At 41.5% G+C, this 248203-nt stretch overlaps 3 protein-coding genes across 4 annotated transcripts; 2 read left to right on the top strand and 1 right to left on the bottom strand.

Moving 5' to 3' along the window:
- Positions 1 to 20791: 20791 nt before the first annotated feature.
- Positions 20792 to 24680, top strand: GDF7 (growth differentiation factor 7). Its single transcript, XM_086745013.1, has 2 exons — positions 20792 to 21125; positions 23646 to 24680. Exons 1-2 carry the CDS (start codon positions 20792 to 20794, stop codon positions 24566 to 24568), a joined length of 1257 nt encoding a protein of 418 aa, XP_086601139.1. The 3' UTR covers positions 24569 to 24680.
- A 10469-nt stretch (positions 24681 to 35149) lies between these two features.
- On the bottom strand, positions 35150 to 166987 carry LDAH (lipid droplet associated hydrolase). Of its 2 annotated transcripts, none has more exons than XM_086745642.1 (7): positions 166874 to 166987; positions 149734 to 149892; positions 125474 to 125608; positions 104292 to 104461; positions 74797 to 75037; positions 51041 to 51123; positions 35150 to 38294 (listed from the first exon to the last, which is right to left on the bottom strand). In XM_086745642.1, the coding sequence occupies exons 1-7, from the start codon at positions 166905 to 166907 to the stop codon at positions 38103 to 38105; spliced, it is 1014 nt and encodes a 337-aa protein (XP_086601768.1). In that variant the 5' UTR covers positions 166908 to 166987; the 3' UTR covers positions 35150 to 38102. The 2 variants fall into 2 exon arrangements, with proteins under 2 accessions (XP_086601768.1, XP_086601767.1); XM_086745641.1 differs by having other exon boundaries at positions 125492 to 125608; positions 166874 to 166965.
- On the top strand, positions 95219 to 96912 carry LOC147601181 (uncharacterized). Its single transcript, XM_086743326.1, is given in 3 exon segments — positions 95219 to 95252; positions 96118 to 96275; positions 96277 to 96912. Coding segments are annotated over 3 exon segments (828 nt in total).
- Positions 166988 to 248203: the final 81216 nt, after the last annotated feature.

Genomic DNA, 248203 nt, shown 5'->3' with positions numbered 1-248203 from the left:
CTCCCTCTTCCCGGGCTTAACATTATCTCTACCACCTTCCTGCCCTGAGCCGCAGAGGGGGGAAAAGGGAATGGAGGTTGCGGTCAGTTCATCACATGTCACTTTATGCCGCTGCTTTCTCCTCGGGGGAAGAACTCCTCACATTTCTCCCCTGCTCCGTTGTGGGGTCCCACCCACGGGCCACAGTCCTTTGTGAAACTGCTTCAGCGTGGGTCATCTCTTCCACGGGGTGCAGTCCCTCCAGAACAGCTGTCGCAGCGGGCCCTCCACGGGCCACAGCCTCCTTCAGGCCTCCACCTGCTCCGGTGTGGGGTCCTCCACGGGCTGCAGGTGGATCTCTGCCCCTCTGTGGACCTCCATGGGCTGCAGGGGGACAACCTGCTGCACCATGGTCATCACCACAGGCTGCAGGGGAATCTTGGCCAGGAGCCGCATTACTCCTCCCCCTCCTTCTGAACTGACCTTGGCATCTGCAGCCGTTCCTCTCACAAGAAATTCTTCACAACTGGCTGGCAGACGCCTCTCAGGTTCTCTTCACATCTCCTCTCCACTTCTTGCAGCCGGGCCGGGCCGAGTTGGGCCCAGTCGGCTGCCCGGCGGAAGGCCAGAGGGTGAGGCCTGCAAGGCCCACAAGGCTTGTGCCTCCTCCTCTCTGCCACTGCTACACCTTCTTCACATCTTCTCCTCTCTTTTTTTTTTTCCTGTTTTCCCCTTCTTAAATACATTATCGCAGAGGTGTTATCACAGAACATTCTGCTACCAATTGGCTCGGCCTTGGCCAGCAGCAGGTCTGCCCTAGGCCCGGCCGAGTCCACTGAACAAAGAGGAGCAACTTCTAGAAGCTTCTTGCAGAAGCTCCCACCGTAGCCTCCCCTCACTAAATAAAACCAGAGCACTCTCCCTGGCTATTGTCACTGGAAACCTTTTTTTAAACAGAATGTAAATACCACCACATGGCTGCAGCTTTCCTGGCACAGGAGTCACAGTTGCCAGAAGTGCTGCAAGCCACTGGAAAATGCTTGTGGAACATGAATCGCTCTCATGTGGCCTCTGAAGAGTTAAAAAGCTCTGGGCTGGAGTTCCTGAAAGCATAAGTATATCCTAAATAGTTAATTATATGTCTAAATTAATTACCTCTCTAATGGCATTTTTATCCCTGGTTGGCTTCCTGGATAATCCAATTTATTCAGATAGTAACAAGGAATACGCAGCTGGCAGTTTGCTGCCTGAGATAGCAAAAATAGAGCAGGACCTGCTTGTCGCACTCACTGAGCACTGTCTATCCAAATGTCACTGAGTGCCTGGGGAGGTGCTTCAAAAACTGGGGCTTTTTGCCCCAAACAGAAGTGTCTACTCAGCCTCAGTGTGCTGCTGGGCTCTGTCTTTGTCCTGGAGAGGCTGTGTGCGATATGTCGGTATGCTCATGAAGAAGTCCAAGTGCTGCCTATTTATCTGATTTCTTAGCAAGTCTCATCATAGGTGGCATTTTTATAAATCCACAGCCTGTATTGTGAAAAGCATGATGTAGTTGGAAAATAGAACAATATCTCGGTGTTGCTAACCTCTGAAGTTGTGGAAAGAATCAGCTGACTTATCCATGAGGTTAGAGTAGGATCTTTCATCACGTGGTGACTGTGAAAAGTGTTTCTGAGTGAATCTCAGCATAAAAGGTGGATAAAAATCAAACCTGCCAGAAGAAAACTGTAATATGCTGATAGAGCTGTCCACTGGAGCTGAGCAACAATCTTGCCTTTTTCAGAAGCAACCTCCCAGAATATTTGGAGTTTGATTCCCATGTTTCTTTGCATGCTACACAGAAAATTGCTTCCATTGCACTAATTTTTTTTCTTTTTTTTTTTTTTCTGTCAGAAAAGAGCACATCGATGAGCACTGGCCAGGCCCTTCTCCCAGGCCATCAGGCACAGTGGCACTGGGACTCCCTGCTGTAGCTGATCATCAGCCTGCAGGCCTGTGGGATACTGTGCAGCGAATCTGAGAACCGATAGCAGTACTAGTCATGACTGATCAAGTTATCATTTTCTACCAATATTTGCATTTCCCTCAGCTGCTCCTGTCACCCTCATGGGTCTCCCTTGTCCCAGTTCAGCTGTGTATGAGTGAAGGAAAGAGGAAGAAACTCTCTGAAGTTTCAGAGCTCTTTTCTTTGGGACTGCTGGCTTTTTTCCTGCCTCTTAACTCTCCAGTGCTGACTGGTTTGGTAGCTTGCCTGATTTATTTTCATCTTTTTTTTTTTTTCCCCTTCCTTTCTTGACCCTCAGCAAACTGAATCAACATATTCATGCAGTCAGTATTCAGTAGCTTAAATTATGCATAGCTGCAGCCTCTTTGTAACAAAACTATTAATGAATATGCATAGAATAACTGCTTGTATACAATTACATATGTTTTTTATTGTGGGTATGTGTGGTACTTTGTTAGAGCCTCAGTGGTTCCTGACTAGATGAGGCAAGGTCAAAGATGAGTACTCCAAGCGGAAGGAGATGCTCAAAGAAAAGGAGGCCAGTCTGATTTCCGTCAAAGGCTTCTAGAAAGTGAAGAAAAATGGATAGGAGACAAGTGATTAAACTCAGTAGGTGGCCGAAGGATCTTAATTTGTGTTCAAGAGGTCTGAACAGTGCCCATATAAGTGGAATGCTTGCTGACAGATGGTAACATCCTGAAAACGTAAAACAGTACCCCCCAGAACACGAGGGTAATGGATAAGCCAGATTTTAAACAAAGAATTTAAGGAAAGATACATAAAACCTTTATAATTGGTACAGCTGTTTCATGAGTCAAGTGGCTGTTGCAGTTTTCACCATCATAAAAAATCTTTTAGCTGTCATTATTTCACAGAAATAAAAGGAAAATTTGATGAGTTGTTCTCAGAACTCAAAGCTCAGACACCTAATGTAGGTAAATTCCAACTGGAATACAGTCTCCTTGTAAATGTCATAATTTTGGGACACCGTTTGGGTTCAGTAATACACTTCTGCTGATCTAGGAGCACCCTCAGTGTAATGACCTAATGGCTTGCGCTCTGAGCTGACTTCCACAGAATAATACTCTTCTTGTCACACTGAAGTCGTTTAAGTTTCCACTGCATCTCGGGGGTTATCACTTTGTGCTGTGAAACAAGCACTGTCTTGCCTCAGAGTAACTACGTCCAGCACTGGCAGGGATAGGGGGGAGAACTGAGAAGAAAGGAAAACTCGTGGGTTGAGGTGAAGATAGTTTACTAGAATAACAAAGGAAGATGGCAATAATAGCAGAATATAGAGTTACTAGAATATACAAAATAAATGATGCACAATTTCTCACCCCCTGACGACCCAATGACCGATACAGCCTGTCCTGTGCGGCGATCACAGAAACGAAACCCAGCAGCAAGCAAAGGAGCGAGAGGGAGAGAGAGATGGCCCCCCGGCCAGCCCCCCTTATATACTGAGCATGATGTCTATGGCATGGAATACTCTTTTTGGCCGGTTTGGGTCAACTGTTCTGGCTATACCCCTCCCAGCTTCTTGCACCTGTACATTACTGAGACCTGGGAAGCTGGGAAGTGTCCTTGGTCTCTTTAGCAACAACTAATAACATCCGTGTATTATCAACGTTCTTCACATACCAAATCCCATACTAAATCCAAAACACAGCAGCTACTGAGAAGAAAATCAGCCCTATCCCAGCTGAAACCAGGACAATATTACAGATCCAATACCTCAGACACCCAGGTGAGGATGACTTCGGCTCAGGGCAGGTGAGCATCAGCGATGTTTGCCGCTGGACTAATTTTTCTGTCCACCAGAGAGCACTCAAACACAACCTATCGACCGGGGACCGGCTGCTGGGGCTCTCTGCGGTCCCCAGCTGTGTCTCACCCTTTGGCGGCCACCTGCCCAGCTCCTGTCCAGCACCGTTTTCTTGAACAGTCAATCAGTCAATCCCACTGACTCCAGTCTTGCCCTCAGCTCATGCTCAAAACCTGACTCTGGGACCCGTTACACTGGGATTTTCTAAGGAGCTGAAGCCAGTCAGTGTGTTGTGGTTTTGTTTAGTGAGGGGGGCCTAAGGTGGGAGCTTCTGTAGGAAACTGCTAGAAGTTGTTCACCTTTATTCAGTGGACTCGGCCGAGCCCAGGGTGGGCCTGCTGCTGGCCAAGGCCGAGCCAATTGGTAGCAGAATGTTCCGTGATAATGCCTCTGCAATAACGTATTTAAGAAGGGGAAAACAAAACAAAAAAAAAAAAAAAAAAAAAGAAGAGAAGATGTGAAGAAGCTGAGCGGGGGCAGAGGCGCAGAGGAGGAGGCACAGGCCTCATGGGCCTTGCAGGCCTCACCCTCTGGCCTCTTGCCAGGCGGCAAACTGGGCCCGAATCAGCCCAGCCTGGCTGCAAGAAGTGGAGAGGAGATGAGATGGATGATGTGAAGAGATTCTGAGAGGCGTCTGCTGGCCTGCTGTGAAGAACTTTTCATGTGAGAGGAACGTCTGCAGACGCCAAGGTCAGGGAAGAGGGAGGAGTAATGCGGCTCCTGGCCAAGATTCCCCTGCAGCCTGTGGTGACGACCATGGGGGAGCAGGTTGTCCCCCTGCAGCCCATGGAGGTCCACGGAGGAGCAGAGATCCACTTGGAGCTCATGAAGGACCCCACTTCGGGGGAAGTGGATGCCTGAAGGTGGCTGTGGCCCATGGAGGGCCCGCTGGGACAGCTGTTCTGGAGAGACTTCACTCCGTGGAAGAGATGACCCACACCGGAGCAGTTTCACAAAGGACTGTGGCATATGGGTGGGACCCCACAATGGAGCAGGGGAGGAATGTGAGGAGTTCTTCCCCCGACCATGAAGCAGCAGCGTGAAACAACACATAATGAACTGACCACAGCCCCCTTTCCCTCTTCCCCCCTGTGCCGCTTGGGGGGGGGAAGGTAGTAGAGATAATGTTAAGCCCAGGAAGAGGGAGGGGTGGGGGGAGGTTTTCTTGTTCTCTGTCTCACTATCCTGCTGTTTGTAGTAATAAATGAATAGTTTTCCCCAAGTCGAGTCTGTTTTGCCCGTAAGGGTAACTTTAAGGATTTCTCCCTGTCCTTATCTCAAACCTCGAGCCATTTTCCTTATATCATCTCCCCCTGTTCTCTCGGAGGGTGGGGGGAGTGAGAGGGAGACTGCGTAGTCTGGTCCCGATCGGGGCTGAACTACGACACAGTGATATGACCACATTTACAGTTAGGGCTGGTGTTTGTATTTATTTTTTATACGCGGCTTTACTCCCAACAGCTGAACTAAGAGCATTTCACCAATCCATAAGCCAGAGATTTCTTAGCCACCTGCCTAACATGAAGAGGGCTGTGGGGGCCCTAGTGTTAGGTTTAGAGTTTGACTCAATGGTCTTAAGGATCTTTTCCAACTTAAATGATTCCATGATTCTATTCTAAGTGGGAGTGGGATGAAAAAGGAGAAGAAAAAAATGGTAAAGGTTAGAAATCAGCAGCCTACAGCTCCTGTTCTCTGTGACTTCTCCTTGTACCTGGCACAGGGCTTTTCTGCCAGGGAATAGATCATTCTCCATCCACAGGGCTGGAGCAGGGCAGGCAAAGAAATACAGAGAGAAATGATGGAGATGCAGCAACCATCCCTCTCCCCAGCACTCAGAAAGGGGCACAAACACATTTGCTGTCCCTTGGCAGACATGACTCAAATGCTCTCCCCTTGGCCCTTGCAGTGGCAACCTAAAAAACACGTGAAAGAGGTTTCTGCAATGACTTGGGCAAGCTCAGATGTCTCCAGGGCTGGCTGGCAGCTGCAGAGCTTATGGTCCAATGCCTGTGAGAGAACTGACAACGAGGTCCTTGCTTCCTTGGGGTACGGCTTGGTGCCAAATTGGTGATCTGTTTGGTGAGTGGGCAATGGGAAACAGAGGCGGCAAGGGGTGTGTTGGAGGGCAGCTGTAGCAGAGACCCCAGACCTGAGACGTGAAGATGGTAATGGGCAATGGTTTTAAAATAGAAGGAGGTAGATTCAGATTAGACATAAGGAAAAAAAAATTTACAATGAGGGTGGCAGAACACTGGAACAGGTTGCCTAGAGAGGTGGTTGATGGCCCATCCCTGGAAACATTCAAGGCCAGGTTGGACGGGGCTCTAAGCAACCTGGTCTGCTTGAAGACGTCCCTGCTCCTTGCAGGGGGGTTGGACTAGATGACCTTTAAAGGTCCCTTCCAACCAAAACTATTCTATGATGCTGTGATTCTAAGATGACAGTCCTTGCTGGGAAACAGAAAAAGCAGGTTTGCGCCAGGTAGCCTTTCACCACATGTGCTGGAGGACTGCCCACCGGCTGTCCTCTGCAGGCCCTGAGTTCCCACAAAGAGTTAAAGTGAGAAAGAAAAATCTCCCAAAGCCTGATAAAATATGGAGTGTTTTGTGGCTGGGGCCTGTTCATTCAGTTCGATGCAAACAGACTGCAGCACTATGTCTTAATCCCTCTCTGTTCCCTGTGAGGGCACAGGGAGATGGAGGTCTCCATCAGGGCCAAGGTGTGACCCCATGAACTCATCCTGGGGTCACGTCTGTCTCCTGGCCGCTGAGCAGGGACCAGCTCCTGCAGCACTTGCATCCCTGCCCGGGTGTGATTCTTGGCAGCTCGTGGGTTTGCTTTTCATCTCCCCCAAGACAGCAGGTGAACGATGGTGAGCTTATAAACCCAGAGGGAGTTGTCCACCAGTTTTTGAATCCCTGGCAGAGGACTTTGCCTGTAATCATGGTAGGATGAGGAGAAACCAGAGCCCTGCTTAGGGTATAGTAAATAAAATGAGGAGGGGAAAGCAAACAAACCAAAATAAGTTGGCTATGAAAACACAGTTCAAAAGCCAAATCTGATTTTTTTTTCAACTTCGATTCATACTGGGAGAAATACAATATTATTTAATCACTGAAAAAGGCTGCACTGGAGTAATGGGATTCCAGTGAGATGGCTGGTCACTTTATCACTCCTACTGCTATTTGTTTTCAAATAGCAAATTTGACAATTACAAAACCCAGATGTGAAGCTCTAGGAGACTTTACATTAGGACTGGGCTTCTCTGTGAGTTTCAAAGGTAGCCAAAATGCTAGATTGAATGTTCACTCCTGTTATACGATGTGGTAAGGTTGTTGATAACTTGTCAAGGCAGTCTTTTAATCCACACGCCTCCTAAACTCAGGATAGATTTATTCTGGGGAGAAGAGTTATATAGCTGTTCTTCATTATGCCTCAGGCTTTGCCTCCCGCTTTACACAGTTCACCTGTAATATGATGAGCCACATGTCAGGAATAATTTAGTAGAAACCATAGGTAATCCCTGCCAAAAGATAAACCTGGCTCTTGACCTGCTGCAGCCCTGGAGTTAAAATTCCACCTCTCTTATGTTTGGGGGTCCTAGGTAAATCATGGGTAAATTTCCTGGTAGGCAGTGAGGAAGAAAAGATGAGATTTCCTGGTTTGCCTCGGTTTAATAAAACTAAGCCTTAAAATACAGAACATTGTCTATATTATTCAAAAATCACATCTACAGTAGATCAATACAGTAGACTTTTCTTTTCCAAAGAAAGGATAGTTTTTGGGTAGTTGACTCTTTCCACAGAGCGTAAAGTTGCGCTTTACACGCAATGAAAGCATATTTCCCCAGATGAAGGAAAGGTGAAGGAGCAGTCAGCAATTGCATGAGTTTCCAGGTAGACTCTGAAATATGTTTTTCAAGTACATCTTCGCCACACGCTCGACCTAAGCTGTTGCCCAAGGACTTTACCTTGGTTTCCCTCACTCCCACCAAATAAGCTCTGGAGGTGTTTATGTCCATGCTAATTTATTTGGTTGGAGAGCCCAAGGTCTGCTTGGCTTTGGTGCTGACTCGTGGTTGCTCATGACCCACATGAAGTGTGGAGGTGACTCCCTTTATGAAGATCTTGCCTGCAGGAGTGAGAAAAGGCTGAGGTCCGTGGAGACCCAGGTTCCTCTGCTGATCTACCCATTGCAGCACAGTTCAAGCCGGTTGGGTTAGGGCTGGCCAGATTTTGTTACTGGATTTATTTTTAAAATTAGGAAACTTTTCAGGGACATTGTTGGAACAATTCCTCCATTTTATGAGTGATTCTGGACCTGTCTGAAATTCTCTCAAATGGAAAAATTTCAACTTTCTGAATTAGCAAGAAAAAGAGCAGGAGGTGGGAGGCGAGAGGGTGTTAGTATGTTATTCTTCAGCATCTTTTTCTAAAAAAATGAAGGTGTGTGCAATTCCTCTGTCTATCTGTTGCTCCATATGTCTGCCAGCCTGCCTGTCTGCTCCCCACCTAATAATCTTGTAATAACCCCGTGGCCAATTTTAACCAAATACAACAGAAGAGGAGACGGCTGGACAACATTCAGCTCCTCCAACTGTTGTAAAAACCTGGCAGCTCAATAGGTGAGAGGCCAGCATTTGCGTCCCTCTCAGGGAAAGACTGAAATGCGAACTTAGCAGATGCCTGTTTGGTTTGGCTTGCCTGTAGGCCGGTCACTTCTGGTGTACCTTCAGTGTGGGGTGGAAATATAAGGGACCTACAAAACAGATTTTTTGGTAAATTGAGTTCCATTAGTTCTGCTAATTCAAGATAACTGATTTGACAAATACTAGGAGAGAGAGATTACAATGACCCAAACATTTCTTGGTGACAGCAAGCCAGGATAGAGTTACTCGATTGTCCAAGGAGATCTGTAAGTTCACCTCTGCTTCATCGCACGATCAGTACAACTCGTTTCATCAACCAGTTGTTCATACGCAGCAGTAGCAGGAGGGTGAGTATCTCTCCAGGTCAATGCTATTTGATCCAGGAGCTGAGTTTTCACAGGTGTTTCACAACCGACATTTTAAGTCAGATGTTCTGACTCTTAGAAGGTGGCTGGCAGTCAGACTCTGGGTTTCACCAGGTCATGCACACGGCCTTCTGAAACCTGTGGTTTTTAGTTAAGATGTTAGTGCTTGCAATCGTAAAGGTGTTATAAAGCAGTAACAGTTTGCCTATCCAGTCACACACGGTGAGATTATTCTTGCTTAAAATTAGATTTTTACCTGCTTGACATCTTCCTCTGTGCTGATCTGGTAGACTTGCTCTGTAGTCAATGAAGAAAAGGGTGTTTCTGGGACACATTTCTGGGAGCACTGGGATCTTTTTCAGGTGCTCATTTCAAGACATGATGATTTGTGCCCTAAAGGTGCCTTCTCTTCTTCAGTGGCTATAAGGGGAGTGTAGCAGCTAGCTTAGGTGTTCATGTCTCAATTCAGCTGTTCGGCTATGGTTTAGTGCCGCTGAAGAGACCTTGGTGTATCCCACATGGCCTCCAGCTGCTGCCCTACAGGGCTGCTGGTCTCATGTTGGTCTTGTGCTATGTCTGCATCTCCAGGCAGATGGCCTGCATCTCTGGTACATCTCAGTGTCTATGTGTAGGCAATGAAATGAGGTTGAAATTCCATGACCATGGAATTTCATGACCATTCCCATCTAGAAGCAGATATCACCATGTTGGTGCCCTCATGTGCATTAAATATATATGTATTTATTACAGTAATTGAAAATCAAGTCGGTACAGTCCCTGGAGCTTAAAGAGTGGTACAGTTGATGTGCGTCTAGCAAATCTCACCTTTATATTGAAGATCAAGTGAAATGAGTCCACCCTAAGTGCTTCCTTATCACTCTCCTCCAAAACAGTAACTACTATAATGATACTGCATGAGTATTGGGGGTTTTATAGAAATGGATGATTGTCCTTCAGAAAGACAGAGGAAAATACACCTCTAGAGATGGATGTAGCCATTTATGCTACAATGACGTAGCACAGTCTTTGGATTTTTTTCTCATGAGACAAGTTTTCAGCTTTCCATAAGGCCAGGAGAATAAACCGTCACCTGGTGAGAGAAACAATCAGACTGAGGAGAATGGAAATGAAATCTTCTTGAGAGATCACATTATTCTAGCTGGTCCTGCAACCAGCTCTACCCATTCCCTTTTCCCTCTGCTGAAATCAGTCACTCAGAGTTCAAAGCTACAATTGCAAAACCAAAATGATGAGCACTACTGAAGCATTACACACTCAGGTGAATTGATCTGGTGGTCTGGGAGGTGCTGAGCTGAGGAGTGGAAGGGGGACCCAGAAGTCATGGAAAACTTGATTGCATGGAAGGTGCTCTTCCTTCCCCAAACTCCATACTGACTCTGTGCAAGACTGAAGATTCGCCTGTGTATATCCATTGCTCAAGCTGCCTGCAGGACCAGGCAGGGTTACTACACAGAGAGAAAAGCTAAGATGGGAGGGAACACAGCTGTTCCAGGGCCCCAGCTACCGCTGGCTCAAGTCCATCTTGAGGGGAGTGCTCTTCATTCCTTCCACTGCCAACTTCTCAGCTCCCCAATAAATACTAAAAGTCTTGAACTTTCTTTCCTCAAAAGAAAAGCCATTGTTTGTTGGATAGCTAAGGCTCACTCCAACCTTGCTGGAATAAGCTTTTGAAAGAGTGAAGCTCTTGACAGGGAGCTAGGTTTCCAACACACAAGCTCATCAGCTACCATGCCCTAGTCTACGGGGTCTTTGGGGCTCTATTTACACAAGTAAATTAAATAATGCCAGGGAGCGATGTCAGCACTGCGACATTGTTAAAAGGATCCCTGGCATGTTTTCAGCCTAGGACTCCCTGAAATGGTTCCTGGGGGCCGTTCAGTTGTCAACACAAGTCAGGGACTGTTCTCAACCAACAGCTTGTACATGGCCATCAGCCTTGGAGGCTGAGGGAATTTAGCTATCTGGACATGGGCTGATTGACCTTGGTGCCAAAGAGTGGTCCTATCAACATTTAATTTCCTGTGTAGATGTAGCCTAAGTGGCTAGCTCTACTTGCACAATTATGCCCCTCTGGAGAGCTCATGGGATGAGTCTTTACATTCACAACCTGTCTTATAAATACTGTATCCACAAGCCATCACTGTACAGAGAGAAAAATTACTGAGAAGATTCAAAGCTGGGTTCACTTGCAGTTTCCACATCACTAAATCATCAAGGCTCAGGAAGACCTTTAGCTGTCCTTGTGCCTTTAGCTCTTATTGAAACTGTCAGCCCAGACTGAGTCCGCACTGCAGGGTAAGGCCCTGCAGAAAGGAGAGGAAGAATTTAACATCTCCTTGTTCCAAGTGCAAAGTGCTTGTTAGCAAACCAGCGGCTGCCTGCCGGACAATCATTTCATTTCATACAGGAGCCAGTCATATCAAGTCATTTTCAGCTGCACTTTTCTTCTGGACACAGAGTGAGAAGCCCAAAACGGCTTATTTTGACTTACTAACCCGGTGGGATCAATGTGTGAACCACAGAAACAAGCAGAGCTTCCAGTACGCTGCTGAAGTGACCCACACTCGGTGTGCTCTTCAAAGGCTTCTTCAGTATCAGAAAATCCTGATCTGTATTTTCCTACTAAACTCTGATGATCTTCTCATAAGGGAACGTGCTTTTCTCAGGTGCTAAGGTAGGTGCCTGGAGTCTCACTGCAGGCTGCAAGGCACCCAGGATGTCCATGTGGTGCTGGCAAATGAGGCAGAAGATGTAGGACAGCCCCACGCTTTTCTGAGGCAGCAGCTGGAGATCTGGGTGTCTCAAGCGGCACCAGATGCCCACATTTAAGCATCTGAGATGGTCTCAGGTGCCTGAACCTGCACGTGAGGGTTTGGGTGGGTAGGAACAGGCAAGTGGGCAAGGCAAAGTGAGCACATTGCCTGCATCAAATAAAAAAGGCAGAAACGTGTCACCTAAATACTGGTGTCAGCACAGCCCACACCAACTTGCAGTTTCTGTGATGAGCCGTAGATAGGCAGTTGTGAACATATGGCACTAAAACTATTAGGAAATCAAAGTCATTGCTAATAAGGCATTTGACGTCCCACCCAGTGATGTGTATCTGTGGCTCCATCCACGCAGCTCTCACTGCCCAGCAGTACGCCTTTAGCTTTACTGGGGGCACGGAGTAAACGTGCAGGGACTGCAGGATTTAATGCATTGCCCATATCTCCTCATCATGCATCTACCTAGGCAAAGGTATGCTGGCAAAAAGTTTGTTCTGACTTATACGGTAAAACTGTGCTGTGGTGGTTTAGTCACCACACAGTTGCTTGCTCTCCCTCCCCCTTTCCAATGGAGGGAGGAGAGAACTGTGAAGAAAGGAAAATTCAAAGGTTGTGATTAAGACAGTTTACTAGAATAGCAAAGGAAAATTACAATAATAACAAAATATAGAGATAGTAAAATATACAAATTTAACAATCTACAATATCTCACCACTCGACATCCCAATGACCAATACAGCCCATCCCGAGCAACAATTGTGGAAAACAAAATGAGGCAGCAAGCTGTCGTAGTTCAACCCCGATCGGGACCAGACTACGCAGTCTCCCTCTCACCCCCCCCACCCTCTGAGAGAACAGGGAGAGATAATATAAGGAAAAACGGCTCGAGGTTTGAGATAAGGACAGGGAGAAATCCTTAAAGTTACCGTCACGGGCAAAACAGACTCGACTTGGGGAAAGCTATTCATTTATTGCTAAAACTAGCAGGAGAATGAGACAGAGAACAAGATAACCTCTCTCCACCCCTCCCTCTTCCCAAGCTTAACATTATCTCTACCACCTTCCCCTCCCGAGTGGCACAGGAGGGAAGAGGGAATGGAGGTTGCGGTCCGTTCATCACATGTTGTTTCACGCCGCTGCTTCATGGTCGGGGGAAGAACTCCTCACATTCCTCCTTTGCTCCGTTGTGGGGTCCCACCCTTACGCCACAGTCCTTCGTGGAACTGCTCTGGCGTGGGTCATCTCTTCCATGGGATGCAATCCCTCCAGAACAGCTGCCCCAGCGGGTCCTCCAAGGGCCACAGTCGCCTTCAGGCCTCCACCTGCTCCGGCGTGGGGTCCTCCACGGGCTGCAGGTGGATCTCTGCTCCTCTGTGGACCTCCATGGGCTGCAGGGGGACAACCTGCTCCACCATGGTCATCACCACAGGCTGCAGGGAGAATCTTGGCCAGGAGCCGCATTACTCCTCCCCCTCCTTCTGAACTGACCTTGGCATCTGCAGACGTTCCTCACAACAGGCTGGCAGATGCCTCTCAGGATCCTTTTTACATCTTATTCACTTCTCATCTCCTCTCCACTTCTTGCAGCCGGGCCGGGCCGAGTTGGGCCCAGTTGGCTGCCCGGCAGGAGGCCAGAGGGTGAGGCCTGCAAGGCCCACAGGGCTCGCGCCTCCCCCTCTCTGCCCCCGCTCAGCTGCTTCACATCTTCTCCTCTCTTTTTTTTCTGTTTTTCCCCTTCTTAAATACGTTATCGCAGAGGCATTATCACGGGACATTCTGCTACCAATCGGCTCGGCCTTGGCCAGCAGCGGGTCTGCCCTATGCCTGGCCAAGTCCACTGAACAAAGGGGAGCGACTTCTAGCAGTTTCGTACAGAAGCTCCCACCTTAGGCCCCCCCTCACTAAACAAAACCAGAACACAAGCAAAGGAGCAAGAAAGAGATGCTCTCCCGGGCCAACCCCCACTTATATACTGCGCATGACGTTTATGGCATGGAATACTCTCTTTGGCCGGTTTGGGTCGATTATTCTGGCTGTCTTTCTCCCAGCTTCCTGCATCTGCAAATTAGCGAGACTTGGGAAGCAGGACAGTGTCCTTGGTCTCATTCACAACAACAACTCATATCATCAGGGTGTTTTATCAACATTCTTCACAAACAAAATCCAAACCAGACCAGCTGCTGAGAGGAAAATTAACTCCATCCCAGCTGAAACCAGGACCTTAGGCGTCCCCTCACTAAACAAAACCACAATATATGCAAAGGACCCTTAAGGGAGATGTGATTTGCTCTTTTTAAGAACTCCAGCGCTCTTTAAGACAGAGTCAGAGCAATGCAAAACAAGAGGGAGCTTCACACCTGTAGTAAAAACTCCACGATGGCTGATCCTGTGGCTCACACTCAGAAGTCCGTCTGGCAGCACGGCACGAAGATGAAGGGATGTGCCCACACAATGTTTTCCTGTTCCCAGTCGATTTTCCACCTCCCCTACATCCATTACACCCCTGTACTGGGTTGCTTTACCTGTGTTTCACCGCTTCAGCAAGCTAAAACCCGAGTTAGTGGCTTCCAAACTGCCTTCCACATTGTCACCTGTGCATCGGGGACCACGGCACGGAGCCCTGCTGCGATCCATCCCTTCGCCGGGAGGTGGTGCTGCTGCCCCGGGAGTCAGTCCTCCCCGCACACCCGGGAGCTGCCGCCGCCCCGCACCGCGCTGGTGCTCGATCCCCCCCCCGCCCCCCGCCCCGCAGCCGCCCGGCCCCTCTGCTTCTCCTGGGACTCAGCAGCTGAAGGATAAGGAGACCCAAGGCATGAAATGCCTACCAAAAAAAAAAAAAAATTGGGAAGGGCAAGATGAAAAGCAGAAATTGTGGGGTTAGAATGTAGAACGGGGCAGGAGGCCAGAAGATACCGTCGTGGTAAAAAGTAGTTTATGAGCTGCTCAGTTTGTCCCAAATGCTGGTCTCTGTGGGGCCTTTCAGGTGAGAAGCATCTCTCCTAACTGCCAGTCACCCACTCCATCGTGGAAGGACATGCTGCCCCAGCAAGAAGGTCAGACAGACGTAATCTTTGAGAGAAGTGATCCAGACCATGCACAGTTGCAATCAAACAGGACTTTGGGCCGCATCCTCTTCCCCACCCAGACACCTGCCTTCCTCCACGCCTCCTCCTCCCCACAGCACAGCACAGCAGCAGGCACAGAGGGGTGGAGGGAGGAGGACTGGGCTGGAGCTGAGGGGGTGGCAGGTGTGCTCCAGCTCTCTGCGTGCCTCAGCTGAGCCTCATGGCTTGTTGGTGTCCCCAGAGTAACTGTGAAGGAAACCAACAAGCCATGAGGCTCAGCTGAGGCACGCAGAGAGCTGGAGCACACCTGCCACCCCCTCAGCTCTGTGAAGGAAACCAAAGTTGACACCTCCAGCTAGGTACCTTGTGTTGTTAGCTGCACCTGGGTGGCATGCATCCAACCGTTGGTGCCCGCTCAAGGTGATGTGCCCAAAAGGGAGGGAAATCAGTTCTTGGGGAACAGACTTTGCCAGACCCCTGTCACTGTGGAGAACTATTGGGCTGACCTGAAGGACTTCAGAGTTTAGCTCCATTTGGCTGATCTACAGCAGAGAATAAAAGCATGGGATTAAGAGCACAGAAGTGAATGAGAGAAAAAAAAAAAGTAGCTGTCTGACAAGGAATAAACAATACCAAAGTGTGAGAAGATAACCTAAAGGGGGGGGAAAAAAATCCACCTTTCTTTTGTGTTTGTAGCGATGAAGACCTGCATCCGGAAAGCTAGGAATCAGCCAGAACTGGAGTTACTGGTCAGACTCTACATTGGGATAGAAAGCAAAGGACTTGGATTTGGTACGGAGAAATTCTCTGTCTGAAATGGCAGAGAAGTGAGAATGGCACAACAGTCCTGAGCAGCGCTGGCTGGGGAGGGATGGGGAGATGGCAGGGAAGGGGTCTCCTGAGAACAGATGGGAACTGCAGTGTCCCCTTTCTGACGCTCCCTTGAGTGCCAGCTGGCAGATGCTCTCCGAGCCAGGTCTCCCCTCCAGGACTGGCTGATACTGCCCGAATCAGAGGAGCCTTCTCAAGGGGGCTGGGAGCTGGAGGACAAGAAGTTGTGGAGAAACGTAATAATCTGGGAGACAGATGAGAGCCAAAGGGATTGAGCGGCGGTCAAAGGGTGAAATACGTAAAAATAAGGAAGCATGGAGCAGAGCTTGAGGAGAGCCATAGGAGAGCATGTCCCCTGGTGACATCTCACATGGACAGCCAGGGGTAGGGAGGTAGCTGAGGTCTTTCTGCACAGGAAGACCAAAACCTCTGTAACAGCTGTCTCAGCTGGGCTCTTTGGTTAACACTGTAGGAACCACTTTGTGGAGGTACGGGTCTCCTTCCAGTAAGTGTTAATGAGAGGAAGGTGATTAGTTAGACTGAGAAAGAAGCCAAAATGAAGCAAGGTGAATCCCATCCCTTCCGACTAGACCTAGACTAACACCGTAAGCATACCGTAAGGACACTCTGACTCCGCATCTGTGGCTTGGTGCATTGACAGATTACCTGCTGACTCTGCACTTTTCAAAAAGCAGATGGCCTTTTTTAGAACATTGACTGAGCACTCAGCTGTGGTTTGACTTGCTATCTTCAGGTGGCTTATGCCAGACCCTGTCGACCAGATGCTGACTAGGACAATTTTCCCTGAGGGGAATGGAAAATCTAATCCAAGAAGCTTTTATGTTTCCAGAAGGATTTGAACTCTCAGCAAAGCATTTCCAAAAGTCTCCTGTCCCTTAGCTAGCGTACAGCGATCAAACAGAAAGTGATATGAGACAAGCATAGCTTCAGACACCCAGATTGCGGTGACGTAAAGTCTCTGAGCCTGAAGGAACGCAGCCCTGGGGAGTCTTTGAATCCATCTGATGTTTCTCGCATGGAGTTTGTACCTTGATTTGTCTTATCTTCCCTGGCTATCCCTGTGCAGACAATTGGGAAGAATTCATCTTGGCTTCAGTTTAAGTAAGTTTTGGAAGGAGTTGCTGGAAGATTTGGAAAGAAAATGATGCCATTGCTCAATTAGTTGCGGAGCTGGCCTTGCCGTCACTTGTAGCCATCTCGCTAGAAGACATTTATTAAGTGAAACCACAAGAGGCTTCTTGTGTGGTCACTACATGAAAACATATTTTATTCCAAACCACCACTAGCATCAATATGGTGGCCACTCTGAACTTGCTCAAGACTTGCAAATTTGGTTGAGCCCTGCTGGCTTAGCTGATGGAAGCAGTCACCAACACCTCCAGTTTTGAAGCACGGAGAGGATTTGTCACTGCAGTTTATTTTTGTTCCACCAAAAAGTGCTGATGACAGGATTGGTGAACATCTGCAGAGGCACAGTGCTGTGGGAACGTGGCTATGACATCAAGTCCGTGGTTATTGCTTGAGGGTTTTCTTTCTGCCTCAGTTTCCTCCTTTGAGAAGTGGTCTTCCACAGCTGGTGGGGTTCTGGTTAAATCAAATACCCACTTCGTTCCTTTGCTGAAAGAGCATCTGTAGGGCAGACCTGCTCTGGCAGGCAGGAGTCCCAGGCTGGGACCTTGCCCACAGTTGCAGAAGAGGATGCAGCCGAGGTCGGAGAGCCCACCCTGTGCAGGACAAAAACCCACGCACGAAAATGTATCAGTGCTCCACACGCAGAGGTCGCCAACCACCACGGACAACGCAGGAGGGTGAGCAGGGCAGTGCTGGGGACCAGGAGAAGGAGTGGAGGGAGGGAGACAGCAACAGACAGGACAAGCCCCGATGTCAACCAGGCAGGAAGGGTCACCTGATCCTGAAGGAATCCGCGTCCCAAAAGTGTTCCCAGTAAAAAAAAAAACAGGCTTAATGAGCTGCTTGCCCCCTTCTTTCAAAAACCTTGCCCAGAAGAGCCCCTTGGTGAACAAAGGAGAAAACCGTGGCACGACGTGGTGCGAGCTGTCAAGGTGCGGGAGTCAGGATCCCTCCCTGGCACACAGCCACCGGCTTCACGTTATTTGGGACAGGTTCTTAGGGAAAAAATTAGAGGCACGGGTGGCCCTTTATCTTCACCTTAGGTTCTGGCAGACTGCTGGTTCGTTTAATACTTAGTGAACAGGGTGATGGGACAGTCTCAGAAGTGTGTTTGGAGGTACCCAGAGGATTTGTAAGCATAAGAGCAAAGAAAGATGGAGCGAGTGCGTGGGGCTGGAGCCTGCACCACCATGTTGGCTGAGGGCTGCCGCAGGCTGGAGCACGTCGTCGTACCCACCGCAACGGGGAGCACCCTCAAGAGGAACAGGTCTGTTTGTTGGTGAAGCCGGACGGACATAAAATCTCCCTGGGTTATATGAGTGTTTTTTCTGTATAAACTTGCTAATTGAGTTATAAAATAAAACTGCAGCCTTTCCTCTCCCATTTCTGCTGCTGCAGCCATGTGATAATTTGGTTTTGGAAGGGGGCTGGTAGAAGGTGGCTCTTTGCCAGCATGAAATTATGCACAAAAAGTTTTGCACCGGGAGAGAAGGGAGCCCGTCCTCGGAGCAGGGAAGGGCTGGGGGCAGGAGCTGCCGGGCCGCTGCGCAGGGCTGGGGCGGCTTGGAAAGGTCCCGCAGCTGGGCTGGGCTGGGCTGATGGAAATTCAAGAAAGCCCAAAAGGGTTTTAGACGAAGCTGCAATGGAGAACAGATGGGAAACTCAGCACTCGTGCATCTCGATAGACACTGTGTGGTGGAGAGGATGGGCTGCGGGATTTCACATCTCCCCTCCGGCACCGCCGGGCAGGATTTTCTTCTTGGGTCTGTGTGCCCACATGTGTGTGCATATTCCAGCTGGTGTGGACATGTGTGCCTGATGTGCGTAGACGTGCGTGTACGTGTCTCTCAGGGTTGTGTGGGTATGCGCGTACCTGTGTTTGGGTCTCCGTGCAGACGGCGAGGACAGGAATCTGGCTCTTGTCATCTGGTGACACACAGCTCCCCCATGGGAGCAGCTGTGCCCAGGGACAGGGATGGGGTGGTGCCAACTGCCATGGAGGGACCTGTGGCTCAGCCATGCCTGCTTGCACCCAGCGGGGATTTGGCCCTGCTGCCCACCATGCGGGCCAAGGACTGGTCTAGGGGTGAAAAAGTTGGGGGAAAGAAAAAACAGGGGGCACAGCCTTGCTGTTTGTTGCACCAATGGAATTTTATTTTGATATACAGAAACAATTCCCATCCCTGGGAATTTAGTGCAGCCTGGGGTTCCTCATCCGTGGCAGGTACACACACCCCAACGTGCGGGAGGACAACCTGCATCCAGACACGGGCAGCACAGGGCAGGGTCCTTGCTCCCCTTTTTTGTACTTTTCACTCTTTCCCATGAAAGCTGCTGCGTGAGAGGAATCCAGGCAGGGCGCTCCAGAAACCGTTGCAAGAAGCCCGGAGGTTTTCGGACGGACCAGTCTGCCCATTTTTTAAAGCTTGGCAGTCCTTCCCATCCTTCCACTGACGCCGTGGGTTCCTTCCCCCAACAACACTGGGAAGGGAGTGCTGCCATACCACATGGCAGGGGCATCAGGGGAGAAGGGAGATGTCCAGGGTCTGGGTCCGGAGGTGGGCTTGGGAGGTGCGGGACGGGACAGGGTTTTTCAGTCTTCCTGTCTTTCCCTCTGCCTCTTGCCCCAGCTGGGTGAGGGCTCCCAGTGATCCCTAAGTGCTGGGCCGGCGGTGCCAACCGTACCGTGCAAAGCCCCGTGCAAACGGCACAAAGTGTGCTAACGCCGTGCGAGCACTGCGACCGCTGCCCAAGGGCCGCACGGATGCCGCGCAAAGGCTGCGCAGGCGCCACGCGGAATACTGCGAGCTGTGCAAACGCCGCGTGTGGTGCCGTGCGAGGCGTGCAAATGGCTTTGCGCCAGGCCATCCCGCAACCGTGTGGGATGGGGATTTTTTGGGACATTGTCACGGGAGCTGGCTGCCTTGCTTCGCGCGATGCGTACATACCGAGCAAATCCGCTGGCTGGCATTTAGAAACCCGCTCGTGATGCCGCGACAAAGCACCTGTAAAATTACAGCAGAAGGAAACCTGAGAGGTTGCAGTGACAAATGCTCGTGAGAAACGATTGTTTGGGGGGGCGGGGGGAAGAGGGGAAAAAAAACAAACCAAAACTGTGTTTGTTTTGGCAAAACACCTACATTCCTTCAAATAAATCATGGCAGCACTTGTTTTTGTATTTGCGGAGAAATCGCAACAGACATAACCAGGGACTTAAGAGACTTGAAATAACATCCTAGTAAACACCCCGCGTTGTTGTTTTAATCGAGACCCAAGGAAACATCTGAATTTTACCAAGGAAACTCTTCGTGCGAGGGAAAACATCGTCCCGCAGCCCGGCCAGGGCTTTGTTTTGCTCCGGTGTCGGTGTCCCGAGCGGAATTACCGGGGCTGCTGGAGGCACGGAGCAGCGCGGAGCCCCGTCCGGTCCCGGTCCCGGTCCCAGCCCCGCGGGCACCGCGGGGTCGTGTTCCACTCCCATCCTAAATGGCGGTGGGGTGTCCCCCTCCAATATGGGGCGGGGGTTCCCGTCCGAAGTGTGGGGTGGCCGGTTCCTCCGTCCCAGCCGGCGCTGCCCCGTCTCCAGGAGGGGACAGGGGTCCCCCCGCCCCAGGACGGGGTGGCGAGTGATCCCCCCCCCCCAAATACGACGTGAATGTTCCCCCTCCAATACGGGGGGAGGTGGGGGGCCCTCCTCTCCTAAAGATGGGCAGATAGAGGTGGCGGTGCCCTCCCTCCGACCGGGGACCGAGGGCCACCCTCCAAAATAGGGGTCGGAGCCCCCCTCCCACCCCAAAAAACAAGGCCTCCCGCAGCACGGGGGCTGTGGGACGGAGGTCTGCCCTCCAAACAAGGCTTGCGGCTGCCTCCACGGGGCGGGGGGGGGGGGGGCGTCCGGGAGTGGGGTGTCCTCACCTGCAAGCGGAGGCGGGGCGGGGGCCGGGGTGCGGGCGGCGCTTGGGCGGCGGGGGCGTGGCGGGCGGCCGGCAGGGGGCGCTTCGGCGGCGGCGGGCGGCGGCGGGCGGCAGCGGCGGCGGCGGCGGCGGCGGCGGCGGGCGAAGACGATGTTCAAAAGCGGGCGGGGAGCGGCGGCGGCAGCAGCAGCAGCAGCGCCGAGCAGCGGGCCGCCGCCATGCGCCTCCGCGCCGCCGCCGCCGCCCTCTGCCTCTGCCTGCTGGGCGCCTGCCGCCTCCGCCGCGGGCTGGAGGCCGCCGCCGTCCGCGGCCCGGCGGCGGCCGCTCCCCAGCGACCCTCGGCAGCCGCGCCTTCCTCCTCCTCCTCCTCCTCCGCCTCCTCCTCCGCCGCCTCCCCCTTCTCCTCCCCGCCGCGGAGGGACGGGGCTCTCCGCAACGGCACGGTGGTGCCGCACCACTACATGGTGGCCCTTTACCAGCGCCTGGCCGCCCGCCGCGCCCCCGCCCGCCGCGCCGACACGGTGACAGGCTTCGCGGAGCGGGCGCGCAGCGGTGAGTGCGGGGCGCGCATCCCCTCCCGCGCCGCGCAGGGCAGAGCCGCGCAACGAGGCAGGGGAGCTGGGACGGGCTGCGCCGCCGGGACCGGGCGGGAGGGATGGGGCTTGGGGATGGGTTTGGGGATGGGGATGGGGCTTCTGGATGGATTTGGGGATGAGGATGGGGTTTCCGAATAGATTTGGGGACGGAGATAGAGCTTCTGGATGGATTTGAGGCTGAGGATGGGGTTTCTGGATGGATTTGAAGATGAGGATGAGGTTTCTGGATGTATTTGGGGATGGGGCTTCTGCATGGGTTTGGGGGTGGACACGGGGTCGTGCATGGGTTTAGGGATGGAGCTGCAACTTGGGCATATGCGTGGGGATGGGGCTTCTGCACGAATGTCGGGATGGGCACGGGGTTGTACGTTACTTCAAGCATGTAGAGTCGTGGTGGTACATGGAGATGGAGCTTGCACGTTGGTCTGAGCACGGGGTTATGCTTGGGATGGGATTTAGGGATGGGATTGTGCCTGAGGATGGGGCTTGTGCGTTGGTGGGGGAATTGGGGTTGTGTACTCGTTTGAGCACGGGGCGGTTGCATGGGATAGGGTAGCGCATGGAGATGCGGATGGAGTGTAACGGGGTAGGGGCTGTGCATCGGTTGTTTAAGGGGGGATGGAACGGTGCACGGAGCATGGGAATGGGGTGGGAATGGGGCTGTGCATGAGCGTGGGGTCGAGGATGGCGGTGGGGTTGCTAAAGACCTTGCAGCCCGAAAAAAAATTCCCTGGGGCATCGCGACGGGCCGGGACGGGAAGGGAGCGCGGCTGCGCTCCCTTCCCGTCCCGGCCCGTCGCGATGCCCCGTGGGGAGCGGCTCAGCCCTGGCATCGTGGTCCCCTTCTCCCTCTGCCCCCTTCATACCCGCGGATCTAATGACAGTAATCGAATAAACACATATACGCACTTAACAATATGGATTTTATATGTATATATTGCGCCCCGCCGGCGAAGTTCGCTCGGCTGGCGGAAAAAAAAAAACAAAACCAAAACAATTAAAATATCCATCGAATAAAATGAAAAGACAAGCTGAAAAGCAGTCCCAATATCTGTCGCCGGTTGCCGTGGGGTGAGAGAGCGGCGGCTGGTGGTGCGAAGCCCCCCACATTCCGCAAACCCCATCCCGCAAACCCCATCCCCATCCCCAAACCCAGTCGGGGCTGTATCCTACGGGCAATTTTCCAGGGAGTGTTTTTTGTTTGTGGGGTCTTTTGGTGTTTTTTTTTTTTTTTTTTTTTCCTGAAAGCTGGATGGGGAAACGGCGAGGGAGCGAGGCAGGACGGGGGGAGGATGCTGCGTGGGGAGGGTGGGCAGTGCCCGGCTTGGGAGAGCCGGGGGAAAAATGAGCGCAGGTCCTGGGAAGTTTCAGCGCAAAACGAAACCAGATGAACTTTTCAAAGTGATTTCCTTATCTGCTCCTCGCAGGAATTTTAGATCTGCTTAAAAAAAAAAAAAGTAATAGTAGTAATAATAATAATAATAATAATAGCAAATGATGGGGAGAAAAATCTTTCCCACGCGGAGGGAGATGCTGCCCGTGAGAGGGGGCTGCGGCGTGGGGCCGTCGGGCAGGGCTCTGCCGGCAGCGGGTCGGGGGGCTCGGGCACAGCAGCGATGTTTGCAGCGTGCCCAGGTCAGGTTTCTTGTTAGAGAGGGTGAAAATTAAAAAAAAAAAAAAACAAAAACAAAAAACTAACCCTCCCAGGACTCATTCATCTCTTCTCCCCAACTCCACCTCCTTTTTTTTTTTTTTTTTTTTTTTTTAAAATTCACATTGAGTGTATTTAATCAGTGCCAGAAACTGCACAAGTCCGTGTCTGGGCTTTGGATCCACCAAAAATAGTGACAAATTCAAACTAGGCTCGCTTTCGGCTTCTGGGAGTGCCTGTCAGGCACACCGAGGGCATCTGCATCCCCGACGTGTGTGCCTGTGCCTGCCTGCGAGGAAAAATGAGATTTTTTCACAGCATTTTCACTTGGCGTGGCTGAGGCTTGGGGGGGGGGAATGGATGTGGGGTGTGACATTTAGGGCAGGAAAAAAATGGTAACAACCTGCCGATTGGGGATGGGACTGTGCCGCACAGATGCAGATGGGGCTTTTCTGCCAAAACAAGGCAGTGATGCAGCTGGGGCACTGGGACAGCGGGGAGGAGGCAGAGAAGCCACCTCGGGACTCGAGGAAGAGTGCTGATGAGAAGGCACTTGTTTGAATTGGTTCCTCCCTCCCTTTCCGCCTTCTCCTCCCTGTTTTTTTTTCCGTGCCTCCAGCCAGGGTGATACTCCCGGGCACAGAGCACCCGGGCTGCATTCCCGCTGGGATGCTCAGCGAGCCTTGCTGCAAGGCAGTGATCTCCCCCGTTAGCTCTGTGTCCCTTGCACCTCCATAACGAAAGCTTGGCTTCAGCTTGCTGGGTTTGTTTTGTTTTGTTTTGTTTTTCCCTTTTTAAAAATTTTTTTTGTTTTATCTCTTACAGATGCCTCCCCGTCCGCCCTCGAGCAGCGATACCTCTTTGATATCTCCAGCCTGCCCGAGGCGGAGGAGGTGACGGGAGCCGAGCTGCGGGTCTTGCGCGCCCTCCCCGAAAACCAGAGCTTGGCCCTGTCCCCTGAAGGCACCTTCCACCACCTCCTTCTCTCCACCTGCCCAAGCCGGGATGGTGAGGAGCCCCGGCTGCTGGACTCCAGAGCTGCAGACATTTTGGACGCGGGCTCCTCCAGATGGGAGGTGTTTGATGTCTGGGAAGCCCTGCGGGATCGGAGGGAGAGATCTCCCTCGGGCAAGCTGCTCTGCTTTCTGCTGAGGATCGTCTCAGATCAGTCAAGGCGACTCCTGCCCCCTCGGCAGCTGGGCTTCAGCAAGCCCCGGCCGCAGCCCCACGAGCGAGCCCTGCTCGTGGCCTTCTCCCGCACCCAGAGGAAGGAGAACCTCTTCAAGGAGATCCGGGATAAGATCAAGGCCCTGGGCAGCCCCCCCTTCCTGGAGCCCCCCGATCCCAGCCAGGAGGCATATCCCAAGCGGAGGAAGAGACGGACCACCATCGCCGCCCGCTCTGGGGGAAGAGGCCACGGGAAGAAGGCGAAGACCCGCTGCAGCAGGAAGCCCCTGCACGTGAACTTCAAGGAGCTGGGCTGGGACGACTGGATAATAGCTCCCCTGGATTACGAGGCGTATCACTGCGAGGGGGTCTGTGACTTCCCTCTGCGCTCCCACCTGGAGCCCACCAACCACGCCATCATCCAGACCCTGATGAACTCCATGGACCCAGAGTCCACCCCCCCCAGCTGCTGCGTGCCCTCCAAGCTCAGCCCCATCAGCATCCTCTACATAGACTCCGGGAACAACGTGGTTTACAAACAGTACGAGGACATGGTCGTGGAGACGTGTGGCTGCAGGTAGCAATTTCTGCAGCTCTCCCCCTCCCCACCTCACCCTGCCCTGCCCAGCAGCCCCGCCCTATTTTATATATATAAATATAAATATATATATATAAAATATATATATATATACATACACATTTTGATGTGTGCCTTTCCAAAAGCCAAGCTCGGAGCAGGTGTCCCCTGCCCTCCCAGGGTCACCCTGGGCATGAGCCTGGGAGGGGTGGGGGATACCCCCCCAAGACAGCGAGGCTGTAGATTGCTCCCCAGGCCCTTTCAAAGAAAAAGTGACCCCAGCCACCCACGCTGGGTTTCCTGGGGCTCAGACAGGGGTCTAGCCGGATTCCCCGCTCGGAGCTGCCCCTGTCTCCATGCCTCCCATGTCCCCCCAACCCTGCTCAGCTCTGCCTGATCCACTTGGTTTGCCTAAGCTGAGCTGACACCTTCTTTCCCAAAGGTTTTGGAAAATGTCTAGCCAAAAATGTCTCGATAAGGGGGGTGACCTGGAGAGGGGGGACGACCTGGCTGTGGCAGAGGAGTTGGGCCAGCATCACCCCTCCGGCTGCAGCGGTGGGGCGGAGGGGAGGTGGGAATGCTCTTTTCTTGGGAGTTAAAGGAGTTTTTCTGGCTGCCTTCAAATCACTGCTCTGGGTTCACTGGGGGAAAAATGAGGGATCCTTGGGGGAAAGCGGGGAGTGGAGAACCCGAGGCCATGGGAGGCTGAAATAATTAATCCAGGACTGTTTGCAGTGCGGAGAGATTTGTGAGTCTGCTGCTGGGGACAGGAAAGATGGTCTCCATAACTGAAGGCTAAAGCGAGAGTCAGGTCTGAAGTAGAGCGCGTGAGGTGGGAACAGCCCTGCAAGGTGTTAGCTGGGGATGCCCTGGCTCTGCGTGGCCTGACGCGCCGGCACGGGCATTGCCACCCTTCGCCGATGTCCTGCAGGAGGTACCGGCCAGTGGGGTACAAAACCCCATTTCCAAGGGCACCCAGCGTTGAGCCTGTGAGTCACATAGCCGTTCCCGGTGTGTCAGGAGAGAAGCAAAGCTCCCGAGTTCCCTGGGGAAGAGCCATTTCGCTCGGGTTCTTCTTTTTTCAAATAATCTCTATAAAAGCGCTAAGCTCCACCCTGCCTTCCTTTGGCACCGATTTCCCAGCAAGCTCCATCCCTCCCCGGAGAGCCTGCTTCTTCCCACTCCGTTAAGGGAGCCCAGATCCGCCAGGAACGGTCATTTCCTGTGCAAATGGCTGAACGCCACCCTCAGAGACTGTTGTGTAAAGCATGATGCTTTGACCCATGCTGAAAGGGCTACAGGTAACTCAGAAGCTGGGTGTAACTTCAGCTTCATGGCTGGGTTGGCTTCAACCACAGATGTATTTGCACAGATTTTGCTTTTGATGGTTTGTTTTTTACCGGTGGTCAAGATGTTGGTGTGTAAACATGAGTGCTCATTAGTGTTTGCTTTTGAGGGAGAGAAGTCCTTGCTGGAAAACGTGGGATTTTTTTCTATGTTTATTGTCCTTCATTGCAGGGGTGTTTTCACAGGGGTCTCTGAACTGAGCCAGGGCAGCGAGAGGGTCACCTCAAAGAGCTCTACCAAGATCCAAATGATTTTGAAGGTCAAGAAAGGCTTGGTGAGGGTCCAACAGCCCCCTCTCTCTAAAAAAATAGCGTATCAGCAGGGAATAAACTGTGCACATCAGTAACGGTGATGTATCTGCCGGGCTAAACACCCCCAGCCTCACTCGATCCTTGGCCCCCAGCCTCACTCCATCTTCACCCCGCTGCGCTCTGCTCTGCATCTTCAGGCTGCAGCCAGCGGCAGCTCCAGGGGGTGAACGTGGTACCTGTAAGTCTCGTTTAACCCCCTTGACACCCACGGAGCTCCTCTGGCTTCAGATCCGCGTATCTGAGAGGAAAATCCAGCTCCCTACCTCAGCGTGGATGTAGATGGATATGAAGCGCGATGTGCCCTTCCCGGGGGCGTTTGTGAGGTGGAGGTTAGCGACGGAGGCGAAGGAGCGGGTCCGTGCTGGTGGGTTTTTGGGGAGAGGGGGCGAAGGTCAGCTAGCAGGTGAGGAGAGGTCAGCAGGAGGGCTCGTGGTTTCCTCTGACTTTTGGCTTTGGTGCAGGCGGTTTGGGGAAGGAGGTTGGCACAAGCAGCGCTGGAGCAGCTTGCTCTGGAAACACCACGTCATTTATAAAGTTACGAAGCTTTCAAAGCACCTAATTTTTCAATCACTGTTGGTTGCTTGATAGCTTTTCTCACTGCTGAGGCAAATTTTTAATGTTTTTGTTTCTTTTACCCCCTCCCCTTCCTCCAAATATTTGCGGTGAAGGTTTGTGGGCAGTTCAAATCCAGGCAAGATATATATAGATCCTGGCAGCCCCGCTAGCCGGTGGCTCTTGTGAGCCTCGGCCAAATGGGTGGCCTGAGACCTGCTCCTGTTGGACCATGTCCGAGGGTGTGCCGATGTCCATCACCCCCGGTTCTTGTGGCTCTGGTTCAGCCGCAGCTGCCAGAAACGGACAGACAGATGTCACCACCTCAGGTCTGGAGGTGGCCGATGGAGAGCAGGGCGACATGTTGGGTCTCGCCATGCTTTACCTCGACCCTGCTCCCGGGGTGCTGTGTGCTGCCGGAGCTCTGCCCTGAACCCCATGATGGCTTCGCTGGCCCTGGTGAGAAAAGCTGTGGCTGGGTCGCTGCAGTTTCCTAGCCTGCATCTCTACAATAAGTGAGGAGGGGAAGGATCTGGGGAGAGCACAGAGGCCGCTGCCGGCAGCGATGCTGTCTGTGGTTTTGCCCATGCAGGAACCGGTCCTGGCTCTCCTGGCTGCATGTGTCTCTCCCCAAACAGAGGTGTTTGGTTTTTTGGCAGAGAGTGAGGGTGTGAGTACATCAAGGAGCCCCTCGGTCGCCCATGCCATGCCCACCCAGCATGGGAGAGCAAACTTCAGCCCCCCGGGGTGAGCCCCTCGCCGGCAGTGTGGCCCTTTGCATTCGTACCCACATTGGCTGCTCTTTTAAGAGAGTATCTGTGCCTTTATTGGACAAACAACCTCCAGAGGACAACAGGAGGGCAGAGGATGGCATTGGACCCTCTTTCCTCTCACCCCGTCTGGGCCGCGGCATGTGGTGGTCACATTGCTCGCTGCTGCCGGAGGAGTATTTCCAGAGGAAAAGCCACCAGTCCTCCCGAACGAGGGCCGACTCTCTGGCAGCAAGGTCTTGCCTCTCCATCCCTGCGCAGGTTCAGAAATGGCGCCCGAAGGGTGAGATTAGGCTCGGGATGCTGCTGTTGGAGCCGTCGCAAATGGAGGCGCTGAGCCCCCAGAGGGATGCCAAAGCCTTTCCTGGGCAGAGAGGTTCATGTGCCTGAGACCTTGCGGCTCTGGGGAGCAACGTGGGGACGCGTCTGCAAAGGGCACGGAGGAGTCAGTCCTGCCCTCGGAGGCAGGTGGGCTGCGGGACAGCACCAGCACAGCCCAGCCCAACGCCCCAGCGCCGGAGCGGGTCCCCCACAGAGCATCACCCTCTAACACCATAGCAACTGTCCAGGAAAAATGTGCTTCTGCTCAGTCGTCTCCCGCCTGAGCTGATTTTTGGGCCCAAGTGAGCGTTATAAATAGGAAACTGGAGGCTGAACGTGGACAAATGTGAATTCAGTCGGCTCAGAGTGATTTTAATGGATAATTATATGTTCTCAATCTGCAGTATTTATACAACCTTTCCAGTTAGAAAAACTAGTTGCCATGCAGAGTGTATTCTCCTGGAGGATTTGTTTGACCTTCAGCACCATTTTTATCTGCAGGATATAATTAGAGTGAAGCTGGGAATGTTACGCATTTGGAAAGAGCTGTGTACCTGGCTCCCTCCCCTCCTGCCTGGGGACGTAATTGCGCGGGAGCAGGGAAGCTCGCAGAGCGGTCCCATTGGACTTGGAAGTGCTGGGGCTGCGATTCGGGGAAGGACGCCCCGTCGGGACAGGGCTGGTGTGTGTTCCTTGCCTTGGGGCTCCTTGAGCTCTGTAAAACTGAAGCCAGTGTTTAAGCCACGGCCTGCGCTGTGTCCTGACGGTCCCTGTCCGGTGGAGTCCCAGAGCAGGGACAGTCAGAAGCAAAATGGTTTTGTGCCCAGCTTAACTGCCTGATGATCAGGTGCTTCTGGCCTAGAAAGAATTCCCAAGAAAAACAGATTTTATCATTTCCCCTCCTTTTTTTTTTTAAGGAATAATTGTTTCTTAATTCTCTTAAAACAAGAGGATGGTCTAACATCCCTCCCTTTTTTTTTCCTTCATACTTCAAATCCAATGTCACTCCTGGGGAAAACTGGGTAGGTCTGCAGTGGTTTATCGGTCGCGCTCCCGTGGCAAAACAAGCAGCTCCTTCTGCTGTTGGCAGTTGCAGGTCCTTATCCCACAAACCCCAAAGTGCGTGGTTAGGGAGAGTCTCCTGTGCTGGCCCCCGTGCAACAGCAGACACGTGCACTGCTGTTTGCAGCGCTGCTGCTTGCAGGGAAGAGGTGGGAGAGGATGGGGCATCTGTTAGGACGCCCTAGGGATGCAGGTCCCATGGCGCTATGGCTGCACAAACGGAGCGGGGCACCGTGGGGCCCTGATGGGACCTTTGGGTTTACTTTCCAGATTATTTGTGTCAAAAAACACAGCAGGGCCTGTTGCAATAGGACGAGGGGTAATGGTTTTAAAAGAGAAGGAGGCAGATTCAGATTGGATATTAGGAAAAAAAATTTTACACTGAGCGTGGTGGAACACTGGCACAGGTTGCCCAGAGAGGTGGTGATACCCCATTCCTGGAAACATTCAAGGTCGGGTTGGATGTGGCTCTGAGCAACCTGATCTGGTTGAAGATGTCCCTGCTCCTTGCAGGGGGGTTGGACTGGATGACCTTTGAAGGTCCCTTCCAAGCCAAACCATTCTATGATTCTATGTGGCGGATGTGTCATCAATACCAATCCACCGACCAGCTCATGCTCACGTTGGAGTGAACCTGGTGGAAAATGTAATGATTTCCTGATGATCTTGTTGCGAGTCCTGAAATACATGTGCCTTCTCTTTTGTCTGCATTGGGGCAGGATGGCCTTGTGTCAGAGGGGAAAAATCCCTGCATGGGGTGATGGCAATGAGAGTCTGAAATGGTGCTGTGCTACTGGATTTGAAAGGCAGTCAGACCAAAGGGCTACCGCATGGGCCTCGGCTGGGCAGTTCCACCAAACCACTTGCTGGGTCCCCTGTCCTGGGTGAAATCAGAGTTGCAGTGTGAATTTTTCACTCTTCATGTCACCCTCTGGGGAGCTGAGCGGGCAGGAAAACCCACATGGGCAAAACCAAGCTCTGCTCTTTGAGAGTGGAGTTGTTCTTCTTTTAACTTGCCGTGCCCAGGAGATGGAGAGGCCACACATGTCCCACTGGCATCAGAGCAGCTTCCCTGGCATTGGGGGGTCCCTTTATGGCCTTATGGGGTCTGGATAGGGCTGCTGGGTGGCAGGAGCAGAGTGCAGCAGCGTGCTCACCGCCGGACTGCGTCCTCTGCAAAAACAGGTTGGGGAGAGGACTTGAGGAGTAACTGCAGCAGGGTGTTGCTGATGGTCAGGAGCCTGTGACCGTGCGTGGTGGGGGCAGAGTTTTTCTGCCCTTCCTGTCTTTGAATTTATGGCTGGTAAAAGAGCAAGATGTTCCACCACACTGGTGTATGTGACACTTTGAATTTTGTCATAAGCTGGTTTATGTTTTCCATGGCAAGACCAGCTGCATTCAGGCTCTTTATTCCCAGTAACAGCATGTTGTGAGGTACATAGAGAAGCCAAGATGTCTCTGAAAATTAGTTATGCCCTACCAGCAAGCATCTGGACCTTTGCAAAATGACCAAAATCTGGAACTCCTGCTGGTGTAACCCACTGACCAAGGACCCAACATCTCAAAGGATGCTTTGCAGCCTTGCACCCCGAGACATGCGTGGCCCCTGCGGCTGCTCTTTCCTTTTACTGGCACTGGTATTCGAACAGCTCCCCGATTGACTGTGTTGGAGAGGAGCCTGATTTCCGCGGTGGCGGGAAGGAGGGCACTGGCAGGCTGGCTGATGCACCGTGTTTAACTTCTGGCTGAGGAAACCTGGGTAGGAAGCATTGGACAGCAGAGCGTTTTCATGTAGATTGGTATTGAAAAACCTTAAACCAAAGCTTGATCCATTCCCAGAAATGGCTGAAAATGAAACCCAGCCATTTTTCAGTGGTTTTTTTTCAGCAGATTTTGCTCTTAATTTTTCTGTCATCACCACTTATGAGTTCATTCGGACATTTTGTGAGCTTATTTTTCTGCTTTGATGCTTGCGCTTGTACTTTGGGTTTTCAGGACGAGGAGTATGGAGACTCGCTGTGGTGTTTGGTGGGCGAGCAGAGAGCGAGGAAGGAAAGGCTGAGTCTCAGAAGCATGAGACTGGGGCACAGGCTGCGGCCTTGAGCAGGGAGCTGCGAGGAGACGGGTCTGGCTGGGTTGAAGCGGTGGGAGGAGAGGACCTGCTCACAGTGGGTCACATGCTCAAGTGTTTTCCTGATGGAAAGTAGGAGCGTTGAGGTCTTCTCTCCACTTTCCCATGGTGTCAGCCTACACTGGTGCCACCCAGGTCTCTGCCAGCAGAGGAATAACGAGACCGAGAGGCTGGGCTTGACAGCAGCTGTGGCATTGGCTTTGGTCCTGGTCTTTGGAGAGATGGTAGCATTCCTTATGGTGTCTCATTCATTTTCTCCATCCTGCCTTGACGAAGAGAGAGGAGGGCAGCAGGAGGGGAAAAGCAAGAGGCAAAGTTTAGGGCTCCCGTGATGGTCATCCCGGGTAGCTGCATGCCAGCCAGGCCCTCTTGAGCACCAAGGGGCTCACAGGAGCTTAGCCACCAGCAGCACAAGGTGAAATAACATCCACAGGCCAGAAAAAGGGGCGATCGCGCATGGAGGGGCTGGGCTTTAGTCCTTGAAGAGGTGCCAAAGTTAGGCGGTAGTGTAGGCAGTGATCAGCTGGGGATGGGGCACTTGGCAGGGGCAGCTCCTCCCCTTCTTGGCCAAGGAGGGGTGTGATCACATTGGTTATGTTCACCCCACGTGCTCTAAGTAATTAACCTTTGAAATAGTGCCGAAAAAGAAGGGTCTGAGTTTCTGAGGTGCTGAGCATCCAGTGTTCTCACGTGCTTCAGTCGAAGCCACATTTGTGCAGCGCCTTTGCAAATCAAGTTCTTACAACCTGAGGAGTAGTTAGGGGCTTTGCCCACCTGGAGACACCGGCTCCGTCTTGGGCTGTGGCTCTTTGGTGGAAAAGCTGGTGGAGATGCCAGTTGCAAGACTTGAACGCATGTCTGTGCAGGAAAGACCGGCTCTGCTCTTGGTGTTCTGCACTTCAGATGCAGGCAGGAGCAACGTTAGCCCTGCTTGTTGATCCAGTTTGGTAAATCACAGCGTATCCCATCACCGAGTGCTCTTTTTCTGAAGTCAACACTACCTGGAGCTCCTTTGACAAAACGAGCCTTTCTGCTGGTCAGTCGTGGTTTTATTTATAAGTTCTTTTCTTTGATTAGAAAGGAAAATATAAAAAAAAAAAGAAAAAGGACTCGTGTTTCCAATAGCCGTATCTCTAGTAGTTATGATTTTTGAAGCAATACTCATATCCCTGTGTGTGCCTCTAAACTATCCATGTATTGTTCAACTTTTTCAGGTCTGAGTGTGTGAAATATCTCTAAAGAAGATAGCTCTGTAAGTGATGGTGTAAATGCATTGTTTGTATGTATTCTAAAGTTTAAATAGATTGTACATATGGGATTGTAAATGAACTGTAAACAGCAATCTATATTTTCTTGAATATATTATATAGCAGTATATATTTGTTAAATAAGTATTCTTGTATACTCTTCAATAACCTTTTAAATATTTTGTACAGATAAGTTTATTAAATATTTTATTGATAAATAGAGCTCTGCAAGATTTTTTTTCTTTTCAAGACTTGTGCCTGTGTCCCGAAACCAGATGGCTCATTTCACAGCAACCTGCGTAAGCCACCTTTAATTCCTGGGCTACCTAAGACGTTAAAACCAAAAATGAAAAAGCCATTCATTTTACACTGCCTTCCTTGGCAACCTCAGGTGTTTTCCAAGGAAAAAAAAAAAAATCACAGAACAGTGTTTGTAATGGATTTATCATCAAAATGTACATCCCTTATCTTCCCTGTGTTTCTCAATGCAATTCACCAGCTTTGACCAGTAGCTACCCAACCAAACAGGATTCTCTCAACTGAGCTGTATAGAAAGTTTTAGAGGCCCAGAAACATTGTATTGAGGATGTAAACGTGAGAGCTGGGAGAATATCCCCTGCTCCCATCATGCTTGTGACTACACAGAGCTGTCCTGATGGGACTCTGCCCCTGCAGGTGCCCAGCTCCCTGTGGTCCCCGCAGAGTGACCCCAAAGCCACAGTCTTGTGGAGGGAAGACCCGTGAGAGAGGAAGCCGATTTGGTTAGGTCTGGTGAAAACATCCCCTTTGGAAATATGGAAGAAATTAGGAATTAGCTACAACTTTTTTTCATCTGCTTTCACTAGGGCATATTGCAAAGTCAGAAATTTCAGGGAGAGTGAGCTGCTTTAGCATGTGCTCCAGCAATGGACATCACCAAAGAGCCTTGGAGACAGCAAGTGAAGGTAGTACGGCTGACTGCCCCAACTACATCCCTATTGCACACAGAACTGTGGACATGCAGATGTGGAATAGGGCACATCTGGAAGCACAGGAGTCTTCAAGGCATCAGGTATGTGTTTCAGTCACAGCAGCACAACCTCAGATTTCAAGAAACAGGAGAAAGTTATGGAGAACTGATGAGAAGTTTGCCAAAAGGATTTAAAAATTAATTCTTAGAATACTGGTATTTTCTAGGCTGTTCCTTCATCTTAAGCACACCCACAAACATGTGGCTCAGTTGGAGTGAGGCATGTTGACTTTTGCTCCCAGCAGTACACTGAGTGACATCCCAAGCACGAGCCACCTTTCGGGCTGTATCCTGCATCCTCACGTGCTCATTTACGGTCTTGTTGGCTGAGGGGTCTTCTGGCACAAGCTCTCGGGCTAGGCACACAGAGGAAGACAGGATGGCATTGGATGACTTGCAGTACCTCCTGCACTTCAAAACCTTTATATTCTGTAAATGGTATTCCTGTTTCTAACAAGTAAGAATGGAATAGCGGGATCCTTATCAAATTTTAAGGGCCCCGTTAGGGAGAAGGAGTAGCTATGTCCTGACACTGGCAAAGCCTTTTTTCACCAATTCCAAGGCATCATACACAAGAATTTATCTTCATATATGAAGCACAGTGTATTTTAGAGCTTGGAGACCTTAAGGTGAGTTTGTTGAAGATGTTCATAAACTGGGAAAATGGTGGGCACCTTCGACTGCCTCTTTCAGTGTGAATTGTTTCAAATAGGACGGCAAAAAAAATCTCATTTGAGCGTCTGACTGGCAAACACTGCAGTCAGGTACAGAGCGAGTCAGATATTTTAAACAACATTCTGTATTTTATTAGCTACTCCAAACTACTTTCCACAACACAACTTCTTTCCTGCAAGTATGTTCCTGCAGCAGGTAGAATGGAAGAGCCTAGTCCATTTACTATCAGCTTAAGCACCTGAAAACACATCGCTCGTTAAATCTCTCCCTGCCTGTTGCATCCGAGCATGCGTCAGCCTGCTTCATAACTTCTGCATGATGCTACTGAGAGCAACGATCGCTTCTGGCAGCTGCTTCTACTCTTACTGCTTTGTCTGCTGCTTGTACTGAAACCCCACCAGCTGTTCCAGAAGTGTATGATGTTTTAATAGTTCCTGGTCACTCACAAACACTCTCTGGATTCTTATTTTGTAAATGTGCCAGGAAAGAGAATATTTGCCTGCAAGTGAAGGGACTCAGAAACTTATTGCAGTTGGGAGTCTGAGTGTGACCTGTGACACAGAGTAAAGTCTCTTGGGTCTAGTGAGTTTATCCAAACCCAGTAATAGTTTGAGGGACTTCATTAATGATAATGTTGAACATCTTGTTTAAAGTCTTTGCTGGCAATTAGCTAGACCAAAGAAAGGGAGGGGAGTGGATGCACCTATAAACCCATTTTTCTGTAAAATGAATACGTAAATGATCTCAGCTGCAGATTATCTATCTGCTGTGGCTCATGTATGCAATCTGTCTCCTGTCAAGAAACTGGTGTTTAGCTTGGAGTCAGACCCTGAATTCTTCACCATAAACACTGGGCAAGCACTCATCAGGCTTCCTAAAGGGACAGACTTCACTTATCCACACACTCTATAGCTCATTCAACGCTGCAAACACAGAGCTGGAGGGAGCAAGAGGAAACACTGATTATTTTGGGAGTGGCTCTGGATAAAAATGCTTAAATGAGTCAGGTGCCTGCCACCCACTGATTCTCTCTGCACTTAGCAGATGTCTACATCTCATGTGAAATCTGAGGGTTTGCAAGTATTTTCGTAAACTTTGCATGCATGAAGTAATAAAGAAGGTGAACTGAGATAAACAAGTTATCAAAATATAGAATCAAGTTGTATTTTACAATAAATGTCTTTATTTTTGATACTGGATTTGTGTACGTTTTCATAAAAGGTATCGACCTAGCAAAACACTTGAACATGAGTCAACAGCACTGAAGCTAGCAGGATTACTCGCGTGGTAAGAATTAAGCACAAATGTGAATGACAGAGATTAGGTGCTACTGCATACAGTCAATTAATTCGCGATAGGTGTCCCAAGAATTCTAAAACAGTCTGAAGTAGGCAAGACCACACTGTGTTTTCATGGTGAGTTGGCACATTTCGACCATAAGCACGTTTGACACTCTTTGCCTGTGGTCATGGTGAACACCACAGGCTTCAGAAGAACTCCTCTTAGGAAATCTGTGAAAACTATACCCAAACTTTTTTGCAATGAGGAGAGTAGCAAAATTTCAGATCTTAGCCTTACGGTAACAGCTTCTAGGAGGAAGGTAGCAATTGAATCGCTATGGTTTTGATAATCTTAGAGAAAATTCATTTAAGAAAATCGTAAGGCATTATCCTGCAGTAGATCTGGTCGTCACTGACCAGACCTAATCTCAGTTTAGGTCTTAATGCAGTCAGTAGGATTTATTATAACGGATCAACATTTGTATAAAAGGAATACACAAGTCAAGTACAAGTATTGCTAAATTAATTCCTCATACAAAGTATACGAATAATGCACTGTAAACAACTGCTTCTCATAAGTGCTTCAGTTTCCAGGCTTTAATAGTTGCTTGTCATCTTTGGTTAATGCAAGATTTTTTCTGTCCTCAGAAGATCCACTACAACAGCTGAACTTTTACAAGCAGAGTCCCTGCTCGGCTACCTGATTCCATATACTCTGAAGAACAACTGTTTTGTTCAACAAGATCAATGTGTAAACCAAAACAACCAAGTGAACTGTACTTTTAATGTTGCTAACATACAAACATGTGCATGTGTATATACGTGTACATACATATACCTCCACATATGTGAACACACAACCGCTCCCTCTGCCACAGGGAGCACCTAGGCCAAGAGACGCATTTAGCTTCTCCCATAAAGCCATCCAACAGGAATGCATGCCAACATCTGGGGCCTGTTCAACACACACACACACACAGAGCTATGGATTTCCAAAGTGAGCACAAGAATTGTTTTGATCATGACTGAATATGGCCCTCTAGAAAGGAGGAAAGTCCCATGACTCTCCAATAACAGAATCAGTTGCACGGGCACAGTCCCTTCACTTTGAACGTATCTGCTTCCTCCCCATGCTGCTGCAACTGTGGTCTCAACATTTCTGCCTCGGGCTTCAGGATCTGTTTCATTACACGGCAGTGTAATTTGAAAAGCCACTGGCTAGTCTCAAAAGCTAAACCAGTTTCTGGTGCGAAGAAGGTCACTTGAATCCACCGTCTGTCTGCAGGTTTGAAAACTAGACCAAAATATCCAGAAACAGAATTCTACTACAAATTGCTCTAAATATTAGTGATTCAAGGGGGATTTAGAGAGAAGTGGAAAGTGTTTATATAACTGTTTAAGAAAAGGAAGGAATTAACTGGTCCTTTTGCATCACAGAGAATGTTTTCCAGTACCATTCTCTCTAGTACCACATTAAAACTGTTAATAAATCATGTAAGTTAGATAGGCACTGCATCATCTAAATTCTTCTGTTTGCAAGGGCAGGACTTCCCCTGACTATATTCCGTAGTGTTTTGTTTATTTATAAATGTCTCTATGAACACCACAGGGAGATTATTTCACAGGTTCATGGCTAGAAAGCTTTTCCTGATTACACTTCGGCTCTGTTCCCCTTACATTGTTTTAATTTCTAGCTATCGCCTGTAACAACTTCTGTTATCACAACGGGTAGGATTTTTTTTCTTGTTGCTTGCTATCTGCAAAGAAGAGGGATGAACAAATGTGAAGAACAGTGTACTTGTCAGCAGTGTGCTATACCAAGGATCTGGTTCTCAATAGTAACATTTCATGCCATTTCAGGGGTCCAACCATGGCAGAGTAATCGCCATTTTCTCACAGTGGACTTTTCTAATTTAAAGCTGCTGAGCAAGCACCATTTTCATGGAATTTGTTAGGAGAGTTAGGCCACCTATAAGTAGTTATATATGGATTCTGCAATCCATTTTAACCTTTTAATACTGGCACTTTGACGAGCATCCTTTACCTTCTCTACAGACAATCAAAAAATGAAACACTTGGCCATGCTCCAGACAAGAGCTGCATATGTGTTCCCTCGCTGAGCAGCCACAGTTACCTTATGGTACTTTCAATGCCCCATGGAGTCCTGGCAGCACCCTAAACCCCTTCTGAGATTTGGAGAAACTGCACACCTCATCTACACACCTCACTTGTACTCCTCCTGAACTCAGCCTGAGCTCTGACTGACCACCAACCCCATCTGACCTGGAGGAGACAACGTTAGGGTTGTCCTGGGGCCCTGGGCTGTTCTGTCTGTCGTGCGCCAGGGTTACACAGACAGATAAGACACGCGGAGAGGGTCAGACCTTTCACAGCATATCAGGATCCATTGCCAGGATCCATCCGCAGGTGGATTTTTATCCATACGAAGTAGCCTGGTGTTTATTTCTAAAGCAGACCAGCTGGGCTGCCCCAAACCCATCCCCGGCAGTTCTCCAGCAGGTGAGGGAGGTGGCAGTAACTCGGGTACACTTGTAGCCAGTGAATCTACTATCAGTGCTGTCTAGAGTGCTAGCAGACAATAAATATTCCACCCTTTGCCAAGTCCTGCAGAGTCCTGAAGACACAGGACCACTGAATCAATAAAACTATACTTTGGACCAGCCAGTCTCTCTTTAACTTTCTCTAAAACATCTCAATAGAAAACAAGCCATAATCTATAATAAACAGAAAAAAATAGGACAGACTCTCTCACAAAAAATTACACGTTCACAAAATAATTACATCATTTTCTTGTTAATCACAGAAGTTGTGTTTATAATTTGGTCAGATCATCCTGTAACCAGTCTGTGATCATGGCAGCCATCTCCTTGCTGGCATCTAGCACAAACGCGTGGCGGAGCCCTTTCTCACAAAGTCGAATGTCCCCGTCTGGAAAATCCATTTTGATCTCATCGTAGTAATGCTGTGGACACCAACTGTCTCCAGTTCCATAGTAAAAAATCAGCTGGAAATCAAAACATATCAAACCATTAATTCAAAAAGTTACTGATAAAGCAACCAATATCCAAACAAAGAGCAATGAATTACTTGGAAGTAAGCGATGCTTCATGACCCAAGGTATACTGTAAGGAATAGCAAATTGGTAGTTCTTGGTTGTTTCCAAGTCTGTAATTATGATTAAGACACTTAAATGCTCTGTGACTCAGTTTCCTCACCTGTAAAAATGTGGAGGACAATACAGGCTTAACTCTGAAAGCAGAGATCTGCTGATGAAGTCTGTCTGTCTAAGAAATCTGTTATATGGATCAAAACATTTAGTCATCCATGGAATCCAGCCCTAACTAGGCAAGCTGCTGTGTTTTCCCTAGCTATTAGCTGTTTTCCATGTCAGCTTTCTAGCTATTTGATCAAACAGCAAAACTACCATTAAACTTGATGCTATGTGCCAGCTGAAGGAGCTAGCCATTATGGCTTTCTTCTGGATATAAACTAAGACAAAGTAGGAGATTACTCCACATTTGTGAGTAGCTCAGTCTTACCGGCATCTATTAGGTGTGATCTCAAATCACCTGCTTGGTTGGGGCCAGTTGGAGTAGCATCTATTTTTCTTAACCTTCATGTTAGATGTAAATTAGAGGTGATTCACCCAGTTGTGTTAGAATAACAGCAATTAATGGTCATTCTCAGAAGCAAAACTTTTTTTTTTGCTTGGAGTTATAATCATAGAATCATAGAATGGTTAGGGTTGGAAGGGACCTTCAAAGGTCATCTAGTCCAATTCCCCTACAAGGAGCAAGGACATCTCCAACCAGATCAGGTTGCTTAGAGCCCTGTCCAACCTGGCCTTGAACGTTTCCAGGGATGAACCACCTCTCTGGGCAACCTCCTCCAGTGTTTCACCATCTTCATTGTAAAAAACCTCTTCTTTATATCTAGTCTGAATCTACTTTCTTTTAGTTTGAAAGCACTTTCCCTTGTCCTATCACAACAGACCCTGCTAAAAAGTTTCCCCCAGTCTTTCCTACAAAGCCCCCTTTAAGTACTGAAAGGCCGCAATAAGGTCTCCTCAGAGCACTCTCTTCTCCAGGCTCAACAATCCCAACTCTCTATCTTACCTTTGTGAAGTGCTGCCTGTGTAGAGCACAGGTACTTCCCAGAGATCAATCATTAATTTTCTTTTCGGTTGTAAAGTGGAACTAAAATTCTATCGAAGTCCATTTTGTTTTGATCTTGCCCTGATAACCTTGTTCAATGACATACGTGAAGCAGGTGCTACAGGGCCCACCTAAGCACAAAAGTCAATAATTCCAGGCAAATATCACATTCAGTGAAGTCTTTTCTCTCTGTTAGAAATCCTGAACGCCACTCTTTCCCAAGTCATCATTTCCCTCCATTTTCATATCAACTTTGCATGCTATAGCTATGTTTTATGATTTCTATAAAGTATCTGAAGGGATAGTAGTTGTCTGGGAGAGAGTAAAAACCTATGGATTTAAAACTGTATAAGAACAAGATTAATGATGAGGACTCTTTATGCTAAAATGTTTGAATGCAGGTAGCAGAATGATGTTGATTGCTCAACATATCACACACAGAGCTTGGCCCAAGTCCATTACTCTCATTTGTTTCATATTTCATTTCTGTAATTCAGTGAATAATTGAGCAACGCTAACATAAATTAAGAGACAAGCAGTTTTCATTCATCACAAAGATCTTCAGTTCCATCATTTTTGTAGCCATGTGGAATATAAATAAATGCACCCACCGGAGCAGACGGGGGCTAAGAGCCCAGATCGTGTTTCACAAAATGTTACAAGATTTTGTCTAACTCACTTTTCTCTTGTTGAGGCATACCCAAACCTTGGACACTACTGACGATTGGCTGTATCCAAAATATACTACCTCAGTTGCATAGAGACAAACCCAAGTTGTACTTGTACTTATATGTAAAACATCGAACCATCCCATATTAACAAACATTATTGGTTTCCTTTGTCACTCACTAATTTCTGGAAACAAGGTGTGTTGTTTACTTTAGCAGAAAATATCTTTTGATCTTGCCTTCAATTCATAAATCACAGGATGTCACACTAGCAAAAATTCTTCAAAAAAGCCAACGTAAAATGGCCAGCTGCATTCAGGCTTTTTGAAAGCCAAACATCTGACCGAATCATGTTTAACCCCAGGCTCTGTCACCAACAGATACAAAAATAAAGATTATGAAACTGAAAAAAAAAAAAGAAATGGAGCAACTCCAGTTTAATGGAGTAGTCCTTGAAATTATTAGGTATTTTGATAGGCTCGTCATAGGGTCTCACCACATAATCATTTAGAAAAAGGTGAAAAGTCATTTACACTTGCAAAGATGGACAAAATACTTGACTTAGTCTGCAAGAACTGTGAAATGGGCTGTTCTCCAGCTAGAGTTGCAAACTTGAGAACTCACAGATTTGGAAGTGCCCAAACAAAAGATTTATATGCATTCTTAGCTTCTCTCTGGTATCTTTGCATTGTGGTTTAATTTTTCATTGCATGACCCTTGACTCATTCAATCCACTGACAGGATGATGTACAGCTGATGAGCTGCTATCTGACTATTTTTTTGTCTTCAATTCTATGTGTGGTCTGAAGATTTATTTACTAAATATTTCATGGTTTACAGACAGAACTTTTTTTTTTTTTATATGCATTCCTCTGGCACATGCCACTACAGGATTTGCATGCTTACATTTATTAATTTAGTTTTGCAACACCTTAGTGGCCGTTTTAATATCCACTTTGCAGATGGGGAACACAGAAATAATGTCAAACTACATACATTAACTTGAAATGTAGTGTAGTCTGAAATACCTACAGCTGGTTTTCCAGTATGTGCAGCATTACACAGTATTGACTACACTCACACGACAGCACTCCTGGACTTCATGGTTTCAAAATAGAGGGAGATAGATTTAGATTAGATAATAGGAAGAAATTTTTTTTACAATGAGGGTGGTTGAACACTGGAACAGGTTGCCCAGAGAGGTGGTGGATGCCCCATCCCTGGAAACTTTCAAGGCCAGGTTGGACGGGGCTCTGAGAAACCTGATCTGGTTGGAGATGTCCCTGCTCCTTGCAGGGGGGTTGGACTAGATGACCCCTGAGTGTGCCTTCCAACCCAAACCATTCTGATTCATTTGTGAGTGCTCTGAAACACCATCTATCTGTCTGTAAAATGGATTTCAAGGTCTTAAATGAGATACCCAGAAAACTGAGGACAAACTGTGACCATCTATGAAAAATACTAATAGCTTCACCAACAGCCCATTCTTGGATGTGAAGGTTGGGTGCCTTTACCATGAAGCTATCCATTTTTACTTCATATAGTTCCTTGTTTCTTTCAACAGGCATTTTACTGCTTCTGCCCCAAATGAGGTAGGAGTTCTGCATCCTGCTGCCTCCTTTATTATGCAGCTCTTTTGGTTAATGAAAGAGGAAAAAGGAAAAGTGATGTTTTAATGAAAGACCACCTCTTGATGCATACATAAAAGGCATCTGAATTAAGATCAGTGCTCCCTAACTTTGAAATGCTTGGTAATGCAACATCAACTGGTTTTAGCAGAGCTTGTGTATACAGTCTGACAAGACTTCAAGGAGGTAAACCAAAACCCAGGTCTTTCACATGTGGCACCTACACAGTGCCAGCACCTCTACATCTGCTCCTTTAGGCCTCTGTCCCTTAAGGTGATGGTGCAATTGAAAGAAGCAGCATTGTCAGCTTCTTGCCAGAGGAACATGGGACATCTTCCTGCTGGGTGTCACACTGGGGGTGTCCAGCACAGAAATTAGTGATTTAGTTGGATCTGTGGTGTGCTTTTGAAACAAATGTAATGTTTGTCCAGATTTACCTTGCTTTGGTTCACATCATGGAGTAGTCTCAGAGCGCATGAACTCCTTTCAGCTGAAACTAAGGCAAAAACGCTCTTCAGGATCACACCTAGTGAGCTCCAGTTACTAATCAACATTCAGTCCATGGGATCACACAACTGTTGGCTAAAGTAATAACCCTCTGAGATGCCTACATTGGAAACATCAGGTCCTCACCACTTATCTCTACAAATTCTCTTCTACTGTGCTGCTCCTGTTTGTAAGACAAACATAGCCAAAGGCACCTGCTGAGAACAGGAACAGTAAGATTTTGGAAAGTTAGGTTCCATTCCAAGCAGAAAAGGGTTTCTGTGATCTCATGCAACTTAAGACTGGCACTCTAGTATATCCTGTTTGGTCTCCACTGCAGACAGCTCGTGTGTCTTATACGTCAGTGTTGCTTGGGTAGCTCAAATCCACCACCTTCAGATAGCACCATAAGCCTAGTTTGGCCGAACAAATGGAGCCTTTGGTTCCTCCTACCTCCTCCTCCACCTCTCTGTTTACCCCTCACTCACTAGTTCCCTCTGTACTAGCTCAGCAAGTATCTCCTCTGCACTGGAATGAATAACCTCCTTCTCCAAGCCAAGAATTGTTACCATGAAAAAACAACACATTTTCCCCTGAGTCTTATTTGTAGACACTGTAGAACTCTTTGGACTGAAATAAAAAATAAGCAGTCACGGTAGGATAGACACTTGTGTCATATATGCAATTAAAGTTTGGGTACATTATACCCAACTAACTAAGAACAGTTTTATAACAGGAAGACCTGGGGAACTTTATTTGATGCTGCAGTTATTTTGTCTGTGTATTTCACGTGCAGATGTTGGGGTGTGGGTTCTGTGTGTCTATGTGTGTATACCTGCAAAATCTAAAACTTCAACATACATGTTTCTCAATTACAAACTGGCAACAGAATTCAGAATTGCTTTCAAAATGCTTCCCTGTTAACAAATTACACAATAAAATATAAAAGAAGGATTGCAATTAAGGTGTAAATTTTCAGTGATCCAGATGGTGGCACAGGGCCTATGAAACCCGACAGATCGGCTGTCACTTGTGGTGTTGAGGGTCTCCCTTTGAACGACAAAACGTCTGCGCTCTTTGCCTATGTCAACCACAGCCACAAAAGATACAGATGTTAGGATGTTACCTATTTTCCTAATATATTAAGACAGGCTCATTTTAGACATATTTAAACAAAAGTTTCCAGAATCCAGATGTTCTCGTCCCCATTTTAACATCAGGAGTTTGGCTATTGCAGCACACAGGCAGGCAGAATTAACGAACCGCATATAACCAGAGGCAACGGGATATGATTTGCAAGGATCTGTAAAGTACGTATCTTCCTATGGACTGTGCATGGCTGTAAAGACATCTTGAGTCAGCGCAACCACCAAACCAGCAACAGAAAACCGCTGCCAACCTAAGCATTCAAAAATGGTGAGTCAAGCCCCCGAAATAATGAGACTAGCTTAAAACCAAACAGATTTACAAAACAATAAATAGAAGGTTCTTTCTATTTTTCTTCTGGGCTTAAACTTGTCAATATTTGCATTTTTTTAACTTTTCTGCCAGGAGGGTGAGAGGATTATTTTTTATTCTTCTGCAATATTGAATGCTGAGGCTTCCAAGTACTCCTGACGCGAAGGGAAGTGGCAGCTATCACTGGGCGTGACAAAGCCTCTATACGATTCCTGATGTGGTATCTCCCCTGTTACGAGTGACTCAAACACGTACTCTTTCGGGATCTGCCGATGAGGGCAGAGTAAAGGCGATGTGGGTTATCTTTGCTGGCCATTTCAATACTGTGTTTGAAACAGTTATGCAATTTCTAAGTTTCAAATAGTTTTAAAATAACAGCAATGTTCTCGCAAGCTGTTTTACCATTAAAGTGCTCGGAAGCATTTTCAGCCTTAGCTTCTGAAAAATACAACCCAAGTCAGAACAGGGCTCTGTCAGCTGAGTACCCTGTAATACGGAATGTGTACTCAGACACTGCACAATGATGGCAGCTGCTAAGTAAACATCAGAAGAATCCGAGATTCGTATCAACAGGATGTTTACATTTTAAAGAGTTTCTAAGAAAATAATAAAGATTTCCTGCAGTTGACTCCATTGGCACTTGTTTTAGTATGTATGACAGTTCACAGAAGTATAAATTACAGAGAGATTTCTTTTATGCCTCTTCTGTAGCTGCCATAGGTCAACACTGAAAAACATATCCAAAAAGTTAAAAAATATTAATCGAGTTTCCTCTATCTCTCTGAAATTTGGTAGATGTTATAACGACTTCAGGATCTGACTACATCGGCAGGCAGCACTCCAGCTGATGGCACAGTGCGAAGGGCTGATCTCTGTGGATATTAACCAGCGGCACACGTGCAATGGCAAGCGAGACTGTACCAGTGTCCTTGCTGAAATCCTCCTCTCGGATACATTACCTTTTTATCAGTGTTACTCCCACGTGCATTCGCTGGATGAGACAGCAGCTTCTCTCCGGCTGACATCTCTCAACAGTAACAAGTGGAATAGTTTCATTTGCTCTTGGATGAAAATTAGTTTAAAAGGCATTAGCCCAGAATTAATTTTAGTTTCAAATAAGGTTTATACAAAACGACTTAGCTTCTCTGGAATTATGAAAGCGTCTCCACCTTACCCTGCCAAAAGAATAGTAGAAACGACATGGGAACAGACTGGTTTGGGACACGCTTTTTCTTTTGGACTTGCTTCAGTTGTACTTTGGCTTTACTGATCGGTTTCTGGGAAGAATTCAAAGAGCTGGCGTTGCCCTGGGAAGCTCTGAATGCTTTGGGATCCGGTTCTCCGAGACACCATCTCTCTTTCCTCGTGATCCAGCCGTGGTTGAGATCAGCCAGTTTGACAGCAAGGTCTTTGGAACTTGCTACTCAGTTTGTTTTACCAGAATTGGGATTTCTCACTTTTCAAAGGGCAGTGTGAACCCCAGATTTTTCTGCTGCACCATTTGAGACGAGGCAGTTGACAATCTGGGGTACATAATGCTATTTTTAAATACTAACCTGTAAGGGCTGTAGTGGAGGTGTAACGGGTAGTTCGAGTATTTGTGGTGATTTTATGTAACATAAGGAATGTGGCCAGTTTTGTTAAACCAACATAAATAATAAACAAACCCAACTTCTTGGTTTGGAAAGGGAACGGAGAAATATTTTACTTTCAGAGAAATAAAGATGCAAATCCTGAGACACAGCCAGGTGGAGTGGCTGTTTCGCTCATGATTCAAGATGTGTTATGCCTCTCTGCGGTGTCAGGTACGGTGTTCGACCAAATGGGCAGGGTTTAGGCTCCCTGTTTTCGTGCCTTTGTCAGTGTTAATTGGAAATTTGGCAAATCAAGGAAGGGGAAAGGCCTTCTAACTTTGCTGCAGTTGGTTAGCAATGCTACTGGCAGCTCTGCACGTAGACCCAAGAGATCAAGTGAGGCCACTTCTGCTTCCACTTTCTCACAGATAGCAAAGGGTCAAACTCAATGCCAAGCAAAAATACGCTTTTATAAAGGATGCACCAACAAACCAGCATGATGAACTTATTTATACTATCTATGTTTCTTTTAAAGACTTAAAAGTATTTTGTGGGTATATATTTAGAAGTGTCAGGAACATTAATATTTCAGAAGTCAAGTCTGTATAAATACCAAAATAAAAACAAACAGACCTGAAACGACTACTTAAGCAATACTATTACTGGGTCAGATTTTTCCAACCATATTTACTGCAAACGCTATTTCCCTCTGAATATCAGCCCGACACTGTCTATAGACTGGTTCCACCGTCTGGGACTTTATCTATGGTGAATCAGTCAGATCTCTCTCGCAACAGAAGGATCAGCATCTGGCTGTAAATAGCAATTTTGTCCACCACCGCCCAGTGAGCCCTGCGGCAGATGGAGGCAAGGCAAGCTTTGGCCTCAGTGATTAATGGGTAGTGAGGGCTGGACAGTAACTTCTTCTTAAGTATTCTTCAGAAGGCTGGGGAAATACTGATGGTTTTGCTTGTGATATACCTGCTCCAAAATCCTGGAAATCCATGTTGTCACTTCTTTATTGGAATACCACACAGCATGAAAAATGGTAACAGGAGCTCAGTTATAGAAAAAGAGAAATATCACAGGCAAGGATATTGGGGTGCACTGAACTTTTTGAATGCTCACTGGGATCCTCTTCCAGCAAGGAGAGAAACTGCTGATCCATGACTAGGCACTCTGGGTGCTTCAAAGAGAACGTTGTTCTTGTGGTTAAATCACACAGGCACCAAAATCCCAAGCACATGTGCAACTTCCCTGACTTCAACTCTGCACCTCCAGGGAGTGCAGGCCAAAAAGGATGTGGGATCAGCCAAAAAAGAGGTGTTCTTGGCTCAAAAGAGCACTTTGCACCTATTCAGAAAGAGTGTGTTTGGAAGGTTTTTCACAAATGTAGGCAATCAGCTCACTCAGGCTGTGGGCAGGCAAAGCATTTGTAGTATTCTTTTAGCCACTTACCTTCAGATCATGCTCCTGTCACCGGGAATAATTACTTAAACCCCTGTGGATGTCTACAGAGACTCAAACAAAAACACTTAGCACATCAAAACAGCTGCTTTGGGGGTCAAAATAGTTCTTGGTTGCTCAGTTTTAAAATTTTCTCTAGCAAGGACAAAAGAAAAACCACCCACAACGCAGACTTCCTCAATCTGAGGGAAGGTAGGTTTCTGTGCCCATAAACTTTCAGTATATCCTTTTTCCCATTTAATTAAAAATGATTCTTCTTAGACCATAGATTTTTTTTCATCTTTGTATCTCTAGCTCAGATGTTTCCTGTCTTTTTCCTTACGCAATCAATGTATCTCCTACACCAGACCACTGGCAAAACTAAACTAAAGAAGCATATAAACCTTTTTCGGTTTAGCATGCTAACCAAAAGAATGGTGATTTCGAGTTGCTGGAGGAGATGATTTATGGTCTTAAGAAATTATGAACCACTACAGAAAGTTCACTGCCAAACTGATTCAAGACTTCCTGAAGTCTGTGAGAGCTCTTCTATTGATTTAGATGGGCTTTGGAGCAGATCCTACACTTAAAAATAGGACTACTGAGTATTACACGCAAAGTAATGAACAAAATATATCTCAATAAATGTAAGACCTGAGGGGTGATTATTTTTAAGCAAAGTTTCTTCTGTAAGCAGCCTAGTTTTACCCTTTAATGCGGTATCTTCTTGGTCACAACAGGCTTATAATTTTACTTGACAGAAAAAAAACCAATAAGGCTAAGTCTTAAAATAAAGCCATGAATGTAGCATTAGTTAACTACTGTAGAGAGCTTCTATATGGAAATATAATTGTCCACAGGCACGCTAGTGAATGCTCAACATAACCATTTTCCCTTTCCTTTTTAAATTTTCACTCTATTTGTAAAATGTCCATGATGCTCAATACTGATCCATCTTTTAAGCATACAGAATTACACCCACTTCCTTTTGTGCAAGAATGACAATAAACTTCCTCGAGTACGGTAGTATCTTTGCTTCCAGTTTCTTTTAGGAAAGGGAGTTGGTGCTATTACAGTGAAACAACATAGCTCAGCTGGCTTGGACACAACCACCTAATGATAATTAACCATCAAAGCTGAGCAAATCATGTATCTACATCCCCTACCTTATCTGCTTGGTTTTTCACAACTCCTTGTGCCATTGCAGTAAGAAGCCCACACTCATGTACTGCTTGATCCACATGAACAGCTTTAGAGGTAATATTTTAAATGCTCTATCATATATCACTTTGTTAGAAGAAGGTCTCCATCCTCCTCATACAGTTCCATTGCTACTTAATGTCCGTAACTTCTATCTTTAGAAGATTATAAGTGCAATACCTCACTTAATTATCCAAACAATATTCCAGCTCCCATTCTTTCAACATAAATCTGAGCCATCGGCATTGTTAGACTAAGAATCTGGGGTCTGGAGATAAAATTTCTCCTGGTCTCTAACTAGTAATAATTATAGCTAAACCTAGGCATGGAAAGACTGGAATAATTTCGTGTCTCTTCTTCTTTCTTCTTCAGATCACAGAATGCAAATAAGATCCAGAAATAACTTTTCTATTCCACAGCAGCTGGCAAAGCCAGGTGTTAAGATTGGCTTTTAGCATATGATCACAGAGACTACTAAACAGTATAAATTTTTTTTAAGTGACAGTTTGCCAGTTCTATAGCGACTTGGACTATAGTTCCTGTTTTTATAAACTTCCAACCTTTATAAATTAAGCCCATTTTTATTGTCAATACACTTCAAATTTAACATAATGCCAACTCAAAAATTTTTCCTTAATTCTTACATTCCCAGAAATTACTAATGAAAAAAGAGAAGCATTTTGCTTCATTTTTAGACCTGCTTTTTCTTCAGTTTGCCAGCTGCTTATAAGCTCGCTTCAGCTTTTTGTTTTCTTGAGTATGTTTGCCACTTTAAAAGTATGAGGACATAGAAGAATCAATAAAAGAAAGTTAACACAGGTTGAAAAACGCTCCAGCCTGCCAAGGCCATGCTTAGACTGACAGAGTCAACAAAAGCACAGACGAAGCAGACCAAGACACCTGCAAATTCTTACTGTTGGCTGTGGGCCTTCATTCAGTACAAGAAATCAGTATTTTTGTTACGTGCAGCATCTGAGCAAACTACCTGAAGACACTGGAGCTGCAGCTGATTGTCACCACTGTCCTTCTCATCCAACCAAGCTTTTATGCTTAACTTCAAGCACCTGTGCTTGCCATTACAATTTCCAAAAACACCTGAAGTCCTGATCCTGCAAACTCTTCACTTTGGTACCCTGACTAACACGGTAACCTGCAGAGTCATTATCCTCAGTTTCAGGACACCAACTGGCCCCACCAGCCTTGCCTGCGACTCTGACCTGCACTCCCTGCCCATGGGTCCAGGGCCTCCATCTCTGTCCTTTGCCTTTAGTCTCTGCCTCTCAAGCTACGTCATAGGAGTATCTGTCTCCAGCCTTGTCCCTGGCCCCGTGTCCTAGACTGACACTGGACCTACATTTTACGCAGCCTGTTACCTGGACGGATCTCACTTTGCAGCTTGCTTTCCCCCATGTCTTCGGCCACGTCTTCTGGATGGACTCTGTAGCCTTGTCTCTGGCCCTGTCTCTTTTTGCTCCTGACTGGGTTCTCTGGAAGGACACTGGACCTAGTTCGTTGCTTTGCCTTGTCCTGGCACAGTCGATGGACCCTGTTACCCTGCCCCGCTTGGGTGCTGTGGGACTGGACCCTGCTTGGTGAGGGCACTGCCTGTGCTAGGGTCACCCTTGGCTCATGGCACCCTGTCCCTCAAGGACCAGGCAGACCCTGCAGCTCTCTGACACTCGGAGAGGTGATTCAGTCAGTAACATCAACCGTTTTCCTTGAATTCACTGGGCTTTGCATCAGCCCATGGAAAGTTTTGTTTAAGACAATGAGAATATTTGCAGTCTGCAAGATCAGCCCTTCAGTTTTGGGGAGATTCTCCCCAAAGTGCAGGAGAATTTTGAATGCTCTGCAATAAAAATGTGAAAAACTAGGCATGCCTAGAGCAGTGTAGTGTTCCTTGTTCGCATGTGCTACTTCAGCTCCTTAAAAAAAAAAACAAAATTGAAACATCTGAACATACCTTTAAAAGTGCAGAGAAGGCAAATGGGATGAGTAAAAACCAAATCAATTTTCAGCCAAAAAAGACAGATTTATGAAGTGAACTTCGTTCTATTTACAAGGCACAAAGTAATCTTACAGAGATCTAGGACCTCTGTCCTAGAAAATTCCATTCTCCAAGGAAAATTTCTGCCAGTGCAAAGTGCTGGAATCATTCTTCCAGCAAAAAGACAGGGATGATACAAAAAAAATGGAGAGGAGGAATGGGACACAACAGAATAATATGTTTTGCTGATTATCTACTCACACAGAGGCTACACCAATAGCAGTTTATTAAATGTGACAGTTTTCTGGCTCATAAGCCATCTGGAATTGTCTGACCATGGCCACACTATTAAAATCTCTCAGCCTCCAAAACAGAGTGACCACATCAAAACTCCAATTAGGACCAGTTCCTGGCTTGTGCCAACCCCTGAGCTGTGCCTGGGAATTGACTGGGAGAATGCTATCAGTCCAGACCAAAACAGTACCAGCATCTCTTTCAACAATAAATCCGTACAGACAAGAAAGTTCAGTGCAGAACAGAGGTTCCCAAAATGACTCCATTTAGTTGTATAGCAGTAGCTCCCGTCTCTGAGGAACACACTTTCTGGATCTTTGTCTTACACTACAGTCAAATGGCTCAAGCAGTGGAGCCATAATAATTTTGCCGACTCCTCTCTATTATGTTTTGGTGCTATGGAAAAATCAAGCTTGCAGAACAAGCTACCCAACACAGATGGTACATGTTCTGCTTGACCTCACCAGCAGGAAAGCCAGAGGATCTGGTCAATCAGCCTGCACTCATGTCTTGGCTGGCCACCTGCCTGTCTGATTAGAACCCAGGTAACTACTGGCCTCACTAGGAACCACATCTTAGGCTTAGCCAGAACATGGACTGTTTCTTCTCCACCAAGGAAAACACACCAGATGGGATACTACACCTGACACTGGTGAATGCTACATCTGCAAAAGTGTGGATTAATGACACTTTAGTGATCAGTGATCCCTTTAATGGCTTCTAAAAAGTCAATGACACTAACATAAAAGCAGAATCAAGCCCACTGCAATTCAGGTTTTGCATAAAAATAACTGTGTGTAACACCTCCTCATGCACGTGGGCTTCCTGTGAAAACTCTGAGGATTAAATACTTACCTTCTTTAAGTTTTGCTTTATGGTTGTACTGTCTCTCTCCACAACCTTCATCATTTCTTGACTTGCCATATACAAGATGTTGGCTGCAGAAAAAGAAGCATTCAATAATGAAATTACATGGTAAAGTTTTATAAAAAATAATACAGGCCCAACCCCGCAAAAAGTTAAGGCACATAGGGCAGTCGTCATCTTGACAATCCCACTGAAAAGAATCCCACTGACAGAAATGGCAGAATTTATCTCAACTAACTCAATCATCAAAAAGGCATATAGATTAAATTAATTCACCTCCCATTAATTTATTCCATAAGTAGGAAAAGGAAAAGACACCTTTGGAACATAACTCTATCCATCTGCCCATGGTGATGACTCTCTCTACCGAACAGTAAAGGAACTTTGATGACTACCTTTCACTACATACTTTTAGAAAGGTAAAGGTAAGCATGATAAACCACCCATGAAGTGTTTGCAAGAGTGGACTTTTAAATACAAAGCATTCCTTAAAAGGTATTATTAATCAACAGATTATTAAGTTACTGACATTTCAATATGCAAGTAATCCAAATATTTAACATAAAAATAATAAAAATAATAGCAAATACAAGTATCATTGAAAACTGCAGTCCTGCATAATTCTGATGGTACTTACCCAGGCAGGAGTAGACTGGACACCAAATGTCTAAGCCTTACCTTTCTGGAATGTAAAGTATTGAAAATTGCTCAGTGCAATTTATTGCGAGTTGGCCTGCAAGATATTGTCTCAGAGACACAAATGACTGAGTCGAAGTTCGGACACCTAATTAAAAGCAGTCTAATTTATGAGGTGCTGAGTCCTGGCAGGTCCCATGTATGTTAGACAGCAGTAGGAACTCAGCACTTCTGAAAAGTGGGTCAGTTTGCCTGGATGCCTAAATATTGAGAAATGTAAAAATTTTGACACAGAAGGATCACGTTGTGTCCACCTAGCCTGACTTCTGCTACAACAGAACCTATAGAAGCTGAGCAAGAAATTTCAGTGCATAGTCCAAAACCTTGCTTTGAACGAGCATACACCTGTTAGATTATGAGTTCTGCTGCTAGAATAAACCTCATGTATTCAGCTGCAGAATCAAGAGTTACTACATGACCACCATTGTTGCATTATGTCTGCAAATAACAAGAGGTCCTCCAAGGGGTGTTCAGACTTAACCAGTTTTAATAGAAGCTATCCATTTCCGACATCAGTGCTGTACTGAGGAAATGTGCAGATATCACTATGCAAAGAATTAGCACTTCTTTTACCCTTTTTTTCTGCCCAGTCAGCTTACTGTGCTAATAAGATGGCCAAGACTCTCCTGTCCTCACAATGTGAAGCCTCTATGCTTGTTGGATCATAGAGACATTCATAACCTATATGTGGGAACGAAGGGCAATATTCTTGTTCTTTCTCACCCGTTTGCAAAACCAATGGAAGACCCTGAATGACTAAACTACCTTAAAGCATTTCAACTTCCAGGTCCTAGAATAACTAAAAGTGCTGTAAAATACTAAATCCTCTCCTGAAAAACAGGAGAAAATGGAAAGACTCTGCCAATTTTAAAAATTTGAACCAGTGAAGTCTTGTGCACAAATAGTTAATGACAGAGTGGGATCTGACACTGCTCTGAGACAGGAGTAATACATCCTCACAACGTGTGATAGGGGAGGAAATGGCAATCACATAGGTCTTTGCTGGTGACCAAAACATGGAGTTGGCTGAATTCCAGCAGTGCTCTAAGGAAACAGAACGCCACCAGAGAGATGAGTGATGGCTCCAGAGATCAAATGTTAAAAGACAAAGCCAGTGCTCTCAAGTAAAAAAAAAAATAAAATCCTAGAAAGTTGTATCTACTTCTGAGCCAGCCAAAGAAGACGCAACTCAGTTATCTGCCTGCAAAGCTCTGTCATTTTCAACTAAACATTGAATGCAGCTAGTGCAAGTTCTTCCTTTCCTAGACAAGTTAAAAGGGTTGTAGATGTGACATCATATAGACAATCCAGCAAATTTGCTGGTCCCATCCTATTCTATTGGGCAAAGGGACATCTGTGTAGTTTTGTGTCTAGCAACTTGGTCATCCTGCAGTGCAGCCAGCAAAAGTCTGTCCATCTACAGCGCTGTTAAATGTTAAATTCATGCCCTGACATTGGTCTTCTTTTTCTCAATTCAACTGCAAACACCAATGCATTATACACCTTTCTTTTTAGAAAGACACACATCTTAGAATGCACCTTCAAAAATCATCTAGGAAAACCTTAAATGAGAGGTACAAAAGACACTGAGGAACTCCATAGGTACTTCATTAATTTCAGATTGATTCCTGTTTCTAATGTGACAAATACGACTTTAATGCTCAAAGCTCCTACCTATAAATGAAGCTATTTGTCTGTCAAAAGCACTGCTCTGTGTCAGAAGGAAAAGCAGAGCAGGGAGAGCAGCCCTTGCTAACCTAGGTGCTGGTCCTTCACGTGATGGACGTGGCTTACTATGGGTTTACAAGGTTTCACAGAGCACTAGGTGCAAGAGCCTGGATTTGGCAGGGTATCTGTGGCAACAGCACTTGTACCCAACCCATTATAGGAGGATTTTAGCATGCTAGGCCTTTTACTTTCCAGTCCAGAATAAGGTTCTTGTTAGTAAGACACGGTGGATAGCCTACCTGCAGTCAGAACTTTTCCTGTTACCTTGCAGCATCAGCAGCGGATGGTAGGCAGGGATGAAAATACTGGTGGCCACCAGTGCAAAACCTAACCCGTACCAGTCCATTCAACTTTACTGGGGTTCTCCAGGCAGCTCTCCACCTTCAGCTCAGTCATACAGCAAAAGTGGGAACAGCAAACACTCCCCTGCTCCCCTTCTCCCATCCTACTGGTTTCTTTGTCCCACCTCTCGTTCCTGGCAGGTTCTGCTCACATTCCTGAGTTGCTGATGTGGTTTTTTTTTCAGTAAAAAATAAGAAATGAAGTGGAATTCACACACTTGGTAAACTTAGATTAGTCATAAAGATCCTAAAAGTAAAACTGTGAGACAGTAAAGGTAATAAGGACAGTCCTTTAAAAGGAACCGTCTCTGAAGGCGTGTGTGCTGTGCGAGAAAGGCAACCAGGAAGGCAGGATTAAGCTAAACCGGATGAATGGCAAGGTTCAAGAGTCTATTTCAACCAAACAGAAATCCTTCAAATTTTGGAAACATGATCCTAGGGAAGCCAATAAACAGGAACTTAAACTTCAGCAGGCGTTAAGTAAGAGGAAATTGCAAAGAGCAAAAGTAGGTTTCCAAGAACAAACATTAAAAGATTTTAAAACAAACAATAAAATATTCCTTAGGTGTATCAGAAACAAGAAGCCTACAGCAGAATTTGTACAGACTAAGGGAGTAGCTAAAGAAGATAATTACACTGTTTGGAAGCTAAATTATTTTCCTTTTTTTTTGTATACACCTTTCTTGTTCAAAACATTCAGGAGATTTCAGTTCTCTATAATCTTTTTCTGGCAATAACAATGACTTCTCTTTGGGTAGTGAGGTATCAAGAAGTGGCAACAGTGCAGAATACAGAATATATCAGGGCTAGAAGATACATTTAAGAGCTTTAAAGAACCTTAAATACAGAATTGCTGAGCTGCTACGTAAGAATCACCCTGTCTAGAGGTTTGGGGAATTAAAAATGGTGTCTAACGGCTACTGATTTTACAAAGGAAAATAGCATTTTACTGATCTATAATTTCTTGACCATTTCAATAAACACAACCAGATGACAAAAATCATTGGTCTTCTAAAAGCTCTCTGTTAAATTTTACACAATAAACTTTGGTTGAAACTAAACAGCTGTAAAATGAAAGGTTGCAACAAACAGTCTGGAAGCAAAGACAAAAGATTAGGATCAGATCAGATTAGATTAGATTAGCTGGTTTTCATCATAGCAAGGAACAAGGTCTGGATTCATCACAAATACAAAAAAAAAAGTAGTGATTATTCTTAAAATCTGTAAATAATCATTGAATACACGTGGTGATTTGATAATGTCTAAGGTGGGTTAAATCACCTCTCAAGATGACTCTCATTTCAGTGATAAGGCCTTTAGACTGGAACTTGAATTGAGTGCCTAAACTGAGATGGGGTGAATCCCGGCCTAAGACTCTAGTCCAGCTTCACATCGAAATAATTGGTAACTTATTTCTTAATGATCAGATCAATAGATAAGTAATTTATTGATAGCATTTGCACAGGACATAATGCTAGTCAGTTTGTGAGGACAGGGCAGTGAGAAATGTGAGAGAGACCTGAAGAGGAGAGAGAAAAAAAATCGACACACTAGCAAAGTAAATTCAGACGTAAGAAATGGTAGCAGCATACATGCAGAAAGAAAACCCCAAAATATTATTTTCCCTTACAAGCTTCTAAATCAATGCAAGGAATGGAATCAGAAACTCAAAGACCCCTAAGATGACTGTTGTTCACTGTGTGCATGTTTATTCAAAATTCAAATGAAATTATATGTTATATTTCAGGAATTATAAGAGGATGGTGATACAGAATTCTGCAGTGCTATTATATAAATCACATAACATGACCACACCTGAAGAACTGCGGCAGCTGACAGCCACAACCTCTGTGGAGCACTGCAAAACTGAGAATGGTGGTAAAACCAGTCAAACAAGTACAATTAAAGATCTGTGGTTGCCATCATGTTCATGACACTTCATGATACACTGTTCTTCCCTCTTTTACAGCATAATACACTAAAATGCAAAACAATGAAAGGAAGTACTTTTTTAATGTCATGTGCAATTAACTGTGAACCTTACTGCCACAGGAAACTGATAAGCACACGTATTTGCCACCTTCACATCTAAGTATGCTGCCCTGAGCTCCTCTAATTGCAAATACAGTTAATGCAATTAATCTTAGGGCAAATATCTACGAAGGCCAGATAACTTCTACTTCCAGCAATCTCTCCTTTCAGGTACTGTTGTCTAGATCCGCTATAATTTCTGCTCAGCCTCCTCTGGATATGTCCAGTGGCTCATATCTCTCTTGAATTTTACTAACACGGTATTTCAGCTTATGCTGGACAGTGTCTCTCTTCAAAAGCAGAGCTGTAGCTCTCTCAGCCCATGTACCCCTTCACATGGACCAAAATCACATCTGTCATTCTACAACACTGTTAACCCACATCAGCTTGTGACCCATGATATTTCCAGGATTTTTTCCTGCAGAACGATTGCTTTACCATCTCTGTACTTAATTTACGTACAGAAAAATGTAGCTCTTTAAGGAATGACAGCATTCTCCTCTTCCTGCCCCCCCAACAAGTTCTCTTAGCTTGTGAAGGTCGTTTGGATCCTGCCCCTCTCCAGCACATCTGCAGCACGTTCTAGCATGGTACTATCTGTAAACGCAGTAAACACCCCCTGTATTCCATCACTCACATCCCTGACACAACTACTGAATAGTAAAGGAAGGAAGATAAGACTGCTACAAAACCTTCCTACCTACATCTTTCCAGTTTCAAAAATCCTCCTGAATCCCATTTTCCAAACAGTCATACATTTGTCTTGTAGTTCTTTCAGGTATGTCATATTTCCCAAACTTTGTTATAAGAACATAAGGGAGAGACCGTAAAAATCTTTATTAAGATCAAAATATCCTAAATCTACTGCTTCCCCCTAATCCACATTACACTGTAAGATGTTTAACGTCTATGGGAAGCTATATTGAAAGAGATACCATTATAGAGCAGGAACAATAACCTTCTCTCTTGCTGCTGTGGAATGTCACACCAGGCTTCTTCAGAAAAGCTATTTTTCTCAAAAGCTAAGTCACAAGTTCAGGGAGAAATCTCTCTGCTATTTCCTAATGCTATACTCTGCTAACCTTGGCATTTTTTGAATATTTAGTTCTTTCCTTTGAAAAAAAAAACTTGTTCTGTTTCCTTATTTCATGAATACCGAGTTGCTCTTTCAAAGGAAATAACTCAGAATAATTCACTTGCTTTCTGTGTGTAATTAGAAGCCATCTCAAAAGGCTCCCAGGGACTGTTACTATGAGCATTTCAGCAGCTCTGAAAATCAGGCTGTGAACTGGGCACAACCAGAAGCTGAGATACGCAAAATGAACGGACTCCGAAATCTTTCTACGCAGGGGAAGGTCCTCTTGTGAGATCACCCGGTCAGTTCTGGCCACCTGGTGTTACAGTCTCTGGAAAGACTTCCAACCTGTGCTTGCTTGCTTCAGCTGAAAATCTCTGAAGATTCCCAGAATAATTACCAAGAGTCCTGGAAAAATATTTATTGGTTTTGATTGTCATAATTTCAAGTACAATACAAAATGCAACCTAAAGCCCATGTGCTGACTTTCCTGAGTAACGAAGCTGTCTCACCAAAATCTGCAGAATAAAGCACATCCAGGAGTCTGCAGGACCCTGGCTCAAAATGCAAACATAGGAAATTCCGATAATGGGCTGTGTGGGAATTGTATCGGAGTTGTGACCTTGGTGTCCATGCTGAAGTTGGTGAACATGTAGCTTCAATCTGTTTAACATTCACCACTGTATCTCACTACTTGTTGAAGACAGAAATATCTGGGGTTTAGTTAAGACAAAGTAAGACTGAAATCAGTATTTTGAAAAATCGTTACATGTGAAAGATAAGACTGAATGTAGGATGAAAGGTCATGAGGCTTGGAATTTTTCTGAACTATCACTGAAGTCCTCAGAGACTCTCTGCAAATTACAAAATCTGTATGTCTCAGCTTCCTCACTATGAAAACATGCTTCAGGCTGCTATGACAATGAAGTGGTTTTTGTAGACAGTCTTAAAAACACTTGAAGTGAAAAGCATTGTGTAAACATAATTACTATTAATTAGTCCTTGAAAAATATACTTCTTTAACAATAATGAAATTTACAGAGCCAGATGGATCATGTCCCTTTAGAATTGCCCATTACTACCTTGAATGTTGCAGTTTTACAGTGAGCAAATAACAAAATCTTCAAAGCTATCCGATGAAGAATACATCAAAAACAGAGCTAAGGGCTAGCCTGTTAGTACCCAAAGTCAAGACGGGTCTCTGTGAGAAAACTGTACTTGTTGGACTTCAAATCTTCCTCTAAACTGCCTTAGAGAAGCCAACACAAAAGGCTTGGAGGACACAATACTGCACACATATACACTTCTGCATACGATCTGCTGCCTCTTTGCTTTTAGGAGGAATGCTTAAAGTGATAATGTTAAATATCTGAAGGATCAGAACTGTCCTGTAGTTTGAAACAGGCACGTTTTCCATCAATCCCTAACTGATACTTGGTTCAACTGAAATAAGCCGATCTTGTCATAAAAAGAAGACGTACGCAGTGTTTGCATGAGCTGTATGAAAAGTTGTGTCGTTGATACAGTTTTCTACTGAAAGCAAGGCAGTTCGACCTGCTTGCTGAAGGAGGAACTTAACCAGTGATAAATCCTGAAAACATTCAGCATCTGAAAAACCCCACCACAGCACAGCTATGATGAGATGTGTAAATGAGATGAACACAAAATACATCGGTTCCTTTGGTAACTTGGGATATTCAGACCCTGAAATGAGAAGGCAGTTCTCACGGACATGAATGTGAGTGCTTCAGAACTCCAGTCAGAGACTCACACAGTGACCTGAGAGCACTTTATTGGTCATGGACTGCTTGCAGTATCAAGGCTGGAGTTGAATCCTAAATCCTGGCTCGCAGAGATTTGACTCAAGAAGCCATCTCCATCCACTGAGGAGACATAAGCTGCAGTCCTCTCCTCAAAAGACTTCAGAAGAAAGGAACATAGTTTATTATTTTCTCATCCTTTGCCTGCATGGCAAAAGCCCAGTACCATCGCGCACTCAATTCCCATCTAAGAAACGGGCTCCTAAAGATTTGGCCTTGAATCAGACTAGGATTTCTAGGAAAGGAATGTGTAGAAGCTCTTTAGCTTTTCCTGCCAAAGTATTTTTGCTTATTTTATCTGGTTTAACAGTGTAAAGCCAATTTCAGCGGGCTTTTTTCTTAATTTTTGTGGTCTAATCTCATTCCTTCAAATCTGTACTTATGCATATGCCGGACCGATGCACTGTGGGTCGGCCTGGGTCAGTGGGAAAATCCAAAGCACAGAAAGCGAAGCATATAAAATGACTCTTTGCAGTATCATGGCTTCTGTAAACATTTTGTCATGTGGGTTTTTCACATAATAACTAGGAAAGGAAAAGTACTTCTCAAGAAAAAAAAAAACCAAACCAAAATGTGGTTGCAAACCTACAGAAACTGGCCAACATACCTGGCGACAGCTGCAGAACTCCAAAGCATTTTTATTACATTCTATTACATCACAAGTTGCTGACACCCTTTGTAATTCATAACTAGGTCATTAGAGTTTAATAACGAAAAATTCTATCATTAATTATATTATTATAATAAACAATAAGGCTTTAGAGATTAAAAGTGAAATCAAAGTTTTAACAGTCAAATGCCATGTTTATCATGCTTTTAACCCATAAATACCTTCTTAAATATCCTAACTTTTTATACGCACATCTTTTATATAGACAGATTACCCTGAAAATAGAAGCCCTTCATTTATTCCCAGGACAGGCTTATAAAATTAACTGCCAACTTAGTTTCTCCCCATGATCCTGCCCATGACCTTTCTCCCGCCCTGGCAGGATCATTCCCTCTCCATGGATTAAAGGTGATTAAGGATCAGTGTCAGTTTAGTCTCATACATTTGCTAAGCAGAGACGACAAACTGTGCCAAAATGTGTTTGATTTATTTGTAGGGTTTTTGTGATAAAGGAACCCTGATTGGGCTCAAATCAAGGATCCAGAAAAGAAAAGAGTGCTTTATATCATTGGTAGCTCTTTAACCCAAAGTGTCACAGCAAGGACTTAATATCCTTCAGCTAAATTATTAGTTTTCACAAACAATAATGACTGAAATCAATCAAGCTTTTCAGTGCTTAAGGTTATTTAACCACCAATTCAATTAGCCAGTTGTTAGATGAATACCTGTATCTGCTGAGCTGAGCTTCAAACACATTGATACATCCACAACGCAGTCAAGCAAATAACATATGAAATAGAAGATTTCACCGTTTTGAAGAAACGCGTCTGGCAGTGTTATTATTACTCTCTAAAGATTTTAGAGCTATATCCTAAACCAATATGTTGTCAGTTGACTATGCACATCAACAGCACTATGCTGGAACTTGGAAAGCTTCACTAATTTCAGGGAAGAAACATGATTCTAACTCGGGACAAACTTTCTCTTTAAACTTGATTCTTGAAGTAATGCAATGATTTCCTGTAGCTGGCATCAAATATGTGTTTTTCCTCAAGTCTTTAAACTTCTTTCTTGATTATTGAGTATCCAAAGATAATTTGGTTTCTTATTTGTAAGAAAGAGATTAGATTATGGCTACATGAATCGTAAACTCACCCTCAAAACTGAGGGGTCACATTATGTTGTCTGTGGAAATTCAAGATGAGTTGGAACTACGTCTGTATGGAAAGAAATCTTTAAAAAATGAATTACATGCAGTTGCACATACCCATAAAATATGAAAGAGGGTTCAGTATTTCTGACTTAACTCTGATAAACTTTGAGAGATATACATCAAGAGGAGCGTGGCCAGCAGGTCGAGGGAGGTGATTCTCCCCCTCTACTCTGCCCTGGTGAGACCCCACCTGGAGTAGCGTGTCCAGTTCTGGAGCCCCCAACATAAGAAGGACAGGGACCAGATGGAGAAGGTCCAGAGGAGGGCCACAAAGATGATAAGAGAGCTGGAGCACCTCTCCTATGAGGACAGGCTGAGAGAGTTGGGGCTGTTCAGCCTGGAGAAGAGGAGGCTCCGGGGAGACCTGATAGCGGTCTTCCAGTACCTCAAGGGGGCCTACAAGAAAGATGAGGAGAGGCTGTTCAGCAGGGCCTGTTGTGACAGGATGAGGGGTAATGGTTTTAAAATAGAGGGAGGTAGATTTAGATTGGATATTAGGAATTTTTTTTTTTACAATGCCAGTTGTAGAACACTGGAACAGGTTGCCCAGAGAGGTGGTGGATGCCCTATCCCTGGAAATGTTCAAGGCCAGGCTGGATGAGGCTCTGAGCAACCTGATCTAGTCAGGGATGTCCCTGCTTCTTGCAGAAGGGTTGGACTAGATGACCTTTGAAGGCCCCTTCCAACCCTAACCATTCTATGATTCTATGATCCTATGTTCTTGGTTAATTTCAAAATCAACTCTGGGTTGTGGTGCCATGACTAGATCTTGTTCTGTGCGGCTTTGCTCTGTATTTGGTATCTTAATTATGTAAAAACAATATTGTATTCTTTGCTGGACTAAGGAGATGAATTTACTATGACAGAAAGAATAGACAGAAAGAGATGCCATACTAATGAAACAACAGAGTCAATACCAAAAACCTTTTCAACTTCATTGGCTAATGAATTTCAGGAAATAATCAGAGTAGTTCCTTTTCCAACAAAAATGAGTGGTTGTGAAGATAGCCTCAGTCTGGACACTTTAATGGATGCACACACACATTCTTTAAGAGCTTGTTCATCAGACTAAAATAAACATAAGACTACAAAGGGTTACCCCAGCTCACTTCATTTCCCTACTGCTGTTGGCTTCAGATTATGTTGACTCTATCAACAAGATTGTGCCTCTAGGTGTAAATTTATTAAGTCCCACACATCAAAATATTGCTCTGTTTTGTAAGTGCTCTGGAATGGGTACAGGGAGAAACATGAAGCCAAATTTTTATTTCAAGGTCCAGACAGTACAATTTCAACAGCATTAACCCTGGAAGAAGATGTGGGTATTGTCTGCACTTCTACAGGGTATTCTGAGACCCTGCAGCACGGCAAGTTTTTATCAGCCCTCCTGGCCTCCCTCACTCATCCGCCACTTCTGGCTCTCTTGATTCTACTCCCCACCTACAGACAAGCTATGCTTTAGATACTTTTAAAAAATTCATATGTATTCTATTAGCCCAATTTTCCCAGGTTGAATGTCATTTACTTAATTCATGTATTTTTCAGTCAAATAACACTTTCCAGCTGGTCTCTGTCCTCCCTTGTGTTTGATGAACTTAATAAAAGACAGCTCATTATGTTTAAAAAGCACAAATTTGAAGCGCAACCAGGCCCAGAAGAGATCCCTTTAGTTCTTCAAAAATATTTTGCAACTCATTTGTAAAAAAAAAAGAAATATTAAGAGGTAGAAATAATCAGAACCTGTAAAAGGAAATCCATTTTGCACCACATATGATACAGCATATATGACACAGCCCATTACAATAAGAACCTCTCAGGGCCAATTAGCAAGTGACAACAAAGACACTGGAAGTCAATAAATATTTAGAACTCTCTTAACAAACTACAACCAAAACTTAGAGCTACATACTGCTACAAAAGCCTCAGGTCTTTAAGCCTCTACCTCTAAGAATGTTGCCTTTACTAATTGGCAGACTTTTCTACTGCAGAGTTTTCGCCCCTTTCTTGGAAGCATTTTGTTCTGACTGTTGTTGGAAATGAGACTGGACAGGATGGACCTTGGATCTCATTTCCAGATATTAGTTCCTATGTAACTCAACAGTAGATCTCAGTTAGTATAATAATGCTAACATTCATCCACTTTTAAACTATTTTTTCAGCAATACTTGTCACCATCTCTAAGAAAATATCCTGCTAGGTTAGTAGCGTACTATCATGGTCACAAGTACTGGACATCAATTCTACTAGATTCAAGTAAAAAAATGAAGAGTGGATACAACTTGCTTACTTAGTCCACATTCCTTACGTAAAGGTCTGAGCAAAGCTCTTTATTAGTTTGCCTTCTTTGACGTTAGAGACTTACAGATTTACTCTTAAACCCAGAGCACAGTACAGTTCTTCCAGACATGGCTTGATAGCTTGGAAAATGATGATTGACTGTCTGCCTCTAATTATATCATCATCAAGTACTCATTTGTTATAGAACAATCTGCTCTGTTGTTCCATAAAGAGCACTCTGTAAAGAACATACTTCCACACTGACTTGCTTTTGACAGCTTTTCCTCTTTTCACTGATCGATACCTTTGTAAAACGCCTTTCCTCATCTATCAAATATTAAATGCACCATCTTTTGCTTTGACTTATCAAATTCTCAGCTTCTGCTTTGAAAATTGTGAAGTCAAATTTCTAGTCTGTTTTCTTACAACTGCTTTCCAACAATCAAACTGTTGCTGCTTTTGCAGGTACAAATATGGGCTATACGTGCACCATTGTACTAAATGGAGTCAGGAACTATTTTGTGGTCCTGAGGCCATCTGGAATAGAATGGCTTGCTTTCACAGAATTAAATTTTTCCTCTACCCAAACTGCTTATTGGGAAGAGTGTATGGCAGTACTAAGTGCTGAATCTTGCCCAAACACTAACAGAATGCTAGCTGGAGAAGACTAAAACCATACCAGAGAATTCAGTAATAATTAAACAGTACAGATGATCATACTCCAGAGTGCTACCATGAGTCCTATACTCATTTAGCTGATTTCTAGAAGTAACCTACCTGTCTTTGCCAGTTCCTACAGTAATGTTTCTGTATCCTGCATTCAACCTGCAGAATGCAGATTCATTCACACATTCAATCAGACATTTTCTGAACTTTCAGATCTGCTTTTAACTAATGCCTGACATCTTTGGTGTATGAAATCGTAGGGCTGGAAGGGGTCTCCATTGGTCTTTTTGTCTTAAGGAGAATCAATGACACTGTGTCATTCTCAGCAGATACTCATTCATCCTGTCCTTAAGAAGCACAGATGATGAAAGTTTCATTATTTTCCTAAAAAAAAACCAGTTTAGAATTCCATTCTTATCATTAACTAAAATCTAATTTGAATCACCTTTGTTGCAGTCTACTCCATTACACATTACCTTGTCTACCATGGACAAAACTCTCTTTAATCAGTCTGCCATGGTTTGGTGGACATAGCACTAAACAGGTCTCCCTGTCTTTAACACTTGGATATCAGAACAAGTCCATCCATCCTCCTCCTTTCTCCCTGCCCTTCTATCCCGAGCAAGTTATGTCCCTTCACATTGACACACAAGTTCTGTCAGTTATCTCACCTATGTCTGTTAAGCCAATTAACTAATAGTTTTGGTCATTTATAAAGGCTTGCAACGCTACTTTATTTTCCATACTTTCGGAATTTACATTACATTACCTGAATGCCATCTAGCTCATCTGCCCTCTCTTCCTGCCACTATTCCTTTGGTCTTTTATGAATTTCTTTGTCTACCATAACTTCAGACCCTTCACGAGTGCACTTTTGCTCATAATGACACAGAAGATTTTTTTTTTATTTTTCTCCTTAAACTCATCCTCAAGCCTTCTCTACTAATGTTTCAACCTTAATCACCTCTTCATGGCTAAGGAAGCCAAAGCTCCCATGACATCAGTCTCTGTACACCTGTGCATACTTGCGGATATTCTTTTGAGGAATACAGGACTTTAATAACCACATCTTATGTCCTGTGAAAAAGAAGCAAACTCATTACGCTGTCATTAGTCTCTCACTCTATAGTTTGTTTCCATACATCTTGCAGTAACGCACTGACGTTGCGGTTTCCCAGGACAGTTCTGATGCTCTGCCTTGCAAAACTATCAGTTACTGTCACATTCTTCACAGAACGCATCTGCTATTTCACCATTTGCCATTTAACTGCTATTATTTCTGTTACTTTAGATTGTTGCTTGTTTTGGCTAAGTACCACAGCGGAGACTGGGGACACATTTTCTCAGGTACTGCCAGGACTGCACATAGAAAAGCCTGAAATGATGCTTTCTTCTGTCACACAAGGGGCTCCCAGAGAACCTCCACAAATTCGTAGTCTCCTTCTCCCAGAAGGCTTCACTGACATCCCCTGCCAGGCGATGTAAATCTGCCTGGCAGCAAGATAATTTCACAATAATCTGGTACTACGAAATGCTTAAGAAATATTTTAAAATATGCAAAACAATGGCAAGTTTTAATTCCCATTCCTGGACCCTGTAAACTGGGCAATAGAGAGGTAAATAGACAGGTAAACTCACAATTTGATGGGAATTGTAGCAAAAGGAAAAAGTCCTAACTGACTGCCTGATTGGATCTTTTTTGTAACTAAGAATTAGTTACTGTGTGTGGGAGTGCTAAAGGTCCCAGTCAGGGGTTGGCTTCAGTGCTTCAGAGGCTATCCAAACTATCAGGAAAAACATCATTTCTGCTCCACAGATTTCACAGTCTATTTCTAAATCCATGACTGTTCAACACTGAATTGCACATATGCATACATTCAGACTGGACATTAGGAAAAAATTTTTTACAATGAGGGTGGTGAAGCACTGGCACAGGTTGCCCAAAGAGGTGGTGGATGTCCCATCCCTGGAAACATTCCAGGCAGGTTGGATGGGGCTGTGAGCAACCTGATCTGGTTGGAGATGTTCCTGCTCCTTGCAGGGGAGGTGAACCAGATGGCCTTTAAATGTTCCTTCCAACCCAAAGTATTCTAGGATTCTGTGATTCTACATGGAGTTTTGCTCATCCTTCTCAGGAGAAGAAAGTAATTTGACTTCAATGGGACAATTATTGCCAACGACTACGGTTTTCATGTGCAGCAGAGCTCATCTGTACTTTGATATGCTGTAATACAACTCTTTCAAAAGTCCTCTAAACTCTGAAGCGAAATTGCTTAAATTGCAAAGTGATGAATCAATTCTAGGTTGGGTTCCCATGCTAAATCAAAATGCCCTGGAAAAAGTAGATTGAACTTCTGAAAATAAGTTTTCCTCAGGGAATGTAGTATTATCTGGTCACATTTTTTTCCTGGTAGGTTGCCTGTCTTATTGTTCTTCAGAGGACTGTAACACTTGTTGTCTTTCCAGTTTATCGTTTGCTTTTGAGGAAGCAATCTCTGTCATTCCTCAGAAAGAGGCAGAAAACAGTGGTAAGAACTAATAATACCAAACAGCAGCGTAATTTCCTATGGAGAAAACATATTTGCTACTAGTAATTATTGCCAACAGCAATCTTGGAAATTTTGTATAACTTATTGTTTAAAACATCAAGCAGAAGGAACTGCTTAGTATCAAGGATGACTAATGCAGGAACATGTGCTTCCACACATGCACACACACATTAGATAAAATATTGATGTTTAGAGGTTTACAAGATGTAAACATTGACTTTGGGTTCTGCTTAAGTTTACACTTGAATTTAGAATGAAAACATACCAGTTAATATATAACCATAATCTACACAAATAGGCAGAAATAGCTGCAATTCTTATGATGGACTTCTCCAATCTGCTTGGTATTAAAGTTGCAGGAAGATCAGAACTACACAAGAAAATCAGTCAGCTGTGCTTGAGAAAGCATAGTAAAGGACGAAGGCAAAAATAAAAAGTCATTCAACAATTATACCCAGGTGCTTTACAAACAATAGATGCTTTGTTGAGGAGTGCGAAAAACACTCACTTACTTTGTGTGATGAAGCATGTGCAGGTGAAGCGGGGTGTGTGACGGAAGCTGAAATGTCTATGGACGTAATCCTGCCCTAAGTTACTTTGGAACAACTCCCATTATCTTCAAATGACAGAACTATCCCTCAGCTGGAGAAATTCACCTACAGTTTAAGCTCTCACACACCCTGGCAGATGGCTGTGATGATGGGATTTCTGCTAGAGTCTAGATTTTGGCTTGTTGAAGGTGTGTGCTCTCTTACCCTGCAAGACAGTCACAGGAGGGTCTGGTATAAGTGGTACTCAGTCCCACAGGCAGTGGTCAGGATGGACCCTGTCTGCAGCAAGTTAGCATTCCCACACTGTGGTTCCTGCCTGAGCTCTACTACTCTACTGAAATTAATATGCTCTTCCAGACAAGTATTTATGCATGTGAGTAGCTTATGGAGGTCAGTTTAAGTGCTTTGCTGGATTAGAACCCGATGCTGACTCTTTCTTGAGGAACCCTGATGAAATTCAGCAACTGGACCTCCCCTCCTTTGATCGAGGTGAACTTCCTCGCAGATGGAGTGACTTTGATTGGTACAAAAGGTGAACTTTACACCACCCTTTGTTAAACATAAAACACTGTTTTTAAAGCTTATTTTAAATACACCCGACCATTGCACTAACCAGCAAGCAATCTCCTGCACCACTCGGTTTGCTCAAGATAAGACAGCATTTCCTCCACAGATCCATGAAGACTCTGTAAACATTTTCTCCTTGTCAGTATCATCACTATAAAGAATTTGGCAGGGGTGATGGTGAGCACTGGTAGACATTTTCATGACAAGAAGCAGCATCAAAGCAGACTGCAATGCTGTGTCAGGTGCCTGCAGGAATTACATCCAGACCAATGTCCCCTTTAGGCGCACAGAATGACAGGTATTGCATTAGTTAACAGCTTTGTAAATGTCATTTTCAAAAAAACCCCATTATTCCAAGACATGAATGCCTATAATTTACCCACGGGTATAGATTTAGTGTGTGTTTAAGTGCTTTGCTGGGACTGCATGACGAAGTTTGATGAATCAAGCTAAATTCCCAACCAGTAAACACAAGTCATGACAGAGCCACGAGCTCTGCTTCAGATACTCCTTGGGGGTTTGGACAGACACCTCTGAGAAAAAAGGCATGAGTCTTCTGCAGAAGAGAATCCTTCCCCTGAATTCAGGGGGCTTTATATTGGGCCCAGGGAAAATAAAGCATCAATTTGCTAATGACTGTCTGGCACTGGCCAACACAAAGCAACTGTAGCTGCTAGCACTTCATTGGCATACACTTATTTTCAACATCCCTTCTGCTTTGTTGATGTTATCCCTTCTTTTTTTTCATGCCATTTGTAACACATCATTACACTCGCTGCAAATTTGTGCAAATCGTATCCCTGGGGATGGAACCCCACCAGAGGTGAATAAACAATCTCCCCTTCCCCAACCAAATCCCAACTGTGCCTCATGGAAATGATCAGCAGTTCCACTATCAAAACATTCACACCTTGTGAGTAATATTTATGATGGGAGTTTTTTATGTTGCGTTTCCCCCCAAGAAGAAAAAAAGGAATAATTAACAGAAATAAATCCAATGAGAAATTTCCACATTGTTACTATTATTTTCACAAGGCTTTCACGGGAAAGTAAAAGCTTTTGCAAGTAATAAAAGTCCTTGTTGAACAACGTTCTTACTTTTGGAAATGGGGTAAATTATGAAGCAGATTGACTTTAAAAACAGAAATACTACTATAAATACATAAAAGTCGTTGCCTTCCTCCAGTAATTTAATATGAGCATCCTACTCTGAAATAATGAAAAGTTTAGTTCACTGACGAAAAGTTTAGTTCACTGACAGAAAGAATAAAGCAGATGTGAGGTTTTCCATCAGCTTAAGTGCTGCCTTGGTAAGTTGAGTTGTCCGACTACATTAAACAAACATTTTAGTCAGGCATCACACAGGAAAATAAACAGTAGCAGAGGAAACGTGAAAATATTAGAGACTGTTATTCTTTGGTCCCTTTTCCTGCGAAGCAGGTGATAAAATATTACTGTGTTTCCACAGGTAAGGAAACATGCTCTTAAACACTTTGCAGAAATACATATTACGATCATCACTTAAAATGTCAGAAGTGGATAGGACTCAACTGTGACAGCACACAGAAGCCTGCCGAGGAACTCTGCAGAAGCAGAGGATTTAGCACTCTGGGTCAGAGCGCTGGGGTGCCTAAGGCAGCCTTCTAACCCTCGGCAAGATCTGGCAGTAGCAAACTCAGATACAGGCAGAAAACACCTCGTAAGAGACAGCCGTTGAGTTACCAGATTCCAGGAAAGATGACTTCTCTTGAACCCTAGTAAGTGAGATGCTAGTAAGAGGGAGGGAGATTATCTGCTGTCTCATTCTGACCTCTTTCTGCCCCACTGAGTATCAAAGGATGCACACAGGGAGAAGAGAGGAGACCTGCTGAGCTTCATCCTTCTTGCCCACCTGTGATATACTACACTGTCCAGATTTAACATTGTTTTGTTTACATAGATACAACTTACTTACCAGTTAGTAATTTCTGTTCTCCATGAAATTTTGGCTAGCTATACACAGATATTCAATTATAAAAGTAGAAAAATAAGCCTGAAACGATTTCTGCATTATAGTCAGAAGTTATCTGCAACTTATATTCATCAGAAGAAACAAAGCAATCACTTTTTACTACCAGGGCTTTGATTTCAATCACCCTGCAAAATCAACTTGAAAATGTACTGGTTTAGGTTCAAAGATCGGCACAGTGGTCCTATGGCAGGCAGAGAGGGAAAGCTTTTATTCTTCTGCCCACTATGAAAAATGTAGGTGTGAGACTGCAAGGTGCCTCCTGAAATCCTTTGTAGCAACAGCTTCTATCTCTATTTTAAAATGCACTGCATGCACGTCAGCCTGTCTAGCTAATGTGGTTTGTGGAAGCTGCTCGTGACTAACATATCTATGTATATTTATAAAGTTAAACTAACGGTTAACCTGGTTCAGTAGATCAACTGTTGCCCTGGGATGTAGGTCTCTGTACAGTTCTGCTGCTGACGAGTTATGTGATGCTGGGCTCATTGCTTGTCTTGAACGTCAGGTTCTTTTCCAAATGTGCTAGTACAGTGTTTTGAAATAATAAAACCTAGATGATAACATAATGTGCAACTCCTCCTTGTCCTCGCATGCCTCAATGGAGAGTTTTAGTTTCATTCAGCATAGAAAATAAAGCTGTTTTGATTTTGTTCCATAAAACAAAATCAAGAGAGCTTTACTTTCTGTGCTGAATTTAGAAGTGCTCGTCATATCTTATGTTACTTTTAAGAGTTAAATTTTAATGTCAGTGCAAGAAAAGAACAAAAGAACACCATTTGAAATTAAAAACAAAGAAAGAAAAGTAAACTCCATTTTAGCTATGTGGTTATACAGCTTTTTAAAATACTCTCTAGGGGCAAAGCACTCTTATTTCACCATTTCAGGTGAATTTGTTTATCAAGTGCTTACCTAATACTTTAAACATTGTTTTTTAACACTGAAAAATATAAGCAGAATAGGTGGAGGTGCTATTGACTGCCATGAATACAACACTGTCCTTACCCAAGTCTTTCAGTTTTCTGGGTATTTCTACAGCATTTTAGTCCCAAAAAAGAACTCTCAAAAAATTTCCCATCTTACTTGACAGAAAATGGAGACAGAGATGGTAAAACAAATTTTCAAAAGGAGGCAGGAAACAAACAACAGGATTCTCACTAGAAAGCAGCAGCTGTGTATTCCAGTGCTGCCAAAGCACGGGATATCTGACTGCCCTAGCAGCAAGGGTAAAGGCTGCACAGACCATTCAGGTCACAGTGTTTTCTGATGTCTGCAGCAAAATGAACAGCCAGTAGATACAGAGTGGGATTTATCTCCTCTACTTTCAGGTATCTAGCAGAGCAAGGGTCCCTTTGCGGTTAGTAAAGAGGAACAGTCATCTGCAGGGCGTGATTCACCTGTCTGGCTTTAGATGCCGACTGTCTGGACAGCATGATGTCCATAGCGGTCAGATATAATGTCATATTTAAAATATCTCTGATTAAGAAGAGAGAATTGGAATAGAAACAGATCTCAAGACAGGACAACTCCCAAGGCTGGGATAATTCAAACCCAGACTGAAATTTTCCAGTTAGCTCCCTGGAGATAAAATTTTAAAATAACTTAGTCAATGTAAAAGCTTACGTTCCATTTTCATAGTAACTGGAAGCCTATGTTTCACTGGCTTTTGATATAAATTTACCTCCCAGATGATATTTGACAGGTCTACTAATTTTATCCTATGAAGAAGCTTTTTATTCTATGGCCCTTCAGGGATGTAATTTTGCCATCCTGTATGGCCATCAGAGAGAAATAGCTACTGCTGGGAGAGAAACCTCGACACCTCGGTCAGGACTCTCGCTTCCTACGCAGCACTGTGGGCTAAGAGTGGAGTGCCTGAAACTGCCTTAGCCCTTTTTTCTCCGTAAGATGAGGGAAATGTCAACACTTCACATGAAATCTGAATGTCTCTGCACTTGGAACAAGATAAAATTTGAATCCAAACTCTGAAGTTTAATCTCAGTTCCTCGTTTTTACATCATCTCTTGAATGTTTAAATCAAACTGGAAATCTACAGTCTCTAGCCTGCATTCGTGTGACAGCCTGAACCCATCAGAAACCCTTGTTTCAGGTTTTTAAGTCCTCTCCTTCCCAACCTGCCGGAATTGCACAAAGCAAACCCCCCTCTCCCCACCCCGCCCCAGATCGCCGTTTTCCCCCCTGCTCCCCGAACAGGTTAGACAAACGGGAGATTCCTCCAGGGAAGTCACAGGTTCAAGATCACAAAGGACGCACCGCGTTCGGGCCAGTTGGAGGTTTTTCTTGCTATTGTGCTTATCTGAATCTTCACTGTCATCCAGACATTGACCTCTGACCCGCCAGCCTGCCTCTCGCAAACGCTGCGCAGTGTTTACCCATTATGTAATGTCTGTGCTTTTGTGGAAATTTTACAGAAACAAATGGAGGAAGTTTGCCAGTCAAACGGCTGGACAATAAATCCTGTCCCGTGTAGATAGAATGGTTTACTGTCACTGTAAGTCTGCTACTGGCATCTGTCAGCAAAGAAATGTTTACAAATTTCAGCGGGCTGGACTGCCAAAATATTCCAGCATTGCAGGACTGTGCATGATTTGTAGAAAAACCAGCACTGTGTCAGATTGGTGGATACCCCTTGTTTTGTGAGCCTGAATAAACAGAGTGACAATGTTTCAGATAACTCAAGGTCACCAAGGTCCAATTTTTCTGTCTGTTCATCCCCTAGGTTAATGAATACAAGTACCCAAATGCTAGTTTGTTTACTGTAATGCTTTTTCTGCTCTAAGATATCTTTGCTAGAGGTTTAATACTGGTAGGCAAACTGCCTTCAGACCCCTTTGCTTCTTTCTAGTAAGTCCTTCATTATTTATACACCATGCCTTCTCATCCTTCTTTACAGTCCCTGCTGTCTCTCCTCTTTCTGCACTATTTCCCCTTTGGGACAGGACATTATATTGTGTTACCTTTCTGCAACCTGTCATAGCAATGCCTTCTGCTGTGTGACTGAGACTTCCATGTACCATCAACTACAGAGTCAGGACAATGGAAAGATGAGTTTGGATAAGAAGCGGGAGTAAACATGATGTGAAACAGTGGGATAGATAGGTAATATAATTCTTCCTTCACGGACTATTTCATCCAAGAGCTTGATTCTGCTGCCACTGAATGAAGCTTTTCATTCCTGATGTCAACAGGAGTGGCACTTGGTTTTAGAGTTCTGCTATAACTAAGTTTTCAAATCTCATTTCCTTTCAGAGGAGAGAAAACATTGTTGTGACTAAGCTTTGGATGTTGTAACAAATCCCTGGCAGGTTGGTTTGTTTTAACGGACGTATTCATTTTAAGGAAACTTTTACCATCTTTTCTGCTCTTAATCACAGATTTTATTACAATTACAGTAATGTAACAGATGTCCACGCCAAAGGTAATATGTGTATTTTTAATGAGTTGACATGCAGCCTTCCTGGAGAGGAGAAACAACTTCATTTGCTGAACATTTCTGAACCATATCTAGCAGTTTATTAAGGGACAAGAAATCCATCAGAAAAACACGTACCACAAATTCAGGGGCTTCAGTAACTCACAGATGAGCTGCCCCGTAAGACAGACTCAGTTGTTGTCGTAGGTTTAGCAAATTTTTGCTGAGTGGTAACATTTTCTATTGTCCGCAAACAATGCAGGAGAAGGTTAACGGGCAATGTCCGGAAGGCCCTAAGATTATTAATCCACACATGTGGTCCTGAGTCACTGGGTTGTAAAACATCATCAGTTTCCAAAGATGAAACTAAAGGGGAATTCTGCTTGAGAGAGATCGTATCACAAGCCCCAAGGAACTGATTGCATCAATAAGGCCTATTTATGCAAGTTTTACAAGCCACTGGCTCACAGGGGTTTCCATTGTGGTCTAATGGATCCAGTCAATAGACTGAGCATAGGCAGAGATCACATCCTGTGAGTACAGGAGCCTTCAGCCTGGTTTCTTGCCTGAGTTTACCTTCCAGCTTGGGCACAGATCAGACACAGATGCACACAGAAAATTACAACAGCCTGAGACGCGCATGTCAACGGGGCTCGCTCACCTGGGGAATGAAGAGCTCGGAGGGCCAGGCTCCACCAGCAGCACACAAAATCTGTTCTGTTAAAATTATTCCTGCCACCGCTAAGGTCTGGGCCAAACAGCATCCACAGACAATGGCTGGCCATGCATTTTTGGAGGTTAATGTAGGCCAAGGACCATTTCCAACACAACTCTGGAAGTGGATAACCTGTTCTGAAAGGCAGAAGTTTATCTGTGGGGACCACAGAAGGATTCTTGGCTTGTGGAGATGTGACTCCACAGATCTTCACAGACCTTTCTCCAAGGCTAAATTATCAAAGGAAGAAGCCTGAAAACCTAGCATACATATGACTGCATGCTTGCTTTCTTCTCGATCATCATAAAACTGCCATAAATTAACAGGAATTGAAGCAACAGATGATATGACTCCTATCAGAAGTTTATATTATCAACCAGGAGTCTGACTATGTCAGGCACGGGGTACTGCAGTGGAGTGACTTTCATCATGCCAGGTTGGTACAACGCCTGTCTGGGTTTAGCAGGAAGAACCCTCCCTGCCCATCCTACTTTCAGTCTCTGCACAGTCCCACGCGGGCCTCCAGCACAGACCAACACGTTCACAGAAAGGCACAGGGCCCTGCTGCAATCGCAGAGTTACTCTGGCACATCTGTTTGGAAGATTAGTAGGTAAAATTTAACTGATAGAAGACAGAGCACAACTGGAAATGTAGGAATGTGTTTTTACTACTATTAATGCAATCAAAACTTCCTTCTTGCTATTATTACTGTGTTAGCATGTCAATTCTATTCCAAATTGTTTTCAACTGCTAGCTTACGAAAATACCTGGAGTATAGCACAATCCACGTTCTGGTTTTCATTCTAAACTTAACATAATTTATCTGAAATTATTCCCTTTCTTAAAGCTGTTTCTCTTGCTAGAATGTGCAAAATATGCGCACAATATGCACTGGAGGAACGTTAATCTTCTTTCTTCATATGCCCCAAAAAGTGCTGATATTTTTCTGTGCATAAAGTAAATTTTATGTGTCTTTGTAGGCTGAAGGCCCTTTTCTGAATTTACCAATATTCCCATTCAGATGACAAAACCTATAGAGCTGGTTAAATCATAGCTTTAAAACACAGATGCAAAGAATCCTTTGTGAAACTGATCACTGATTTATTTTCACCATCCATTATGAATGAATGCAAAAAGAAGACATAAGTAACATAAACTAGATTGTAAAACTGTTTTAATCACATGAAATACTGTTAGTAGTATAGGTCAGAGTTTTCTTAAGAAGTCTGTATTCTTTGGGGAAACATTTTATTTGCTATTTTACTCTTAAGACTTTTTTTTTCTAAATTGACTCATTTGAGATTTTCCTGTACCCATGGTCTTAATTTGAGAAAAAACTTAGTCCTGTCCTTCAAAACTTATTCCTGCTTTAGTATTAAACTTTTGCCCACAAGACTACATCAACATTTACCTAATGAGAACAACACAAAAGCTGGTATAACAAAAAAAGAAAAGGTACTCACCAATGCAGTCCACGCTGAAGAGATTTATGGAGGTTGTTATGGAAGATTCATCACAGGTCTTCATTCCTCTCAGAGCGAAGCGCACCAGGGAGGCTTTGACTCCCTCTGGTAGAAAGGACAGCAGGTAGACGGGCATGTAGAGAATGTAACGGAGTTTGCACAGTAAAGGAGTCATGAGCTTTCCTTGAGGGGACTGAGCCATACGCTCTATCGTTGGGAAGAGCAGCACAGAGCGAAGAACCTGTCAGGCCATGAGAAAACTACTGTCAGCAAAGTCCTACAGCACCACATCCCAGCCGAGGAGACTCCATTTTCAAATGAGTCTCTGCTCAAAATGAAGTTGGCTTTCCAGTGTGGCACCTCAGACAGGTAGGCAGGCTTTGCGGCGTGCCCAGGTGAAAGTTTTTAAAAGACAAAGCAAACAAGAACGTGGTTATGAAATGCTCGGTTCTCTCGGTTTTGAAGCGCGCGTGCCTGGGAGTGTGAGCAGAGCCAGTGGCTCCAGGAGGATGGGGACCCCAGCAGAGGGCAGCAGGCAGAACCCTCCCTTCAGTCCTGGAGGGCTTTTTGTGCCAGCAAAAGTACACCGCGTTTTATTTCGTTTATTTAGTTATTAAACCATTCTCTCTCAGGAAACCAACCGAACAACGGTAACTTTACAGTTGGAGAATACACGGGGTTCTCCATTTGCAGTTCAGTGTAGGTAAGGTTGGTCAGAACAAGAGTCTAAGCACACAGCCCCTTCACCACGTGTACAGGGGAGCACAATACTGCTTTTTATGTGTTATAATGAAACAGACATACTCTAAAGCTGGTAATTAATTTATGTTATGATAACAGAATACACTGTAGCCTTAAAACAGAATTAATTAAAAACCCACTCACACTAACCGAAAGTGAATTGATATACCTACTCTCAATTGTATTTCAATGTTAAGATCAAACAAATATTCTAAAAGGACACCTCTCACTTTTTTTCTGGATGTGAAAACATACTGCAAGAATTCATACAGGAAAAACTCTCAAAGACACACGACTACAGTACCTGACAGAAGTATCAGGAAAGTAAAGTAAGAGAGATTCTGGACATTACATTTGCAGATAATTAGGTATAAATTGCTGTGCTTTATTGATGACACAGTGAAAACAAAATATATGTTGTTCTATATGTCTGCTTATTGTACATACGATTCTACATATTGCACAAATTAGATAAATATTTCTGTAAAAAGTATTTTTAAAAAATTTAATTGTCTTTACTCTCAGACTCAGCTAACGCGTGCCACTGCATCTGTGAGCAGCATCACCGGTCTCAGCAGGTACCCAGCGGAAGGCAGGGCAGCCCAGCAAGAGATGCTTCCAAGATCTGCGCACTGTAACACAGCAAACCAAAGAAACTCAGGAAATATCAGTAACTTGTCATACTGCACTTTCTACAGTATTTTAACAGCAGACTTTGAAAGTGCTATTTATATCAAATACAGAACTATTTTAAGAAATCCTTCTACTTTCCAGCTGATATTACTTTGGTTTTAGACGAAGAAAAATACATTCTCGGGGAAATCACTCCTGGGCCTCTTTTTATTAAAGGCAACCAGCAGCTGAAGTATAGGAATGCAGGCCTTGTACTAAATTATATGGTAGTTTCGTGATATTTCAGCTAGGAGCTGAACTCAAACTGCTGTGATCTAAAGCAGATTTGACCTGCGTTCCCAGGCACACATTAATCCTTTGACATTACAGTTTATAGATACAGGATTAGTTGCTTGGAGTGCTGCACTAACCACTGGGGGAAGTTGCTAAACCTTGGAGGAAAAAGGACAAACCAAGAAAGCTGTTAGTGTCCCATGCATTCCTGCCTTTCTAAAAGGCACACAAATTTAAAAGATAGTGGTAAGAGGGAGGAGAATTTTATTCAATTTCTTTCTTTTTTAATCTTTTGCAGATAATAATATAGAAATGTAAAATTTCTATTTTTCCAAGACTTATCAACTAGTTCTTACTTTACTGCTAGATGCCCGAGCCAGGACTCTGAAATGTGCATTTGACTGCAGAACTGCTTAAATGTAGTTCAACTTCTTTGCAATATATCTGCAGATATAACAGATTTAACATATTTTATTATAATGACATACATATTCACAAGAAAGTATGTCATATCTGTGTCTTGAAATAAGTGAAGTAGAAATATACAGGTAAAATGAAGGAAACTAATGAGATTCAAACGCTCAACATCAACTAATAATTTTTATACTTTTCAAATGCCAAGATCTTATCTAAATGCAATTTACATTAGCTGAAATCAAGTAGAAGACACAGAATTATATGCAAGCTATAACTTTCAGAATTATTATAAGACCAGTTATTCTGAAGACGGAGGACATTGCCTACCATAAGGAGCAGGTATTGTCACACCTGTGAATGCCACGGTGCATATACCATTAAGTAATGTGTAAAGGTTAATGACCCCTTCATTTATGGAAAACCTTTTCATAACTAATGATGGAAGTTCCTTGTGGTAACAATCAGTCAAAATACCAAAAATGTTACACATAACTAGAGAGAGAAATCCAGATTCACCTAGTTTAAATTACCCCCATTTCAATGTCCAGTGATTTTTACTGGTTAAGCACGTGGGAAGGCAGAGAGCTGGGCAACTAAAGACACTAATCACAGAGACTTGAGCGGGTCTGGGGACTACTGAAAGTTGGCCAGTGAATCTACTGAAGGCAAATATGTCCTGTGCCCAGGAAATGCTGAGAGCTGTGGGTTGTATCACCTACCCTTGCTGTGCTTTGGTCCACTCACTAAAAACAGCACATGTATTCTTACACTGTACTGGAATTGTCACTGTTGACTGTTGTGACAATAACCAGCATTTGTAAAACTGTCATTTACCTTATTTAACAGTTATTTATTTAACATGCTATTAAATTGCAAGATTTCAACACTCAGGATGACGCATATGTTAAAGTTCAACATGTAAGGCACAGATGCTCTTTGGGTTAGTCACCAGGCAGCTGCTTCTATTTTCATCATTAATTTTTAACCCTTTAAATTACATAGGGCTCAAGACCTGAATGGTTCAAGGGATTTAATATGATACAGTGTTTCAGAAGTTTTAGATCTTGTTAACAACGAAAAGCTAACATTATCTGCAAGCTCTTGATGTAATTCGACGTGGGTGCCAAGACAGCTCCCAGTCCCTAGTCAAGGGGTAGACGTATCAGTGAAAAGGACATGGCCTGAGCATGCATTCAGAGAACAAACCACTCTAGAAGTTCAATATGATGTTCTGGCCTTTATTCATTCAACACACACCACAGCAGGAAGGTGTGGGGACTTGTGGAGTTTCCCTTTTGTCACTGTTCATGTACTTTGGTATCCAGAGAGATCAGTCTGTCAACTTCAGCTATGTATGACCTGCACAGTAAATTTTACAAGACAGAAAGAAGAGAAACTACTTATTTCATAGGAAAAGTGAGCCCTCAAGGCAAAGAATATGAAATGTCCATTCCCTGAAAGCAGGGCATTGACCAAGGAGCTTTGTTGAGGCAGTATACTTAAACGAGTATGACGCATACATTCCTGTACTTCAGTTTGTCACCAACCCTGGAGGTGTTCAAAGAATGTGTAGACGTGGCACTTCAGGACATGGTTTAGTGGACATGGTGGTGTTAGGTTGATGGTTGGACTTGATGATCTTGGAGGTCTTTTCCAACCTTAAAGATTCTATGATTCTATGACCTGGACTTTCTATCAAGCTTTTAATCTATCTAAAACAAGATGACAAGGTGACAGCTGAGTACCTTCAAGTCTTCATTGGAAAATGGTTACGTCAACATGTTTTTGGATTTGCAGAAATAGTTGGAAGTTTTTTTGCTTTGATTAAAATGAGAATAGAGTACAAAAAGATAAACAATTACATTTACAACAAATTGTTGTTTATCACTGCACAATTTAATAGTCTCAACCACACCAGCAAAGGGTTTTTGTAAAATGTTTAAGTGGTTTCTTTATAAAAACAATAAAAGTACGCAAATCAGATCAAGTAAAAAAAACTCCACAGTAATATTTTTCATTGCTGTCTTCTACTAAAAAAGCTGAAAGACATTCATCAGCTACGATCTGAAGTTTGACTGTGTAATACTACTTGTTCCAGGGACTGGTAAATGACTGCGCTGAGGATGTAACACCTCAAGTAACTGGATGCCACTTACAACCACTACTCAAAAAAGTGGCATGATTTTCAGAGCTGTTAACTTCTGTGATCCCAGAGGAGCTCAATACTTTTGAAATCAGGCAGTTTTGACTATGCACAAGAAATGCTGGTTACAGATGCAGGCACCTCAGGTGTCCCGTCCAGAGGTCACAGAGACCTCAGCTGAGGGTCTTGAGAGAGCTGTGACACCATGCCACTTGCTCTTAGTATAGAGTGACGTTTTACTCAGAGAAACAAAATGGGAGAGAAAAGCAAGCAGGACGTGAAAAGCTACACACTGACTGACAGAAAGGAATAAGTCATCTTGATTCCAGATTTGTTTCAGAAGAGACCCCAAGTAGGTGAATTCATTAATTACAGCCAGGTTTTGTCACTCCTGTACCTTGGCTCTCAAGGGACAGACCATCCCTGCCCCAGACACCTCCCAGGCATGTTCAGATCTCTTTACCAAAGCCATAAAACAACAAGACTCTGACTCACTGAAGAAAATACCCCTCCTACACCATTAGAAAGCGAAATGTCCTCAGAAACAACCCGCTGGTTCACGCTGCTTTAATGGCAGAAGCAGTGGTCGCTGGAGGCTCACACTGAATTTTGAGCAGGGAAGGTTTTGGAAAGCCTTCACTCCTGCTGAATAATCTGTTCTTAATCACTGGGGGTGTAAAAATGGTTAATATAATAGCCATCGGCAAAAAGAACGTAAGACTCGGATCCAGCGTGGGTTATGCAAGGAACTTCAGAGATCAAATCAGTGAGCAGAAGCAAGGACGCAATCTGTTACATTTTATAACCAACCCATTGCACTGACTGATACTCGGTAAAGAAGCGTCCAAGCACAGTTCTGCAGCTCGCCCGCCGACCCTGCAGCCACACACCCCTGCTCTGCACCAACAGCATCAGTACGTGCCCGGGAGGCACGACTTCAAATCACACGGCTGGAAAGAAAATGAGTGAGGAAGTTTTATCTAAAATTCCTTCAAAACCCTACAAACAGCCAAAGCTTTTTCTCTGTCTAAATAACACTTCTTTTGATATATTTTAGTGCATCCTGTATATTAGTTTATTATTCCTCTGCAGAGGAAAAGCTATTATCTGTCAGGTAAAACCTAGTAAATTCTTCAAAGATAACGTAATGATGCACTTAATGGTAATCTACAGTCTACCCTTGACACACAGTGCCACATTAATCACAATTTCTTTTACTCAATATGCAGAAATCTGCAGGCAAAACAACAAGGGTCAGGGAAGTATTCCCTGCTTTATTGCCACAGCTGTGCCGAGCAGACTTCCAAGAAAACGCACAGGACAAACCAGACAGCACTGGCTTGGGCTTTCCTCTCACCAGAGAGGGACTTGTCCGTTCACTTTGCTCAGTCATGAATTATATATAGAATAGTATAGTATAGTACAGTACAGTACAGTACAATCATAGAATGCTTTGGTTTGGAAAGGACCTTTAAAGATCATCTAGTCCAACCGCCCTGCAAGGAACAGGGACATCTCCAACCAGATCAGGTTGCTCAGAGCCCTGTCCAACCTGGCCTTGAATGTTTCCAGGGATGGGGAAACCACCACCTCCCTGGGCAACCTGTGCCAGTGTTCCACCTCCCTCACTGTCAAAAAAAAAATCTTAATATCTAATCTGAATCTACTTCCCTCTATTCTAAAACCATTACCCCTCATCCTATTACAACCAGCAATACAACATCAAATGTACTTTCAAGGATTCAGCATAAAAGCATGCAAGTAGTCCCTAAGATCCATTTACCAAACAAACTTTGGACTGAATTTTGCTCGACAACTTCTGTGCCGTTACCTCTAAGGCATGAGGTCTAGGTATTGCCTTGGGCACATGCCAAGTCCAACACATGCACACACGCACACACACGTACACATACCACCCAGGTACATGTTTCTCATTCTTTGCTGAATAAATATAGCAAAACCCAGAGATCCCCATCCAGTACACTGGTTACATGAATATTAATGACATCGTACACTAAAAGGGCAAATTCATAAATACAGTAAAGTATGCTTATACGCAGAGCTGAGCTATGGCCAGAACAGGAGTAAGACAAACAGTTTTCTTGATGGTATCAGTACAGAAATGGTATCAGTACAGAAATAGCCTAAGCTTTATCATATTAAAAGCACTGATTATTGATTATCCTGCATTATTTTTTTCCTCTTGTACGCCTTCTGCAAGCAGAAACTAGTAGAAAAATTTTTATCAGCTATGCTTGTGGCTTCTAGTTTGCATTGTAGCCTCAGCACTGGTAAACTAAACTAGGCCAGGACCTAGGCTTTAGAACCAAAACTTCTTAGTATGTTCTCTGGCATGATTTTGGCCAAAGCCAGCTAGCACGTTCCTAGACAATGTGTGGGCACAGGCTAGAAAGTAGTGCAGATCAAGAACTCTTCCTACGTGTGTGAAGCAGTCATGTTTGGGGCTAGGAGGAAAGGAGAAGGCTTCACTACTGGAATATAAGCTCTATTTTGACACTTGCTGTCAAGAGCCACAAGATGTGCTCTGATTTATTTTATATAGAAAAATAATTTAAATACTAGTTTTAGTGTATCTACTTCACTCAATCAGAAATACCTCGAATTGTTCAGAGGGATTTAATAATTGATTTTGTCTAAGTGAGATTCTAAACACACTGTATGTCATCCCTGGCAGTTATATACAGATCCTTCCTTCTGTTTTCAGGAGATTATTCATCAGATGCTCAGCAAGGAAAGAACAGCCAGTCACTAACTCTGTATGGCTTTACATACATAGGTGTTAATGGTATCTGCTGAAATCGCACCATGAAACAGTGGGAAAATGAATGAGAATAAACCTTTTCCCTTTTCAGAGTTTGTTTTGGGTCAGTTTCATCCAAGTTCACTACTGGCCCTTAACTGAAGTGCCTATGGTAGGATTTAAATCATCCAAGACTCCAAGCTGAAGTCAGTCATGGACAGATACTCAGAAGATGTCAAATGACCCAAACCCACTTTCTAGTAGAGTCTTCTGCTTCCTACTAACAATGCAGAGGACCTAAGACTTCTAATTAGGAGCTTCACTATAAAGAACAAAATAAGACCCCTCCATGGGAGAAGTAGCAGAGCATAATTTTCAATAAGCACTTTTTGGGGGAGCAAATGCTACTATAAAGCAGTATGTGAGTAACTGTTCTCTAAAAAGGCCCGTTCACAGTAGCATTGTTTCCAGTGTAAATACACCAGTCCACTTAACACGGCAACGTATAAAGACCGGAATTCAGTATTTAATTCTGTAAAAGCTGCAGATACGCAATAATTCCCAGGTTCTGGTTTTGAATGATTCAGAATTACTAAACATCACTTCATACTGCATGCATAGTATCTATAAAGTGCATCCCAAGACAAAAAAAAATGCAAGTCAGTGCTGTTAACGCCAGCGCACGATGTCTGCAATTGCATTGTGCTTCATCTTCATTTCTGTGCAGTCTCTCAGTTCTAGGCTTCCTCTGCCATTGAAGCAGATTAGCTGTATCATAACTTTCACTGATACACAGAAAAAGTTGTATACTGCTTTCCTATTACATTTCAGTCAAGCCAAGTCTGGATTTGCACTAAAGAACCTTGACACTAGTCTACTTAGAAATCACAAACACGTTACGTATTTGGTCAATGTTTGCAAATCTGGCATTCAAATTACAGACAGGCAGTAGAAGAAGAAAAGCTAGAGGTATTTCATCATGACTGTCACTACTTCTCTTTTGAAGCTAGACTGCAGTTTCCAATGAATGTAGTGCTTCAGTACATGACAAATCAACTTTCTGAGATCCAACCTGGGTACCTGCTTCAAGACGCTTAAGACAGTTTTTCCAAGCAAAAGTAAAGAAAAAAAAAACAAACAAAAAACGAACTCCCAAATTGAAAGAAGCAGTATAATAACGAGGTTCTGTTTAGTTAAATTTGGTATTTTAATTATTCATCTCACAGAATCAACTCAGAAGCTACTACTCTCTTTAAAAATGCACAAGAAAAATAATCTAAAGCATGAATGAGTGGGGAAAAACCTGGCAAGTAATACAGCTGAAAGGACACAAGGGAGATGGTGAACAGCAAATCATATGCAAGTTTGCAATATGATATGGTGCAGAAAGCAAGTAAGAGAAAAACTCTGCAAGTTAATGTTACACACAGTGAGGAAACACATCACAAATGCCAGAGGAAGCTGTCTCCCTGGCAGACAAGGCAGATTGCATTCTGTGCTGTGCATTTCAATGGAAAGATTTCAGCCAAAAGCCAGCCACAAATACAGCACAAAGTTAATAAAGGGTTGGATGATAAAATTTCTGAAGGAAGTTCTATATAGAGAGAACACAAATAGCTTCATAAAATGGGAGCAAAAAGGCAATGGGGCAGAGAACTGTAACTACAAATTTTGAAGGGCTCTAAATGCAAAGGATGCAAAATAATATTTTGAGTGGGGTAAGTGACAGAAGTAGATGTGATGGAAATAAATGAAAAAAATCAACTGATAAAGCAGGTATCAGAAGTCTGCGTTGACATCACTGGCGATGCTGCACCAAGCTACCATGTCCCAACTGTAGAACAGTTACCAACAGGAATAGGGCAAGAGAGAGAAAAGCCACCTTACACAGATGTGACAGACACTCATGATTTCCAAAACCAGAACATTGTGTCAAGAAGCTGTAAAAAAAGTTAACATAAGACCTGCTAATGTTATTTATACATTCACTTTTCTCATGCAACTACATTGTGCTGGGACTACAGCGTATTACATACGCTGACTAAACTAATAATCCAAGAAGAATGTAAAGCAAATGTGTTGACTTAAAATGTGAGGTTTTTTTTTCTTTCTATCCCTTCTTTTGTGTAAATGGTTACTGCATTAAAAAAAAAAAAAGAAAAGAAAACTAAAGCATATTTCAGTTATACAGCAAGCTGGTAGAACTCCTGCAGAGTGGTTATGCCCAGGAAAGAAACATCATTTCAGGAGGAGAAAACCAGTCAAATGTTATTTGAAAAGTTTTTACCCCTCCTCCAAAAAATCAGAATGAAACATGAAGTTGAGAACACTAAGGAAAAAATATTTCTCTCTAATTCAAATAATTCTGTTAATAAAACAAACTTTTTAACACTCCAGCACAGGACTGATCCTTAAACCCAGCCCACAAGCATCCTGCATTTCCTTCCCATCAAGCGGCAAGAAATCCTCCAGCACCCAATGACATATTTTATGATGCTTTGGAAAAAGATCCAATCTCCTAAAACTGATGATCCAGCACAGGATGAGAAGATGGCAGACTCACAGCACTACCACTGGCATGGGCCCCTTTTTCTGATATGGAACTCATTAAATTAAAATATTTTCGAAATACCAGGATTTTTTTTCAGCCAACAGAAAATGCTACCAAAACAAAACACAGAGTTCAGTACCGAAGGAGAATTCCTTTGTGATTTCAAATCTTTGATGAATTTTATTGTGAGCATGTAAAAAAGACACACAGGTTGCCATCTACAAGGTTTTCAGTATTACGGGGAACACTGTCCATACTGTCTACCTGTGGTCAGTCTTTACTACTTCCAAAGAGGGCAACTGAGGCCACAGAAGCTGTACCTCAAGTCAGGGAAAAAAGTATTTCTTGTACAACTATGGGAAAGGCCACAAACAGGAGGTTAGGTACTGAAATATAAAACATAATTTATATTAATAATTAAATTTCATACACATATATATGAATGACATTTACAATATCTAACTCAACTATATGAACTTATATAATTATACATGGTGCAAAAACTATAGCAATCTTAACAAATGTACTCTCTTACCTTTGTTTACAGTCTTTTCCATTAACTACTGACATTCACTGAAAACAACATAGTTTTCTTGCTGTTACTTATTTGGATGACTACTTTAGATTTAATATTTTCATGTCCAGAAATGAGTTTCTAATTTCTGAATTTATTTATATCAGTCTGATCGTATGTAAGTATTGCATTCAAATATAACATAATAGATAACAACTCTATTTTTTCCTCTGTATTTACTCCTTGTAATGTTTACAGAAGGCACTCACATGCATATTCTCTGTTTAATGAGGTTAAATGAGCCAAGGTATCCTGAGCTCCTCCCACAATTTAGGTTCCTTCTTATCTTCTTAGGCTTTCCCTCTACTTATTTCAGCCTTTCTGAATTCCTCTTTCTTGAATACAGTAGGCTAGAAATCACCTTGTATGACAGCATTTATGCTTGTCTGTCCTATAATCTATATTATGACGAAATGCGTGTGTGCTCTCTCCACGGTGACATATGTCATTCATCTTCATAAAAGCACTGATGGAGACTCTTAGCCTTTTATACTTTGTTACTTCACACATGCAGTGAGAAAAGTAGGCTTGTCTTACACCTCATCTGTGCAAATATGAGTCATGAGATGTATGAGAAACAGTAAGTACAGAGAATATGAAGATAACATTTTAAAGTCTCCTGCACACCCAGAGTTTTAATCCTTACAATCCTTACAACAGACGAGGTTGCCTCCTCAAAGTGCTCTGCTGAAATGGTTGTCTTCTCAACCTTCTCACTCTTGTTCCTTGGCCAGATTGTCACTCAAAGGTCAAACTAGAGCACAGTCAGCAAGAGTTGAGGCAGGGGAGAAGTGGTAGCCAAGCTCCAATCAATGTCTCCTCTAGAGATCTGCAAAGCAAAGCAACTAGAAACTCATAACATACTTTTAACAAAACAACATTGCCTTAATATTGGGTTGCATCACATCTTAAGCTCGGGTTGGCTGTGTGACAAGGGCTGTTTCCCATTCGAGTGCTGTTTTCCGTTTATCTTTGTCCGATGTCAGGGATATCTCGGCCTCATTGTTCATACCTAACTTCATGCCTTTATAGTTAAAATTACTTACAGTATAGTCTAATAGATTAGGGTATTCAATCCAGTTCAGTTTAATTCCTACTCTGGATTTGAACAAAACAGGCAAAATGAGAATTATCAAAGTGTGAGAGAGAGAGACCACTCTCATTTCTCTGTGACCGCAGGTACAACCCACGCAGACTCCTCACCTCTAGGAAACCTCATGACTGTTACTGACCTTAAGGGAGCTGGTCAACTTAGCCATATCTCCATCGCTTTCAATTACAAAAGAGAGAACTTTGGAGGCCACAACAGGCTGGATTCAGGGTAACATAAACTCGAACAACCACATATCCAATGTTTTACCTATTTCTATTTGGACATGCACATAAAGTATGAGCTATATAGTTTCTTCAGGAAACCGTATACATACATATATACTTCCCTATACATTCCACAGAAGGTTTGTCTAAGAAATAACACAGATATGAATCTTCCTGAAAACCTCAGAAATGCACTGTTTCCAAACATTTCAACAGCATTAACTTCCTTCAAGATACAGGGTAATGAAAGATACAGGACACACTGATATTCATCCTGTGAAGCTCTGCATAACCTTCACAACTTCACAGTATTCCACTGTGGCGTTAACTGTTGCAAAATATAAGGTCATATTAAGATTTATTTATTTTTAAAGGGAAGATTAAACAGTTGTATGGACATCACTGTCCTCAGTGACATTAGACAAAGCCACTATTTGTAAACTGCACATAAACATATGTAAGTCAAGCAATAGTAAATGAAATTTAAGGGGAAACTTCCTTTCTGTGGATGCTGGTTCATAGTTTCCCAACCATCAGTTTTCTCATACATTCCTTCTGAAACAGTCAAATGCAATACAATGGAACACAACAAACTCAACTTTTATCTTTCCCCACTCTACAGGCTCATTCACAATGTTTTCCTTATTCCAAATGTTTTCCTTACTTTTCATGACTTAATCAGATAAATATTATTTTAAAAAACCTCAAGGAGCATGTCCTGCTTTCATATTCTGCTCCTGGAATATTCTTTGCCTGAGGTACATCACCTTTTCTGGGACAAGTTAGCTGAAGGCATTCTTTTAGCCATAGCACATACACTAGCTACAAACAGCCATGCTATTCCTTACTGGTGAAATGCAGAAGCAAAATTAATATACCAAAGCACCTTGTAGGCAGCTAGCCTATGCTGTACTATCCAGACTATCCTGGAAAAAGAAAACAGGAATAGTTTACGATATAAGTAGATGTTAACTTTCAGCTGATGCTACTCAATGACAGGAAAACAGAAAAACTCAACTTCCCAGCTGATGGAAAGTGTCAGGACTCCCTTGTGTAAACCAGCAGAACTGTGACCAACTTTTGTCAGCAGCAAAGTCTCCTTAACTCAGCTGTGTACTTAGCACAGCTCTACTTCTACTCTATGTGGTAAAAGAAAGAATTTAGCAGAAAAAGCGATTAGTAGAATGCCTTGAAAATAAAAGTTAATGTACCTGTTCCACATAATTTAAAAAATTATACCGTCCCAGCCTGTCCACCTATCACTCATATTAAATTACAGTTCCTTACATTCAATATATGTAATTTTTTCATATAAATTACACCTCCTTCAACATCTGAATTTGACCCATTATGTTCAGATATATATAAACCACACATATTCAAACAAAAGAGAACTTCTTTTTTTTTTTTACTGTTTTCTTTCAGATTCTACTTGATGATATAAATAGCAGGTAATAGTCTCATCTGTTTAAAACGCCCTACAGTGATCACAAGGTTTTTCCATGTCCTGGCACCCTCTTTATTTAACATACATTATACAATTTTATGTGAAGTATGTCTTTAATGCCCCAAGCCTCCAGTGCTTCCTGGCAGTTCCACCTGGATGGAAACAAAATTCAAGGACCAGCATTTTTAAAAATGTATTTGTATTTTGAACTGTAGCCTTCAGTATAACGACAAATACAGCGCTGGGTACAATGATTATGTCTTAGGTATGTAGGCCTGAGTGTCATCTGCACCATGGTGAGGTGTGACTAGATTTATGGCTACTGTAAGACCACTTTCCACTGAGTTAGAATAAATTTGACTCTGATCCTTATATGATAGAATCCTGCATCCAAACTCATTGGACCAGCCATATGAAGAGTCCTTTTAAAACGTGAATCGCAATCAGACTTCTGCAGTGTTAACTTTGTGTAATATTATGATGAGAATATTAAGACTTGTTCTGCAGAGTTTAATTACAGAAGAACTAAAATAGGATGAAAATAAGTCAGGATATATCTTTCAGTAGCAAGAAAGTGAGAGACATGGAGATCTTGGTAATATCTAACTTCAGCTTCTAAGAGTAAGAAATCACTCTGCCAGCAGTGTGGCTGGTCACAAGCACAGTAACCGAAAAGGTGGAGCCCTGACGAGACTGCAGCGTGGCCAATAACCTATTGAATGCTGCTGGTTGTCTGTGATTCCACCTACTGTATGGCTGGGGGTGTGATCTTGCTCCTGTTGAAACTAGTGGTAAAATTTCTATCAAAGTAATGGGCCTTAATTCTGCCCCATTAATAAATTCTGATTAAACGATTTATTTTCCAGTTATTAAAGATGGCAGTCTACAGTCAATGTAGCTCTCATCAAAGACACAATATTCCCACCTCTAGAGACCAAGATTTTCTAACCTGTTCTTGGATAGAGAGATGAAGATACGGCTGCTGTAAAACACTTATCATGGTAGCTACAGAATAACTTATTGGACTGAGAAGTAAATTGAGACCTTTGACAAGTCCCTTTGAAATAAATACTCCTTCAATCATACCTTTCAAAAGGTTGTCAGTATCTTCCATAACAGAATCATAGAATCATAGAATGGTTAGGGTTGGAAGGGACCTTCAAAGGTCATCTAGTCCAACCCCCCTGCAAGGAGCAGGGACATCTTCAACCAGATCAGGTTGCTCAGAGCCTCATCCAGCCTGGCCTTGAACGTTTCCAGGGATGGGGCTTCCACCACTTCTCTGGGAAACCTGTTCCAGAGTTCCACCATGCTCAGCATAAAAATTTTTTTCCTAATATCTAATCTAAATCTACCTCCCTCTCTTTTGAAACCAATAGAGGGAGACAGATAATACCTGCCTTCTAACATGGAAACCTGTTTAATGGTAACAGGAGAGGGACCACCCATACCTCACCTTACAAGTGGGTCACATCACAGGAAAAAATGATCTGTTGTTTCACATTACTTGAAATATTTTCCAGTAAGAGGTACTCCTAGAATTTCTCCAGATGAAGGCCAGAATTCTGCTAAATATACAAAAGACTAGAACTCAGAAGTGTTCTCCACAGACACTGCAAACTATTTCTCAGCTCCACATACTGAACTATTTGCGAATTATTAAAAATATTAAAAATATTAAACACACAGACTGTTCATTACATTTACAAGTCTCACAGGACTGAAATGCAAATTACTCTGTACTACAAATATTTGGGTAACTGAAGACTTGCCCAAAATGTTTGGAAAAAAAAAAAAAAAAGAAAAGAAAAAGCCTTTTTATGGGTTAAGGTAATAATGAGAAAACTGTTCTCCCAAAAATCTGTATCTTATTGTTGGACTGAAAATGGTTTAATAGAGAAAATATTCATTGACAGAGCAGTATTTCACATAGAGAATTAAGCCCCATCAAAGTGGGCAATATCATTCCATCTACAAGGGAAGTGCCAAAGGAGACAGCCAAAATTTGCAACGGTGTGATAATACCAGCAGGGATGGATTTGTTGCTATTATGATTAAAGCATATAAACAGAAGAAGATTAGGAGGGGTGAGAGTGAAAAGAGAGGAAGAATAGTTTATTGGTTGGAAGAAGGGCAAGGAGAAGCTTATGTTGGAATGCAGTGTCACAGTTACACACCATAAAGCTTTCAGTTGCTCCCATTACATGAATGTCAGAACACAGCTGCCACTTTCCAGGAGAAATTCTTTCCATTTCATTTTGGAAGTACAGGGTGGGATTTTTTTTTTTTTTCAGTGTAGCACTCCCATGAGTTCACCACATTACATCTGCAGGTACCCTTATGGTACATGGAATGGTAAACGTGATTCTTGTAGACATGATCTGGAACACTTACCACTTAGGATGAATCAGTAATATACCCTTAAAGGTGAGATGACTCAACAAAAAGAAAGTATTAAGAATCAGATTTTCTGTTGCCTTGAACCAATTGCTTTCACAGTCATCAACATACAGCCATACCTACCAATAAATGCCAAAGACAATCAGTTCAGTTTAAGGAAAAGTGTCTGAACAAGGTGAATGAGAAACCAGCCTTACAATTATAATCTCATTTTCTGGATGAAAACGGAAGGACATGATTTTCCATCAGTGCTTCGAGATTCTTGGACTTCTATTTTTAAGTGCTTTCACTTAAGACATTTTGAAGTGGTGTATTTCACACTCACTGAACTCAGCCCTCAAAAAGGCATCCGGTCAACCCAAGCCCATAGCCCTGCTTGACTAGAAGAGTCAGTAGACAGATAAGGGAAGTAGAGCTGACATTTGATGTTGGAAGGAGTTAATTCCGTTACCATTCTAACCATTTTAAGTGGCGTATTTAATGACCTGCTCTGAAGGAAGAAGAGGAGAACAAGTCTTGACTTGTGATATCAGTGAAGAACAGAAGGATGACTGAGCCAGGAAGTATACACCGAGAAGAAATGGAACACAAAGCCAAACTTTGTATTTTTGTGAAAGGAAGAAAATAAACAAGGAATATTTGAGGTTCAGGACAGAACTTATATCCTAAAGTTTTGTCAGGATATCAGAAGAAGAGAAAAAGAGAGAGGAGGGAGTGAAGAATTCTCTCAGTCAGTTTGTTTTCTCATCTTTGCATTGACTTTCCCAGAACTGTAAGTATTTTAAATATAAGGGAAAAATACAGAATTCCTTCCTTCACAATACTACAGACTGCGTCTAGCCTTAATTATTATGAAAAATGGAATATAGGTAGGAATCTGCTAAAAGAGTGAAATTATCATATCATGCAAATAAAACTGGTCATCAGGGAGGAAGGGTTTTAGCGCAACTGAGAACAAGAATTTGGAGAATACCTTTCAATTGCAATGCCAGAAAAAAAAAAGTCTGAACTCTGCCAGCTAGCATTAAAGGTCACAATTCAAATTATATTTGTTGAGATCTGGGTTTTGTACTTTCCATTTCCGTAAAATAGATTTTCAGAAGTCATACTGCTGCTTTAGAACAGAGGAGCAGAAATTTATTTTTTTCAAGAGCAATTAGGACTCAGTTAATTCTACTCTTCATACAGAATTATGCTTCATTTTGGAATTTGAAACGGAGTGGAATGTTCTTACAATTTTCCAGTGACTAGAAATGTTGTCATGAAGTTATTAGAAGCATATTTTCGTTAACATTAATTGAACTTTCTTACAGGACTCCAAAGATACCAAGTTTATTAAATACATTTGAGGTTCCTGGGCTTCCACTGAAATGTATACTTAACACTGAATTCCATAAGAAAGGGCAAACTCCAATGATTTTTTTTTTCCAAAATGTCACAGTTAAGTGTTTATCCAAACAATAGAAATCAAGCATTTCAAATATTTATACATTTATATAAATGGCAGTGGATCTCTATTACATTTAATTCTGAAGATAATCTCAATCATAAGAGGACAGAAGGTGATTCTTAAGAAGAAATCTGGGGCTTGATTTAGTTCTCTAAACATACATGTACAGTCATTCAACACATCCTCAAGTATCTGAAAAGATCCATTGTGGCATTGGCAAAAATTCCCTTAAAACAATCAGTAATCAAAGAAGTACTAAAAAGACAGGGAAAATAAAATTCTCCAGCGTTTATCTGAACTTAATTCAATAGTATATTAGAAATGCCCTAAATGTAGTGAATACGCAACCTAAGAACAGAGATCTACAACTGTTTTCTATAAAGTTTGTGTCTTTTTCCGATTCCATTCACTCCTGCAGTGAACTCTTCAAACAGGAGGCACCGTTCTCAGTACGGAAGCCAAGTACAGAGCAATACATTTTTCCACTCTAGCCTCTAAAGTAAGCATCCCTAGACTTCACTGCAAACCACAGGGAAGGAAAAAAATTAACAATATGGTAAAGCAGGAAACATTTTTAATTACAACACTGTCCATTCTAAGTAACCTACTCTAACTAGAAGATCCAAGCCAAGTCCTTCCCTAACTGTATCACATACAACAAGAGGCAAGAGCAGATGAAGCAGTTCACGTTCTTTGTAAGGGCTCAGGATTGCCAGCAAGACTGCGTTTTAATATAGAGCTTCTAGGAACAGATACTGGTTTCTAGAATTATACGCTCGAAGTTCAACTACATGTTTGCAAAGTCCATGTTCAAAAAACCCACAATGTCCCTTCACAGGGTCCTATAACAAACAATTCTTTAATGCCCTAATTGACTGCTTTCCCCTTTTCTCTACTCAATTTTAAATTAGCACGAAAATAGCTGATTTCTAGCTCTACTGTCGCCTGTAAAGGCATATTAATTGCAGTAGAAAAGCAAAACATATTTAAGCTATGTGTGATATATCTTGATACAAAATTTTGATTAGTTAGTCCAACTACCAGTACCTAAAGGGGGTTTATAGGAAAGATGGGGAGAAACACTTCAGCAGGGCCTGTTGTGACAGAACAAGGGGTAACGTTTTTAAAACAGAAGGAAACAGATTCAGCCTTGATATAAGGAAAAAAAAAATTCCAGTGAGGGTGGTGAGACACTGGAACAGGTTGCCCAGAGAGGTGGTGGATGTCCCATCCCTGGAAACATTCAAGGTCAGGCTGGACGAGGCTCTGAGCAACCTGATCTGGTTGGAGATGTCCCTGCTCCTTGCAGGGGGGTTGGACTAGATGACCTTTGAAGGTCCCTTCCAACCCAAACCATTCTATGATTCTAACTCTCTGAAGAGTGGGTCTCTGATTTTCAAGTATTATGCATACAGATCTGCAGCCAGAATTTCAGAAGATCTCACCACGCAGCATAAAAACTTCTTTGGGAAATCTGGCTTTCATAAGGTGTTGAGCTCTTTTGAAAACATGTGCTATAAATCCTAATTGTTTTTGAAATTCACTTCTTGTTACATGTTTATGATTCTCTCATTTTTATAGAATCCTTTCACTTAGCTATTACAACAGGAATCCAAATTTCTGGAGATTCAAAATAACAAGATTTTATGAACAAATCTGTAAAAATCCACAGTACTTAATAAATCCTGTTATTCTGCCATTTACCATTCTAGCCATCTTTTTATTTTCAGTCCTTCATTTCCTCTTCATTCTCATGTTTTACTTGATGAATGATCACAGATTCCGTTTTTCGGTTTATTTTTCTTCCTTTTCTGTTTGTACATTTAGCTACTTTAATGTCTTCTGACTTCCTAGAAAAAATAACTTTTATAGGTTTATTTGAATTCTGACTACATACATCTGAAAAGAAATCAGATGTTTCATTAGTAGCGAAATAAACACAACGTTATTAAAACAATTCAAGTCTCTTGAAAACAAAATTACTGTTCTTATGTTTTCCTACAGTCACCACAGACCAAAATCTTGATTTTTATATTGTTTCTATATTCAACTGAGCAGTAAACCAAATACATTTAAAGAAGGTGACAGAAGTTGATGTTTCAGTGAACATTATGAACAAAATATTATTTTCCTCAGAAAGTCTTGGAAATTCATTTTTCTTATTTCCTCAGGCTTCTTATCACAGGCTTATGACCTAAACAAGCTAACCTTAAGGCAATGCTATTATTGACTCTGAGTCCTCACTCCTAAAAATGTGATAAATATTTAAACCAGAAACTTGTATTCATATGCTAGGTAATTACACTCCGACAGACATAACAGCTGCTGATTTTGTCAAGCCTGTCTTTTAATTGCACCAGACATCAATTTTAATTACAATTGCACTTGCGCTTTTAATTACCACTCTGCTATTTAATTACCACTCTACTATTTACCAGTGTCATCTGATCTTCAACATTTCTGGACTGTAAGTTTTCCTGACTCAGAAGAGTACTGAACAATAGGTAATCCAGTATTTCCCATAAAGTTCTAGGACTGAGCAGGTGATAACTACCTGCTTCACCCCCTTCAACAACCACACGAGGTATGCTGTGTACACACATGGCAGCACCACTGAGAAAAGCATTTTTTGGTTTCAAAATACACATAAGGCAGTATTAAGAATTAATTATATACACATTTCAAAAGTCTTTTCTGGAAGGCAAAATAGAGCTTTAATACTTACTGTACCTTATCTTTCTGGTATCTCTATTTCTGTTTTTAGGAGAGAGATTTTGGAATCAAATGATAAGACAAACTGACAGTGTGCTGTCTTTGGTCTATACTTGGTAGATACAAAAAGAGTGGATTTAAAAATGAGTTTTGTTTAATTTAATGTATATAACTTTTTCTTTTCTGTTCCTAAGATCGTCATATTGCAAGCTTTAAGCTTTTTGTTTTCTAAGCTGAGTTTCTATATCGACACTTTTTGGTCAGATACTGAACTCAGCCAGGCAAACTCACAACTCAGCTAGACCCTTCCAGGTGCTGACAGTCTGATGAACTACAGCTTCCATGTGGCTAAAAGGAGCTGAGCCACAGTGTACTAACACAACAGAACAGAAACATGGCATAAAATACTAGAAAGCAGAATAAAACAAAGCAATTCAAGTCAAGGTTAATTTCAAAAAGCTTTCTTTGGACCAGATAATCAGGCATGAGCTTTGGCCAAGTAGGCTGACAAGTACCGTAAGCCTAACCCAAACCTTTCACTCATGCTTCCTTGGTGTACTCCAGGTTTTGGTTCACATGTTTAAGATCTCAACCACAAAGAACATCTTGAAAAGGGGCATAGTTCAACAGGTGATCCTTCCCAACATGAAACCTTAAAAATTCTATGCGTTCCTGATCCTAAAGTTTTGTGTTGCCAAAAAATGCGGAATTTTATCATTGTATGCCGGTAACCTGATTCTCACCCTTCATTGTTTCTTGCTTGCTACTTCTACAGGTACAAGCAGGAAAAATTCTGGATTGCAGACAGGACAGATGTATACAGCAGAGCCCTCTGGAAATCTCTTTTACTTTTTTCTCCTCTCTCCTTCTTTTAGAGGGAAACAACTTGAAAGTATAAATTCTGTTATCTCAGTTTAGAGGAAAACGGATTGTTAACTAGCAGGCAGTTATACACTGCTGACCACAACGTATTTAGTCAACGTAACAGTCAGAAGATGCCACCATGTGTAACAGACTACACAATGTACTATTAAAAGGTAATTCCTCTGCTTAAAACAAGAAAGCAGACAATAGAAAACTGGACAGACACAAAGCAATAATGGTCAGGTATCTCCATAGTATGACTGAAGATTATTCTCAAATTGCTGGTCACATTTCAGTGCCTGATACGTCTTATTATTTGCTGATAATTGATAGAGTTCATGCCACTATGGTTTTGAAGCCAATTTATCAGGACAAATTATATTCTTAATGTGGAAAAAGATGCATGCCTCTCCGTGGTGAAAGGAAAAGACAAAAAATTGTATTCCTTATTTAATTTGCCCTCAGGCATTTTAACATATGAAGATGTATCACCTTCAACAGTTTATTTCTCATGACATTTTAACTTTCCTAAAATTCTTTGTATCCTTGAGATGTTTCACACTCTTTTGTCCTCTAAATTACAAGGTGAGTTGTTCATCTGTGAAGAGAAGAGTAATGTCAGGCAGACCTAGGCAGCACATGGCAATCTAGACAGCGCCTGCTCCTGTTCACAAAGGTGGCATCAATGAGAGTTGCACAAAACTCCCATCTGCCTGTTGACTGCTGCATTTTATTTACAGTTCACATTTTCTACAGCTTTTTTTTTTGGCAAGGAGAGGTAGAAAAGAATATGGCTAGGACTGTTAGGATTAGAGAGTCTGTCATCCAGCCAGTGAAAATAATGTTTCCTAGTGGTCTCTTGGGTGAGCTGACACTCAACCTCATTCCACAGTTATCAGCCTTTCTCGAACGGCATTCTGAAGTTCTGTGGAACTTTTAAATTCAAGCCAGTGGCCTTCTACAAGTGTCTCAGTCAAAAGTCATTCTCTCTCTAACAAATCTTTGTTTACCATGAATTCTCTACTCTTTTCTTTGCAGCCTCCCACCCCAAAGACAGAAGGCTTCATCAAAAGAAGCATGAGCACCAGGTTGAGGGAGGTGATTCTGCCCCTCCACTCTGCTCTGGAATACTGCATCCAGTTCTGGAGTCCCCAACATCAGAAGGACATGGATCTGTTGGAGAGAGTCCAGAGGAGAGCCACAAAGATGATAAGACGGCTGGAGCACCTCTCCTATGAGGACAGGCTGAGAGAGTTGGGGCCGTTCAGCCTGGAGAAGAGAAGGCTCCTGGGAGACCTGATAGTGGCCTTCCAGTACCTAAAGGGGGCTTCTAAGAAAGATGGGGAGAAACTCTTTAGCAGGGCCTGCTGTGATAGGGCAAGGGGGAAAGGCTTTAAAATAGAGGGAGGTAGATTCAGAAGATATAAGGAACAAATTTTTTACAGTGAGGGCAGGGAAGCACTGGAACAGGTTGCCCAGAGAGGTGGTGGATGTCCCATACTTGGAAACATTCAAGGCCAAGTTGGATGGGGCTCTGAGCAACCTGATCTGGTTGGAGATGTCCCTGCTCCTTGCAGAAGGATTGGACTAGATTACTTTGAAAGGACCCTTCCAACCCAAATCATTTTATGGTTCTATGATTTGCTGACATTGCCTCAGGCATTACTGAGAAAACATATTCATCATAACTTTGTCATCTGTTGCAAGGTGGATTATGAAGACTCTGCAATGTGCGTATCGTCTGCTAAGGTAAATTTTAGTCTAATTCCTGGCTCAGACCACCTGCGCTTCCTTGTATATGCTCTCAAAGGCTTGCCACCTGTCAAGAACTGATAGATAGAACTGTCAAAAATATATATATTACAGAAATAGTCCAAATCAGTGACCAACTTAAAACATCTGTAAAGTTAAATTTACATGCGAGTCACTGAAGGCAGTTGAATTTTTACTCATGATTAAATCTGTGCAAAACTGTGCTACAGCCTTTCTTTTTTTGCTCCCTCAGCACTTAAAGGGGGATGAAGGCGGGTATACATAAGCCCCATGCCATTTGCTTTGTTTTTAAATATGTAGCTCATTAATCTGGAATGGATGGACTGCAGAAGAAGACATCAGACTCAGTTCAGTTTTATATTATGGCCTAGAAATTTGCAGTTCTCTTCACAAGATATGTATTTATTTGAAATGTGTACCAATTCCCTTGTGAGGTCTCCTAAGTATAGCCATCTATTTTTTTCCTGCATAATAATTCTGTGAATGTTGTCATTGGGTTTATGTTACCACAAGTCTTTTACCCATTTTAATTTTTATGGATTTTTTTTTTGCACTTTATCATTTAAGCCTGAAAGTAACATGAAATTCATACAAAAACAGCATTTCTCCATTCTGTTTCTCCAGAACATGATCCCTACTGCTAGAAATAACTATATACTCATATTCCACCCATCACTGTAACCTATTAAGGAACCAAGAGCAAACAGTTCTCAGCAAGGACATATCAAAACAAAGCTGCACAAAACATGAACATTTATTCATGCTTCTACTGTGCTGTTGGCTACACTGCACCCTGGCACACAGGTATACAAAGCATAATCCTCTACATGAGAGAAGACATCTGGACCAGCTGGAGTGAGTCCAGAGAAGGCCATGAAGATGATGAGAGGGCTGGAGCACCTCTCCTATTAGGAAAGGCTGAGAGAGTTGGGGCTGTTCAGCCTGGAGAAGAGAAGGCTTCAGGGAGACCTGACAGCGGCCTTCCAGTACCTCAAGGGGGCTTCTAAGAAATACAGTGACAGGCTTTTTAGCAGGGCGTGTTGTGACGGGACAAGGAGTAACGGTTTTAAACTAAAAGAGAGTAGATTCAAACTAGATATAAGGAAGAAATTTTTTTACAATAAGGGTGGCAGAACACTGGAACAGGTTGCCCAGAGAAGTGGTAGATGCCCCATCCTTGAAAACACTCAAGGCCAGGTTGGACAGGGCTCTGAGCAACCTGATGTGGCTGGAGATGTCCCTGCTCCTTGCAGGGAGGTTGGACTAGATGACCTTTAAAGGTCCCTTCCAACCCAAACGATTCTATGATTCTACGTAGACAACAGCTATGTAAACTGACTTTGTTAAAAGCATTGTGACATAATTTAAGTAATCAACATTTCAAATAGATAATATCATGTCAAATAAAACCTTCAAAAATGGAAAGAAAATTTAAGAGTCCTGTTTTATCTTTCACTTTTTTCCTACCTCCAAAATGCACTATAACTTCTAAGGAGTCAGACCCTGCTAAATTAGCGTCCTGTCAGAAGATGTTTTCTGTAGTGATGACACTACCAGTCTTGGATTGCATATACAGGTTCTAATATCAGCAAAACAGGAACTGAACAAATGTCATTGTCTTCATTCAGTCTTTTCCTCATCCATTCCTGCTGCTGAAAAGATTCCCTTATTATCTCAAAAGTCAGATATGCCAGCAGTTCCTGTACCATTAAAAAAATCTCCCTCTTTTAATCTTGTTGTCCCTGTGGATTTCCAGTAATTCTATACTAAAGAATGTTGTTTTCATGTAGAAATACCCACATTTTAAAACATGGTGACTTTTCTCTTTCCTAACATTATGAAAGTGCTTCCCAAATTTATAATCAAGCTTTCAACACAACTGAAACTAAATTATTGATGTAAATGCAGGGTGACTGCATTGAATTCTGTACCACAATAACTCACTTCGCAGAGGAGTTCTGACACGTTCTCTCTCTTATGGCCTGATTCTATTTTTATTGAAGTTAGGGGGAGGTTTTCAAGCGCTTCAACAGAATGGAGCTAAGTGTCAACCAGAGACAAAACAACCAGCTTGATTTTAGGCAGAAAGGCAGCAGTAAAAGAATCTACTATTTGTCCAAGTGAGATTTTAAACCATTACAATACAACTTACACATTTCTTCCTCCCTCCCCACAAGTAACTGTTCTCATAACACAGAGTGATGTGCAACACAAGTCATTCAGCAGGCAGGATTTTTTTGCTATGATAGCCAATTATGCATTTGCCAACAGTGGCAAAATAAAATTCTCTTCTTGTCCAGTTCAGCTCTTGGGAGAAATAAAAGCTTAAAAAAGAGGGTGGGGAAAAAAAAAAAAAGACAAAAAAAAAAAAGACCCCTGCTTGAAGCTTCTGTCTTTGGGAAAACGTATTTCAAAACCAGGATTATCTCTGCCAGTAAACTTCAGAAAAGCTTTGATAACTTACAGAGCTCATGATGACCAACCGACTTGAAAAATTAAAGCCTGAGTAAAGAATATCTAAACATGGAAATATTCCTGAGTAACTTAATGTGTGAACACTCTTGTCCAGAATGAGTCTAGAATACATGAGTCTAAATTAAATACATTCAAATTATTATGTTAAATTACTTTGAAAATAGGTTAAGCTACACCAGAAACACATTTTTTTTTAGGATCAAAATGTTTACATGTCTTATTCAGGAGCAGGTAATTTGCTTTAAACTTCATATTATGTCTTACTGCAAAATAGTATTTATGGATATACCTTCTGTAAGTGAATAATTATTTATTGCATTTTATGTTGCATACAAAGATACATGGCAATGCAAAATATCTATTGCCATTTTTCATTGTTTCACTAAAGCTTCTTTTAAAACAAACTGCTTCTATATATACAGGTAATTTCTCATACACACTGAAAATAAACACCTCCCTGGCCAAAGATAGCAAAGAAAAGAGCGTTTCTGAAATTTCAAATCCCAATCAATGTCTTTGTCTGAAGGGTCATGTGCAGAGATGTCTTCTCCCACTAAGACATGTCGCAAGGGCTGCAGATAATTGGGAAGAAGCAGATTTCTAGACAATAGAAGACAAAAAAAAGCTAACAGAGCCATGACATCTGTCATTCTGCCATGTACCTGCAGGCCAGCAAGGCTTCTAAGCAAGCTATTCACAACAGATGGAGTGCGGATGTTTGGTTCAAGTATGAAAGTACAAAACAAGGACTACATACGTCACGCTAAAGGTGTGTGCGATTCAAGGGAACAGCAAAGGTAATAAAAGATCCCATTCCTAACAATGCAACAACAGAAACTTTGGAACGACAGAACAGAAGACTAATCTATTGTCAGCCAAATTTTAAAAAGAAGGATTAAATACATTTCTGTTTGTTTTTTTCTAATGTCAGAAGTAACAACAATAATGTTTTATAGATGAAAGCTCTTTTGCTTTTTTAACTAAATATTTTTAAAAATTAAAAAAATAAGAAAGAAATAAAGCTATCATGCTAATATAGGAGCATCCTCTAAAATGACTATATTCAAAAGGCTCCAGCAAAATGCTTCCCATTGAGGTCATTCACTCCCTGTGACCACTAATAATGAGTGAGAAAAACATTTTTACATGGATTGGAAACTGGCTAAAAGGACAAAAAAAAAACAATAGCAGGAGTATATAGCCAATTTCAGTAACTCAAAAGATTAACAAAAAATGCCCAGTGTCACCTGTTAGGCACGTTTAATTTATTTATAAAAATGAATGAATAGCACCAACATTTTATACATCATAAAATAGTTTAGAACAGTCAGCAATGAAAAAATGTTTGCTTAACTCAAGAAAGTTTGTTTAGTGGACAATCTTCTGATGGGTGAAAGTCAGTACCAGTTTATGAAGACTAAGACACACTGCAGAAGCCTTCTAAACTACATACATTACCAGATCCTGAACCAGTTGTAGCTCCTCAAGTGAAGACCTGAACGCAATCCATATACAGGCAAAAGAAAAAACATGAAAATATGGTTATGTTACTGTATAAATTTGTGGAATCTTTAAATGCAAACTATGTTATTTTGTTACACTCATCAGATTTCTCAAAAGAAAGTACAGATGAAAAGATTTCTGTTTGGAAGAGAACATAGTGAGGGAAGGACAGATCAGATGCACATGAACCTGTACTCAGAAATGACATGACAGCGTTTCCAAGGTATGAATTTGTTTTATACATAACTATCCCAACTTCATTTTTTTTTAGCTATTATTTATTAAATCAACCAAGTCCTAGCACTATTCTTTGGCACCACTAAGACATAGTAGCAATGCACAGTTCTGAATTACATATTACAGAAATTTTATTTGCTTAAACTGATCCATACTCAGAGATTTTAAACTCTTCCTCCTCAGTGAGTTTTACAGGAAGAGCAATGCTTACATTGTATGATAGTTTCACTCAAAAATGAGTGTTAATTTATCACCACAAAGGTGATGGCCTTTCAAAAGCAGCATTGCAAATGAAAGACTAATGCTGTAACAGATTGAAATTCATTAGCAAGGAAATGTGTCAATTTTTTAATAAAATTAATGACCAAAGGGAGTGTTTCAGGAAACAGTAATGTTGCCAGCAAAGCAGAAGGAAATCCTCCAAGTAAGGATTTGTATTTTAGAAGAGAATGCCTGGAGGATGTAGCATATTTATGAGTTAGGCTCAAGATCCAACAACTGAGAAAATAATTTTGTCACTCAGGTTCATTTTTCAGTTCTGCTGGCTGAATGAAGAGCGAAGGAGACGACGAGGTTAAGACCAAGTATCAAGCAAGCTGTACATTACTGCATTTTTCCACCTCCACAGAGCAAAGCTGATTAACATCCTTCCTTCCCGGTGTCAAAACTTCTTAGCGGTCTGACAAACTCTGGATGTTCCACTTCCCATGAAGAGGCCAATCTTGTTAAGATTTGATGCCCATCACGCCAGCTGAGAAGTGTTCATGGTTACAAGTGTACCAGCAAACAGACCGGCCAGGAACTATTCCCTGGTCCTGCCATTGAACAGGATGGGATGGTCTGTGTCCACATGGCTGAATTTCCTCCTGCCTCAAAACAGGATGTCTGCATCTAAACTAACCACTGGGAACGGGCCTGGGCCTCTGCCAGGCCCAGAACCATGCCAGAGTCTGGGAGTCGCTGGCTGCTTTGGGCCAAAAAGTCTCTTAAAGTCAAGCCCAAAACCATCACTGCCCAGTTGGCCCAGTACTCAAATCCATGCAGTAGCCCCATGTATTTACAAGTATGAATGTAACCTGCATGGCCCTTTGCTACTAATCAGATGTGGTTAAAGGCATCAACCTAAGACTAAGCTCATGTTAAGGGGTGCCCTGAAGAAACCATTAAGACAAGCGTCCCTGAGAGTCACTAGGAAAATGGGGGTTCAAAACTGAATGCATCCTGGGGTAAACTGGCAAATTCTGTTTCATTTCTCTTGTAATGAAACAAGAAAGAAACATAGAAGTTTAAGAAAAAAACCACAGTACCCCATTAATCTGCAGAGCAGAGCACAAGGGCCCAAGAAATTAGCAGCATTCAAAACTGACAGCTGAAGGACAGCCAAGAAGGAGAGATAAGGAGGAAGTACTTTCTCCTTTTCACACATGCCAGATCAAGTTCATCAGGCTCCCTCACCTTGTACAAGAGAGGGACAATCTAGTCTGTACTTGGTTAGATTATGAAAGGGCTTTAAATTGGGTAACAAAAATCAAATCTGCTAAAAATACATGCCAAATATAAACGTTTACTGAATTATTTGAACAATAAATACAACACATTAACCTCTACCTCAGAATAATAAACTGTAAGCAATCAAAGGCTCCAAAAGTAGAGAATTTAAGACCAAAACCAAAACTGATGTAATAAAAGAATATCACATAAGAACTCCACAAAAATAAAATCAAATTATCTAGCTACTAAAATACTCATATGTTTTCAAAATCTTGTGGGAATCAAATATTCCAGTAAAAACAAAGGGAGAGATGGAAACACAAGTTTCTTATTATCACACTCCATATGTCATAAAACCTAATAGTTAACTTATTTTTGGCAAAGGGACAAAGGTTGCACAACACTCCGGCTTACACAAATATCTCCTGTTGTTAAATGCATCTTAAACGTAGCTTGTCGTATGGTAACTTCATACACGCAGCGCACCATGCATTCTAAGAGTGTCCCAAGGATACCTGCATTTCAAAACATTGATAAATAGCAAGCTGCCAGCATTCAGTGAGCCAGGTGTAAAAAAATTACTCAACAATTCATAGTTTAATTGAAACCAGATAAAATAATTTGTGTAATACAGACTGTACAGACGTTGACTAAAGAAAAGTTGATATTTTTGGACAAATTACTGCGTATGATAGAACACTTTCTAGAACACTCCCTCTTGAAAAGATAAAACAGTAACAAGAACTGTCTCAAAAAAATGTCCTTGTTTATAATCACAGAGTGAAACATGCATGTGGAAATACACCAGGTTAACCTCATGTTTTACTTTTTTACTTGCGGTTTCCTTTAAAGAAAAAAAAAAAGTTAGACGTGCAGTGGAAATGGTTATGAAGAACTGGAAGAACCTACTCATGCACATATTAAACACAGACTTTACACTAACACTGCGCTTCCTTCCACGGAAGATTTTATAAGGTACAAGAAGAGGCCATGATTTAGCAAGAGTTAATGTTTAAGAATAAAAATTCCGTATTTTTCATTCATCACCTGCTAGTAGAGTGAGTTACTACTAAGCACTAACAGTTTGCCATTTCCAGACCTGCAAGAACATGGTCCTGCCTCATCTTATTGCTTCACAGTGACAAAGACAAATGTTCACCCACAATAACATGCAGTAACACCTCTCACTCTCATAAAGTTACACAAACGAAGACTGAGTCGCAGAAGCAAGGGTAGATGCATATGTATTAAATTTTAAAAACAATGTCCTTCACAGTAGTATTCATCATGATTTATATTACTATTCTTTTCCGTACTTTTCCCCATGTATAGCTAACAATCTGCTTGCCTTGAGATAAGAAGCTGCTATTAAAATCGTGACCAGTCTAAATTTTTGGTGTAGTAACATAATGTAATTGCCAAATATCTAGTGATCTATTTATAAATTATTTGAAGATGAGAGGAAGTAAGTCTTAAATATATCTATGACTATTAATCGTTATTTATACTACGAGGGCATTTAAAGGTCCAAATTAAGTCAGAATTTTACTTTACATCAAACTACTTTATTCTATGTTATCAGGATTAGTCATTAATGTTTTTATTTCATTTTAATTGAAAGTTTGTGTACAGTAGACTACAGCTTCCACAGGAAAGACATGGCATTACCCATAGGCTAAGCATGCGCACTCCTTTGCTAATAATACAACTCACATTCTGTAAGGTTAATGTACCTGAAGTTCTGATGCTCGCTTCATCATCTCCAGTGTGATGTAGCAACCAATAGAATGAGCAATCAGTACCAGCTTTATATCTTTTGATACATTCTTTTTGAGGAAGTTCAGCTTATGTTCTACTTGTCCGTTAAGTCCAAAAACATCCTCTAGCTCCTTAATATCTGTGTCTGAAACACAAAAGAAAAAGAATTCCTTTATTTTAATGATAGAAATTTCAAATATTGCTTTTTTTTTTTTCAGGACACTTCTTTAGAAAACTCTGAAATAAACTTATTAATTAAAAAAACCCCACCAAACTAAGAAATCTAATTTTAAATTACCACCACTGGTAAACATAGACTGTTGAATCAGATGTACAGGATACAAAGCCTTATGTGTAGCTAGGGAACCAAGGAAGGACACAGAAACACATGGACTTCACGGCACATCATCTAATATTGTGACCCCCTTCATTCAGAACAAGACTGAACTCGAGGCATTGGATCAGCTTGAATCAATCCAACTTTACATTGAGAGATCAGGACCTATAATAGTAATGCTGCCCAAGAACAAGATTCTCCTCACTTAAGACAAACTATCACATATATTACCATGCACCCATCTGAACCTTCAGATATTAAAAATGTCCTGTCTTACAATGAAGATACACAAAATGTCTCATGGAATGAGGAAAAACATGAAAAGCATATGTGTCAACATGGAGCATCAGCACTTACATAGACTACCCTTATTTATGCAGGTTCTTATCATTGTCAATCCAGTCACAAAGAAGTTAGAGCTTCATGGTTCTAGGTTATTGTGCAATTTCATTCCTGCTTTGCCAGGGACCTCCTAAAGGAGCTTGGACAGTCACTTGCAATGGGGACTTCGTCACTCGCTTCCTGGCCAGTCAACAAGACAAGGATGATCTAGTGCCTGTAAGCTTTTACAGCAACTTGAGCATCTTTAACTCTTGCTCATGAGGTGGGTGACATGGCTCTCAACTTCCCCAGTCTAAGGGGGTTACAGCTCTTTTATCTGTTAGAAAAGTGGTCTACTCACTAAACTCAAAGCTATGTTAAGGATACAGCACTCCAGTTAAAGCTGGACTACTCTACAGAAAAGACTGTAAGAAGAAACATTGAAAAAAAATAATGAAAGAAAAGAAGTAGAAAGCACAAAGGGAATGTATGCCTATAGCTTATCTGAAAAGATGTACTGGTACTAATACAGAATCATAGAATCTTAAGTTTTGAAGAGATCTCCAAGATCACCAAGTCTAACCGTCAACCTAACACCACCATGCCTACTAAAACCATATCACTTAATCTCTTAAATCCATGCTATTATCTCAGGGTTCAATTTCAAACTCCAGTTTAAATTTCTGATGTCTTACACTCCTTGCATGTTGACTTGCAATGCAGTTTTAGTCTGAAATAAGCTAAATCTCCTGGCAGCAAGGTTCAGATACATGATGGGGACTGGCTCATTACTGAGCCATGGTCCCACAGACAGCATACAGGTTCCTGGCAAAAGCCACCCACCTCTAACAACTCAGGAGCAGCTAACAGAAGTAGTGCACACACAGCCCTAACCTGCCCACCAAGCATTAGGTGTTTAACTTCCCACTTGGTTTCTTTTGATGTCCTCTGCCGTAGGTCCCTATGTGAAAAATACATATGGAAGAAAATATCTATCAGGCAGAGATACTGCAAAGACACATACATTAAAAAGATGGAAATGCATTGAAAACCTACTGGAAGAGAAAGTTAGATAGCACCATAGATCCACTTCAGAAATCGTTGGGAGAACGTGCTAATAACGGAGTTAACTGCCTCTGACTGAACACAGGTTACCAAATGATGAAGGCAAATTGGTCTTTTAATCTGCATGCAGCAAATGTGACGGCAATTGGTCAGTCACCTCAAATGGCAACAATTACTAATGCTACTGTAGCGAAATTATCGGGAGGTTGGCAGTGATGGCATTAATTGTTACCCTAAGTGGGTTGGCACTATATTGCCTTTTTGAGCATCTGTATAAAACATGACCTTTCAAAGCAAAATAATCGCTCAAGAATGCATTCTGATGGCATTTTCCTGAGCTTAGACTATTACCACAGAGGTCACAACAAAGAACTTCTTCAGTTAAAGTAATATTTCTACAAAAACTACTAATGATCATATCCCGGCATAATTTATAGTCATTTACTCTACCTGAAAAAGAGGTTTATTAAAACACACTCAAGGAATGCAAAATTAGATGAGAAGTAATATTCTGCTTATAAGGCTTTCTACAAGTAATGGAAAACAAAGAGCTTGTTCTGTTTTCCAAAACCCTAAATAAAAGCCTAAGGCCAAAACATTGTTTTTAAACTTAGTTTCTTTTTTTAGCAAAAGTTGTCTTTCCTACTTTTTATTTATTTACACAGCAGCTTAACCTCATGCAGGAGTGGGCTGTCTGCATGGCACGTCTAATTTAGGATACACATAACACACATAAAACCCAGAATACTAGAAATACGATGGCCCACTGGATACGGCACCAAGTGAAAGAGTACCTTATGTATATCCCACTTTGTGTTGGGTTGAATCGGTGAATTTTCCCTTGCAAACATTTGCTATAATTTCCAGTTTTATTCAGGCACTGCCATCTCCAGTGATTTATCAGCACGTCTTCTAATGTCTGACATTCCATTCATAGCTTTCATTCTTGAAAATAAGTGATTTTACAAGAATTCCAGTTTATTTCCACGTTAGAGCAAGGGAAAATTAGGTAAAGTAGCTGTATAAATCTTCTAGAGAATTTCTCATGGATCACAAGACCCCAGAAAACAAGAGGAAAAAACCCAATTTTTAATTTGCATTGTTTGATCTCATGAGGTGAATGGCTGCTTTTCAGTACATGAATTCATTATCTGCTACAAGAGATGCTGAACACTGCTGCAATGCAACTAAAAACCAATACAGCAAAGACTGTCTAGCCCAGTCTCAACATTTTCCAAGTTAAGGCAGATAACTATGTTAGACAAATGCAGTTAATTAAGACATTAGACATCTAATTTAGCATTTAGTTACCTAACAAATAGCAGTGTATGGATTCAGGGCAACATACTCACAGCTATTACTGATTTCAGCAGAGATGTGCCTACTCAGAACCAGTTTTGTTGCCAAAGCCACAACCCCAAGGAAGGATAAAGGGTGAGGATTAAGAATGAAAATAAGGGCTTTTTTCTCCTCGCATTTGCCCAGACTTGAGTTTAGGACTTGAGCACGCTCACCTCAAGCCTGTGCACTAGTGTTTCCCTAAGGAAGCCAGGGAGAGCAGAGCTTGCAGAAGTGATTTTTAATTGGATGGGTTAGTCATGATTGATGATCACAGAGACCCGTTCTACTGCACTGGGCCAAGGCATCCTCAGCACAGCCCTGCTCAGCACCACCCAGAGCAAGGACGCTCAGACTACCAAGTCTACTGGCCTACATTACATACACATTCAGTCCTTCTTAGTGAGTCCTGACAGCCAATGCTGACCCCAGAGAATTGTTTCAGCTGTTTAACAGAACTTTTTCTTTTCTTCTGAAAGACTGGTTTGTTGCCAAACCAAATCTCATTGGCACTGCTCCTAAAGAAGCCACGCTGGAGGATGAGCGTGCAGGGTGGGGTCTGACGATCCACACACAAAACTCTCCCCTTCACTGACTGACCCTGCACTCCTGACAGGTGAAACTCCAATGTCACATAACCCTATACTGAAATACACATCCTGCTTTACTTCTGGACAAATATAAAATTGCCCATGCCTCGTGTCAGTTCATGTTTCCCCAGGACAAGTGCTACACTTGTAAGAGTCCAAAATACGTGAGAGCTAGGCTGCGTCACAGGTTTGGAAGATTTATTTATTTATTTTAAAGAATAAAATCGCCCAGGGATTATCCAAAATCAACATGAATTTCTTGGGTGGAGAAACTTAAATGTGTTCTTTATATAAGCAAACAGACTTGCACAAACACACTGGCAGTAAGTTCACCGATGGCTCTACATCAGAGAAGGGACCAGCGTTACTTCACCTCAGGTGTGGAATAAATGGTGTGGCTGAAGGAGAGCTCGTTTAAGCAGTTTTCAGATAGTAGAAATTATATGACTTGTACCTTATGCTGCAAACGCTCCATCTGGACCAAGACATGTGATTTTAAGACTTTATTTAGCTGAAGTGTATTAAAAGAAATACTGTATTTCTCTATTTTCTTTGGCAGAGCATTAATCTTCTGATGTGTTTTTGGAAAAACAAATGCACCATCACTTCAATGAATCTCTTTTTCTGACCTCTACTAAACTTATAGTCAGAAAACAATGACAGATTAAAATAAAGTGTTTGCTCTAAGATTAGTCGACAAGTTAATCTTGCTAGGAAAGAGGACTTTGGTTTTCAGGGAAATAACAGAGAATAGTGTTTGTTTGTTTTTATGCTGTGTATGCAAGGGAAATTCTTAGGCAGAAAAAAAAAGCATATCAGTTATACGAGCAGACTTTAGACTGGAGATTCATAAAATGTAGCCTTTAATTAAAAAGTCTCCAAAAATCATAGACTCCTTTTTACCGGATGATTCAAAAAGATACTGGAGGCTAAATTTTCCAACATTACCTTCAAACTTGTGCATGTGATTTCTACATGCCTTTGTATTTCCCTAATTTCACAAGGGAATACTTATGTGTCCAAACTCCCCACTACCCTGGTCACAATACATGACTGAATATCTGAACTCAAGTACATACGGACACTTGTCCACTTGTCATGGAGTGACTTCAAAGTCTGTCCCAGGATTCTTTCATACACGAGGCCTCCAAATTACTCATGAACAAGTAAGGAACTGTGCGGAAAGGTGACTTGCAATTATATGCCATGAAGGAAAGGGAGGTAAAAACAACTGCCCTACCTGGGCTTTATCTTTTTCTTTCCTGGGTCGTTCACTCTAGTAGGTAGTGGATATCTAATGATAAACTCTAATTAACCACCCGTATAAACTCTTGTGGTCAAGAATTTTCAGAACTGGACCTTTCACAGGATATGGACAAGTAAGTATCTGGAGACTGAACCAGGGGACTGTAAAAAGATTCACCTCTTCCTGTGAAGATGCTACTCATTTCTGCTGCATGATACATTACCATACTGCTTAATGTTAACAGTGAGGAGAAATAACAAGTTTAAACACATGAAAATGCAGTAACATCACGAGAAAGTACCAAGAGGAAGAAAAGCAAAGAGGGAGAAGATACTGAAAGGTCAGTGATGATATCAAAGCTTATGAAGAGCAAAGGCACAAAGCATCAAGTACGGCCAACCAAATACCTCAGGAGAGCTAGATGAAGGTCACGTTAAGTCCACTGCATCTCCATCAAATACCGTCTCTGCAACCAACATATAGGACCAAGTGGTTTAGACTTTATGCCGCACCACCTTTGTCCACTACAAATAGATACAGACACTGGTGGGAGGAGCAGTGGTTGTGATGGAGCAACTACTGTTTAGATGGAGCAACCCGTTAAAAGTTTTATCTTTGCTTTCATGTAGTGACAGGAAGAAAGCAACCCCACAACAAAATTACTCAGAAGCATCACCGGCGTGCATAGTCAAAAGTCTAATTCTGGAAATTAAATAAATCATTTGATTGTTTGTGTTCTTATAGCAAAACACAGTAATTCCTTACAGTTGAATAATGTCATCTGAAAATGTTTAAATACAACTGTAAGCTTAAAACCTGAGATTTCAGGTTTGTGGGTTTAGTATGGGAAAACGTGTTAGAAGACACATCCCCGGAAGATATATTGCTGAAATCCTGAATGCTTCACCCAATCTTTCATTTGATTATTGAACCCTGGATAATTTCTATCAGCAAGTGACAAAATGCCAAAGAAATGGAATGGAAACTGTGAAAGAATGTTCAATAAATACTGAAGAACTCCTGCTGACACCAGGAACCAGGTCTTACAGCACTGTGTTTTAGATTAACCCTTAGACCCTAATCTGGCCCTACTACCCTCAGGAACTGTTCATGCAACTTTTAAGATAAACACACCACTCATTAGTGGTTATTGGAGCAATTACTTTTCGTAAAGGTATCCTCCACAAATAAATTACCATTTGCTCAAGATACTGAAGTGGTCAGATGTATTATTTTCTTTATTAGAAAAATAACAAGACCTTAATTTACAAATTGAACTACCGATTTCCTTTGCTATCTCCATACCTACTGCTGGGACACTTGTTTAACACCTGATCTGTTTTTCAAAGGAAGCTGTATTATAATTAAATTAGTATAAGCATAGTCTGACAGAACTAATAAACATGACAAATACTAAAACTTAAATTTTTATTAAAAGCATACATGAGTACACTGAACTTAAACTAAGATATCTGTGAGAGACTTATTTTTATTTTGCATTCCTAGTCTTGCTTCTCTCTAACTGAACAGACTATTACCAGGGTATGATGAGATAACAGTACAAACTTTGAAACAGAATTGTGTTGGTTGGCAAGGCAAACATCATTGAACAGTGTTTTATTGTGCGGTTTGACACCAATCTATGTCTCCAGAATCACTTTAACATACATAAAGCAAATCTAATATGGGTGTTTTATATAACATAGATGGAAAATTTTTCTGTATTTGAACGATTGCATTTTACAGTCAGTAAGTTGAATAACTACAGAAAGTGCAACTTGTAAGAATTTTCTTTTTTTTTTTAAATGGCAGGACAGAGGTTAGAGAACCATCACTGTACAGCACCAGATCTAAATTTCCATTGTAAACTGACCCCAAGGAGCAAAAGTAGAGGTCTGAGCCTATGGGATGCTGGTTTTTCATATTACATTTCTTCTTTTCTGAACACTCAGAAGCTGAGTGAAAGGCTCTGTGAATTCCCTTCTTCACTTGCCCACACAAACAAAACTGGAAAGCACTTAGTTCCTCAGGTTTACTGCTACGTAAAATATATCTTGATACAGGAACAAGTATAAAACTCACTGTGATGAATTGGATGCATATCACTTCACAGGAATTGATTCAGCCGGTGTATGATAAATGAGGTGCTGCGCTGCAGTAGGCAAGTTTTACAGTCACACCTATTGAAAATAGCACTTCAAAACGTTGGGAAGTTTAAACAGATACAAATAGAGAAAGAGGGACTGAGAGCAAACAAGGGAGAGTCAAAGTTTGGAGCAATGTAAGACAGTTGGCCAAGGAAGACAACTCATGTTATTCCATGGACAGGGAATAAAAATAATTATTTTAGAAGCAGGAGAAAATTACAAGGAGCACATCACAATGTTAAGAGGGAGAAAGGGAAAAACTAAGTAGCTGAGAACATATCTGGAGGGGCACTTATGCAGTAGCACCAATAGCAACTCAGAATTTGTACTTCACAGCACTGAACAGACCAACAGGCAGCATTTTCAGAAGTGCTCGATGCTTCTACTGAATCCAAGCTAAAACTTTTGATTTGTTAGGACAGTCCTGATTTCTCTTGAAAATCCATCCCAAAATTTTATTTAGAACTGTGATATAGACGAAGACTGAAATACTCAAATAAGTCATAGAATCATAGGATGGTTTGGGTTGGAAGGGACCTTTAAAGGCCATCCAGTCCAACCCCCCTGCAAGGAGCAGAGACATCTCCAACCAGATCAGGTTGCTCAGAGCCCTGTCCAGCCTGGCCTGGAATGCTTCCAGGGATGGGGCATCCACCACCTCTCTGTGGAACCCGTTCCAGTGTTTTGCCACCCTCACTGGCAAAAATTTCTTCTTTATATCAAGTCTGAATCTACCTCTTTCTAGTTTAAAACCATTACCCCTTGTCCTATCACAACAGGCCCCGCTAAAGAGTTTCTCCCTGTCTTTCTTCTAAGCCCCCTTTAGGTACTGGAAGACTGCTATAAGGTCTTCAGAATAATACTAAAATAACACCTATCTTTAGAGTAACACTAAAATAACACTAATGCATTTCCTACTTCACTAGCTACTACAACGGCATTTGTATGGCACTCAGGATAACTTAGTCCTTTTTCTTTACTCTTGTGTATATTCATCTTGGATGATACTATTTTAACAGAAGTATAAAGAACAGCATAGGTTTCTATCTTCATTTCTACATGGAAATGTTAAATTTAATATCTAGAATAACTACCTGCAGTAAGCAGATACAAATTATTTAACAACACTGTCTAGCATCCTTTTTTATTTACTCCTTAAGGAGTAAATGACTCAGGCAAACATAATGTTTTTCCTTCTTTTATCTGTATCCTTCAAAACTGATGTATTGTAAGCAGTTTTCAAAATTATTATCTTAGATTCCCTAACGCTGTAAACCAGTGCCACACCACTGACTGCAGAGTGCTATGTCAGTTTATTCCTGCAGTGAACGTGACCCTGAGCTACCACTGCTGTAGGCTGTAGCACAAAACGTATGCAAAATATTTTGCAATGCAGTGCTACCTCACAGCACTCCATCAATGCTTCTAATCACTACCTGTCTTGAAAAGCCTTGTAAGTCTCTGTTTGGGCTCCTCTTTGCAGAAGGAGCACAAGCTGACAGCAAAGGGAACCAGCTGTGGCTCAGCGACTCCCGGCATTGATCCCCACTGCACGTCAGATCAACGGGGCGGTATGCTGCTGACTGACATGACACGGAGTAAATCTAGCAGCCAGGAGAATCTAGTTCTCTGTCTGACACTCTCCGTTGAGTTACGCTTTCTGTCTGCATCAGAAAAGGCCACAATTTTTACTGAGGAGCACTACATACTCCATCTTTCATTAGTTTGCATAGCAAACCAAAGAGGACTGAACAAAGCATATATAAAAGCCTGAATTTATTAAAATCAGTAGCAAAACTGAGAAGAGGAAACAGAATTTCACCTTGTACTTTCTTTAAATACAGCAGGTTTCTTTATAGTTGCTGATGTTTTACATAACCATCTGCATGCGATGCACAGTGCAAATTTACATCTTCGGGGACAAAACACATTTTTGTCCAACTGACCACTTCAAATTATGATTTATATCTTCTTCTTCTCCAGTGTTCTGCTATAATATTTAAAAATTAATTGGCAAACTTATTACCTATTACCAAGACAGCAATTTCCTTTTTAGTCTTCCTGAATAAAATGTTGAAGGTTTCATTCAGCTGCCTAGCTGAACTGCCCAGCATTGCAAGCACGGCAACATGACAAAGATACTGCAATTTGCTTTGTTTTTCTTGGAGTTTTGCATTATAGCTGAAATAGAGACTAAAGTGCCATTGCTACAAAGCTGCCATTATAGAGAAATAAGGGATTTTTTTTTTTATATTCATTTTTACACTGGTCAGATGTACTACACTACATAGAAAGCAAATCAATTCACCTGTGACCCACAAGCAGTGCTAGGGTCAGAGTCAGGCAAAGGTTGATTTTCTCATTAATTTACATTAGCAGACATCAAAGCCATAGCTCGTTACAAACTCTTTGAAACTGCCTGTGGCTTTAAGGTATAATTTATAGAAAAAGATAGCAACTGAATTTGACCTGCACTCTACACATAAACAGATTCAAATATGATCATGTAGAGTTCAATACATACTGAAGTGCATTGAGAAATACTGAAATTGGTCTCTTCACGATCAACTGCAGGATAAAACTTCTTCCTTTCAAATAATGTAAACACTAGTACAGAGGTCAGTGGAGTCTGTCAGAAAAGACTCAGTGTAATATGCCCAAAACCAGTTTTGTTCTGAAAAAAAAAAAAATGACACTACAATGGCAATCCCAGAGTTTTAGTTATTTGCTATAACATTTAAGCCAACGGGGATTAACTTGGCAACTCAGTAGTCAGCTGACCACACCCATAAATCCATAGCTGTTATTTTAATAAATGTATTAATGCACAAAACATAAAATTCAACTTTTAGAAAGATAAGAATATGTCTATCTTAAGGAAAAATAATAGTCCCAATGCAGCATCAAATGGAGGAAAAAAGAAAAACTCCTTTATCCAGCAAACAGCAATGAGATCCCCTCATTCAATCTGAGTCCACAGTACTGTACCAACTTGTCCTTTATAATTTCTCAAAGCATAACGCCCTTACTTGGATCTTGCTGAAAAATTTAAGTAGATGCTCTAGATGTAAGAGTAATTCATTAATGAAGCTGATTATCTAAGAATGAGGCCATTTGCAGTTACTTCTTCCTGCACAGTCTGCTTTAGTTTCTTGCATTTCCCTGAAACACCTACATTGCTCCCTAAAGAAAGGGAAACTCCTAAAACCAAAGCAAACAGAAAGACTCCGTGTTCCAAACCTGATTATTTTTAGAATCTGGGTTACGTTGTGCATTGCTGATGGTTCCTCAGTCTTACAACTGAAGATCACTGAGAATCAAAAATAAAACTGCCATTAAACACTGAAATGGTCCCATCAAGATCTGCACCATTTGTTGCAAGCTTTGTGGGTATCAAAATTAAATCAAAGGTCTATATCATAAAGTAGAAATACTTATTTAATTTAAAAAAGTATTGATCAGCTTTCTTCCTACAGTTAACCTATGCAGTGAATAAACTTTTTGACTCAACCAAAACAAATCCAGCGCTGTTACACCTTGAGACAGAAGGGATTATTCTCTGCTGTGGGGACAGTCCATTTTCGTTCTGTTAGCCGATGTAAATATATCTTTCAAACTGACTTGGATTAAGAGATTCCTAAGTATTCTCCCTGGGGAAAATAATCCGAATAATTTCAATATTTTGTTTATTAAATTACTTAACTTTTTCACTTTACTTACACTAGTATGGTAAACACTTAAACGAGTTACTCTGAAACATCACAGCACTGCTCATCTCAGTGAACTGTGACGTGCCTTCTAAAGTCAAGACACCAAACGATGTAAATGTTACCTTTTCCTAGGGTTCACATTCTTGAAGACTTTTTTTTTCCCCCCACTAACAGCCATCTGCATCTAATTAGAAGTGATGGTATCAGCTGGAGAACATACCTATGTCATGGGGTGAAAGGCACAAAATGATCCATAAACAATCTCAAAACCTGTGTCCAAAGTTTCCTGGAATGCAGTAAAGACATATATTCTCCAATGGATGAATGTAAAGTTTTTTTTAAAAGTCTTGTTTTCTAGATAAGGATTCAGAAGACTGTGTCAGGTATCAGAAGTTGTTACTTTAAAACATATCTTTAGAAATAGAATTATATTAAGCTTATTTGAAGATATGGATGAAAAATTCTGGTTCTTTTAACAGGGGAATTAGTTGAATGAAGTACTAGAGTGGATTAGAAAGCTATTCATGGATATTTTTTAACAATTTGCCTACAGATATTATGTTGACAGACTCAGTGGAAAACCTTGAAAGAATCAGAGAAAATAGAGACCCTATTTTTCACATAGCTACAATAAAAGTAAAGACAAAGTCCTCTTTTTAGTAACACCAGCAATAATTGGTCACTACTCCATCAAAGTCAATGGAACACAGAACTACGCATTAAGTGGTACCAGAACCAGCTAGCAGTGTTTAAGTGATCGTTACAAATAAATACATGGCTGTTAAGGTATAATGCTATGAGCAGTTAAACTTGTTATCGTTTTGGTTGGCCAGAAAAGAAAACAACAGAGTAACTTAGAAATACTTCACATATGGCAAAATTTTTTTTTTTTAGTTTTGATTTTGAATGGAACAAGATCTTTAAACACATGCTTAAAATTAAGCAGAACTGATAAAGTCAATGCCAAATGCCAAGATTTCACTCAAAGGATCTATTTGCATAATTATGGGCATGATTATGGGACTTCTATGAATAATTAACTGAACGTGGCTCAAAGGAAAGGAGTAAATGGAGTACTGCAGCATCCCTAGGGCTGCTTACTTTTCACACATTTAGTTTTAAAATATTCCAGTGGGTTCATAACATGAAATGATCATTTGTTTCCTTAAAATAGATACCCAGCACTAAAACCATACAGTAAAATGCAGATCTTGCCAGGCAAAGATGTCCCTGCTCCTTGCAGGGGGGGTTGGACTAGATGACCTTTAAAGGTCCCTTCCAACCCTTCTTCAAGCTGCCTTTTCCAAAGACAAGGAAGGAATCACGTCTCTGGGCAGCAGCAATTGCTGTACCAGGAGGAGCAGCAGGACTGCACTGCACTGAGCCGATGGTTCCCAGCCCCTCCTGTGGAAACAACCAGTTCCTCTGTGCACACCCTGAAGTGGGATCCCTGGCTGCTGACAGTACCATGTGAGGGGCCCAGTGTGATTAATCAGTGCTGAAGGCAGCTTCATAAACAGGAGGCTTCTTCTCTTTATACATTAAAAAAATGACATAGCTATGAAACAGTTATGAACCTACCTTAATTCTACCTAGATGGTATGATTACAACTTTGTTCTTTTCAATGCATCTCCAGTGGGATACCACTGGACTGGGAGACACCTTGCCATACAATTCCGTGTTAAGATTAAGCAGTGCTATGTATTCTGGGACACAAATATGACTACAGAGTTCTCCGGGTCTATAATATTTAAACATAACTGACTAAATCTGTAAAGAAGTTACATTAAAGATAACACATCTTTAAATGACTCTTAGATATTTTAAATTATATGCTTAGGAAGCAGAAAATATTGTTGAAATATAAATTAATGTGAATTAAATATATAGAATGTGAATTAAGTGTGTGTATACAGAGGCTTAAAGGATGCATGTGAGAGTTCAGCTCAGCTGCCTTTCTTCTGCTTTTTTCCCTTGTGTAACACAAGACGTAAATGTATTTTAAACACAGCTACCACTGTGTACCTGAATGTGGCCAGACACCTATTTCTGCTACTGCTGCTTGATATCTATCTGAACAGTGCTGAAGCCCAGATAAAGACCTGTTGGTCAAAGACCTTCTAAGCACTACAGACACTAATTCTGAGGTACTGACTGAACAGATTGCCAGTAGCTCCAATTCACCTGATTCAGCAGTGTAGGTATTCTCCAACATCAGGAACGTTAAAAACATCCATACTAACTAAAACAAATGAAAGTCACAAGCTAGCTAAAATTACCAAATGCATACTGACTCCCCCTGCCTTTGTGTAAGGCCTGTCCTTTGGGGATATACACAACAACAAGGACAAAGGCTGCTAGCTAAAAAGGATTCTCTATTTTTAGGAGCCCAGTTCTTGGAACACCTAACTTTCCTGATCTCCTCCTCTCCTGTTTGCGGCAGTGCAGACCACAATCCCGCTCCCCGCCATTGCCACACATTCACAGTGGCACAACATCTCTTAAGGTCACCCCAGCAAATGCTTACGCAAAAAAAAAAAAAGTGTTATTGGAAAAGTATTCTTAGCTACTGTTAATTCCACTTAGCAAGTGGAAACTGGTGAGTGAGCCAACTCCATCTGATCAGCCAGCTCTTCTTGGACCACGAGCAAGTGTCCTGGGAACCACCAGTGGCCCACAGACCACAGCCTGGGAATCACTGTCCTAAATAACTCGCAACCCTCTTATTATAGCACACCTTGCTCCTTGTCTTGCTCAGACTACTATTTTAGGTTTTTCCTGCCAGCACAGCATATCACGGTAGGAACTTACAGCTCATATCTGCTAATCATGCCCACATTTGTATCTGTTATTTGGTGCACAACTAGCAATCAAAGAGATTAACTTGCTGAAGTATAAATTCAGTTTTACTCAAATGATTTCAGTTATTTTCTTAAAGTTTTATATCACTTTAGCTAGAAGCAGAATCTCAGTCACAGTCAATTCTGCAGTTTCATTAGAAGTCAGAATGACAGAAAAGCAAACTCCACTCTGATGAACTGTAACAGCAGCTAAGAAGCAATATATCAAATAAATTCAAGCTGCACATGGCTTCCAAATTTTCCTGCAACACCAGAATATTTTTTTTTGATATAAAACTTCATTTCACTTCAAAACTTCACACTGATGGTACATTAACATTTCACACAATCAGTGTCTTAATAAATAATTTATTATTCCTCCACCACTTCTGTGGTTTTTCCCAAGTTGCTTCTTAAGGATATAATTCAGTTTCAAAACGGTCTGAAGGCCCTACTCTCCCTGCATAAAGAAAAAGCAATGGAAATACTTTTTGTGTTACCTACCTCTTTTTATCACAGAAAATGAACTAAAGATAGTATAACAGATTTTAGGGACACACTATTATCTTCTACTGTCCATAGAACATAAAAGATCAAAGTAGGATTTTGTAACTTGGTTATTAAGAATGTCACTCAAACTTCTTGGTGATTCAGAAGCTACCTAACACTGATTCAGAAACAAAACAACAGAAAATTCTGTCATCTGCAAAGAATAAACACGCCCTGCTAAAACAACTAAAAGTGTTTGTATTATGACTGTGTATAACTCAATACTCATCTGTACAGTTTAGAAAGTTCTAGATATTTATCTTTAATATAATTTATCATGTGATCAAATATTGTATCATTAAGATATGACTGATAATCAGCCATTTATTAGGTATATGATATTTTAATACATCAATTGGGTCTCTTTAATCAATTAAAATATAAATCACACTATTTCATATTTCTGTAGCCCTTGGCATACATAAAATATTACCAAAAGAAAAAAAAAATCATTTAATTCTGATTTAATTTTTCTTTACTTCTTGATATTACTTTGCTACAAAGAAAAGTATCTTGGTGGTCCTGAGAAGAAACAAAATCAAACCTGTGTTCTTCTGTTCTTATTTCTGAGATGATGCATTTCTTATTTCTTATCAAACCACAGCAGACGTCCACAGAATTAGACCATTTTAACACACGCCTTTGTATGTACACCTGCTGTCTTTACAGCCTTTACTTGCAAAAGCCAACAAGGCTACTAAAAAAGAGGGGAGGGGGATGTGTTAGAGGGACTGAGTGCCAAGGGTTTCCTATATAATCTCCCATTTTTTGATCTCCCAGTTAATAATCTCCCACAGCTTTTAAAGAAATTTAGGGCAAGATTGAGTCTTTTAGTCCTTAAAACGGGATATTCACCACACAGCACTTGAATCAGCAATGTGTATAAAATTAGCAAATAACTTCAGGATTTGCTCATTAGTATGTGTTAGTTTTCACTAGCAGTTTGTTTCATATCAAAAGAAGTTGAAAGGCTGTTGAAAAGCTTCCAACTGGCTACTATCCATTGCCATCAGAGGAGCTACTCCTAAACACAAGTCTTCAGCCCTTCTGCAGTACTCAAGCATTTCTACTCAAGTGGATTCCGCAATATCAAGTACAGCACATCAGTCTCCACCATTCATAACGTATTGTAATGCCCACTCCCACAAGCTACGCAACTATACTGCATTTTGACAGAATAATTTGAGTGTGAATAAATACGGAATATTTTTATCTTAATTTTATTTTTCACTTTTACCTTTACTTTTTTTTTTAAACCAAAAAGTTTACAAAGTATTTAAGAGTAACACTGTTTAATGACTTAATTTCTTTAAAAACCACCAAAGTACTTTTTTATTCTTTCCTTAAACTGTCTTCTGTTCCTTTTTAAAGGAAATCATATGTTTAAAAGAGAGCAATCCAACACAATTTATTTTCTTCTGATATTACTGCCTATAAAATGAAACATTCATGGATGGCTACATAGCATGAAAACATGACCTATCTTTAGGCTTGCAACTAACTCAGAAGACCACCCTTTTTATCTCTAGGAAAATACTAACTTAGATACTAGCATTCAGGCAGTAGCCTCTGTTTTGACAGCAAGGGCACAAAGCTATAGTGTACTTCTAACACATTCATATAGGAAGCAATAACCTTAAATAAACCCTCACATCTAATAAACAACTTGGTTACACACAGGATAATATCTTACCAGAACAAAAATCTCAAAAGAAGTGTAATGCAAACTCTTCAATAGAGTGACACTTTAAAAGAAGCTCCAGAACTTAAAAGAATGAATCAACTGTGGGTATACCTGCCTGTTATTTTTACTTTTAAGGAAAAAAGAATTGCTATTTCTTAATTATGATTTATTTGTATACATTTTTCCTTTCTTACGAACATATTTTTATAAGGTAGAAATTAACCAAATGATGTGCAAATACCTGCACTTTAAAAAGACAACACAATCGTAATATATTTGGCATTGGCAACCTATCAGAGTAAGTAAGCAGGTAGGGGTTTCAGCGTTGTAAAATAACCTGTTCAGACACAGCACCTGTTCAAGAGGCACGGACACCTTAATCATTGGGAAAACTACAAGTCAAAGTCTCACTATCAGGCACTGAACAGACAAAAAGCAACACTTTTAAGATTATATGGACATTTATCAAGCATATATCGATTACGCCAGTTTTAAACAAAACAACTAAGAGACAGCTAGAAAATTACTCTGCTTGTACTGTTGCCTACACCTAAGCACAGATGTTGGTCTATTTTACAGCCACAACAGTGTTCAAAATAATTGCTTTTTTAAAAGCCAAGGAGGAGGATAAAGAAGTTCAAATTGAGGCTTAACTTTTTTATTGCATTCACTGATTAAAAATGAGTCTCAATCTTCTTGCACAGCAGATTGATTGATAGCAGCAGAATTACAACACTGAAATGTTCAATTAATGTTGTGTGTCTCTGTGGAGCACAGCTTGCAAGAGCTCTCTGAATAGAAGGATATCATGCAGAAGCAAGAATGAAGGGTGCAGCTTTGTTTGGTTCTCAAATCACAATGTGACATACCTCCAGTAAAGTTAAGAAGTAGTCTGTGATTGACGGGCGCTGTTGGAAAACTTGCTTTAGTCTTTCTGAGAGTTTCAAAATCTACTTGATCTAAATATAACGGCATATTATTCCAACACAATTTCTTTCATTTTAAACCCTTTATTACTTTACAGGCAGCATCATTTATATGTTAAATATACATACTCACATACTCGCACTCTCTAAATCAGTGGTCCTCAAAGAGGGGTACACGCACATGCGAGTGCAGGAAGAAAATAATAGGAGGTGCATGCTGAAAAATATTTTACTGGTAGAAATTATTTATTGATATGAGTGCTTGACCAAAAAACCTTGTAGACCACTGTTCTAAATTAATCAGTTTGAATTAGTATTTCATAGCAGCTTCTTCCTTCTCTTTTTTATTCATTTGCTAGATTCCAACTAGAAAAACCTCAAGAATCAATGGTGTCAGACTGAAATGTTATCTTTGTCAATTTATGCCCTCATTCTTTCTATCAAGAAATATTGAACTTCCTCAGAGGATCTGCAGAGGCTATTTCAAATGAAGAAATACGAAATGCCCATCAGAAGCATGAAAGAATACATGGAATTTTTACAATAAGTTCTATGCCTAGTTCTTTGCCAAAATATCTTCAGGGGGGTTGGACTAGATGACCTTTGAAGGTCCCTTCCAACCCTAACCATTCTATGATTCTATGATTCTATCTCCCTTTTCTATTTTTTTTTACAGTAAATTAATAATTGAGATCATTTTCACAATCCTGTATAGACGTCCTTGACACAGGAACTTTGCCTTAGCAATCCAGAAGCTAGAAGACAATGAAGAGCTGCAGAAAATAGAATTATTTGTCTTCTCTCAGAGGGTGGGGGGAGCGAGAGAGAGACTGGGTAGCTGGTCCCAATCGAGGCTGCACTACGACACCTATGCATGTGCTTCTCTTGGTCCTTGGAGTTCTAGGTTTTTTTACTAAAATGCCACAAAATGACAACTAAGACTCCAGTGGGATGCAGCAGCAGGAGCAGAGTACCAGCAATGAGTCCATGACTCCTTTCAGTCAGTCACTTGGGAAACTGCAAACATGCTCCATTTTCTCTTTATCAATTCTGATCGCATCTTTATAGTCAATTACATTTTGGCAATAAATAAATAAAAGAAAGGGAATCAGCTTTTAATATCTAAAAGTTGCTTTTAATTTCTTTTGCATCATAAGGACAAGGGATAACTACCCCAAGTCTCCTCTCCCACCACAGACAACCTACCTTGTCAAAAAATGGGAAAACATAAGGCCTTCTAGTAACTCTGTGCCTTCCCTTGAATTTGTATCAAATGAACCATATTTCTTTCATTACATTCAAAGCTCCTGCAAAGCACAGCACATTACCCATGGCAACCGCAGTAACATCATTATTTACGAAGGTCAACTAAACTTTTCAGGGTTTCCTTAGAACACTAGCTTGAAAAAGGCTCCCTACGGAATATTCTGCAATACTGCCTGTATGTATGCTAATGGCAGGACCTGAGCTTCCTGCACCTGTGCTCGTAATGCTGACAATGCGCCGTTGCAGCCAGAAGGCTAACTTGGATCCTGGGCTGCATCCAAAGATGTGTGGCCAGCAGGTCGAGGGAGGGAATTCTGCCCTTCTACTCCGCTCTCATGAGACCCCACCTGGAGTACCGCGTCCAGCTCTGGAGCCCACAACAGAAGAAGGATGTGGACCTGTTGTAGAGGGTCCAGAGGAGGCCACAAAGATGTTAAGAGGGCTGGAGCACCTCTCCTATGAGGACAGGCTGGGAGAGTTGGGGCTGTTCAGCCTGGAGAAGAGAAGGCTCCAGGGAGACCTTATAGTGGCCTTCCAGTATCTAAAGGGAGCCTACAGAAAATACAGGGAAAAACTTCAGCAGGGCCTACTGTGACAGGACGAGGGGTAATGGTTTTAAAATAGAAGGAAGCAGATTCAGACTGGATATTAGGAAAAAAATTTTTACGATGAGGGTGGTGGAACACTGGTACAGGTTGCCTAGAGAGGCAGTGGATGCCCCATCCCTGGAAGCATTCAAGGCCAGGTTGGACAGGGCTCTGAGCAACCAGATCTGGTTGGAGATGTCCCTGCTCCTTGCAGGGGGGTTGGACTAGATCGCTTTTAAAGGTCCCTTCCAACCTAAACTATTCTATGATTCTAATAAAATAAATATGAAAACAATCTCATAAATGTCTTTTCCTTGTTTTTTAAACTACCCATCAGTGGCCTTCTATGCTTTTCTTAGCTCCATGGTGCTACAGTAAGTACAGATTGTGGCACATTATACTAAGAACACAGAAAACACCTTATTGAGTCAGGCAGGCCAGTCCCCCAGGCTCAGCAGTAGCAAGAGCAGATGCTGTTCAGTGACAGAAACCAAATCTGGCCACTTTCTGCATCCCTTCCCTTTGCGGCGAATCTCTCAGGCTCACAACCCTGCCAGAACATGGCACTGGGAACAGGAGCAGCACAGAAGTGTGGAGGAGGTCAGTGTCCAAAGCAAGGATGGCAGTGCACCTGCACAACAAAGAGCCTGGCTCTCTCAGCAGCTGTTTACGGACCAGTTGTCCATGAAGCTGTTTTATCATATTGTGTCCATACTTCGTAGCTCCACTCTTGAAATGCTGCCCTTGAGATGCCGACCAGACCCGCGCTCTAACATTCAAGATACAAGTCCACTATGGCTACACAGAGAAACAAAACAATGCCTTATGCCTTGCCTGTAACACTGGTTATGTCCAATGTTTTGTCTGCTGTTGTGCAATGAGAGATGACATTAGAGAACTGTCAGTGACCATGCCAGTATCTCTCCTTAGTTTTGCAAGTGCATTTCAAGTTAAGAATCGCATAGGATCTTTTTTGTCAGATGCATTGACGCATATTTATTGACCCTGACACTCGCCTACCACCTTTTGCCCATTTATTATGTTTTGTAAGGTCCTTTTGTAGTTCTCCAACATCTAGTATCTTTCCAGTAATTAAGTGTTATTAAGTACCATCCACAAACTGAGAAATATCATTGTTTACTCTCATTCTTTAGGTGATGGGTGAATATATTGAATAAAACTTAACACAGCACCAGTCCTTATGGTACTTCACTTCTAACCCATCCATCCTAACATGCCACCACATTCTTGAAAAGTCTCTCCCTCACAGGAGTGTTGTTAGTGCAAAAGGACACCATGAAGCAAGCTGGAGGTTTGGTTTCAACTTAGATATCAGCTCCTCTTTCCTACTGGATGCTCTCCTTCTCCTAGATTCACATTCTCCTTACCAGCAGAGGGGCTGGCACAGTGGAAGTGGGCCAGCTGTACAACATCTCTGTTGGCTCCATCTGAGAACCAGCTCACCAGTCTCAAGCCATCAAACACATTTCTCACCATCAAAGGCTCTTTTCACTAATTACACACTTACAGCCATGATCCCGGGGCAGGTTATGAGACCTACAGATGTTCTCTACAATTAACTCAGCTCCATTCAGTTGCCAGACTTCTACCTGTACTGGAAATGATAAATCTAGAGATTTCTCACCTATTAGGAGAAAGTGCTAGCATTTGGTAGTTTGACACTTGAATACAACGAGTAGTAGGAATTTTACCAAATAAATACAGGTTTCATGTTTTGATGCCAAACTTGAGATAAAATAAACTAATAAAACAAGGCTTAAAAGCTCAGGTGCAAAGGTTAGTGAGGGAAAGCTATGCTAAACAGCTAAAATAGTTTATTCTTCAAAATTTTCCAGTTTCTTCACATTGCTGAACCTTTTGGTCCTAAAGAATCATACTGATTTACTGCTACATCACTGCAGCTTGACAAAGTCCAGAGGTCTTCTGACACTAAGCAGCTTTCAGGACAGGATTCTCTATAGGCTCCCCTCATCTTACAACGCTGTACATTAACAATTATCCACTTAGAGTCGGCTACCGTGTCTTGCTGGTGATTTGCATGTCAAAAGACTTTCAACAGACAAACAACCAACCTCTACCCTGCAAACGTCCCATACCTCAGTCTCAGAAAGATTTACTTGCTTCCTAGAAATTTGCTACTTTAGTACAACTACTTTAAAATGCAGAGATAATTAAGTCTCTCCTCAAGTACTCAATCTCTGAATTAGACATTTCATTTTAAAAAAATGTACTTTCTAATCTACTTTTCTCAATATAAATTCATTCTAAACTTTCTTCTCTACAGCTTGTCTCTTAAAGATCACAATCAGCAAACTCTCTTATTCTCTTAAATCGCGCTTATTTGACTGGCAAATCTAATTTACATAAAAATACTCTTTTCCTCAGTAACTTCTCTTCTCATGCAACTGTTCTGCGGAAATATAATGCAGACATTTAAAAACCATGTCATGCTGTTTTTAATAGGCACAAGTTCTGCTAGTGAAATCAGGGGTGTACAAATATTTGTACGTACAAATTACAGCATTGTACCTTCTATCATTTCCATACCACTGGGAGGTTTACAATGTCCAGCATGGCTCACAACCCAGACGGGATACTGCTGATTTAGTCCACAATACAAGGCCTGTATAAAGGTCCTGTAATAACCTGCCAGTCCAGGGTTACCTGCCAAAAAACAAAACATACAAGCACAGTCAATATTAACCTTCCAACAGCAAGCAATCTGTTTCAAAGCAAAATAAACAGCATTATACAGCAGATTGTTATTTTTCTCTAGCACATTTCCAGTTTTTACTTTCCTAATTTCAGGGGCTATGCTATTGAACTGGTTTAATTCCGTTGATCAATGGCACTCATGAGAAGCATTTTACAGAATTACTTTGAAACTGCAGAACCTAAAATTGAAGCCCAACACAAGAGGAAAAAAAAAAAAAATCTCCTTTTCCATCAGAGGCCAGCCAGTTCACTTAGCTATCCCATCAAGTTACAAACACAAGAAAATTGGGGAAGGAGACTCCTAGATCTTATAAAAATATCACAATGATTACAGCATGTATCACTTGATCCAGATGTCTGCCCTCCAGAATATCTCAGTGTTATCACTTCAAAATAGGTATGTGGTACCCAGACAATACAAAGGTCTGTACTGACCCAAAAAGAGAGGATGATTTTATTTTAAACTCACTGGACTGAATTAATTTTTTCTGTTTGCAACTTCATATTCTCTCTGTCCTCATCCATGTCGCTTGAGCTTTTTCCTTTACAGCCCTCGTGCTCTGGAATGACGGGAGAATCTGTCCTCCCTCCTGCGTCCCATCAGCTTTGGAGAGAACTTCTCAGCAGAGGCTGGTGTGAACGGATCCAGCTTGCCCTGAGAGAGCAGACCACCTTGCTCTACATCCATTGTTTACCAGTGACAACATCGACAGTCAGGTACCACTGCTGGAGTGGAAACTGAAATACTGTCCCAAAGATAAAACTACATATCCAGTAGTGATTCCAGGATTTCCAAACAAAATTCTCATCTCTATTCCTCCTCTTTTTCTTTCTGTTTCAGATATCAATAGTGACTTAATTTGGAGAGTAAATCTGTATGAAGATGAAGCAGATTTTATTTCCTAATTCCTACAGGACGCATAAAAATTTGCACACAGACATAAAAACATACCATTTGTCTCTATTTATTTATTAATTTTCCAGGGTAGTTCCACTGATTTCTTATCAGCACTTAGACACCAGGAAAGCCCACCACCTTGGTTAGGATTGCTCCGTTACGTGTCTTCCACTCACAGACCAGGCAATTCTCAGTTTGGATGTCAACAGCAGAAGTCAGCAAGAGCAGCACGATGTAAAAAGGCATTAACTTTTTAAGACAAAAACACCCCAAAATAACACAAATGTATTACTGAAAAAGTATGAGAGGGAAAAACAAAACAAAACAAAACAACAACTCACTAGAATTGTGTAAGCTTCTTTACATCAGCCTGATTGTAACAACAGAGGCTGAGCCATGTACGTACTGAGAGTGACAGAGAAGAGTCAGAGCTGTAATCGAATCAGTACTTGTAGAAACGCTGTGTGGAGATAAAAATTAGGTTTATTCTACTTCTTCCCTTTCTACAGTGGGCATTTTCAGGTTGTCTTCTTTTACTTCAAGCCTTTTGCTCTTCAGGTAACACACAGTAAGTTCATTGCTCTCCCAAGAGGCATCCCCTCAGCCCAGGGCTATTAGCACACAGCCTCTCATCGCAGAGCGGTGGAGCACCAGGCACCCAAAGCCCCCTCCAGCACAAACCCCTGCGGAGGAGCCAATGTCACTGCACGCATCAGTGACGATACGTGAGCAGAGTAGGGAAGCTTTCCACTGTAGGTAATACATCACACATGCTTCATCCCTTACATGTAAAAAGAGTCTCTGATGGTTTTTAAACCTTAATAAAATTACTGATAAAACAACATTATTTTTACTGGGGTATACATATTTGGGGGGGAAAAAAAGCCACAACACCAAAACACAGTATCAGTTCTTACATGTTATTACAGTTATTACATGTTTCTAAGCATCTCTTTGTAAGCTTGACATTAAAGGAGAATTTTTAAAAAAAGTTTCATATATAAACTCTAGAATGCATGATTAAATTCTCCAAACTGATTTCCAGACAAACAACCTAACATTCACAGGGGTTACACATCCGTACAACTGCATCACATCAAAACTGTATAATATAGAGGGCCCCAGAGACAATAAAATCAGATCTAGACATCATCTGTCAAGCTCCTTGAATTGATGTTACATGGAGGAAATGTGTCTTTCAGCAAGGTTGAAGATGAAAGGAGCAGCAATCCAAAATAAAGTATGCCTTTTGTAGTACAAATTATCATGACGTTTTTGCACTAGTCCTGGAATATAATGCAATTAGACATTTTGAGTTCAAGGAATTGCAAAATTATTCTCAAACCCAGACTTTTTTCTTTACATTTTTTCTCTCATTAATAATGCAAAATATGGAAAGTAAAAGAAATGGCGATAGCTGTCTTAGACATTTTGGTGCTCTATCCCATCATCAGCCAGGTGAACCTGACACGTCTTTCTTCTCAGGATTCAGTCATCGGCTGAAGAGCAGTGAAGTAAGAGCGGCTTCTGAACAGCGAGGTTTTGCATCAGCTACTGTACAAAGCTCAAGTCATTCTAATACTTTTTTTTGACAGAAAGAGGATTTTTATCCTATGATAAATGGGATGTGTATTTTAGGCAGGTAAAAGAGAAGTTCCATAAATGCAAAAGAAATCCCCTTCTCCCGCTCTTCATAAGCATCTGCTCAGGGCAAAAGACATTCTGAGGGGTCAGCTGTTAGATTTGCTACTGATACTTTAAAATGCCTTGAAGGGGTATGGATGAGAACCACTGGCACAAATGGAAAGGAAAATCAACAAAGATTTTAACAGCAAAGATTTCTACAGAGAAATTACCATGTGTAAAGCAGCTATAAATTTCTTCTTTATTGAACTTTTTATTTCCATGGAGTATTCAAGATTTGCATGGACTTAAATAAATGTAGATTAACAGTCCCTGCTCTCGAAAGCTTGCATATACAATATTTACAAGTGGAGAATGTTTATCTCCTGACAGAGCTCAAACTCACATCTCTGCAATTTCAGTTATTTTAGCTGCTATCTGTCAAAATACTTTAAGGGGAGCAAACAAAAAACCTGAGCAGATATTATTTTTTTTTTCCATAGAGTTCCAGTAACAGCTAAAAGAAACAACTGGAGCTTAAGATGCACAGCAGTCTGTGATTGACAGTATTTTGGGCTCATTACTATGGCTGAAATATTGTTCAAATAAGCTATTTTATTTCATAGAAAAAGCACTGACAGGTTCATCACAAAGGCACCCAGGGAACGCAGGGCTCATTTGTGCATTTTACGGATTTCCCAGCACATCAAACCAAAACCGGCTATGTTCTTTCACTCTGCAACTACGTGTCAAAAAATGGAAACCATAAGCAAATGCAAGGTTAACCTCTGTGATTTGAAGGTTACTGCAGTTATTTGAATACCACATCAATCCTCCTACACCTCAGGGCACCTGAATCATTCATGTATGCCAGCAGATCTCAAGTTGCAGTCGTCTGAACCAAGAAGCACATCGTAAGCAGTTACTCTCAACTGTGCCTAATTTTCATCAGTTTATGCTGTTTCAGAAGCCCTTTAAACCATAGCTGCAAATAGTGACCATCACAGAAAAAGACACGGAACTACAACACACAGCATATTAGCTTAATTTGTAAAAGATCTCTAAGCATTTCATGGGAGGAGTACATCAAATGGACAATTTGCACAGTGAACCAGAACACAACAGGGCCACCTTATTCGATGTACCCCTAAGCTTCGGTAACCAAAGTACTCCTGCTACCTGCTTTGCTCTTCTCCGTTACACACCATATTTCATCCAGCTATTCCACATTAAGCCCAAAGTCTTTCCACTATTAATTTGAAGATGGGAAACCACTTCTTTATTTTCCAATGTGTTCCATCCACAGCTAAAGCAAAACAGTACGGAATGACTGAGTGTGCAGAGGCGTGACTTTGGGCTATGTTAGGAGGCGAATATACCGCAGATACAGGCATTCAAGAACAGGAACTACCACTCTTTAATCACCCACATCATTAAAAACATGAAGCTTACTTATAAACATGCATTTGCCTGCTTTTTACTTACAAACACTTTCTTGTTAATGCTTTCTTTTTCCACCAAATTAAAATTTTAAATGCCAACCACTTCCTTATAACGACGGCAGCTACCAGTGCAGAGGGAACCATTTGTACAGAGAAAGTATCTGCCCCAGGATATCACTGCTAGAGAATAACCTCTATCGTGATTTCACATGATTTCCTATACAAGTGTCTTATCATCAAACTTGGCCTGTCTTAAAAGGAAATATATACTAATATTTGAGATGCTGTACCTCCAAAAAGGAAGACTTTGGACTCTGAAAGTTTAAACTTATACACAGTATGCCATCAGTGCAATTCAATCGGCTCAGTTCCGAATGCAGAAAAACAAACACGTAATGCTCATTGGAAAAGTCACAGACCATAGCTACCCCCCCCAGGCATGACAGCTTTTTGTGGCTTACAAGCTGTCAAGCACTTTGAATTCTCCTGCAACAGAAAATATTAATGTAAAATGTAAACTCCAACTAAGAGAACACTAGCACTAGATAAGCCTGTGCCAAAACAATTCCCAGGCTATCTGAGGAATGGACAATGTAAACAACAACAGCAAAATGCTTCAGGTTAGAAAAAAAATACACACAAAAACATATAGGAAAAGCCTTCTGTCCAAAAAGAGTGTGATGGTTTAGCCCAAATCACCACACAGTTTCTCGCTCACTCTCCCCCTCCCCAGGGGGATGGGGGAGAGAATTGGGAAGGAAGGAGAACTCGTGGGTTGAGATGAAGACAATTTACTAAAATAAAAGGGAAAACTACAATAATAACAGAATATAAGGATATTAAAAATATACAAAGTGAACAATATGTGTTTTCTCACCACCCGATGTCCCAATGACCGATACAGCCCGTCCCGAGCAGCGATCACGGAAACAAAACCGAGCAGCAAGCAAAGGAGCAAAAGGGAGCCAGCAAGGTAGGAGGAACGATGCCAGCAAAACGAGCAGGAAAGATGGATGCCAGGAAGGCAGATACCCACCCTCGCCTGCCCCCACTTATATACTGAGCATGATGTTTATGGCATGGAATACTCTCTTTGGCCAGTTTGGATCAATTATGCTGTCTTTCTCCCAGCTTCCTGCATCTGCAAATTAGTGGGACTTGGAAAGCAGGATGGTGTCCTTGGTCTCATTCACAACAACTGGTATCATCAGGGTGTTTATGAACATTCTTCACACACAAAATCCAAAACATACCAGCTACTGAGAGGAAAAATTAACTCCATCCCTGCCAAAACCAGGACAGTATCCACCCCTTATTCCATACCATCTACGTCATGCATATACATATATATGTATGTATATATGTGTGTGTTACATATATACACACACACAGATGTAACTCCTTCAATCTATGGGCTATCCCTCCAAAGTCTGTTGAGTTCATTTAGTCCATGACTTTGGGTTCCATCTGTCATAACAGTCTTTCAGGACAAGAGAAATGGTATGTAGTACGGGACTGTTGCATGCTGCATCTGGAACTCGCAGTTGGTACATCTGGCGTGGCTGGTGTATCATGTCCATGGTCTACGAGTTGAAGATGTTGATCTTGAGGAAATTGTTGGGTGCCAGTTCCTGTTCCATCATCGTTGCATCTCTCTTGGTTTTATTGAAGCTCATTCTTCACTGATCAGGGTGTTCCTTGCTGCAATACCTTTGATATGACATACAAGAACTATGGAAATGATTATATACAGTTCAAATTATTGGCTGTTCTCACCTAAAATCAGATCTCCTTGAGGTACACATCGAACTTCCCCATCCTCCCACATCACCCACCAAGTACATCCAGATCCTTGAGCAAAAGCAATCCCACGGGTGGGTTTGCCTTTGCCCAAGGGAGGAATAACCCAAACCGTCTTTCCTAACATATTCCTTAGATGCACTACAGGGACTTTATCACCCTCTACAATATGTAACAGTTCTGACTGGGCAGGGCCAGCTCAATTGGTGGATCCCCGAGTGTTAACTAACCAGGTAGCTTTTGCCAAATGTTTATCCCAATTTTTGAAGGTCCCACCACCCATTGCTTTCAGTGTAGTTTTCAGCAGTCCATTGTACCGTTCAATCTTTCCAGAGGCTGGTGCATGATAGGGGATGTGATATACCCACTCAATGCCGTGCTCTTTGGCCCAGGTATCTATGAGATTGTTTCGGAAATGAGTCCCGTTGTCTGACTCAATTCTTTCTGGAGTACCATGTCGCCAGAGAACTTGCTTCTCAAGGCCCAAGATGGTGTTTCGGGCAGTGGCATGGGGTACAAGATAGGTCTCTAGCCACCCAGTGGTGGCTTCCACCATTGTAAGCACGTGGCGCTTACCTTGACGGGTTTGTGGAAGTGTGATGTAATTAATTTGCCAGGCCTCTCCATACTTATACTTCAGCCATCGTTCCCCATACCAAAGAGGCTTTAACCGCTTGGCCTGCTTAATTGCAGCACATGTTTCACATTCATGGATAACCTGTGCAATGGTATCCATGGTCAAGTCCACCGCTCGATCACGAGCCCATTTGTATGTTGCATCTCTTCCTTGATGGCCCAAGGTGTCATGAGCCCACCGAGCTAAAAATAGTTCACTTCTGTGTTGCCAGTCTAGGTCCACTTGGGAAACTTTAATCTTAGCAGCCTGATCCACCCTTTGGTTATTTTGGTGTTCTTCTGCGGCTCGACTCTTGGGTACGTGGGCATCTACGTGACGTACTTTCACAACCAGATTCTCTAACCGGGCAGCAATATTTTGCCACAGTGCAGCAGCCCAGATGGGCTTGCCTCTGCGCTGCCAGTTGCTCTGCTTCCATTGCTTTAACCACCCCCACAGCGCATTTGCCACCATCCATGAGTCAGTGTAGAGATAGAGTTTTGGCCATTTTTCCCATTCAGCGATGTCCAAAGCCAACTGGATGGCCTTCACCTCTGCAAACTGATTCGATTCACCTTGGCCGTCAGTAGCTTCTGCAACTCATCGTGTAGGACTCCACACAGCAGCTTTCCACTTCCAATGTTTTCCTACAATACGACAGGACCCATCAGTGAACAGGGCATATCTCTTCTCATCTTCTGGTAAATTATTATATGGTGGGGCTTCTTCAGCACGTGTCACCTCTTCCTCCAGTGGCATTCCAAAATCTTTGCCTTCTGGCCAATCTGTGACCACTTCTAAGATTCCTGGGCGATTGGGGTTTCCTATTCGGGCTCGCTGTGTGATCAGTGCGACCCTTTTACTCCATGTGGCATCAGTTGCATGATGTGTAGAGGGGACCTTCCCTTTGAACATCCAGCCCAGCACTGGCAGTCGGGGTGCCAGGAGGAGCTGTGCTTCAGTACCAATCACTTCTGAAGCAGCTCGAACTCCTTCGTATGCTGCCAGTATCTCTTTTTCAGTTGGAGTATAGCAGGCCTCAGATCCTCTATATCCCCGGCTCCAAAAGCCTAGGGGTCGACCTCGAGTCTCCCCTGGTGTTCTCTGCCAAAGACTCCAGGTAGGGCCATTCTCCCCCGCTGCGGTGTAGAGGATGTTTTTAACATCTTGCCCTGTCCGGACTGGCCCAAGGGCTACTGCATGAACAATCTCCTGTTTAATTTGTTCAAAGGCTTGTCGTTGTTCAGGGCCCCATTTAAAATCATTCCTCTTTCGAGTCACTTCATAGAGAGGGCTTACAATCATACTGTAATTTGGAATATGCATTCTCCAGAAACCCACAATGCCCAAGAAAGCCTATGTTTCCTTTTTGTTAGTCGGTGGAGCCATAGCTGTTATTTTGTTGACCACATCCATCTTGCCATTTTACTCCTAAAAACTAGATCTCTTGTGCAGGCCCCTTGACTTTGCTTTGTTTTATGGCAAAACCGACTTTCAGAAGGATTTGGATTATTTTCTCTCCTTTTTGAAAAACTTCTGCTGCTGTGTTGCCTCATACGATGATGTCATCAATGTATTGCAGGTGCTCTGGAGCTCCACCCTTTTCTAGTACAGTCTGAATCAGTCCATGGCAAATGGTGGGGCTGTGTTTCCACCCCTGGGGCAATCGATTCCAGGTATACTGGACACCCCTCCAAGTGAAAGCAAACTGTGCCCTGCATTCTGGTGCCAAAGGGATGGAGAAGAACGCATTGGCAATATCGATAGTGGCATACCACTTGGCTGCTTTTGACTCCAGTTCATACTGAAGTTCTAGCATGTCCGGCACGGCAGCACTCATTGGTGGTATTACCTCATTCAGGCCACGATAGTCCACTGTTAGTCTCCATTCTCCGTTAGATTTTCTCACTGGCCATATGGGACTGTTAAAGGGTGAGCGGGACTTGCTGATCACTCCCTGGCTCTCCAGTCGACGAATCAGCTTGAGGATGGGGATTGTGGAGTCTCGGTTGGTGCGGTATTGCCGCCGGTGCACTGTGGTGGTAGCAATTGGTACCTGTTGTTCCTCAACCTTCAGTAATCCCACAACAGAAGGGTCCTTTGAGAGCTTGGGCAAGGTGGCCAGCTGTTTATTCTCCTCTGTCTCCACAGTGGCTATACCAAAAGCCCACCGGTACCCTCTTGGGTCTTTGAAATACCCACTCCTGAGGTAATCTATCCCAAGAATGCATGGAGCATCTGGGCCAGTCACTATAGGGTGCTTCTGCCACTCATTTCCAGTCAAACTTACTTCAGCCTCCAATACAGTCAGTTCTTGGGATCCTCCTGTCACTCCAGAAATACAAATGGGTTCTGCCCCTTTATAGCTTGATGGCATTAGGGTACACTGTGCACCAGTGTCTACTAGAGCCTTATACTCTCATGGGTCTGATGTGCCAGGCCATTTAATCTATACAGCCCAATAAACTCGGTTGTCCCTCTCCTCCGCCTGGCTGGAGGCAGGGCCCCTCTAATCCTGTTCATAATATTCGTCGCTCACTTCCTGTGAATATGAATTAGAATTCCCTTCCATAGGATCATAGGTAAGATCAGCCCTTCTATTCCATCTGGGGAACTGTCCACTGGAGACCGGAGCAGCAGTTTTCCGGGGAGAACCTCTATTTGCAAATGTTTTTCCCTGCAGCTCACGTACCCGTGCCTCTAGGTCTGAGGTAGGTTTCCCATCCCACTTTCTCATGTCCTCTCCTTGGTCACGCAAGGTAAACCACAGGATACCTCGCCATGTGTACCGTCTCTCTTGAGCAGGGAAACGTTTACTCCTAATAGCTGAAATACTGCTCTGTATGGGCGGGGAGTAGGACCTATCCTCTTTTAACTGCTGGACCTCCCGAGACAGTTTCTCCACAGCTGAGACGAGGGAAGAAGAGAAAGTGTCTTCATATTGCTGGAGCTGAGTAGCCAATTCATCTATTGTTGGTCCCTCTCCCTCTTTCCAGAGCATAATTGCCAATGAGTTGGTATACGATGATGGTACACTCCGTAGAAACTTCCGCCACATGAGCCGTGTGCACCGGACTTCATCTGGATCTTGGGGTGACTCCTCACTGTCTAGGTCACTATAAATGGCTTCCAGCACAGCTAATTCCCTTAGGTACTGGATACCTCTCTCTATAGTGGTCCACTTGCCTGGATGATAAATAATATCTTCCTTGAAGGGATATCTTTCCTTCATACTTGACAGGAGTCGCCTCCAGAGGCTGAGAGCTTGTGCACCTCTTCCAATCACTTTGTCAATGCCTGCTTCCCTAGAAAGGGATTCCAGCTGTTTAGCTTCCTCACCTTCTAATTCCAGGCTACTGGCCCCATTATCCCAGCATTGAAGCAGCCAGGTGAGAAAGTGCTCGCCTGGACGGCGGCCAAAATCTTTTCGTATGTCTCGCAACTCATTCAGGGATAAGGATCGGGTGGTTTCAGTCTCATTTATGAGTTCCTCTCTCATGAGTTTCTCTTCTTCCTCCTCTGTTCGTGATGGTCCTGGTTTTCCCTCATCCCTTACTAAACAAGCTGACTTTCGCTTCCAAGATTTCTTCTGTACAGGGGCGACTGATACTGACACAGGTTGGTTCTCTGATTCGGCTGCAGTGCCAGTAGCCAGGGCTGGAGCAGCCGCAGGGCCGGTAGCCGGGGCTGGAGCAGCCATGGTATCGGTTGGTTGATTTTTTCTCCCTTCTTCCTGAGGGTGCTGCACGTTAAGCAGTGTTTGGCAGATACTAGCCAGTGCCCAGCACAAAGCGGTAAGCTTTGCCTCTTTAGAATAGCCATGGCATTTTTCTTTCAAATATTCAATCACTTCATCAGGATTCTGTAGTTGTTCGGGAGTGAAGTTCCAGACCACTGGAGGTGAGAAGTTCTCTAGGTACCTGCCTGTCTTCTCCCACATACCATGCCACCCCTGCCCCTCCAACCTCAAGGTAGATCTCCGGGTGAATTTTGTAAATAATTGTTTAATCCTAAACAACATCTGAAACCCATTTAGGACACAGAGCAATAGGAGTATGCTGGCTTGCACATCCCAAGGATATTCAAAGTTCTCGAGAGCTGATGTGACTCGCTCAAAAGAAAAAGGGAAGGTAAAGGAGTATGGGAAGGTACCCTCCTCTGACTTCTCCATAGACTGGATCTCCGGGGAGAAAAAGAAAAATGTGTGATTATTAATAATTCTTACCAAATGGCATCCAAAGTACGGAGTTGCCAGAAATGCCGAAAACAAGGACCAGATTAATTTAATGACCAGTGATGATACCGTATCATAAGCCAGTAGTGCCCAGTAAATCAAAATGAGAATTCTCATCCATTTCCGAGAAGTGATAAACAGCACCAAAGGAAATATGTGATGCAACTTAGGACAGACATAACACAACCATGTGAACACGTAGTACAACATTGTGACCAGGGATTCAAATAAAATAATGAGCACTTGTAACAACTTTAACACACTCTAGTCAGATCTGTCCTTACCTCAACCCTTCGAGCCCCACGTTGGGTGCCAAAATGACTGGGATGGTTTAGCCCAAATCACCACACAGCTTCTCGCTCACTCTCCCCCTCCCCAGGGGGATGGGGGAGAGAACTGGGAAGGAAGGAGAACTCGTGGGTTGAGATGAAGACAATTTACTAAAATAAAAGGGAAAACTACAATAATAACAGAATATAAGGATATTAAAAATATACAAAGTGAACAATATGCGTTTTCTCACCACCCGATGTCCCAATGACCGATACAGCCCGTCCCGAGCAGCGATCACGGAAACAAAACCGAGCAGCAAGCAAAGGAGCAAAAGGGAGCCAGCAAGGTAGGGGGAACGATGCCAGCAAAAACAAGCAGGAAGGATGGATGCCAGGAAGGCAGATACCCACCCTCACCTGCCCCCACTTATATACTGAGCATGATGTTTATGGCATGGAATACTCTTTGGCCAGTTTGGATCAATTATGCTGTCTGTCTTTCTCCCAGCTTCCTGCATCTGCAAATTAGCGAGACTTGGAAAGCAGGATGGTGTCCTTGGTCTCATTCACAACAACTGGTATCATCAGGGTGTTTATGAACATTCTTCACACACGAAATCCAAAACATACCAGCTACTGAGAGGAAAAATTAACTCCATCCCTGCCAAAACCAGGACAAAGAGGTAGGTCAAATATATATACAGCTTACTGAAACTAAATTGAGACTAAAACATAAAATGAAAGTAATTCTTATCAGTTCTGGAAGTGATACCTAAATTGAAAAAGATTTATTTAAGCAGTCCATAGTAAATGCCAAGAGTGGTAGGGAGTGAAGGAGAAGAAATTCATGTGTAGCTAAATCATCCCAAACAGTGACGAGGTTTCTTGCACTTTGAAACAAGCTTTTGGTTTCTGTTCACTGTCCTGTGAGATGTTCCCCAGTGTTTCCAACTGTGTCTCCAGAAGTCTGGCCATCCGTGCGAGCAGTAGCTGGCATGCAGCTGTGGTGCTTCACACACTTCTCTAGCAGTTGCTTTCTGTCTGCTCTGGGACCTCAGCAGGACCATAAAGAATAAAGGCAGCTACATGAATAGAAGCAGCGAAATACACAGCCAACAGTGGGTCTACAGAGAACTTTGAGAAACTGGAAAATATGCCAGCAATTACCATGAGTTTAATTTTAGAAATAATCCACAGTTTCAGAATCAAGTATATGTTACAGTATTTACATGATAATCTCCTGCAACAAATCAAATGCAGACTTTTTTTTTTTAAAAAGGAGCAGCTATAAATCAAATTTGAAATCCAGGGGCGCGCAGCAGGACCACACAAAAATCATTTTTGTGGCAATGATTTTCACTGCCTCTTCACAGAGCTGCCAAAGCTCCCAGCTCCAGCTCAAAGAGCCTAAATGACAAGTTCCTTGCTCAAGGAAACTTAATCTGCCTTTGGCGTCTGACCAGCCACCATGGAAGAAGATGCAACTCCCCTATGTTAATGAATGGAAAGCAGCCCACACAGATGTCAGAGGGATTTAAATGGAGCATGTAAAAAACACAATGGTGTTCTCACACTTGGGAGAAAACTGCAGAAAATGAGACCATGGCTGATGATCAGGCCTTAAAAGGAAACACACAGGTTTCTCTGACAAGCAGGGTCAAGAGATTTCAAATAAAACATGTCAAATAATATTTGAATGATCATCATAAACTCACGTCAATTATGCTTTCACCTGTTTGCACATCCAGGGGACTGGCATCCTTCATCCTGTGTTCTGTTTACAGTCTGTACACTAGATGAGCAGCATCAGCCAAGGAGCAAACAATTACAAGGATGTTATGCAGAAACACACGTGAAAATTGTGTTTGATCCTCTCTAAGTCTGGAATCATTGATTTGGCTGGAAAGCACCTTAATATATTTGCTTGGGTTGTGAAAATAGGGAATTCTCAGAAGGATTCAGCCAGGTGCCTGTAACACAGCTTATTAGAGAGGTGTTTAAAGAACATTTCACATTCCCTCCCCCCTGCACCCCCCAACGTATACATACAGAGTTTTTAGCGCAATACAGCTATAAAACTTACATATAGGATTTAATAATACACATTTATTATACGCATTTTGCAGAGCAAATAAGCTTGCCTGCTGTTCTCTAGCACTGTTCCACCTTTAGGAAAAAGATGGGTTCTTTTACCTCTAAAGAAATCCCACTGACAGCCCGATAAACCTGAATTGACCTAACACAGCTGGTTTTGCCCAAGTGACAATTGCGCTTGAAGCCTGTGAATAAAAATTCCCAGCTAGAAACTGTGGCAGGACAGCACATGCCTCTCTTCCTGTGTGAATGATTAACAGCATCTCGCCAGGCACATAAGATACAAAGTCTGAAATCCTGATTTTGCCCAATGCAAATCTACTGGACTTTGTGATTAAGTGATATTGCAAGGGTAACAAAGTCCACAGGTGTATTTCAACAGTTACCTCTGACATCCCAACCAGGTAAGAGAGGTACATAAATAGGAAAAAAAAAACCCTTCATTTTATTTATTTATTTTTTTTAAATACGCCTGTAAACTAATGGTTCTTGGAAGGGAGTTAAGACTGAGATATAAAACTGAGAAAATGGAGGTCATAAAGTAATGGTGCATTTTTAACTACATTTTTAAAAGGCAGAAACTAGGATTTTCTAGCACTTACAATTAAGCAATTTTTGTTCCATTTACTTCACAGCAAATGAAAAATTTACAAATCTAACTGGGTCTTCTGGTGAGTACCTACACATAACAGAGTCTCTTAAGCATCTGCTTATTCAAATGAAGACAGATTTAGTGACTTTTAACACTCCAGATGTGGTTGCTCTGTCTGATCCAATCCATACTACAACCCATGCAGGCAGAGAGGCTGTATCAAGCTCTGTGCTGGGTCAAAAATTCCCAGCAGGAATTTTTCTGTTGGCTTCAGGAGCTGAAGCAGAATTGGAGCAGCAGCAAACCAACCTCTTTCTGAAAGAAAGGAAGTGCACAGAAGAGGAACACGAGACTTGAAGTCAAACGGGTTCACAAGAAAGCCTACGAAACATCTGAACAACACCACAACCCCGATGAGACAACATCAGCAGGAAAAAAAACAAAGACAAGAAAAATAAACAATTCAAAACCAGGATAACCACAAATTATTTGTTTTGTACAGATAAACAGCTCTGCAGATTTGATCACTTTTGAATAATATACAAAAAGGAAGCAAACAAAACATTCAAAAGGCACCAGAAAGTACATTTTCAAATCTGTATCAGAGATTTCCCCATGCTGTACCACTGGTCAGTTATGAAAAAGAAAAGCATAGGTTTAGGGGCTTCGGGGTTACATTTTGGGATTTGTTTTTGTTAAGATAGTTTTTAGAATAAAATGACAGGAAACAAATAGCAATAGAGACATAGAATCATAGAATAGTTAGAGTTGGAAGGGACCTTCAACAGTCATCTAGTCCAACCCCCCTGCAAGAAGCAGGGACATCCCTGACTAGATCAGGTTGCTCAGAGTCTCATCCAGCCTGGCCTTGAACGATTCCAGGGATGGGGCATCCACCACCTCCCTGGGCAACCTGTTAATTTCAGGAAAAAAAGACTGAAAATGTGTTTCTGCAATTTTTGTGTATCAAGACTGCCATGGGACTGTAATATTTGACACGAACAGTCTAAGGTGATTTTACAAACAAACTTTGCATTTGCATTTGTTATCAGTCTTCAGAAATGCAAGGCAAAAGGACAAATTATTCTGCCTATGGATAAACCAAGATTTACCAATCCACAATCTTGGGAACAAATTCTTTGCATTGACACCATTGTACCTCTGATTGAGGCAAAAGGCCTTGTAGTTAGCACATGAGTACTGGTGGTAAGTAGATGCTTCATGAACACTTCAACCAACACACTTCATTCAGGCCAACACTTTCCTCGTTCATAAACACAAGTTGCTCTTCACAAGCACAGTTGTTTAGCTGTTTAAAACCTACTGTGAAGAGCTTCTGCCTCTTAAGAGAAGGCTTCAATAAGAGATGTAAAAGATTTAAAACGTAAAGGTGGAAAGCAGTATTTAAGTATGTATTACTACATATTTATTCATTCTTATGAGAGTTTTTAAATCCATCAAGAATAACCAAGGATTGTTTTAAAAAATTGAAATCAGGACAATGATCAAGATCTTCCATCATGCCTGCAACACGAAAACAAGAGCAAGAGCTATGACTTTACTGAGTTTTCCATAATCTAGATATTGAACATAATAGGTCAATTTTTTTTTCTAATGATCCATAGGCGTTACTGTCAGTATAGAAAGGAGACCATGTGTTAACTAGAATCTGAAAGGGGATATTTACTTTTTACTATCTTCAGAGACAACTAGGTCAAAGTATTTAACATCAAAGCAAATTTATATCAGCTCAGGTACTTCTGGTAGCAGCTGCCAGGAAGGAAGAAGACCATTATACACTGGTGCTGTAGCTTTAAGCATTTCAGTTGCATTATTTGTATACGATGCACATGGAAACACTGGACTTCCTTTGTAAGTAGGTCCTTCAGTAAGTAATTTCTTCTTCCCTCCTGCCTCAGACATCACACGAAGAGAAACAGATCCTTTTTCAAATGGTCAAATCAAGCAAAATACTCTAGAACAGAACTTTTCCATAACTCTGGCCAACTGGAGCCTCTGCATGCTGCAGGGGAGGGATCACATCTCCCCCTGATGACGCCGCACGCAGCCAGGCAGGAAGGATCCATGCTGCAACCAACGCCTCATTAGCAGGGAGAGGACAGCGAGAGAAGACTGAGGATTGAGTAATTTCAGTAAGTCACTTCAGTAAGTCACATCTGCCACCCAGATCTAGTGTAGGGAAACACTGTCAAACTGAGTTGGATGTTCAACAACCCTGTCATTACTGTGTCTTCTCAGACTTAACAAGCTCAAATGTGCCAAGCCCCCATCAGAGGTACTTCTGGAGCAATGGGAAATTCAATAGAAGTGGCATATTTCAAGCCTAGATCTGACATACAGGCTCCTCTTTGCATGAGGAAGTTTTTATTTTTAATGAAAGATTTTTATTTTTCTTTTCTGAAGACAATGGAAGCTGGTGGGCTGACCCAGTAAACAAAGCACAACTGTCAGCGTATTTTAAAATATTAGTCACAAACAAGTAGCCCATAAGCAGCAAAAATAATGGAGAGCAGCGTCCTAAGAATTGAATTTTCTAATACATATGAGACAGAGCACACTTACATTTTTCCTTCAGAGGGTACCCTACCAGCATGCATGTCTTCCAGTCAAACTCTTGGGTTTTTTTTGTATCAGCTTGAGCCCCCTATTTCTCAGAAAAATTGGGGGAAAATTGACCGATGTATACAAAGTTTTATGGGGGTTAAAAGTAGAAATCAAATGGATACAAACAAATTAGTGCTGTCCCCCAAGGATCATGTTCTCAGAAATCAAACTATTTAGCTCAGTGAAATAAAGGCAAGAGCCCTCAAAGAACCCTGGTGCGAGTCGAGACAGCACATCCCATTGACAAGTCCTCAAGCACTTAACTGAGAGAAGTCTCATTATTCCGATTTTATAAATGAGAAATGAACAGACCAAATAATTTACCCGTTAAAATTAAAGTGTTACTAACTACTAAGAACACAGTTAACAGTACCTTACATGCTTTATCATCTGAGAAAATACATGGTCAGCTGAAAATAAGACTGATCCCATAATTAAATTGTGCTAGAGATAAAGAAACAGCTGGAAAAGTTGGAATTGGTTTTGGAAGTAACAGGAAGACAGAGCTGGGGGGTTTTTGTGCACTTTCGCTCCTATTCAATTAAAAGTTTACAAGATATGGTAATGTAGAACACACATCCTATTCAAACATGCGAATCAAAACTGTTCTCTCATGTTTATGTCTCACTGAAATAGAAAGCTGTGCTCTTAATACCTTATCCCCGATAAGAAGACTTGTAGTCACAGGGAAAGGGGAAAACATGGTATCTTGCTCTATGTAGACCCTTCTACCTGGACTGCTATGCTACACAAACCTTGAACTCCACAGCAGTCTGTTCTCATTGACTGCTTTTGCATCCCACATACCACTTACTGGAGACTAAGAAAGCTCCTTTCCCACTATCATTTTTTTTTTTTTATTCAGGCAAATAAAAAAAACATTCAAAGCAATGTAAAATACAAATTCTGCATGCCAAAATCTGAGAACTTAGGGTCAAATGCAAAGAGCTGTCAGCTTCATCTGGAGCTGCAGTGTAAACAAAAGCAGAAGCCACAAGGGAGAGGCATTCTCAGTGAATCATTACCACCTGGTGTGACTGGTGGGGTACCAGCTCCTTCCAGTGAAGTCTCAAGACTAAGCATGTGAACCCACATATATGCGCTGCCTGTTGTGGCCTGACACCATAATTTAACAACAGAAAGCTCTGCAGCAAGTCCAGCTGAAGGAACTCCCACCTTCTCCCTTGACTGTCATTCCCACCTCCCTACCATGGCTCACCAGCCCCTGGATTACACTGGCACAACTCTGTGGGGCCATGCTGTGAACCCGAACAGAGAACTGTCCCAGCTTTAAAAAGACGCCAGAAATAAATGTATGTATTTATTTAATTCACAGCGTGGTCCCTCCAACTATTGTTCTGGCATAACCAAGGGGTGGAGTGGCACAGTGTGGTGGGAACAGGAATACCTTATGCCAGTATTGTTGACAAACATTTTGGATTGTGAAATAACAGCCTTGAGAAGTTTTCTAACTGTTCCAGGCACTAAGCTCTTAGATTTCCAGTGTCTGGTGGGTCTTAATACACACTCTAGATGCAGTTTCTTACTTCCACACTACTTTAGACTCAGTAACATCTGCTTTATACCTTACTTGATAGTCCTAAAGGCACGAGCTCTACAGCCCAGTCCTGTCACCCAGTCTCCTTCCAGGCTGCCTAGATCCAAAGAGAGGTGCAATTACTTAAGTTTCACTTGCTAAGAAAAGCAGGGAATGGTAGAGATTTTCCAGGAACACTCCAGTTACATTATGTTGATCACGTAAGGTCGTAACATAGACAGGTGGGATACAGGGAAAGAGGCTCTTGAAAAGCCCAGAGCCTTTCTGAGCCAGTCTGAAGATCAGCCCAGCAGGCAGGTAATACATTCCAAGCATCAAGTGGCTGGACTTGTGCAGGAGAGGTCATGATAAGAGAGCATAGTGTTTCTCTTCCTCTCTCCATGAAAGGGCTCCAGATTCACTGCCATTCTCTCCTGGCTAACTCTCAGTCAGGCATGATGTTCTACAGTGAATGCTCTGCTCAAGTACAGTATCTTCAGGATTAAGTTTCATTTCAAGCACTGCAAATACCACAGAACAGATGAACACTGCTGCTGAGCTCGTATGTAGAAGAGGAACCTTTCTTAAATAAATAAATAGAGCATCTGTGTACACAGAGAGGGGGCATCCTGCTCAGCTGTTTGGATATAAACATCTACTTCAGGACAGCATTTTAGATGCAAAATTGAGACTTTTTTTGATCCTGTTCATCAGCCACATGTGACTGAAGTGCATCAACTGGACCAGATGCCATTCTGAGCTGCATAACCCTTCACCTGCCCTGTGAAGGGAGTCAAGACTCCAACCAAACAAGATTCTTAAGTTGATTCCCTGGACCAGGTGTATTAAATAACATCACCTTCATTTTTGAGCACCTAAATTTCCCTTCCTCTCTGCTCCATTACTTCAGCTAAGGATGGACAACAGCAGCACTGCTCTCCTTGGGAAGGTATGGTCAAAACAAGTAAAGGTTATAGAACCTGTGAAACTTTTTGTATCTTACACTAGTAGAGGTAAGCGAAGATAAAAACATAAAGCACAGTGTTAACAAGATGGAAAAATATACATCCACACAGGAAACAGCTTTTCAGCCTCAGCTTTAGGTCATCGAAACTATGTGATACAGGTTTAAGCAAAACAAAGTGCAAGTCAGTGTGCGAAGAGGAGTCCCATGTAGCTTATTTTAACATCAGCACCAGTGCAGTCACACTCAATGACTTCCATCTACAAATTCTCATCGCACCTAAAAGCATTACTTAATTCAAACCACCAAAATCCAAAGTTCAATAAATGACTCCTTTAATAAAGACCTGATGTACTTAAACGTGATTAGTTATTTTCCTTAGTGTCCTTTCAGCATTTACTGTTGTACATCAGAAGACGATATGTGTCCTGGTGCAAGAATTTTACAGTCAGTAAGAGTGGAACTGCCCATGGCGTTGGTCAATGATTTAAACATTGCAGGAAAGGAAGTATTTGTTGTCTCACTCTATGCAGCTGTGCTAATGTGTTTACTCCATGTTAGCTGATTGTAACCGAATGCGAGCTTACAGACTTGGGTGATAAATCATATACATTTTGCAAGTGTGAACGAAGAAGAGTTGTGGAGTGGTTTGGTACACAATTTGTGAGGATGACTGGCCATCTATTGAAAAGCAACCCAATGGAAAGGCCCAGCACTCCAGTCCTTATATTCTCTCTGCTCTAACTGGATTTCCTTCAATTCACTCCTCCTAATGTAAGTAAAAGGCATTTTTATGATCCTCAACAACCAATGCAACCAATTGATCACTGTCACATGAATGGTCTTATAAAACTATTACTTTTTTTTGTGATATGGATAGTACAGAAACAGTTAGCACTTACCTGTGCATTCAGATGAGAGCCTGAAGCCTGTAGTACATGGTATAGCTGGCTACCAAAGCACTTCGCTTTCCAAAAAACATTATTTTTTTCTAATCTTTAAAACAGCTCCCTCTTCTGGCATACCCCTTTCATACTATGTTTAAGTACCATACTTGATTCCTTACCAAATTTTAATTCTATTTGGTTCCTCACACTCAACAAACTCAATTTCAGTGTTAAGGCACTTACTATGCAGTACAGCTGTAAAGGTAAGAAGAGGGCAACTTTAATTACAGCTCTTGAAAGAGTAGCTAATTCTAATCAAGCATTTATCTAAGATTAGCCATATACTTATCTTTACTATCTTTAGAAGGTACCCCAAAATCAATCCAGGTCAGAATCCACACCTGGATGGCCAGCTCCTGGGTCACATTTGCAGGATCACTGAAGTTGGAAGGGATCACCTGAGATCTCCTAGCCCACGCCCCTGCTCACATAGGGTCAGCTAGAGCAGGTTGGCCAGTATGTACCTCGTCAAGTTTTTATCATCTCCACAGCTGGAGATTTCATAACATATCAGGACAACCTGACCTCTCAGTAGGCAGAAGCACTCACAGCAGTGTCCATCCCTAGTTACTCATTATACAAAGTACCTAGGAATTTATGCTCCTTACTTTAGCATCTTAATTAGGTGTTTAATATTAGGCTGGATGAAACTGGGCCTTAGAGTCCCTTTCTGAACTAGTTGACATGGACCCAAAGAAAAAAAAAAAAGAAAAAACAAAGGGGGAAAAAAAAAACCAACCAAGAAAAACCAAAACACAAAACAAAACCCAACCCAAACAAACCACAGGAGAGCTCTCATAACCAGGCTGATAGTGACAAAACTGCAGAGGTGAAAGATGAGGTGAGGCTGGACAGACATTTTTTCCTAATGCTGATGCTCTGGCTCTATTAAGTAAAAAACCCCAAACAAACAAAAAAACCCCACAAAAACAAAACCAAAAAAAACCAAAACCAAAACCAAACGAAACCCCAAATAATAAAATCAGAAAGAGGAAAAAAAAACAGCTTTTATCGTCTAATGCATTCAGAGAGAACAAGTTGTCCATTTTGTTCAGATCACTGAACACTTGGCTGTGCATACTCTCCTTTTTGAGTGAGAGTTGCCCTGTCTGGATATTTCTTTCCTTGACCTGCACCAAGCTATGTCTTCAGTTCATTCCATAAAGAACTTCAGAGAGAGATGCATGCCTTTCAAGTGTGAAAATTGCTGGACTCCAGAAGGGCTCCACATTTCATACTCAGGAAGTTACAAAAGCACAAAGGGAATGCTATCTAATCCGAACTGTTTAGGTACACGAACGTGTTGCCAGATGACTCAAATGTCCAGATCTCTCCTAAGGCTGTGTTTTTTGTGTTGGTAGATAGAATATCCCTTGAAGGCTAAAAATGAGGCATATACCAGTAGGAAAAAAAAAAACAACATTTGATTTATGAGAAGCAAAACTGCATTATGCTATGCCAGGTCTCAGTCAGCTCCCCGCCAGCCACAGCAAGGAGCTTGGGTAACTTGATTCACTACTGAACTTGAGTATCTAAAATGAAGATAGCATTATTGTTGAAGAAAGCATTATTATTTCTCAGTGAGAGAACTCCCAGTTTGTTACCAACATAATTCTGAAATAAGAGCAAAATCATAAATCAGCTGCTTGCAAAAGCCTGCTGACCATGACAGAAGCACTCTGAATATTTCACTGAAGTCTATTTCTGGATACCTATCTAGTTAATGCAAGATGTCATTATTAAGCAGTCTCCGCAGAACTGTTCTGCAGGAAACAAGCCCTGGCACTACATTTTCCTGCATGAAAAGTTTCCTGTGATGAATATGGAGTGCGTAAAGTCTGTGTGACTTGGTATATTTTGAACAGAATAGCTTACATGCCTTGCAGAGGTGCCTCGTCTTGGATGCTAATGTTGGACTTTCATGCTCTTCCCCTACAAATCTTTCTACTGATACATGTTAGCTTTACAGATTTATCCTAGTTACAGGCTCTGCCACCAAGTCAAACACAAGAGTATCTCAACCTGAACAGATGAAAGCTCCAGAACCTGGGGGAAAAAAAAAAAAAAACACCCACTTAGCTTAGCTGTTCATTTAAACCTTCCAGAAATGCCTTAACTGGAAGAAAGTAGCAACTGAAAAACATCAGATTGGACACGTACCACCGGAAAACTGCTTGACTATTTGGATCCATATAGATAGTGTCGTAGTTCAGCCCTGATCAGGACCAGACTACGCAGTCTCTCTCTCACTCCCCCCACCCTCCGAGAGAACAGGGAGAGAAAATATAAGGAAAAACGGCTCGAGGTTTGAGATAAGGACAGGGAGAAATCCTTAAAGTTACCGTCACGGGCAAAAAAGACTCGACTTGGGAAATACTATTCATTTATTACTACAAACAGCAGGATAATGAGACAGAGAACAAGATAACCTCCCCCCACCCCTCCCTCTTCCCAAGCTTAACATTATCTCTACCACCTTCCCCTCCTGAGCGGCAAGGGGGGAAAGAGGGAATGGGGGTTGCGGTCAGTTCATCACATGTTGTTTCACGCCGCTGCTTCATGGTCGGGGGAAGAACTCCTCACATTCCTCCCCTGCTCCATTGTGGGGTCCCTCCCACGGACCACAGTCCTTCGTGGAACTGCTCCGGCGTGGGTCATCTCTTCCACGGGTGCAGTCCCTCTAGAACAGCTGTCCCAGCGGGCCCTCCATGGGCCACAGCTGCCTTCAGGCATCCACCTCCCCCGGTACGGGGTCCTTCATGAGCTCCAAGTGGATCTCTGCTCCTCCGTGGACCTCCATGGGCTGCAGGGGGACAACCTGCTCCACCATGGTCGTCACCACAGGCTGCAGGGGAATCTTGGCCAGGAGCCGCGTTACTCCTCCCCCTCCTTCTGAACTGACCTTGGCGTCTGCAGCCGTTCCTCACAACAGGCTGGTAGATGTCTCTCAGGATCTTTTTTTACATCTTATTCACTTCTCATCTCCTCTCCGCTTCTTGCAGCTGGGCCAGGCCGAGTTGGGCCCAGTTGGCTGCCTGGTGAGAGGCCAGAGGGTGAGGCCTGCAAGGCCCATGAGGCCTGCGCCTCCCCCTCTGTGCCTCTGCCCCCGCTCAGCTTCTTCACATCTTTTCTTCTCTCTTTTTTTTTCTGTTTTCCCCTTCTTAAATACGTTATCGCAGAGGCGTTATCACGGGACATTCTGCTACCAATCGGCTCGGCCTAGGCCCGGCTGAGTCCACTGAACAAAGGGGAGCGACTTCTAGCAGTTTCCTACAGAAGCTACCACCTTAGGCCCCCCCTCACTAACAAAACCACGACAATAGTCTTTTCCTAAAAAAGTTACACTATATGGTATTTGGCTTAAAAAGTTGTTCCCACAAAACAGTAGCAAGATGTAATCATAGGAGGCTTATTTCTTCAGTTCCGGAAAGAATTTAAACTTCACTGTCACTGGGTTAAAAGTTACACTATTATTCAACTCCAGGAGACATGGGCATAAAATCATTGTGCCCAAATAAACTAACATAAAATATTCCACAAGGCTTCCAAAACCTGTGCTCTCTTTCACCACTGAGTAGGGACAAAACCACACACCAGCCCCTAAACAGCAACAGAGTTTACTTTAACAGAAACAGTAAGCCAAAAATCTGAATAATCAGAAGAGTCACTATTCGCACCACTAATTTTGGGGAAGTAACAACAATATCCAAAACATTCAAATAAACTGTAGGAAACATTAGAAATCTGAAAACTCTAAGGCAGTGAAAGAGTCACCATATTAGAGCTTGAGCGGGCTCAAGCTCTACTTTTGCTAATGGTGGAACTCCTACAGTTCATTGGCAGACTTCAATGAATTTAGGACTTCTCCATTAATTTTAACATATGCTAAAAGAAAGTTTAGAGCTTTCATTTTAAGATGACCAGACTTAAATATAACTCAGAACTATACGATGCTCATTGAGTTCAAGAAACTTATCATAAAAATTCATGTGCAAAAATCTAAGTTAAAAACTATTTACTATAAAAAAAGCTCCAACTTTAAAAAACTACCGTATCCAGAATTTTCCCTCAAATATTGTAAATTTCATCTTCCAGTCAGCCTACAGCTGACAAAATACCACTTTAATGTGCAAGAAATAAATGGAAAGACAGCAATGGAAAAAAAAACCCAACCCACAATACTGTCAGCAAACCACCACCACAGAGTAAATGAGTGAGACATCCTAATTACTCAATTTTACCTTATTGCACTGTTATGAATATAGATAACAGTAGTAATCAAATATAACAAAGAATTTTCACCATTGCAATACTACTGATTTTTTGGCCATAGGCACTGGCCAAATTCTACCACTTATCTCGTAAGAATTTTTAAATTGAACATACACTGTCATCGCATTTCTAGACTTAAATAAAAAAAAGACCCTTACCAGGAATGATCATAAATAAGAGCCTGGGTAGATTTTTATTTTCATCTTTTGAGAGGTCTTTCCAGGGCCCACACTTTAAGACATGGGTAGCAGCTCCACAACAGTAGATAAATTCTTCATGTAATGGGACTGGCTCTTCTGATGCCGACCTCATGTTTGCTGTCAGACAGAATAAGATACTGTTATAACAGATCAGCAAATGTTTACACAGCTAGCTCTTTGCTATTATACCTTCCATCGAATAATCGCAAAGAAACAAAAATTGCCCTCCCCAAACAGCTGTTGTCTCCAGCAAACAGAGGCTAAATTCAACATTTGAGTATTGAATATTAGGTCGTAAAAGCTGATACATGTTACTACTACATGAGGGAAAGCATCTTTCAGTTTTTGTCACAGAAATATAAGATGATGAACTGGACAATAAGATCTATTCTACCTTAAAGGCGAATAATTTTAAATTTCTTATTCATACTGACCACTGAAAAGATTCAGTTGAAACCTGTCTGAAGGCAAACAAAAGAAAAAACACCAAACCACACTACTGCATGAACGTCTTCACAAGTTCTGTGTGCCTCAACTATCGGAGTACAGCATCACATAAAAACAACCACCAAAAAAAACCCAATAAAAACCAACCAGAATAAAACCCAAAATAAAATACCAGAGGCCAGAAGGAATATATTAATTACTAGATTGCCTCCTCATTTTAAGTGCAGCATAACTTACTTCTCTAGAAATCTTCAAAAGATTAAAGGAGGAGTCTTTGTCAGTCTTTTCACTTAAAGCTCATCAAGATTTGATCAGTTCAGGCAAATATTTATGCTCACCTTTCTAACTTTTCCTAAATTATTTTGTTATCTGAATGCAGTAGTGGGAAATAAAACAGTATGCTGCCAATAAACAAGGCACGTTCATCAGTTCATGTATTTATCATATATGAAATCATTATGTCCTCATAGGCTATCACTTTGGAACTGGCTGATTGATCAAACTCCTGTATCTCTCCCTCAGTAAAAAAAAAGCCACTTCATCAAGTTACTACTTATGAATTAAAATGTCATCAAGGTGAACTATGACATACACAAGCATCTGTCAAAATAACCATTTACCATTCCAACTACAGGCACAGTTGCCAAACGAAGAGTCAGAAGCCTGCCCTTGTTGGAGCCCGATCACATGTGCATCACTTGGAACAGAGACCAGTGCCTGGTAAGTCCACAAAGCTGTCTGCATCAACTGCAAGGGCTATTTAAGCTCTACAAGATATTTCCAATCTTTTAAGAACCACATTTCAGGCTTCTGAAGCAACAGATCTGGCTCAAAAGGAGTTGAAAAACATGGTTAAATTATTATAGGAATGACTGTGCATTCTTTATCCAACACATGACCTTCTGCAGTGGAAAAGGCTGCCCAACTTAACTGCTTCCAATTTAATTGAACCGTAACTCAACTCATACAAAAAGTGGGAAAAAAGATTAAGTCTAATGACTAATCTAAAAGATTAGTCTTCAGTGTCTCTACCTAGTACACCCTGAAAGTTGACTAAAATATGTTTAAAAAGCATAACGAGATAGTAAGCAAAAAATCCCAAGGGATTGCATGTGCAGCCAATTGCAAAAAAAGTGTTTAGTATGCCTCATCTTGAAATTACAAACAAAAGTGCAACCACTTTTAGTGATACTTAAGACCTGATGATCTTGGAGGTCTCTTCCAACCTTAAGATTCTATGGTTATCTTTCCTGAGTCCAAAAGCTACTATTTTGTGTAGAACTTATACAGCAGCAATCCATCAGCACACGGAATTAGGATAAATCATTCAAACAAAATGAGAATATGATCAAATAAGATGCAACAAAAAAATATTACAATAAAACTAGATATTGTTGCACCATGATCTTTAAAACATCAAAAGCATCTAGTTAACAATAACTTTAGGCCTTTCAAATGCTTTTGCTTAGTGAAAAAGGATCATTCATTTCCGAGTACAAGGATCCAAATTCTATTTCCTAATCAGTTTTGAAGTTTTAGGCATGTAAACTAAAGCCTAAGATCTACAATGTCTGCAGGACCATGAGGTGCAGGGCACTACCTTTGCAAACAGTCACTGGAAAATTCTCAGTGCAACACAACTTGAAAGGAACAGATCTCAATGAAGCTGTCCGATGAAGTTAAAACAAAAGGCAATGTAGAAGAGACAGATAATACTTTATTTTGAACTAACAAGTACCTTGGAAAAAATCTAGTACAATGCAAACAGAAAATGCTTCTGGAGGGAAAGGATAATTGTTGTTTAATACCTTCAATTACAGCACAATTCTCTGGATGAAGTTTTTTTTCCCCGCCTCTCTACTTTGCCCCTCAAAAAGTTCATGTAATGCCAAAGGAGACAGCTTCAGTACTTCATTATTCACCATGTTATCATCTTTAACTTACACTGACTGGAACATATGTAATTGAAGAAAATACTGTCAGACTATAATAAGGTATATTTTGCAATGCATTATTCCTGCTTTCATTTCTTCATTAGTCAAAGCCAAAAAAAAGCCAAGAGTAGCTCTGATAGAGGAACCCAGTTATATCAACAACCAAAGTAAACATTTAGCTTGTCATCCCTTTTCTGAGATGTTTACAATGTGAAAAGCAAAACTTACCAAACCTTACCCAAGAAAGTAGGTTTTATACAAAGTTCCCGATCATGAACCAGTAAAATTTGTTGTAAAGTTTCATCCTGAATTGATTTCACTGAACAACTCCCAGTGAAAATCCCATTGACAACTCTTCATTCATAAGTGGCATTTGCAACATAAGGTCAGAAATTAAACAATGAAAAAAGGAAGCTCAGCAACACATTTTGGACTGAGGTGGTAGGCTTTTCAGGTTCACACAGGCTCTTGCAGTACCTTTAGTCCAGTTTTTAACTTATCTTAACTTCTAATTTCTGAGATGCACAATGTTGCAGTACCTGAAAGCAAGACTGCACTCTAGAGAATAAAAAGTTTTCTGGAAAACTGCCCAGCTGAGACAATCGCAAAAAAGTTTCCTACTACTAACTCTATGTAATGTCTCAGGGATTTTTAATTTATTGTTGAGTTTTTAATTCGTAACTTTATGGCCTTTAGTAATAGAAATGGACTGATGAGAAAAACAGAAAAAAAGACAACGGGTATACTCCTAGGATATTACTCAGAGCTGTCTTAAAATTAAATCAATAATACTCAAAAATACCTCTGGATCTCCTTCCCTCTGCATAAATGAAGCTTTGAAGAACAGGATTTCCATTATAGGCTTTTTTTTTTTGCATGAATTACCTGTGTTTCCCCTAGAAATATCTTAAGATGGCCCATCAATTTCCAAACACATTTAGGGGGCAGAGGTCTTGAGAGATGAGACTCCTATCAGCTCGCCAGCTGGCAGAGAGGTGACAGTTTGCACCACTGCTGTAAGAAAGCTAAGGAGGAGACACAACCACAGACCTGACCAGTGGGAGTTTCACATAAGTCATCACAGAGCAAAGTAACAGAGCGAGATAGAGATGCAACTGTGTAGGAAATCAGGCCTTATTACATCCCATGCAATGTTTTCTTCCTTCTCTCCAAACTCTGCCCATAAACTCTCTAAACATACATGTAAAAATATTACAAGAAAGGCACCTTCTGTCAGCAGTACTTAATCTAGTAACAAAACATGAACATGGGCTTTAATTTGCAAGGTAGGGCTTCAGCATGAGATTAACACACCCTTAATGTAGGTGTCTGTCTGAAAGCAAACTCCTATTGCAGGATACAAAGATCGAGGCAACAGCAGATGGACTGATTAGTGAACAACCATGGAACCAGTCACCAGGTTTCTACCTCAGGATAAGACAAATCATCCCCTAGTTAGCAAAGCCTATAACGAGCACTTAAACATACATTTGCACTTACAAACCAACATACATATTTAGGTGTCTTACTACTGATCTGGACTCCACCCACTGTCATTGTTTCAGATAAGGATATCTGGAAACAGAGTTATCCACAAGAAGCAGATTGCTTCTGCCATGTGACTAAGTCTCTTCATCCTCATCTTTGGTTCAACTGGCTCCAAAGCAAAATGCTGATAGTAAACCTAAGTTTCCTTTGTACACATCGTGCTTAACTTATGCAGCTGTTCTGCTAGCATATTAACTGCTCCATCCTACACTATCACTTAAACCTGACGTGTTATTTGAAAGAGAACTTGAGAATAACAAAATCAGTGATCTGCATCAAAACCAGTATTTAATCAAAGAATTGTCACAAACTCAGTCTAGCACTGCATAACGTAACCAGAGTAAGTCAACAGATTTGGCATACAAACTATTCTATCACAAGACAGGACAAACAGGTTGGTGTACCTGATGTGAAGAATGATGCTGAAGTGGGAGATGCAACGGTAATCACAAGGGCAAAGATAAGTAGCACAAAACAGTGGAAACGAAGTAAAGGAGCTAGGACCACTGAAGCAGATTTGACATACGAGATTCCACAAAACTGAAAGAAATACATTCCAAGATGCTCATAGCCAAGGCTACTGTGAGGACACTCTCGATGCTTTTTGATATGTCATGATGGCTGGGGGAAGTGCCTAAAAACTGCAAAAAGGCAACCATCGTGCGGATGTTCAAGATACAGTGCGCAGGGAGCTATAGCCCAGTCAGCTTCATCTTGGTTCTCAGAAAGCTATCAAAGAAAATCCCCCTAAAGTTGTACCCAGGCACATGAAAGCAACTGGAAGCACAACCTGCATGGATTTGGCAAGAGCAAACTGTGCTCAAATAACCCCACTGACTTCTACGGTCAGATGAACGGCTCAGTGGATGAGGGGAGAACAGTACATTCATACAGTTTAGTTTAAGTTGAGCAAGGCTTTCTACACTGTCTCCCACAGTATTCTTACAGCTAAGCTAGTGAGATATAGAGTAAGCAGACTGTAAGGTGGTCGTGTGGAATCAAGAAGAAAAAAAAATGAAAAAACAACAACAACAAAAAAACAACCAAAAAACCCCACTTATAACAAAAAAAAAAACCTATTAGCTTACAAGTAATGTCCTTCAAGGATCAATATCAGGCCAATATTGTTTAATGTCTTCATTAAATATCTGCACAATGGGACAGTATGTGCTCTCAGCAGGTTTGTGTATAATACCAGATTGGGAAGGGGAGTAAGACACACCAACTGAAACACTGGCGGGCAGGGCTGCTATCCAAACGGACTTTGACAGGCTGGAAAAACAAGAACTACACAAAATCCAAGGGCAAATGGAAAGTCTTGCACATAGAGTCCAGTAATCCAATGCAGTAACACAGGCTGGGGCCTCAAAGGCTAGGAAGTGGCTTTGCAAAAAAAGACACTAGTGGATAACAAGTGAAAAATGAGACAATAGTGTGCCCTTGCAACCAGGAAGGCCAAGTGTACACAAGGCTGCATTAGGAAGACTAGCCAGCAAACTGAGGGACAGGATGATCTTTCTCTGCTTGGCCACAGGAGAGATTACATCCTGAGTACGGTGTCCAGTTTCAGACTTCGCAGTACAGGTAAGACATCAATATAATGGAGTGTCAGTTAGATGATATGGATGCTAAAGCACGTGATGTACGTCCAAAGTACAAGGACCAACAGTCAAAAGTTGCAACAAAGGACATTCCAATGACAAAGCGGTTTTTCCACATGTGCACGGTGAGGATTATTAAATGATGAAAGTTGTTGCCCGTAGAGGCTGTGGAAACTCCAACCCTGGTGATATTCAACACTTGACTGGACAGTGCTTTCAGCAGGCTGGTATACTTTGCCCCTTTTTGAGAAAGGAGGTGGATTAGAGCTTAGGGATGACCTACAAAAGTTGGATGTATGTAAATCCTTGAGACTGGACTACATACACTTAAAGTGCCAAAAGAATTGGTTGATGTAACTGCAAGGCTGCTGCTTATCAAAGAATCATGATAAAACAGGGGAATTCTTGATGGCTGATCATAGAATCATTGAATGGTTACACTTGGAAGGGACCTTCAAAGGTCATCTAGTCCAACCCCCCTGCAAGGAGCAGGGACATCCCTGACTAGGTCAGGTTGCTCAAATCCTCATCCAACCTGGCCTTGAACGTTTCCAGGGATGGGGCTTCCACCACCTCTCTGGGCAACCTGTTCCAGTGTTCTATAACTCACATTGTAAAATTTTTTTCCTAATATCCAATCTAAATCTACCCCCACTATTTTAAAACCATTACTCCTTGTCCTATTGCAACAGGCCCTGCTGAACAGCCTCTCCTCATCTTTCTTGTAGGCCCCCCTGAGGTACTGGAAGACCGCTATCAGGTCTCCCCGGAGCCTCCTCTACTCCAGGTTGAACAGCCCCAACTCTCTCAGCCTGTCCTCACAGGAGAGGTGCTCCAGCCCTTCTATCATCTTTGTGGCCTCCTCTGGACCTTCTCCAACTGGTCCATGTCCTTCTTATGTTGGGGGCTCCAGAACTGGACACAGTACTCCAGGTGGGGTCTCACCAGGGCAGAGCAGAGGGGGAGAATCACCTTGACCTGCTGGCCACGCTTCTCTTGATGCAGCCCAGGATGCGGTTGGCCTTCTGGGCCGCAAGGGCACGTTGCCTGCTCATGTTGAGCTTCTCATCCACCAGCACTCCCAAGTCCTTCTCCTCAGGGCTGCTCTCAATCCACTCCCTGCCCAGCCTGTATTTGTGCCTGGGATTGCCATGACCCAGGTGCAGGACCTTGCACTTGGCCTGGTTGAACTTCGTGAGGTTGGCATGTGCCCACCTCTCCAGCCTGTCAAGGTCCCTCTGGATGGCATCCCTCCCTTCCAGCGTGTCGACGGCACCACACAACTTGGTGTCATCGGCGAACTTGCTGAGGGTGCACTCTATCCCACCGTCCATGTTGCCGACAAAGATGTTGAACAGGGCCGGGCCCAGCATGGACCCCTGAGGGACGCCACTCGTGACCAGTCTCCACCTGGACATTGAGCCATTTACCACCACTCTCTGAGTGCGGCCATCCAGCCAACTCCTTATCCACCGAGTGGTCCGTCCATCAAACCCATGTCTCTCTAGTTTAGAGAGAAGGATGTCATGCGGGACAGTGTCAAAAGCTTTGCACAGGTCCAGGTAGATGATATCCATTGCTCATCCCTTGTCCACTGATGCTGTCACCCCGTCATAGAAGGCCACCAAATTGGTCAGGCACGATCTGCCCTTGGTGAAGCCATGTTGGCTGTCACCAACCACCTCCTTGCTCTCCATGTGCCTTAGCATGGTTTCCAGGAGAATCTGCTCCATGACCTTGCCAGGCACAGAGGTGAGGCTGACTGGCCTGTAGTTGCCCGGGTCTTCCTTATTCCCCTTTTTAAAAATTGGGGTTACGTTCCCTCTCTTCCAGTCATCGGGGACCTCACCAGACCGCCACGACTTCTCAAATATGATAGCCAGTGGCTTGGCAACTTCATCCGCCAGTTCCCTCAGGACCCGCAGATGGCTCTCATCAGGTCCCATGGACTTGTGCACCTTTAAGTTCCTCAGATGATCCCAAACCTGCTCTTTGAGTACAGTGGGCGGTTCTTCATCCTCACAGTCCCTGCTTGCACCTTCTACAGCTTGGGCGGTGGGACAGTAACTCTTGTCGGTGAAGACTGAGGCAAAAAAGTCATTGAGTACCTCAGCCTTCTCTATGTCCTGGGTAACCAGGACACCTGTTTCCTTCCGGAGGGGGCCTACATTTACCCTGGACTTTCTTTTGTCCCCTACATACCTATAGAAGCTCTTCTTGTTGCTTTTTATATCCCTGGCCAGATTCAGTTCTGGCAGGGCTTTGGCCTTCCTTACCTGATTCCTGGCCACACGCACAGCCTCTTGGTAGACCTCCCAGGCTACCTGTCTCCGTTTCCACCCTCTATAGGCTTCCTTTTTTTACTTTCAGTTGGTCCAGGAGCTCCTTGCTCCTCCACGCCGGGTGGGATGGGGTGGGAGGGAAGGCCATGGAAAAAAAAAAAATGTCCAAAATCATAGCCATTTTCAATCAAGAAAGGTAAGAAGGAGCATCCAAGGCACTGCAGGCTGATCTAGCTCAGCTGAGTTCGCAGAAAAATCACGGGAGCATGTATTCTTCTAATCACATAAAGAAAAAAACGTTAATCCAGAATAGGAAACCAGTTTCCCAATGGCAAATCATGCTCAAGCAATGCAATTGCCTTCAATAACAAAATATCTGGTTACAAGAACGAAAGAGAAGATGTAGCTGTTACACACATTGCCTTATTAAGACTTTTGGTACCATTTCCCACTGCATTCTCGTTTTCAGGTTAAGGAAATGCAGGCTGAATAAACTGACTCTCATACTTAAAAAATAACTGAACAAGCTTAAAAGACTGTTAACTACTGGCTGTCAGCTAAATGTCAAACAAGTCAAGTAATCTTAGGTTAATACTGGAGCTTATAATGCTCAACATTTTCATCAGAAACTTGGATGATGAGACAAAAAAATGCAAACAACGCTAAATGGTGGATATTCAGATTAGATATTAGGAAAAAATTTTTTACAATGAGGGTTGTAGAATACTGGAACAGGTTGCCCAGAGAGGTGGTGGAAGCCCCATCCCTGGAAATGTTCAAGGCCAGGGTGGATGAGGCTCTAAGCAACCTGATCTGGTTGGAGACGTCCCTGCTCCTTGCAGGGAGGGTTGGACTAGATGATCTTTGAAGGTCCCTTCCAATCCTAACCATTCTATGATTCTATGATAGAGCTGGAGCAGAGCTTCAATTCAGAGGGTTGTGTCCTTGAGAACCTTAAGGATTAGGCCAACAAATCTCTTACGAGTGGAAAGCACAAATATCTGCACCTGGAGCAGAACATCATGCTTCAGAAGCAGCTCAGAAGTAACTGTCTGAGTAGCAGCCCTGCTGAAAAAGACACGTTTGTCACGATGGATGCCAAATTGAAAGACAGACAACAATGCGCTTTCAACACAGTAAGGCAATCTACATATTAGACTGAAATTCGAGAAGCACGGCCAGCACTTTGAGGGAAGTTACTCTTCCCTGCCACTCAACAGTAGTGAGGACATATCTGCAATACCGAGCCCAGTTTTGTTCAGCCCATCAGGTCAGCAAGGATACAGGGAAACTTGGGATGGTCATGCAGATGACTACCCAGAGGGTGAGCAGCCTAGAGCACGTAACCTCTAAAGGAAAGTTTTAGGAACTGCGCTTTTTTAGTCTGCCAAGAAGACGACGAGCTGTGATCAAATAGCAACACAGAGCTATTTGAAAGAGACCTGCAAAGACAGCATGGCCAAACTTCACTTTGCAATGGCAGATGGTAAAACAAGAGGCAACAGCTACAAGTTGTGTCTTGACAGTTTAAGACAGTATATTAAAAAAAAAAAAACCCAAAAAAACCAAACAACACTTTGCTAGGAATGCAATGGAAGATTGCTAGGAGGGCAGTGGAACCTCTTTTGTGGGGGGTTTTCAAGACTCAGATGGACAAAACAATAATTTTGGTCTTAACAGAAGGATGGACTAAATCTTCTCTAGAGTATTCTATAAATCAGCAGCTTACAACTCTTATGGACCTAAAACACCAGGAAAAGTAAAAAGGTGAGATGCAACAAGGGTCTCAGCCAATTTTTCTAGTACCTTAGCAAATGCAAACAGCTATATGAACACAGTAGGTGACAATAAGTAAGCATAAAGGTCAGATAAAAGCAATCTAAACTAGATCAGCCCCCCAGAAACATAAGAAACTGAAGTAGATGTATTGCAAGGATTAGCTGTACGAGATTAAATAAAAAAAAGAAACACTGTTGTAACCAGTGAGTTTATGTGATTGAATTCAGTATCACAATGTAAAAGAATAACTGGAAAAACAGAAAGCGAGATTCCTTCAGCTGCTTGCTGTGCTAAGGCTGGAACAATATCTGCAACATTCTCCCCAGATGAGAACCATCCAGACCTGACGTAAGCTCCTTGATTTGCAGACTGGAACTAACACACTCACAGCTAAGAACTAAAGCAGAAGGGACAGACTGACCGACTGGGTAGAAAACCTGCGAAGACGAACAAGGGGAGAGGGGGGGAACACAGGATGCCTAAATGTCAAGGATTTCTTTGGGCAAACTACAAGTAGTACCTGCAAGATTTCCCACAGAAAAAAAAAAACAAAACCAGTAAACATAGGCCAAAGACTTTGCAAGCTGTTGTGACATCAGTCACAAATCTTGACAATTCTGTATAAGAAAAGCAGCAGCTGCCAGTAACACATAAAACTAAAACATTTCTTCACTTTACAGCACAATTCGCTGTCAAAGATGGGAAGGACCTGCTAGTCCCTTTCACACAGGTTCTGAATTAGAAAATAAAAACTGTTAGGTGTTATTTGTAAAAATGAGTAAAGCTAGAAAGTTAAGAACATGGACACATCACGCAAAGCAATGTAGTTTATGAAACAACCAAATAAAACCCCAAACATCTATACCAAAGGCAGTTCAGAGGAGCAGGCTGTTTTTTTGTCTAAAACAAGTGAAGTAACTAGGTGGGCTTATTTTCAGGGATCACTCAAGGACCTAGCAATCCGATGCCTTTAATTTGTTTTGTTTCTGTGTCACTCCCCCGACGCCCCTCCCTTGTGCTGTAAAACAGCTAGGAGAATTTCAACAATGACTGTGCAAAAATATCTACGAAATGTGTGGAAATGAGGTACAGCTTACTTGTGCTTGGAGCCGTAATGATAAGAAGCTAAAGCACGGAATGAAAACTGGAATCAGTTTTAATTTCTGGACTTTGTACAGAGACACCATAGAGGTGCTGTGCATAGAGCGAAGTAGCAAAAAACCTAGTTTTAAGAACGGAACCTACAGTATTATCACACAATTTGGATTTCATTGCCACTAATAACCTTGCAGCAATCACCAAGAAAGTGTGTACTGTCCCCATGGAAGGGAAGGAGTGAAAATAACTTCTGCGTATCAGTTCTGTACTGGACAAGTGGCCCCTTGTCAGTGCTAAACATGATAAAACCAGTTATTGAGACAGTTTTTCAGCAAAGCTGTGTAGGACTCACAAATCGAAAAAGTGTTAGCTTGGAAAGGTCCAGATTTTGTGGATCCAAATCAGGAACGGATGAATTCCCCCATCCATCTTGTTCCAACAAAGTGCTTTGCTCTGGTATGAACAATTTGAAAGAGTTTTGGGGGTAAGGAATCAAAACATCAGAAAACATTTTCAGACCCCACAATGATACATGTCTACATTGGTCTCGTACAAAATTATTCAACAGAGAGGGGTTGTCAAACCCTGTGGAAATGGATTAGGAAGGCTCACCATAACTATTAATCATTCCTTACATCTCACTGAAATTTTTGGCTTTAAAAAGCACAGCATGTACTAATGACTACAAAAAAAAAAAAAAAAGGAGCTTTTGTTAATTATCATAATAGAACTATTACAGCACTCTTGGTCTTGATTTCCACACTGCTCTCAAGAGCATGAAACAGCAAATCAAAGATTTCCAGGGGAACCAGGCACAATGACCACCTTTATGAAAGCAGGCACAAGCTTGAAAGCATCAGCTGTCGGTCTACAGCGCTGAACTTAGTCGTCAAGGGGATCTGACAATTTCATTGCAGTTCTGGCAACAAGACACTAAGTTTTATGCCTGGTCTCTTTTTCTCCTTTGGCAATCACAGACCTCAGGTTTGTTTGTGCTAATGCTCCTTTCACAGAGGTCTCAAAAACCTACTCATGCTTGCCCAGTGCTCAAACAGCAGAGCCCATGCCCCCTGTTCCTAGGTAGATCTAATGGTCCTCCATTTGCCACTGCAACTTCTAACACTCAGTCAGAAACATGTGGCACTGGAGTCATAGCAAGCATACGCAAATCCTGAGAAGTTATCCTGGTGTGGCCGAGGGTCAAGTAAAGACGGAATTTCTATGTGTGAGCATATAAAAAGCTGCTGCTGAAGTACAATGTCTTCATGGTAAAGAAGAGTTCCAAGGAGAAAACAATGCCAGGTCTCTTCTGACCAACAAATTTCACAGAGACAGCAGACTCATGTCAAGAGAATCCTGTAAATGATTTTTTCCAGCTGCTTGCAGGAAAATCAAGCAAAAAGCAAAAATTCTACATTATAAAAACAAAGGGAAATAAATCACAGTTTGGAATGGACAGAATGAGAAAATTGTCACAGATACAGCAAAGTCTGCAAAGTCTGTAACTTGTTTAATTGCTTATTTCAATGTGGGTTATGTTGAATATCAGCATTTTGGGAGCCACTGGACAAAAGTGAAATGTAACACCATGATTACAGACCGGGTTAAAATCTTGCTGAAGTTAGAGGTGGGAATGTTATACTTCATGAACAAGAACCCACCATGCTTATGTTTGGATACAGAAAAAAGAAATATTAGTGGCCTTCAAACTTCAGCACATATCACCACCCAAAACAGAGCATGTCAGCATTGAACAGGTATGTGAATTATGTGGGAGAAGAGCTGACATGCCTTTTCACAACGTACTGCTTCAATGGCAGAGATAAACAGCAGAATATAATGCAAATAAATGAAAGAACAGATAATCAAGGACACATGCACAAGAAATTGAAAATGGTATTGAGAGAGAAAAAACATGCACATGCAAATAGGTTTGCTTGTGGTCTAAGGGTTTGGGAAAAATACTTGCTCACTAAACAGAGATGATGCTTCTTTGCCATTTGATTCCTACTATCTGCAGGGAAAACAAGAACTTTGGACTTTTTCAAAAAAGTCAAAGAATTATTTGGCTCTGTATACTCTTATCTTTTCTCCCGCATCAGAAAAAACACAAGTCCCACATTTCTGTTAGACAGCCATTTAAGTCATACAGGTAATTTGGACAACATTCAACAAAACACAAAAATGCAATTTAAAGAAATGGTAACCTAGATATGCATTTAAATCACAGTACCCAGAAGTTAAGCATTTGAAGAAACTTCCATTTTCAGCAGCAGTAATGACAGGCAAAAGCAGCAAAAAGCAGCTGCTATTTCATCATGTTAAATAACTCCCTTTCCACCACCTATTAGAACAAGATTCACTACTCAATGTAGAGCACTATTCTTTCTTCGTTCTTGTTAAGCAAGGCAAAGCTCAAAGAGCACAATGAATACTAGCAAGAAGCACTTATCAAAGCAAAAAAAAAAAAAAAAAAAAAAAAAGGTACACTACTCCAATTAGCACCACACTGTCCTCGATTTGGCTTCCCCCATCCTTTGCTGTGCTGTTCAGCATGAATTTCCCTATCGTACTATCGCTGATTTCTATAGGTTTCTTCTGTATTTCCATGTTAGTTGTTCTCCCTTAGCCTAACATATGCTCCGAATTCAAAACACTTCTTTTCTTTTCTTCTCGGTTTATTATTTCAACTTGCATGTGCTCTTACATCAATTGTTTATCTCATCTTCAAGTCAGCTCTCTAGCTATTGATGGTTTTCTTGTTTTCTAATAGTCAAATCAGAAATAGTCTTGCTTTTCTAGTCAAAATACTGTCTACTTACGGTGGGCCAATTTACTAGTCACAACAGCATTCTCCAGTAACCTCTCAACCTGTGTTTGCTGCTTACCATCTTCTTCTTATGTTTACTGCAGCAGCTGTAGATTCTGATATTCATTTACTAATCTAAACAGGCCAGGAAGGCACTGCAAGCAGAGACATGAAAACAAACAGGCTGCATGCAGCTCTGTGCAAAGGCAAGGGAAACCAAACAGGAGAATCAATGAACAGGAGAAACAAACAAGAGACTACAAAGAACAATACCAGAGAGCATCAGATCCCTTTGAGTCACTACAGTAATACAATTTTCTATACTATTACGATGAGGTCTGGAGTCCAAATCCCTCACTGCAAGCAGCAGTGGCGATGTTCATCATCCTGCTGATCAGGTGGATGGGACAGGGAGTTAACAGGCAGGATGGAGAAAGCAGTGCAGCAACCACAAAGTTCCTCCCAGAACGAGCGCTGCAGGAAGGCCCACAAATGCCAGTGCTCTGACACACAGACCTACAGTTCTAGCAACAAGAGGGTCCAAACCAAGTCGTCACTATGCTGGAAACACTGCTAGCTTGTTCCTCAGAATGAGAGTAACCCTTGAAGTACCACTATTTTGCACAGAGACCCAGCTCCCCTCATCAAAATAATCCTGCAAACCCTGACAACACATGACTACCTACAAACGCATACATAAACAAAGCCTGCGCTCATCACAGGTGCAAATAATAATTCAGTTATCATATGATACTCATTTTATTTCCAATTAGTGCAACAATTTATTTTTAGACGTAAATTTTGAGTAAAGAACCTGTCTAAATAAGGGAACAGGATCTAAACTGAAGAAGGAAATGAGGAGAAAAGAAGGAAGAACCAAAAGAACAGCATGGTAACTGGAAGCAGCAGGAGGAAGGAAGGATACTGACGAAAGAAATCCTGCCATACTTGGAGCTGTAGCATCTCTGGTTAGACACCGTGCTGGCACATCAGGATTACCTAACACATGATAACAAGGCACTTACCGCAGAATGCACAGCTGCATTAATTAGATGGTTGTGCGATCCTAGCTAAGTAAGTAAACAGCTCTCAGTCGTTTCACTAGTTGGCTATGTACTCAGGCTTATATTTTGGTGTGAAAACTTGAATTTGTCTCAAGCTTAAGACTCTGCAAAGTTGACACTTTCATACTACACATTTGTTTCCTATTATGAGTATTCTTCTACCAGAATGACTTGCTTCCCGCAGTGTAACCTGTTTAAAAACTTTACTGGACATCTAAATGTTATGATTCAAAGTTTAAGCTGGAATCAAATTTAGTCAAACATTTCACTAAAATTCACAGTATTACACAGCGGTTTGTCAAGAGCAGAATAGTTATATCACTATTAAGAGCATGGCTAATTTAAATAAGCAAAAACTACCCACCATGCTGTGTGTATGTTGTCTGTACAAATGCACGCACACCACCACTAAAGCTTAAACCTTGAAATTCTGCTCCTAATACTTAGCAAATATAAACTAGACATTATCCAAAATGGGGACTACTCTGTTTTCCAGACAAGGTGCCCTCCTTCATAACAAATCACAAAAATGTAAAAAATGTAATTTAAAAGAAATTAAAGCTATCAGGCAAAAAAAAAAAACAAAACAGTAAGAACAGTGCTATTAGGAAGCTTTACAGTAAATCTTGTCAAATTTACTGTTAAGTTCTTTGGCTTGGCAGTCATATTGGAAATTTTGTAAATTACATTAAGCACATAAATAGGCAATAATCCACCAATGTCTCTTCTAATTTTAAAAGCAGGAGATATCAAATAGAAGTAGCAGAAAGTGTGTTCAAAACCAACAGAGATGCCTCCTGAGCTAGTGTATACTTGACCCACAGAACTACTTGAGGCTGGATGTTACAAACACTAGAGCTCCACATGGGTGCAAGGCAGGGATGAGCTGATGGAGAGGAAATCCACTGTGGAACTTTAAGTCTTCAGCACACCTGTTCCAGAAAGTTCCTGGCCTGCACTTTGTTGCAGGCTGAGTGCATACTTACAGAGTGGGACTTGGTAAAGAAGAATCATACGTGCTTGCATCTTTCACAAGGACCTGCTTAGGGTACTGTCAAAGACTCTCGAAAGATCACGGACTTCAATTGCTTTCATACAATCCTTGTAGTAACATGATGATGGAAAAGATTAAATGTTAGTGCTGTCGCTTACCCAGCTCTGTAAACATGTGACCGCTTCACTCACTGACATCATAAGCAAGCACCACAAGAACACAGGCAACTGCAATAATACTAATAATTGAAGACTTCTAGTCTCCAAGACACAAAAAATACAAATGTATATCCAGATTCCCCAAAAGCTTCATGCAGATAGACTATCAGACCTTAATTAGATATCACAAAGTCCCAGAGGGCCAGGAGTATAACTGCACCTTAAAAAATAAGGGTCTGCGTCGTTCAAGTCTTCTGACGATAAGGCTTTAATACCATACTTAAGTTGCAAGAAAAGAAGCCTTTTCATCATTTTTGAAAACACAACAAAAAAATTACTGGTAAGAAAGCCCTCGACAATTGTCATGCCTCAACAGTGCTTCATCATTATCATCATTTATTTCACCGGATCACTGTTTGCCCTGCTTCCTGAATCTGCTGCTCAGTTATCTTGCGCAGGCATTTCCTCTCCTTTGCAGCCTGTATTCACCAGCAAGCCTGTATTTACCAACAATGACGATGCTCTGGGACCAGTACTAAGAACGAACCTGACAGACCGATGGTTCCCAAAGGAGGGCGTGTACGCCCTTAGATGCTCTGCTCTTCCAAACCAGATTAGTTCCTCTAATAAAAGTAATTTCTTTCCACTTACACATATAATCTCATTTTTAACTTCTAAGCATTCATAATGTTATCTTCCTCACTTACAGGCCCTTCAGGCCAGATTTTTTTCTTCCTACCTGTCTTATAACTTGCTGCGTAGACACTGAGCACCAGCCAGCTGCAAGAGAAGTTTCACAGGAACAAGCACTGACATACAGAAAAAAAAACAACACTGCAAGTAGCATCACCACAGTTATTTTCTGGAAAAGGAGACACTGCTTAGGACTTGCTTCTTGAAGTCTCCTCCCAGTCGAAGGAAAAACAAGTCAAGGGAGCACGTATGAAGCCTTGCTTACTGCATGTGATGTGTTATCCCATCCTTAACCTTATGCCTAGAAATCACCAACATTATTTAATGAACACGATTCGATAAACCTGACCTGTGCCCCTTACATAAGGGCCGGGGGATCCCTCACGCCCAGGGCTCAGCCCTGCCCCCGGGCCAGCGGCTGCCGCAGCAGACAGGGCAGCACCGGGCGTCTGGCAGCCGGCTCAGCCAGGCCCGAGGCGCACGGCCGCTCGCTGCACGAAGCTCGGACCCGCCGCCGCCCGCCGGGCAGGGGATGGGAGGAGAAGGGAGAGGAGGGCCCGCCCGGCAGCCCGCGAGGGGCCTGGCCGGCCCCGCCACCCTGGTTCCCCGCCCGCCCTCGGTGGGCCCGCAGCCCCCTCCGCGCTGCCCCCGCCCCGGAGCGGAGAGCCCGCCGCGCCGCTGAGGCACCTACCTTCTCCCTTCGCCAGCTCCCCAACACCCAGCATCGCGGCGGCGGCGACGTCTGCCGAAGCCGGGCGGAAGCAGCCGGCGAGGCCGCGCAGGGCGGCGGCAGGAGGGGGCGGGTGCGGCGGGGCCGCTCCTTCCGCCTGGGCCGCGCGGGGTGGGCGGAGGGCAGCCCCGCCCCGCTGCCCGCCCCCGCCGCTCCGGCACCGCGAGGGCCGTGGTCGTGCGAGCCGTGCCACCCGGGCCCTTCCCAGGCGGCCACCCCCGGGCGGCACCTCCCCTCCGAGCCGGCCCGGCCCCTGGAGAGGCAGGGCCGGTGCTCCCGCCGGAGCGGTGGTCGGTGGCTGGCGGAGCCACCCCAGCCCCAGGCGAGGCGCCGAGCGAGAGCCGTCGCCCGTTTGGGAAAGGCGGGAGGGAGAGCCCCGAGACGCACGTCTTGGGGATTTCCTTCTGTGTCTGTCATTCATGCTTATAGAATCATAGAATGGTTAGGGTTGGAAGGGACCTTCAAAGGTCATCTAGTCCAACCCCCCTGCAAGAAGCAGGGACATCCCCGACTAGATCAGGTTGCTCAGAGCCTCATCCAGCCTGGCCTTGAACGTTTCCAGGGATGGGGCATCCACCACCTCTCTGGGCAACCTGTTCCAGTGTTCTTTAACTCGCATCGTAAAAAAAATTTTTCCTAATTTTTAATTTAAATCTACCCCCCTCTATTTTAAAACCATTATCCAGACCTCACAGTTATCTTTGGGAATGGACAGATTCTTTTGGACATGGACCTGTTGGAGTGAGTACAGAGGAGGCCACGGAGATGATCAGAGGGCTGGAGCACCTCTCCTGTGAGGACAGGCTAAGAGAGTTGGGGCTGTTCAGCCTGGAGAAGAGGAGGCTCCAGGGAGACCTTAGAGCGGCCTTCCAGTACCTAACGGGGGCTTCTAAGAAAGATGGGGAGAGACTCTTCAGCAGGGCCTGTTGTGATAGGACAAGGGGTAATGGTTCTAAACTAAAAGAGGGTAGGTTTAGATTAGACATAAGGAAGACATTTTATTTTATGATGAGGGTGGTGGAACACTGGCCCACGTTGCCGAGAGAGGTGGTGGATGTCCCATCCCTGGAAATGTTCAAGGCCAGGTTGGATGAGGCTCTGAGCAACCTGATCTGTTGGACATGTCTCAGCTCCTTGCAGAGGGGTTGGACTAGATGGCCTTTCAAGGTCCCTTCCAACCCAAACTATTCTATGATTCTGTGAATTCTGGCAAAGAAAAAAAAAAAGTAGTTTTGAACAAGTAAATAAGCTAGGTTGCTTTAAAAAAAAGGCAGAAAAGGGGGCATTAGAAGCACAGTCTCATCCTTCCAAGAGTCTGAAGTTACATCTAACCGAGGAAACTGGACCTGTGCACTTGGAATGCAACACCATGGTAAAGCGGGCCCAAAAAAAAAAACCCAAAGATTTTGGAGATCAACGTGAAAAATTCTCGAAGTTCCTACCACAGTGTTTGCCTGTCTGCTAAATAATGTGTGAAAGATGCTCAAGAAAGATAAGACTAATGAAAAACTTAAATCTTATGTCAAAGAGGACCTTAGGGAGACTTTTGTGCTGAAATGCTGCTTTTTTGAAACTATGTTGGAGGAGCTGTTTCCAGTTGAAGTTGTGGTAGAAGGTAAAACAATAATAAATTTAATAATGCGAAATTGGCACGATCAGATGGTGTTTATCCAGGAGGTACAGAGGGGTTCAAGTATGAAACAGTTGCTCTGCTGAGCTTGCCTGTGTGGCTAAATGCTAGAGACAGTGTTGGAGGGCTCAAACCTGAACAAACCTGAACAGCTCCAAGAGGATCCCCTAAGGTCGATGTGCATGTTGATCAAATGATTTGAAAAAGCAACAAAGACAAGAGCGAATGGAATAGAGTAAATATGATGCACCCAAGAAACATCAGCGTTGTTTTTTTTATGGAGGGATATCGTGCCTCAGAAATCTGTGTTAGTCTTGGAGGAGCCAAGGCAAGGTGGGCCAATGAACTTGGATTTCCAAAGGGCGTTTGGGCAAGAGCTTTCATCAAAGGTTCTTAGAAGACTCAGCTGTCGTGGGATATGGGTTATGAGCTTCAGATGGATGGATACCCAGTGAAAGGATAGAAAAGAAAAGGTAGGAATAAATCACCATCTTTTTCAACAGATTGGTATACCAGGTTGTAGGGTTGTATGGGAATTTGTGTGAAGATCAGTACTGTTCAATGTAGTTGTAAGTAGTCTGGAAAAGGAGGCAGATAGTGGAGTAGTAAAATTTGTTGTTCATGCTGAGTTATTCAGGTTAGTAAAAATAATTGTCAGGTTGTAGAAGGACCTCTGAATTCCTACTGATGTAGCAGTAAAATTATAGACACATGTTGACACATGAGATAAAGCATAGTGTTTAGATGGAATAAAAGGCTCTTAACAAATGATTGCTCTTCATGAGTCTCAATAGGTGGTCTATGAAATCTCAGTGCTTTGTGCTCAGCAGTGGTCAACATTAGGTAAGATTTGGTAACTATTTGGAAATGGGCACCATAATTATCTCTCTGTGTGACTGTCGCTGCTTGTGATGGGGTCTGCAGCTCTAGCAGGTCTTACCTCTCAGAAAGAGTACTGTAAAGCTGCGCATTGAAAAATGTGACAAAGTTTTTCCCAAGTCTGAAGTTCATCCATATAGAGAGCACTAAATAAAATGGAAGTCTGAAGCTGACAGGAGAAGGCTGGGGAAATAATGGCAAACGTCTGTACATGGTGTGTGAAACTGAGTTGAATGGATGGTGATTTCTCATTGTCTTTTCTAATGCGAAACCTGTGGAAAGCAAATTAAGCTCATAGACAGCATTTTCAAAACAAAAATATTTTAGTGTAGTCTTAAACATCATTGGAAATGTCAGAGATTCCTAAAAGTTTACAGGGGTTTACACAAAGATAAGGCAGATTTATGGAAGGGAAATCCATCTGTGGCTATTGAATGAAGGTGCTGCTTAAAAGCTCAGGAAGCCCGAAGAGCCATCAGTCTTCTGGAGGTTGTTCCAGGGAAACAGCCCACTGTGCTTGTCCTTTCCTTGACTGTCGGATGCTGTCAAAGACAGAGTGGACTGAGGGCTTGATCTGAATCTGATACAGTTATGAGGTTCCTATTTGCAGCTAACGTTGCTTTTTCTGAAATCCACATCAAGTCCTGCAGGCCATTTATTATTTCAGAACTCACACTGCTGTCCGTTTAAAATACCAAAGGGCCACCTAGTTGCTTGAGGTACTGTTGATCAGAGTACACCATTTCATTAAACTGTTCATAAAGCTTGTTTGTCAGCAGCAGGTAAGTTTATGGGCAAATATTAAAATAATGACTGCATGTATTACATCTTATGTGAACTGGAGTTGCCAAGTTCTTGCAGTGAAATCACAAAAAAAATACTTTATTTCACTTTTCTACAGAAGAACAAGACCGAGTTTGCCCTGATGTGTTCTGAATGGGTGTTCAAAGGAATCAGAATTCCTCAGCTCTTTCCATGAATTTCTGTTCTTGAAGAAATCATATACGTGTCATGACATTCAGGTTCCCTACTTAAAAATATTAATAAAAATTGCCTAAATTGCAATGGTTAAATGCAAATTCCAAGGTTGCTGGCTTTGCCACTCTGCTGGAGGATCAACATTAGGCTTTTGCTCTGCAACTTGTGATCTGATTGCTATTTGTGACAAGAGCAAGTGACAGAAAGTGGGAGGAAAGGGTTTGAATGGTTACTGCCAGTATGATCATGCCAGTATTGTATTTATCAGTGACTGTGTTATTGTGTCGGGGCTTATTTTTTTAAATTTATTTTAATAGGTCAGAAAACTGGTGATTATTTTCCTCACAAGAGAAGTATAAGTTTTATGTGTGGTTTGGCATATGGTTTTAGAGGGCAGGTTCTCGGTGACCTTTAATTTCTTAAATGAGACCGTAAAATTGCTGATTAGCATGAATTTTTGCAGTGGTTTCCCTTGAGGAAGGGACTGGATGAACAACTCTTTCACTTGGCATGAATTGCAGAGGGGTGGCTTAGGGCATCTCGTGCATTTTATTCAGAGTTCTGTGATGCATTTGCATTGCTCAAGACACTGCTTGTATGCACCATTATCTTTAGTGATAATAATAATTCAGCATAAGATACCTATTTGTTGATTTGTTTTCTGCCTTGATATTTGTCATGTGCTCTTTTGATAGGTGTTTGTGAATTAACAATTATGGATAATACACCAACTTTATGGATTACAGATCTGTAGTTGATCTGGGTGTAACCAAAATAGAAGTTAATCAAACCGGTGTCTGTGCTAAAGAATCGATAATCTGGTCGTGGGGTGTAAGAAGTAAATAAAGCAGGTGAAGTGAGTGTCTTGAGGGCAACATATGTTTTGTTTAATAGTCCATAGCTCTTACTTCCTAGCTGGCATGTACTCAACTGTGACATTAGGCGCTTGTTCCTTGCATCGCCATAACTGATTTTTAGATATGTATTTTTATCACTTATATCCTCACATAACGGAAAAAATCTCCTTACTCCCTTAAAAACATCAGTTCTCCAATTTATGAACTTAATTCTTAAGCCGAATTTCTGTGTGAAGTTGGAATCCAAGATTTTCAATCTGCAGTGTTGAAGCATTATCATTCAATCTGGAGAATATATTTGCAAGAGATCACAAATTGTTCCCAATTTCTGTTTGTATAATTTATAAGCTTAGTAGTAAAGTGAGATAGTATATATGAATGCATACATACATATCGATGAGACACACCTACTGATTTACTATTTTCGGTACATTATCTGTAAATATGAAAACCAGTCATCTTTAATATTCACCAAATCATGTAGATGCCTTTACTCTCCAGCTCTTTGTTTCTTCTGTTGCCTGGTGCTTTGAATGCAATGGAAAGGCGTTTCTGGTCTGTGTGGCTCCTCTTTGATGCACTCACAGAAATGAATATAATAAATTAAAGGTGATAGAGAGAAAGGTGATGCTGTAAGAGTTGCCTAAGTCAAGATACAATAATTCAGTGATTCTGTTACAGTTAAAAGATTAGTCTTCTTGTTGCTAAAGCATAATATTTTTGGAGACAGTTTACCAAAGGCAGAGCTACATTAAAGATAAGCAGGATCTGTCACAGGACACTGATATCATTCTGTCTGAAGAAGTCTACATGTCTGCAGTGTCGCTAGTATTTTAAATTACCTGTTTAATCAATGGGAGAAAAAAAAAGGGTTTCTCTACATCTTTATGTCCAGCTTCCATAACAATATTTATATACAATCCTGTTTCCTTTTATTATTATTATTATTATAGTTCCTGTTCGGTGAGGACACACTGCACTAGCTAAATGGAGAAATTTGACTGCACAGGGAAGGCAAACAGTAGGTTACAACACTTGGATCCTGAATAGATTTTTAAGTTGAACTGTTCACTCCCTCAGAATTAAATATCTCAGACTTCTATAACCAGTATCTTAAAATTAAGATTTTAAAAATATACATGCATGAGATGAATACTTAGATTATTCATGGATTTCTCAGTGAGCAGTGAAGTTGTTGTGTGCATACTCATTTTGTCTAAAGAAAGTTTTTCAGGGTATGTAAAATAAGTGTGGTTTTCAGATTACTTTTCTTTTATTACGGAGCAGTTAGAAATACGTGTATTTTAAAATGATGAATTAGAAGTGATGCCCTAGAGACAGTGAAACGTTTCAAAAAGTAGTAGCATCATCAGTTCCCAAAACAACTGAAACGGAGATTACAAATGAATAAAGTTCTTCCAAAGACTAAGCTGGCTTTACATGTAGATCATGTAAGAAAGGGAAACATTAACTAGGAAAAGGTTATTATTCCACATCTCTGTGGAAAAAAAAGGCTTAACGTAGTGTTGATTGGCTCACTGTGCCCTTACATGTGGGTACACGCAGACCCTCTTGTATGCAAATACTCAAATAGGTGTGTTCATGTCAGAAATGGCAGCAACAATACTTTAGTATGTATTCTTGTATTAGAAGGCTAAAAAAGCTAACTGCAAGCATTTGGAAATGGAAGTTAATTGGAGATCGTATATTTTTGTGTATTGTATATATAGTATTGCTCTCATGTGATTCTTTTTTTTAAGTATATGAAGCCAGAGTACAGCAAACACAAAACTTTGAGCACTGTGTGAATAGTCTCACATAAAGCAGTGGTCCCAGAGCTTCTCAGCACGCATAGACTTCGGTTATACAAACAAGCCCCTTAAAAACACTGAGCTTAAAGTGGTTCACATGCATAAATGTTTTGTTAGATCAGGGTTGAATAAGTAGGACCAGTTTAACTCAGAGATAGGGAAAAAATGAATTTATGTCATGAAAACTTGGCGTAGCGCTTTATAAGGTCAGATCTTTCTGAGTATTTTGCATGGCTTCCCTGGTTATGTTTTTGCTGCTAAATAAAACAGGACCAGTGAGTATCCTTCAGCACTAGTCCCCTGGTTGCCAGGCTGTTAACTCTTCACCTGTTTCCTGGCATGGTTTGGGCCCGTGAACAGTCTTGTGAACAATCCTGGGCGCCGATCAGGGTACGGGCTTGAACCAGGAGCCATGCTTAGTAAGCTGGATGGACAGGGCTGCACCAAACTTGGCCTTCAGCGCCTCACATGGCCTGCCAGCCCTGTCCTGGGAGGCTTTGCGCTCTCAGCCGTCACATACTCTCATGCAGCATGCACTCTCGGTTGCGTGAAATAGAGAAATCACAGTGGAGGGCTGCAATACAGTCTTTATGTTTTTCAGGCACTTGTAAATGAAAAAAAATAAAAAACCCTACAGAATATAATGAATATGCCTAAAGGCCACAATGGTACCACTTGGGTCCAAAAGGAGACTCGGGCCAAGTACTGAGAAGTGCCGATGTGGCCAAACTGTGGCCCCTTGTGTAGTTAAGGGTCCCTGTTGCTATTTCAGTTAGCTGCAGGGGCATGGCCTCTCTGACAAGGCCCAAGTATGAACATTTCATGTAGCCAGGTACCAGCAAGGCCTTGAGAAGTATTGGTGTTGAAACAAACAGGCCTGGAATATTTTTGCTGGCAAGAAACAAGAGGCACGATGGCATTCAAACGGGCTTGAGAAGTTAGTTGGTAGTATTTCCAAGCACCAAATAAATCTGCAGGAGATAGATTCTTCTGGCCAGGGCTTTGGAGACCATCTGCTGCGTACTTGTTTAGTAATGTAAATAACACAATAATTGCTATGACCTATATATTTAAGGCTATTTTCATAGCTTAGTTTAAAATTCTTAATCCAAAGAAAGCACAATTAGTGTCCAATCAAAATATAAAATACCCTTTACGTGTCAACAGTTATATGATAGCAAATCCTGTTGAGGAACAGATGGTAGTGTCTTTGTTAATCTTGCCTCACAGATGAGTGGAAATTATTTTTCAAGCAGCAGAGACACAAAAAAGAAAGAGCATATGTGTGGAAAGTAACATATAGAATTATCTGGAACTGCATAACTAAGTGAAAAAAAGTTGCTGGTAAAACTTTCTGAAGAGACATTTGGTTCTTGACAGCACCCACTAGTGTAACACGTATTTGTAGTTAGCTGTTAATGCAGCTGTGTGTACTGGAACAACTCACACAGCAACTGCCTCATATTTAATAGCTGCAAACTGTAATATGAAATAAAACATTGAATTTCATGAAAGTAAATTCCATTTATAAGTACATTCAAGAACTAGTCAAATAGTTTGGTGGGTTGTTTTTTTTTTTTTTTCCCCTTGCCTTCCCGTCTTGCTATCTAAAACTGACCATGGGAACTATAAGTCGTAAATCACACCAGGGTTTGGCCAAGAATCTTCATCAGAGATTTTCTGGTGTTTCAGAGGGTGCAGGTTTCAGCTTAGGTATGGACTTTAGTCTGTTGCAAAAAGTTAGCTCTAGCCCTAACTGTTGTCTAAGTCCCATGAATCACTTTTCTGCTTAGCCTTTGCAGAACAGTGAATTTTATTCTGAACTGTTATTTATTATTCCCTGTATGTGGTTTCCCACTAAGCAATTGTAGACCCGTATGCAGAATTAGAGGGAGACAGTGAAATCTAAACCACTAGAAAGCAGTGAACTTTCCAAACACCTTTCTACACTTTTTCATTCTTGTTATTGATGTGACCAACTACTTTTCCCTTGAGGTCAATATGCAGCAAAGACCTGCTGCAGTGATGTTTTGGTTTTAGTCCCTCAGCAGATAGTAAATTAAAATTCTTTCAGCTTCAGCCATTTTAAATATATGAAATTGTTCTCTGTTGCAAGAGCTTTTGCATAAGTTTAACTACATTGAAACCCCTGAAAAGCTATGCATGTTGTGTCTGTATCTTTGATAATAATGCAGTATTCTTCATATTCTAAAACTGTATTCTGTTGGTGACATACAATCTAATACTGTGACAACTGCCTTTTCATTTAGTGATGTCTTATAATTTTCACTTAATGTGTGCCAGTGTTACATGAAATAAAGTTTTAACATTTTCAAATTCTCTTTCTCCATTCTCTGCCACCATTATGTTGGTACAGTACTTCAAAGGGCAGAGTAGGTGACTTCCTATTTTCTGTTTCCTTGTGTAATTTTGGAAAGAGATGTAGTTCCAGAACAAACATGAAGTTTTGACATCAAAAGAAGAGAGGTCAAACTCTCTGGTCCTGAGTCTTGCACAAATGGTGAATAGAGTACATGGACCAGTGTACGTAGATAGATATAATTTTACTCTTACAGAAAAGCATGGGACAGACAAACGAAAATTTTCATTTTTCATCTTTTTCATCTGAACTTTTACACTACACTTATAGATTCTCAGACTTACAGGATGGATGACATTGGAAGAGACCTCTGAAGATCGTGTAGACCAACCCCATTGCTGACAGTAGGGTCAGCTGCAGCAGGTTGCTCAGAGCTTTGTGATCAGTCGGGTTTTGAATCTCTCCAAGAATGAGGACTCCACAAATTTTCTGGGAAACCTCTTCCAGTGTTTGACCAGTCTCCCAGTGAAAAAATAGGTTTTTTGGTTTTTGTTTTTTTTTTTTTAATTGAATTTCCTTTATTTCTGTTTATGCCTGTTGCCTCTTGTCATGTCACTGAGCACCACTGGGAACCATCTGGCTCCATCTTCTTTACTCTCGTACGTCAGATAGTTACACCTGTTGATATGATCCCGCTGAGATTTCTTTTCTCCAGGCTGAGAAGTCCCAGCTCTCTCAGCCTTTCCTTGTAGGTCAGATGCTTCTATCCCTCAGTCATCTTTGTGGCCCTTTGCTGGGCTTGCCCAAGTAAGTCCATGTCTCTTGCACTGGGGAGCCCATCGCTGGACACAGCACTCCAGATGTTGCCTCACCACTGCTGAGTAGAAGAGAAGAATCACCACTCTCAATATTGCTGGCAATGCTTTTCCCTAATAGAACCCCAGGATACTGTTGGCCTTCCTTGCTGCAAGAGTGCGTTGAGGGCTTACAGTCAACTTGTCCCTCAGGATCTCCAGGTCCTTCTCTGCAAGGCTGCTTTCCAGCTAGTTGGTGCCCAGCCTGCACAGCTGTGGGGTTATTCCTTTCCCTGGTGTGGGGCTCCACACTTGCCTTTGTGGAACTGCATGAGGTTCCTCTCTGCCCATCTCTGCCACCTATCGAGGTTCCTCTGAATGGCAGCACTTCTACTTCCAGTACTCCCAGTTTTACTGAGGGTGCAGTCCGCCCTGTCGTCCAGGTGGTGAATGCAGATGTTAAACTGTATTGATACCAGTATCGGACCCTGGGTGCACTATTCGTGTCTGGCCTTCAACTGAACTTTGTGCCACTGATCAGAGCCTTTTGAACCCAGCAGTTCAGCCAGCTTTCAGTCCACTTCACTGCCTGTTTTTCTAGCACGTACTTCTTCAGTTTCTCTATGAGGATGCTATGCGATATGGTGTCAAAAGCCTTACAGAAGTCCTCTTGACAAGGGAGCCCATGGCAGGTTCCTGCGATGATGTCTCCTGTGTGGATATCCGCTCTGATCCCTGTCTGTGGTGTCTCATCTGACTCTGTCCTTTCTAAAGCTCCCTGCATTCAAGCCTCTCTGTTGCAGGAATCGTGAAGCTGTCCTTCCTTAACTTCCCAGCCTTTTCTTCAGAAAGAGGTTTGTCCACTGGCTGGTTCTGGCTCTTGGTTGTTGACATTTTGCCATGATTTCTGGCAGTTTCCCAATATTCAGTGCATCAGATTTCCTTACAGTTTGCTTGAAAGCACCTACAGTGACTCATCTGTTATTCTCTGATAGATTCTTCTGCCTTTTCCTTGTGCCTGGTGTTTCTGACTTCACAAGAGATTTTTTTCCCCCATACAGAAGAAGGGAAGCTTTTTCTGGCTTATTTACATTTTCTGTCGTTCAGCTTTTCCTGTGTGCCTCCCTCCAGAATGCTGCCTGGGCACAGACTTTGCAGAGTCTCCATCTTTCCTTCTGTAAAATTACTCCAGTTTTTCCTTGGCAAGCTTCTGAAAAGTGGCAAACTTTCCTTCTGGCTTATAGACAGACAGATCTCTCCAGTTTCTACTAGTTTTATTATTCGGGTCCCAGGCAGGTGCATTTACCACATAATTTGGGGAAAGTTTGAGGAGGAGGCCAGGGGTTATGGTCTTTGTTTTTCTAGGATACTTACCTATTTAAAAAGAAAAAAAATATAACAAATACACAGGTGTCAGTTTGTGGATTGCTGGCAACGGACTGTAAACAAACTCCTGTTAAGTTACAAGGTATATTGAGATAATAAAACTAGGCAATTCCGTTTCAGCGATACTCTTTAATGTTCTACCATTATTTTCTACTGTATCTTGTGCCTATAGTATAATATTGGGGAACTTGTTTGGTTTGGGTTTTTTTTTTGAGGGGTGTTCATTTCAAGTAGTTGCTATTTTCAAGACAATGATTTTTTGAAGTAGCACAGAGGTGGGATTAGGCTGTTACCGCAGCTACCGAGGTCAGCTTTTTTACTGTTGTGACAGTTATGCTGTTCATTCTGTTTGCAAAGTCGTTGGAAACTGGATTCAGCTGCCTAAACCTCGGCATCTAGTGCTATCTGAGATGTTCCTGTGCATCTAAGATATCTGCAGGGGCCTGGCACAGATGAGATAGGACCTATCAGGCACTTTCTGGTCTGGCAGCCGGTGTCCAGGCATCTCAGAACACCAGCAACACCCAGTAGGACATCTCAGCCAGCACTTTCACCTGTGTTTATGCAACCGAATCCCATCCTGGCAGTCAGCCATCAGTGAGTGAATTCCAGTGAGCAGCACCACGTTGTCAACTGAATTTTAAAAGCCTCTAGAATTAAGAACATTTCCAAATTTGCCAATAAGTTCACCAAGTTACTGTGGCTGAAAGAGGGCAGAAGACACATACGTGCATACCTCCTCCTGCCCACTGGCACCTGTACATGCAGAATGTGATTGCATATGGGATTTTTGGGAAGATTATAAAGAGGTCTTTAATAAAACTATGTGAGACATAGGACAGAAATAAAAAAGACTCTGTTTAATTGAGAAAAAAATTCCATTTATGATCTGAGAAGGACATGCACTAGGTTGTTCTTTAGACAAGAGGAAGCATTTTCTAACATTTGATGTATTTTTAGAAGTTCTGATAGCCTGTATTACAAAAGTGACATTCTTGCACTGAGTTTGAAAGTGTTAACTAGGCTCGGCATAAATGTGCTTTAAAGCTGCCCTTGTTAAGCCTGAAGTGGAGTTGGAGGCATTGTACTATTTTAAGTGTCGAACTTTCTCTGTTAATTCCTGGGCAGGAGCCCTGTAATCCTCTGGGAAGATGTTTTGACAGTCCGTTTCGTTGCTGAAAGCTGTGCTGAAAGGAATTTCCTGCCTTAGATTTCAGAGGTCTGTTGGAATTGCTAGTCGTACTGGGTAGACTGATTCTTCAGCAGGCGGGAGGGAGGTGGCTACGGGAGGGCAAGGCTTGCTCCGTGAAACTTGGCCTCGCTGCGGCTTCCAAGAAAAAGAATGGAAATTGGTCACTTCTTTCTTCAGACTCAGAAGTCAGCAGCTTGAGATCCTATGGCCTCGCTCTGCATTTTGCAACCTTTTCCCCTTCCCTTGTATTTCACTTGTGCCATCTGTATAATTTAAATAGATCAAGTATGTTCAAGAATTTGCTCTTGGGTTTTTCTAGGTCATATTTCTGAAGACCTCACAAGCATCACGCTGCCATTTGCCAAAAAATCAGCATAAGATAAAGTGAAATTCCACTGCTGGAAGCAGTCCAAGTGAGTGCAGTGTGTAAATAATCTGACTTTCAGCTTCTGCCCTTTACTAAAGGTGTTTCCTTTGTTACAACCAATTCTTTATTATTTGATCACCAAATTCTCCACTCTCCCTAACTTCTACTCTTCTCAAATAAAAGAGACCAAAGAAAAGTATGTTTTGCTGGATAGTGGATTGAATATTAGAATTTTTTTTTCATATTAATGAAGCTTGCAATATCTCTTGTTTATTTTAAACCTTACATCACTGAAAAATGTCAAAGAAAATTAGAACTGATAAAAATTAACACTTTTTTTGACTGCTGAAATTAAAATTCAACTAAACATAAACATTTAGGGTTTTTTTTCTCCTTGAAGCTGAGATCGTGAGCAGACGACCAAATCTTTCACAACTTCAACTGAGTAAATCTAGCTATGGATTTATTTTAAGCACATAGCCCTGTTACTGATGAATCTTTTACATGTTTATCTTCACCGGTATCTTGCCGATACTGAGTATTAGCAAGTTTTGAAACAGCACAGCAAGCCTCTGTAGAATCCTCACTTTGGATGCTAAGAACAGCAATTAACAAAATAAGGGGTTTCAGATGGCTTGGAGGAGTCTTCTGTTTCAAAGTTTGCCTTTTATTTAACTGCTTTTTAGAAAAAAAAATTAATTAAGCTTCAGTATTCTGGATACATTTTTTAAAGCGTAGTCTATGTTTATATTATTTGTCTAATAGTATTTCTATGAAGTGGCCGCCACCTGCATTTAATTTATCTTGTGACATGTCTTTCCTGCCTTGATCTAAAATTCTTCAGAACACAGAAGAAATTACTGTTTGCTGCTTGGACTTTTCTGGCTAGCTCCAGTTTGATTGTTCTGGGCCTCTTAGAGCCTAAACAGATAGCATACACTCAGCACACGGGTTTTTAACTAATTACTAATGTTCCTAGAGCACTTTGAAGAGAAAAAGCACAGTACATGTGTTAATTATTATTAAGAACCTAGCTTTGAACATCATGTTCTGATATGAAGAATGTTTAGTAAGACCTCACCAAATCGTAGCATTATAAATGTATTTCATTAAGAAATCATTAAGACATTAAAAGACATCATTATTAATCTATACATGATCTAAGCTTGGCAAACCTCTGTAATCCAGACTCATTATATTAGCATGAGTGCCTTTCCGGCCAAAAAAGTGCTGAGATTTTGCATGGTAGCATTTCCATTTATCAACGATATTACAGATGAAATAAAAACTCTGATTTTTGGAAAATCTCCCTTTCTGGTCCCATTACTTTTTTCCTGGGCTTGATATAGTGCAGTTGTTTTTTCTGGCTTTAATGCCTTTTAGGTTCAGCCTTGCACACATTATTTGAATTGAGTAGTCTTATACATGAAGTGCAAAAGATCTCCAGCAGGCTCTATCCAGGGGTTTCTTGGATGTGCATCAGTGGGTTTTGTGGGAGAAAAAAAAATCCTTCTGGTAAATAAAAGTTATTCATATTTTTGATTATGTATTCTACAGAAATGGTTAGTTTTCCTAAATTACTAATTGTGATGTGTAGCAGAATAAGTAGACTGCTGAAAATAATGATGTTTTTGTTTAAAGTATGAATGATGAAAAAAGGTTAAGTGATGAACTTCTAAAATGATAAATGCTCAAAGAAATCTTCTAAGAAATATCAAAAGAACCCAGTAGGCTGCCTTTTCAGTTTTCCTGCTAGCTTTTATCTGTCATTTATAAGTGCACAGTTGTTTCTTAATTAGAACTTTTCTGCTTTGAAGACTAAAAGTGTGGCCAGCCACTGGCTTGTGAAGAAGAATCCCAATTTTCTTCTTATTGTGATTAATTGCTCTAAAATACCATAAGTAAAAGGATATCTTTTCTCAAAATGTGAAAGCAATTTTGACAATAAATTTGGTGCTTCCAAGTGTGACCGTGCATTTTCAGGGATAATTTGAGGTACTATAAGAAAGAGTTAAAAAGATGTTAAATCAGTGTAAGAGAAAATGTGTCACTTTAATATAATGACAAAGATGCACAAAACTGTTTCTGCCTCATCATATAGTAATGGTACTGTGCAATCATAGAATCGTAGAAACGTTAGAGTTGGAAGGGACCTTTAAAGGCCATCTAGTCCAACCCACCTGCAAGGAGCCCAGACATCTCCAACCAGATCAGGTTGCTCAGAGCCCCGTCCAACCTGGCCTTGAATGTTTCCAGGGATGTGGCATCTACCACCTCTCTGGACAATCTGTTCCAGTGTTCCACCACCATCATTGTGAAAATTTTTTTCCTAATATCTACCCTGAATCTACGTCCCTCTATTTTGAAACCATTACCCTCATTTTATCACAACAGTCCCTACTGAAGAGTTTTTCCCCATCTTTTGTGTAGACCCCCGTTAGGTACTGGAAGGCTGCTATAAGGTCTCCCTGAAGCCTTCTCTTCTTCAGGCTGAACAGCCCCAACTCTTTCAGCCTGTTCTCATAGGAGAGGTCCTCCAGCCCTTTGATCATCAGTCATCGTGTCAATAATCTTGCTTATAAATTCTGAATCATTTCACCAAAATTGTCTACTCCTACTGATGTATTTACTTATTGTAAAACTCATTTTATTCAGAAGAATGCAGAAGATTTTTTTTGAGTTCTGTGCTTGCAGACTCTCATGTATTAGCTCATTTGATGTCATAACTTAATATATTGAAAGACCAAAACTCATAGATACGCAGTGCTGGATTTTACAGATCTTCTAACTATCCAATTCTAGGTATATAGTAAACTTGTAGATATTTTACCACTGACTTCTTTTAAGCTTTTTGTAACAGAGTTCTGGTTACTATACTGGCTTGGAAAAGACTTTCTTTCCAGTTACAGAAATGTATGCCTAATACTGGATGCCAGTTCAAAACTCCTGTTGGGATTCAGATTCAGATTCAGATGCAGGCATCTAACTGGAGATGTGTACAGTGTAGATACCTATATATGACCTAGATAAGTAAACAAAATATATGGGCTTGATTCAGTTGTCTGCACTTAAATGTTTGCAGCAACTTGAGATGCCCTTGGGCATTTGAGACAACTGCATCTGACTGGCAGATGTGATGCAGGGTCTGTGGGAGCTCCTTGGCCTTCTGGAAAGGTGGCTGGTGTTCCAGCTGGAACACCCTGGACATCATAAATGGAGCCTGTACATAAGCAACTGACCTAGGTATCTGCTCTAAAGTGAGACTGCTCTAGGCTGCAGTGACTGTGTTCAGTAGATCTCCACTGGCTATAATAGGAGCTTAGACATGAAGAGTCTTGCATACAGAGGGAAATATTTGAGGTCCTCAGGAGAGCATGTCATGATGATGCTATTTAGACTGAGGCAGTTATATTGGAAGCTGTGAAATTTCACTGTTTCTCCAGTAGAATAACAGACCTATCAACCACAATATTTGATCTCTGCACTATAGTTTTGCAATGTAAAAAAAAAAAAAAAATCCACTAGAGGCTTTAGTGGTACCAGTCAAGTGAGTTTGAGTCCTATTTTCAAAGGTGACATAGCACTTTTAGGTTAAGGTTTTTGTTGTTGGAACACAGTGCCATATTAGAGATTCTTGAGTTATTTCCAAATAAGCTGGCAGGCCTGTACAGCACAGCACTTTGGAAAACCGATACCCTTGGTCTTTTTACTTTAGCCAGATGCATTTTGACAAATATTCTTGAGAAAGGAAAAGTTAACAACTGAAAAAGATGAATATTTTCTGTAAAATGTTATGCTACAAGAACATTAGTAATACTTACAAAACAGAAATTGGGAAATTTATTAGTCTTTTGATTTTACTTTCTTGTTTGTAATATTAAGCATACAATACAAATATGGTCAAAATAATGGTGGTCAATGGCTCGATGTCCAAATGGAGACTGGTCACGAGTGGCGTCCCTCAGGGGTCCTTGTTGAGCCCGGCCCTGTTCAACATCTTTGTCGGCAGCATGGACAGTGGGATAGAGTGCACCCTCAGCAAGTCTGCCAATGACACCAAGCTGTGTGGTGCCGTCGACACGCTGGAAGGGAGGGATGCCATCCAGAGGGACCTTGACAGGCTGGAGAGGTGGGCCCGTGCCAACCTCATGGAGTTCAACCAGGCCAAGTGCAAGGTCCTGCACCTGGGTCATGGCAATCCCAGGCACAAATACAGGCTGGGCGGAGAATGGATCAACAGCAGCCCTGAGGAGAAGGACTTGGGAGTGCTGGTGGATGAGAAGCTCAACATGAGCCGGCAATGTGCTGTTGTGGCTCAGAAGGCTAACCACATCCTGGGCTGCATCAAGAGGAGCGTGGCCAGCAGGTCGAGGGAGGTGATTCTGCCCCTCTACTCTGCCCTGCTGAGACCCCACCTGCAGTACTGTGTCCAGTTCTGGAGCCCCCAACATAAGAAGGACATGGACCAGTTGGAGAAGGTCCAGAGGAGGGCCACAAAGATGATAAAAGGGCTGGAGCACCTCTCCTATGAGGACAAGCTGAGAGAGTTGGGGCTGTTCAGCCTGGAGAAGAGGAGGCTCTGGGGAGACCTGATAGCGGTCTTCCACTACCTCAAGGGGGCCTACAAGAAGGATGGGGAAAGGCTGTTCAGTAGGGCCTGTTGTGATAGGATGAGGGGTAATAGTTTTAAAATAGAGGGAGGTAGATTTAGATTGGATATTAGGAAAAAAGTTTTTTACAATGTGAGTTGTAGAACACTGGAACAGGTTGCCCAGAGAGGTGGTGGAAGCCCCATCCCTGGAAACGTTCAAGGCCAGGCTGGATGAGGCTCTGAGCAACCTGATCTGGTTGGGGATGTCCCTGCTCCTTGCAGGGGGGTTGGACTAGATGACCTTTGAAGGTCCCTTCCAACCCTAACCATTCTATGATTCTATGACAAGATTTTGTACCAGCAGCAAGAAACTTTGTACAGAAGAAGACCTGCTCTGTGTAATTAAATTGAATATGTAACACTGGTTATGGTTGCACTTTCTGGTTGTCTCAAACTGACTCTACTGGCCCACTTATTCCAATCAGATCAGTCAAGTCGTAGCTCAATGTTAGAGAACATGCTTTCAGGTTGAGGATCAGATAGCGGACAAATATACTGCAGATTACATTAATCTTACTTGTTATCTTTTCCTCTCAGCCTATTGTTTCCCATTTGTGGTTTTGATTCTATGTTTATTTTCACTGTTCCGTAACAAAGATTATCTTTACAGGACACAAATTATAATTACATGTACGCATATTTCCTATATCATTTACTTATGACTGGTGCTTGAACTCTTAGTTTCTTTGCTGTATTATATACACTTTATAAAGAATAATTTAGAAAAGAAACCTTAACTGATTTATAAGCTTTTATGCTTATCACTCCAAACAAAGCTCAAGAGCACTTGGCTATGATATTAAACATCTAATCACGATCGAATTAAGACTTACTTAATCAGCACTCACTTCGATTTTAATATCTTAAGCCCTTATGCATCAACCAGTGGAGCAATGTGTTTTGTACAGAAGTTTCACAGTTAAGGTGTTTACCTAAAAAATAGGATTGAAGGGACTGGGAAGTTATCTTGTAGTCTAAGAAAAGTATACTAGTGCTGTAGTTTAGCCTTTTATATGACCAAAGTCGACGTGGTTTATGTATCTAAAAGCCACTACCTTCAGTTCCTTCCAGACACAAAAATAAACCTGAGAATCCAGAAAAAAAAAAAAAGATGAATTTTCACTTGACTAAATGGACTCTCCTAGCCAAAAAATATTCATCAATACAGAAGAAATACGTGGACATTTCCAATAAAATTGGCTGACACAAAGCTGAGGAGTATCCCAAAGACACAGAGAATCAAAATATCATACAAGAAGGAAAATGCTTGACTTGCTTGAAACACTATGTAGTTTGTATTTAAGAAAATAAGCACAACCTGGAAGACAGTCATGATAATAAGATGGGAAGATGATAAATTACAGGAGCATCTAAATAGGTTGTTTGGAAAAGGGCATAATTGCTGTCTCTAGCTGTATCAAGAAAGCGACCACCAAAGAGGGAAGAGAGCTACTTAAACTAGAGAATAGCATAAGGACAACTGGATGTAAACAAGCCATGAGTAACTTAGGCTGGGCATTGGAAAGAGACTTGTGGCCTTCACAAGACTTGAGAATAGAGAGCCGCCCGCAAGGTTTCAGGTAGTTGGGGCAAATAAATTTACCCTTTCTGTTATGGATTTTTAAAAGTTTACAGAAGGAATTTGTGATATGCTACCTGTGTCAACAAGTGATTGGATGGTGTACGCAGGATGTTCTTCTAGCCCTGAAGTCTCAAAAGGTGTGAGATGGCTTCGTGACATGGAACCTGAACTTGAAAGTGGTCTCCTGGTAAGAAACAGCAATTTAATCAACATGAATAATCCTGAATTCAGAGAAATAGTCAGAAAAGTCTTGCAAAAGGCAGAAAGACTTTATTACTATCATCTCTTGTATCCATCAAGACTGTACAGACTTTGTCCCTGAGAGAGAATAAGGATGTGGAGGTAACTGTTTTGCTGCAAGGAATTATAGTCGTTGAAGATTTGGGCTGGACAAGATTTTTCAGATTAGTAGGTTCGTGCTAAACGCAGTGCTGAGCTGTTAAAAAATATTCCGTCTGAGATTTTTCATGTTGAAAGATCATTATGGTCCCCAATTTAATTAGTTTAATTTAAAATTAAAAGCAGAAAAATCCTTTAAAAAACTGAAGTAAATCTATTATTCTGCAGCAAATACAAAGCCTAACTTTTTTTCTGTGACATGACATTGTTAATTCTTCTCTCATGGTGTCATCTGAAAGTGTGATAGTCATGTTCTGTCTCTTATTATCTAGGTCATTAATGAAAGTATACAATGCGGTGTGCTACTCATGTGCTTAAAATTAATTGGGCACATAAATGTTTGCAAGACGGATTCTTTTGTGGTACATCAGTCTCAGAGGTTTTGGCAATTTAATACTTTTTAAAGCAATTGAGGCTTTGGAGTTTTTTTTTAATAAAGCCATAAATTGCAAAACAGGCTTTTTAAACATTTTTGATATTCCCTTGTTCTGACCCATTTGAAAGACTATATAAATCTTATCTGCAAAGTTTGGAATTTCCCATTAATAATAATGAAGAAAGAGAAAAGAACAATAAATTGTTCAAGAAGAGCCTGGAATTTTTCACTGCGAGTTATCCAATAGAGTAGAAAACTGAACAAAGATATAAACATCAAACAAATGAAATTTTGATTGTCATTTATGAGGAGAAAACATCTGTAATGGATATAACAAGCAATCTTGAATCTTAATATTCAGACTTTAATGAGTAAACAGATATTTCACCATCTTGTAAAACAATAGTATTATGAGCTCAATCTGGTTAGAGCTACTCTGGTGCTTAAAGACAGACTTAAGTGTTTTTCTGGATCAGGCCAGAATGGTCAGCATCCTGCCAGATTAATTCTTGGTAGAGTTTACAAAAACTAGTGAGAAGACTTATTGTGTGTAGCAAGAAATCCAAAACAGTGACCAAACTTCATCTGCATTGACAGCAGGGTGAGCCAAGTTCTTGAAGAGAATTAGCTGAGGTACAGAGCGTCAAAGAAAATTTTTTTTTTTCTTTTTTCTTTTAATGGCAAAATTGTTGTTATCTGTAACACTTGAATGGATTCCAGGCCAAAGGAAGGTTCCAAAACATTTTTGCATAAAATGCCGGGCTTGAAAACCCACTTCCATTTGCACATGTGGGTGAGTGAGCTCACTTGTGGTTGAGTCTGTGGGAAATGCTAATGTAAAGAAAATCACCACTTTCCCTCATAAAACAGTGCAAAAAAAAAGGAGGGAGTGTGCCTAGGTCTATGGAAACTGCTCGTAACTGGAACAACTTCGACTTGCTGTAGTTCCTCTCTGTCCAAAGGAAGCATTTGCATGTGCTGTTCATATTGCAATGTTTTCAAGAAAATATTTATCAGACGAATTCTAATTACCCTTCTTGCATTACAGCCCCCTTTTGTCCCCACAGAATGGGTATATTTGCCAGTTCTGTATTATTGCACCTTCATGAAACACTTTACTTTTTCCTCACCTCCTTGTGGGGTCACTGAAGCTCTTGCTGAACAATGAGATCCTCAATTAAATCCCTGTTTACTGCTCATTAGTGACTCTTCTAGATCCTTCTTCCTTCCACAATTCAATCAACTACCAGTCATACTTGAATTAGTCTTTGTTATGTGGACATCCAGCCGCTCAGGGAAATTCTAACTTCTCTTTGGTTTGGCTGTGCTGGGTCTGCTTGGGATGGAGTTAATTTTCATCACAGCAGCCCATGTGGTGCTGTGCTGTGGATTTGTGGCTGAAACAGTGTTCATAACACATTGATGTTTTGGCACTTGCTGAGCAGTGCTTGCACATCATCAAGGCTTTCTCCGCCCTTCCCTACGCCCATCAAGTAGGCTGGGGGAGGGCAAGAGGTTGCAGAGGAACACAGCTGGGACAGCTGTGTCCCACTGCCCAAAGGGATATCCCAGCTCATATGACGTTGTGCTCAGCCATGAAAGCTGGGAGAAAGAAGGAGGAAGGGCGTATGTTCAGAATTACGACATTTGTCTCCCCAAGTAACCGTCACGTGTGCAGAGGCCCTGCTTCCCAGGAAGAGGCTGCACGTCTGCCGACCGATGGGAAGTAGTGAATTAATTCCTTACTTTGCTTTACGTGCGCACGCAGCTTTTGTTTTCCTTGTTAAACTGCAATTATCTCAGTCCATGAATCTTCTCACCTACTTTCTACTTTCTCCCCATCCCACAGGAGAGGGGAGTGAGTGAGCGGGTGGGTGTTTGGCTGCAGGCCGGGGCCAGCCCGCCACACTGGCTAATGAAGGACTCGAATCATTGTATAATCTTTGAAATTTATCAGTTGGATTGATCCTAAAAATATAATTCACCATAAAGCACATAAAATCTTAAATGTTTTGGTTCATTTTATCCTAGCTCGGTTCTCTAATGCTTGAATTTCATGTGTGAATTTCCAACTCTGTGGGAGAATGTTATGTTGGCAAAACCGCAGAAAATTTATGGGCTCCAGTCTCAGTCACGTATTTCATGTTTTCAGAGTTCTTTCCCTACCTACAGTACATCTGAAGACCTTGTCAGTTTGTATTCAATTTTGCACATGTTTTTGCGCTCTCTGGGTAGACTTTGGCCTATTTTACAAGAAGAGTTAGGTGATCTTGCCTTTGAAGCCTGGAAGTACTGCTGCAGAGATCGGCTATTAAAGGAAAGGAGGCACGGCGCCTGCTGTAACGGGATTTCAGTCCCCATTGATCTCTTTGTCATTATCAGAAAGCCAATAATCCTGATAACGTGACTGATCAGTTCAGCGTAGTCTTTAAAGCCGATCCAGGCTGACCGAAGCAGAGAGGTAAACTCGGTGAATTATACATATCCTGTATTGCCCTGCATTTACTCATCTCTGAGCATTGCGGTGATTACTTGTGAGGTTAATGAATATTGAGGCACTTAGATAGTTCTCTAATTAAGTGATAGCCTCTATCACTTCGTTGGTGTACCTTATATGAACTTGAAGTAAATGTCCATTGAGAAGCCAAAAATAATATCTATAATTACTTGACTTCCTTGAATTCAGTGGTTACCAGAAAAGCCAGAGATTAATCATTTGTTGCTTAGTATTGTATAAGGCACTGGAATTGTTAACTTGTTTGAATGCAGAAATAACTACTCTACCTGTGACAGTTCAGTTGTTGCAGGCAACCATCAGTAATCAAAAAAACACTGATAATAAATCGTCATGACTAAAGAAGTAATTCTGATCCCAGAAGAGTCAATGATTTATGAACTGAAATAATTGAAATACTTTAAACAATTTAAATGTGACGAGACTTCAGCTGAAGAGCATAACATAAGCAAATCTTCCTTTTGGCTACCAGGACTGGATCACGCACAGCAACTGTTACTATTAATTCTTTGAACTGGCATTGTGTGATGCAACTAAACATAACAGGGAGCCTCACCATATTATGGTCTGCCAGGTTTCTCATCATATCGTATGGAGCTTGTTGGATGAATGGTCTGAAAATTCTGGAAGTTTTATCTTACTTTTTCTAAGCTGTTTCATTTGCAGTATATCCCCCTGAAACTTCCATGAGAGTTCACTTCTGTCATTCTGTGATAAAAAGAATTTAGCTTTTCATGATAGTTGAGTTTTTAGGTCTATATAACCAGAGAGTTAGTGGAGGCTACCAGCTATAGAGGGGCCACAGACCCTGAAGATCAGCTGCGCTTACTTGAAAAATATCTGCACTATTTGACCAAAACTACTGACAGTAATTTAGGGAAAAAATGTAAGAACACAACCTTTGATACAATTCTGTCCACAATTTTGATTAGTTCCTATGGAAAGAGTATTTAGCACAAAAGGAATTGTTTGAAATTGCAGTCCTAAGGAGATAACTAAAACTACCTATCAATTTTATACAAACTATAGAAAAGCCATCAAATGGTGATAATCAGCATTCAAAATTGCTTAGTTTATATTCTCAGGTCTCCTTAGCTCTGGTGAAATGATGCTTTTAATTTTTTTTTATAAGAATGTGACATTTAATTATGTATCCCCATTTTATAATAACTTCTCCCATTACCGTTACGTTCATACAGTCCTTTCAGGACTCGGTTTCTTCAGCAGAAATATAGCTCTCTGTTGCAGCAGCACGTGGGTGGGTTACCTTAGGTGACCTTTTGAATGCTAACCCAATCTAGTAGGTCTGAGTTCTCCAGAATTTACAATATGCAAGGCTAAGCCTATAGAAACAAGACTGTGTGGCTGCTTAGTTTAGTTAGTACAGCTCTAGGTAGTTCCTCTACAGAAATTTAACAAGATGTTACATGGAAAATATGGTATACTGCCTAGTACACCAAGCTTTACTACTTTTTTTTTTTAGAAAATCTCATTGTAAAGTTATAATGCAGCTACATTCTCTGACTCTGTGAATCTTGACAATGTCTCTGAGCTTCTACTCCTCACATAATCTGGAAGTATCCATAAGCATCTTAAAACCCAAGATCCATTAAAGTGTGCGTCTTTGAGGAGGAATATAGTCGACTTATTTTTTCTTTTCCACAGTAATGGGAAGAGATTAGAAACTCAGGTATAGAAACAGAGCAGCTCTGTGCTGTTTCTAGCATCTCTAGAAGCAGCCAAGTGCAAAAACAAACTTTTCCGAATAGAAGCAAGTAGCAATTACTCTTTACTACAGATTCTCCTTTTTACTTGGTAGATACCTGTAACATATTACTTCTTACCTTGTTAACCTATTTTGTAAAGGTTCTGCTGTAAACCATTGACATTTACTTATCCTGATATATTTAATATACTTCTGATATTCTGCACCTTCCTTGAAGGAGACAGAACGTTTACCTGCTTTAGAAAAAAAGGTTGTAAAGAAGATCCTCATGGCTACTATGGGTTTACTAAAATATCGATGCTTGACATAAATGTTACAGAGCTGTCTGAAATAGCAAAATACAAAAAATATTTAAAGAAGCCATAGATCCTTCCAGCTGAATGCTAGGGCATCCTGACCTACAAGAACTGGAACTACAAGAAACAAGTCATAAACCTCTGAACCTTGGAATTAAGAAATCTGGCACAAAAACACAAAACCTGTCTGTTCATCCATGGTTAATATTTCCGCCTTTTTCTTAATTGTATATGCAGAAGCAAAACACTTTTTGTTGAATAAACAGTGCTTACCTCAAGCAAAAACAACTGATGCCATTGGAAAAGTGTAAAGGACATTGAGGAATAAAATGCTCATCAAGCTGGAGAGAAATGCGGAAAAGGAACGCGTAAGAGACAAGCAGCTCCCCAGTGCTTTCACCCATAGGCTTCATTGCATTTGTTGCCTTATTCCACATTAATGTCTGTGTGCAACTGAGAGTCAGGTACAATAGAGAGCCCCCCCCAAAAAAAAACAGAAAAGGAAATAGAAAATAAGATAAAATAAAAAGGAAAAGAAAATGGAATAGACAGCGCTGATAGGAAAGGAAGAAAAATAGGAATCAGGAGGGGAAGAAGGCGAATCACACAGAACTGTGCATAAGGGTAAGGAAGATGATGGAAAGTAGAGAGAATCTGCAAAAAGAAAATACTAAACTAGATGATGAGAAAAAGGGCAGATTTTAATATTCTAGCATGTAAAGGAGAAAAAAAAAACAATATGTAAAGCAAAAAGTAGGTAGTGTACCATTAAAAAGGAAATGGAATCTCAAAATACAAAAATGTAAAGAATAATTGAGCAAAAACACTAGAACTAGAACCTGCCTGAAGATCTGCAGGTAGATGGAAATTGAATAGACAAGTGTATCAAAGTGCCAGAATGTCTGATGGGGACCACATCAGTCCTTTCGGATGATGCAGTCATCCTTGCTCCTACACAAGAAGTGTAACTTGTGAAACGCAGTTTCAGATGTATCACCTTGCAGTTCTTCCTCCTCGTTACCAAAGGCTTTTTCCATATTGTTTGCCTTGTCATGCCAGTAAGACAACCAGGCTTCAGTGAGCTTGCCAGGTGGGCTTCTTTCTCGAATTCTCTGTGCCTAATACAGAGCGGTGCTGAACTGGAGAAGACTAATAAAAAAGGGAAAAACCATGCCAGTGCTATATTCACTGCATATACTTCCCACCTCACCTCCTAGGAGGCTGGCTTAGATCTGAGGTGCATTGTTGGGGCCTTGTTGGCTTTTTATGCCAAAAAAAAAAAAAAAAGAGTAGTAATTAATATCAGGCTGCACCAGGCAAGTGGTAAAACAGATCAGTAGGTAGAAAGAGCAAAAATCAATTCTAGTGTGTAAAGCAGTTCCTCTAAACAGGAAATCCTGTGGAGAGAAGTACCATTGTTCGTAAATTATTTCTCTTTCTTAGCTAATTAAAAAACATTTTTTGTATTGTGGTTAGGCCTTAGCTGGCTGGGATACAAAATCCAGTCATATGAGGCTTGATGAATTAAAGTCACAGTTTTTCTGGTCTATTTGGCTTGCAAAATTTTCCTCATGTTTCTCTTATTAAAAAAAAAACAAAACTTGCTTTTTGTAATATTTGTTTTACGTTGATAGCAATTAAATGTTTTGCTGAGTCTCTATGCTGTCTTTTATCACTGATTCAGCCAATAAACTGTGTATGACTTCAACAGATGTTTCTTCTACTGCGGACAATAAGATGTTTTGAAGTCCTCAGAAGCAAATTAAAGTAAGAAGGGCAAGTTTAGAGAGTCATATGGAAATTAAAGACATTTTTCCATGCAGATTTAAAAAAAAAATACCTTTGATGTCCTATTTAGGCCTAATAATAAAAAGCAGAAAAATATTCAGGTAAAGACATAGCTGTGCGTAGGAAGGAAACATCTACAACATTCACAATTAGTCACAGTTAATGTTATATCTGCAGTTTAGATGCTCCATGCCAGATTTTCCTTTGGTGTGACTGTAGCTTCTTTGACTTTGATAAAGCTGGACTGACTGGTTTATATCAGGTGAGGCTCTGGGCCCTCAGAGTCATGTTGTGATCAAGAAGAAAAGAAGGAACAAAACTTGAAGGATTAAAAGATGTCTGGTTTTTATCTCATTTAAATTCTGGTTGTTTTTTCAAAGCATCACAAAGGCTTTTGTATTTTGTGATGTCTTGTGCTGTATGCAGTATTATTGAAAGTACTTGTAATGTAATTCTCCTTAGAAATTATTTCAATTCAGACATTAGATACATGTTCAGATATATGAGAAATGTGTCATAGTATTTCCTTCTGTTTTCCTAGCTAGGCTTAACCCAAACGTTTGCCATCTTTAGCTATTTCTGTAACATTTTAGAATTGAAATAGTGCTTAATCCTCTCATATAAAAATGTTGAAGAAAAAGAAATGTAGGGAAAAAAACCCCAAATCCTGGACTCAGTGTTTATAGGATGTAGAGGGGAAACTACACAAAATTAATGCATTTCTAGCAGCATTAGTTGCAAGATCTTGTCCATGAGAACACAATACTGCAAAATCTCATCCAGTGAGACTGATGTTCTGGGAAACAGCAACACATGAAGTGACGGGTCATTCTCCAGAGAGCTGTGGGAACACTGTGCTAGAAACAGGAATAATCCCAAAGAGAGCGTAGAGGAGACTAGGGAGGAGGTGAAATGGATTTGCTGGTAAATTATGTTAAGTAAATTCCCATGTAGCAGAGCTCAAACAGTCCAAGTGTTTCTACCAGCTAATGGATCCCGAGTAGGGATGGAACAGTGGTGTTAGACTGTATGGGTGAGATTCATGAGACATCGTATGTGAGATCCCACCTGGCTTTCAGGTGGTAGAAGATGTGGCTTTTCTATAGGTTCTGTTTAATACCTGTCAGCCCCATGCAGAAGTTTCAGATCTCTAAAATGGCATCAAAGATGGCTTCTAATGCCTGGATGCCACTGTAAGACCTTGATTCAGCTGCATCCCAGCTGAAGGCCTGAAGAAGGCTGCAGAATCTCCATCACCATGTGCTCATCTCAGACACAACAGGGAATCTAAAATGACACTAGACATCTATATGAATGGAATCCCATGAGTGACCATCTAATTCAGGGTCATGAAAGTCCTTTTATTTTCAATGAAGAGGAATGGTTACTTCCTCAGTCCTGTTTTATACATCTCTGTTAGGATGAGATGAATGGATGTTGGTGTCAGAGGACCCTGACACTTCCCAATGGCAGCAGATGCTTATGTTTAAGTAACTGAATCCTACCCTGAGTGCTCCAGGTGAGTTGAATTGCTGTTTCAGTGCCACTGACTGTACTGCTTAAACTGGAAATTCAGATTATAATGGGAATATAATTGTTTCCTGACTGGCCTCCAGCTGCTGCTCCAGAAGAATGCAAATAGTGCTGCCAGCTCTGTGGGTGCACTGGGTCTCCTGCCGTACCCTGGGAGCTCAGCATCTTCACCTAAGTATACAACACCTAAATTTAAGTGACTGCATCAACTCTTTAATGTTCATTAGTATTAGGATTGGGTAAGAGGAATCACACCCTAAATAAGTGACTAGACATAAATCTTTAAAAAGAGAGTGATATTGTGTCATAGAAATTTTGGTGTTTAGATTTACCCTTCTGGTTTTAACTTACTTCATGAATAATATTTCTATGAGATATTATTTATTGTCCTCAGTAGCTGAAGTCACTACTGTTTCTTGGTTACCATGTTAATAACTATACTGATGTATATTACTATAATTACTAAATATAAAACTTATCACAGAGTTTGCTTATTGATTGACATACCTAATCATATTGCAGGTATAAGTAGGGAGGAGTAGAATGCTTTTTGAATACTTAAGGAAACAAATAAGCTGATGACTTTATCAAAGACACTTGCAGGAGGAAAAGAACTCATACCATATAGCCCAAGTTGCGCTACAATTTTTTGAAATTAAAGTACATAAGGGATTTTTTTTTCATCTTATTATTTGAGGATGATTTTGGTTGACACTGAAACAGTATCACTGAATGTTTTTAGTAGTAAAACTTCCTAGAAGATGATATAAAAACCTGATCTTGCTATCACCACATATATGACATAATATTACTCTTTAAGTAGACAAATTGAGTTCAGTAGCACTGGAATTGAATATAGTAGGACTGGGGCTGAATTTTTTTTCTTTTTTTTTCTTTTCAGGAAAAGCTTTTTCTTTCTACAAACGTAGAACTTAAGTGACTGAAACTTCTTGAAAGTGTAGTTTTGGTGAATTGTAGAAATAAGTTTAAAGAAGAAAATGTTACCACTCTTTTTATCATGTCTTCCAAAGAAAGTACTATTATTATTACTGTTACTATATGTAGTAGTATTGGTATTATTAGTAGTAGTACTATTATTAATAATAATTAATTTTATTATAATCACTATTACATTACCTCAGTATCTTTCCGTAGCATTAAAAGCAGCAATCAAAATTGTGAAAGGAAATGAAACCTGATTTTTTAGGCCAATAATTTTTCTTCAAACAGAAAGAAATTTCAACTTTTTGAATACAATGAAATGTTCTGAAGAAATACATATGAAGTTAATGTGAATTTTTTTGGTTTGTCCATTGAGCTAAATTAATCAGGTACCCTCAGAGCACCCGCACAGATCCCTGTTTCTAAATGACACTTTTTTTTAAATAACTCAGATTGTTGCTGACATCCTTTTGCTGTCTTTAAGGTGAAGCTTTTCCTGAAGCAGGAAAAGTACTGTCTGAGGACTGAACAGGTACAGGACTCTGAAGAAGTCTGAATCTTTACTGAATTTATTTGAATAACTTTATCCCATAAATTTGGCTCATATAGAAAGACATATGGGTTTAATCCTCCACTTCAGTACAACAGTTTTACACTGGTGTAACGTTGTTAGAGCTGCAAGGGTGTACAGTTGGAATAACAAAGTGGCGAATCAGACCCACATGTGTTTCATTTCCCCCGAGAGATCTGTGTCACGTGCTTCTCAAATCTGGTGCGTACGAAGCGGCATGTAATATCTGTGGGACAGATAGATACCCTATCACGTTGGTTCATGTGAGCCAATATATTATCACATGTGTTGTACTGGGTAAAATATACGTTCTGCAGGTTCAACGTCTGAAAGAGGAGGAAAAGTACTATAAAGTTACGCAAAATCTGCGATTGCAACAAGCGATAAGTGCTTAGAGCTCTGGATGTGCTCAGGTATTTGAGATCAGGAGTAAAGGCACTGGTCCAGTGTTAGGGATGGTGATTAGTGTTAGGTTCCATCACAGCGGTGATGGAAGCCGGTGCTGATTTTCAGTGAGTACAGAGAAGTGAAGAACTTTGCTTATGGAAGGCTATCATCGCTTCCAAAAACCATCTGAAAGGAGTTTTGAGGGTTTTCTTGTTTTGTTTTGTGTTGTTAAAATCCCAACCAAGCTATGACCCAGCCCAAGCCTGTTTATGTTATGAGATCTGATGGGACTGTAGCGCAAGGCAACAAGACCTGACTAACAGCTGTATAAAAACACTGCGGAGTCCTGCTCTGTGCACAAGATTCACAGCATATGTTAAATAGTTATTGTGTACAATGGAATGAATTTAATTGTATTTAGCCATGCTGTAATTTGCGAACCAATTGTTAAAACATGCTGCAGGATGTCAAACTCATATTTTTAATAAGCTGGGCAAACTATCAAGTGGTCAATGTTCTTGTGCTTCAGCCTTTTTTGATTAGTTGCCTTGCAGGCGGATTTGGACAGTTATATGGAAACAATACAGGGATGAACAAAGAAGGAACTGGAGTGATAATTTGAGAGAGTAACTGGGAAATTGGTCAAAGGAGAAAAAAAGCATGATGTAGATGGTTCACGGCATGTTGCTTTTTATCCTGTTCACTTAAAAACAATGTGCTGTAATTTATGAGTAGACAGACGTAGTTAATCCTTACTTGGTTTATGTAGATGCTTGGGTGTCCAAAAGCCCTAAATCAGTTTTATGCTATGCATTACATGTACTGTTGACTGGCTGACCTGAATAAAATGAAGTTTACAAACTGGTTTTGATTAACCATGTCTGAATGTAGACATTTAGCCTATTATTACATTTAGAAGCCATTGGTTTATATTTTGTTTTATTGCTAATCATCTTTTACGTTACTGTCAGAGTTTCCATAATGTCCAATTAAAAAGCAAACATTGTGCACAGATAAATTAAGGCTCTCCAGGCTTGTGAGAATAGTGCGGACTGTGTTTGGAAAGCACCCATTCAACTGCATTGTGTTACTGTGGAAGAATTACTGCCAGGGACAAAAGACATCTCAGTCTCTTTTCTCTACAGCAGACAGGATGGATGGTCTGTTAGTTTGACCAATACAGCTCCACTGGGTTTACTCACAATGAGAAAAACTACTGGAGGCACATCTGCCCCAGCAATTCAGCCTGATGAATGAGCGTCATCCGAGATGTTACTTATGTGTTCATTGCAGTAAAGTTTAGAGGAAGGCACTCAAAAGCAACACTGAAGGTACCCCAGGCTGGGCTCTCATAGCTACTGAACACTTTGACATTAATAGATAGAGCTAGATCCATTGGCTCCATCTCTGCTAAGAAAATAGCCAGTGCTGGCATGGGCCCATGCATTGCCACTCGATCGTCCGTACTGTTTGTCAGCACGCCGTCATGGGCGTGCTTTTCACTTGTGCCAAGAAGCTATCTCCCAGGTGATGTTTGGACAGAGACCGAAGGATGGCATGTACCAGAGGTGGCTCCCAGAAAGCAGTTCAGAGGTACCACATGGAGAGTAAGACGGTTCAGTTGTATGGATGAATGCTCTGCCATGTCAGCTGGGCAGAGAATAAGTCGTGGTTCTCTTTAATTACTGCTGTAAATGGGGCCATTAAGAGGCTTTCTGCAGAGAGGCACGACTGAAGTTCCTGAGGTATTTGCTGGCTAGGAGGAGGCCCTAAATGATCCGTTTGCATGTGTGCCTCTCTGAAAGCGAAAACATGCAGTCTGAATTGTGCTTCAGGATGCTTACAGGGGGCCTAGCTTCCATCTGAAATCTATTTTCCCTGATTCTGTGCTTTGAATATGGCAACTCGTTAAGATATCAAGTATCTTAATGTGTGTTACCAGCAAAAATACAATCTGTAGATTAAAATCTGTTTTGCATTCAACCTGTGGGACTGAAATGTTCCATTCCAGCTCCATCGTTTACTTTGAGTATGTGAAAGGGCTGGGAGGGATCATCTGCTAACAGAGGCTCACCTCACTGTATCTCAAGTTGGTTTCCAGCTTCCATTTCAGAGGAAGTATCTGAATATTTTCCCAATAAAAGTAGTCAAAAGAGAAACAAAACATAAAGCGATGTGCTAACAATTAAGGAAACATCTAGCTAGAATTGAGAGGGGAAGATAATGGCGTGCACATCACATACACCTTTCACACAGCATGAGCTGACCAAGTCTTACTGCACGTACCTTCACTGCCGCTGCTCTGGCTTGCTTTCAGGTCTGTAAGTGTGGAACAGGACATACTTACATTTGGAGGAAGGTGGTAAAAAATCTTTCATTGTCTGTGTCCCGGATTCTCTGCTCATTGAAATTTATCAGACCTTTGTGAGTATTGTTTGCAGTTCCCTTGAGACGTACATGAGAATGCAGCCTTTATTGCCTCCAGCCCTCACTCCTCCTCAGCTGAGATTCAACTTGCGTATCTTAGAGTAAGTCTCTATTAACAAACCGTCCCCTCCAGCCATTGACATCCATGAAATATATGCTGCATGTCACAAAAGAAATCAAAGCTCATAGGAGGAGCAATTGCACTGAGTCCCTTACCTCACTGCAGCCTGGGGTCTAAAATGTGATAAGAGCTGGGAACAGGCTTCTTCACTGATAGGTTAGGAGAGGATTACTGTTTCTGTATCATCACACCTGTTGAGTGCAAACAGGACCTATTCCTGCAAACAAAAGAAACCTGAATGCTGCAAGAGCAGAAGGAGTCCTATTTTCCATCAGACCATCTAGTAAAGTAGACCTACCTTTATGGCCCATATATGTCTTATTTGTCAACCCACTGCCTCACTGGAGGCCGTAGGCAAAGCTGAGGTCTCCCATTCCTGCTTCTCTGAGGAACAGTCGAGCAGTTAAGCAATCTGAGCAGGGAAACACGCTGCATGGAGAATGGGCAGATAGAGAAATCTGACTGTGAAAAAAAAATCTATATTCAATGGCTTTTAGAAAGTTTAGAAAAAAAATAGGAAAGTTTAACTTTTTGGAAAGGTCAAAACGTGGAACTGATGAATTCTTTTACTGTTATAGAAGCAGATTTTCTCCTGAGAATGCTTCATGCACCTCTGCCCAGCTGGATTTTTTTTTTTACCTTAACATCTTGGCAGAACATCATTGGACTGTGTCAGAAGTTCAACTTTTTTGTGTAGGAATTTTTTCCCCCAAAATTTGAAGATCAGGATTTACTGGGCTTGCCTTTCTAAAATACATTTTACCGCATCAGAATGACATGTGAATTTCAAAATAAATGAATTGTTATTATCATAGACTGTAATAAGTATATCCTATAAAGTTCATGGAGTTCATGGCCAGAATAATGTTATATTATGTTATTATTTTTCAATATAATTTTATTATGCAGTGTATGTATGGTAAATTTCAGACAATTACTCCTTCTTGAGTTTGATACCTTGTGGTTGGTTAACCTGCAGTTGCAGGAAGAGTCTTGATCTGAAGATACTAAGAGGAAAAAAAAAAATATCATATTGCTGTGTAATTTGTTCCAGTGAATACTTTTGAAAATGAGTACTTTTTCCTACTTTGCATTTTCTGCCTTAAGCTTATACTTATGTGTAGGTTGGTATGTTGTCAAACAAGAGCTTGCCTGTTCAAAATTTCAAGTGTTCCCTTTTGACTTTGAGACTTGGCACCTTTTGAAATATTAAATTTTGAGACATTAACAATGCTATCTAGTAAAAGTTATAAAACTTCTAAAACTCATAAAAATATAATGAGATCTGTCTCATAAGTTCAACTGTAGCTCAGTTGCAGAAAATTATCTGCCTAAATTAAAATTCACTTAGTAAATCTCAAATAGAGCAAATCCCTTTTCCATTTGTGAGAGTGCAGGCAGCAGCGGGTAAAAGAGCATCATCTGACAGACTTGATTATCCTGCAGTAGACCTGAAAGTCATAACTACATATTCCAAAGAGGTGCATGTGATGGGGTGATGTCAAAACATCTGGGTGAAGCTCTGTCAGCTCCTTGTCTTCTGTTGGTGTGATTCCTGCGTGGCTGTCGAAGAGGCTGCTGTGTAGCGTGTCGGTTTTAATAAAAGCAATGAGTGAAGGGAATGAAGCGATTGCAGAGCCATTTGGTTGAAAGCAGGTCCTTCACAAATGATTGGATAATTAAAAATATGAATGTAGCTAATCCATGTTGACATTTTTATAGCCTTTATATGAAACAACCTTTAAGGGTATAGTGGAGAAGAGAGATAAGATTCTACGGGAGGACCACTGGCAGTTGATCACAGAAAAAGAAGGTATCATGAAGAAAATGCTGGTTTAAACGGAGCATAAGAAAATAAACTGGATGCCTAAAAATAAACATCAATGGGAATCTCCTCCATGAAAAATCACTGCTAAAGGAGTTGTATACATGATGATGAATCTGTATCAACAAGCAGTACGCTATCCCAGGGACAGCTGAAGTGCAGAGTTGCACACCCTTATGTGACAGAGAGACTGGCAAATGGTGGGCAGAAGTGAGGACAGTATTCTGTCTCTATCACTCACGTAACTTCTGCACTTAATACAGCCACTTCTGGCATGCTCTGTCCATTCCCCATGCCCATGTTTTATAAAACTGAAAGGTTTAAGAAGAAGCAAAAGAATGGTTCACGATTTGGAAATCGTTCAGTGATATATAAACCAAATTGACAGATTTATTAAAACAGATCTGTGTGTACAGAGAACAAAATATTTAATATTCCAGCATTCTTCTGTGTAACAAAGGAAAGGCATGAAGGAAAAAGAAAAGCATGCAGCTTGATTTTCACAGTGATGCAATTCACAGTGAGTGTTGTGCAGTAAGGACTGTAATGGGTTTGACATGGTGTATAATAAATAGATAATGGAAGTCTTTCTAGTAGATAAACTCGAGCTCTCAGTTGATAAACTATGGAGCTTGGCAAACAAGCTCCAGTGCTCCATAATTCTTGGTATAAGATATTTGGCCTGTGCTATTCAACAGATGAAATCTTAATACCATGCTTTGGAAGATGATAAATTCTTTGTCTTCTGGCATTGTTCATGCTTGCAGGACTTAAGACATTTGAGATCAATCAGACAGGAAGTCCAAAAGACGATGTACACACAGGTTGTTTCTAATCAGATTGTGGCATAGGAGCTCGTAATGGTTGGAGACCACTGGGTTAGAACATCACAAAATCTCTAGTGGTAACATCTAGAGCTCTGTGAAAATATAAGTGACAGGGGAAGGAATCTCAAATTCAGAAGGTTTTGGTCTTTGCTTGATCCCAACCATACATTAAACTAGTCCTTGAGAATAGTTCAATATATCAAGAGATCGTAGAATCATAGAATGAATGGTTAGAGTTGGAAGGGACCTTCAAAGGTCATCTAATCCAACCCCCCTGCAAGGAGCAGGGACATCCCCGGCTAGATCAGGTTGCTCAGAGCCCCGTCCAACCTGGCCTTGAACGTTTCCAGAGATCTCCTCAGCTGCCCATGGCCTGTTGTGATTGTTGATGGTACCTGGAGTGCATGCTGCTGTGCTTGCATCCTCTGCCTTCTACCTCTTCCTGCAAACTTGGTGAGGCTCTCCTTCCAGCCAGGGAATTTGTTGTCACTACAAAATTAGAAGCAAAATAGGCCGTAGTCTCTCTGAGTTGAATTAGGTCTGGTAATTCATAACAGTAGTCAGTGGGAATTCAGTGTGAGTCACCTATACAGAATCTGAACTGTCATAGGGAATAATAATGCAAAAAGGGAAAATAGACTGGAAAAAGTTTTTCTTTATAAAAGAGGTAATGAAATCCTGAAATGTGCTGCCCTAGGATGTTGTGGAGGCAGTGTCAGGGGGTTCAAAAAAGGATTAGTCAAATTAGTGGACAATAGTCCACTAACAGATATTAGAAGGAGCGGACAGGTATGTGTCCTCTGGCATCCCTCTATGGGGTATGGCAGTTTTTGAAGGGGATGTATTACAAAAAGTAGCCAAGATCATGTGTTGTCATGTGTGTCTCCTTTTCCCACTGCTGTGGACAGTAGGCTTAGGTGGTCTGAGGACAATTCCTTGCTCCAGGAATGCAAGAGAAAAATAGTGAGGGAGCGCTCATATTGAACAAAATCATGCTTTCACTGTTAATCCAGAGGAAGACTGTGAACGTGAGTGGAGGTGAGTTAATTTTACATTTGCAAATAACTGTGAGGTAGAAACCAGCACATTGACATTTCAAAGAATATTTTAAAAGTCTGGCAGAAAATATCCCAAAGTAGAAAAACCTTTGAAGAAACCTTGATTGTATTCCTTTAGAAGGAGTGACTTCTATATGCATAATATTATTCTTATTTATTCATGATAAGAAAAAGAAATAATAGGCCATCTCACATCTGTGTAAATTGACAGGGGTCACTTGACTTCAGTGTAAATATTCTGCTATGTACAAGCCGAGTAGCTGACTTCAAATTTGTAAGTCCACAACTCAACATATTACCTCTCAGAGGTATTAATCAACTACTGAGCTAACCCTGAAATCACGGAAACTTTGACAGAGGGTGGATCCCAAGAAATTTTAGTGAATTAGTCTCATTTCAAGTGGAAAATTGGAGAGAAATATGCATACATTAAGGAAATATGCAAGCTAATGTTCTAGATGTTTATTGTTTCCATGTGTTTATTTCTAAACAGAGTAATTTAAGAAACTCACTTTGGGCATATGGAAAAAATACAGGAAAAAATCTGACTTAGAAATAGGGAAGGAAACCTAAAATGAGGAGCTTTTGGAACTTTTTCTTCAGTTCTTTCCATCAACAGGAGTGATTTTTAATACTGAGCTATTGGGGCCGCTGGTGTTACTGATCAGTGTGCTGATTGAGCATCTCTCTGCTTTCTGCATTTCCCTTTTCCCATTCCCTTCTCCCTTCCTTCCCCTCTTCTCCTTTTCCCCTTCCCCCTCTTCCTTCTCTTGCTTTGCCTCCTAGCTCTCTGGGTAGCAAAGCAGAGCCTTCTTCCATGGCCATCTCCCTCTCTTTGACCCTCTTTGGGGTTTTTTACACACCCAGCGAAACATTTCATCCTTTCAGCAGAATCAACCAAAGCACAACCACTCGCTTTCCTTCTCACCTGTCAGCATCTGCAATAGCACCTGCTCACTGATGCCTGTATTCACACGATGGATGTTATTTTTTCTTATTTTTTTAATTCTCTTCTGATTATTGTCATTACTTTCTCCATTGTGACTTCAAAACCCATTCCTACCTCTTCGTCCAATTGCCAAAATATTACATCAGCCCTGCTTTCTTCTCCTTTTACTTCGCAGCGGCCATTCCAAATGCATTTTCCAATAATATTTTTGTCCCCTAATATGAGCAGTGAGAGAGTGGGAGTGGCACGGTTATATTGCACAAATGTTGTCTACTCCTTTTGTTCCTCCTCAGGTGTAACCTAGGACTTTTCTAGATTCTCTGTTCTCAAGCACTGTCCATTTGAAGTCTCGGAGAGGAGACGTTTCCTCTACAGTAGAAGAGAGGGGGTCATAGAATCATAGAATGGTTAGTGTTGGAAGGGACCTTCAAAGGTCTTCTAGTCCAACCCCCTGCAAGGAGCAGGGACATCCCTGACTAGGTCAGGTTGCTCAGAGCCTCATCTAGCCTGGCCTTGAACATTTCCAGGGATGGGGCTTCCACCACCTCTCTGGGCAACCTGTTCCAGTGTTCTACAACTCACATTGTAAAAAATTTTTTCCTAATATCCAATCTAAATCTACCTCCCTCTATTTTAAAACCATTACCCCTCGTCCTGTCACAACAGGCCCTATTGAACAGCCTCTCCTCATCTTTCTTGTAGGCCCCCTTGAGGTACTGGAAGACCGCTATCAGGTCTCCCCGGAGCCTCCTCTTCTCCAGGCCGAACAGCCCCAACTCTCTCAGCCTGTCCTCATAGGAAAGGTGCTCCAGCCCTTTTATCATCTTCGTGGCCCTCCTCTGGACCTTCTCCAACTGGTCCATGTCCTTCTTATGTTGGGGGCTCCAGAACTGGACACAGTACTGCAGGTGGGGTCTCACCAGGGCAGAGTAGAGGGGCAGAATCACCTCCCTCGACCTGCTGGCCACGCTTCTCTTGATGCAGCCTAGGATGCGGTTGGCCTTCTGGGCCACAAGAATACATTGCTGGCTCACTTAACTTCTCATGGCTGCTCCATGTGGAAATCTGCTTCTAGTTAGTGGAAGCTTTCTTGTCATTCAGGTGGTTTAATCTCTCACTTCTGGTACTGAAGTGGATCTTCAGGAATGACTTTGAGTTGATTTATTAGGAGTGAGTTGTCTCGATTGAGTAAATAAAGAAATTATGTACAAACATGGCTGGAGAGGCAGGGGATGCCATAGTCCATGTCATTCCTGATAATAATGCCTGCTGAGCTCAGCTTTGTACAGCAGGGAAAGAGCTCAGCTGGAGAAAACTGTATTGCTGGGCTCACCACAGTCAACCCAACCCTAGTAACACCAACTGTATGAACAACATTGAAAGGAAGTGGAAAAGACCAACTGTAAAGATGATTCTTTTCTTTCACTGTCTTTACAGATTTGCAACTAAAACACATTGGACTGAACACCAAAGATTTCATTATTGGTTGCAGTATTACTGAAATGTTTGAGGTCCTTGGGATCCTGTTGTGCTAAGTGCTGTGAAAACAAAGAAAAAGCTACCTGGAGGAATTCACAGTCTGGTTATAAGGCAAGAGACAACAGGGAAACTGTGCAATAATGTTGGTCATCATGACAAACAGTGATTTCAGCACTCTAGCATTCTCACTAGCATTAAGTTTTTTGTGGATGTCATGGAAAATACTGGGTGGAAACAAAAGTCCTGTTTGTTATTATAAACAGAGTGTTTTTGTGGTCTGTTGCAGTTGTAGAGCAATCTGTTTAAAATTGACTGATACCAAGTTTCCTCATTGTGTAGCAACAGGATGAGCAACTTAATACTGGGCTTGTGGGCTTTGTCTTGCAAACAAAATTCAAAGTGAGATACACCAGGATAAGGCTTACTGAGCAAAATATAACTTTGCTGATACATAGGCCTTGAGCCAGGACAAGGACTGTAGTTAGGACCATGTCATGTCATAGGCATGGTGTTATAAGAAGAAATGTATTTTACAATATGAAATAGTAACTCTAGATCATTTTATAGAAACTAAACCACATGTGTCTTTGAGATGCTGGGAGCAGGGACTTTGGCTGCAGGCTCCAGATCCATGCAGAAGGGAAAGGTGCATGGTTGAGTCAGAAACTTGGAGGAAACCTTCTTTCTTCTGCCACTGTCACGGCAGTATTGGAGGGGCCAAGGTGACAACTCACGGTGCCAGACGTGTTATTACCAGTTTCTGCTCAGCTCTATTCCCCCAGCTAACATGGGTCTTGTGCTTCCCATGAGATGAGTCTTCAAGGAATAAAACTCCATCGTGGCTCAGATCCCAAGGCAACTGAATAGCAATTTTCTGACAACACGCCGTTTTTCTGGAAAGGAAATTCTTTGCAGGTTCTCTGTTTCACTTCTGCATTAAAAAAGGAGCAGTTTTTAGCATAAAATTGCTTTTCAAGCTACATATAGCACTTAGAAAAATATTCTAGATGATCAAAAGACAAGTGAAATATTCCAACATACTCTTTTTTTCTGTCAGTGCTTGAATTCCTGAACAGGAACACATACATCCTAAGTGGGACAGTAATGAAACTACTGAACTCAGCTCAGACATCTCTCCACTCAACTCAAGAGAAAGCCTAAAGCACCGGGGAAGTGCAGGAGTTAACAGCAGGAGCTAAAGGTCTGTTTAGCTGTGGATGTCTAAGGTGAGATCCAGCATAACACAAAGTTGCCTGGGACACAACTGATGTGAAATATCTAAATCCGAGAATAATAACCCAGATTGTTATAGGGTACTTAAATATTCTGGTGAAAGCTTTAAGTGTCTACGGTTCTGCCACAGCACGTGCTTTAAGACACCTTCTGCTGCAGCTGAATGTTTTGAAACCATGTTCTGAGAAGGCCATATAGCTTATACACAAGAAAACAACGCATGCTGCCCAAGCTGCCTGATGCGTAGGCAATGTTAAATCCAATATGGAGCGCAACAGCTACACTTAAAATACAAGGTCAAGGGAGAAGATGGAGAATTCAGATCAGCAGCTTCTGCTTCCCAGGACTGTGGGTCACCCGACAGATTACACAATCGGACTTGGTTAAGTGTCTGTCTGGCCCATGAATCTGGAATTCTTGGCTGTGGCACAGAACAGATTTCAACACCTTCCCCCTTTCCTCTCCGTGCGTACATGCTCACGTGCTTGCGCAAACAAAGCGTGGTGCATAGTCTGCTGCTCAGAGCACTGGGAAAAGGGGCTGAGGACCCAGGGGGATCTGAACTGAGGTATGTTTCTCCTGGTTCTGCGCTCTCCTTACGAGGCTACGGGGTTATAAAAATGAACCCTTCTTCAAGGCTTCAAAATGATTGAGGTGGTCACACTTCTAAGCGTGTTATCAGGAACAAGTGAATCTATAGTTGAAGGAAAAGTCAGTGTGACACCACAGCTGAATTAATACTTTCAAACTAAATTGTCTAGAAAAGAAAGCTAATGTCGAATAGGCCGCGTATCCGGTGGAGCTTGCCACGCATAGCTGAGTAGTGTGGTGCAACATATGAATACAGTTACCAGCTGATAGAGTTCTGATTAGTGCAGCTGACATCAACCTATGGCTGAACTGGTTCTTCAAACATTGTCAAAGTAGTCCTGGTCTGGGTTGTCAAGTGCCTCTCCAAGATCCAACAAAAGCAGGAACAAAGCACCGATAATTGTTACCATGTTTATCTGATGTTTCTTAGTTTCATAAAATAATTATGTTCCAATGAAAAAAATAGATGCAAAAAATATGTGAATTCAGGATTAAGACGGGAGTGTCATGGATGCAGCTCTCACAAGGTAAGACAGATACACAATTCAAATGAAAAACTTAGGCAGATAGCAACTGCATTTTCTGTTTGTCCCCTGCTTATCTTTCTGCCTTCAACTCCCCATCTTCCTCTCTCTCTTCTCATTCCTCTGGTTAGGATCCTGGATTATCTTGGATATGATTTTTAAAATGGCTGGAAACGGGCAAGTGCTGGACCAAATGAGATGGCTAATTTATTCTAATCAAATTCAAAACACTTAATTAATGCAAAGTTCAGATTACAAAAGTCAGCCAAGTCTTTGTTTCTGTTGGAACCTTAGCACGTAGATTTCTTTACTGTTTATGATTTTTAACTGTACGAACCCATCAGAAAAATATTCTTCCTCTCTATTCCATTTTTTTCCCCTCAGATAAAAAGATTAAGTCTTTGGGGACAGGGGAGGGGTTTGGGACTTGCAAAAATGAGGGGAAAAGTTTAACTAGGAGAGTTCATTACCTTTTTGCTAAGAAGCTAGAAATTGAATAGCCGTTGCTGGCTGTTAGTGTCACCTCCCGGGGGGACCCTGTTGTGCCATCCCTATGCTTACACCCAGGAAAAGTTCTTACAGCAGGCAGAGGCACTGTAAAGTCAAGGTACCTATGTTTACATTTTATTTACTACTACTAATAGCAATTCACCCATATCCAATACCACCTCTGCTGTCTGGTGTCAGTTCAGGTTCAGATTCCAGCACCCATTCTCGCAAAGCTGATCCTGAAGAAATACACTCTGCTGAGCACGGTGCCTCGGAGCGGTGTGGCTTGGTGGGGCTGAGCTGCTGAGCACGGCTTCCTTGGGGTGGACATAGGGCATGGCCAGGGACTTTGTGGTGAGGAAAGCCCATCAGCTTGCTTGAACATGCCCACAGGCATGATCTCAGCCTGTGACTTTGTGATTTGTTACTGAACCTTTCCTATCTACTATGGGCACAAACCGGATTGTGACTGTTCCACCCTGGATGTGGTGTTAAAATTACGTTCTCTCTCGTTCTTGCAATGGCACAGGAGAAAAGGAGGGAGGAGGAAGAGAGTGCAGAAGAACATTGCCTGATGCAGCACAGCCTGATCCTTCCCTTTTGTTTGTTCTCTGCAGTACAAGGGAGAACCAGCTCCGAGAAATGGGAATGTGGTTCAGCTATTGCATAGATGTTGCTGCAAACACAGATTCCGTTTCATCTGCAGGACTGTGAAAATCACTCAAAAAATACCAGTATAAAACGTCCCGGCTTTTAATTGAGTTCTGTCTGTCCAAAGCCCTTTGACCTTTTGGAAATCACAGCCTTATTTTCAGCATGGAGCTCAGACGTAACACTCAGAGCTGAACTGAAAGGCTAATATGGGTGAGCCTGATTTTCTTAGAGGAATAATAATCCATTAAAAAAAAAAAAAAGAAACAGCAAGAGCAATAACAGAGCACCTCCCTGCTCTACAGCTGCAGACTCCTCTGACTGATCTCTCCTTTGAGAAACTTGCAGGCTGTTCCTGCCCACCGCTCCTGGCTAACTGCTGGAGCTGACTCCCATCAGATGGTTTCCAAGGGTCACTGGGCAGTTAGCCGTTGTCTCCTGAGCTAATAACCAGCACAGCCCACCTGGCTCTTTTTGACAGACCTACACGCTAGTGGGGCAGCAGATCACTGCAACTGCATCGGCAAATGCCCACAAGAGTTTCTCAAAGGAGAAAGAAAGAAAAGGCGAAGCCATCCTGCGTGTTTTTGTGCAGTGCAGTTGCTCGCACTGTCATGCCGTGTGTAATATTTCACTAACGGAAGGCTGCACTGGAGAGTTCAGCAAGGTGGACTCCTGCCTGAGCACATGAAATACAGCAAGAAGTACAAATTGTTAATTTTTTTTTTCCATGATAAAAAAGAGAGTAACTCATGTAACGCATGAATAATCAAGTTCCTTTGTTTCATGCAGCACATGAAATATTTAAAATCCTAAATCAGCTTTGATACACTGATGAGAAAACAGCAGTGAGCTCAGAGGTCTGCAGAAGACTGCAGTGATTCAGTTAGATAGCTTCAGTTTTACTTAAGGCTTTTTCAGAAGCCCAGAACACAAAAGAATGTCTGGGAGAGGCTTAATAAGCGGAGGGACAGAACTGTATTCTGTGATAAATTGTGTACATAATGAGTAATGAAAGCGCTTTTTGCTTTTTCTTTTAATTTTGGGTCACAAATAAGCAAAATAATTAACCAAGTCCTCTCAAAAGGGATTTTTTTTTTTCTCAGTGAGGACTGTATTTTTTCAGCTGTGCCGATTCAGAGTATTTTGTATCACCTTTTACAAAGCCAAACAAAGCTTAATGATATTTCCATAAAATTTCAATTGAAATACTTCCAAAACAGTTCTTCCATAAAGATAGGCTATTTGTCCTGATACAGCTCTCTGATAAGACCTTATCTGGAATAGCCTGTACTGTTCTGGTAAGCATTTTCAAGAAAGCAGAAAAATCCAGCACGATAAGGGGAATTAAGTTCTTATCAGATGAGATGGATGTACCAAGCTCATTCAGTGCAGGAAATAGAGGCAAGGGGTACACATCGGTGTCACGCGGTGTATCAGGAAGGGATGGATACACACAAGGAATGACTGTTGGACAGTGTTGGCCCAAGAACAAATCGAGATGAAATGGTCATGAGGTTTGACACAGAGAATTGGAAGAGTTTAAGCATTATGTTCTTGGATGATGTTCCAGTGGATGTAAAGGGCTTTATTTAGTTTTAGGGCAGAACTTGCTCACTTCATGAAAGAAATTGCATAATATAGTTCCCTCTGATGGAAATGGATGTTTCTCTCAGTCACGTGTCTCCAATAGTGGCAATGTCCTAATGAATGTGTTCTTTACCGTCTCCAGTCTTTCTAAACTAGAAATAAGGTTTTTTAAAGTGAAGCCAGCCAAACTGGGCAGGGCAAATATTGACTCTTTCTGAAGAGAACACATTATTAAAAACACAAGCAAATCTGTCTCTTTCACCATGCAACCATTCCATGGTAAACCAAGAAGCATCAGGTTGCATCAAGGAAAAAAGAGGAAACTGATTTAATGGCTCTGTTTCTCTTCCCATTGGTGTTAATAAGTAATGACTGTGAAATAAATAGAATTGTATCAATGAGACTAGAATAAAATCCAGCCTTTGTATGAAACAAAATAGGAAAAAAAATCTCTTTTATGTGTGATACACTTAACTAACTAGTTACTGAAATTGGTGAAATATTTTTGTCACTTAGGTGTAAAAATATAGCTGAAAATGTTGTTTGCACTCTAAAATATTGAAAAAAAACTTGCAGTTAGTTTTTTTAATGTGACGTAAAAGATTGCCAAGTTTGATCATGTCTGGCTAAAAGTTTGTCTTTCCAAAACAGGCATTTTGATGGGAAGAGTTCCCTTAATTTTCAGCTAATGCAATTAACGTACAGGACTTCAAAGTTACATACATGTTGCTGGAGCAATTTTATAAAAACTTGCAAAATTGTCAGTTCTTGCAGGTGGACTTTGCGATTGTCTAGCAGCAACTTTTTAAAAAAGTCATAACCCTCCTTAACTCTGTTTCTGAAGTCAGTGTTCCCCATAGATACTTCCCAGTGTTTTTACTGTTTCACATAGACTTTATTCTAATATATTGTAAAGGAAAATACTGTTTTCTACCTTAAATGATAAGTGAGATTATTTCTCAGATGTTGTTTGCTGTTAGTATAATAACTGGAGTAGGTTCCTTATATGGGAAGGGCAGATTTTAAGGGCCATTTATTACAATGAAAATTGTCATCAAGAGCACAGATTTAGCAAGACAGTGTGTCGTAGTTCAGCCCTGATCAGTGTTTGCTATTTTAGAAAGACAGGAAATGTTATTCAGTCACACACTGACAGTCCTCTGGATCAACAGGGCTTTTCATGCTGGCTTTGCAAAACTAATGGCTTTCATGAGCTGTGAACTGATACTCCCCTCAAAGGGCTTTAGTGCAGTACTTGAACAACGAATAAGAGGTCTGCAGAGTGTATTGGAGTGGCATTGTGAGCTAACATGCTGTATTAATACCTGTAATTGTATCATAGTGATGTGTGGTTAATATAAATCATAGATACCATATCCTTCACCATCCCCTCTGGCAACTACCAAAGCAGCTATCCCACCTAATGAAGCCACAATTTCCTTTGTTCCTTCAGATTTGCCTCAGATCTTTTTCTTTCCTCTGCTTTCTGCCAGTGGTGACTCTCCAGCCTGCCCAGGGCGTGGAGAAAGGTGTCATTTTTCACAACAAAATGGAGGTGGTTTCATGATAGCACTGCCTAGCTGTGGGTCAGAAAAGGGCTGCACAGGTGGATGAGTGTCTTGCACGTTTAAAACTGTGGGCAACTTTATTTGGGATCTCCTGTCATGTCATCTAGCTGGCCTGAAGCCCTTGAAGACTAACCATAGAGACTGCCCGGAGCAGATGTCCAAAATCTGCTGGACAGGAAACACCCAGAGAGCCTTCTACAACAGTGGGATCGGAGTTAATGCATCACTGCTTTCACATGAAGTGACATGGATCTCTAACGTGCTTTCACTTTAGAAAATGTCCCTTTAGCTCCTAAATCAGGAAGGTGATTTAAAAATTGTCATCCATTACTTGGAAAGATAATAAATCTTCTAAACTATACTTTTCCTTTGAATGCTGTACCACAAGAGTGATCGATCTCGACAGCCCTTATAAAATCAAAATGTCATTATGTCATTTAAGGAATAGATCTCAGAGCTCCTCAGTCCAGCCCGGTTCTTTGTCCATAAGAGTCTTCTCTTTCCCCCTGCCCATGGCAGAGGAATTGAGAGGTCAGTGCAGAGTACATTTTAGTATCTTTTATCGTATTATACATTGACCAAAAGTTTAAATATGGAAAGTATTACAGTGCTATGCTATGTCGCATGATTAGAAGCACATTTTGCTGGAGATACGATCTGTGTTACCAACAAAATAAGTATGTATAGGATCTGGTTTAACTTAGTTATCCTTTTGTCCTTTTTTTCTGCTTATTGTTATGTAACAGTTGTGACAGTGAAATGCATAATGACTATTCCGGACAGTATGATAGAGCATCATATGGCATTTATATTGGAGGGTAAAGCATATAAACATATGAAAGTCATTTAAAGATACAATTAAACTTCTAAACAAAGAACTTCATAAATATTTCATTTGAAAACTCAGCATCAACCAACTACCTGAGGGCTAAGGGGACTTTTTTTTTTTTAATACAATATAATAAAGATTTAATAAAAATGCTGTTGTTAAAGGTGCAAGTGTGTTAACTCTCTTTGACAGAGGGCTATTAAAATGTATCCTTCAGTCAGTTCCTTCTTGCATTTTATTTAAACCAGCAAGGCCCTGTAAGTTTACTGCCTGGGATTACAGTAAACAATAGAAGCAATATTTACAAGTTATATTGTATTTTATGTATCTATATAAGCCTTTAATTTAGATAACTCTTTTCATCCTGGGGATTTGCTGCTAGTTGATATGAATTCTGAACTATCCATATAGCCTGTGATCAGCTTTATTCAAGTCAATCCCTTGCTGCACTCAGTACTACAGAACAGACTTTGTGGGTTTTCTTCCAGCGTAGGGATTGTCTCTTTTTCATGACTAAATCCACTGTTCCAAAGACATGGTATATTTGCCATTACATGAAGATTTTAAATCCAGAGTGAACACGATTCTGGATCATGTTCTGTAGCAAATAAAAAAAATTATGTGAGTAATGCAGAAATTATTGTGGGAGATTTATAGCAAGTTATGCAAGACAGATTAGGCAGTCATAAAACCCTTTTTGTCTTTAAAAAGTAAGAACTATTGAATAAATGTGATTTTTAACTATCTTAAGCACTCCAAACTGATATTCCTTGAATATCACTACTGTATTTCATTCCAAGACAGTGTTTCATAATAAAAAATTTTAAAAGTCAGTAAAAGACATTTAAAGTTTTGAAGTAAGTCCTGGCTCACAAGACTGCAATCCAGAGCAATCAGATGTTCTTCAATATTTTGGGTATTGACAGAATGGCAAAACGAGAGAGATACGAAAAAAAAAAAAGAGGCTTCACCAGATTGTAATGCACAGAGAAAATGAAAATACGTGATCTGGAGTTTCATTATGCTGCGTTAAAGCAGCCAGAAGAATGTCAGAGATTAGGCCCAAGACTAGCCGTGCTTTAGTACGGGGAAGCAAGGAAGCTCAAGGACTCTATCTTAATATTTACTTTTCTTTTTTTCCTGGCAGATTAAAGTTATGTTTTTTGTTCTTCTGTTTTTGGACTGAGGTGAAGAAAGCTCAAGACACTTGCTGTGTTAAGGTGGAGAAATATATGTGTCTTTATTTTTCAGAGTCAGGATGTGATATTTTGTGTTTTTGCATGTTTGTTTTTTCTCCTTTTCATTTCACTAGGACACTTTTTAATAGGACTTTTCTTGATGTTTGTTTGCACACATAATATTTTGTTATGTTTAAAGGTTTTATAGGTGATAGAACTGCCTATTATTAAAATTACCTAATGCTTCCTATTATGAAACCTTGATTTCATCTACTTAGAAGAGTGCCAACTGTAACTGTTTTGACTGAAGTTTTCCATGCCAAGTATCTGTCCCAGGCTGTACTTTTCTGGAAAGCTCCAGCCAAAGTAGTTCTGCCATTTCTAGGAATGATGCAAGAAAAAAATATGTATCTTTGTCCATGTCACTGAAGTTCTTCAAATCCTTGCTTTGAAATATGCCAGTACTCCTAAACCTAGGGAAAGAAAAATGAAAATTTTCAAGGGGTTGGTTTGGCAAGAAAAGGTCTACCTTTGGTGGGTTTTTTGCTACTTCAGTGAAGATGCAGATAAGAACCCTTAAGTTTTATGTATTAAAAACTCCAAAGCATCCTCAGGTATCTCAATGTCTCCAGATCTTTCTCTACTCAGTAGGCAACATCCCTCACCAAGAGAGTAAGCATGCCCTAGCCCGCAGTGACAGAGACAAACAGTGAATTTTTGGCTTATATGGACACTGGAACGAAAGCAGGGAAATAGTCTTGCATTATATTCTTTATGACAATAGTCTATTATCAGTTATAACCCTTCTATCACAAAAAGATAAAGGAGGAATCACATGTTCAGATGTAACAGAAACAAAAGCTGCATTTTTGAAGGAAAGGGGCTGAGCTGAAACAATGTATCTCGAGAAACAAGGACTCAGGGATATAGGGGAGAGCTAAAGGAAAACGAAGAGGAAACTAGAAAGAGGAAATTAAGATTACCTGGGCAAATAGTCAGTAACAGGGAAAACTGGAAGTGGGAAGTGAAACATTATTAGAATTGAAAATTCAGGGCACCAAAGAGTAGGAAGTTCTACTTCAGAGGTTTGCCTGTGTATCATGGCACTACTGAGATCTGTATATTTTTCCTTCTAGGCTCTCTGTCCCAATGAGAAGATGGAGATTATGTCTCTGGACTTTGTATCAGAGATGAAGGTGTCTTCCTCACTCATGTTTGCACAAGTGGGAAGGAATGTAAAGCTGAAGAAAGAGATTCCAGGAAGAGAAAGGGAGAGCCTCATAATGAAGATGTGGATGCTAGTCTAGACAGTTGATTTCTCATTGCAACTCTAGATATGTGATGCTGGGAAAGTAACTTAAAACAAATTTCACATAAATTGCTGCTAACAGAATCATAGGATGGTTTGGGTTGGAAGGGACCTTTCAAGGTCATCCAGTCCAACACCCCTGAAAGGAGCAGAGGCATCTCCAACCAGATCAGATTGCTCAGAGCCCCGCAAACCTGCCCTTGAATGCTTCCAGGGATAAGGCATCAACCACCTCTCTGGGCAATCTGTGCCAGTGTTCTACCACCCTCATCGTAAAAAATTTCTTCCTTATAGCTAGTCTAAATCTACCCTCTTTGAGTTTAAAAACCATTACCCTTCGTCCTATCACAACAGGCCCTGCTAAAAAGTTTGTCCCCATCTTTCCTATAAGCCCCCTTTTAAGTACTGTAAGGCCACTACCAGGTCTCCCTGAAGCCTTCTCCTCTCTAGGCTGAACAGCCCCAAATCTCAACCTGTCCTCATAGGAGAGGTGGTCCACCCCTGTGATCATTTTTGTGGCCTCCTCTGGACTCACTCCAACAGGTCCATGTCCTTCTTATGTTGGCGGCTCCAGAGCAGGACACAGTACTGCAGGTGGGGTCTCATGAGAGCAGAGTAGAGGGGGAGAATCACCTCCCTCGACCTGCTGGCCACACTTCTTTTGATGCAGCTCTGGATGCAGTTGCCGTTCTAGGCTGTAAGGACACGTTGACAGCTCGTGTCCAGCTTTTCATCCACCAGTACCCCCAAGTCTTTCTCAAAAGAGCTGCACTCAATCTTTTCGTTCTCCAGCCTGTATTGATACTGAGGGTTGCCCCAAGCCATGTGCAAGATCTTGCACATGGCCTCATTGAACCTTACGAGGCTCGCATGGGCCCACTTCTTGATGGCATCCTGTCCCTCAGGCGTGTCGACCACACCACTCAGCTTGGTGAGTGAGACTCCCAGCTGCAACTCAGGTCAATGGGAGCTGTAAGTCAAACCCAAGGTGTTTCAGACTGGATACTCAGAATTTATGGATATTGTTAACTGTGATCTCCCTGCTTCAGTTCCACATTTGTAAGATGTGCATAAAGCCCATCATCTCACATAAATATTGTGAGTATAATTAATACTTGTAAAGCTTTCAAAACTATACTGATGAGTATCATAAAAGAAAACTTCTGGGGAAGTTAATAAATGTCTTGAGAGAAGTGTTTGAATAGTGTGCAACAAAGATGGCATGAGGCCATCCATTGAACAATGGGACCATGTTTTGAACAATGAAGAAAATAGTGAACAGCTGTTCATTAAGTAAGCAGCATCCAATCTGAGCACTGAAATGAGTAGGGTGCTATGGAAAAAAGTTTGTGATCACATAATTAAAGCCTGTATCAAAATGCATATGCCCAAGATAAATCAATTGAGGTGGCATGGGCAAGCTTATTTCTAGCACGCTCTCACTTTTGCATATGACTTTAAAATGTTGTTTTATTGTTATTTTTTTTAAACATGCATGTTCAATAGAAATATATGCTCACCTGTTAATGAGTACAATAAGCAATAGAGATAAAAAGATGGTGACAATAGAAAAAACATGGAGATTATGCTGAAAAGAGTGTCTATGAATGGAGAAGAAGGAAGTGGATGCAGAGAAGGTGAGAATATGGAAGGATGTTCCTGTCAATGCCCGGGAGGTCTGCAGGAGAACATGGAAAGACTTTCATTCTCCATCATATAAATGCTTCGTATTTCCAGTTGAGAAGTGCACTTAAAGTAATGGTTTTCAAATCCACTTCTGAAAACAAGACGTTGAATTCCCATTGATTTCATCAGCTGTTGAACCTTTTAGGCAATGTTCAAAAAATCCCAGCCTTAGTCTTTTCTGTATCCATTACAGATCAGCGTATGCTTCATTGACATCCAGCTGACTTCCTAAAAAATATTGCTTTTCCAGGAGCTTAGCAAAAAAGTGACTACAAGCTCACAGCTATTCACTTTTCCATGTGCTTCTGTCTCATTTAGCATCTTATATCATGTTTGAATGACACTGTCCTCTTACAAGTGTCTTAGATTTTATAGCTTATATTGCAAATATTTTTCCCTCGCCTTTTCCTGCAAAACAACTGAAGCTAAGAAAAACGTCTGAAAATACTTTGCACAAGAGTTGGCATTGGAAGGCAGTAAGATGGTGTAGAATATATTACAGTGAGCTGTCAGTGAGTTGTTCTTTGTAGTCAGAGAATGGTGTTCATTTGTGTTCTCTTCAAATGCACATTTGTATCCCTTTTTATTTTGGTCGCATGCTGGTTTGCAGATCAGTTATGAATGGTTACTGAGCAATTGCTGTCCATAATCCTCTTGCTCTTATTTTATGTTCTCTGCCTTTTGAGCTCATTAACTTACCACCTCCTGTCTAAGACGGGTACTCTTTGGTACAGTTGTTGTGGTTTTTACAAGATTTTGTAATACTCAGTTTGACCAAGTTGGAACTTCTGGCTGCTCTAGCAACAGTATGTAGAAAGGTTAATCCAGAGTGAATTTGTTTCAGTAATTTTTAGACTAAGATTTTTGGACAAAGAACTAAATATTGGCCCAAATTGTTCTCTAAAAGTCAAGACTCAGAAGCACAAGGAAGAGTAAAATAAAGTGTGAGGTAGACTGGATGTGGTTGCTATTAATAAGCACTGATATTCTGTACACGTATCGCCATGATATTGCTATGATTTGATCTTTCAAGAGTGCATTCTAAGTAAAAGATATGCTGAAGATATTAAAATATGTTTCTTGACCTAACCATTTAATTTTAACAGAGGTAAGGATGTTCATAATGATTTTGAGGGTCTCTGGGTCAAACCTAGAGGTTCTTTAATAAAAGCTTTTTACTTCACATAGCTTGACCTTTATACTGGGGTTTTATTATTTCTATAACATGTCCTTTCCTTATAATTACTTGTGCTTCTATAAAATGCTAGCCTTGACTGTTTAGAATGATGAATTGTAACAATGATTTTTTATGGTACTGTTACAAAAATAGGATGAAAAATCTTTTTAAAGAGACCAGCATTGCACTCTGCGGCACAGGGCACTGTATTAAATACATCGAATTTCCCTTAAATACACACGATACAACTTCGTCGTTAAACTCCGTTTGAAGTTTTCTTTACTGAATTTACATTATCTCAGTGGGCAATCATTCCCTGGAACATTTTGAAACAAATGGTAATTTCAGTTCTAACCAGCACACAATCTTTCAGAAAACACTCTTTGCCAATCAGCATGCCATGTGCTGGCCTGTAGCTTTAATAAACTTATCAAGCTAGAGAAGAGAAATGCACAAATCATGGTAATACGGCATATTCTGATTATGTAAATGAGCACTAGCAATTTTATTTTTGTAGTATATAACACACAAAGAGAGAAATTACAGAATCAAATAAAAGACGATTAATGAATACATGTGCAATGGGCGAATATTAGGGTAAGTGCAGTACGAAACACCCGTACTGCTTCGGGAATTTTAATTAGGCAGTTATCCATAACATGTTTCTTAATAATTTATTGAATTTTTACTTACTTTACAACTTAAGAAATTTGTAACTCTATGAATTCAAAGCAGAATTTAAAGTTAAATAAAAGCAATATGAAGTAACATAAAGATGGGTTTTTTTTTTAGTTTAGATCAAATCTCTTACTAAATCAGATTACTTAAAGCAATAGGGCTCAATGGTGTATTTATTCTGATTCTATATAATTCTGAAGTAACAATTTTTATATTAAAATGAAAATTGAAATCTGACCTCTTCCATCCAGATTTTTATTCAGTTTGTGAGCAGAGTTTTAATGTGCCTAGAATTTACGGGGCTGTCAATGATCCCATAAATAGCTCGATCAAAGATAAGTCTCATGACTGAACATTAGAAATTTAAACTGCTTAAATCAGTTCAAATATACATCCTTACGTAGTAAGAATATACAGCTATGATTTTTTTCCTGGTAGACACAGAATCCCACAGTTATTCTCAGGTCTAGTTATTGGTATATTCAGCATAGTTATTTGCAATTAAGTATTCTTTTGCAGCTGCTCAGTAAAAACTTAGTTAAAGCCCTCTGGTTCTAGAATCTTCACAGGTATAGGTAGAGTTATTGTTGAGTGGTTATAGTAAAATGTGCCTCAATGTCCTCAAGTAAACAAATTAATATTTTTGACTTTGTATTAAAAATTCTTCTAAATTCAGCTTTTTAAATTTTATTTTGCTTTGGTTTAACTCACTGATAGGTATAAATGCCAGCAATTTACTCACGTCTTAGTTTGGTGTAATTCTTTTATTTGACAAAATTTTAAAACAACTGGGAGTGCATTAGTTTATAATTCTTACCTTTCTTAATGCAAGATTTTTTTTTCTTTGAGAAGCAGTTAGTTTCAGGTGACTTTGCAAGTGTGCAGAGGGGTTCTACCTTGTATTTTTGTGATACAGTTTCTGTTGTGTGTCTTTGAATGCAAATACAGTTTAGAGTTTTAACGAGTGTTACTTAGGATGTGGAAGACATTTCCTGCACTCATTTTTCTCCAGTTATTCAGCTTATTAAATTAACATACTATCTATAAATTAATTATAAATTCTTCTCTGCAGTTTCTAAATAGCATCTGTCTTAAAATAAGTGTGTTAACCCTTTATAGAACAGAGGTACTCTAACTCTAGCAAAGTCACTGGAGAGTCTCCTTCATAATATTATACTGGATCCTGACTTGACCTACTTGACCTCATTTCCTGACTTGGTCCAGAATGTTTTCCTGACTTGGTCCAGTGGTCTACGTGTCCCCTTCCTTTAAAGAATCTGAAAGGAACTGATCAGAATAAAATGTATGCTTTGCATTGAGTGCCACAAACCAAATGGATTTGTAGGTGTCATAGTTTTGTCCTTTATGTTCTCACAGCAGGAATTCATATATTTGACTATATTTGACTATATTTGACTATAGACACCAAGCTTTGTGACACTTTTTGTAACACGTGCAGCGTGCAGTATAGTCATGTGTCTGGGCAAGCAGAGTCCCTGGAAGAGAGGAGGAATTAGAAATGAATTCTCAAACAACAATTAGTTAGTGGATAAGTTGCACAATGGGCTGTCACCATGGAGTAGGATTCTGAGAGTATTGGTAATATTCATACTCAATGGTGAAAAAGAGCAGCTGGTGACTGGTCAGAAATTAAGACCTGAGAAGGGCAGTCAACAAGACATAGTGCAGGAATTTGCACCATTCCACTTCAAGTCTACTGAAACTTTGAAGTTAAAAGCATTCCACAAGGTGTTTAGGACCCTGTATGGAAATCCATGGGTGCTTACTCTCCTAGCTGTAGCAAGAGGAGAGATACATAGGACTAGGCGCTGAAATCCATGGTCCTGCAAGTCCTTCTCTAGACTCCACTGAAGAATGCAGGGCAGAAGCCTCCCTTAGATGCCTTTCATCATGGTTTGTGGTAGCCTCTCTTTCCTTCTGTTGACACCATAAGAAATCTGTAAGTTAGGTGATAGAAATACTGGTCACTTTGAAGCTTTTCAAATCTGTAATTATATGTTGGGAGGAATTGTAGCCTTGTGTACAAAATATCAATGGATTACATTATTGTAATCTACTCTACATCTACTCTATGTGTCCTTTTTGGATTGTCTTGCTGTGCCATCCCCCTCTGTAAGTGCTTTGTGGAGCTTCCACTAGGTCTTTCTTTTCAGAGTAGTGTAAGTTTTTTAATATCCCCATGGGCCTTCCAAGGTTAAAATATTTTATGTCAGGAACTTTTATTTCTTCTTAAAAAAAAAATCAATTTTGAAGTTCTGTGGAATTTAGAGGGAGTCCTTCCATGCTCTTTTGGTTGAATTTAATTGTTTTCCTCATAAATCACATACTTTGTTTTGATGCAAAACACAGCGACAGAAGAGAATCTGACATTTTATGTAACTGGCATGTCATTTATAAGATCTCCATTAGACAAAACATTTGTTTAGATACTCTGTTATTCATTTATTTTCATGTCAGCACCAAAACCAACTGCAGAAATGAACTGAGATGAATAATAAGACAAACTGTTGTAGTATCAATGTGCTCTGCCTAAGGCAATATACTGTGCAACTGGTGAAGAATGCTTATTTCCGTCCCAAAACCTCTGCTGAGAAGCTCTTGTAAACAATCTCTTACTCCTTTGTCTTAAGGGACTATTTTCAACTATTTCCAAGACAAAATTTGGGTTGACATTTCACTTAAAAGATTTTTATGCTAAATTGGTAAATAATACCTATCAATTATGGTTCTCTTTTCTACTGTTGCATTATCTTTGTTGTATCTACTCTTTGCCAATTGCTTTTCTCGGTGTAGTAAATAAAAAGGACAGCACACAGGAGATAAACAACAATGGTCTCATTAGCAGAGAGATTTGACAAGATATGGCTTCTGAGAGATATATGTAAATCTGATACATATTACGAACAAAAATAAAAGATTTCAACTGATCTACTGCAGCAATAGCAATGTTCCTCTCATTAGAGCTGGAAGGATAAGGTCTTTCTTGAAGAAAGATGATGTCTAGGGAGTAGTTGAGATTGCCCTCAAAGCGTGTATACCCCCAAGTTGCCTTGGGAAGAAAAAGGCAACCAGGAGTAATCTGTCAAACTGTTAACAGTAAAAGTAGCCCATTGTCAGATATCATCTTCGCCCATTCACAGACATCATCTCTGACAGCCAACTAAGAACTTCCAGAGAGTTCTGGGTGGATGTGTGTTGAGTAAGGTTCGTGCAGGGTGGTACCAGGGTGCAGGTACCAGGGTGCTGGTTCCAAGACCAGCATGAATCCAGGATTCAGGTATGTGGAAGTAATACATGTACAGGTCAGATGATTCACAGATGTGCTTTCTGGGAGCTCTGCACCTATACACACATAAAAACTGAACAGGTGAACCAAGTCCTTTCTGGTAAGGCATATGTGTCTCCAAATGTGACTTACTCAACCAGAATGGTTAAACACCAATGATCTAGTTTATTCCCTTCGAAAAATTAAATTGTTCTCTGAAGAATAACTTTGAGTAGATTACGCTGCGCCATTTAAATATTTGGAGTCCTGAAGCTTCTTTTACTTTCTTTTGTGAACTGTTCAGTAAACTATTCTCAGTTAATTTTGCCTGGATTCTCACTTTCCTGCTGCCATCCTACTCCTCCACTTAAACTATGAATACCATCCTAAATACTTCTTTTAGAATTTCAGTGTTTAGGACTTTTAAATATATGCATATTGTTATTATGTTCTCCTTTTGCTTAGCGCTTAACCTTCTGACACGCACGCATTCATTTCAAATAAACTGCTGTAAAATTGTATTATTTATGTACTTTCCTGTGAATTCCCTCCAATTTCTCAAAAACATCCAAGGACCAAGCTGGGTAAGACCATGGAAAACTCCAGGAGATAAAAGGTAAAAGAACATTCCTTTTTCTATATCTGTAGTTCAGAGCCATATTTGCCTGTGCTACAGCCATATAACTGTAAAATTGCACTGAATTTGCATTTGCTTCTTATATCAAAGTTTTTCCAGCATTACTACTTGCTAGGTGAGTTATTTGTTCTAAGATATTTTTTTCATGTTAAATAATACATTTTTATCTGTTAGCATGAGTTTTATTTTCAACATCCTTGTGTTAATTGTGTATATTAGGGGGGTTTCGAAAAACTCATTATTTAATATAATGACTTGAAAGTTTCAGTAATATCTTGCTTGCCAAAGACCTCAGATGGCAGTTGAAAACAACTCTGTGAAGAATGGGAATCTGGTGAAGTATATTTAGGGCACAGGGAAGTTAAATTCTCCTTGACAAAGAAATAATTAGGAGAATCAATCTCAAAAGAAGGAAAACGGAAAAAATGCAGAATCCAACAGATGTAATAGTTTGATGGTAGGTGGTTCACTTAAGAGTCTTAGCTTGTGTTTTCTCTCTACTCAAAACTTACATTTACTACATGAATGCATGGAGAATGTCTCACAGGTACTCCCAATAGCCTATGACAGGCAAAGAAAAAGGCTTACAAATAGAAAAACACATTTTTTATTCTGAAGACTGTTAGTTGCATTCTTGGGTGAGGATAATGTGTCTGAATGTTTGGGACTAGGAGTTACACCCTGATGGTATTTCTCTGCCATCTGTAGATGTTGCAGTTACTACCTCTTTGGAACACCAATAAATACACTGCTATTTCCTTCTCTTGTTTTATTGTCTTAAAAATTAATTAAATTACCAAATTCTTCCCATGAAAAATCTTGTGCGGCCATCTGGCATCCTACTGAGTAAAAGAAAGAAAAATCTTGCTGCCAGTTTTTCACATGAACAGGATAGCCACCCGTACCCAGAAGTGTAGCTTTCCCCTGTTTCAGTTTCCTTATGATGGCAGAAGGTTGAGCAATCTCTTTACTAAGAGCAGAGAATTCAACTTCCAGATTTGAGTCAGGTAAGAAATAGTCCAAGAGTAGCTCACTTACTCTTCTACTGATTTAGCCTGAAACGTTATGTTGTTTTTTACCGGTTGGTTTACAAACTAGGGTGGAGACCAAGGAGTAGAAATTACCAAACTATGCCAAATTTCACAAGTTTATAGAAGAGCATGAGGTTCCTGCTTTGTCATAAAATAATTGTTAAATTTTTGTCTATGATGCAAGCCTGAAAAAGATTATCAAAACTGAAGCTGAACACTGAGAGACCCGCAGTGAAGGACACTCATCGAATTCAGTGATTCAAGTAATTAACTTAAAGCATCCCAAATGTTTCTAACACAATTTTGTCCAGCATTTCACTAAGTATTATCACTGATATGTGTCCAATCGATATTTAGTTTTTGGGTTGCTACTTAATGCAGATTTTTTTTTCCTATATGTTTATTGCTGAGGAGTTTATAAGAATCATGACTGTTAAAATCTTGTTTGTGACTGACAAGGGTGGATTTCTGTATTGATAGCAATTCCTCCTAAAATCAGTTGGGACCAATGGGATGCAGGAATCATTCCACCAACTCAACTGTTAATATATTGATTAGAAATGCTAAAATGAAGAGAAAATGCCATTAATAATTTATTTGCATTTAATCATAAATCTGTGTTGATGATCCCAATAAATGTGACATTTCAAATATTTCCAACATATCCATAGAATGCAATTCAGAAAGGTACTTTCAAAATTACAAACTCGACAAATACACAACTGTCGGTAAAAATACCTTTCTGGTTTAATAAACCAGACATGGTTTACATTACACATGTACATATGCCCAAATTTTATTCTATGTAGCATAGAAAAGTCAATAAAGGATGTAGACTTTGCCAACTGGAGGGATTTGTCTACTTTTTTTTAAGTAGATGTGCAATAGATAGCAACCTATTAAACTTCCAGATGCTTCTGATAGATCAGATGATGGCTATGTTCCTCTGTCAGATGCATTTTTTTTCTTATCTTTGAAGACTGGTGCAGAAGTGTTCTCAATGGAATCTAGTATTCGGAATACAATTCTACATTAATTGTGCTTAAAAATTAGATGGAAAATTCTTCAGTGCCCATAAGTAATATTTGTAACAACTCAGATTAGGATGTGATAGCTTCTTTGCATCATTGTAAGTTTTTCAATCAAGACTGAATGTCTTTCTAAGGACAACAGGTTCAAGGCAAATAGTAGTTAAGAACATCATGTAGTAGCTCTTGGTCAAGCCCTTTGACCTGTGTCTTTTGAGAGTTCAAATCAGTGGCTTTCCTTCATTTTCTAGATCTACACAAACTGTTGGTACGGGACAAAAATGGTGTGTTTTTCAACAGGAGATTACTTAGAATGTTATGTATGATATGGACTAATTAGATAGGGAGTAAAAATCATAAATGCAGTGGCAATAATGAGATCTCTTTTAAGAAAATTAGTTTTCTAAATACTGTCTTTAAGTTAGAAGTGGTAAATTTTCCCATTCCTAGTGCCGTGTTTGAACGTAATCAGCTATGGCAGAGTTACTGCTCTCTTTCTCTCACCATAGAACTTCTATTTACGAATTTTCCTCTGTACCATTTTCCTCTTTCCTCAGATCAGCCGTTTTCCCTGTACCCATGTAAATGGTTGACATTGCCTCAGCTGTAATTTTGGCATGGTAGTAACTTACGCTGTGGTCGCACCTGTATGAACTGATGGCTTTGTTGAAGGGTTTTCCCCTTTTGCCAATAAAATGCCAAATTATTTCCTACTCTCTTGATTTATTTTGCAAAAAAAAAAATATGGGTTAATGTGTGGTTACATTTGCTTTCCAGAATGAGGCTGCTTTTTTACAGCATACTGTCTCTACTGCTGTTACGTTATTTCATGGTTTGAACCTACTCCCATTGAAATCAATGGAGAAGTTCCCGTTTCTTTATTGAGAGTAGCGTTGTAGTCTCACTTACTAGTATGGTGAGTTTTACCTGTTTATTACAGTCCTGGTGCCAAACCTGTGTATTGGGCTTGTAGCTCCACTGAAGTCACCGAAGGCTGAAGTCGTGTGGATTCAATGCCAGCGGAGAAGCTCTGTGCCTTGCAGTCATATCCTGCACTTCTTCATTGTGCTCTCCTAAATATTGTTTTCTTTGAGAATATGGTTTCCAGCACTAAGCTCTGTCTTTAACCAGCTATTCACTCTACAAATAGAGGGAAGGAATTTTTTAAATGACTGTTCTTAGTGTTTGATATAGTGTCAAATTGATACTAGGAAGAAGTCTACAGTTTAGCTCACCTGCTGTCCCAGCTGGACTTGCTGTCTGTCGGCCAGGCTTTTTTTCCTTTTTTTTTTTTTTTTTAATAAAAGGAGACCTCTCTCCAAAAGGAGACCAGTTATCAGAACAATAAGAAACAAAAATTCAATGCATTAAAATCCTGTGGTACCTAGAATTTAACTTTCCTTGGGCAGAAAAAGCAAAGTGGTAAAAGACTGAACTTGACCCAACAGATTGTATACACCTTATCTGGCAATATTAGCGTGCACTTGAAGGTTATTAGTGCCCCAAACCTTTCAATACCAAAGTGTGCCCTAAATGTTATTTGATACTAGATGTTACATAAATCTGTATTTTCATTACTAAGCAACTTTAGGATATGTAGTGCGTTTTTGAAAAAAGGCATGGTAATAACTCACTAATAATGGGTGCCATGTGGGGGGAAAGAGGCAATATTACCTACCTAAGAAATATAAAACATGGTTTATATTTTCAACAGTTTGAGAATGAAATGAAAACAGAATATTTGGTGCACCTGTAAAAACATATTTGATCATAATGGCAAGTACAGCATTCTTAGTGTGGGATTCATATTTCATAACTCATGTTCAAACAAGAAAAATGATTATAATGTTAAGTATTTCCTGAGTTTATTTTGATGGATGGCAGAATAAGTATCTTTTACTCATTAAAATACAGACTGGTATAATTTAATAAATGAATTTAAAACACAGATGTTCAAGACTGTTTGAGTAGAGTGCATATTAATCAACTTCTCTATAACTGATCCTCTTTTATATTTTTTAAAAGAAATTTGCAGGAGCCAAAAGTTTATTAGATCTGTATGATCTCGGTCTGGTATCAGATATCAGCTATGTTGTTTGAATCATGTCAGGTGATCAAAGTGTTTCGTTTTGATTGATGAACCTGTAAACACCAAACTATTTGAGTGGTCATTGCTTTTGCATCTGTTTGAGACACTGACACATCCTTTGAAAAAATGGCCAAGATTTTTCAGAGTGACTTGCAATACTGGGAACTTCACTTTTGGGTGCCCTGCAGAAGACTGATCTTTAGGCAGTATTAAGTACTCCAGTTTGAAAAGCTGTTTCAAGTTAGATAGTTTCAAAATAGGGCCCCAGAATCATTTGTCACATACAGGAATTGTAACCAATAAATGTACAGCCTGATTTTTCCTGTTGTTTATGTGCACTTTTGCTTCACTGGTTTCAGTGGAGTTGCACCGGATTTATATGCACATGAGATGCATAACAGGACCATCATTTTTTAAAGCATATATTATGGAAATACGTGGAGCTGCAAAGTATCCAAGTGAGCTTATAGGACGTATTTGCAGAAGAGACTGGATCTCAGATAAGCCTTGGCCTAAGATCTGCAGAAGAATGTCACTGTCCTGCTACCCTTAATGCGCTTGAAGGAGCCTGGCCTCTGGAACGGACTCCATAGCCTTGAGAAGGTGCCTGAGCACCCTACGGAGAGACGCTCAGGAGTGAGCATCCCTATATGCAGCACTTTGAGGTGCCTTTGCTTGCCAAGTGCTGAACACTTGCATGTTTCTGAAGTTAGTAACGTAAATTCCTTCCTTCAGGATGGTTGTCTTTGTTGAAATAGCGCTCTGTCTTTTTTTGGTGGTTTTGTTCTTGAAGCAGGATGTGTGCATGGTGCCTTCCTTCTTGCAGCAGATCAGGACACTGCAGTGTGGGAGATGTACAAGGATTCAAATCCATTCTCTTTTCCTGAGAAATGACTGAAAAAAAATCAGGTGCTGGCAATACTACAGAGGGGATGATTGAATTTGTGCCATTTTGCATACAGGACCTCATGTTTTCTTGTGCTAAGAGGGACCACGAGTGAGCGCGATTCCCTACAGTCATGTATGGGGTGAGTGAGGATACCCATCCTCCAAGGATCATTTCCCCTACCCTGATTTAGAGCTTCTGCCACTGAGCAGTTGAGTAAAACCAAATGAGTTCTTCCTCTTTGTCTCTTTCAAGAAAGGTTTTGGTCTGCAACGTTTGTTCTGGGTTCCTGTCTTGCAGGTGAGCTCTGAGCTTACATCTGAGCTTGTAAATGTAGCAGTGTGGGGGCTGGCACTTTAACGATGTCCTTGTATTGAGCAGGACGGTCAGATGCAAACGATCTGTTGGGAATGTTTCTTGGCTTTTGCTAACTTCCCGACTGTGCCCAGATATTTAGGAGAGTGCTAGTTGGCCTAGGCTATGGCAGGGAGTGCACTAAAAAATTCACGGAGTAGCTTATTGAATGCCATTACATCTGTCGGTGTGCTGGTGCTGCTTAAGGTATGGATGCAGCCACATGGTTCCTCCTAGGTTAAACACTGCAGGTAAATCTGACCAGGAGGTATCTAGTTTATGAAAACTATTTGAACAGAGATGTGAGAGAGTCAGATATATGCTTACCCCTCAGGGCAAGAAGCTGGATGCTTGGCAAACAGGAAAGGAGCACCACTGAGAGTTGTCAAAGAGCAGCTAAGAAGGCTCCAGTGTCCAGAGCAAGCATTGCAGGCAGTGTATGTGCATTGGTGATATTTGATCACAAAGGTGTAACTAACCTTTTACGTCAGGCTTTATCTTTAAGGAGGAATAAAAAAAAAAAAACAGCAAACCCAAATAAAAAAACCAGAGAGGCATGAAAACAAAGAGGCATGTAGTTTCCAAATTATTAGAGTTCATTGTTCTGCCTAGTGACAGTACTCACTGTGGTCAGATAAAGCATCTGGGAAGAGGACACTAAGCAAAAGTTTTAGGTGATCACACCTAAAAAAGGTGTAAAACCTAAGTTTCCTTTCGGGTGTGGTTAAGCCTCTTAGTGCTCAAAAGAAAGCCTTTCTCACCTTCCTAGCAGCAGTTCCAGTCACCCTGACGTCAAAACTGGTCAGGGCTGATGAGAATTAACTGACTTCTGTGTTTGTCCCCTGGCTCTGCTCTTACCTGTTTACCAGAACATCTGTAGGGAGATGGTGCTGCAGTGACTCTGACAGAGTTCATCTGGGGGCTGCCAGTGAGCAGGATGGCTTGACTGATTTCTGCACTAATTCCTGAATCTTGCTGAGCTACATGTTCTTGCTCCTTCGCCGCCCAGCACCTTGCAACCATTTGCACCTGTACAGAGTGAGTGTAAAAAACTGCCAGTCCAGATGAAAACACTTCTCACCTACTTTGCCCACACTTTAAAGCCTACACAATCTGCAGGGCAGCAGGAAATCCTGCTGAGGGCCTTTTTCCATTTCTACTGTGACTCTTTCCAAGGTATGTGGTCCCACTTCCCCAAAAGAGTAAGGAAGCAGGAGGAGTAAGTGGAAGGATTCTTTATGGCAACTTTTTCATCTCTAGTCTTCAACAGGAAAAGTACAGCTTTACTTTGTTTTTCAGATAACTTAGCTATGATATCATAATGATAAGAAGTTTTCCTTAATGTCCACTTCTGTAATGTATCAGCCAGATAATCAGTTTCTGCTCCAAGAATTTTAATGAGAGGTTTGTGGTCTGCAATCAGAACAGCTTCTTCCAGTGTAAAGACTCATGGAATGTCCTCATACCAAAATACAATAGTCAGAGGGTGAGTCTTGTTTCATATGTTTCATGGAAGTGGAAGCAATTAGCTGCTTTGTTCTGTTATTATTTTAGGTGAGAAGCATCTATACCAACAGCTGAAGCATCATCAACTGAGAGGAAAGAAGGGTAAATGTAAGGGGGTTTTTTGTACCTTAATTTCTTGATTTCATTAAATAACTTCTTAAAGTTTTCTGTCCCAAACTGTCCAAGCAGCATCTTTGTCTTTGGATTTATTAATGTAGATAAGTCAGAGAGAAACTCGCTATAATAATTAACTGTATGTGAAGAGGATCTGTAACAATGTATTCTTTGGCACAGTGCTTTTTTTTGTCATAAGCTTACTTTCTCTGGAAGTAGTTTAAAGCCTTACATATCACTTTCATGACCCAGTCAGTTGTTTGTGAATGGAAAAAGCTGTATTTGTCCTTTTCCTTACCTTTTCCAAATTGCGTTAGACATTACAGCACAGATTCCAGGCTTCTGAAGTGTATTTTCTCCCTTGCATTTGAATAAAAATCTCTCTCCACTTATATCTCTCATACTTGTTCTATTATAAATTGAGATGTCACTGGTACACCAGCTCTGTGCTGCTGTTCCAGAGAAGAACCTTGTTCATGTTAATGATGATGCATATCAAGACCCTGGTTCCAACTCCATCTGCTGGTCAGCCTGAGACAAACCTACCTTCGTTAACTTCTGCTCACCATTTAGCAGTGGAAACATTCTTCAGCAACTTTTGCAGAGGACCTGGGAATAATAGTTACATGTGCCACAAGTCACATCGTCCTGAGATTTTACTTGACTACAGAATGTGACCTTCTGTGCTTCAGAAAGAGACGTTATTTGGGCTAATCTTAAGAGATCCAACCTCTGGTTTTAAGGACAGGGGTTTTTTTACGACACTGACCTTTTACCCTTTTCTCCAAACTTGATGTTCTAATTGTATCTATATTAATGGGAGAGCATGCAACCAATTACAGAACTCTGAGTCATTTATAAAATAGTTCACTAAGGTACATTTTCTGCAAAAGCACAGCACAGAGATTCAAAGACAAAGGTTCTTTCTTTGCATCTGGATTAATTATTGCCAAGTCTCAGACTGTACAGTTAATGTTTCCATTCTACAGATAAAACAGCAACTAACCTGTTGCTGAACATCACGTTGCCTTCCCTTTCCTTCTTCTTTTAATGCTGATGTAACTTAGAGAAACTATAATATATTTGCATAAATGTGTGTTCTGAGCTTCAAAGAGACACACGCTTTAGTGGTTGTTTTTGAATAAGAATTTTTTCAGAGTCATGCTGGCATCCGTGAGTTATGAAACAGCCCCATGGTGATATTTTCCTTTGGAGAATTGTGTTGTGCTATTACAAACAGGTTAGTATCAAGTTTTGGAGATCTTCTGCAGTTTTGATTCTTATAAAATGGTACTCAGAAATCTGGGCACTCTTGGCAACTTGTAAAATCTCATCTAATAAGCAACCCACTGAGAAATTTCTTTGTGTATATTGTTTTTTTGGTGAAATAACTTAAAGAATTTTTTTTTTTTCAACAGGAATAAAACCAAGGTAAGCTGAATGGTGAGCCCTAAGGATTAGGGTTTTTTTTATAACTTCCCCATCTTTTGTGCCTTTGGCACTCCATCTCTTGCAACAACAGATATCAGGTACCTCACTTAAGAACTGCTTATTAAAGCAATAATCACTGATCCTCACAGTGGGAACTGCGGTACCAAGCCAAAGTCACAGGTGCCAGCTCCACCATATTTGGCAGCAAATCTTTATACATCATCTACTGTCCTGCTGCTTTTTTGGCCGTTAGTCTAGGAATTCCAGGCAATTGGCAGGCTTGTTGGAGAAGCGCAATAGCTCCAGCAAAGCTACTCTGTGCTCAGATATGCTGAGCAAATGGCTGCTGCAGATGTACAAATTGACTTCACATTTGTCTAATGGATTAGATGTGTGAGATCAGTTGCATCAGTGCTGCAAGGCTGCAGCAAGTTGAATTCTGTGGCTATGCTCATGCTAGGAAATCAGTCGGTGCCAAGGGATGGTTCTGAGGGCTGGACCCTGGTCGTGTACCAGCAAAAGTGCTCGAAGGCCTCTGCCATTGTTTTGCCTCGGGCAGAATGGAAGCTGGTGCTATGGCAGCACTGACACGCCCCAACTGCTTTTGGGAATGGGCTCATACATCCAACATGAAGCATTTTGGATTGGTATTAACAGTAGACACTGCAGAGAAAAAGGGTGCTCTTTTAACATCAAGAGCAAAGCCTACAGGAAGAGCAAGCTCAGATAAAAGACCTGAAGTTGTCTTACCAAGACATGTATAAAGGCATTGGAACACTGTCCAGAGACACCTAAGCTAGCACCAACACCATCTGATACATGAGCATCGTACAGCCCAGCCCCATAAGAAGTGAGGTCAGTCATGTTAGAGCTGTGTGTGTCTCTGCTGCTGAGAAGCAGGGCTTATCTTCTTTGTCCATCACCCTACCCTGACACTGCTGTGCTGATGCTGATTCCAAATCTAACAGAGTCTAGGACATTTCTGCCTTGCAGTCCATTGCACAAGGAAGACGTGTCCTAAGGTTAGCAGGATCCCAAAGTCAGCAGTAAGCAGATCCTAAAAACTCAGCTGTTACATGAACTATTTGTCATCGAAGTCACTACAGTTAGGCTGTACATGTGCACATATACATTCTGCCACATACATGAGAATGAAAATTGATCAGACACACAAATGTCAGAAACTGGAAAGAGGTAGTTCCACTATTAAAAGCTCGTCATAGTTTTGTCAAGCTAAAGAAAGCTGCTTTAGGCAGGAGGTTTAATCATTGCTAAACTTGTAAATATCTTCTATACCCAGTAAAGAAAAAGAATGGATAGTTTAAGTTATTAAAAATTACCTTTTGTTTTTTATCTCCCCTGATTATTACAAGCTTTATTGCAGTTGTAGCAGTATTATTGGAGTGACGAGTGAGTAATGACCTCATTACAAGAGCGAGGGAGCAGGGCTAAGCGTGGCTCCCCAGGTGTCTGGAAATTTGCCCTTTGCTTGTGCTACAACAAAACTTTATAGGAAAAGTCGAAACTAGGGTGTAATTAAAGTACATCTATGTATATCTGGTACTTTTTTAATACTGTGATTTCATTTAAGTTCTGATCAAATCATAAAGTTCATAACTGATCTTTTTTAGCATTGCTATCAATAATTCTAGCAAGCTCTTTTCCAAGTTATGCTTCCCAAAATTAATGTACATTATCTATAACAGATTATTGGTTAACCTCTACCTCATTTTTTTTTCCCTGTGCAAACTGAGTTTGAATTTCCACCTGCTTTTCCTGACTGACATCCAACAAAAAGCTAGATAGATTTATGCATATTTTAGTACATTGCAGTGAAAATAATAAATTTTGTTTTAGCTTGGCAGTTCAGAAAACATGGAAGGGAAATAATTGTCAGTCAAGGCAGTTTAAATTATTTTGCGTTTTATTCAGATAGAAAAAATTGAAAATATTTTGAGTCAAAAAATGCTTTGTTTCACTTGAAATGAACTATTTTGATTCCTAAGGCGTTTTACTTTTTGACATTTGAAAAAATACATTTGAAATATATTTCAAAGCTAAAAGTCACTTCAAATGGGAAACCAGAAATCTTTCAACTTCCAGAGTATTTTCCAGTTCTTTTCTGTTAATGAACAATTTGTTGGAATTGATTAGAAGTCATAAAATGTCCAGTCTCTCTGGACCCACATTTTCCACAGAAAAAAAAAAGAAAATGCCACGAGCTGTTAATTTATCTACCCAGAGGAAAAAAAAAGAAAATAAAGAAAACCAAAACCCAAAACAAAGTAGAGGCCATGTAAGCAGCTTTCTTGGACTTTCTTGCCCTTACTTTCACATTTTTCTTCCCCTGCTGACAGACCCTTCTCACCCACTAATTGTACAGAGAGGGGAGGAAGTGGGATACGTTCCTTTCCAAATTGACCGCCAACTAGTTGGTCGCATATTTGCTATTTGGTTAGATTTTACAGAGAACTGGTAATATTTATTTTTCAAAATGTGTATTTCAGCTCCTGAATTTCTGACATGTCTTGTGTTCTGCCGTATTTTGTTACATCTTTTCAGACATGGCAGTATGAAATAACCCAGCGTGACTGCTGGTAGCCAGTCATAACTTGAGAAGTCGTACAGCTGGATGAAAGAGACTTCCACATTTCTTTTTGAAGATTGTTTCATAGCTAAAAGTAAATTTAGCATGACATAAAAATACAAATCTAGTAATCTTATTACACAATGACTTTGAAGAAAGTGATATTGCTGAATATTTCTCTAAAGAATTCTACAATATATACTATATCAAAGCAGAATAAATGAAAGATCTGTTCACCTTTATATTTAGCTACGATGACAAATTTGACTGTTTAGCTCATCTCAGCATAATCCAATCCAAAATCAGTTTTGTGTTTATAAAGTAGTAAGTTTCAGAATTACACAGATGATCCAGACAGTTACCATCATTTTCATTGACATATTTGAAATATGACAATTTATTAATTCATTTCCCAAATTGTATCCTACACCTCATATTTTTCACATTATTAAAAGACGTTAGATTCGTAAGCTAAATGAATAGTTTTTAAGAGATGCTTGCTAATGGTTTACAAACCTAGGTGGGTTTTTTTCCCCTATAAGCTTGGGAAAAAGCTGACTAAAGTAAAAGCCACTACAAATTAGCAATGTGTATGCAATGCACTCATTTAAATCAGTTACAGCATCTGGCTTTGAGATCCTGGCCATGTCTTCAGTGCAGCTTGGAGGTGCGCTGCCAGCTCACAGGGCTAAGCCTGACCCACTGGAGAGCAGACATTAGGCACCCACACGGGCTCTGGCTGCCCCGGCTTCTTGCACTTCACCGATGGGACTTTGCTAACTGCTGTTGAAATAAGCTGAAGTAGGTCTCGGGAGGCCAACCACACCTTCTGATCGCCACACTGGTGTCACGAGTTCCTGGCATAATGATGGAAAGACAACCAAGCCATCCTCGTATGACACCTGGCTGCCTTGATCTGAGATAGCCACAAGTGGCTTCAGCTCAGAGCTACCTGATTTACACTCCTCAAAGCACGAGTGTTCAGATTTGAAGTTTGACTTCCAGGCAGCAGGCAGTTGTTTTTCTGATTTATTCTTTGTATGAAAGCTGCATCATGTCAAGATTTTTCTGTACTGCAGTGTTGCTATTATGCATGTTTTTATGACTATACTCTGCAGTTTCACGCCTCAATACTTACTAGTTAACATGTCAATATTTTCTGGTTAACAATACTTCCAGTTAATTAGGCATTTCATGGTATAATACAAAGTTGTCACAGAATGCATATGATTTCAATATAGAACACAAGACACCTACATGAGAATTTCATCTGCACAAGCTCTGTCTTCTTGAGCAGGTAAACACACACACGATAAATAGATCACTCTGTGCACAAAGGCGTATGGATTTCCTGAGTCAAGACGACGTTTCTTATGCACCTACGCAGATTTCATAGCATAAAGCTCTGCTGGAATTTGCCTGAAAATAACAGGGGGCAAATTAAATTTTCAAGTGGAATTCAGAACAATAGTAATATTTCCTGAAAGGCTACTAATTCTAGGGAAGCTCTTTCAAAGGCCACATTCTTTGCAGGTCGCTATGGAAGGCTAGCTCGTGTTATAAAATGATAGCACCCTTTTGTGGTCTGAGCTCTGTGTTACACCTGCTGTGTCCACTCTTTTCCCCCTCATTTTCAGTTCTGCTTGGTCTAGCACGGGCTGGTTCTGAATGAATAGAAAGCAACAATATAAAGAAATCTGCCCCATATCTCAGGGTTTTTTGTTTCCTTTTTGACTGTGTTTAAGATGTAATTAACTTCTCAGAAGTCATAAAATAACAACATTCAAAGCCAAAATTACTAGCTGGTATTATTCCATGTGTTAAATTACCAGAACACTGAAGCTAAAGATGGGAAACACCCTATAAAATAACTCATTATGAACAATGCTGGTTTTCTCTTCATGTTATTTTGGGTTTGCACATCCCTTTGATAAATTTACTTAAAAGGGACCCAGTCTAGTGCTGATGGCTACAAGAAAAAACGCCTGTTCCAGTCGTAAAATATTTTCAGATGAAGCAGTAGGGAGTAGTCTCTAGAGCTATTTTATATTTATTTGGCTTTCTCTGAAGATGCCAGTACATGTCAATCACACTTTTGAATAAGCTATTTCAAACCCCAAAAAGAGTGTATCTTGTGGCTGTGCGAAACTCACCCTGGATTTGCAAAACCTCTTCATAACCTGGAAATGCTCAGAGCGTGAATTGAAGCTAATCTCCCTCTTCTGTGGCTAAACTGGTGTCAGAAGAGTTTCAGTTACAGCAATACACCTGGTCATTTATAATCGCTTTCTCCAGTATTTTTCCACAGAAGCTTCCTCATTCTCAGTAAATCAAAAGCTTGTTGCTTTTTTCCTCCTGTGAGATTTGTCTGGTCTCTCAAGTCCTACTTCACCTATCTAAAAGGCTGCCATATCCCTGACTGATGTATCTTTATGCCTCATAATCTGTGATGAGTATATTCTTATGGCTAGAGAAGGGAAGTAATTGAGGAGGAGCACAGTTCAGATGTGGGAGTCTTCTCCGATCAGAAGAAATCAAAGGAACAAGAAAAGAGAAACAAATGTTTTCAGGGCACCTGAGATATAGTCTTGAATACCAATGATATAAAATCAAGACATGGGAAAAGATAAAACAGAAAGTGCCTGAGGTGGATAGGGGTGCCTGTGAAGAAGCAGTGCTGAAAGATATAGAAAATTAGTTTTGGGCTCACAAAAGAGAAAAATGACAGCTCTACTTTGTACAGCTCGGTACTTTCTCCTCTGTGCTCTGCAGTTCTGAAAACAGCATTGTCAGGAAAATGCTGACAACCTACAGAAAAATAGTGCAAGTGGTTCTGGGAAGAAATAATAGCGAATTCAAGTTTCCTACAGGTGAGTCATGTGCCTCTTCTTCTCATCAACCATCCGCTGCAGTTATCTCAGATTCTTCCTTCATTTTGTCTGTGATCGCCTCTTCTGCCAGTGTCTTTGGAGCATCTCTAATTCCCTACCTCACATCTGCTGGACTCTTTCTCAAGCTAGCAAGAAAACATCATGTCTGTTCTCATGCTGAAGACTTTCCCACAGTGGACAGAGTAGCTACATCTCTCTGCTCTACTCAGCCCCTCATTTCTCCAAAACTATGAAACACTGCAGGGTAATCTCTGTAAATACTGAATTTGGCCAGTGGGTTCAAATGTTTATAAAGGAGAAATGAGAGATAAACAGACAAATCCTGCAATCATATAACTTTCATTTGTGTAGGAAACCAGGCTGAAAAACAGTTAGAAGCCTCAAAGGACTGATTTATGAGGAAAGATGATCACTGTGGTATTTGTTATTGTGAAGTGGGTCTCTCTCCCTCTCCCTCTGTGGTTTTGACCAAAAATTCCATTCTGGACCCAAGAAAATTTTCCCAACAAAAGTTTGTTAAAACTTACATGTTCCCATGAAACATGTAAGTTTCTAGGATTGGCATTTTTCCGATGAAAAAATATTTTCTTGAAACACTTGACCAGCTCTAGTGACCACATGAGCTATAATAATTTGTATTTACAGACTGGGCAGACTGGAAGAGCAGAAAATGTTAAAGCAAACAGCATCCACCCAAGATGGAATAACTAAGAGGGATTCTCAGCCCTTATGTCACAGGATACTGCTTTCTATCAAGTGGAAGTAGGAAAGCTTTCATCCACTAACAGAACTTTATACTTTCAAGTTCCTATCCGACAAATGAACTTATTTTGCATTACTTCGGGACAGAAAAACCTGAGAAGCCCGCATTTACTTTGAGGAAAAGTCGTACAATGATAGGATTTTTCCACAACTTTTCATGGATGAAACCTCTTTAATCTGTGAGGTGCCTGTTCTTTTCTTCAGTAGCACCTTGTTGCTCCTCAGAACCATGTTTTTCAGTTGAATCGATGGAACCATGTTTTTTAGTGCAATCTGTCCCTGAATGGGGTGTTCAATCACTGTTATCAGTGACTCCACTGCCAGGAATGTTCGCTGGGGAAGCAGGGTCAGCTTTTGCTTGTACGAGGTGATGGGCTATAATTTAACAAAGGAAATCCTTTCCATTTGTGTGGTGTTTGTTTGTTTGTTTGTTCTAGATAAAATTGTTAAGAGTTTAGCTAAACCCCTGTGCTTAGCTTGTCCAGATTGTTTGCTTTACTAAAAGGTTGCAGTCCAACCCCTGCAAAGCCATAATTAGGGAGCTTTGCTTTTTATTGTTGCCTTTGAGTGTTCCTGGAGCAGTGGCTGCTCTGCTGGAGGAGATGGAGCAGATGATATATGTTTTGCTTCTTTTTAATCTGTCGTCCAGCGTCACTACTATTCCAACAGTGGGCCTCCTGACTTTGTTCATTGTTTTTAAATTAACTGAAAAAATATTGCTTTTGAAAGGCGAAAGCATGAAGAATTACAAGCAGCCCGATCAGCTTTGCTACATCCTTTAATGGACTACTGCTCACTAGTTGTCCTAAATCATTAGCTGGGAGAGACTGGCCATTTTGGAGTACTCCTGCGTTGTGCACTGCCTATGCTAAGAGAACCTGGAGGGTTTTCTTTCCTTTGTCTCATTCCATTTGGCTCCTTTGCAAGCGGAGCCTCTGCTGACATCCACTGGTAGCCACAGGACAGCTGCAGTCCTGCAAACGGCTCGTAACCCACCCGTGCTAATCCCGTCTCCTGTGCCAAGTCATTGATTTAGTACTGTGCTAGATGTCAGCTCGAATGTAAGGTCAAAATAATGTAATCCTTCCAGTTTCTCCCTCCTTCCCAGAGGAATGGCCCCCTTCCCCTTCCATGGCGGTAAATAAATTCAAGAGATGAAAACCTGCTAGCAATTTCTTTGGCTGCGCTCACCAATTAGCAATACAGAAAATCAAACCACAGTTTCCTAGGTGTAGTGGGAATTTATAGGGAATGAGAGCTACCAGGAACATGAGCTTGTATGTTACTCATAAATTTTTTTTTGTTTAAACTGCAATAATTTAAGACTTAATGATCAAGGGTGCAGGAATGAGGATTAGAGACCAGATGGGAAGAGCTGAGGACTCTGCTGTACACGCTGTGCCACTGACTCTTTCTGGTCGTTAATCCCAGACCCTGTCCTGTCCATAAGTACTACACGTCCTGCAATATCAGATGAGTGTGAAGATAATTCAGGATACGCCTATCAGCATTTGCTTCTTCTGGCTCTGTGTGACTCTCCAGATTGTATGTCTGCAATATAAGAAAATTCCTGGAGATGTGGGACTTTTGGTTGAGTCCCTGTGAATTTGTATGGCTTTGCACGAAGGAAATAGAGAAGAAACTGTGTTGTAGATGTTGTGAGACTTAGTGGGTAAATAAGGAGCCAGAACAGGATGCTCATTAAAATTTGGCCAAGTACATTATTTTCTGTATACTTTTAGCCAGTTATTTACACACAGACTTAGTTATCTCTTAGCTGACTCATTTGGTAGTTATATTCAGTTATACTTACTTGTGATCTCTGTACATTTCTTGTGTGTATTTTGAGGGTTTTTTAAACCATTTTATGGTCACCTTAGTCACATGCTACTGTTTCTCATTGCTGATTTGATAAATGTAATTAGTAAGGAGGGCTGGTAAAGAACAGGAGGCCACAGATCAAATCGTTCACTTTTTACTTTCCCAGGAGGAGCAGCAGCCATTTTAAGAATTAGAAAAGCATGGTAGAAATCATTAAGGTCTTTCTTTTTTTTTTCTCATGACATCAGTGTTGACCTGTGACTGGAGCATAAAACTGAACGCGCTCGTGAAGGCTCAGCAATACATTTTGCTGATCCCAAATATAAAGGTCTACCTTATTGTCCCTCCAAAACCAAGGACCCCCAGCACCAAAGACTCAGCATGCTTGTCCCTCACACTGCATTCAAATTTCTAGAATGGGATTGACTTAGTATTTTCTGGAGAAAAGTGCCAGCTTTCTGGTCAGTAGTGCATTGCTTCTAAGGCACAGTATTTTTAGAACTGCGTAAAATTCTCACCCATGGTAGCTGAGAAACAGCTGAGTCGCTGAAAGCAGCGGCAGAGTTGATGAGCACATGTAAATCTGAGGTCCTGTACCTTCACATAGTAACACTGCAGCTGTGCAGTCAGATTCCATGTATGCTGTGTGTACTGTCTGCTTTTGCTTGTGAGGAGCCTTACAAGTTGCCTAGGAGAGGCAGAGCTGCCACTGCTGTGGTGACAGCTGGCACCTACCTACCTGTGGCTACTGATGGAAAGATGTTTGCAAGGAAGTACTCATCATGAGCACCGTTCCCAAGCTCCCTGGTCTTTGCCCCACAGCCCAGCTGGCTCCCAGCCTGCATATGGGAGGGTCGCTGCAGCCCTTCATCCTCCAGTTCCATCCAAGCCTGTCGGGCTAAGGAGCCTCAAATGAGTCCTGCAGCAAATGGACAGTAGTTTTTGTCTACTGAGGTGTGGAAAAGCCTTCTGTTCCTCAATTTCTGTATATATTTAAGATTTATATATTTTTAAAACCACAAATGATTAATCTGCAAGAAAGCGAAGCTGAACAGACTCATGGTGGGGTTCCCAGGGAGGTGAAAGGAGTTATCCAAGCAGGCTGTTAGTGGAACCTGACTTTATTTGGCCGGGTCTTTGAGCTCCTCTGTTCCCCAAAGCTATTTGATGCTATTTTCCACTGTGCATATGCATCTGTTCATGTAATTTAGAAATTAATAGTTTAAAAACACTCTAGAAAATGACTTAGTATGTTTCAGCTACTTTTAAAATAAAACCTATAAATTCTCTATGAATGAAACTTGGGGGAAAACGAAGCATATCAACTTCATTACCCAGCCTTGGGTGCGCTGACTGGGCCATGCACATCATCGTTATTAAGGCATCCACAGCCTAACATCGTAAAGATGAGTGTGAGCATTTTCTCCTGGAGCCCAAGCAGTATTTAAATTGGAAGTTGGAATGTCCAAGCCAAGAGATCTGAGTGTGCCTTTTCCTTATGGAAAGTTCAATGCTTGGGAGTTCTTAATCAAGATTGTCAGACGTTTCCTGCTCATTTTCAGCCACCAACGGCAGGCATAGGTGACTCCCTCCTTGCTGTCGAGGGGCGGACAGAGCAGTACTGTGTGATCTCTTGCCCACTGAGCCACCTGCAAGTCATTTCGCTCCAGCTGTGGTAGACCTCATGCAGAAACACAGCCTGGAAAGAGCTGGCTCCCGGCCAACAACACTGTTAGGGGTTTTTAGCTTAATTCTTTCACTGACCTCCTCCTGAGGAGCATAATTCATTAAGTACAGTATCATAAAGGCCATGGCGATTAGAAACAGAAAACACTGCCACCAGTGTAGCCCATAAAGGAGGGATCAACAATACTCTGTGTGTGTGTGTGTATACATATTATATATATAAAGTTCAGGTTAGTTTATTCTGATATTAGGATCTGAGAAGGAAATGTCTCCAGCTTTGCTTGCTCGGGATCTCTAGGTATAAGTTTAGATGGATAATATTTAGTCTGTGCTACTGTAAATCCCAGTGTGGGGCACAGCAGGCTGTCCGAAGCCATCATGCTCCTAAGCAAGGCTGTGTGACAAGGATAGGGGTCACGAGTCAGAGCACTCCACGGAGTCCTCTCTGTGAATGGAAATGAGAGATCTCACATCACCTCACAGCATCACCACTTAAAGGGGACAATGAAAGAAGAGAGGGTAGGATATGCAGGGTTAAGCATGCTTTAAGTACATTTTATGTGGTTTCCCATGTTGATCCAGAAAAGCAGCTATGTATAAGCACAAATATCATTCTGTTATCCTGCCGATGCCGTTTTGGGTAATTCAGGCTTATGACTGCCAGGCAAAGAGTCCTGTTGATGGAGAGAGTTTTGAGACTTTCTGAAGGTGTAAAGCACTGAATAACCTTTTTTGATCAACCAGTCTCATTGTAAGTAGGACTATCATTAAGCTATCATTAGGCTATACACATATTTGGGTTTAGATTGCAGCCAAAAGAAGACATTTTGTTCATCCTCAGAGCCTGATGACTCGTGTAACAATTATTAGCAATAGCAGAGTTGAGGGCTTGCCATGCAATAGCTGAAGCAATTAAAAGTTTTAGTTATCTACTTATTGTTGCTCTTCCTTGTCTGATGGTTAAAAAAGAAAAGAAAAGAAAAGGATTACTTTTGAGGGTCATACCCATTTTATGACCATTATATGTTTTATCACAACCATCCTGCTTCCTCTTCTTCAGTCTTTGGTTTCTCTGTTGAATTGCTGGATTTTTTTTTTCTGACCCTATCAATTCTTGGATCTCCTTGTTCTTCTTTGACCTGCCTGTGAGTGCAATTCATTTCATGAGGCATAGAGATTCGTAAATGCTGATGGTAAAGTACAGCTGATTTTAATTATATAAACACTGAATTGCTTTACTTGCACAAAGATCACACCTTCAGATATAAATAATAGTGGAAGACAGTGAGAAATGGAATTACCTGAAGAGTTATCAGCAAGTCTGCAATAGACGCTATAATGTGTAATTGTTCCAACCTAAGGCATCTTGTTTCAGCTCCTTTGATTATTTTGATTGTTTTTATTCTGAGTTGGGATTTTAATGGGTCTCTTGAAGTTTATAGGAGATGTAACTCCTAGGGGCGAATGAGAACCTTACGTTTGTTGTAACAAATACTGCAGTAAACACTGCAGCATCAATTTACCTGTCTGTCTTCTGTTTCAAAGCGCTATTGTTCTTATGAATGATAAAGGTAGCCACCATTTAGAACCTGGTGAGTACTTGAAGTTCAGACCATTTTTTATCTGGGATGGCAATATTTTTTTCATGTACGACATAAAACATTCAAAATTTAGTACATATCCAGCCTTTCTGGATATGGTTTCCTAAGTAGCCATAAACACATTCATCTGAAAACTGTTTCGGACACAGGACTTGCTTGCTTTGTTAGCAGCAGTGTAAATTTACAGATATCAGTCACCTATAGGACTTGAAACATGCAGTCTCTCCTCATTATTGAAACACAGCACAGCACACTGAGGGCTAGATCATGCCTTGTACATCATTAAGAATCAAGTGTTGAGGGACAAGATGGTAACCACAAACTCCTAGGGCTTTCCCAGTCAGTGCACCCTGTCTTCAGTGATATGTCATCCCTGAAGAAAAGGCAATGTGCACCTTTTCCTTTCCTGAGTAGTTCCTTTTGGAGGTTTAGATGAGTGTAGGAACTGAGGCCTACTTTGATCAGTTCAATTAGCTCCTATTCATGTGAAAGGAAGATCATGAGAAAGAAGTCAGTCAGTTGTTCCTATTGGGCTTCTGGTCAAGCCATGTGTTTTGGTAATAATTTGTCCTTACTTGATTTCTTGCTGTTGGATATCCACTGTGGAAGGCCACCTTGAAGCCAGAGGCAATCTGGCATGACATTTGTAGTTCTAGTGTGCTGGTTATTTGTATTTGTGGTTCTACAATATTATTCATGGCCTATAACATAACACAACACAACACAACACAACACAACACAACACAACATAACATAACATAACATAACATAACATTACTTACTTGTTGGGTATTGCACTATTTTCTCCCACAAAGACTAAAGTAAATGCAAATACAGTATCAGAAACCTGGTTGTGAGTTTATGTTAGGAAGATCTACAGGAACTCAACTATGGAGCACATAAGGAAGAAAACATTCCCTCTTTTATCTCCTGTTGTTCTGTTGTCATCTAGTCCTGAATATTGTAGGCATTGCAACAGGTCTGGGGTCAAAGTAAGATAAAATGTGCATGTGTTGAAATTAACCATGCTTTGCCTTTGCTTTTCTAGAATTTTCAGTCTTTTATTCAAGGTGTTCCACTCTTCTGTGGGTTGAATTGCTGCGTAGAGATACCTCTAAGTTGCCGTTCACTCTAGAGGGAGCCTAGGGTGTAGGTGGCTCAGTAAAGCACTTAAAGTTAAGTGGCATAATTTCGGCTTATGGGTGCAACACATTCTTGGACCAATCTGATGTTTTCCTTGAACGGTTAAGTGAGCAAGAGGAGCTTCCTTGCTTACTGCTTGGTGAAGACCAACCCTTTGGGGAAGCCTGTTAGCTTCATCCCAGGAGAGCAGGAGGGGTTAACCCTTCAGTGTTCACTAGGACCACTGGAGAAGTCATTTCCTATGGTAACAATGCAAAGCATATGCTGCTTGTTAATACAGATGGGCAGTGAACCAGCAAGGCATTTTTAAAGTCTTTCAGTGCTGTATGGTGCAGTGGGAATGTGCACCCATGAGCCAATCCAAAGTATGTTTGTCCACAATTTCATTACGGTATGTGTCTGAGATCGTGTCTTCATTAAAATGATAAGTTTCCGTAAAAGCTGCAAATGACAAGTGACCTTATAATGTAACATGGTCCCGCTTAGTATGCAGGAAAGTATTAAATGTCAGGACTTATAATTGTAAGGATTTGATATTTATGAAGGTCAGTTCAAGTGTGAGTAATATAACATAATATTACATTTAAATGAAGATCTGTGTTCATAGGAACCTTTTAAAAACACCCAGCTGCCACTGCTGAAATAGTGCAATGATAGATGATGATTTTTTTAGATTTAACACATATTGTGAATTTGCAACTCATGTAGGGTTTGTATTAAAAGCTGACATGATATTTTAATTTAAATAGAGGTTAGATTATTAAAGTTGGTGAACAGCCAGAAATATATCAATGTTTAAAAATGTCCATTTATTTGACTTTTGCTCTCCTTTGTTTTTGTTGTTAAAATACATTAAAAAACTCACCTGAATTGTTGCTCATAATTAATATATGTCAATCAAAAATTGGCATATTTTGCCTTTATTTGAAGTAGCATTTCTATTGTGAGTTTCTTGAAAAGACAATTTCTTGGGGAGATTCTGTTCCCCAGGAACTGGAGGGCCATGTGCACAGAAGTTATACAGATACAGATAAAACAGATTTCAAATGAACTTAGTCGTGATGGACGCAGAATGCCCATAGTTATCATTAGCTATAAAACTTTGCTGGATGCCCAACACCTTTCAGCATCTGGTAAGATTATGCTCTGCATTTGTATCTTTCCCCTTTCCATCATCAGGGCATCTCTCTGATGAGTAAAGTATGGAAAGTGCCCACAGAAGACATAATGGATCAGAAGTCAATGTGATACATTTTCTATTTTCCACAGTGTATTTGAGCTTTTGTGCTGAGTTATTGTAGAAGGAACATGCCTTATCATTAATTAATTGTTTGGTCTAATCATTTAGGTAACCACTGCATCCATTTGGACCACTGAGCTGTGCAGAAAGGAAGCTGTACTATCAAGGAGCCAGCCTCACAGCAAATGCCATAAAAGAAACAGAAAGGTAGGATCTCTGGTGATTCATGACACAAGTGTATTACAAGGATGGAAAAGTTTTTTAGTTACAGAGAAGTTATAAGAATGAGGAAAAGTTTGGAGCTGGGCCCTCTATGGCTGTAGATTTATTGGTAGAGCTGCAGTGTGTTATTTGAGGAGGATCAAGTGATGTGATTCTGGCTTTTTAAATTCCACAAGCCTCCTGTCAAAGGGATGTAGATGCCTCGAACAGCGTTCATCTAGCCAAATGTAGGTAGCTATAATGCAGAGAAGTCTGAGCAAATAATCAAAATTCCTCCTATAGTCAGTGGAGAAGAACAGAAACTTTTAGGATGCAATTACCAAAACAGACCTCTAAGTTAAGTGAATCATTCTCTGAAGGAGCCTATTTCTCTTGTCAACAAGGCAATTTAAGATGAATATTTCAAATATAAATACAGTAATCTACACTCTCTGTCTATACAAGACAGCGAAATAGGCAGCGTCAGAGGTAATGTGGATATCTTAGGCAGGTGGGATTAGCTGTTCTTCATGGATGACTGTTACTCTAGGTTTCAGCCCCATCTTGTTTAATTACAGGCATTTTACTGATGTGCTTAATTATAGGAATCCAGCTGCCAAAAGTTTCCCTATGGTTTTTAGTTGTCCTACAGTTTCTTTATATGCAATAGAAATAGACAGATATATTCAAAGGAGATCTCGGGGCTTAGGTGGAGTGAGTAGCTCTCCAAAAATGCTGGTTTCTGGAGTGTCTACTGCTACCTTAGAGTTGTCATGTGCTACATGTGTTACAGAATGCTTGCGACACCTTCCAGTCTCTCCCTCTCATACAAAAAGATACCTGGGTCCAGAGTTTCATAAATCCTGAATCAGAACCACAAAAATCAGTGGACATGTTCTATCTGAGAAGACGACTGAAAGAAAAAGTATCTGATTTGACTACCAAGTCCATCTAGCACAAATGAGCATGACCTGAGGTGTCTTCACACCTTCTACTAATTGGATCATTGAAAATATAATTATAGTAGCTGTATGGAGGAAGATGCAAGGAGAAAAGAGGAACTTGAACAACACTGAGGCAGGTGGCTGATGAAAAAGTATTGACTGAGTGGTATGAATTGGGGAGAAGAAATCAAGTGGCACCTTGCACCTGGAAAGGGAAATTTTTCAAGTGATACAATGCAGAAGGACAATGCACATGACAGAAAATAGCTTCTTGGTACTCTTGGGCAGTGCAAAGAGGAATGACCCATAAAGAGAAGATAAACTTCCTCGTTAAAAATGAACAACTTACAATAATGGGTTATTGAGTGCATTCCACATCAGTGCAATCACACTTCTACTCAGGAAGAGTAGACAGAGAGGGTGATTACATGGATGACAATTAAAAGCACATCCTTTCTTCTTAGGAGGGGTGTAGCTTAAACTAACTTTCAGAGTGCAAACAAAAAAAATTATCATTGCTTGTAAAAAATGATGGAGCTGCATGTGTTTCAGAGACTGGGACACCTCAGCACATCTTTAGTATTGGAAATGTATTTTGTCGGTTGTAAACCTATGGATGAAGTAAAGTTTGTGCAGATATTGGTTATGTGGGAGGCTGTGTTGGAATGGATGAAGTGTGGTAGCATGGTGGAGCACAAAGTACATCCACACCATCATTTGTGGTTCTCAGTAGTGACGGTGGGTGTTTTGAATGCTGTTATCTCCTCGAAAAGTAATTTCACTGACTTGCAGTGATTACAGTGATAGGAAAGATAATTTAGTAACTTTAAGTGTAGTCTGAATTAGACTGCGTATCTGTATAATGGCAGTTTAGACTGAACCAGCTATTTTATTCTAACAGAGCGGGGTTACGAGCACAGTTGCTTTTTAGATGTTTGCTTTCGGTGTTCTATAGGATTAAAGTGGGTTATGAAAACATTGTCAGCCCAGGCCTCCAGCTCCAGCACCATTCACTTTGACTGCAGATGAACATAGTGATGAGGTGAAGGACTAGCTCTGATGTATAGGAAAGAAATGAAGCGTTTCCTTCTGCAAGGACCATGTGTTGTCTTTCAGAGGAAAGTGTACATGCTTTTTTTTCCTTTTGATCTTTATACAGTATTTTCTCTGTACTGTTGAACTGCACCAAATGTCTCTTTGAGAGTTAGGCAAACAAACGTCAACCTTTTGCCAACTGGTGTGAAATTAAAAAAAAAAAAAAAAAAGATTTTTAAAAATCTATTTCAACTACTTTTCTGTCAGACAACGATTGTATAATTGAAAGACATCCAGTTGATAAAAAAGAACATATTTTTTATTGGCAGCACAGTAACATGAGTTCAAAGACTGTATTTGCCAAGAGTGCATAACTCTGTAATGGCCGGCATACTTTTACAAGTGTTCAGTGGTATTACTGACAGAAACATCACTTTGGTCCAAGACAGATGTAAAATACTTCATTTAACAAATATTTACTCCACAATTATCTGAAAATGTAGAAAGTACAACCTGACATGTTTGAATATCTAAAGAACCTGTTTATGGGGTATTCTATTATTGTTCCTACATAATAATCCAAAAAATATAGTTGCAGGGGAGGCTGGATGATTTAGGATATTGGTAATAGGATACAAAGGCTTTCACTTCTTGGTCAGCAGTTCAAATCTGGCTTAAATTGGTAGTAACTCAGAATGATTGCTGCACTATGTGACTAGGGTTAATAATAGGTTGGTGCCTTCTAGCTTTCAAAGTCCACCACCATAACATGTAAATTAACATGATGACTACAGGCTATTGTCACTTTTACAGGAATTAGTGTCACCAAGGAGAAGATTATGAATGCGGCTACAAAGGTATAGGAACCCATCACCTCTTCCACAGAACTGTACAATTGCCTGCCTTTTGCAGTCTCCAGGAACCTGTCAGGAGGTTGCTCCTAACTCAACAGTGATGGAGACAGGAGAAACTTCTGCAGATTGAACATCACTGAATGTCAGCATGGAAGTAATAGGAAATACACATCATTATGAATTGCCATTGCAATAGCCACACTGGTGTGGCATTGTTGTTAGCAGGTAATTAGAAGACTAGCCGAGGTGTGAGAGTTAATCTCAGGTTTTGTTAGGTGTTTCACAATTTGGAAGCAACAGAACACTTAGTTTTTGATTTGAGGTGTAGATTTTAGACTTGAAAGTGAATACAGTTGCATTTTTTGGATGTATGGAGAGTTGCATCTGTTCATGTTGCCGGTTCTCTTGCCAGCTAACCTGACCCGGGGAAAGCAGGGCATCACATGGATACCATCAAGCCAAGCCTTCAATTTCATGCTGTGCAACACGGGGTTAAATACCCGTACACTCGCTACGTACGTGAACACACCTGCTCCCTGCGCCCATGGATCTATCTGTGCCCGCCACGCACCTGCCTCTGCGCCCATGGACTTATCCGTGCCCACCACGTACGTGGATGCATCTGCCCCCTGCACTCATGGACTTATCCGCGCCTAGCGCGCGAATCACCGCAGACCACCCCTCCTGCATACATGCAGCCCTGCTAACGTTACCCCACACATGCCTTATGCCTGTCTTGCTCCTTTGTGGCCACGCCTCTAACTGGGAAACCAAACGCGGCTGGCACACATTTCCCATCACTGAGGCCAACTGGCATAGCGTAGCTCACATCTATACCCTTCAACTCTCTCGCTATCCAGATCAGGACATCATAATAAAACTACTTACAGGCAATAGTCCCTGACCCATGCTAATGCCCAAAGTGTGCTCCAGGTTTTGGAAGAGTATTAGCTGGCCCAGACCAAAACTAACAGGGACCGTCATGTTCTGGTGCT

This window comes from Chlamydotis macqueenii, chromosome 3 (assembly GCF_036417535.1).
Source record: "Chlamydotis macqueenii isolate bChlMac1 chromosome 3, bChlMac1.mat, whole genome shotgun sequence".
Taxonomy (NCBI): domain Eukaryota; kingdom Metazoa; phylum Chordata; class Aves; order Otidiformes; family Otididae; genus Chlamydotis; species Chlamydotis macqueenii.
This window is presented reverse-complemented; position numbering and strand designations above follow the sequence as displayed.

Bases quoted from the DNA above. Each gene is read 5' to 3' on its own strand.
- GDF7 (XM_086745013.1), top strand. From the start codon at position 20,792: ATGCGCCTCCGCGCCGCCGCCGCCGCCCTCTGCCTCTGCCTGCTGGGC. The intron at 21,126-23,645 runs GTGAGTGCGGGG...TATCTCTTACAG, and splicing joins CGCGGAGCGGGCGCGCAGCG to ATGCCTCCCCGTCCGCCCTC.
- LDAH (XM_086745642.1), bottom strand. From the start codon at position 166,907: ATGCTGGGTGTTGGGGAGCTGGCGAAGGGAGAAG. The intron at 104,462-125,473 runs GTACAATGCTGT...TTTGTGTTTCAG, and splicing joins TGGTATGGAAATGATAGAAG to ACACAGATATTAAGGAGCTA. The intron at 51,124-74,796 runs GTGAGTACCTTT...CTTTTTCTGCAG, and splicing joins CTTCAGCGTGGACTGCATTG to CCAACATCTTGTATATGGCA.